The sequence below is a fragment of the Myxine glutinosa genome, chromosome 4 (genome assembly GCF_964187855.1).
Source record: "Myxine glutinosa chromosome 4, kmMyxGlut1.1, whole genome shotgun sequence".
NCBI lineage: Eukaryota > Metazoa > Chordata > Myxini > Myxiniformes > Myxinidae > Myxine > Myxine glutinosa.
The window spans coordinates 177,565,709-177,845,365 of NC_136264.1; the positions used below are offsets into that span (position 1 = coordinate 177,565,709).

The 279,657-nt window shown below is 46.6% G+C and overlaps 4 protein-coding genes across 9 annotated transcripts; 2 read left to right on the forward strand and 2 right to left on the reverse strand.

Moving 5' to 3' along the window:
- The first annotated feature begins 2,860 nt into the window (after positions 1-2,860).
- SLC25A48 (solute carrier family 25 member 48) lies at positions 2,861-140,294 on the forward strand. Of its 4 annotated transcripts, none has more exons than XM_078776749.1 (9): positions 2,861-3,144; positions 8,742-8,782; positions 59,653-59,696; positions 86,108-86,179; positions 89,140-89,225; positions 123,127-123,348; positions 136,263-136,396; positions 139,317-139,463; positions 139,597-140,294. In XM_078776749.1, exons 1-8 carry the CDS (start codon positions 3,099-3,101, stop codon positions 139,437-139,439), a joined length of 768 nt encoding a protein of 255 aa, XP_078632875.1. In that variant the 5' UTR covers positions 2,861-3,098; the 3' UTR covers positions 139,440-139,463; positions 139,597-140,294. The 4 variants fall into 4 exon arrangements, with proteins under 4 accessions (XP_078632875.1, XP_067970122.1, XP_078632876.1 ...); XM_078776750.1 differs by having other exon boundaries at positions 3,098-3,144; positions 88,979-89,225; XM_068114021.2 differs by lacking the exon at positions 8,742-8,782 and having other exon boundaries at positions 2,866-3,144; positions 88,979-89,225.
- A 40,026-nt stretch (positions 140,295-180,320) lies between these two features.
- Positions 180,321-194,749, forward strand: TADA3 (transcriptional adaptor 3). Its single transcript, XM_068114026.2, has 9 exons — positions 180,321-180,765; positions 183,028-183,179; positions 184,162-184,296; positions 187,840-187,945; positions 188,391-188,514; positions 188,678-188,790; positions 190,210-190,319; positions 193,462-193,647; positions 193,812-194,749. The coding sequence occupies exons 1-9, from the start codon at positions 180,559-180,561 to the stop codon at positions 194,002-194,004; spliced, it is 1,326 nt and encodes a 441-aa protein (XP_067970127.2). The 5' UTR covers positions 180,321-180,558; the 3' UTR covers positions 194,005-194,749.
- Positions 194,750-196,652: 1,903 nt separating this feature from the next.
- LOC137425514 (S-adenosylhomocysteine hydrolase-like protein 1) lies at positions 196,653-253,907 on the reverse strand. 3 transcript variants are annotated; one of them, XR_010984135.2, is made up of 17 exons: positions 253,465-253,624; positions 239,839-239,950; positions 239,529-239,657; positions 237,487-237,587; positions 237,256-237,358; positions 236,643-236,737; positions 236,385-236,491; positions 227,302-227,418; positions 227,002-227,065; positions 226,602-226,690; positions 225,395-225,465; positions 223,457-223,551; positions 222,690-222,854; positions 217,002-217,070; positions 199,108-199,186; positions 198,835-198,955; positions 196,653-197,479 (listed from the first exon to the last, which is right to left on the reverse strand). XR_010984135.2 is itself a non-coding variant. In XM_068114027.2 (17 exons), exons 1-17 carry the CDS (start codon positions 253,708-253,710, stop codon positions 197,473-197,475), a joined length of 1,704 nt encoding a protein of 567 aa, XP_067970128.2. In that variant the 5' UTR covers positions 253,711-253,907; the 3' UTR covers positions 196,653-197,472. The 3 variants fall into 3 exon arrangements, 2 of the variants coding, with proteins under 2 accessions (XP_067970128.2, XP_067970129.1); XM_068114027.2 differs by having other exon boundaries at positions 222,756-222,854; positions 253,465-253,907; XM_068114028.2 differs by having other exon boundaries at positions 222,756-222,854; positions 239,839-239,947; positions 253,465-253,622.
- Positions 253,908-257,325: 3,418 nt separating this feature from the next.
- Positions 257,326-270,541, reverse strand: LOC137425516 (mesencephalic astrocyte-derived neurotrophic factor). Its single transcript, XM_068114030.2, has 4 exons — positions 270,305-270,541; positions 268,761-268,888; positions 260,436-260,577; positions 257,326-259,166 (listed from the first exon to the last, which is right to left on the reverse strand). The coding sequence occupies exons 1-4, from the start codon at positions 270,384-270,386 to the stop codon at positions 258,988-258,990; spliced, it is 531 nt and encodes a 176-aa protein (XP_067970131.1). The 5' UTR covers positions 270,387-270,541; the 3' UTR covers positions 257,326-258,987.
- Between the last annotated feature and the right edge of the window lie 9,116 nt (positions 270,542-279,657).

The window sequence follows — 279,657 nt, forward strand, 5'->3', positions numbered from 1 at the left end:
GCCATTTCCCTTCAGTATGCAACTGGATGAAAGTACTGACATCTCTCAGTGCAGCCAGCTCCTTGTCCGTGGAGATTGAGCACCTGCGATGCTTGGCAACACATCTGGTTTTACTGCTCTGGTGACTAAAGAAGCTCCTCACGTCATCATGACTCACTGTTTTCTACATCGACATGCACTGGCATGCCCAAAGACTCTGCCAACAATCCTGAAAGAAGTCTTGTCTACTGCCGTGGAAGTCGTCAACTTCATCGGAGCCAGGGCTCTGAATCATCGCGTTTTCAAGAGGTTTTGTCACGAAATGGGAGCAGAATATGAAGTTCTTCTCTCCCACACAGAAGTTCGCTGGCTTTCCAGAGGACAAATGTTGAAGCGCTTGATGGAACTTCGGGCAGAAGTTTCACTTTTTTTGAGAGAAAAGGAAAGTCCACTCTCGGAACAGTTCGACAGGGAGGACTTCATTCACGGCTTGGCTTATTTGGCGGATATTTTTGGCCATATGAATGCGGTAATTCTTTCGATTCAAGGCCCTGCAGTCACTATTATGGATGCTGCTGAAAACCTACAAGCTCTTTTGGCCAAGCTGCCACTGTGGAAGAGGAGATTGGAGGCAGACAACTATCAGGGGCGGATCCAGGAATTTCAAGACGGGGGGGGGTGCATGAAACTATAGCGCTGGGGGGGGGGCTAAAGGGGGGGATCTGGGGGTCCTCCACCAGGAATTTTTTTTTTAATGATCGTCAGAAACGGCATTTCGTGCGTTCTTGGAAGTTTCTGCAGTTCCTTGTGTTCTTCCCTGGTCCAACAGTTCAGCAGATTCGCACCGCCTGAACCCTCATCCTGGATCGAAGGGGGCGGTGCGCACCCCCTGCACCCCCCTCTGGATCCGCCCCTGACTATGCTAACTTTCCAATGCTGGAGGAAGTGCTTCTGCAGGATGGAGTCGAGAGAGACAACGCCCTGTCAATTTATCTGCAGGCAGAAATGTGCAGACACCTGGAAACACTGCAGAACTCTTTCGAAGGTTACTTTCGAAGGAACTCTTTCGAAGGCACCTGACCTTAAAGTTGAAACGTGGATTCGTAATCCTTTCCTTGCTGATATAAACTGTATTAATGACGCACACCTTGCCAGAGATTACCTCATTGCCCTGAGGACAAAGGAAATGATACGACGTGAGTCCAACTCGAAGAGTCTTGGAGAATGTTGGTGTTCCTCGACACAAGCCCACCCTCGTCTGGCAAAGCGAGCTCTGGGAGCTCTGATTCCGTTTGTAACCACAAATCTTTGCGAGTCAGGATTTTCAGCACCTGTTACCATCAAAACGAATAGGAGAAATCGATTGGATATCAAACATCGTTTCGGTTTGGGAGTGGTCCTGAGACGATGGGGGTTTGGGAGTGGTCATGAGAAGATGGGGGTTTGGGAGTGGTCGTGAGAAGATGGGGGTTTGGGAGTGGTCATGAGAAGATGGGGGTTTGGGAGTGGTCATGAGAAGATGGGGGTTTGGGAGTGGTCGTGAGAAGATGGGGGTTTGGGAGTGGTCATGAGAAGATGGGGGTTTGGGAGTGGTCATGAGAAGATGGGGGTTTGGGAGTGGTCATGAGAAGATGGGGGTTTGGGAGTGGTCGTGAGAAGATGGGGGTTTGGGAGTGGTCATGAGAAGATGGGGGTTTGGGAGTGGTCCTGAGAAGATGGGGGTTTGGGAGTGGTCCTGAGAAGATGGGGGTTTGGGAGTGGTCCTGAGAAGATGGGGGACGTGTGTTGACGTGTGTTGCCTTGTCCTGAGAACATGACGTGTGTTGCCTTGTCAAAGACCACTCCCCAATTTCATCTTCTTATTGAAGCCAAACAACAACAGCCTTCTCACTGAAATGTACTTTTGAGCAGAATTGAAGTTTATTTTTTGTTTAATTTGCACAATTTGGATATACTGTATTTCATTTTATTCAGGGAATGATCATTGATTTTTGCATGAAAAAAGTGAGATATGTTCTTTGTAAAGATTGTTTTTTAAATTCTGATTATGACGGTACGTGAAGGAAATAATTTTCCAATGCAATAAAATGTATCCATTGTATGCAAAATGTTGTGTTTATGCGCTTGTGTGCATTTTTCTGGGGAGGGGTCCGTAGCTTTCACCGGATTCTCAAAGGGGTCCATGACTCAAAAAAGGTAAAGAACCCCTGACCTAGAGGTTGCCGGGATCCGAATCCCGACCCAGCAATATATATATAAACTGTCATCCTGATGATTCACAGTCTCTCGGAAGGACGATAAGCTGGGTGTCCCTACGGCCTGGTGTCCGCCAGCTTTAATCGGTGGACGTTAAAGATTCCACGGTGTCATTTACGAAGAGTAGGCAAGTTATCGCCGGCACCAGGGCCACTTTTCGAATTCCTGTCCTAACCACTGCTGGAAAGGCAATGGCAAACCACCCAGTGTAACCGTTTCCAAGAAAATGCCTCGGCAGCAGCAACGTTATATGTATCGGTATTGTACATTATCATTTCAATATTTATATTCTGTATAGAACATAAATTTGTCTCGATAATTTCGCGCAACTTGTTGAATTTAAATTCAGGAATTACGGTTTGCGTTAATATTTCTCAAATTCCACTAAAGAATGAATTCCCATCAATCTTACTCTTCAATGAGTCTGCTCCACTAAAGGAAAGAAAAATTGTTGTCATCCACCGGAGAATAGGTTACATTTTAAAGGTGCATAAACACAAATGTGCACTTCGGGTTATTGGTGCTGATGTCATTGTCTGCGTGACGCGGCCGCAGCACAATAAAAACGTGTACAATAGATCGCACATTCCATTGTCATCGTGCACGGATCCGCTTCCAGCCAATCGCATCGGCCTTGTCCTCCAATAAGTGTCGACCGGCGCGCGAGATCCGGATCCGCCCATTTCGGTTCGCAGAGGAGATCGTGCGCTTCCTTGAGTTTCGCGCTTCCATCGTATCTCCGCAGCTGTGCATTCCCGTGCACCAATTCTCGATTTGCTTATTCATTTTGTTTCGACTCATTCGGCTGTTTCTTCGGTGTCCTGGAAGCCGCAATACTTACGGAACGACAAAACCCCATCCTCATGGAAAATTTCCAGCCAGATGATTTTCTCGCTGGTTGGGTCGGAGGTTCGTCTCGTTCTCCGCCCTCTGTCTCGACCCTCTGTCTCCGCCCCCTTTCCCCGTCCTCTGTCTCCGCCCCCTTTCCCCGTCCTCTGTCTCCGCCCCATTTCTCCGTCCTCTTTCCCCGCCCTCTTTCTCCGTCCTCTGTCTCCGCCCCCTTTCCCCGTCCTCTGTCTCCGCCCCCTTTCTCCGTCCTCTTTCCCCGCCCTCTTTTCGCACGGATTTTAATGGTCCATGGCATGGCTATGTATCGTAATGGTTTATAATGTGCAGTCATTTTATTTTAATGATCATATTTTGTTAATCGAGTCCTGATTACAAACCTGCTCGAACATATTTGGATATTTTTGCCTCCGCCACCAAAGGTGGATGGAGGGTTATGTTTACCTCCGCCACCAAAGGTAGATGGAGGTTATGTTTTCATCCCTGTCTGTCTGTCCGTTTGTGAACAAAATATCTCAAAAGGTTGAGGATGAATTCGGACAAAATTTGGCAAAGATGTAGCGTATGTGACATGGACGAAATGATTAGATTTTTGGTGAAGATCCGGATTCGGATCCGGCTACTAAAAATTTTAAGTGATTCTTCACCATTGGGAGATAGGGCCAAAACGATACATAGCAGGATATCTCAAAACGTTGTGGATGGATTTGGACGAAACTTGGTGGACCGGTTGGGTGTCTGACAAGGACCAATGGATTCGATTTTGGTGAAGATCTGAATATGGATTCGGATATGAGAATTATTTAATTTCTCAAGTGATTCTTCACCATTGAGAGATAGGGCTAAAACCAACATATAGCAGGATATCTCAAAAAGTTGTGCACGGATGACTTTGATAAAATGCGATTCTGTATTGTGATTTTCTGGTCTACTCTGGGATACAAAACTGAAACCGTTCACTTGGCGGAGGTATGCTCTCTGCTGAGTGTCGTTGTAGTTTGTATTGTGATTTACTGAAGACTCCATTCATTTGTGTTTGCTGGTCGACATTTTTACCTTTCGAGGGATTCATAACTATGTATCGGTCTACAGAGTGTTCACATCGAACATGTGCTCGACGGGGTTACCAAATAGGGGCTCCCTGTCAGCTCCTCGTCAAGGGCGGAGCCCGGTAACCCCCGCACCCAATGGAAGCGGCGGACCGGCCCCAGGGGGGTGGAGCCAACCAGCCGAGGGCGTGTCATTCCCCGCTGAGCATAAATGGGCTGCCTTTGCTCATATAATTTTAAAATATTTTGGGACTGTGTGTTTTAACGTAACATAACGCATATCATCGCCTATTGAACAGGATGCACCAAATCCGTGCGGATAATATGAACTGATCTGATCTGTCCCATGATATTGAAGATTGTTGAGGTGCCAAGTCGGCATACCTGTGGGCCAGGTGGTGCCTTCTTAGCCAGATTAGGCAGGAACCATTGGGACTGGCATGCAGTCCTCTTCTCTTCGAAAAGTACTATTGGCATAGGACCTTTAACGTCTTCCAGGGAATGCTCACAAATGGGACACCTGGCTCAAAGTCCCCCAAAACTTGGCCCACTCTTTTCATAAAACGCTCTTTGTATTTAATTACTTGTATTCATTTGCAATTTAAAATATATATATTAAGCGTGATAGCTTTCTAGGTCATGTCATCTCAAATCTCGAAGGGATGAACTTATAAAATGGGTCGTGATTGATGCCCGGATGTCTGTCTGTCCAGTCGTCCGTGTCTGTTAACTTTTTCCGATTTTTGCTTCTCCTCCCTTTATCACCTGGCTGATTGTTCTGAAACTTGACACATTAATACAACACAGTAGCCCGCACAATCGCTCGGGCTTCGACGTTTGGGGGGGGGGATGAAGTTCTCCCAAATCAGCAGAGGTCTGAACTACAACCTCAAAGGATGACCGTCGACCCACTCGGTGCTATTTATTTGTGGTTGAATCTGATTGTACAGTGTGTTTATCATTGCATCAGGATATTCTATTTCCCTTTGTTTTACATTTTTGAAACGATATTCCCGACTATACACGAGTATGTTTGTGGAATAGTAATCCGTCAATTTAATACAAAAAATATCCAGCATTAAGGAAGATGCTATGAAAAAAAGTACAAGGGCACTTGATAGAGTGCGTCATCTCACCTCGCAAGCTCATTCTGAACGAAAAATCCATCATCGTTAACTGAACATGCTCCTATTATGGTCCATACACCCATATCATACATGCACCCTATTATGTCACATACAGTGCATTCAGAAAGTAATCAGACCCCTTCACTTTTTTCACATCTTGTTATGTTGCAGCCTTATGCTGAAATCGTTTAAATTCATTTTTTCCCTCATCAATCTACACTCAATACCCCATAATGACAAAGAGAAAACAGGATTTTAGAAAGTTTTGCAAATTTATCAAACAGAAAAAACTGAAATATCACATTGACATAAGTATTCAGACCCTTAACTCAATACTTAGTTGAAGCACCTTTGGCAGCGATTACAGCCTCGAGTCTTCCTGGGTATGACGCGACAAGCTTTGCACACCTGGATTTGGGGATTTTCTGCCATTCTTCTCTGCAGATCCTCTCAAGCTCTGTCAGGTAGACAGCCATTTTCCGGTCTCTCCAGAGATGTTCGATTGGGTTCAAGTCAGACCTCCGGCTGGGCCACTCAAGGACCTTCACACAGAGTTGTCCTGAAACCACTCTTGCGTTGTCTTGGCTGTGTGCTTAGGGTCATTGTCCTGTTGGAAGGTGAACCTTTGGCCCAGTCTGAGGTCCTGAGCGCTCTGTTTCAGGTTTTCATTAAGGATATCTCTGTACTGTGCTCCGTTCATTGTTCCCTCAACCCTGACCAGTCCCCCAGTCCCTGCTGCTGAAAAACACCCCCACAGTATGATGCTGCCACCACCATGCTTCACGGTTGGGATGGTATTGGACAGGTGCTGAGCGGTGCCTGGTTTCCTCAGACATGACGCTTAGAATTGAGGCCAAACAGTTCAATCTTGGTTTCATCAGACCACAGAATCTTGTTTCTCACAGTCTGAGAGTCCATTAGGTGCTTTTTTGCAAACTCCAAGCGAGCTTTCATGTGACTTTCACTGAGGAGAGGCTTCCGTCTGGCCACTCTGCCATAAAGCCCAGATCGGTGGAGTATTGCAATGATGGTTGTCCTTCTGGAAGTTTCTCCCATCTCCACACAGGATCTCGGGAGCTCAGCCAGAGTGACCATCGGCTTGGTCACCTCTCTTACCAAGGCCCTTCTCCCCCGATTGCTCAGTTTGGCCGGGCGGCCAGCTCTAGGAAGGGTCCTGGTTTTCCGAACGTCTTCCATTTAAGAATTATGGAGGCCACTGTGCTCTTGGGAACCTTCAATGCAGCAGAAATTTTTTTTGTAGGCTCTCCCAGATCTGTGCCTCGACACAATCCTGTCTCTGAGCTCTGCAGGCAGTTCCTTCGACCTCATGGCTTGGTTTTTGCTCTGATGTGCATTGTCAGCTGTGAGACCTTATATAGACAGGTGTGTGCCTTTCCAAATCATGTTCAATCAATTGAATTTGCCACAGGTGGACTCCAATAAAGGTGTAGAAACATCTCAAAGATGATCAGGAGAAATGGGAGGCACCTGAGCTAAATTTCAAGTGTCAGAGCAAAGGGTCTGAATACTTATGTCAATGTGATATTTCAGTTTTTTCTTTTTAATAAATTTGCAAAACTTTCTAAAATCCTGTTTTCTCTGTCATTATGGGGTATTGAGTGTAGATTGATGAGGGAAAAAATGAATTTAAACGATTTCAGTATAAGGCTGCACCATAACAAAATGTGAAAAAAGTGAAGGGGTCTGAATACTTTCTGAATGCACTGTAATTTGCCATTATCCAAAGCTTTATTGATTATTGATTGATTATTAGGATATTTAACAATGTGCACATTAAGGCTGAAATGCATCGATGAAGATGAAAAAAAAATTCAAACTATATTCTGAATGTCGCGTCGATATCTAGTCGTGCATAAAGTTTTGCATCGATCTGTTGAGCAGTTCTGACGAAGATTTTTTTTTTTTTACGTTTTTATTTTCAATTCAATATGGCCACCAGACCATGTGAGTGATAATGTCATCTATATTATAATATGCGAAGGTGATTCTGTCTGTCTGTCTGTCTGGGGTGTGGCTTACTCTGTTTGCAGAGTAGCTCCACCCATTCTTGGAGAGGCTTCATGTAAACAAATATCCACCATTTTATTAACTCGAATAGCTTTGAGGCCTGTTTAGTTAGGCCCGTGCTGTCTTTCTCTCTCACACAGGTTTATTTCAACTCAAATTCGAGATATCATTTCATTTTTAACAGTCGCTAACATAGTTTTAGACTCGGTTGAAAAAAACCGGGAAGAGAATCCGATGAAAGTTTCCGTTTATAGAACGAAATGAATCCTCAAAGGCCTGTAAAATAAAGCCCATTCATTGAGTCACCCTCACGATTTTATATCAAATTCACCATCTGATTTAATTTTTATCAATTGCTTTAGACTCGGTGTCAGAAATAATTGAGAACATTCACGCACACACGGGAAAATGCAGAGATATATATTTTTTAATCGCGCCACGATGATACACGAAAATACACCGCCTAAAATAACAGTCGGGGAAAATGACGACATATATTAAAAATTCGCTTTTTCTTTTCCGTTAAGATATATTACTTTTACCGTTTGATGACAGTCGTCACAAAAACGTCAACAATGATGCCGACATATATTTCTTCGTTCTTATTTCATTCAACATTATTATCCGGAAGTAAAGGTTCACGTGTTCATTTCACGTGTGAAAAAACAAACTCCATTTCACGTGTGCATGGACGTGTAATTCACATTTGTAAAATATATAAATTAACAGACGGGAAATTGCTGAGAGATATTTCTTCGTTTTTATTTTATTAGTTACGAGCAGAAGTACCCGGCGTTGCCGGGCGGGGGAAAGAGGAGGGAGGAGGGAGGAGGGAGGATGGCGGTTGGAGGAGGGGAGGGGCACGTACACTTTAAACCTTTTCTATACATGTGGGATATATACATGTGCCGGGTGTGTGTGTGTGCATATATATATATATATATATATATATATATATATATATATATATATATATGTGTGTGTGTGTGTATATATTATATATATATATATATCTATATATACGAGTATATGTGTGTGTGTCTGCATGCGTGTACGTGTGTGTGTGTGGGTGGATGTATATGTGTATACATGCGCATATATATATATATGTGTGTGTGTGTGTGTCTGTGAATAAGAGAGACAAAATTGTGAGGACCAGAAATGAAAAAACCAGATGTGTATGCATGTATGTGTGTGGGTGTACGTGTGTGTGTGTGTGTGGGTGTGCACGCACATGCATTCACATGTTATCAGAAGTAAATACATTGTGTAGATTACATCATTTGTGCATCTGATAAATTGCCAGTAACCATTTTGTGAAACTGAATGTGCAGGTGCACCACTAACTCAATATGTCGAAATGTCACACACGTCCATGCCCGTGGGATTCCCACGGGTGACCCCACTAGTCTTACTATAATTCACCAAGTGTCTGTCTGTCTGTGTCTGTTCCCAGGTACCGAAAAAACAGCTGAACCGATCACAACGAAATTTTGGGTGGGTAAACCTGGGACCCCCTGGAGTAAAATAGGCGATATTGTTTTTTCCAATTTGTCCAATTTTCCAGTTTTTCCAAACACGGTGGAATAATATTTACCGATATAAACAGTGATGTGGCTTTTATTGAAATTCTACAAATACTGTTTAGATTTTGATGATTTGCGTGTGATATGATTTAACGGATGTTTATATAAATCGTTTAAAATTAAAAAAGCCTTCAATTTCTGATATTTTACCTTTTCATTTGGGCCTCCCAAGTGAAGCCCCGCCCAAAGGGCGCGTACCGTTGCTAGTAAATGTAATTCTTCACTCGTATCAGGTCGTAGATCAGATACACAGTCACGTGAAAAAGTAAGTACACCCCGTGTAAAGTTTTGACTTTTTCAACATATTTAAACATACAGCTATTTGATCTTCATTTCAACAATATTGATAGATAAAGGTGATATAATATAACAAATATCATGAAACATTTACATTTTGTAGTCCATTGTATAATTTAAATAAACATAAATGCAAATTTCGCATGTGGAAAAAGTAAGTACACCCCTACATTTATCACTACTTCAAATACCTAAAATTAGAATCAGGTGCACCAGGTCAGGTGCAAATGATTAGAACATAGTTAGAGAGGATCTTGGAGGAACCTGTCTTATTTAAACCTCAGACATTTAGTTTAGTTTGCTCTTTGTTGTTGAAGTGTGCGGCGTCACAATGCCTAGATCAAAAGAGCTCTCTGAGGACTTCAGAAAGAAGGTTATTGATGCCTACGAGTCTGGGAAAGGATTTAAAAGATCTCCAAACAATTTGAAATCAATCATTCGACTGTCTGGAAGATCATCTACAAGTGGAGAAGATTCCAAACAACTGCGAACTTGTTCAGGCCAGGTCGCCCCAGCAAGTTCAGCCCGAAAGCAGACCGCAAGATGCTAAAATAAGTCTCTAAGAACCCCAGAATGTCAGCACGGGACCTACAGGTAGCTCTTGCCACTGTTGATGCCAAAGTGCACGAGTCTACCATTAGAAAGAGGCTGCACAAAATTGATCTACATGGGAGGTGTGCCAGGAGGAAACCTTTGCTGTCCAGAAAGAACATCAGGGCAAGACTAAAGTTTGTCAATGAACACCTAGGCAAAGACCAGCACTTCTGGAACAATGTGCTCTGGACAGATGAGTGAAAGGTAGAGCTATTTGGCCACAGTACCAGAAGACATGTTTGGCGAAAACCAAAGACAGCATTTGACCACAAAAACCTGATACCAACTGTAAAGCATGGTGGTGGAAATATTATGGTTTGGGGCAGCTTTGCTGCATCAGGGCCTGGGCAGCTCACCATAATATAATCCACTATGAATTCTTCATTGTACCAGAGGGTGCTTGAGGATAATGTGATGCCATCTGTCGGAAAGTTGAAGCTCAACCGAAGGTGGACCTTGCAACATGACAATGACCCTAAACATACCAGTAAATCCACCAAGGAATGGCTGAAAAGAAAGAAATGGAGGGTTCTGGAATGGCCAAGTCAAAGCCCGGATCTTAATCCCATCGAGATGTTGTGGGGGATTTGAAACGAGCTGTGCATGCAAGAAACCCCTCAAACATCGCATCGGTGAAAGAATTCTACATGGAGGAGTGGGCAAAAATTTCTCCCAGTCGATGTCAGAGACTGGTAGACAATTATTGTTAGATTATTGTTAGATTATTGTTATTGTAGACAATTTGCATTTATAGTTACTAGGGCATTGCCCGTACTATATCTATATCTAAAATTATATCCCCCCCCTCTATTTACATGAAATGGTTTGGTCCAAAGCGAACGGCTTCCGGAGTTTGGTAAAGAAATCGCCATCGCGTGCACAAACGCGCAGGAAAGCGAATGAATCGCAAATTCGTTTTTATTAGTTTTAAAACTTTATTAAAACATAGTTTAACGCCAACATAGTTTGCAAACGTGAAATAAATGAATACGCTCTCAAATGTGCCATCCGAGGCAGAGTGTGTCCGCCACGTTAGGCACACGCGATAGTTCGCTGCTCTCTGATTGGTTGAATCGTTTTTTGGACATAGCTCGGTAAGTAATTGTCCGATTAATATGAAACCTTGAAAAGGCACATCCTCGGGTCCCCAGCAATATACCTGGCAAGTTAAAAGTATATCGGACCCGTGGTTGTCGAGAAACAGCGGTCACAGACAAACGTACAAACGTACAGACAGAGATTACTGGAATTATAGATAGATAAGAAACACATACTTGAGGTTGTTTCTGCCAAAGGGGGCAATACCACCTATTGGAGCCAAGGGTGTACTTACTTTTTCCACATGCGAAATTTGCATTTATGTGTATTTAAATTATAAAATGGACTACAAAATGTAAATGTTTCATGATATTTGTTATATTATATTACCTTTATCTATCAATATTGTTGAAAAGAGGATCAAATAGCTGTATGTTGAAATATGTTGAAAAAGTCAAAACTTTACATGGGGTGTACTTACTTTTTCACGTGACTGTATGAAGTTCCAGATGTTTTAGATAAGGATTTTGAATCCACCAGTTGTGGCTGGAATAGCACTACACCAATGACACCACTGTTATCACCCGATATACCCCATGGGGAGTTGACATATGCCAAGTTTCAAATTTTATCACTGACCGGTTTCCAGGGAAGATGTCCAATTTTTTAAATCCAATATGGCTGCCATATCATGCGATCTATTACACCAGAGTTATCAATAAAATATTCTCTATGGGGAGTCCTTCCTATGTTTAACATTTTACATTGACCAGACAAGCGGTTTCAGAGAAAATAAATTCAAGTGAAAATATATAGATATAGACATGTGGAGAGACGTATAGACAGGCACGGGCGTTACAATAGTCTCTCAATCTCTTAGGGGTGAAATTAATAAACTATTCCAATAATTGTTTATCCAGAAAGGAATGTGGAACAACATTAAAAATATTGTTGTGGTTGGACCAGTTGGCTGGTTCTAATCCATTGAGTTAACTCAATGGTAGTAACAGTCAACTATTTTTGAATGCCTCCCCCACCCACCCCCTCCCCCACCGCCCCCATGCCAGATCTCGTGTCCAAGTGCCACCCCACCATGCAGATTAGGGGCACGGAATCAGTCAAGCATTAACCAATTAGTACCACAGTCTCGTAACCAATCAGGCCGAGCATACTTGAGATGAGTGGCACTGTCCAGGTGTGTGGTGTTTAGTGCCAAAGTCAATTAATCTCTCAACGTTCTTTTCCTTAATCACCAGTGAAGACTCTGACAGCTAGAATTCACTCCCAAAACCAGGTATGTTTAATTCAACCATGCATGGGGTAGGGGTGGGAGGGGGAAGGAGGAAGGTGAGGAAACAAAAGGAAGCAAACAATCAATGATGTATACCGTTTAACCCGCTACCGAATATGCGCCCACGAAACAACAAACGTTCAGAGATTCCTTAAACAAATATGACTTTGGGCACACAGACACACCACAGGAGATAGACATTATAGGTGATAGGACTGAAATTGTGGGGACACATCAAGTCCCAAGTGGTGACCTGGGCAGGCAATGAACAGTTCCCAGCCATAGACAAGAACTGGCGCAAGGGGGAGAATGGGCACGGCTTGCTGTGTGGGGGCGTGCCAGATGCTGTGCAACAAAAGGCTTTGTTCCGAGAGAAACTCCGATGCAGCTTATGTGCAGGCTCCTGCTGTGAACTCGTTGTGTATCTGCTCATTGCCCACCCCCCCTTTCTGTGTGTGCTTTTATCACCTCTAGCCCCCGACTCCCACCATGACAACACACGCCCCTCCCCTCACTCACTATTGGACTGATGGGCCCATCATTGACCCTTCCCCTCGGTGGCTATCAACTCAGGCTGCCAATAGCTTGGATTGTAACTGCAATTTTCTTTTTGTGCCCAGCTAGCGCCACAAGGCCTAGCGAAACCTATTAAGGAACATTTAGGACAGATTACAGAGGAAGAACTTTAAAAATTGGTCAAAAAGGGATAATAATTTTCGATAGACACTAGGAGAGGGAGACATCGTCCAGCTATTACATAAGCGATGCATTTCTTGTATCACAATTAATTACGTCACTCTTATGCTATTACATTCACGAAGGATATACCTGCGCTATACTAAGCATTATTAATGCCTAAGGGCCATTTCCACAACAGTATAAAATTGTATTGCTGCAGGAATTATATAAAACAGCTCTCCTTACCCACCCCCCTCTCTCCTCCCTCATCTTATTCTTCCTCTCCCTCTTCTTTAATGGTATGGACTTCATACATCTGGGGCTTTTGCTCAAACCTGACTGATCTCTCCATACAGGTTGCTTCTGACAAACCAGACATAATATGCTTAACAGAAACCTTCTTCCTTCAAGACATCTCTGACTGCTTGGTATCTCCCTGGTTACTTCGTCCTCCGGTATGATAGATCCGAGCCTCGTCCTGGTGTAGGAGTTGCTATCTTTATCAAACACTCTCTTCCTCACTCTCCCTGCACTGCCTTCTCTCCACCACAACCCCAGGAGTACCTCTGGCTACGGCTACCTCTCCGCTCCCACCTCTTGTTTATGTGTTATACCGTCCACCAAACGGTGATGACTCCATTTACATGTCACTCTCTGACCAACTTCTATCCACTCAACCCAACTCTCTCTTCCTCATATGTGACGATTTCAGTTGTCATTATGCCAGCTGGCTTGGTGTGGGTACCTCTCGCACCAGCCATGACACCTCAGCAAAGGACTTCTGTGACTCATCGGGACTGACACAATCTGTCAATTCCCTGACCCGGATCTCAGTCAACGGTACATCATCTCTACTGGATTTGGTCATGACAAACTTCCCTGCAAATGTCTGCTGTTCTTCTTCTGCTCTAATTGAAATGTAATTAGTGATGTTGAAATCTTCTTATGACCCTCTCCTGAACAGTGCTTCTCTACCACTTTATGTCTGACTTCTTTGGAAGGCTCCTTGGTTTTAATGTTTGTCTTGTTGGTTGACCAAGTGAGTTGCACCTTAAAACTCCTTAGACCGATGGGAGAGCTTAATTTATAATTTAAACCACTGATTACATACAGGTGAAACCTATTACACTTATTTTGTAACCTTTCAAGCAAATAATTTGCTCCTGAAGGGGTTTGGGGGTTAATTAGACAAAGGGTTTGAATACTGATACAACTGCGAATCTTCGGATTGTTCTTTTTTAATCTAACTTATTCATGTTCGGTGACAAGAACTAGCCGATTAGATTTTGGTACAGGTTCGGATCCTGATGCGGCCTATCGGTAGGATGCAAAACGTAAACTGTCCAGCCTGGCGGAGGTATGCAATCTGCCAAGTGCCGTTCTAGTTTCTTATGAGTTACCATTGTTGAGACATCTAAGGAAAAAAAAAAAGTTGGACTTTGAGGGATATTTTTAATGTGTCTCCCTGGAGAACGTTTTGAACACCACATGGGATAAGAATTGTATTTATATCATTATTGCACCAATTTCATTTTTTACCTCCGCCACCGAAGGTGGACACAGGTTATGTTTTCACCCCTGTGTCCTTGTTTGCTGTGAGCAGGATATCTCAAAAATGTTTGGACGGATTTGGACGAAACTTGTTGGACAGGTTGCGTGTGCCACAAGGACCAATTGCTTCGCTTTTGATGAAGATATGGATCTAAAACATCCATTATTGTAAGCAACGTTTGTTTCAACGATTTGTGAAGCAAACACAATGATTTAGACAACATGTATAGTAGCTGGTAGCACATCCTTCAGCATCACTTAATGCTTCAACTCATGAAGGCAGAGAATCATGCAAGAGCTGAAATCAAATCTTTTGCACCTTTGGCAAAAAATGCGGCTCAGACTATCCCACAGAATATCACTGATTCGACAGAATTATCCAATGTGCCTGATTCTGCCTTGGCGTTCCTAGTGAGTTAGACTCTGATTTTCTTCTTTTTACGGCGTAGCCCATAGGGCAGAGCCGTCTAGAACAGTGTTTGTCCGTCTATGTATGTATGTCCCCTCAAACGTATACCACACAGGGTGATGTGATTATGTCTGATGTCATTACGGCGTACAACAGCTGACTCTCCACACTCCGCCATTTTTTTTTATATGCCGTTCATGCCGAACTTATCGTCGAACCTGTCATATCACAATCGCCATATGCCCTACCTTAACGTTTTTTATTCAGTGTGAAACACAAACAAACCGATTGTTAAAATGATCATCAAATATCGAAAGTTACGTCTCTTTCAACAAAACGGTACCAAAACGGTGCGTATAGGCCTTCAGGGCTTCGGCGTTATGACTCACCTTCCACTTCGGACAAATTAAGCCCAGGTTTCTTAATACAGTAGTTTATCGTTTCAGTAGTATCGTTTTTGTAATAGTAAGAATAATAATATAGTAAATATAACCATAACACTTTAATCCCAATGTCGTGAATGGAAAGTTGATGGATTGAAGTGGTGTAAAAGCGGAGTGTAAGGAATTCACATCGGTTTTCTTTAAATAAAATAATTTTCGTAATAATAACGTAACGTTATTATTATAGTAAATCTAATCGTAACACTAATGCTTTTGTAATGACTGCAACGTTACTGGAGGTTAAATATATATCTCATATGTATATTAAAGTACCGTAAAATGGGTTGAATAGGGACAGCAAGGTGAATAGGGACACAAACTGAAAAAAGTTCGGAAACCTTTTTCGCTGAAAATTGATAACCATACTGATTTGTTGATATTTGGGTTGAAAGTGTTCTCTTGTTTTTTTAAAAAGCAACTTATAGTCACTATTAACCCCATATATGGGTTAAATAGGAATAAATAGGATTTTTATGGCTGTCCGTATTCACCCCATTTTACGGGTGAATAGGGACAGTCACTAATGCAAAAAAATTATAATCATAAAATAGGGACAGTTTGGAGAAACTTTTTATCCCCTATTTTTTTTTCATTGGCACCGTGGTTTATATTATGGGTGCATATTATGTGCATCCATCTGAGCTATCAATTTAGCAATAAGTTGGAAACTCAGGGTTTTGTTTTTTTGTTTTTTGTGACTGTCCCTATTCACCCGTAAAACGGGGTGAATACGGACAGCCATAAAAATCCCATTTATTCCTATTTAGCCCATATATGTGGTTAATAGGGACTATAAGTTGCTTTTTAAAAAAACAAGAGAACACTTTCAACCCAAATATAAACAAATCAGTATGGTTATCAATTTTCAGCGAAAAAAGTTTCCAAACTTTTTTTCAGTTTGTGTCCCTATTCACCTTGCTGTCCCTATTCACCCCATTTCACGGTAGCGGCAGTTTTGTGTCCGGCCGTCATGCCATGTCATTACGTATATGATGTCATTATGGCGTAAACACCTGCTCACTTTGAGGACGGCAGGAAAGGTCATTCGTCTTTGGGGTATATAGATTACAGTCTCTTTATGGTCAGGTTTCAAGAACATTGGGTGTGTGTTCATTTACCAAGTTTCTTGTGGAGAGATCGCCAAGTGGTTTAAGCATTCGAGCAAGCACTCCATTCAAAACCCTTAAGGAACGGCTGGCTTAGCAAGCGCTAGCTAGCTGCTTGTGGATTGAGCACACCTCCAACCCTTGTGGGGTATATAGATTACAGTAGATCTTTGCTCAGTTCTGAAAGTAAAGCTTACCTCATGGATGTCGAGATTCCTCCAAATTTCTTTGTTTCATGTTATAAACAGCATTAGCGACTGTTTAAAAAGCTAATCGTATGTGTTTGTGGTTTATAATATTTTACAAGCATGGCTATGCCGCTGTTGGACTTTTGGTCTTGTTTTGTTATACATTATCTAAAAGAGGTGAGAGTTGGGGGAAAATCATAATAACCTGGAAATAGGGAAGTACATGGGAATGAGGTCATTAGGGGTTGAAGTTATCATGGGGATGGATGGAATCTTGAGCAATGTTGAAGCTTTCTTGATAAAAAAATAAATAATGAGCTGGCTTGAAGCTCTTCTTTTTGGAGAAATGATCTGAAATGGTGTTGTACAGTTATCTTGAAGCTCTGTAGGGAATAATGCGACTGAACAGACTGGGGAAGTTGGTTCCACAGATGAGAGAGTAGAGTGAGAACCTGGATTTGGGGAATTTAACAAGAAGCTTACTGGCAGACTATGTGTGCCCTGCAGAAACCTGGGGAAGGTCAAAAGAGGGCAAAGGGTGCAAGAGAAAAAAGGAGGCGGAAAAATAGAGAGTCCATTAATGGGCATGTTTTGCAGACTATAAAGCCCTCATAAGTGAGCAAAGTTTACAAAAGCAAAGTTATTCATTTGTGAAATGAACAACTTACTATTGTACACTTTGGTCGCTATGGAGAAATTCCTGTGATTGGAAGTTGTTTTTTTTTCTTTCTTCATTACATGACCATGTGGTTGACCATGCAGCGTGCATACATTGGAAGCTTGGAACAACTTTGTTATATCGTCTGCTGTGATTCTTGGTTTCAAACGACATTCCAAAATCAATACAAAATAAAGAACTGTGTTGTTTAAACAGTCCATAGATTCCTGTTTTGTTTTATCTCTGGGGTGGGAAGGAGAGAGTGGGGTGGGAAGGAGAGAGAGGTGGGGTGGGAAGGAGAGAGAGATGGGTGGGAGATAGAGATGGGTGGGGGTGTGTGAGAGAGAGAGCGCGAGTTGGGTGGGGAAGAGCGAGAGAGAGGGGGGTGGGAAAGACTTTACTTTTGAGTTCTTTCATTACAAAAATACAAAAAGTAATAATATACATGTTTTACAATCAAATCAATAAATGCCAACAAAAAGAAGAACCACCCAATGATTATCAAATAAAAGAAACATAATCAGCATCTCATAACAGTATTTTCAATTCGTTTTCTTCAACCTCACAAAAACCACCGACACACCAAGTATCAATAAAGTTTTGAAGATTTCCGGCCTCGTTGGAAAAGGTAAACTCAAGCTTCAATCTTGCTGAGACCAATGCATTAAAAGACAACATGATATTACAGTGCTCTGTCGGTTTTCCAGATAGTTTATCTTTTCTTGTTAAATAAACAGCAAGTTTCGCAGTTGCTATTAGGAAACTAAACAGTTTAGATACAGGATCTTGTTTAGGAGCAAAGCAAAAGATGAAATTTCTCAAAGAAAAAGTAATGTGCATTTTGTGTGCAATATAATTCAACCAATGAAACAAAGGAAATAATCGTACACAGTCTATGAATGCATGAAACAAGTCTTCATTGACTGCACAGAAGGGACAACAAACAGATACAGGAGAAAAATGTCTAATAAACGTGTTTGAGGGAACAATCCAGTGGGCCAAACACCACTGGAGATCACCTGTTCTTTTTGATATGGGCTCACTATACATGGCTTTCCAGATAGGTTCGGAGGGGGGTCCTCCGGGTAATAATCCTTTCCATCGGGTAACCCCATTTAACGAAGGGTTCCCATGTAACAATTTAAGGCACATCTTATAGATGCCTGGTGTTGGCTTAGCGGTTAGGGTGCCGGCATGGGATCCTAGGATCCTGGGTTCGAATCCCGGTCGATTGCTGAATTAACGCCAGGGGGGATGACTCACTTGACTCAGCCTGTCATCCTTCCGAGGTCGGCAAATTGAGTACCAGCTTGCTAGGATGAATGACCACGGTGTGTACCCCGATTTAGAATAGGTACACCGTATCCCTGCACATCGTAAGAGCGTGACCAAGGGTTGGCGTCAGGGAGGGCATCTGGCCATAAAAACATTGCCTCAAACAGGGAACCATGATTGTCATGGGGCCCGCAAGGCTAACCCCCACTCTAGCGGGGAAAATGGCCTTTAAACGATCATTCATTCATATTCATTATTTTATAGATGCCCAAGATGCCCTTGCTGTCCATAGTCTGGAAAAGCTTTGACTCATCACTAACAGGGGGCAAATCATTTTGAATGGGTTCAACAATCAATTTAGGCACTTTTGGCTCATTCAAATCTTCTTCTGTACCTTGAGTCCAAGTTAGGCCAAGTTGCCGTCCCACCTGAATCATTTTCTTCAAAATTTTTGCAATCACGCTATGGGACCAAATCCCTGTCAGGTCTGTGATTTCACTTATGGGTTTCCAACCATACCCTGGGTCATGTCGGAGATACCGCACCTTCACGATACCAGCTGCTATAAAGTGTTGGCAAAAATCTCGACTTTTTGGAATGTCGGGAAAGAGAGGGTTATAAAACAAAGGCTCGTGTGCTAGCATTTTTGTGACATATGTGTCGGCCTGACGACTCACAGAAAGGCTCTGCCAGGCATTCAAGAGGCTTTGATAAAAAGCAGGGAGGAGCGATATGTCGACATGTTGGAGGTTCATTTGAAAAAGTTCAAAATCGTACCCGAGCCTACCCGCTCGCTGTAGTTCAAGGAGTGCAGGGAGCCGGCCTGGCAGATGTTCCATGTAGAGGAGACGTTGAATAGACCGCAGCCGGAAGGCCATTAGGCGGGCTTCGATGTCGACGAGGTTGTGGCCACCCTCAGCCGAGCGCCAACATATCACATTGGGTCGTAGCCAGTGGTAGCCTCACCAGAAGAAGTCCATCCGTTTGCCCTGGAGTGCTTTGAGCAGGGCCTCCGGCGGTTGCAGGCAGATGAACCTATGCCACAACAGTGTGGCAACTAAGTTGTTGATCACTAGCACACGGCCCTTGAAAGACAAATGAGGTAAAACCATTTTCCATCGGTTCAATCTTTCTCCCACTTGCTCAATTACCCCGTCCCAATTTTTCTGAGCATACTGTGGGGAACCAAGGAATATGCCCAAGTACTTAATTCCCTCACTTCCCCACAGTAACTATGCGGGGAGGGATGGGGGCGGCAGTGGTACAGGCTGAGGACGGTTGCAATAAAGGGAGGGTATCCATAACGTCTTGCTTTTGTTCCAATTTATTTTTAAAGAGGAAGCAGAGTGAAACTTTGTTAGGCACTCAACAAGGATATCAATATCGTCTTTATCTTTTGCAAAGATGCAGACGTCGTCCGCATAAGCAGATAGGGTTAGCGGCGGACTCATGGGAGAAAGTGCTATTCCCAAAATCTTCTTTCTCAGTAGATTGAGAAGGGGCTCTAAAGAAAGAGCAAACAATAAACCAGAGACTGGACACCCTTGCCGTACCCCTCTCCGAACCTTGATGGGGGGAGCCAACACATTATTAATCTTAATTAAACTAAATATGTCTGTGTATAGCAAGGAAATGTAGGATCGAAAGTTTTCTCCGAGGCTGCATGCCTGTAATACATGATACATAAACTTATGGTCAATACTGTCAAATGCCTTTTCAAGATCAAGTGACATCATTCCAATGTCTTTTTGCACACAGTTACCCTGAGATCTCTGATTAAAGAAATATTATCATGGATGGATCTTCCAGGAACACAGTAACTCTGTTCTGGTAATACCAGATCACCAATAACCTTTTTGGTCGATTAGCCAGTACTTTTGAAAAAAGCTTGTAATCCGTGCACAGCAGGGAGATCGGTCGCCAGTTCGCCATAAGTCGGGGATCTCCAGTTTTCGGGAGCAAGCATACTACGGCTCTTCTTAGACTCAGCGGCATTATACCAGTCTGTATAGAAGTGTCCAAAACATTCAGCAACTTGGGGCCTAAAAGGTCCCAAAAGGTCAGAAAGAATTCGGGAGGTAGACCGTCGATACCCGGAGCTTTCCCCGAATCCATGGCAGCAAGAGCACAGGTTAGCTCAGGGAGGGTGATTGGTAGGTCAAGCTCCAACCGTTGAGCCTCAGTTAGGGAGGGGAGGTGAGAGGTTAAGTACATCATAGTATCATTACAAACAGTCTGCTCTTCAAAAAGTTTTGTATAGAATTCAATAATGTTTAGTGTAACATCATCCTCATTGACAACAACGTTGCCTCTTGAGTCAAAAACAGAAGAGATTAGCCGTGATGGCTTGCTTAAGGATTCTAAATGAAAGAAAGACTTGTTTGGGGTGTCTGATAATTTTACATTCTGTATTCTAAGTCTAATTAATGTACCGGCTGCTTTCTCTTGAACTAACTCCCTTAAAAGAGCTTTCTTTACAAGCAATAACCGGTAATTGGCGTCATTATTTTGATGAGTCAATTTACTCTCCAATTTTATAATATCTAATTCCAACCGGACCATTGTAATGTGCTTGTCGTTTGTGCTGTGTGATTGGAAACACTGACAAAAAACCCGAATTTGGAGTTTCATGTTATCCCACCAAATGCTGGATGAAGAAAAGGAGGATTTATTTGCTACTAGACTCGCCCAGAAAACACGAAAGGCTTCTTTAAACACACTATCTTCTAGAAGTCTAACATTAAACTTCCAATAAGTGCTTCTATTTGTGGGTTGAGGAAAGGAAAGGTTTAGGGTTACCATATGATGGTCTGAAAACACGGAAGGAAAAAGATTTGAAGAAACCGCAGCATTTTTAAACGGTGCATTAATGTACCATCTGTCGAGCCTTGCCAAGGATATTCGACTATTGGCGCATCGACACCAGGTGTACTGGGATGTGTTTGGGTGGTGCAACCGCCAAACATCCACTAAACCCATTGTGCTAAAAAAAAAAGGGATATGTGTGCATAGGACTCGGGATGGGGTTCACCAGAGTTTCTATCAATTGATGGGTCGAAGGTGCAATTAAAATCACCTCCGACACACACACAATGATCAAAATCAACCGATCTTAAGTGATTTATCATAGAGGCGAAGAAGGACTTACGCTCTACGCTATCACTTGGCGCATACACGTTAAATATGGTGTAATGGAAGTTATGGCTTACTAGTTTGAGAGAGCTAAGCCGACCTTTTATTACCTCCTGAAAATGGCATGATTCACACACCAGGCCTGGCTTCAGCAAGAAGCCGATTCCAGCAGATGAAACTGATAAATTGCTGAAATAGCATTGGCTCTTAAAAAGTTGATGCCAGTCGTGTTCTACATTAGGTGTGATGTGAGTTTCTTGAAGCAAGATCACATCCACCTTTTTTCCGTTGAAATATGTTTTTGACTTGAACCTGGCGGAGGTGGCTAGCACCACCGCCGTTAATATTTAAAGTTGCAAGTTTTATAGTTTTCATCTTGTATTGATATGTATTGACCTGTATTGATGAAAGCTAGCACCACCGCCATCCTGTATTGGATGAAATCAGCCTGTGGCTGGGAACACTCTACACCTGCATGTGTGATGAATTTTCTTAACCTGTGGTATTGTGATCTATTCAGGTCAAAATGTTCAGGTGTTTTAATTATGGATTTTGCAGTATGTATGAATGCTAACAAATCATCAAAATGGTCTTTAATGACTGTTACGTTGTCTGTACGTTTCAGCTAGAAACGACACGATGAGTTGAGGGGGTATTTGTGACTGAGATGCTGATGACTGTGACAGCTCAGTCACTTCCATCTCGTTCTCAGACTCTGACAAGTCTGATAATGTCCCACCTGGATCTTGGGCCTTACTTGCAGCTCTCACGAGCTCCTCTGGAGGCATCTCCTGGGATTTAATTGGACGCTCTGGTCCACACTCACGAGCAGACTGGTGCCCACTTTCTTTATGTGTGCTTTGGCAAATGGCTGCAGATCTCTGCGTAGCCGGAGTTACGATTTCTGTTTGTAAGACTGCGCAATTGGTTCGGTCACCAGTCCGCTCAGTTACTGGAGGGGGGACCGGTAGGGCTTCGCTTTCTGGCTCAAAAATGGCCGCAGTGTTTGGTTCAATGCAGGCTTCATTTTTAGAGCCTGGGAAATCAGTAACGTCCTTTTTTCCACTTTGGCGTTCGATATTTTCGTTTGCTGTAGACGTTTTGCCCTCTTTTGCAGAGACAGTGTCTCTGCCCAAGACAGCCTTCTTTATCGCACCATCGGAGCTATTTGTTAGTGGTGCTTTTCGTTTTTTGGTCTGTACGGCAAGTTCTTCATTCATGGGTTCGCTAGCAGTACTAGCATCACAAAGTGCCATCTCACTGGGTTCGGGTAGCACCGGGGCGTCGGGAAGCACAGTCGGGGCGTAGGGAAGCACAGTCAGGGCGTCGGGAAGCACAGTCGGGACATCGGGAAGCAGAGTTGAGGCGTCGGGAAGCACAGTCGGGACCTCGGGAAGCACAGTTGGGACACCGGGAAGCACAGTTGAGGTGTAGGGAAGCACAGTCGGGGCGTCGGGAAGCACGGTCGGGGCTTCAGGTAGCATCGGGGCTTCGGGAAGCACGGTTTGAGCATCAGGAAGCACAGTTTGAGCGTCGGGAAGCACGGTCGGGGCATGAGGAAGCACGGTCGGGGCGTGAGGAAGCACGGTCGGGGCGTGAGGAAGCACGGTCGGGGCGTGAGGAAGCACGGTTTGAGCGTCGGGATGCACGGTTTGAGCGTCAAGAAGCACGGTCGTGGCGTGAGGACGCACGGTCGGGGTGTGAGGAAGCACGGTCGGGGCGTCGGGAAGCACGGTTTGAGCATCGGGAAGCACAGTCGGGGTGTGAGGAAGCACGGTCGAGGCATGAGGAAGCACGGTCGGGGCGTTTTCTTTTTTACAGCCCGCATCGGTGTGTCCCAATTTGCCGCTCTTCGTACAAGATGCTTTGGGACAAAACCTTTTAACATGTCCAAAGGCTCCACAAAGGAAGCATGTTAAGGTTCCTGAAGAAGCATTTTACCGAAATTTTAAACGAAATGTTCAGTATTGTATCGTCGCCGCGATCAGGAAGCACCATGAATACTTGTCTCCGGAAACTCATAACATGTTTCACTCGTTCATCTCGACATCCCAGAGGAATCATCGAGATTCGTGAAACAACAGTTCCGTACCGGGACAGAACAGCCATTAGCTTATCATCGGTGATAAACGGAGCGACATTTGAAATAATTACCTTAATCGCCGGTGTGTCCATCGGGGAAACCATGACGAACTGCCCACCTTTCAATGATAAACCGGTACTAACCACATCGTGCACGAACTTCTCGTCCGACACGAAGACAACAAATTTTTGGTTCATCCGCGACGCGGCACGGACATTTTGATCGCCGATAACATTCCCTACAGCGAGGATAATGTCCTCGGTAGGAACACCTTCGGGAGAGACACACACGAAGGCATGTTTCCTTGTTAGGGTTTCAAACCCTTCCTGCCATGCGCAAACATTCGCCATAACGGCGATGTCTCACCTTTCCACTTTGACCAGGTGGAAAGGACACGAAATAAATAAAATCGAAATAAAATAATAAATAATAAAGTTCTCACTATGCGAGTAAGGTAAACAGCACCGACGGAGCAGGCAAACTGAACCGAACAGGTTTGTTCTCACCTTTGGGCTCTTCTCTCACTCTCTCTGTCTCAAGGGAGGGGAAAGAGGGACAGGTGGTAACGAATAAGGAAGGTAAACGGACACGACAAATGCACAATGGAAAAAGGGGGTGTAGTGGGGGGACAAAACCAACACAAGGACAGAGCTACAGCACACGAGTGCCGCCATCTTGCCACGCCCAACACAAAACGGGAGAGAGAGAGAGAGAGAGAGAGAGAGAGACTTGACTTTTGTGTCCTTTTATTATAGACAATGTAAAGCCATTTCACAAAGCAGTTGTAAAAAAAACAAACAAAGCAACTAGTTTAAAGAAATTGCATAAGGATCATGAAGACACCACAAAAAGAGCAAAGGGTATTTAAAAGAAACCAGCAAATATACAAAAAATATATATTTTACAAACCAAAGGGGAAGACACAAACAAAACCACAACCAATTTTAAAGGAAATGCTCATGCAAGAGCTATAAATACATCAAGAGCAAATTAAGCGAAAAACTAAGAGAGAGAGAGAGAGAAATGTATTCAAGGACACAGGAAGAAACATATATGCAAGCAATCAGTTCCAAAGAAAAAAGTCAAATCAATCAGGAATTATAAAGTAATTACCACTTTTGAATCATCGACTGAGCACAGAACATTGCCAATACACCACTTTCTCTCAAAAAGTTGGACGTTTCCATTACTGACAAAGAAATCAAATTCTAGCTTGAGTCGTGTTGAGACAAACCCTTTAAAAATAGAAATAGCATCAGAGCCATAGCCGTTATCTATTTTAATTTTCCGAGATTTATATATCGCATATTTTGCAACAGCAACCAAAAAATTGAGAAGAACACCCACATCTCTACATGTGGGCCTGAAAGACACACCAAATATAAACATATGCATATTGAAAGGGTAGGACAGTTGGTGAAAAAGATATTCAAGGAACAAGAAAAGCGATGTCAGTCTACGACACTGTACATAAGCATGAAACAAATCCTCCTGGTCACAGAAAGGACAAGTTTCCGGCAGTGAGCTGTTAATACGGTGGACAAAAATATTGGAGGGAAGCGCCCAGTGTGCTAACCTCCATTGTATGTCCGCTAACACACCATGTATTGGTAAGGTGTACATGTGAGGCCAAAGGGGGGTAGAGGGAGACCCCGACCCTAACCGCTCTGACCACAAAGCTACTCGTGTTCTCCCAGAGAGGGGTACATTCTTATTTTGTCGAGAGAGATCACGGATTCCAATCTTAGTTACAAGATGAAAAGGGGGGGTATGTTCAATCTCCGGCTGAAGAGAAGACGAAAGGAGCACTTTGATTTCAGGGAAACCTAACCGAAAGTCCTCAATGTTACCAACACCTTCCCAGCCGATGTTTAGCTGTCTAAATTTTCTAATGACTATACGTACAACTTGGTCTACAAGTCGGACAGACCGAGATCCAACTGAGGTTGCCACCAAACCAGCAGGTTTCCACTTAACTCCAGATGAATCTCTCAGATCACATACTTTGTTAATCCCTCCTTGGATAAATTTTTTAATCAGGGCATGGCTATGAGGGATACCAGGAAAAAAATTATTGAAGAAAAGGGGTTCTTGAAGGAACATTCGACAATTATAGCCCTCAAGGAAGTGGTGGACGTCAAACCTTTTCCAAGTGTCCAATAAACTCTGATAGAATCTTGGAAGAGAGGCAAAATTTATATGCTCGAGGTCTATCAAAAGAAGCTGCCGATCATATCTCAGTCTACCAGCCTGTTGTAACAGAAAAAATGCAAAAGGCCGCCAGGGCAGCTGTTCAGAGAACAGTAGTCTCTGCAGAGACTGCAGCCGAAAGGCCACAACCCGACCAGAGATATCAACAATGCCCTGGCCACCTTCCTTCCGGGGGTAGTACAATATCTCAGGCCTCAGCCAATGGTAGCCACTCCAAAAGAAGTTTACTAGCATTCGCTGAGTAGCCATAATTAGTTGGTTTGATGGCTGTAAAGCAATAATTCTGTGCCATAATTTTGTTGCAACCAGATTGTTTATGACAAGGGTACGGCCTCGATAAGAGATGGACCCCAGCAGTCCTTCCCATGCTTTCAATCTGTGCATAATTTGCTCCAACACTCCTTCCCAATTTTTCATTTCTGTTTCACGATTACCGATATGCACTCCAAGATATTTAACCCCGTCCGTTCTCCAGACCAGGTTGTGTGAGAGTGAGGGTGGTGATACACAAGAGAGATTGCCTTTGCCACACCATAATGCTGTACTTTTATTCCAATTGATCCCACCGGAAGAGGCTGCAGAGAAATCTCGCATACAACGTTGTAAAGCATAGACATCATTGGAGCTTCTAATCAAAACACAGACATCATCAGCATAATGTGCCGTCTGCACAAATTCTGCTCCTTCTATACTTCTCATTCCCTGAGGTATTTGCTGTCTAATAGACCGAAGGAGTGGTTCAGGGGCGACTATATATAAAAGCCCAGAGAGGGGGCAACCTTGGCGAATACCCCGTTGGAAAGGAAAGGGAGAGCATAACCTATTGTTGATCTTCATCATACATTGAGTATTAGTATACAGGAGTTTCACATAAGAGGTGAAAGTTTCACCAAACCCCATTCCTTTCAGGACAGAAAAAAGGTACTTGTGGTCAACACGATCGAAGGCCTTAGTTTGATCAAGAAACAGCAACTGGACCTCAAACATCCGGGGCCTTCGTTCAAACTTAACCGATCTCTCCATACAGGTTGCTTCTGTCAAACCAGACGTGATCTGCTTAACAGAAACTTTCCTCCTTTATGATGTCTCTGATTCCATAGTATCTCTCCCGGGCTACTCCCTCCTCCGGTATGATAGACCTGAGCCTCGTCCTGGAGGCGGGGTTGCTATCTTTATCAAAAACTCTCTTCCTCACTCGCCCTGCACTGCACTCTCTCCACCTCACCCCCAGGAATACCTCTGGCTACGGCTTCCCCTTCGCTCCCACCTCTTGTTCATATGTGTGTTGTACCGTCCACCAAACAGTGATGACTCCATCTACATCTCGCTGTCTGATGATATGGACCAACTTCTATCTACTCATCCCAACTCTCTCTTCCTCATATGTGGTGATTTCAACTGTCATCATGCCAGTTGGCTGGGTGTGGGTACCTCTCTCACCAGCCATGGCTCCTCAGCAAAGGACTTCTGCGACTCACTGGGACTGACACAATCTGTCAATTTCCCGACCCGGATCTCAGTCAACGGAACATCTTCTCTTCTGGACTTGGTTATGACTAACTTCCCTGAAAATGTCTGCTGCTCTTCTTCTGCTCCGATCGGAACATCTGATCATGTCCTTGTTAAAGTGGACATCTCTCTGACCATCCTCAGGGAGCCTGCTCAGCGTCGACGAGTCTGGCATTTCACTCAGGCCAACTGGCACGGTCTTCAAGCAGCCATCAATCATCTGGACTGGTCTCCCATCTCTACCACCTCTGACATCAACTCATCCTGGGAATTCTTCCAAAGTAAATTGCTCTCTCTCATGCACAGATTTATCCCATCTCGTCTTCAGTTGTCATACCCTTCCTCCCGTCCATGGTACACGGAATCTTGTGGTGAGGCTGTTGCCCAGAAACAACTTGCCTTCGTCTCCTGGAAAGCAAATCCAACGGAAGGAAATCTCATTTCCTTCCACAAAGCCCGAAACAAGTGTGTGTCCACCCTCAGGAGAGCCAGGAAACAATATCTCTCCGTTCTCAAGACCGAACTCTCTTATCTGTCTCCCTCTTCCAAATCCTGGTGGCGTCTGGTCAAATCCGTTTCTGGTGTTTGTTCCCCCTCCATCCCCTCCCTTACCTCAAACGGCTACACAGCTGACTCCGCACGTGAAAAAGCTGAATGCCTCAACTCTGTGTTTGCCTCTAAATCTTGTGTCCCAAACCCATCCCTCTCTGTACCCACCATACCCAGTCGTACCCTGCTGCTCCTGGACTCCGTGTCCTTTCCTCCTGACAAGGTGGAAAAGTTTCTGTCAACCCTCGACTCTGATTCTGCAACTGGACCCGACGGCATCAGCCCACGGGTCCTAAAATCCTGCTCTGCTGCTCTATCTCACCCTCTCTCTGTTCTCTTCACCCTCTCTTTTGCTCAAGGTCAACTGCCATCTGCTTGGAAATCAGCCAACATCACCGCTTTGCACAAAAAAGGTGCAAAAACAGATCCTAGCAACTACAGACCAATCAGCCTTCTCCCAATTATCAGCAAAGTCATGGAATCCATCATTGCTTCTGATATGAAATCTTTCCTCTTCTCCAATGGCTTGATCTCTGATCATCAATTTGGTTTCAGACCAGGTCACTCTACTCTGGACATGCTGCTTCTGCTGTCTCAACAATGGATGGAGGTCCTCAATGCCAAACAGGAAATTAGAGCTGTCTCCCTCGACATATCACGTGCCTTCGACACGGTCTGGCACCCCGCTCTGCTCACCAAACTCTCCTCCTTTGGTATCCATGGAAATCTCCACGCATGGCTGGCGGACTTCCTCTCTAGTCGTCGTCAACGTGTGGCCCTAAATGGGTTTCTCTCATCTCCTCTTCCTGTTCAGGCTGGAGTTCCCCAAGGCAGTGTTCTGGGCCCCGTGCTTTTTCTGGTCTTCATCAATGATCTCTCTGACTCTCTCGAAAATCCTCTCTATCTCTTTGCTGATGACTCCACTCTCTGCCGCTCCATTCCTCTTCCCTCAGATCGGCAGTCTGCTGCCTCCTCACTCTCTGAAGACCTGGACAAAATCACAGACTGGTCAAACAAGTGGAACATGTCTTTCAATCCTGACAAATCTCACACTCTTACTATGTCTCTCCGAAAAGATCGACTGGACAACCCTCCCATCTACTTTCTCAACAATCCTCTCCAAGAAGTTCTGTCGCTCAAGATTTTGGGTCTCACTATCTGCCATGATCTTTCTTGGGAAAACCACATTTCCAAGCTGGCCTCCAAAGCCAGTCGCCGACTGGGCATCCTCCGTCGTGCGAAGTCCTTCCTCGGCACACCTGAGCTCCTCACCACATACAAGGCTTTCATCCGCAGCTCAATGGAATACTGTTCTCCCCTATGGGCCGGTGCTCCTGCCTCACACCTAGCTCGGCTTCACGCTGTTGAAACCAAAGCTTTCAGAATTATTGGAATCTCCCGCGATGAAGCTATCTCTGAGGGCCTTTCACTCACTCACCGCAGGCGGGTAGGTGGTCTTTCTGTCTTCTACCGACTCCTCTCCGGCCTTGCACCCCCAGCTCTCTCTGTGCTCTGTCCCCCAAATATTCCTACAGGTCGCACAAGATCTGCCAGCAACCCTCTGATGGTTAAACTGCCGAAATCTCGGCTCTCCGCTCACCTTCACTCTTTCATTCCTCTTTTCTCCCGCCTCTGGAACAAACTCCCTCACTCCCTTCAATCCCACTCCTCCCTCCAGGTCTTTAAAACAGCTGTTCACCACCATCTCTTATCTTCCCCCATCCAAAACCTTGATCTTTTCTACCCCCGCTAATTCACCCCAGATCCACCTTGTTTGAAATTCCAACTTCTTTCCTGGAAGTCCTGGCAGTGTCCATATGTTTTATACCTCTCCCACTGCCCCCTTCCCACGCCCCCCCCAAAGCCCTCGCCCTCTCTCAGATCTCTCGATGTCTCCATGTCGCTCGGTCCCTGCTCTCAAATGTTGTGTTTGTGTCCTTCCCCCTCTCTCCCCATCTTGTCTACCGCTCCCTATGTTATATGTTTTATGTGTCGGTTTGTCTTTCTGTGTGATTAATGTTCGCTCTTTCACGAGCCTCGATATTGTATACAAAAAAAAAAAAAAAAAAAAAAAAAAAAAAAAAAAAAACCCAAAATCGGCACGCAGGAACTTATTGCATGAAATAATATCTCTTACCAAAAAAATATTATCATAAATAGATTTTCCAGGCACACAGTAGGTCTGGTCCGGGTGTATAACTGAACTGATCACAGTCTTCATACGATTAGCAAGTACTTTAGAGAAAATCTTGTAATCAACACACAATAAGGAGACAGGTCGCCAGTTATCAACCAGTTGAAGATTCCCAGCTTTTGGTAGCAAACAAACGACTGCTCGTCTACAAGACATTGGAAGTTCTCCGACACGTATGCTTTCATCGAGTACATCGAGTAAGTCAGGTCCCACAAGGGCCCAGAAGGTCTTGTAGAATTCTGTGGGCAGGCCATCTATTCCAGAAGCTTTCCCATCTTTCAGGCTCCGCACAGCTGCTTCAAGTTCATCAGCCGAAATTGGGGAATCGAGCATGCATCGCTCATCCTCCTCGACACTCGGAAGCCCAGCAGTTAACTCTTGTATCACCTCATTGTCCACGTTCTGAGGAGAATACAAGTTAGAATAGAACCCTTTCAGAGTACACCTGATCGCCTGCTGGGAGGTCACCAGCGACCCATTGGGAGTGAGTAAAGTATGAATTTGTTGTGACCTTTTGAGGGAAGACTCTAACTTAAAGAACTCTTTGTTTGGCATGTCCAGAGTTAAATAGCTCATTCGCATTCGGACCAAGGCACCCATCACCCGTTGCCGTACCGCTTCCTCCAGCACTGCTTTCTTTGCCCATATTAGTTGGTCACGTGCACCTCTCCCAACCTCGTCAACATTCTGTTCTAACGATATAATTTCAGATTTTAACTGATCGATTGATATTGATTGGATTTTGGTGGTGTATGCACTATATTGTTGACAGAAATTCTTAATTTGGGATTTTGCAATGTCCCACCACAGCCGGAGACTATCATACTCAGGTCTGGAGGAGCGAATTTTCTCCCACACGACGTGAAAGGCCTCATTAAATTCCTTGTCATGTAAGAGACGAGTATTCAAAGACCAGTAAGCACTACCACCGGGTGGAAAGGGTAACTTAAAGGACATTGAGATTAAACTGTGGTCTGTGAATCCAGTTGGTAAAATTTTGGAGACAGACACCACATTCAACATTGGCTTGTTCACATAGAATCTGTCCAGCCTTGCCATTGACATAATACCATCATTGCATCTACACCATGTATAACAGCGTGAGAGTGGGTGTTGTGATCTCCACACATCCTTAAACCGAAAGATGTTGATGGTGTCCTCTAGAGCTTTCCTAGAGGCAACATGAGGCTCATGACCATTCCTATCAATTGACGGACAAATTGTGCAATTAAAATCTCCCGCGATACAGATAAAGGCTGTTGGGTCCAGAGTTTTTACAAAATCCCGCAGAGTGGAAAAGAAAATTTTCCTCTCCATTGGGTCACACGGTGCATAAACATTCACTACGATAATCTTTTGGGTATTATAAAGAAAATCTACGGAGATCAAATGCCCTTTATAGATTTCTTTAAATGAAACCTGTTGAGCACAAATCTTGTGACTTAGGCAAATGGCAACACCGGCCCGAGGTGTAGGGAACCCACTTAGCCACCATTGCCCTTTAAAAAGTTTCCCCCAATCGGCTACTTGAGCACTAGTAGCGTGGGTCTCTTGTAAGAGAATAATGTCAGCCTTTTCTTTTCCAACCGCTTGAATGGTTTGCACCCTCCGTAAGGGGGCACGACCCCCATTTATATTTAAGGATACAACATTTAGTTCCATGGTTGATTCTTCTGGGGGGTGAAGTCCTCTTCCTCAATTAATTCCTTGTTTGCCTTCGTGATGGATTTCCTCAGCCGCTGAAATTCAGGTTCGGAGATTTCCACATGCTCACTCCTTTGCAGCAAAGGTTTTGCGGCTGCAAGGAAGGCCTGGATATTAGGAAAATGATCCTTAATTCGTACATGCCTTTGTCTGAAAGTTTCCTTCAAAAATCTGACAATATTTTCTTTTGAGATCTCCAAAGGCTGCTCTTCCTCCTGAGGGGGGGGGGGGGGGGAGCCCTGTCAACCATTGCCACTGGTTCCTCATGGCCGATCAGTGTCTCTGTAGTTAGAATTCCCTCCGTGACACTAGTAACGAGTTCCTCCTGAACCTGTACAGAAACACCTGTTCCATCCCCATCTACCTTAGGTTCTTCATCCTCTTCATCCTCATGCATCATTGCAATGGGGGGGGAGGAGTCGTTATTAGTAGTAATGGGTATTTTGCATTCCCCATTAGAATTGATATGGTCATCAGTAGGCTGTTCGGTTTCGCAGGTTGATTTACAACCTTCAGGAAAAAGTTCCCCTTCATCCTGAGCAGGTGGTATCATGTCAGCCATAGTTTCACCACCTTGCTGATCTTCATGTGAAGGACTGTCTGAATCGTTTAAACTGCTTCCTGTCTGCACCACCAACACTTTAACACCTTTGTCCTCATTCCTCGCACTTACAAGTGACCGTTTCAAATTTTTCCGAGACGCCCCATCTACAATCTCCTGCTCCTCACAAAACATTCCCTCTACAGGTAGAGGCTTCTCCCTTACATTTGCTGACTCATCGGTTGCACGATGGCCAGCTGTACTGGATGACTCATCGCTTACACGAAGCACATCCGTATGGGTCTCATCAGCACCACTCTTAGCCGTACCTTGATGGTCCGATGTAGATTCCCACACTGAAGGCGAAACATCTATAGAATCATCCGTAGTGGTCACGGGGGGGAGGTGGTCCGGCTGCTGTGGCATACGTTTTCTCCCCATCAGGACAATACTGCCGAGTGTGTCCATGTACACCACACCCGTAACAAATCAACCTCTCCGTTGCCGCAAAAATCCTGTGCTCACGTTTTGACGACTTAAAAACGAGAGAGACATTAAATTGCGTCAAACCATCCTTCAAAACAACATAACAAAACCGTCTAAACGTTTCGATATGCTTCAGCTTCCCGTCTGTGGTGCGAATGGAGGCTTGGATAATTCTCGACACCACAGTACCGTACTGACCGAGCTTCTGAAGAATTTCCTCATTAGACAGCGTCGGTAGAACGTTTGATAGTATTACCTTCGAGGCCGGAGTGTTCCATGGCGAAACCGGAACAAACTGGTCATTGCCCAAGGTGAGTCCGTTCTGCACGACGATGCGTGCGAAATGGACACGTGAAACGAAAACAACCACCTTGTGGTGCATTCGGGACGCTGCCGATCAATTCTCCGATTGCGAGGAGCATCTCCTCCAGCGAGACATCTTCCGGTGGGACAAAACACATGCCGTGTTCATCTGTTAACCCCTCATCGGCATCACGACCGGCATTACTTCGACTATTCTTGCTAGCCATTTGAAGTAACTAAACGAAAAAAAATAAACAATAAATGGTACAAAGGTTTATAAAGCCTAAATAAATGCAAAAAAATAAACAACAACAACAATAACTGGGAAATAAATAAATAAATCCCGTTAACCACCTAAAGCGGATAACTTTAACCGCGCTGTCTCTCCCTCTCTCGCTCAGTCGACAAGACGATAGAAAGGGACACCGACACTCGGACAGCAGAAAGGACCAAAAGGTAGGAAGAAAGGAAAAAAGCAACACGAGACACAGCACGTACCGCCAGTGACTGAGCAACAGACCTGGCAATCGCACGTGCGTGCTAAGCGAGCGGCAGCTGTGCAAAGTGGGAGGAGAGAGAGAGAGAATTGAATTTGCAACACCATTTATTTCACAAAAAAACACACCAGGTCAAGTTACATTTTTACAGGAGAGAAAAAAATAGAAAAAAACAACAGTTCTTAATGTTAAAAAGAAAAGCACAAATTCGATTCATTCACAACACATAAGGCTTCATTGATACACCATTTGCATTCAAAGAGTTTGACATTTTCATTCGCCACATAATAATCAAACTCTAACCTTATTCTTGCAGACACCAGCCCTTTAAACATAGGTACAACATCGAACCCATGCCCATTATCAATTTTAATTTTCCTCGATTTATATATTGAGTATTTTGCTACAGCAGCTAAGAAGTTTAGGAGGACACCAGAGTCCTTGCAGGAGGGTCTGAAAGATACACCAAAAATAAAAGAATGTGAAGTAAAAGGAAAAGACAACTGATCAAAAAGGTGTGTGAGAATCAAGAAAAGAGGTATTAGTCTTTCGCATTTCACATAGGCATGAAAGAGATCCTCCTTCTGTACACAGAAGGGGCATGCTACTGGCACTGAGCTGTCAAGGTGATGAACAAAGGTGTTCGTAGGGAGAGCCCAATGTGCTAGTCTCCACTGGATATCTGCGAGGAACCCGTAAATAGGTAATTTGTACATATTAGGCCACAGTGGCGTGGCAGGAGACCCTGGCCCTAACCTTTCGGACCACAAGGCCACTCTTGTTACTCCGGAGAAGGGTGATGCTTGGTTTTCTCGAAGGAGCTTGTGAATACCAGCCTTTGTTGCCAAATGAAAAGGAGAGACAAGTTCACCATTCGACTGGAGAGCTGGGAGCACCTTAATTTCAGGGAAAGACAGCCGAACATCCTCGACATTGTTTATACCTTCCCAGCCAATATTTAACTCCTTAAACTTCCTCTTGACGATGCGTATAATTTGGCTGACAATACGCACGGATCTTAAACCAAGAATGGCCGCCACCCTGCCAGCAGACATCCATTTTGTCCCAGATGTATCCCTCAGGTCACAAACTTTGCCAATTCCTCCTTGAGTAAATTTCCTAATCAAAGTCGGACTATGAGGAATGCATGGAAAAAAACCGTTATAGAAAATAGGCTCTTGGATAAACATCCGGCAATTATAAGCCTCAAGGCAACGATAAACCCCAAAACCTTTCCAAACTCTCAGCAAACCCTGATAAAAAGTTGGGATTGAAACTAAGCTGACACGGTCAAGGTTCACCAGGAACAAGTGCCTATCATAACACAGGCCTCCCGCTTGTTGCAACAAGAAAAACGCAAATGAGCGCCAGGGCAGCTCTTCAGCATACAACAGACGTTGCACAGACTGTAGGCGAAAAGCCATAAGCCGGGTGGACACCTCCACAATTCCATGTCCACCCTCCTTCCGAGGATGGTACACTGGTACAGTATTTGCGGCCGAAGCCAGTGGTATCCATTCCAAAAGAAATTAACCAAGACCCGCTGGATGGCTGGTATCAACTCCTTGGGTGGCTGCAAGGCAATTAGTTTATGCCATAATCTTGCTGCTATCAAGTTATTTATAACAAGAGAGCGGCCTTTATAAGAAAGAGATCGTAGCAGTCCTTCCCATCGTTTCAACCGGTGTGTAATTTGTTCAATCATTCCTTCCCAGTTTTTCGTTTCTACTTCCTGGTTGCCGAGATAGACACCAAGATATTTGACTCCATCTGTTTTCCACTCTAGATTATGTGGGAGTGACGGTGGCAGTGTTAAAGAAAGGTTATCTGAACCGCACCATAAGGCTACACTCTTGCCCCAATTTACTTCGGCGGAAGAGGCCGCAGAGTAGTCTTTAAAGCAACGCTGCACCGCAGCAACACTACTTGGGCCCTTAATCAGAACACATACATCATCAGCATAAGCTGTGACCACAAATCTTGAACCAAAAACGGCTCCCACATCCTGAGTTATTCGCTGCCTGATGGATGCTAAGAGTGGTTCAAGGGCAATTATATACAGAAGTCCAGAAAGGGGACACCCTTGACGGATACCCCGACGGAAAGGAAAAGGGGGACATAAACTGTTGTTTACTTTCATCATGCAGAAGGTGTTAGTGTATAACAGCTTGACATAGGAAATGAAAGTTTCGCCAAAACCCATCCGCTCCAGAACAGAAAACAAATATGTATGATCAACACGATCAAAAGCCTTTGTTTGGTCAAGAAACAACAACCCAAAACTGGCACGCACGTACTTATTACAAGAAATAATATCCCTTATCAGAAAAATATTGTCATAAATTGACCTTCCTGGTACACAGTAGGTCTGGTCAGGGTGCACAATAGAGCTGATCACAGTTCCCAAACGGTTTGCTAAGGCCTTCGACAAAAGCTTGTAATCCGCACACAGCAATGAGACAGGCCGCCAGTTCTCGACTAGTTGAGTGTCCCCAGCCTTTGGCAACAGGCAAATGACTGCTCTTCTGCAGGACAGGGGAAGCTCTCCAACATGAAGGCATTCATCAAATACCTCAAGCAGGTCAGGTCCCACAAGTTTCCAAAAAGTCTTATAGAACTCTCCGGGCAAACCATCAATCCCAGAGGCTTTACCATCCTTCAAGCTCCGCATAGCAGTTTCAAGTTCAGCAGCCGAAACTGACATGTTCAATGTGCGTTGCTGGTCTTCCTCAAGTCTTGGAAGCCCGGTAGTCAGCTCCTGCAAGGTCTCATTACTTATGCTCTGGGGGGAGTACAAGTTTGTATAAAAAACCTTCAAAACAGACTTGATCTCCTGTTGGGAGGTCACTATTGGCCCATTAGCAGCACGTAGCCCATGAATCTGTTGTGATTTTTTAACAGAGTTCTCCAAACCAAACAAGGCCTTATTTGGCATATCCAACGTTAAATAACTCATTCTCATGCGTACCAGGGTGCCCATTGCTCGCTGCCGTACCAGTTCAGTCAACATTGCCTTTTTAGTCCATAGCAGCCGGTCACCTGTAGTGTCTTTCCCAGCCGTATTAATGTTTTCCTCCAGGGCTGCAATTTCAGCCTTTAATGAATCAATCGAGAGATTTTGCAATTTAGTGGCATAAAGACTATATTGTTGACAGAACGATTTGACCTGACCCTTTGCGAGGTCCCACCACAGTCGAAGGTTAGCATGTTCAAATTTGGAGGACCGAATTCTTTCCCACACGGCTCGAAAAGCCTCTTTGAATCTCATATCATTCAGCAGGTGGGTATTAAGTGACCAATACGCACTACCCCCTGAGGTCAGAGGCAAATTAAAACCCATTGAAACCAGGTAATGGTCTGTGAAACCAGTTGGGAGTATCTGGGTTGTGGCCATCACATTTAGCATTGGCTTATTCACGTAGAATCTGTCTAGCCTTGCCATTGATATCCTCCCATCATGGCATCTGCACCACGTATAGCACCGTGAAGTTGGGTGTTGCAACCTCCAAACATCTTTCAAATGCTGATTTTTGATGATGTTCTCCAAAATCCTCATAGAAGCTGGATGGGGTTCATGACCGGTCCTGTCTACGGAAGGATTGATAGTGCAATTGAAATCACCAGCAACACAGATGAAAGCGGTTGTATCCAGTCCTTTTACAAAGTCATGCAGAGTGGAAAAGAACACTCTTCTTTCCATGGGCTCACTCGGTGCATATACGTTCACAATGATGATCCTTTGCGTGTTGCAATAGAAATCCACCGCTATCAGATGTCCCTTATAAATTTCCTTAAAGACAATCTTCCGAGCAGGGATTCTATCACTCAAGGCGATGGCGACACCAGCTTTGGGTGTGGTAAACCCACTCAGCCACCACTGCCCTCGATAAAGTTTTCCCCATTCAGCAACCAGGGTGTTCGTAGCATGAGTCTCCTGTATCAGGATGATGTCGGCTTTCACCCTCTCCATCGCCTGAATTGTCTGAATTTTTCGTAAGGGGGTACAACCCCCATTGATATTCAGGGATGCGATACATATCTTTCGCAAAGCCATTTACAAAGGTAACTCACCCTCCGCCTGCAATTCCTTATTCGCCTTTGTGACCGCTTTCCGAAGACGCTGAAATTGGGCCTCCGAGATTTCCATTGGGTCATTTCTTTGCAGGAGGGGTCTTGCAGCCCTGATGAAAGTTTTCACATCGGGAAAATGGTCTTTGATCACAACGTAGCGTTGCCTAAACGTCTCGTTTAGGAAACTGATGACGTTTTCCTTTGTTGCTTCCATCTGTTCTTCTCCCTGATGATCATTCACAGACACAAGGCTTTGAGCTTCCTCATCCAGCTCCCTAACCACATCAACGTTGAAACTCCTTTGTTGTGTGTCAGGAGCAGGCACACCTTCTGTGTCATCACCACTGCAGTCTTCTTGTTGCATCACAAGGGGCACATCTGTGCCACCACTGCTGCCTATTATAGGTCTGCTTGGACCATCATCCTTGGTCGTTTCAACCGGATGTGAGCAACAACCGTTGTCACTCAGGCCCTGGGACTGCTCGTTGTCACAAGGGACAATGGTGCCATCATCACAACCAATACTGCTGCATTGATTTTCTTCAACAAGAGCAAGGGATGAAGTCCTACTCTCCTCTGTTTCGTCACCACCCTGCCCAGCTTGCTGAGAATCATCAGGATAGTCTGAGATACTGTTTGTTTGTACGAGTATCACTTTGCTACCTTTGTCTTCCACCTCGGCGCTCAAAAAGGTACGTTTTAGGTTCCTCTTAGCCTCGGTGCCTTTCATCAATACCTCCTCAAAGACCATATTCTCTTGAGGTTGCAGCCTCTTGTCCTCATCGACTGGGTGCACCCCTGCTGCACTAACCTCAGCAACACCGCCACCACTTTCCACACCCTGGTCTTCTGGTGTGGGCGTCTGTACTCCACCAGGCTCATGAACGGGGGGCACTGCATCAGTTACAGGGGGGGCCGACCCAGCTGCTGTAGCGTACGTCTTCTTGGCGTCTGGGCAATACTGCTTAGTGTGTCCGTGTGCTCCACATCCGTAGCAGATCAAGGTCTCGGTCGCCATGAAGATTCTATATTCATGCTCGCCTACTTTAAAGGTGTGGGAGGTGTTCAACTGCTTCGCTGCGTCTTTTAGAACAACAAAACAAAAACGTCTAAACGATTGTACGTGCTTCAACCTGCCGTTTCTCGTACGTAGAGGAACCCTAATGATTCGAGAGACGACAGTGCCAAACTCACCTAGCTTGTGTAGGATTTCCTCGTTACCTAGGAAAGGCGGAACATTGCTCAGAATGACTTTAACTGCCGGCGTGTCCATCGACGACACAGGAACAAACAGATCGTTTCCCAAGGTCAAACCATTCTGCACAACAATATCGGCCAGACTTATTTGCGAAACAAAAACCACAATTTTGTGATTCATACGAGACGCGGCACGAATGTTACTCACGTCGATCAAATCCCCAATCGCAAGCAAAATGTCATCCATTTCAACTCCCTCCGGTGGGACAAGGCACAGCCCGTGCTTACGCGATAAACCCTCATCGGTAACACGATCGGCAGGCCTTTGGCTACTCCTATTAGCCATATCGTCAAAGGAGAAACGAAGTGAAAGCAAATAGATTTGTATAATCCCAAAAAAAAAAAGAATAGAAAAAAATATATATATATTAAGTAACTAGAAACGAAAGCACGGTTTAAACCACGTTAGGAAAAAACGTGGTTCAAACAAACCCTTACCGTGCTGGCTCTCCCTCTCTCTGTCTCGAAGGAGGAGAAAAAAAACGAGGGACAGGTGGTAACGAAGCAGGAAGGGAGGAAAAAGGTCAACATACACGACAAGAGTACAAAAGGAAAAAACCAAAGGAAGGGGAAAGGTAAAAAGGTTGGTGGGGAGAGGATGAAAAACAACACGAGCCAGGAGCTACAACACACAAGCACGAGCACGCGCCATCTTGCCACGCCCAACACACGAAACGGCCAGCAGGGGGCGAGAGCGAGAGAGAGAGAGAGAGAGAGAGAGAGAGAGAGAGAGAGAGAGAGAGAGAGAGGGAGAGAGACAGAGAGAGAGAGAGACTTTGACTTTTGTGTCCTTTTATTATAAACAATGTAAAGCCATTTCACAAGCAGTTGTAAAAAAAACACATTTCACAAAGCAGTTGTAAAAAAAAAAACACAGCAACTAGTTTAAAGAAATTGCATAAGGATCATGAAGGCACCACAAAAAGAGCAAAGGGTATTTAAAAGAAACCAGCAAATATACAAAAAATATATATTGAGCAAATTAAGCGAAAAACGAAGAGAGAGAGAGAGAAATGTATTCAAGGACACAGGAAGAAACATATATGCAAGCAATCAGTTCCAAAGAAAAAAGTCAAATCAATCAGGAATTATAAAGTAATTACCACTTTTGAATCATCGACTGAGCACAGAACATTGCCAATACACCACTTTCTCTCAAAAAGTTGGACGTTTCCATTACTGACAAAGAAATCAAATTCTAGCTTGAGTCGTGTTGAGACAAACCCTTTAAAAATAGAAATAGCCTCAGAGCCATAGCCGTTATCTATTTTAATTTTCCGAGATTTATATATCGCATATTTTGCAACAGCAACCAAAAAATTGAGAAGAACACCCACATCCCTACATGTGGGCCTGAAAGACACACCAAATATAAACATATGCATATTGAAAGGGAAGGACAATTGGTGAAAAAGATATTCAAGGAACAAGAAAAGCGATGTCAGTCTACGACACTGTACATAAGCATGAAACAAATCCTCCTTCTGGTCACAGAAAGGACAAGTTTCCGGCAGCGAGCTGTTAATACGGTGGACAAAAATATTGGAGGGAAGCGCCCAGTGTGCTAACCTCCATTGTATGTCCGCTAACACACCATGTATTGGTAAGGTGTACATGTGAGGCCAAAGGGGGGTAGAGGGAGACCCCAACCCTAACCGCTCTGACCACAAAGCTACTCGTGTTCTCCCAGAGAGGGGTACATTCTTATTTTGTCGAGAGAGATCACGGATTCCAATCTTAGTTACAAGATGAAAAGGGGGGGTATGTTCAATCTCCGGCTGAAGAGAAGACGAAAGGAGCACTTTGATTTCAGGGAAACCTAACCGAAAGTCCTCAATGTTACCAACACCTTCCCAGCCGATGTTTAGCTGTCTAAATTTTCTTATGACTATACGTACAACTTGGTCTACAAGTCGGACAGACCGAGATCCAACTGAGGTTGCCACCAAACCAGCAGGTTTCCACTTAACTCCAGATGAATCTCTCAGATCACATACTTTGTTAATCCCTCCTTGGATAAATTTTTTAATCAGGGCATGGCTATGAGGGATACCAGGAAAAAAGTTATTGAAGAAAAGGGGTTCTTGAAGGAACATTCGACAATTATAGCCCTCAAGGAAGCGGTGGACGTCAAACCTTTTCCAAGTGTCCAATAAACTCTGATAGAATCTCGGAAGAGAGGCAAAGTTTATATGCTCGAGGTCTATCAAAAGAGGCTGCCGATCATATCTCAGTCTACCAGCCTGTTGTAACAGAAAAAATGCAAAGGGCCGCCAGGGCAGCTGTTCAGCGAACAGTAGTCTCTGCAGAGACTGCAGCCGAAAGGCCACAACCCGACCAGAGATATCAACAATGCCCTGGCCACCTTCCTTCCGGGGGTAGTACAATATCTCAGGCCTCAGCCAATGGTAGCCACTCCAAAAGAAGTTTACTAGCATTCGCTGAGTAGCCATAATTAGTTGGTTTGATGGCTGTAAAGCAATAATTCTGTGCCATAATTTTGTTGCAACCAGATTGTTTATGACAAGGGTACGGCCTCGATATGAGATGGACCTCAGCAGTCCTTCCCATGCTTTCAATCTGTGCATAATTTGCTCCAACACTCCTTCCCAATTTTTCATTTCTGTTTCACGATTACCGATATGCACTCCAAGATATTTAACCCCGTCCGTTCTCCAGACCAGGTTGTGTGGGAGTGAGGGTGGTGATACACAAGAGAGATTGCCTTTGCCACACCATAATGCTGTACTTTTATTCCAATTGATCCCACCGGAAGAGGCTGCAGAGAAATCTCGCATACAACGTTGTAAAGCAGAGACATCATTGGAGCTTCTAATCAAAACACAGACATCATCAGCATAAGCCGTCTGCACAAATTCTGCTCCTTCTATACTTCTCATTCCCTGAGGTATTTGCTGTCTAATAGACCGAAGGAGTGGTTCAAGGGCGACTATATATAGAAGCCCAGAGAGGGGGCAACCTTGGCGAATACCCCGTTGGAAAGGAAAGGGAGAGCATAACCTATTGTTGATCTTCATCATACATTGAGTATTAGTATACAGGAGTTTCACATAAGAGGTGAAAGTTTCACCAAACCCCATTCCTTTCAGGACAGAAAAAAGGTACTTGTGGTCAACACGATCGAAGGCCTTAGTTTGATCAAGAAACAGCAACCCAAAATCGTCACGCAGGAACTTATTGCATGAAATAATATCTCTTACCAAAAAAATATTATCATAAATAGATTTTCCAGGCACACAGTAGGTCTGGTCCGGGTGTATAACTGAACTGATCACAGTCTTCATACGATTAGCAAGTACTTTAGAGAAAATCTTGTAATCAACACACAATAAGGAGACAGGTCGCCAGTTATCAACCAGTTGAAGATTCCCAGCTTTTGGTAGCAAACAAACGACTGCTCGTCTACAAGACATTGGAAGTTCTCCGACACGTATGCTTTCATCGAGTACATCGAGTAAGTCAGGTCCCACAAGGGCCCAGAAGGTCTTGTAGAATTCTGTGGGCAGGCCATCTATTCCAGAAGCTTTCCCATCTTTCAGGCTCCGCACAGCTGCTTCAAGTTCATCAGCCGAGATTGGGGAATCGAGCATGCATCGCTCATCCTCCTCGACACTCGGAAGCCCAGCAGTTAACTCTCGTATCACCTCATTGTCCACGTTCTGAGGAGAATACAAGTTAGAATAGAACCCTTTCAGAGTACACCTGATCGCCTGCTGAGAGGTCACCAGCGACCCATTGGGAGTGAGTAAAGTATGAATTTGTTGTGACCTTTTGAGGGAAGACTCTAACTTAAAGAACTCTTTGTTTGGCATGTCCAGAGTTAAATAGCTCATTCGCATTCGGACCAAGGCACCCATCGCCCGTTGCCGTACCGCTTCCTCCAGCACTGCTTTCTTTGCCCATATTAGTTGGTCACGTGCACCTCTCCCAACCTCGTCAACATTCTGTTCTAACGATATAATTTCAGATTTTAACTGATCTATTGATATTGATTGGATTTTGGTGGTGTATGCACTATATTGTTGACAGAAATTCTTAATTTGGGATTTTGCAATGTCCCACCACAGCCGGAGACTATCATACTCAGGTCTGGAGGAGCGAATTTTCTCCCACACGACGTGAAAGGCCTCATTAAATTCCTTGTCATGTAAGAGACGAGTATTCAAAGACCAGTAAGCACTACCACCGGGTGGAAAGGGTAACTTAAAGGACATTGAGATTAAACTGTGGTCTGTGAATCCAGTTGGTAAAATTTTGGAGACAGACACCACATTCAACATTGGCTTGTTCACATAGAATCTGTCCAGCCTTGCCATTGACATAATACCATCATTGCATCTACACCATGTATAACAGCGTGAGAGTGGGTGTTGTGATCTCCACACATCCTTAAACCGAAAGATGTTGATGGTGTCCTCTAGAGCTTTCGTAGAGGCAACATGAGGCTCATGACCATTCCTATCAATTGACGGACAAATTGTACAATTAAAATCTCCCGCGATACAGATAAAGGCTGTTGGGTCCAGAGTTTTTACAAAATCCCGCAGAGTGGAAAAGAAAATTTTCCTCTCCATTGGGTCACACGGTGCATAAACATTTACTACGATAATCTTTTGGGTATTATAAAGAAAATCTACGGAGATCAAATGCCCTTTATAGATTTCTTTAAATGAAACCTGTTGAGCACAAATCTTGTGACTTAGGCAAATGGCAACACCGGCCCGAGGTGTAGGGAACCCACTTAGCCACCATTGCCCTTTAAAAAGTTTCCCCCAATCGGCTACTTGAGCACTAGTAGCGTGGGTCTCTTGTAAGAGAATAATGTCAGCCTTTTCTTTTACAACCGCTTGAATGGTTTGCACCCTCCGTAAGGGGGCACGACCCCCATTTATATTTAAGGATACAACATTTAGTTCCATGGTTGATTCTTCTAGGGGGTGAAGTCCTCTTCCTCAATTAATTCCTTGTTTGCCTTCGTGATGGATTTCCTCAGCCGCTGAAATTCAGGTTCGGAGATTTCCACATGCTCACTCCTTTGCAGCAAAGGTTTTGCGGCTGCAAGGAAGGCCTGGATATTAGGAAAATGATCCTTAATTCGTACATGCCTTTGTCTGAAAGTTTCCTTCAAAAATCTGACAATATTTTCTTTTGAGATCTCCAAAGGCTGCTCTTCCTCCTGAGGGGGGGGAGCCCTGGCAAGCATTGCCACTGGTTCCTCATGGCCGATCAGTGTCTCTGTAGTTAGAATTCCCTCCGTGACGCTAGTAACGAGTTCCTCCTGAACCTGTACAGAAACACCTGTTCCATCCCCATCTACCTTAGGTTCTTCATCCTCTTCATCCTCATGCATCATTGCAATGGGGGGGGAGGAGTCGTTATTAGTAGTAATGGGTATTTTGCATTCCCCATTAGAATTGATATGGTCATCAGTAGGCTGTTCGGTTTCGCAGGTTGATTTACAACCTTCAGGAAAAAGTTCCCCTTCATCCTGAGCAGGTGGTATCATGTCAGCCATAGTCTCACCACCTTGCTGATCTTCATGTGGAGGACTGTCTGAATCGTTTAAACTGCTTCCTGTCTGCACCACCAACACTTTAACACCTTTGTCCTCATTCCTCGCACTTACAAGTGACCGTTTCAAATTTTTCCGAGACGCCGCATCTACAATCTGCTGCTCCTCACAAATCATTCCCTCTACAGGTAGAGGCTTCTCCCTTACATTTGCTGACTCATCGGTTGCACGATGGCCAGCTGTACTGGATGACTCATCGCTTACACGAAGCACATCCGTATGGGTCTCATCAGCACCACTCTTAGCCGTACCTTGATGGTCCGATGTAGATTCCCACACTGAAGGCGAAACATCTATAGAATCATCCGTAGTGGTCACGGGGGGGGAGGTGGTCCGGCTGCTGTGGCATACGTTTTCTCCCCATCAGGACAATACTGCCGAGTGTGTCCATGTACACCACACCCGTAACAAATCAACCTCTCCGTTGCCGCAAAAATCCTGTGCTCACGTTTTGACGACTTAAAAACGAGAGACATTAAATTGCGTCAAACCATCCTTCAAAACAACATAACAAAACCGTCTAAACGTTTCGATATGCTTCAGCTTCCCGTCTGTGGTGCGAATGGAGGCTTGGATAATTCTCGACACCACAGTACCGTACTGACCGAGCTTCTGAAGAATTTCCTCATTAGACAGCGTCGGTAGAACGTTTGATAGTATTACCTTCGAGGCCGGAGTGTTCCATGGCGAAACCGGAACAAACTGGTCATTGCCCAAGGTGAGTCCGTTCTGCACGACGATGCGTGCGAAATGGACACGTGAAACGAAAACAACCACCTTGTGGTGCATTCGGGACGCTGCCGATCAATTCTCCGATTGCGAGGAGCATCTCCTCCAGCGAGACATCTTCCGGTGGGACAAAACACATGCCGTGTTCATCTGTTAACCCCTCATCGGCATCACGACCGGCATTACTTCGACTATTCTTGCTAGCCATTTGAAGTAACTAAACGAAAAAAAAATAACCAATAAATGGTACAAAGGTTTATAAAGCCTAAATAAATGCAAAAAAATAAACAACAACAACAATAACTGGGAAATAAATAAATAAATCCCGTTAACCACCTAAAGCGGATAACTTTAACCGCGCTGTCTCTCCCTCTCTCGCTCAGTCGACAAGACGATAGAAAGGGACACCGACACTCGGACAGCAGAAAGGACCAAAAGGTAGGAAGAAAGGAAAAAAGCAACACGAGACACAGCACGTACCGCCAGTGACTGAGCAACAGACCTGGCAATCGCACGTGCGTGCTAAGCGAGCGGCAGCTGTGCAAAGTGGGAGGGGAGAGAGAGAGAGAGAGAGAGAGAGAGAGAGAGAGAGAGAGAGAGAGAGAGAGAGAGAGAGAGAGAGAGAGAGAGAGAGAGAGAGAGAGAGAGAGAGAGAGAGAGAGAGAGAGAGAGAGAGAGAGAGAGAGAGAGAGAGAGAGAGAGAGAGAGACTGACTTGACTTTTAAGGTCTTTTATTACAAAAGTATAAAAAAAGCACAACAACCAAGTAATTCAATGGCAGTCAACAAAATAATTAAATCAAGGAATTGAAAAACATGACATTAAATAATAATTAGAGCAGCAAAAAAAGTTCATCTCCCTCCACCTTGCACAGGATTTCAGCTTTACACCATTTTTGAACAAAGTGATCAAGCCGAGAACTCTCTCGGTAAAAATTGAATTCAATTTTAAGGCGGGCAGACACAAGGCCTTTAAAGGCTAACAAAATTCTGCATTCCGGTGAGCTTGTCCCAGAGACCCGACTCTTCCGCGTAATATATATCGCGAGTTTCGCCTCGGCAAGTAAAAAGTTAACGATTTGAGAACCGACATTCTCGTTAGACACAGGCATGCAGTACACAAAAATATAAGAAGAAAAACAAAAACCGAAATTCTGAAAAACATATTTCAGGAGTTGAAAAAGTGGAGCCAGCCTTTGGCATCCGACATATGCGTGGAAAGTGTCCTCGGAGTGATGGCAAAAAGGGCAGTCATCAGATGTCACGAGGTTCAGTCGTTTAAGAAACGCGTTAGAAGGCAAAGAATAGTGTGCAAGCCTCCACTGTATATCACCGGCACGTTTAGACACAGGTGACGCGTACATCGACGACCAGGTAGGAGAGGATGGAGCCCCTGCAGGTAGAAGCTCTTTCCAGTGGGTGGTCAGTGGGCTATTGGGGTTAGCAGAGATGACAACATTAAGACATTGCATGTACAAAGTAGCCTTTGCACAGGCTTGTAGAGGCTTTGTGGAAGGAGCACCAGAAAAACAAAAATCAGGGAAGTCAGGGTGCATTGTTCTTGTGTTCTGAACATCATGCAGTAGAGGCCATGATAAATTAAAAGAGATGAACACTTTAACAATGGAACGAAGAAGTTGTCCAATTAGTCGGGCTGAAGTAACATTGCAAACTTCCAAAATCTGGTTAGGGGTCTGCCATCCAGAATAAGTATGATTAACAAAATCCTTGACAAGGAAAAAACCAGATTCGATAAAGGATTGAATTAGGGACCTACTTTGGCAATCATGGCAAAATAGGCTGTTGTAGAAAACGGGTTCACACATTAAATTCCAAAATTTGTATGTACCCTTGTTTCGTACTGGGAGGAGGCACTGACCGGCATTCACGAGACTTCGATAAAAGGAGGGCAGCAAGGAGATGTCTATTCGCTGCAGATCGAGTAGAAAGAGCTCGGGGCCACACCTGAGCTTACCCACTTGCTGCAACAAGCAAGAAGCCAGGGGCCGCCAAGACAGGACTTCCTTGTAGAGAAGTTGGCGCAAGGTGGTTAGTCGAAAAGCCAGTATTTTACTGGTAATGTCCACAAGTCCTTGACCTCCTTTATCCAAGGGGACACTTAGAAGATCAGCTCGGAGTCGGTGCATACCATTCCAGAAAAAATTAACAAGGATACGCTGCAAGTTAATGACTAGCGATTTGGGCGGTTGTAAGACAGTCATCCGATGCCAGAGTTTGGAAGCAGCCAAGTTATTAATTATCAGCACTCGACCTCTATAAGACAGTAGGCTGGACAATCTTTTCCAACAATTAAGGATATGGGAGGTGTGATCAACCATCTGATCCCAGTTCTTTAAGGAAAAGGTCTCATTTCCAAGAAACACACCGAGATGTTTAACACCATCATACCTCCACTGCAAAGCATTAGGCAGGGAAGGTGGGGTAAATAACCCAGAAGGACCAAGACACAAGGCTTTACTCTTACTCCAATTGACAGTAGCAGAGGATGCCAAATTGAATTCACATAGAGCACTTGTGAGGGCAGCAATGTCAGACTGAGTGTTAACAATCACACACAAATCGTCAGCATACGCAAGCACCTTAACAGGATTAGCAAGAGGTGTCACCAAGAACCCAGAAAGTTTGTGGCGTAAGTGAATCAGCAAGGGTTCAATAGAAAGTGAATACAGGTACCCGGAAAGAGGGCAGCCTTGTCTAATACCTCGCTGAATAGGAAAAGGTGAACATAAACTGTTGTTGATGTTCACCAAACTAAAGTTGTTGTGATACAGCAGCTTGATACAAGAAATAAAGAAGGAGCCAAACCCGAACCCCTTCAAAACTTCAAGTAAATACAAATGGTCAACACTATCAAAGGCCTTTTCCTGATCTAAAAAGATCAGCCCGGTGTTAACATTCTGACAATGACAAATCGAAATCAAATCACGAACAGAAAAAATATTATCAAATATCGATCTGCCGGGAATACAATAAGACTGGTCGGGGGATACAACGTGCCCAATTAAGGTCTTTATGCGATTAGCGAGTAACTTAGACAGGATTTTGTAATCAGTACAGAGTAGAGAGATCGGGCGCCAGTTCTCAACAAGTTGAAGATCTCCCTTTTTAGGGATTAATGAAATGATGGCACGTCTGCAGCTCAAGGGAAGTTCGCCAGTTTGTATACTTTCTATGAAGACAATTAGTAGACATGGTCCCAGCAAATCCCAAAAGGTGCTGTAGAATTCCACTGGCAACCCGTCTAAGCCAGGTGCCCTGTTGGTGGGCAAGGTCTTTAAAACACTAGTGAGTTCGTCCAGTGTTATTTCACCTTCAGCAGTCGAATTCTGTGTCTCAGTAAGTGTAGGCAAGGATGCGGTAAATGAATGTATGTGGTTTGAGAAAGTGTGCTTAGAGGAGTAGAGGTGAGAAAAGAAAGTCTTAATAGTAAGTTTGATGTCACTTGGATCAGTCAAAATCCTTCCGCCAGCAGAACGCAAGGACAATATTTGTTTTTGTTTTTTTGAGGCAGTTTCCAGCTTGAAGAAAAGTCTGCTCGGAGTATTTAGTTGTTGCAAATGAGTCATTCTCATCCGAAGGAGTGCACCTTTTGCACGTTCGGCCAGTAATTCATTTAACAGGGCTTTCTTTTCATACAGCATCTGCTGCTGCCCACTATTACAAGAGGATGACACTTTGTTTTGCAAGTGAAGAATTTGTGTCTTCACCAGATCTATATTTACATCATGATCCCGAGTACTGTGTCGTGAGAAATTTTGACAAAAAACTCTAATTTGAGCTTTAGCGTTGTCCCACCACTGACGTAAACACGAGAACTCTTTATCCATCGTGATGTAATGTGCCCAAAAGGCCCTAAAGGATGCAACAAAGAATTCGTTTTGAAGAAGAGTTGTGTTGAACTTCCAATAAGGGCTCACCACCTTTATGAGTGGCAACTGAAAATGCATAGTGATGATGTGGTGATCGGAAAACCCAGATGGGAGAATAGAGGTGTTTGAGACGAGGTTGAGGAAATGGTCAGAAACGTACAATTTATCAAGTCGAGCTAGCGACACTAAGTTGTTAGAGCAGCGACACCAAGTAAATTGTTGCTGCATCGGATGTTGCAATCTCCAAATGTCTGTCAGCTTGAATCTTGAGATTGAGCGAACGAGAGGTCTTGTACTGGCTGCATGTGGCTCAGCTCCATTCCTATCAAGGGAGGGGTTAAGTGTGCAATTGAAATCTCCTCCAAGACATAGAAAGTGGTCAGGGGGAACACCAGCAAGATACGAGTCGAGACAGTCAAAAAAGGAAGATCTTTCAGCATTTGTACTTGGTGCGTACACATTGATTATTGTGAAAAGCTGCTGACCAACAGAGAAAGTCAGCGAGGCTAAATATCCCTTCACAATTTCTTTAAAGGATACCGAAGTCAAGGGAAGAGTTTGCCGAAAGAAGATGGCTATCCCAGCAATTGGGCTTGATAGATTGCTAAAGAACCAATGCCCTTTGAGAAACAAATCCCACTCAGCTGAAGAACCTTCGGTAGAATGAGTTTCCTGCAACAACAAGATGTCAACCTTGTTGCACTCGATTAGTTGTTTAACTTGCACTTTACGAAGAGACGTGCGACCACCGTTGATATTAAGACTGGCAATGCGTAGTTTCATTGTGATGGGGCACCGGCAGGACATCAGCCATTGTCTTTGAGCTCGCTCCGAGCACGACTTAGAAATTTCCTTAACCGGTGACGTTGAGGGTCTGCAACGTTGTACCGATCCGGTCTAGAAATCATTAGTCGAGCCACTTGAATGAAATCTTCTAGGACTAGAAAATGGTCTTTAATTTTGACCCCCTTTTTGCGAAAACTTTTGTGTAAGAAGGCGTGAACGGCATCGGGAGATACTGAGGAATCAACCTCAAGGTTGTGAGGAGGGACATCGCTGCCTGTGTCGCTTAAGGTCGAAGCAACAGAAGATGTTCCATCAGACTCGTAACCCATGCTGTCAACCACAAGTTCCTGCGGTTCTTCAGGAGCAATTTGTTCAGATGCTGCAGGTACAGCCACCTCCAGATCACAATCAATTTGTACATCCGGTGCATCGATTTTGACTGTGGCATCTGTGCATGGTGGGGGTTGGGAGAGGGTCTCATCGACTCCACGAGGGATCTCCGGTTCATCAAGCACAGTGGGAGTAACAGTTTCAGGTGTACTCACAACAGGAGTGCAGGGCTGCTCAGGAGGTGAGTCTATAGGAATGGGTTCAGGTGAGTGTTTGGCAGGTGTTCTTACCGCTTGCGCATAGGAAGGAGACCTCTTGGGTTTCACTTGATTATCTAATTTGGTATCAATTGCTCGCTTCTGTGCTTTATTCCGGGTTACAACTGTGAAACCATCATCTGCATCATTCGTCCGTCCTGGGTGAGCATCTTGCGAAGGAAGTGATTCCTGTCCCTCAGGTGAAGAAGAAGAGTCCCGTCTTTCAGGCGTAGGAAGAAAATCCTGTCCTTCAGGTGGTGTGGTGTTCTGATTGGACGCTGAATTGGCATCAGGGAGATTATTCGGACAATCCCTCCGCAGGTGTCCATGCTGATTACAGGCATAGCACGTTAACACCTCTGTTGTTGCATACATTTGATAATTGTAGTTATCATGTTTTATCGTGAATTTAACATCAAGGTCACGACGGTTTTCGTTCAAAATCATAAATAATTGACGTCTGAAGGAATAAACGTGTTTGTAACGATCGTCACGGCACCGTAAGGGAACCATTGAAATTCGGGACACGACTATGCCGAAATTACGAAGAGCAAGCTCGACTTTTTCGTCCTCCAAAAATGGAGGAATGTTGGAAACCAGAACTTTTACTGATGGCGAGTCAAACGGTGAAACTGGGACGAAAATATCGGGCTCGACGGATAAACCCGATTCCACAACACTCGCAACCATTGCTTGTTGTAGCACGAAGACAACAACTTTCTTGTTCATTCTCGAAGCTGCAAGAACATTTTCAGCTCCGATAATTTCACCGACGGCGATAATAATCGCCTCGACCGCAACATGAGCTGGAGGGACGCATGTGAGGCCATGCTTCCTGCTTAACGATCCGAACGCGGTACTGCGAGAACGGACGCTCGTCATGCCGGCCTGGGCCGTGATAAGGATGGCGACGGCAAAGTGAGAATGTAGTTAACTCAAAAAAACAGTTCTCGTCACTTTACACGAAGCGATAAGAACATGCGGATGCAATGGAAGGCAACAAACTCACTTACCATCACCCACCGCATGCGCTCTGTCTCTCTCTCGTCTCAAGAAAGGGAAGGGAGGGAAAAGGTAATACAGGGGAAAGGTTTGAGCACAGGGGAGGAAACACGAATACGAATGAAGTAATGATATGAGAACAACAGGGGGGTCGTGGGGGCGAGGGAAAGGTTGAAATAATAAGGGAAGACAGCCGGAACACTCGACAGCCAGAGCAACTCACACCTCCCCGAACTGCACAACCGCCATCTTGCCACGCCCAACACACGAACGGCCAGCAGGGGGCGAGAGAGAGAGAGAGAGAGAGAGGAGAGAGAGAGAGAGAGAGAGAGAGACAGAGAGAGAGAGAGAGAGAGAGAGAGAGAGAGAGAGAGAGACTGACTTTTGTGCCCTTTTATTATAAAAATACAAGCCATTCCACAAAGCGGTTGAAAGCAAAGCAACCAGTTTAAAGAAACATTTCGTAAGGATCATGAATTCACCAAAAAGGAGCAAAGGATATTTAAAGGAAACAGCAAGTATAAAAATTTTACAAACCAAAGGTGAAGACACAAACAAAAACCACAAACAATTTTAAAGGAAATGCTCATGCAAGAGCTATGAACACATCAAGAGCAAATTAAGTGTTTAATTAAATTAAGCGAAAAATTGAGAGAGGGAGAGAGAGGGAGAGGGAGAGGGAGAGGGAGAGAGGGAGAGAGGGCGAGAGGGAGAGAGGGAGAGAGGGAGAGAGGGAGAGAGAGAGAGAGAGAGAGAGAGAGAGAAAAACATTCGACATTTGTCCCCGTTTGTTGCCAGGAAAACATTGTTCACAGTGAAAACCCAAAAAACAATTCAAGGCGATGGCTGTACAAGTTTAAAATGGGAGACAAGATAAATCATAAATTCATTGTAAGAGAACCATCGGCCAGTTGACATAAGGATGCCTTGATACACCACCGTTGTGAGAACACTGTGCAATCATTCGATTGAAACTCAAGATTTACACGCGATGTGACGAAGGCTTTAAAAAGGTGAACAACATCATCAACAGAATTGCAGGCATTTTGCATCCTGTGTTTTCTCGACAAGTATAGGACAAGTTTTGCTTCAGAAGACAAATAGTTGACTAAAAGGCACTCATCTTTACACAGGCGGGAAGTAGTGAAACCGAAGATAAAAACACAATGCGTAAAAATTAGGCCAAGCCCCCGGACCACACGCGATAAAACTGTAAAAAGGGGTGCCAACCTAGGACAATCAAAAAAATGTGAGAAATGGTTTCCGTCGCACCGCAAAACGGACATAATTCCGTGTTATCGGAACATATGCGATGTGATAAAACATTTGATGGTAAAATGTAGTGCGCCAGCCGCCATTGTAAGTCTCCGGAGCGCTTGGCGATGGGGGCCTTGTACATAGTAAGCCAATTGATGGTGGTGGAAGGAGTAGTCCGGAACATTCTCCCCCAGTGCGCTTGCGGTTCTGCGGGTCTATCGTGAACAAGGGTTAAAACACAAAGCATAAACACAAGATTTCTCCATCAAATGAAAAGGGGTGAAGCCCTGAAAATGAAGTAGAAGTCTAGGAAAGAGAAATTCGGATAAAGAAGGGCTAGCTTCCGCCTGTGGGGCCCATTTTAGCCCGGTTCCCTTGAAAAAACGCAGGATCACAGAAAAGATCCTTCCTATGACTCGAATGGATTGAACTCCGGTGGCTACAGCGATGTCAGCAGCTGGCTTCCACTTGTAAGGAAAAGGGGTTCTGAGATGTTTAACCTTGATGCATCCGACGTCGATAAACTTTTGCATAAAAGCACGGTTACTGCAGACCCCTTCAAATATGGGGTTTAGAAATATGGGCTCGTTTAAAAACAGCTCAAGAGAATAGTTCCTCTTGTCACGGCGAACAGTAACCGCTTGCCATGCCTCCAGCATACTCCTATAGAATAGAGGAACTGGTGTTACATCAACTTTCGTGGTGTCTATAAGGAATAGTTCTTGGTCGTAGTTGAGTTTCCCTGCTTGCTGAAGCAGGCAGTGAGCCGACGCTTTCCACGAGACGTCGGTGTACAGCAGCCTACGAAGTGAAAGGAGGCGAAAAGCCATCACTTTGCTAGAAACAGCAATCAGTCCATGTCCTCCTTGAGCAGCAGGCAGGCTGAGCACACCAGGTCGAAGCCAGTGCTTACCTCCCCCAAAAAAGTCGATAAAAGTAGCTTGTAGCTTTTTGAGAATGAAATCTGGGGGCTGCAGTGCTATTAAAACATGCCAAAGCATTGATGCCGCAAGATTATTTATAACAAGGGTTCGGCCCCGATAAGAAAGTTGACAAAGTAAACCCCTCCATTTCAGCAACCGTCTCTCAGTTTTGATTATGAGAGACTCCCAGTTTTTTAAAATGAAGTTTCCAGGGCCAAGAAAAACACCGAGATAAAGGATTCCATCCCTTGTCCATTCAAGTTGTTCGAGCAGAGTTGGAGGAATGGCTCCATTTTGTGGACCAAGGTAAAGAGCACTGCTCTTCTTCCAATTGACCTTTGCAGAGCTTGCCAAACTAAATTCATGGACACATTGGACCAAGGCGGAGACATCTTCATCCGAATGGACGATTATGCAAAGATCGTCCGCATAAGCGATCACCTTAACTGGGTGTGCCGTTGGTTGCGGAAGGAAACCGAGAAGACGTGCATGCAAGCGAACAATCAAAGGTTCAAGTGCGAGGGAGTACAGGAGGCCAGACAATGGACATCCTTGGCGAATGCCTCTACTAGCCGGGAAAGGTGGACATAAAATATTGTTAACCTTGAGTAGACTAAAGATAATATTATCTAGTAACTGTACGTGAGAGATAAAATTTTCTGGAAACCCAAACCCACGTAAAACCGAAAAAAGATAAAAGTGATCAATGGTGTCAAAGGCTTTTTCTTGGTCTAAAAAAAACCAGACCAACATTTCTTTGTTTAAGATCACAGATATCAATTAAATCACGCACGATAAAAATACTGTCATGTATTGGCCTTTTCGGAATACAGTAGCATTGATCGGGGTGTATGATGTCGCCAATCACGGGCCTGAGCCGGTTGGTAAGAGCCTTGGAGAAAACTTTGTAATCCGTACAAAGCAGTGAGATGGGACGCCAATTTTGCGGTTGCTGGAGGTCTCCTTTCTTTGGGACCAGGGCGAGTACCGCCCTACGACAGCTTAGCGGCAGTAAGCCTAATCGTAGGCTGTCAACCAAAACTTCGAGTAACTCTGGTCCCAGGAGGTCCCAGAAAGCTTTGTAAAATTCTGCAGGTATCCCATCCAAGCCAGAGGCCTTACCTGAAGGTAAGGTTTGTAAAGCAGCATGGAGTTCTTCCATGGTTAGCTCCTTGTTCAGTTGCAGGCACGCAGACTCCGACAAGGTGGGTAAGGAGGAAGTCAAGGATCCTGTGATCTCGTTATCGATTCCCTTAGCGCGATACAGGTCAGAGAAGTAGTTCTTGAGAGAATACCTGATGTCTTTTTGATCGTGCGTTATTCTTCCTTCCTTCGTCCTTACTGAGGTAATCTGCTGACCTCTCTTAGTTCGGACTTCCAGTGCAAAAAAGAACTTGGAGGAGGTATCCAAATGACACAAGTTCTCCATTCAGAGACGGATCAGCGCTCCTCTAGCTTGCTTTGCACATAGACCAGCAAGAAGAGCTTTTTTCTTCGCCAGCAGAGAGTTCGTTCTCTCAGTACTAGAAGCCGAGAGGTTGGATTGCAAGGATAATATTTCCTTGGCAATCAGGGATTGAAGGGCAGAGTTGTGTTGAGTACGATAAGCTCCATATTGTTGGCAAAACAATCTCATCTGTACTTTGGCATTGTCCCACCATATGTATTGAGGTAAATATAACCGAAGATGTGGTCTCAAAGCGTGGCAAACTGTCTCGTGCAGTAATATATATATATATATATATATATATATATATATATATATATATATATATATATATATTTTCCACTGTTAGGGCTAAGTATATAAAAAGAAAGAGCAATCAGAGATTGCAGACCCTTGCCAGCATGTGTGTGGTTTGGGTCCTCGGGTCCTCTGTGTCTTCTGGGTCATCTGTGCCTTTTGGATTCCCCAGGGTCTTATGGGTTTTTTTGGTCCTCAGGTTCTTGGGTCCTTGGGGTATTTTGGGGCTCTAGGCACTTTTGGGTATTTGGGATCTTTGGGGTCTTTGAGGGTCTTTGGGGTCCTCTGGGTATTTTGGGTCCACTGGGTCTTTTTTGTCTTTAGGGTCCATTGGGTCTTTTGGGTTTCCAGTTGTTTAAGGGACTTCAGGTCTTTGGGATCCTCCAGGTATTTTGGGTCTTTGGGGTCCTCTGGGTCTTTTGGCCATTGGGGTTTTTGGTATCTTTTGGGTTTTTAAGCATCTTTGGGGCCCTCTGGGTCTTTCTGCTCTTCGGGGTGTTTAAGGGATTTTTGGGTATTCAGGGTTTTTTAGGGTATTTTAGGTCATATAGGTCTTTGGAGTATTTTGGGTCTTTATGGGTGTTTTGGTTCTCTGAGGCTTTTGGGTCTTAAAGGGTTTAAAGGTTCTAAAGGGTCTACTCACGTTTTGTGCGGACAAACAGACAGACAAATGAAAAATCACTCATAGAGCGACATTTGGGAAAAGAGAACAAAGTAGAATGGCAGTTATTGGTGGTTGAATTCATTTCGCTGATATGAAAATCCTATTGAAATTTCAAGTCAATGGGATTAAAACTGAGGATTTTAGAAATTTGAAATGGTTGTTGATCTTTGGATTATGTTGACCTTTTGGCCTGTGTTGATCTCAAAAATACCTGGTGGTTGAATTCAGTTCGCTGATATGTAAATCCCATTCAAATTTCAAGTCAATCAGATGAAAATTGAGGATTTTAGAAATTTGAAATGGTTGTTGACCTTTGGCTTATGTTGACCTTTTGGCCTATTGTGATCTCAAAAATACTTGGTGGTTGAATTCAGTTCGCTGATATGTAAATCCTATTCAAATTCAGTCAATTGGATGAAAATTGAGAATTTTAGAAATTTGACAAAGTTGCTGACCTTTGGCCTATGTTGACCTTTTGACATTTTAACTCAAAATCAATAGGCTTCTTCCTTATGACCATCTCTACAATTTGATGAAGTTTCGTAAAGATCGGTTTTAAATTGTGACCTGTAGGCGACTGACAGACAAACAGAATAACGCACAAGACCAACCAATATAGTTGAAAAATCTCTGATTTGCACAAGTAACAAACGGAACCAAATTAATGCAATTCCCTCTCGTCTGGTGAGGGTAATAAGGTAGGTAAGCCTACCTAATATTGCATAGCGTTTCAATAATGTAAACGTAAAATCTATCACAATTACATTTTAAAAAATGCTTTAAGGGTTTAATTGTGTTTACGTTTTTGAAGTGTACTTATACATTATCCCAAAAATCAGGGTCTATTATATAGTTACTAAACGTTGTTGGAAAAGATGGATAGGTATTTTCGGTGTAATTTCTGTTATTGTCCTTTACATTTCCCGATTGAACAATCAACAACAATAATGGCCGATTCAATGCTTTGGTGTTGATCAATTCAATGCTTTGGTGTTGTTGTATGTGTACAAAGATATTGAGTTAGACATCGAGAGGTAGTGGACGCGTATGCAAGAAAATATCCCCAAAGGATGTTATTCATGAATCCTCTGTCTGATTTAAATAGATTTCATAAGACAATCGCAGTGACGTCACACGTTAACTTTATTGACCTTACGGTTATTTAATATCGTTGCAGTTTACATGGGAATAATTGATTTGTTTTGATTGTTGTGTAATTTCTTTCATTGTATGCAATCTCTGCTTTTCATTCAATTGGATTTCTAAGATGAGACAACAATTGAAATAAATGTTAAGTTTTGAGCAAAATGCCAAAAGTTTTTTTTCATTCGATAACTTCTTTAAAAGTGTATTAGAGCATTCTGTGTCTATATTTAGAATTGTCTTTAGAATTTATAACAAAAGAAACACCCATAAAAAATGTTCCCCTCACTCTGCTCGGCGAAATTTTATTTTTTCAGTGCGATGTAAATTTTTGCGCCTCCGACTCCCACCTTAACCTAAAAAAATCATGGATCCACACCTGATCTCCACACCTAAACTGGCACCAACAGCCTAGCTAAACACTTTGAAGAACATAAAGGCAGATTTCCAAAGGGGAGAACTAAAAACAGAAGTCCCAGGATGATGATTTTTAGACCCAGATAATAGGAGGGGTGTATGGTATGTACGTCATCTATCTCCTATATAAGGGAGCCGTTGGTCTGTGTGTCGCCATTTTTCTCGGAGATGGCTGAACGGATCTTCGTCAAACTTTCAGAGGTTCATCAGTGAGTGCCTGGGAGTGCCCTATAGTGCCTAAGCTTTTGATTAATGACACTTATAATTATATACAAGTACACATTCGCATAAATAAATACAAAACAATCACCAGAGATTTGAACACGAATGATAAAACTATTCCGGAAGCAGTCGAAGTTGGTGGTAAGGCTTCTTCTTCTTCTTCTCCTGATCGTCATCATTCTTAACTCAGAAACGTGATGAACGGCACATTCAGCAGCATATATTAAACGAAAAGGTAAAATGATGATTTAATATTTGTGATGGATTCGGATTTGGATGTAATTGCTTTTCCATTATATTTTCCCTCATTTCAAATACTAGGGCATGCCCGTACTATATCTATATCTAAAATTATATCCCCCCCTCTATTTACATGAAATGGTTTGGTCCATGAAATGTTTTGGTCCATTCGCAACGCCAAAGCGAACGGCGAACGCTTTACATGAAATGGTTTGGTGCATGAAATGTTTTGGTCCATTCGCAACGCCAAAGCGAACGGCGAACGGCTTGCGAGTACAGTGACAATCCCCCCGGGGTTTTTATTAGTTTTAAAACATAGTTTAACGCCAACATAGCGCCAACATAGTTTGCAAACGTGAAATAAATGAATACGCTCTCAAATGTGCCATCCGAGGCAGAGTGTGTCCGCCACGTTCGGCACACGCGATAGCTCGCTGCTCTCTGATTGGTTGAATCGTTTTTTGGACATAGCTCGGTAAGTAATTGTCCGATTAATATGAAACCTTGAAAAGGCACATCCTCGGGTCCCCAGCAATATACCTGGCAAGTTTAAAGTATATCGGACCCGTGGTTGTCGAGAAACAGCGGTCACAGACAAACAAACGTACAAACGTACAAACAAACACACAGAGATTACTGGAATTATAGATAGATGTTAATGTTTCTTTTTTGCTTGAGCAATGCCGGGTACTACAGCTATAGACACTTATATACTTTACTCGGGGTACAAATACAAATACATCTTTGTCTGGGGGGTAACATGGGCTATGTGACTGCGGAATCATTCGAGAGTGTAGGGGACTGGGAGAGGGGCGTAAATTCTCTATGTAAATGTGTACTGTATAGCGCCACCTGGTGATGGTGGCAGAGGGTATTACAATATCCTTTTTTTTTTTTACCTGTACAACACTGAGGTTAAAGCACTGTTTGAATGGGAAAAAAAATTTCTCATTCCCTTCCCCCTCCTCCCCCCCCCCCTCCTCAAAGCGGAGGGGCCTGTCAAAGCCACCCCACCCCCCAAAATATGTATATGTAGTATATCTTTCTCCTCTCTCCCCTCACCTTCCCCTCCCCTCCCGTCACCTCAGCCTCCCCCTTACACTCCACCCACTCCCTTCCTCACCCCCCTCCCTTCCTCAATTTCAATTTATCTTTTGAGTTTTGTCATCATATTTTCAAGAAAGCTTTATTATGAGAATATGGAGAAGGTAAATTAATAATTTGGTCAAATGGTCAAAGGTCAGCGTCATCCAAAATCATCCATTTTCACCCAATTGACCTAAAATTTTAAGAATTTGCATATTGGGGCACACAATAAATTCACCAAACAAAAGCTAGAACCTGATTATTTATTTTAGATTAAAAGGTCAAACCTGCATGAAATCATCAAAAAAAAATTCTTTCTTTTTAAACTATTTTCGTCATGTTTAGATTATGGTTGAACACATCTGAATACAAACAGATGCGGATGGGCTTTGCATTTTCAGATGCTTTATAATTTTCTTTTATTTTATCCACAGGGGCTGCTGGTGTGTTGGTTGGCCACCCACTGGACACGGTTAAGGTCGGTGATGCACCTTGATACTTCCAATATACAAAAAAAAGGAAATTCTGCTTGTGCCATACATCTCCACTCGAGTAATAGCAGGCAACATTTCTACCACAATGCGAAACATAACACAACAAGCAGTGATACCATACAGCATAATAAGGTAATAACTTCAAAAGAGACAGCCAAACATTACATTGAAATGCAAAACAAACCAGATTGTAGTCCAGTGTGCTTGAGAGTAAAAGCACCACCAATTTTATCAATGACCACGGGTAAGGCCCAAGTCCAACGATTCATCCACCAAATGATTTTCATTCAGATTTATATGAGCAGCTTGCACCAAGCATTAAACATCTTCTTTTTTTTCTTTCTTTTTTGTATACAAGATCGAGGCTCGTGAAAGAGCTAACATTAATCAGACAAAAAGTTAAACCGACACAGAAAACACAAAATAAGGGGAGCGATAGACAAGATGGGGAGAGAGGGGGAAGGACACAAACACAACATTTGAGAGCAGGGACATCGAAAGAACTGTGGGAGGTAGAGGGCATGGGGGGAGGTGGGAGAGGTATAAAACATATGGACACTGCAAGGACTTCCAGGAAAGAAGTTGGAATTTCAAAAAAGTGGATCTGGGGTGAATTAGCGGGAGTAGAAAAGATCAAGGTTTTGGATGGGGGAAGATAAGAGATGGTGGTGAACAGTTGTTTGAAAGACGTGGAGAGAAGAGTGGGATTGAAGGGAGTGGGGGAGTTTGTTCCAGAGGCGGGAGAAAAGGGGAATGAAAGAGTGAAGGTGAGCAGAGAGCCTAGATTTTGCAGTTTAACCATGAGGGTTGCTGGCAGGTCTTGTGCGACCTGTTGGAATATTTGGGGGACAGAGCACAGAGAGAGCTGGGGAGCAAGGCCGGAGAGGAGTCGGTAGAAGACAGAAAGACCGCCAACCTGCCTGAGATGAGTGAGTGAAAGGCCCTCGGAGTTAGCTTCATCGCAGGAGATTCCAATTATTCTGAAAGCTTTGGTTTCAACAGCGTGAAGCCGAGTTAGGTGTGAGGCAGGAGCACCGGCCCAGAGGGGGGAACAGGATTCCATTGAGCTGCAGATGAAAGCCTTGTATGTGGTGAGGAGCTCAGGTGTGCCAAGGAAGGACTTTGCAAGATGGAGGATGCCCAGTCGGCGACTGGCTTTGGAGGCCAGCTTGGAAATGTGGTGTTCCCAAGAAAGATCATCGCAGATAGTGAGAACCAATAGCTTGAGCGACAGAACCTCTTGGAGAGGATTGTTGAGAAAGTAGATGGGAGGGTTTTCCATTCGGTCTTTTTCGAGAGACATGGTAAGAGTGTGAGTTTTTTCAGGATTGAAAGACATGTTCCACTTGTTTGACCAGTCTGTGATTTTGTCCAGGGCTGCAGAGAGTGAGGAGGCTGCAGAGTGCCGATCTGAGGGATGAGGAATGGAGCGGCAGAGAGTGGAGTCATCAGCAAAGAGATAGAGAGGAATTTCGAGAGAGTCGGAGAGATCATTGATGAAGACCAGAAAAAGCACAGGGCCCAGAACACTGCCTTGGGGAACTCCAGCCTGAACAGGAAGGGGAGATGAGAGAAATCCATTCAGGGCCACACGTTGACTACGACCCGAGAGGAAGTCAGCAAGCCATGCGTGGAGATTTCCATGGATACCATAGGAGGAGAGTTTGGTGAGCAGAGCTTGGTGCCAGACCATATCAAAGGCACGTGATATGTCAAGGGAGACAGCTCTGATTTCCTGTTTGGCATTGAGGACCTCCATCCATTGTTGAGACAGCAGAAGCAGCATGTCCAGAGTAGAATGACCTCCCTGCTAAAAAAATGTTCTATAGAGATGCCATAAAAATGTTTCTATAGAAGTCTTATAGACATTCTATAGAACAGTCCAATAGAGTTTCTATAGAACTCTTGGACCATTTTTATGGAACAACTTTCCTATAGAACATGTTTGCTATAGAATCCTAAAGAGCACTTTCAATACAATCTTATACAGCGGTTTCTATAGAATCCTATAGGATCGTTCTTTAGAATCCTATGGACCTGTTTCAATAGAACCCTATAGAATGACTTCTATAGAAAGGCACAAAATCCTATAGAATTTATTTCTGTAGGATTTTGTGCCTTTCTATAGAAGCCATTCTATAGGGTTCTATTGAAACAGGTCTATAGGATTATATTGAAACCGCTCTATAAGATTGTATAGAAAATGCTCTTCAGGATTCTATAGAAAACATGTTATATAGGAAAGTTCTTCTATAGAAACGGTCATAGAGTTCTATAGAAACTCTATTGGACTGTTCTATAGGATGTCTATAAGACTTCTATAGAACATTTTTTGCAGGGATGGTAGAACCACACCAATCAATTGATACAAAAACCAAGTATTGTATTCAAACTCACACAATAATAACACTTAATGCAAGTATAAGGGAACTCTCACTTGCACAGCAAACACCATACAATTCCTATGATGGTACCACCAATGTATTCCTGAATCAATAACTCACAGTACTCCAACGTGAGCGAACTGTAACATTCCCCAAAGTCACGGTGTCATGACACCAGGCCAAAGTCGACCCCTGCTCCTGTGATCACAAGAAAAGGTCGTACTGAAACCTGAACCCAGGACGACTGACAGTTGACGATGCAGAAGAGCTGCTTGGTGAGAGGTCGGGCCGACGTCAGTCCGGTAATAGTTCACCCAAAAGGTGATTGGGAATTCACACCTTCCATTCACCAGACAATAAAGCTGACATGAAAGATCAGCGGTTCCCAAGCTGAGATTGCTCCGAGGAAAATCCACGACACACACGGGGAACTAGGCGAATTGATGGTGCGAGGTGAAATGGCGGACTGGCCGGTAATGGAGGCGTACCTGCTCTCCAGCGATGATTCACTTTCGGAACCAAAACCTGTCACGCAGGTTTATTTGCCACAGCAATAACGACACTGTCACAAGAATCCCTTTCCCGGGGAAACCAATATTCGCTTGCAACCAATGTCCACAAGGTCTGCGCGACACCACGAAGCAGATAGGCCTTTCTTCCCCGATCTCTCTCGATTCCCCTCGCCCGCCTCTTCTTCTTCTTCCGGTTTCTCCCTCACCAATTTCGTTTTTCTTCTGAGACACTATTTTTACCTTTGAAGACAGTTATCTCCATTTCACACTGAAACTAACAATAATAGTACATGAAACTAAAAATGCCTCAAGTAGATGAAAACCACAAAGACGGAAGTGACGAATCCATAACACAAGTCAGCCAATCATTGCTATTTTATTGTCTAAGACTTAGTTTTAACAGAAAGTAGGTTCAGGACCCCCCCCCCCCCCCCCCTCATTACACTCGCAACGTATCGGCCATTACTGTAATCTCCTCGCTGATTTCCGCTCCGGAGTCTTCAGGTACCCCGTACACAGTAGCGCCTGCCGGCGACATACAGTATGTTCGTTCGCTTTTGTATTCGTCATCTGAGAAATGATAAGGCATACTGTTCATAAACTAACTGCTTATAATATACTGCAAACACTATAGCCAGCTGCCACGGGAACTGGCGAAATCCGTTATCTGACCAAGCGGTTCAGGGAACAAGGTTAGACAAGATACATTCAAAATGACAGTCCTCTTCTACTGAACACCATTTTATAGACCACCATTGCTGACCTATAGAACACCATTTCTGTCCTATAGAACAGTGTCCTCTTCTATAGACCACCATTGCTGTCCTATAGAGCAGGAGTGTTGTCCTATAGAACAGAGGTGCTCTTCTAAAGAACAACATTTCTGTCCTATAGAACAGAGGCCTCTTCAATAGACCACCATTGCTGTCCTATAGAACAGGAACTTCGCCGATTAGCAAAGGACTGTACAACGGAAGCACGGACACACGAACAAGTATGTGATGATTTGATGAGAGATTCATTTGTTTCGGGGCTTCACTCTCCTATAATACGACAGAGATTGCTTGAAGAAATGGATCTGACGCTGGAAAAAGCTCATACATTATCGCTCGTGTACAAAGAAGCACAGACACAATCAGAAGCGTATGATCGTCCGTACGTCACTGCAGGTTTAATCGGCGCAACACAACCGGAGAGAGCTACTATCATGGAGCAAATGAATGCTAAACCTCCTCCTGAAACGGGGACAACGGACACTCTCGAGGATCCCGGCCCGAGTGTGACAGCCACCGCCACTGCCGCTCCATCAGCTGGAAGTAAAACTAAGTGCTTCTTCAGCGGGAACCGGCATCATTTAAGGTCAGTTTGTCCGGCCCGAGAAGCGACGTGTCACTCGTGCTCTCGGAAAGGACATTTTGCAAAGGTTTGTCGCTCGTCACGGGGCCGGCGAACTCGCTCGACTTTGTCTGTGATTCTCTCTCCGCCCGAGAGACAATCGGCGCCCTGCGCGGCCTTGATTGGGATCACCTCCCCACGCAGGCCTCACGCGGCTCACGCGACCTTGACTAGGATCAACTTGCTGACGAAACAAGTGGCACCTCACGTGGCTCGAACACCCTTGACTGGGATCATCTCCCCGCGCAATCCTCGCGCGGCTCAAACGCCCTTGACTGGGATCCTTTCATCGCCTGGGGCTCGTTCGGCTTCACGATCGATGCTGGCTGGTGTCGGGCCCACGCGCGTGGCTCGAGCGCCCCCTCTGGATGACTCGACAACTACCGGGCCACCTGGACTGTCCAACGCTCTTACTCCAATTATGATTAAGGGGCAGATCGCAAACGCCTTAATCGACATGGGTTCTACTGATAGCTATGTCGATTTACGACTCGTTCAGAAGCATGGCTGGCCGATTCTCGGGACAACACGCCGAATTGTTATGGCTTCCCAAGGGCTATGGCAACGCACTCGATGGGAATGCCAGCTGAAGCTTGTGATTAATGGCCAAATGTTTCTGGATGTGCACTTAATGGTCTTACCAGAGTTATGTGCGGAAGTGTTGTTAGGACATGATTTTCTCCGTCGGCATGGTCGTTTGGAGATGGAGTTTGGTGGTGATGACACTCTTACTGTGTGTGCTCTGGCAGGGATGGAAATTGAACCACTGTCACTGTTTCCCAATGTGACTCCTGACTGTACACCGGTTGCCGTTAAATCGCGATGCTATTCACGGGCTGACACGCAATTCTTTGCTGAGTAGACTGGGCAGCTACTAAAGGAGGGCATAATCGAACCTAGTTGATCGCCTTGGAGAGCCCAAGTTTTGGTGGTTCAGACCGAAACTCACCGCAAACGCATGGCAATCGACTATTCGCAGACAATTAATCGGTTTACGCAATTGGACGCCTACCCACTCCCGGGATTGGATTCTCTGGTTCGCCAGGTGGCACAGTACTCGGTCTATAGTACTTTAGATCTCCGCAGCGCGTATCAACAAATTCTAATCTCTGAGGCAGATTGCATCTGCACCGGGTTTGAATCCGGACAGAGGTTGTACCAGTTCACTCGCTGCCTTTTGGGGTCACAAATGGGGTGACCTGCTTCCAAAGGGCCATGGATGACATCATTGCTAAGGAGAGCTCAACCAATGTCTTTGTTTACCTGGATAATCTCACGGTTTGTGGGTACGATCAAGCTCATCATGATGCTAATCTGAAGCGCTTCCTCGAGATTGCGCGCAGGTACCGCCTGACTATGAACGAGGCTAAATGTCGCTATTCCACTTGAACGATAGATCTCTTGGGGTACACCGTAACCTACGGCACTATCACCCCAGACAAGGAGCGACTGCGACCCTTGCTCGACATGGGCCCGCCACATGATCGTGCTACATTGAAGCATGCTCTCGGGCTTTTTGCTCATTATTCAAAGTGGGTTCAAATTTTTTCTGAGAAGCTTCGTGCACTTGTGGATTGCAAAGAATTCCCCATGTGTCACGCCGCTAAGGCCGCTTTCCATGGCCTGAAGTCAGACATAGCTGGTGCCGCTGTGTCATCTATTGATGAAAACAAGTCCTTTGTTTTGGAAAGCGATGCGTCGGACCACGCGATAGCTGCCACACTCTCTCAAGGGGGCGACCTGTGGCCTTCTTTTCAAGGACTCTCATCTCTGTGGGAAAACGACACTCGTCTGTTGAAAAGGAGGCATACACCATTGTTGAGTCTATCAGGCACTAGTGGCCATATTTGCTTGGCAAATGTTTTGAGATCATTACTGATCAACAAGGTGTCGCTTTTATGTACGACACGCGCCATGCTCAGCGCATTAAGAATGAGAAAATCACTCGCTGGAGGATTGAATTAGCCAATTATTGCTGCACTATCAGGTATCGCCCAGGGCGGGATAATCTCGCAGTGGATGCATTATCATGGCCAGCGGTGTGTGCAAGTCTCACCTCCTTTGAGGACCTGCGCGTTCTTCATGCCTCATTGTGCCATCCTGGCATGACGCGTTTAGCTCATTATGTGCGCAGTCACAATTTGCCCTACTCTATTGAGGACATTCGTCAGCTATGTCGCACTTGTTCCGTTTGTGCTGAACTCAAACCTAGCTTCTACAACCCTCGGATGGGTACGCTGGTCCACTCGTCCAGGCTACATGGCCATGGGAGAGATTGGCAATGGACTTCAAAGGGCCCCTGCCGACTTTGTGTCTACCGCCTTGTCCGGGTATACCGGCTTCGGGTAGTTCTCGTTATCTTCTCACAATAGTTGACGAGTTCTCCAGATTCCCATTTGCTTTCCCGTGTGGCGATATGTCCGCTGCAACGGTTATCTGGTATCTGCAGTACTTGTTTTCTATGTTTGGGAATCCTGCCTATGTGCACACCGATCGAGGAGCGGTGTTTTTGTCCCAGGATGTGAAAACCTTCTTGCTCCAGCGTAATATCGCTTCTAGCTATACTACTCCGTATCGGCCACAAGCGAATGGACAGGTGGAACGATTTAATGGCATTATATGGAAAGCCATTACTCTGGGCCTTAAGTCGCGCAGACTCGGACTGGACCGATGGGCCTGGGTGGTACCCGGGGTGCTAAGCTCGATCAGGACTTTATGGTTCACCGCTACTAATCAAACTCCCCACAACCGTATGTTTCATTACTCGCGTCATCCTGGAGGTATCCGTCCTTTGCCGGGCTGGCTTGCTGAGCCCGGACCGGCTTTTTTCAAATGCGCAGTTCGTTCAAGTAAATATGACCTGCTCGTTGATAAGGTTCATATCCTTCAAGCCAACCCCGAGCACGCTCGAGTGCTGCTGCCAAATGGACGTGAATCTACAGTCTCGGTGCGTCATCTTGCCCCATGTGGGGATGCTGTTGGGCCGGACCTCGGCCCGGTTAATCCGTCGATGGGGAATCCACCGTCAACCCCACCACCGCACGCGCCCGATCCGGATGGCCTAGTGGAGCCACCGCCGTCACCCAAGTTAGGCGGTTATTCTGACACGGGGAAATTTGGCCTCGTGGTTGACGCTCCTGGCGCCTATTGGACGCGCACCGTTAGAGAAATTCGCCGCCCCGATCGCTATGGCTGGGACTGACATGGATTGCTGCTAACTGGTGTTTCTATGCTGCTATAGCTTGCTAGCTTGGTTTCCACCTCTAGGTGTAGTGTAGTTTTAACGCCGGGGAGAATGTAGTGAAATTGTGCCTAAGTTTGAACCCAGGTGTCATGCGGCTTCTGTCCACTGCGCGGCAGTTATAAGAACTCAGACAGACAGCGCTACGATCATTCCTGTGACAATTATTGTGTGTAATGTTGTGCATAATTAGATGGTGCGTATCATTCCTTTGTTCCAAGCTTGCTTGTGCTCGTTTGCAAATCCATTACTGCTTCCTATGAATGCTGAATATTGATATGTTGCTTGTTGGTTTTCTTACAGGTATTGCTAGAGATCGATTCAGAATTAAACTCACAATCTGAGACAATGTTGTAACTCTGGTTTATAAAACAGTCCTATAGAACAGAGGTGCTCTTCTATAGAACAACATTTCTGTCCTATAGAACAGAGTCCTCTTCTATAGAACAACATTTCTGTCCTATAGAACAGAGTCCTCTTCCATAGAACAACATTTCCGTCTTATAGAACAGGAGTGTTGTCCTATAGAACAGAGGTGCTCTTCTATAGAACAACATTTCTGTTCTATAGAACAGAGGTGCTCTTCTATAGAACAACATTTCTGTCCTATAGAACAGAGTCCTCTTCTAGAGACCACCATTGCTGTCCTATAGAACAGGAGTGTTGCCCTATAGAACAGAGGTGCTCTTCTATAGAACACCGTTTCTGTCCTATGGAACACCATTTTTGTCCTGTAGAACTATGGTGCTGTTCTATAGAAATAAATTGTTCCACAGAGATTTCTATAGACGTCTAGAGAAGTCTATTGGTTGCTTTAGATATTCCAAAGAACATTTTTAGCAGGGCTGGTCTGAATCCAAATTGATGATCAGAGATCAAGCCATTGGAGAAGAGGAAGGATTTGATATCTGAAGCAATGATGGATTCCATGACTTTGCTGCTAATTAGGAGCAGGCTGATTGGTCTGTAGTTGCAAGGATCTGTTTTTGCACCTTTTTGTGTAAAGCGGTAATGTTTGCTGATTTCCAAGATGCTGGCAGATTACCTTGAGCAAAAGAGAGGGTGAAAGGAACAGAGAGATGGTGAGATAGAGCGACAGAGCAGGATTTTAGGACCCATGGGCTGATGCCGTCTGGTCCAGTTGCAGAATCAGAGTCAAGGTTTGACAAAAACTGCTCCACCTTGTCAGGAAAGAAGGACACAGCGTCCAGGAGCAGTTTGGTTCGACTGGGTAAGGTGGGAACAGAGAGAGATGGGTTTGGGACACAATATTTTGAGGCAAACACAGAATTGAGGCATTCGGCTTTGTCACGTGCAGTGTCAACCGTGTAGCCATTTGAGGTAAGGGAGGGGAGGGAGGGGGAACAAACACCAGAAACGGATTTGACCAGACGCCACCAGGATTTGGAGGAAGGAGACAGGTTTGAGAGTTCATTCTTGAGTGTGGAGAGATAGTTCTTCCTGGCACTCCTTAGGGTAGACACACACTTGTTCCGAGCTTGGTGGAAAGAACTGAGATTGCCTTCAGTTGGATTGCCTTCCAAGAGGCAAAGACAAGTTGTTTCAGGGCAACTGCCTCACCACAACATTCAGTGTACCATGCACGGACGGACGGGAGGAAGGGTAAGACAACTGAAGACGAGATGGGGGTAAATCTGTGCATGACAGAGAGCAGTTTGCTTTAGAAGAATTCCCAGGAAGAATTTTTGTCAGAGGCAGTAGAGATGGGAGACCAGTCCAGATGATTGATGGCTGCTTGCAGACCGTGCCAGTCGGCCTGAGTGAAATGCCAGACTCGTCGATGCTGAGGAGGCTCTGTGAGAATGGCCAGAGAGATGTCCACTTTAACAAGCACATGATCAGAAGAACTGATTGGAGCAGAAGAAGAGCAGCAGACATTTGCAGGGAAGTTTGTCATAACCAAGTCTAGAAGAGAAGATACTCCAATGACTGAGATCTGGGTCAGGAAATTGACAGATTGTGTCAGTCCCAATGAGTCGCAGAAGTCCTTTGCTGAGGTGCCATGGCTGGTGAGAGAGGAACCCACACACAGCAAGCTGGCATGATAACAGTTGAAGTCGCCACATATGAGGAAGAGAGAGTTGGGATGAGTGGATAGAAGTTGGTCCATGTTGTCAGACAGCGAAATGTAAATGGAGTTGTGGGGGCAGCACCCGCCCCCCCCCCCCCCCGTCCCCCGTCTCCCTCACCTCCAAGAATAAACCCGTGGAAACGCTAGAACTGTTTACAAGAGGTTTATTATAGAATCACTAACATGCATGGAACACCCCAGTGCATGGGCAAGGAGGACGTCAAAGATGCACAGCACACGAATCACATAAGCCAGTAGCAATTCGAGATACACACAGTACACCAGTGAAGTCTCAAAGCCATACACTGAAATCTTAAAGCTTTCCGAGCCAGCCGTTCATATTGTTGCGGTTGTGCCATAAAGGCAAACCCCCTTTAGTTAAATTGCATGACAACATGTAGCCTGCAGTAGTCAGTTATTTTCTATTGAATGTAAAGATTAGCCCTTTCCCATTGTGTAGTAATCAAAACCAATATGCGTTGAAGTTAGGCAGGATCTTCAAACCCTCGTTGGTTAAGGGAAGCAATTTTTAATGAGCAGGAAGGCGTGGCCAAACGCACGGCCCAGGTGATCAATGGCGAGCCGGGAACCCGTTGCCATGATGCGACAAGCCTCAGCCAATGGAAGGCCCTGGAACATTTTGAAGGGCGTGGGCAGGTCTGATAATATCCCAGTCCAGCGCATGATCATTCTCTTTGCCGGGGATTTCGCAGTGCACAGTGGACGGCACGATTCTCTTTGCCTGGGATTTTGCCACGTCGACGACCTCCAGCTCTGTTCTCTCTTTGCATGGGATTTCGCCACGTCGACGACCTCCTGCTCTGTTCTCTCTTTGCCTGGGATTTCACCACAGGACGACCTCCAGCTCTGATCGATCTTTGCCTTGGATTTTGCCTCGTGGATGACACGACTCTCTTGCCTTGGATTTTGCCACGTGGACGACACCCTGCTCTGGGCTCTCTTGTTTTAGCTCCAACGACACGTGTTTTGGCCTTTGTTCTTCGTCGACACCAATCGCTTCTGCGCTGATCTTTTGCGCCATCCGGCTGACCTGCAAGCGTTGGCTTTCGACACAACTCACCTGAGCTGAAGTTGTCTGCCTGCGTGGCAGCTCATCCCACCTGCGCTGGAGTTCGTCCTTCGGACCTGACCTCATCAAGCCGCGATCTGCGCACACCAGACCACGTGGTCACCAGCGAGGCAATTCCAGCACGTACATCGGTACACCCTTAACCAGAGTGTTATTCCCCGAGTGTGAATGTGAGTGTGTCAGAGTGTGAAGGCACCAGTAGGGTTATTATTAAGTAAAAATTGGTAAGCTGTATCTTCGTCTCTGTTTCTCTGTGCCTTCTAAATAAAAGGCTGTACATTTTGTTGTTACTTTCCAACCTGTTTGGTACATCCTTTCACCAATTAGCCCAGCATCATCCGGGACCGAATTTGGCTAGACTCAGGTCCATAAATCTCGTGGGGTAATGCCGCTTTCCACACCGTGCAAATCCGCTCGGCACCAATAAGGTGTGTGAAAGCGAGGGTTCGATTGCGCGGTTCTTCGGCACACGCGTGCACCTTGATCCGTGCACCTTGAAGGTATTCATGATTCTCCGGTATTAACCGAGGGGAACCACGCAACAAAATTGTTGTCAAGAAGGGGGACTTTTGAACCCGGCCCCCGCAACAATATACATATGCTTTCAACACATATCAGTATCCTGAAATCACCCACATGAACATACCCCCCCCCACCCCCCCCCCCCCCCACATCATCCCACAATGAGAAATCAAAGAGTACAATGCGAAGGAAGCAGGTCAGGATGAACCTCAGCCGAAAACAGCTTTGGAGAAAGACAAGGACACTCGCAAAGGAAAGGAATGCTTGGACAAGCCCAGGTGGCCTTGGTCCTCTAAAGAAAGGCAATAACAAGTTTGTTCGTGTGGGGGAAATACCTACAGTATCTAGGCTTGGGAACAGGAGGAGAGGAACCTGTGGACAGGAAGAGAGAGTGTCTATGAAAACATGTGTCTGGCTTTTCGTGCCGCCAGGTCGTCTGCAAAAGCAGCACAGTGCAATGGCGCCATCTAAGGGCCATTAGGGCCATTCTCCTAATGCATTTGTCATTTGTGGTCTTAGACTGTCCTCCAGAGTATTGGGAGGGCATAGCAATGGGAAATATATTGTTCAAACGCGAATTGACTGGGGAAATGTGATTTTACTCATTACTGCCTCCACAGAGTCATCACTGTTTGGAGGACGGTACAGAACACATATGAACAAAAAGTGGGAGCGGAGAGAAAGCCGTAGCCAGAGGTACTCCTGGGGGTTGGGTGGAGAGAGGGCAGTAAAAGGAGATTGAGGAAGTGAGTTTTTGATAAAGATAGCAACCCCACCACCAGGACGAGGCTCAGGTCTATCATATATCACAGGGAGGGAGTAACCCTGTTGTTGCTCAGGGAGGGAGTAACCAGGAAGATATATTAAGGAATCAGAGACATCTTGAAGGAGGAAAGTTTCTGTTAAGCAAGTCTGGATTGTGTTACATATTTATGTGAATGTATGTGGATTACCATTCAGGTCTTTGCTTATCCGTGTGTAGTATATTAATGGTTGTTGTGATTGGAGGGTCAGGAGCCCTTCTGAACAAGTGGCCGGAAACGGAAGTGACCGGAAACGGAAGAGAAAAAGACACGAGGAAGAAAAGGGACGAGTAGTATTCTTCCTCGCCCCGCTCCGACCAAAGGTGGGATCGACCTTGCGCTGCGTGGAAAAGCGGCGTTCCGAAGCCTGTCGGGCGAGAGGAATCACCGGGACGTGTACCTGCCCGGTGGAGACGTCAAGTTGACGTGGGGCCGTGCATCGACCCCGCGTCTGGTATCGTTCGCGGCACCGTCTAAACAGACGCGTGCGGGTCGCACGTTGGGGCCTAACGCGCCTTGCAAGCGGCGTGGGGTTTGGCTTGCTCTACCGTACCCGCTTCGCGTGGCCACGAGGGGCTGCAGCCACGGTGCCTGGTACGATACCTGCCCGGTGGAGAAACGTCCACCCGGGGTTCGTTCAACCGCCCGAGTGCGGAGACGCCGACCAGTATCTTGGTCAGGAGGGGCCCAGAGACATTGTGAGGAGCAGAGACCGAAAGGGGGTTGTGAGTACTCACCGGGACACACATATATAAGATGGCCATCTTACTCATAGGGAAGTGTTTGTGAATTGGGAATTGTTGATGGTTGTGTCTTGTTGATTGCTCGGGGAAAATCTCCGTGGTTGTGTCATTGAAATTGTATGGTATCATTACCATTGGAAATATATCCTTGAACATCAGTTGTCTCCTGGGTGAAATTCATATGGATTGCGTGGCGAAAGCGCATATATAATACAGCTTGCTGGCGGAGTTCCTCTCACGGTCCGGGGGTCACCGAAACCAGGTATTCACAGAGGGGACCACGTAACAGAATTGGGGGCTCGTCCAAATTACGATTTGCGGTTTCGCAATTGGGTCTACGTCCGGGATTGAAAATTGTATAAAATAATAAAATAATAATTTTTTTTATTAATTAAAATTTATTAATTAATTATTAATTGGTAAAAAAAATTTGAGAAATTGGGGTAAAGTCTTGGGTGAAGGTTAACAGGTGTTAACGATAGGCACCATGGCGTTTGTGGCACAGAACTTTGGGGTAACCCCGAGTGAGGCACAGTTCCGAGCGTTGCTAAAGTCGGACCTCTTGAAATTGGCCAAACATTTTAACTTGGAGGTCCGAACTAATTTGAGGAAGGCAGAGTTGCAGGCCACGGTGATACAATCTATGGTGGGATTAGGAACATGGGACGAGTTAGCCTGGGAGTGGCTATCCGAAGAACCAGAAGACGTTGAGCTCCGGAAACTGGAGTTGCAATTACGGAGCCAGGAACGGATCAAAGAAGAAGAAAGGAAAGCAGAAAAGGAAAGAGCAGAAGAAGAAAGGAAAGCAGAAAAGGAAAGAGCAGAAGAAGAAAGGAAAGCAGAAAAGGAAAGAGCAGAAGAAGAAAGGAAAGCAGAAAAGGAAAGAGCAGAAGAGGAAAGGAAAGCAGAAGAGAGGAGAGAAGAGAAGCAAGCAGAGGAAAGGAGAGTGGAACGAGAACTCCAGGAAAGGTTAGAAGGGAGAAAAGCGGAGGAGAGGAGAGCTGCAAGGGACCTCGAAGCAGAGGAGAGAAAAGCGGAAAGGGAATTAAAGGAACGTGACATGGAGCTTCAGCAAGAAATCAAATTCAAGGAGCTGGAGTTAATGAGAGAACGGGGAGAGGCACCACCCTTGCTGACGGGGTCGACACCTAACCAGAAAACCTGGGATGTGGGCAGACATGTGAGGCTGGTTCCACCGTTCAGTGAAAAAGAAGTCGCGAAATTTTTTCCACACTTTGAGAAAGTGGCTCGACAATTAAACTGGCCGGAGGAGGCCTGGACCATACTCGTGCAAAGTGTGCTGGTGGGGAAAGCTCAGGAAATTTATTCGGCGCTACCAATGGACCAATGTGCAGATTATGAGGTACTGAAGAAGCACATCCTCAAGGCCTATGAGTTGGTTCCGGAAGCTTACAGGCAAAAATTCAGGAATGCCAGGAAGAGGGAGAGTGAGACCCATGTGGAGTTTGCCAGAGTGAAAGAAAACATGTTTGATCGGTGGTGTGAGTCAAAAGGAGTCGGGAAAGACTTCGAGACATTGCGGGATTTGATCCTGGTGGAGGAATTCCAGCAGTGTGTCCACGAGGACATCAAAGTGTACCTGCAGGAAAAGAAGGTACCAAAGTTGTGGGACGCAGCCACCATGGCAGATGATTATGCCTTAACCCACCGAATAGGGGTCCACGAACCTAACTCCTCGCCTAGATCTCCGCAGGGGAGGTGGGGAACAGCAGGTGCGGAGAACGACCATACATGGCGGCGGCCTCGAGATGATTATGGGGACAACTATGATACCCCACCTGTTCGGAATCAGAGGGATGCGGGCCCAAGACAAACTTATAGTTCGGGGGGCCCGAGGCAGACCACGAGTTTTTCCTCCGGGCCTACTTGCGCTTTTTGCAAGAAACCTGGACACTTGATGTCCAGTTGTTACCGCATGAAAAGCGAAGACCCAGAGCGGAGTCCGACTACTACGACTCCAAACGCAATGGCCATTGTGAGAAATCGCCATCAAAAGGGTTACCAACCATTTATTTCAGAAGGGTTTGTGTCACGGGATGGAGCCTCTACTAACCGGAAACCGGTTAGGATATTGAGGGACACAGGGGCACATCAATCTTTAATGCTGGAAGGCATTTTGCCATGCTCCGAGGAGACGGCAACGGGGGATAGTGTTCGTTTACAGGGGGTCGGGGGCGGTGTTAGTGCTCCCCTTCATGTCATCCATTTGGAGTCCGATTTGGTGTCAGGACCGGTCACCGTCGGTTTACAAGCCACGCTTCCTGTAGAGGGTGTATCTGTGGTTATCGGGAATGATTTGGCCGGGGGTCAAGTTTATGGTAACCTGAGGGTTGGTAAAGAGCCCAGCAGGGAAAATAACGCCACACCAGCTCGGGATGGCGACAAAAGTGCCAAGTTATTTGTAGGGGGACTGAACTTCAAAACAGAGGAAGAAGTTCTGACCTCTGTCTTCAACAGATATGGGCCGCTGGTGGAAGTGCGGTTGGTAAGAGACTGGGAAACGCAACAGTCAAGAGGGTACGGCTTTGTCACGTTTGCCAGCACAAAAGACGCCAGAGAGGCAGAGAAGAATTGGAATGGCAGGGATTTGGAGGGTCGGACCATAACAGTAGGGAAGGCATTTCGTAGACGTCGAGAGATCTACAGGAGAGGACAACTGGGCGGTAGTGTTGGTGGTGGCCGCAATCAATATTATTATGGAGGCTCCCTGAGTTACGGCCGCTCCCGAAGGAAGGATTGGCAAAGTAGTGGCCGAGAAGGAGACCGCTATTCATGGGACTACAGGGACAAGTGGTCCCACCCTAATTATTAGGGAAGTTCTGAGAAGCAGAAGCACTGAATGCGGCGGAGCCGCCGAGCCAAGATTCCTACACGGATTAACCGTGAACGCCGTTCCTAAAGGCGTCCATGTAGTGAACTTTCATGCACGGACTAACCGTGAACTCCACGTTCCTCAAGGCGCCCATGTAGAGAACTTTCCTGCACGGACTAACCGTGAACTCCACGTTCCTAAAGGCATCCATGTAGTGAATACTCGGCTTGGCCTCCCAGAAAAAGTGCTATCGAGTGGCTTAACTTTGGATCTGTGATCAACCCCTTAACCTTCATTCACAAGAAACTGGCGGTCAAAGTCAGAGGGTCATGAGATGGAGTTTGATTTGGCAGGGACAATGTCGTTGCTGGTGCTTAGTCCAGAGTGAGTAATCTGGAGGGGTTGTGGTGAAATTTTGGTTGCTTTATTTTTAAGTGATAACTGTGCCCGGGGGCAACTGATAATGTGGGGGGGTTGAGTTATCTGGTTTGTTTCTCCAAATTGGCCGGCAAAGAAAGTTTTCGCTGGGTTCAAACTTTCTTTCTTGAAGGGGGGGAGTGTTACATATTTATGTGAATGTATGTGGATTACCATTCAGGTCTTTGCTTATCCGTGTGTAGTATATTAAGGGTTGTTGTGATTGGAGGGTCAGGAGCCCTTCTGAACAAGTGGCCGGAAACGGAAGTGACCGGAAACGGAAGAGAAAAAGACACGAGGAAGAAAAGGGACGAGTAGTATTCTTCCTCGCCCCGCTCCGACCAAAGGTGGGATCGACCTTGCGCTGCGTGGAAAAGCGGCGTTCCGAAGCCTGTCGGGCGAGAGGAATCACCGGGACGTGTACCTGCCCGGTGGAGACGTCAAGTTGACGTGGGGCCGTGCATCGACCCCGCGTCTGGTATCGTTCGCGGCACCGTCTAAACAGACGCGTGCGGGTCGCACGTTGGGGCCTAACGCGCCTTGCAAGCGGCGTGGGGTTTGGCTTGCTCTACCGTACCCGCTTCGCGTGGCCACGAGGGGCTGCAGCCACGGTGCCTGGTACGATACCTGCCCGGTGGAGAAACGTCCACCCGGGGTTCGTTCAACCGCCCGAGTGCGGAGACGCCGACCAGTATCTTGGTCAGGAGGGGCCCAGAGACATTGTGAGGAGCAGAGACCGAAAGGGGGTTGTGAGTACTCACCGGGACACACATATATAAGATGGCCATCTTACTCATAGGGAAGTGTTTGTGAATTGGGAATTGTTGATGGTTGTGTATTGTTGATTGCTCGGGGAAAATCTCCGTGGTTGTGTCATTGAAATTGTATGGTATCATTACCATTGGAAATATATCCTTGAACATCAGTTGTCTCCTGGGTGAAATTCATATGGATTGCGTGGCGAAAGCGCATATATAATACAGCTTGCTGGCGGAGTTCCTCTCACGGTCCGGGGGTCACCGAGACCAGGTATTCACCGAGGGGACCACGTAACAGAATTGGGGGCTCGTCCAAATTACGATTTGCGGTTTCGCAATTGGGTCTACGTCCGGGATTGAAAATTGTATAAAATAATAAAATAATAATTTTTTTTATTAATTAAAATTTATTAATTAATTATTAATTGGTAAAAAAAATTTGAGAAATTGGGGTAAAGTCTTGGGTGAAGGTTAACAGGTGTTAACGATAGGCACCATGGCGTTTGTGGCACAGAACTTTGGGGTAACCCCGAGTGAGGCACAGTTCCGAGCGTTGCTAAAGTCGGACCTCTTGAAATTGGCCAAACATTTTAACTTGGAGGTCCGAACTAATTTGAGGAAGGCAGAGTTGCAGGCCACGGTGATACAATCTATGGTGGGATTAGGAACATGGGACGAGTTAGCCTGGGAGTGGCTACCCGAAGAACCAGAAGACGTTGAGCTCCGGAAACTGGAGTTGCAATTACGGAGCCAGGAACGGATCAAAGAAGAAGAAAGGAAAGCAGAAAAGGAAAGAGCAGAAGAAGAAAGGAAAGCAGAAAAGGAAAGAGCAGAAGAAGAAAGGAAAGCAGAAAAGGAAAGAGCAGAAGAAGAAAGGAAAGCAGAAAAGGAAAGAGCAGAAGAGGAAAGGAAAGCAGAAGAGAGGAGAGAAGAGAAGCAAGCAGAGGAAAGGAGAGTGGAACGAGAACTCCAGGAAAGGTTAGAAGGGAGAAAAGCGGAGGAGAGGAGAGCTGCAAGGGACCTCGAAGCAGAGGAGAGAAAAGCGGAAAGGGAATTAAAGGAACGTGACATGGAGCTTCAGCAAGAAATCAAATTCAAGGAGCTGGAGTTAATGAGAGAACGGGGAGAGGCACCACCCTTGCTGACGGGGTCGACACCTAACCAGAAAACCTGGGATGTGGGCAGACATGTGAGGCTGGTTCCACCGTTCAGTGAAAAAGAAGTCGCGAAATTTTTTCCACACTTTGAGAAAGTGGCTCGACAATTAAACTGGCCGGAGGAGGCCTGGACCATACTCGTGCAAAGTGTGCTGGTGGGGAAAGCTCAGGAAATTTATTCGGCGCTACCAATGGACCAATGTGCAGATTATGAGGTACTGAAGAAGCACATCCTCAAGGCCTATGAGTTGGTTCCGGAAGCTTACAGGCAAAAATTCAGGAATGCCAGGAAGAGGGAGAGTGAGACCCATGTGGAGTTTGCCAGAGTGAAAGAAAACATGTTTGATCGGTGGTGTGAGTCAAAAGGAGTCGGGAAAGACTTCGAGACATTGCGGGATTTGATCCTGGTGGAGGAATTCCAGCAGTGTGTCCACGAGGACATCAAAGTGTACCTGCAGGAAAAGAAGGTACCAAAGTTGTGGGACGCAGCCACCATGGCAGATGATTATGCCTTAACCCACCGAATAGGGGTCCACGAACCTAACTCCTCGCCTAGATCTCCGCAGGGGAGGTGGGGAACAGCAGGTGCGGAGAACGACCATACATGGCGGCGGCCTCGAGATGATTATGGGGACAACTATGATACCCCACCTGTTCGGAATCAGAGGGATGCGGGCCCAAGACAAACTTATAGTTCGGGGGGCCCGAGGCAGACCACGAGTTTTTCCTCCGGGCCTACTTGCGCTTTTTGCAAGAAACCTGGACACTTGATGTCCAGTTGTTACCGCATGAAAAGCGAAGACCCAGAGCGGAGTCCGACTACTACGACTCCAAACGCAATGGCCATTTTGAGAAATCGCCATCAAAAGGGTTACCAACCATTTATTTCAGAGGGGTTTGTGTCACGGGATGGAGCCTCGACTAACCGGAAACCGGTTAGGATATTGAGGGACACAGGGGCACATCAATCTTTAATGCTGGAAGGCATTTTGCCATGGTCCGAGGAGACGGCAACGGGGGATAGTGTTCGTTTACAGGGGATCGGGGGCGGTGTTAGTGCTCCCCTTCATGTCATCCATTTGGAGTCCGATTTGGTGTCAGGACCGGTCACCGTCGGTTTACAAGCCACGCTTCCTGTAGAGGGTGTATCTGTGGTTATCGGGAATGATTTGGCCGGGGGTCAAGTTTATGGTAACCTGAGGGTTGGTAAAGAGCCCAGCAGGGAAAATAACGCCACACCAGCTCGGGATGGCGACAAAAGTGCCAAGTTATTTGTAGGGGGACTGAACTTCAAAACAGAGGAAGAAGTTCTGACCTCTGTCTTCAACAGATATGGGCCGCTGGTGGAAGTGCGGTTGGTAAGAGACTGGGAAACGCAACAGTCAAGAGGGTTCGGCTTTGTCACGTTTGCCAGCACAAAAGACGCCAGAGAGGCAGAGAAGAATTGGAATGGCAGGGATTTGGAGGGTCGGACCATAACAGTAGGGAAGGCATTTCGTAGACGTCGAGAGATCTACAGGAGAGGACAACTGGGCGGTAGTGTTGGTGGTGGCCACAATCAATATTATTATTGAGGCTCCCTGAGTTACGGCCGCTCCCGAAGGAAGGATTGGCAAAGTAGTGGCCGAGAAGGAGACCGCTATTCATGGGACTACAGGGACAAGTGGTCCCACCCTAATTATTAGGGAAGTTCTGAGAAGTTGAAGCACTGAATGCGGCGGAGCCGCCGAGCCAAGATTCCTACACGGATTAACCGTGAACGCCGTTCCTAAAGGCGTCCATGTAGTGAACTTTCATGCACGGACTAACCGTGAACTCCACGTTCCTCAAGGCGCCCATGTAGAGAACTTTCCTGCACGGACTAACCGTGAACTCCACGTTCCTAAAGGCATCCATGTAGTGAATACTCGGCTTGGCCTCCCAGAAAAAGTGCTATCGAGTGGCTTAACTTTGGATCTGTGATCAACCCCTTAACCTTCATTCACAAGAAACTGGCGGTCAAAGTCAGAGGGTCATGAGATGGAGTTTGATTTGGCAGGGACAATGTCGTTGCTGGTGCTTAGTCCAGAGTGAGTAATCTGGAGGGGTTGTGGTGAAATTTTGGTTGCTTTATTTTTAAGTGATAACTGTGCCCGGGGGCAACTGATAATGTGGGGGGGTTGAGTTATCTGGTTTGTTTCTCCAAATTGGCCGGCAAAGAAAGTTTTCGCTGGGTTCAAACTTTCTTTCTTGAAGGGGGGGAGTGTTACATATTTATGTGAATGTATGTGGATTACCATTCAGGTCTTTGCTTATCCGTGTGTAGTATATTAAGGGTTGTTGTGATTGGAGGGTCAGGAGCCCTTCTGAACAAGTGGCCGGAAACGGAAGTGACCGGAAACGGAAGAGAAAAAGACACGAGGAAGAAAAGGGATGAGTAGTATTCTTCCTCGCCCCGCTCCGACCAAAGGTGGGATCGACCTTGCGCTGCGTGGAAAAGCGGCGTTCCGAAGCCTGTCGGGCGAGAGGAATCACCGGGACGTGTACCTGCCCGGTGGAGACGTCAAGTTGACGTGGGGCCGTGCATCGACCCCGCGTCTGGTATCGTTCGCGGCACCGTCTAAACAGACGCGTGCGGGTCGCACGTTGGGGCCTAACGCGCCTTGCAAGCGGCGTGGGGTTTGGCTTGCTCTACCGTACCCGCTTCGCGTGGCCACGAGGGGCTGCAGCCACGGTGCCTGGTACGATACCTGCCCGGTGGAGAAACGTCCACCCGGGGTTCGTTCAACCGCCCGAGTGCGGAGACGCCGACCAGTATCTTGGTCAGGAGGGGCCCAGAGACATTGTGAGGAGCAGAGACCGAAAGGGGGTTGTGAGTACTCACCGGGACACACATATATAAGATGGCCATCTTACTCATAGGGAAGTGTTTGTGAATTGGGAATTGTTGATGGTTGTGTATTGTTGATTGCTCGGGGAAAATCTCCGTGGTTGTGTCATTGAAATTGTATGGTATCATTACCATTGGAAATATATCCTTGAACATCAGTTGTCTCCTGGGTGAAATTCATATGGATTGCGTGGCGAAAGCGCATATATAATACAGCTTGCTGGCGGAGTTCCTCTCACGGTCCGGGGGTCACCGAGACCAGGTATTCACCGAGGGGACCACGTAACAATTGTCAGAAGCAACCTGAATGGAGAGATCAATCAGGTTTGAGCAAAGGCCCCGGATGTTTGAGGTCCATACCGTTAATGAGAGAGGGGGAGCATCGGGTGCAGGACAGGGGAGGGGAGGGGTAGGGTCAGAAGAAGGATGTAAGGGGGAGGTAGGGAGAGCAGTTGATAGTGTGTCAGAGATTACAGAAGAGTTACAAGAAAGGGAAGGATGAGGAGGACGAAAGGTTTGATGGTGATGGGAAGAGGCACAGTGAGGGGTTGTTTGAGGAGGGGGGCAGAGGAAGGTCGAAGGTTGGGGGAGGTGGAGGTAAAAGCTTGAAGGGAGACGAAGTGGGGAGGAGGCAGCTTTGAGGAGGGGGGGGGAGGGGGAGAATTGGAGAGGGATGGTAGGGGGGGAGATTTGGAGGGGAGGGGTGAGGGGGGAGTTTATGAGGGGAGGGGCAAGGGGGAGATTTGGAGGGGAGGGGCAAAGGGGGAGTTTAGAAATTGGATGATTAATGAAAGACGAACATTTCTAACAAATTGGGTTTATTGTGATTTTCAAGTCAGAGATCCGTTTAAGAACGATAGAGGAGGGGTGGAATGAATGTGAATTTAGAGCTTGTAGTGAGGAAGAATTATAAGAGATTGAATTTTTTTTGAAGTGGAGTGAGTTGAAGAGGAAATTGAAAAGAGCCTTTTAAATAGGAAGAAAAACAGCGTGTTGTAATATACCACTGAATAAAACACTGCAGGGGAAAGTTTAAACATATTTAAACAGAACCATGAAGAACAATCTTATATTCACAAACTACCAACAGGGAGAGTGCCTAGAGCAGTGGTTCTTAACCTTTTTAAAGGCGCCAAACCTGAACGAAACCCACCGAACACTCGCGGAACCCCTCAAATTTGACCAAAAAATTAAGAATTGCATCTTAATGCGTTTTCTGTTCTTTTTTCGGGAGGCGATCTGGGAAATGCATGATTTTGTTTTGGCAAGGGCCACCCTCAAATCATTTTCGCATGCAAGCGTGCTCCTTTTCTTTGTTTTAATTTCCACCAGTTTCAAAAACGCATGCTCGCAGAGATACGTTGTAACGAACAGCGTGAGGATCTCAAGGGCAATTTTAGCGATATGAAGATACCCTTCCATTTGGCGGCACCTAAACGTTGAGAGCGTTGTTGTGCCGAAGAGTTGTTGTTGAGTCTGGCTCTGCTGAAGTTCGATGAGGTCATCGAGGTATTGGTCGTTGACATCTGCCGTTGCAACGTCGAAAGTAAATGGCTGCCGCACCCATGCTGGGTATTGCTCTTGGTCGGGGAAGTAGCCGTGGAATTACTTTCCCAGCTCATCCAAGTGCATGGTAATCACTTGCTTCAGCTCCTACGGTACAGCAGTGCCTCCATCTTCAGACTCATCTTCGATCCCGCTCACGCACTCGTCCAGTAGCGAAAAGTTCGCGAAGTTGTCGTTCTCTGTTCGCCACCTCCACAACGGTAACTTCTTTCAGAAAGCGCTCAGCTTTTATTCAGATTCGATGACATTCACTCCACCGCCCTGCATCTGGCAATTGAGATGATTGAGCGCGTCAAAGATGTCAGCCAAGTACGCCAAGGCGAGGATGAACTCTGACTCTTGGAAGTGCGTTGCATGGCAATGCTGGTGTTCTCGCAAAAACAGGGCTAATTCTACACGCAAGGCAAAAACACGGCTCACTACCTTCCCTCGTGATAACCATCGAACGTTAGAGTGGTAGAGAAGGACATCGAATTCAGAGCCGATTTCATTGCACAGCTCTTTGAAGATGCGATGATTCAGAGCACGGCTTCGCACGTAATTCAGTTTCAACGACGATTTTCAGAACATTGGCCCGTTTTGGAGGCAGGGTTTTTGATGCCAGCGCGTGTCTGTGCAAGACGCAGTGCGTGACGATGATGTGTGGTGCATCGGCCTTCACCAGCGCTCCAAAACCGGAGTTGCATCCAAGCATGCCTGGAGCTCCGTCCGAGCAAACTGCAGACACCATGTCCCACGAGAGGCCGTTGCTTCTGAAAAAGTCGTCCACAAGCTTCTTCACGTCAGCTGCCTTCGTCATTGTTGTGAGAGGCTTGCAGAACAGAAAGTCTTCCTTGATCTCGTCTCCTTTGACATAACGCACAAATAAGATGAGCTGGCTCAAATTTGAAATGTCGGTGGTCTCGTCGAGTTGAAGGCTGAATTTCGCTCGCGACTAAATCTGTAACTACCTGGGTGAGGATGTTGTCGCTCATGGCGTCGATTCTGCATCTGATGGTGTCATTTGAGAGTAGAACGAGAGACAACTTGTTTTCAGCAGCTTTTCCCAGCATGATGTTGGCTATCTTCAACGCGGCCGGTTTGATGAGTATCTCGCCAATGGTGTGCGGTTTGCCCTGCTTTGCGATCAGGTACACAACTTCATACGACGCGGTGAGGATCGGTTTGTCAATTGGAACGAAGCCGAGAGTGGGCAAGGTAGCACTTGCGTCGAATCGGACTCTCTTCAATTTGAATTCATCCAGCGTTGCGTCTTTGTACTGCCCCTCGCCGTGCAGTTTTTTTGAAGTGTTCCCATAGTTTTGCTGGTGCTAGGCTGGAGTTGCTCAACTTGACATTGCAAAGCATGCATTGAGGACGCTGACTTCCGTCTGGTTCCGTCAAACACGTGAACCCGTACCACATGTAATCCTCCGACCACTTCCTTTTTTTGTTCGACATACTGCAAAAAAAAGAAAAAAGTAACAAACTGATCTTAATTGAGTTCGGGCAAATAATTATATGACAAAAAATAAAAAAGGAACATGCTTAAATATAATCAGTACCCCTCTGAAAACTGAGAAAGTTTAACGAAGTAAACATAACTTATAGTTATGATGACGGGATTTATTATCTACTCAACTCTATGTCACCTCAAATCCCATTATAATATTACATAGAAAACTGCGAATTGTTAGTTTTGAATTGCGACCAAAGGAGTTATATCACCTTCACCTAATTTTCTGAGTAATTCAATCATATTTTATAATCACCATCCACTTTTGACTTTAATATAACTCTGAACCTGCCCTGCATATCTTCAAACATTTCCAACTTACTTTTCAATTAATCAGTAACTCCAAAGTAAGGGGCGACCAATGACGCACAGCACACGGCAAGCTAATCGAGGCTATTCACTGGAATTTCTGAACACCTGAAAAGTCCAAAATCCAGTAAGTAAGTAAGCAAGTAAGCTCCATCAACAGAATAATTAGCAAGTTGCTCATTGATTCAACTTACTACAGTCAGTGTGAAACAACTTATCTTAAACACAGACCAGAGAAACCATGAATGGGATGGGAATACAATTACAAATAACATTTCCATTTGTTCGTAACATACAAACCAAAATAATAATAATATTAATAATAAGCATAATTACACATAGATTCAAAATTGATACAAAACTAAAAAAAAAAAAAACAATTGCAATGCGTTTCGGAGGACCTCTGCCAAACCCCTGAGACTGGCTCACTGAACCGATGGGGTTTGGTCGAACCCAGGTTAAGAACCAAGGGCCTAGAGGGACAACCACGATTCACGTGAACAGGGCAAAAGGTGGAAGGCAAGGAGATAATGGGGGCGGGGCGAGACAGCGCACGTGGACAGAAGAACATGATGAGACAACAGCACGTGGAGAAAGGGAAATAAATGTTTTTTCTTTGTTTGTTTTTTTGTTTTGTTTTTGGGGGGTGGGGGGGTTAAAACGTTAGACAAAGAGTAGATGTTCGGGGAAGTTCGGGGGGAGAAGGGAAAAATTTAAGAACAAAGCAAAACCGTGAAGGAAGAAACTTAAGTGAACAAACTTCGATGGGGGCCTCAGCCTCAGGCTTCAAGGCTACAAGGCCGTGCATGCGGAGCAAACAGAAACGATTAATTTATTATGAGTTACAGGAAATTCAAACCAAAACAAACTAGAAACAAACAATAACGCATAGACGATAAAATAACGAGTGGAAATTTGACAAACACACGAATGGAAAAATAACTTAACTTTTGATGCCCGGAGAGAACAAAAGTCGCCACCTCGATCGAGAAACCGGAAGCAGAAGCGATATCTTTGGTATGAAAGGAGGGAGAAAAAGAAGAAATGGGGTAATGGGTGTGGGAGGGAGGGTGGATGCGTCGGCAATAGATAGTGAGACAATAGATAGGCAATAGATAGGGGAAAATGGAAATTTGGAAAACGTTGGGGTTGAGGGTGACGGGGGAAGGTAGAAAAGATCATGATTTTGAATTGGAGATGATCTGAAATGGTGGTGAGCTCCTGTCTTGAAGACCAGGAGGGAAGAATGAGATTGAAGAGGATGTGGAAGTTGGTTTAATAGTTGGAAAAAAAGAGGAACGAATGAGTGTAGGTGAGCAGTGATACTGGATGTAGGTAGTTTCCCCAGAATGGGCTTGATTGTAGACCATGTATGCCCTGCATAATCCTGGGTGAGAGGGGACTTCAACAATGGATGTACTCGAGTCTGAAGACAAGGTGGGAACCGATTTGCAATTCATGCCATTAGGCAGCATTATAGTTGGGTCATGGCAGACTGATAGTATCAGCTGTCATCCCAGTTACCTGTACAACTAATCTTGATATTCAGAGGGTGCTATGACTGGTGTCGTATACAGGAATGACATTGTTACACTTGTACAGTCATCTCTCTGGCCCAAATGCAAGGTCCCAACTTCATCTTTCTGGATGAACGTCCACACAGTGCATGGGTTATCGTTGCTGCACTTTGGGATGACAGCATCACTTGCACGGACGGAATGGTATGATGGACGGACTTGCATCCAAAATATCCTGAGGAGCCTGGTTGCTATGTTTGCCTACCACTGCAAGTTGCTCTGAATGAAGAATGGTGCAACTTCCAATAACGAGAACTGGATCATCTCATTTGGTCTGACAACACATGAAGCTTACTTATATTGTTGTGAATGGTGGTCACAAACATTAGAGGCACATCTGCCAATATAAACTTGCTTTTGATCATTTGAGGACAGGCTTTATGCTAATTTGCATGCTCATTTCAGACAGGCATATTATTTTCATATCTCAACTTGACTTTTGCTTGGACTGATGACATGTTTACGGATCAATGTGCTGGTCCACTTCCAGAATATGAATAAGGTTTAATGTACCCCAACACAACAATCCTCAGAACATTCGTTGCTTAATCTTTTGTAGGTATACACAAAACATGTATATGTTTGAAGCCCTTTTCCTTGGTGCATGATGTTTCTGTCCTGGTGTTTTACAGACACGACTACAGGCTGGGACTGGCTACCACTCCATGTTGCACTGCATCTCGTCTATTTATCGCAAGGAAAAGGTGGAGTTTTTTTCATTCCTTCACATTATTTTTATTTCTTTTTTAAATGAAAATAACTCTGTTCTCCCTTTCCATTTCCAGGGGCAGACCTTAAGGCTCAGTAAAAATACATTATTTAAACAAAATAAGCTGTTAAATTGTTATTGATCAACCCTTCTCTCTTATAACAATTTATCAGTGTGAGCATGTACCCTGTTATGTCGGATCTTGGAAGCTACATTGTTGAGGCTCAAAATGATTTTTGGAGACTTCCATAGAACAATGATGGCTCATCTAGCATGCTCAGTTTTTTGTTGTTTTTGCTTCCCTGTTGGGTTACATGTGACTATAACTGTTAATCCAACATAGTGCCAGCTGGGGTGCCAATCTCAAAGCATGCCATTGTTTAATTTCAGGCTCCCTTCGCTAGCTACCCGGAGCTCGGGGGAGCTAGCAGAGGGAGCCCGGGGAGCTAGCGAAGGGAGCCCGGGGAGCTAGCGAAGGGAGCCCGGGAAGCTAGCGAAGGGAGCCCGGGAAGCTAGCGAAGGGAGCCTGGGGGAGTCAGCGAAGGGAGCCCGGGGAGCTAGCGAACGGAGCCCGGGGAGCCAGTGAAGGGAGCCCGGGGAGTCAGTGAAGGGAGCCCAGGGAGTCAGTGAAGGGAGCCCGGGGAGCTAGCGAAGGGAGCCCGGGGAGCTAGCGAAGGGAGCCCGGGGAGCTAGCGAAGGGAGCCCGGGGAGCTAACGAAGGGAGCCCGGGGAGCTAGCGATGGGAGCCCGGGGAGTTAGCGATGGGAGCCTGGGGAGTTAGCGAAGGGAGCCCGGGGAGCTAGCGAACGGAGCCAGAATAATTTGGAGCACAGCCCACCTTTTATTGTTCCCTCTCAGGGAGGCATCTTTTACCACTCACTGCACGCTCATTGGTCATGTGGTGATAAGGGATTTTCCCACTTTTTTGCAGCCTTGTGGTCTCCAGTCCTGCTCATATGCTACCTACGTGCATGCACATAGCCCTTGTGGTCACTGGTGCCACAATGGCTCCTGGTGATGCAAGGCAGAAATGTACACACAAAGACAGATCACAGTGGGGGATGTTACAGAATATATTGTTATGAATTTTGGGGTAGAGTGATATATAGACTAGGTAGATCTGTGTAGGTATCATGCTCCGACTGTCATGAAGAAGAAGAACCATCTCGATGTACATAAGCAGGGACCTGTCTCGCTCGGATGTCGGATTAAGTGTATCTTTGTGATCATACGAGGATGGCCTTGTGTTAAATAGAGTAGGGATTATGCTAATTCCCCTGTGTGTGAGACCTGGTGATCTATCCTTTGTCCCGTATGGCAACGCACTAGACACGTAGAGTAGTTAGGCCCATTAGCACACACACTAATTAAATCCCCCCCCCCCCCCACAAAACTCACCGGAAACCAGTTTGGGGTACTGCTGATGGAACCGCAGCCAGCTGCATCACCAGCTTGCTTAGCAACACTCATTGGTCAGGCAGGCCGAGAGCCACGCCCAGAAGGACTCGTGATTGGTCAAGGCAGGGGCAAGAAGCTGGCCACTGATTGGTGGAAGGAAAACACGAGGCAGGACGAAGGCCGCCGATTGGCAGAATAAGGAAGGACTGGTGAATGGCCAGGGTGGGGCAAGAAGCTTGCCTCAGATTGGTGGAAGGAAGTGAGCAAGAAGCAACATACTGATTGGCCACAGACCGATGGCATGAGAGAGAAGTGACCCCGGCCATTGGTGAAAAATGCCGGTGACGTCACGAGATGAGCGATAAAAGCACTCGCTGGCCGGCATTTTTTTCTTCTTGTGCTGGAACCCTTCTCGTTTGGACCTCCTTGACCCTGGACCCTTGCTTGTTGGGCGACGACGGACGGTGGAAAGACGGTGGAGCGCTGACGATTCTCCTCCACTATGTTCGCGTGCGGGCGAGGCTTGCCGCTGCAGCGTGCGCTGGCCTGGCGGTGTGTGAGCGGGGGAACGTCGGGGCCTGGTTCTCGCCAAGGTCGGGGGGTTTCCCGCCAACAGGAGCCGTGTCGGGACTGCGCGCTTGGAGCCTGAAGTTCCCTGACACACCTCAGCCGAGTTGAGATAAGTCACCACGATAAAACACACAACGTTTCTTTTCATTTGAATATTCCCTTGTGTGTTTTAGACGTCTGGTGTGGGAGCGCTCCAAATAGGACATTAATTATCGCGCGTTTTATTTTGTATTGTCGGCATCCGTGGTAATAAACCTTTTTATTTTTGTAAACTTTACCATCCATTTTCATGAGTTAATTTCCTACAGGATTGAAGGCTGCCGCGTGGGACCGTCAGGTAAAAGCTTCCCGCTTCTTCTTCCTCTCTCTTCCACGCCCGTGCTTGTATAGTGAAATCCGCTCTTGAATAACGCCTCGAATAACGCTCGATTTGCGATCCGTGATTTCCCGGTCTTCACCGAGGAAGGTAATTTTCACACGACAATATAAAATGAAGGTAGAAATTGGATTAGATGCAATCTCTGTGGGAAGGTAGACAAGGTTTCTAAACACTTCATTTGACATTTCCTCGCTTGTGTGCTAATTGCATATGCTCATGCTGTACATGCACAATTAAATAACTATTGTAATTTATTCCTCATTTTATCCCTGAAGCCAGATCCGTTGCAATATTGAAGTCATGAATATCCAAGGTTTTGTGTTTTTTTTTTTTTGTCGTGGTCATCCAAAGTTTACAGATTTATTCATGTGATGCGAAAAATTTACCAAGTCTTGGGTAATGAATCTCAATTTAGTTATTTCCTTTGCCCACATCTCTCGACTGCAGATTCGAGGCTTTTTCAAAGGAATGGCTTTTCCTCTTGCCACTGTGGCCATGTGCAACTCTGTGATTTTTGGTGTGTTCGGTACGGCACTACGTTTGCTGTCGACAAATCGAGATGATACAACTCGCTGCAAACCCACACTGTTTGACCTCATTGCTGCCAGTGCCCTCTCAGGTGTTGCTGCTGTTGCGGTTGGCTCTCCAATTGAACTGGTAAAGATTCGTCTACAGATGCAAGTACAAGCACCTGGTGCGTTTCACACGTATACTCAAATCTATTTCAAAAACTTCCTATTCGATTTGTTTCCCCAATATCAACTTATGCTGTGTTTATGCCTGTGTCTTACACCACATCTGCATGAAGATTAGAGTCCTATAATACTAAGCTTATTGTGAAAAAAAAACTTGCCTCAAAAGCCAGTACCAGCTCCGACCTGCACACACCCTTCTCTAGATATTTTTGAGTTTTCACTTGAGAATATTTTAAAAAAATTGTTGCAACTTATTTTCAAATCCTGCATTCCATGTACTGCTGATTCTTCTTTCTGTGCACTTCAACAAATCCCTGCCAGTTGCTTATCGTCTTCATAAGTGGCATATGACACTCCAGTACATATGACACTCCAGCACAAAATAATAATATCAAAATTTATTAACACATAACTGTAGATACTAGTCAGCTTTCATATCCAAACCAAAGTCATGTAATTCATGATTGCAGTGAATATTGTTGACAGACTATCTCAAACTGATTCACAATCACTGGATTGACCTTTATCCTTATCCTGGTTACTTATTGCTTTAATTTCTATATTGCTGGCTATTTACATGGTATATATGACAAGGAGAAATTGGTGCGGTATGGTGGTGGAGGGGGAGGAATGTTGCATATTGGTTTCATATAATATGAAAAGGGGTGAGGAATGGTTTGTGAAATAGTTGCAAAAATAAAGATGGTCAATATTGAAATTGTTGATTAGCCCGTCCCCTCCACAGCAAGATATGGGGTTTTGCAATCACTTCTGTGTGCGTGTGTGTGTGTGTCCGTGTGTGTGTGTGTCCGTGTGTCCGGGCCGTAACCTTTTTCTTAACATTTGAGCTTTTCTCATCAAATTTTCACCAAAGCTTTATTCTGATAATACGGAGAAGGCAAATAATTTTGTCAAAAGGTGAAAGGTCAGCGTCACATAAAATCATCAATTTTCATCCAATTGCCCTGAAATTCAAATAATTTGCATATACTCACAGAATACTCACAGAATACTCACTATCCTGAGAATACTCACAGAATTGCTATACCAATCAAAAGCTAGAAGCTGATTCTTTTTTTTAGATCTAAAGCTCAAAGTTCAAGGCTGCATAAAATCAGCAATTTTCATTTTGTAATTTCTTTTAATGATTTAGTTATTTTAAGCATACGGAAGAAGAAGAAGAAGAAGAAGAAGAAAAATAAGAAGAAGAAGAGGAAGAAGACATCTGAATACAAATGGACACAGATGGGCTTTGCATTTCCAGATGCTTTCTCGTTTATTTTGGTTTTATTGGCGTCTTCATTGCCACAATGGTCTTATGTGTGCCAAACACATACAAAACTTATTTCGCTCAATTTTTAAAAGGTGGGAGCCAATCAAAGAAACTCATTGCCTTAAGCTATTCAGCGAAATATAAAAAGGAGAAAAGTATAGAAATTTTCTTTTTAATGTGGTAATAAAAGAAAATGTGGTGATAAAAAATAGTCTCCTTCTTGATTCTTTTTCCAGTAATTTATGATAAGCAATTGAAAGCATTTTTCTCACAAAAATACTCCCTAGAGCTTCTTTGTGGTGTAGTGGGTCTTTTGATTTTATGACGGTTATTTTGCTGTAATATAAGCAGGGTGGAGCTTATTTTTGAACTTTTGAAATATGATCTTCTGACCCTCTCATTTTGTTCCTATATATGAAATAAAAATTCAGGCAAAATATGAGCACAATTGAATAATGTTTAGGGGTAGCTCAATGATGGTAAAGTTTCTGATACCCCAAAGCTGCGACGGCCTTTTATTTCGCATACTACTGATAATAGATTTATTCTGTTGATAAATTAAGAACCCAATTTTAACTACTAAGTAAATTGACACTCTCTCCTATCATCATACACACAACATGCAATCATTGTGGTAAAATTAATTACTGGGAACACAGATAAAACCTTTAAGTTATAAAACTCTGTGCTCCATTAAATAAATAATTACAGTAGTAATATGTACATTGTACATACACAATATCTGTTATAATAAAAGAGTAAAATGTTCGTTGAGCTAGAGTCTGCTAGACAATAAATGCTAAAATGAGATGTAGCGCTGACCTGGGAACGCTTATCACCATGGTATCTAAAAGTAAACACTGTACATAGGTGTATCACAGAACACTATTTGAAAATAAAAACGAAGTTATCACAGGCTTTGCAGAGAATCACAGACACAATGGGTGTATAAACATGGTATAATATTATCACAGATTATAGAAGCATAATCATTGTGGTTCAACTGGTTCATATCTATTATCCAACCAATCATCCGAATCCCATTGTTTTGCTGATAAATTGATAATGCAAATTTTCCATGAATTTATATTCCAGACATGTTCAGACTTGTTTACTGTTTGGACTCAATGGACTGACTATGCTGACTAAGCAACAGCTGCAACACTGTTGCAGCAGTATGTTTGTGTAATTGCTTGAGGCATTGTGCTCACTGCTCAGTTATTAATAGAACTGTTGGAATTTTCTTGATTCTTAATTTCTTAATGCTATGTTCTATTTCTTTCAGATTCATATCTGATTGAAAATGTCATCTGTGGAAAAAGCAACAAGATCTCAAACCAAGTTGTATCTCCTTGGCGACTCCGTGACTGAATTAAGTGGCAGCAAGTTGTCATCATTGCGTATGGCTCTTGGATTCTTCCTACATCACCATCTCGATCTGAAGGAGACCGTAAGACAATCGTCGGATCTTACCATCACGGAAATAGCTAACTTTTGGAAGAAAGCTAGAATCCCGATGAGAGCTCATCAAAACTGCCAAACCAAGCTTGAGCAGACATTTGAAGAATGGCGTCTTCTGAAAAAGAACAAAGCGCGAACGTCACCAACTCAACTCGTGAGAGAGTCGGCTTTTGTTTCCAGGCTTGAAGACCTTTTTGATGTCGCTCACGCTGATGCTCTGACCAATACGTCAGTATTACAAGAAGACAAGGATTTCTTGTTAGCCCAGCGAGAAAAGGGAAGAAGGGGATCGCTGGCTGGAGTAGATGTAAAGCTTGCTGCGAAGGAGAAAACGGCGTCCAAAAGAGAGGAGGAAATGCTTGCCAGGCGACAGCGAATGGAGCAAATGAAACAGTTAGCAGCTTCTACAGCTGAACTGATTTCATCTGGTTCTGAATCTGAAAACAGCTCAGCAGAAGATAGTGAAAAGATGGAAACTGGGGACAATGCAAGTGAGGGAGCTGCTGGAGGCATCACATTTCAGACACGAAAAAGAAAGAGGGGGCGAAAAACTGTTGTTACTGAAGAACTCGCAGCCGCTCTAGATCGCACAAAAGTGTCAGACCGCAAAGCCGTTTTTGTTATAGCAGAAACTGCCAAAAGCTTGGGACAGAACATTGATGAACTTGCTCTAAACAGAGACTCAATTCGCCGACAAAGAGTACAACACCGAGTCCAGAGATCTGCAAATATAAAGGCGGAGTTTCAGGGTAACGTTCCCCTTGTTGTTCACTGGGACGGCAAACTGATCCTTGATCTAATTGGAAAAGAGAAGGTTGATCGCCTGCCAGTATTGGTTTCAGGGAAAGGAGTTTCTCAGCTACTCACAGTTGCCAAGCTTCCATCTGGAACAGGCGAGGCTCAGGCTGCTGCTGTCTTTGGAGCCATTGAAGACTGGGGCGTAGCCGACAGCATCCGAGCTATGTGTTTTGACACGACCAGCTCAAACACTGGTCGGATCGCTGGTGCCTGTGTCCTCCTAGAGCAGAAGCTTGAGAAGGAGCTCTTGTCACTAGCTTGCAGGCATCACATTATGGAATTGATAATTGGTGCAGTGTTCCAAGTGTGTATGGGATTGGGAGCCAAATCCTCTCCCGAGGTTCCACTCTTCAAATGCTTCCAGGAATACTGGGGATTCATAGACACGGCCAAGTATGAACCAGGGATTGCAGCTGATGATGTGGCAAGTCTAGTGGAAGACATAAAGCAAGGCACTATCGATTATGCCAACAAGCATCTTGAACAGAGTCAGCCGAGAGATGATTATAAAGAATTCTTGGAACTTGTGATTGTCTTTCTCGGTGCTGCTCCTGCCAGAGGAGTGCGATTCATGTCACCCGGAGCAATGCACCACACCCGCTGGATGTCCAAAGTAATATACCGTCTCAAGATCTGGATGTTCAAGGCTCAATTCAAACTGACTCCTGCAGAAAAGAGAGGATTACGTGATGTGTGTGTATTCACAGTACGTGTCTACCTGACAGCCTGGATCTCTGCACCTCAAGCATCAGGTGCTCCTTGCAGTGACCTGCTGCTGCTGAAGTCACTGCTTGAATACTCATCAATCCATCCAGCCATCTCAAAGTCAACATCACGCAAGTTTTCCAATCACGTGTGGTACTTGTCACAGGAACTTGTTAGCTTGGCTTTCTTCGACAGTCGGGTCAGTTCGGCAACCAAGAGACTGATGGTGAGTGCCATGAAGAATGAAGAAGACCAAGATCAGGATCATTCCAAGCGAATCACTGTTGCTCTTGATTCATTCAAGGACAAGAACTTGGAAGATTTCGTCACAGCAAGGTCAATGAAACTTCTGCGAATGATGGAACTTCCAGATGGATTTCTCGCGGTTGATCCAGACTTGTGGGATGACAGAGACGACTACAAGCAGGCTGCAGAAACAGTCAACTCTCTAAAAGTTGTCAATGACTACGCTGAACGTGGAGTGGCACTCATTCAGGAGTACAGTGGGTTGATAACCCGCGATGAAACTCAGCTGCAATTCCTGCTGCAAGTTGTCGAGGACCATCGCAGAATGTACCCTGATAGTAGAAAACATACACTGTCCGGGATGCCATGAAAATAATAAATTTGGGGTTTGCTGGACATTGTCAGACTGATACTATGAACTCTGTCAGAAACTGAACAAAGAATTCACTATTAACGTGTTCAAAAATAAATACTGTGTTCAAGTGTGTTGTTTAAAATAAATTAAGATATAGTCTGATATACTCGTAATTCGTTGAATTTTTATAATTTTCATAATCTTTGCGGCCCTTGAGCTACCCCTAAACATAATAATGTAGTGCTCCAACTTTTTATACAGTGTTTCTATATTATATGGAACAGATTAAGGGGGTTGTAGCGGTTACCGCTGGATGCACACAATCGCCTTGCACCGGCCAGAACACGGCCAGACGCGCCTCTCCCGGGCATGCCCGGACTCACTGTTCCCGGGCACGCCCGAACCTCCCGGGCACGCCCGGTCTCGTCTTTCCCGGGCATGCCCGCTCTCGCCTTTCCAGGGCTCGCCCAGAGCGTCCGGGCATGCCCGCTATCGCCTTTTCAGGGCTCGCCCAGAGCGTCCGGGCATGCCGGCTATCGCCTTTCCAGGGCTCGCCCAGAGCGTCCGGGCATGCCCGCTATCGCCTTTCCAGGGCTCGTCCAGAGCGCCCGGGCACGCCCAGCCTCGACTTGCCAGGCCGCAGCCAAACACGCCCGGGCAGGTCCAGACTCGCCTTTCCAAGGCTCGCCCTTGACACCCGGGCATGCCCGGTATAGCTTTTGCCGGGCAAACTTCCCGACATAAATGTGTATATATATTGCTGCCCGATAAACGGGCTTGTCAGAATACCTGAGCTGTTTTGTTTCAATAAAGCAACTCGGACGAATTCCGTCTTTGGTCGCGTCAATTCTTTCGACTCGCGTTGGAGCGCAGTTCCTTCATTGGTGACCTACCGACATGGATACGGCAGTGACGCTTAAACTGCCTACCTTTTGGGAGGCTCACGCGGCTGTTTGGTTCACTCAGGCGGACTCTCAGTTCGCCCTGCGAGGCATCACCGCGGACGACACCCGCTTCCACCATGTTGTGACGGCGCTCGGTTCCGCCACCGCGGCCCGCGCCTTGAGCCTCCTCGAGCACCCGCCGGCTGCTGACAAATACGATGCGCTGAAGACACTCCTCCTCGACACTTTCGCCCTCTCACCGGCAGCACGCGCACGGCGCCTGCTCGCTCTGCCCGAGCTCGGCGACATGCGCCCGTCCGAGCGCATGGACTATATGCTCTCGTTGCTCGGTGAGCACTCTCTGGATTTTCTGTTCCGCGAGCTGTTCCTTCGCCAGCTGCCTCACCCGGTACGCCTCGCCCTGGCTGGCACGTTGATCACGGATTCCCGCGCCCTCGCCAGGGAAGCCGATAAGATCTCCTCGGCGGGCCAGCACATCGGCGCGGTTACCTGGAGCCCGCCGCCGTCCGAGGCGACGCCCACGACACCCGAGCGCCCTGCGCGGTTGGAGGCCGAACTGCCGGTGCAACTGGCGGCCGCCACGCCGCACAGCCCGCTTCCGACACGACGGCCGGGGCCTCCACCTAACCGGGCGTGGTGTTATTACCACGCCAGGTTCGGACACAAGGCTCGGACGTGCCGGCCCCCGTGCACTTTCGGCAGGTCGGGAAACGGCCGGGCCGGCGTTCATTCCCAGCCATGAGCGCCGGCCACTCGGGCAACTTGCTGTTTATTCGGGACAAAGCGTCTGGGCGGCGTTTCCTGTGTGACACCGGCGCCCAACTGAGTGTCATACCCGCCTCCGGGCAGGACAGGCGGGACGCCGTTTGCGGCCCCTCTTTGGTCGCTGCTAATGGCTCGGCCATACGCACTTTCGGCCCACGCGTCGTCACCCTCTGCTTCGGCAGCCAGCGTTTTCAATGGACTTTTGTGACCGCCTGCACCATGGCTTTGCTGGGCGCCGACTTCCTCTGCGCGCACGGGCTGCTGGTCGACGTCAAACGTCGTCGCCTTGTCAACGCCGAGACCTTCAGCTCCCTGGCGTGCACGATGAACAGCTCCGCGCCGACCGAACTGGCGTGCGCCCTCCCTGCAGCGAACGAGTTCGCTCGCCTGCTCGCGGAATTCCCGGCCCTCACGCGGCCGACGTTTTCGGCCGTCGCGGTGCGGCACGGGATCGAGCACCACATACCCACTACGGGCCCGCCGCCTCGACCCGGCCAAGCTCGCCGTGGCGAAGGCCGAGTTCGACGCATTGGAGCACCTCGGCATCGTGCGGCGCTCCGATAGCGCGTGGGCCTCGCCACTGCACATCGTGCCAAAGCCGGGGGGTGGATGGCGCCCGTGTGGCGACTACCGCCGTCTCAACGACGCTACCACCCCCGACAGGTACCCGATCCCGCATATTCAGGACTTTTCCGCCCGTTTGGCGGGACGGGTCATCTTTTCGAAAATTGACCTGATACGGGGCTACCACCAGGTACCTGTCCGGGCGGCCGACGTCCCGAAGACGGCCGTCATCACGCCGTTCGGCCTGTTCGAATTTTTGCGGATGTCATTTGGCCTCAAGAATGCGGCCCAGGCGTTCCAGCGCTTTATGGACGGCGTGCTGCGCGACCTGCCGTTTCTTTTCGTCTATCTGGACGATATCCTCGTCGCCAGCACGTCCCGCACCGAGCACCTCCTCCACCTCCGAACACTGTTCGGTCGCCTCAGCGAGCACGGCTTAATTGTCAACCCGGTCAAATGCCACTTCGGCGCGACGACCGTTGACTTTTTGGGCCACCGCATCACCAAGACCGGGGCCGTGCCGCTGCCGACCAAGGTCGAGGCCATCACCACGTTCCCGCGTCCCCGTTCCATCAAGGCCCTCCAAGAGTTCCTTGGCATGGTGAATTTTTATCACCGATTCGTGCCCCGCGCTGCTCAGCTCATGCGGCCCCTTTACGAGGCCCTCCGGGGCAAGCCAGCCAAGCATGACATTGTTTGGTCCGCGGCCATGGACGCGGCCTTCGCCAGTGCCAAACGGGCCCTCGCCGACGCAACGCTGCTGGCTCACCCGGTGCTCAACGCGCCCATCGCCCTCACTACGGACGCCTCCAACTACGAGGTGGGCGCCGTCCATGAGCAATGGGTGGACGGGGTTTGGCAGCCACTCGCTTTTTTCAGCCGGCAACTCCGGCCGAACGAGTTAAACTACAGCACGTTCGACCGCGAGCTGCTCGGGCTATTCCTGGCCGTTCGCCATTTCCGACACCTCCTGGAGGGCCACCCGTTCACGGCTTTCTTCGACCACAAGCCGTTGGTCTACGCAATGGCTAAGGTCACGGAGCCGTGGTCGGCCTGCCAGCAGCGCCACCTCTCCGCCGTGTCGGAGTTCACCACGGACATCCGGCACGTCGCCGGCAAAGACAACGCCGTGGCCGACTGTCTTTCTCGGGCCAGCGCGAACGCGGTCCACCTCTGCGTGGACTTCGCGCTCATGGCGGCCGACCAGACCACCGACGCCTCGGTGCAGGCACTCCATGCGGCGGACACGGGCCTCCGCCTGGCCGACATTCCCTTCGCGGGCACCGTCCTGCTCTGCGACGTCTCCCAGGGCCAGCCTCGCCCCATCGTGCCCGTTTCCTGGCAGCGCCGCATCTTCGCCTCCATCCACGGCCTTTCTCACCCGGGCCGGAAAGCTTCTCAGAAGCTGGTGTCAGCGCGTTTCGTCTGGCACGGCCTTCGACGAAACATCCGCGACTGGGCCAACGCCTGCACGGCCTGCCAGCGGGTCAAGGTCCACCGCCACACCCAGGCCCCGCTGGCACCTTTCGCCGTGCCTGAACGGCGTTTCGACCACGTCCACGTGGACCTGGTGGGTCCCCTGCCCCCCTCGCGGGGGTTCACCCACCTGCTCACCATGGTGGACAGGACCACCAGGTGGCCGGAGGCCGTGCCCCTCGCCTCCACCACCACCGCCGACGTGGCGCAGGCGTTCATCACCACCTGGGTCGCGTGCTTCGGCGCACCAGCGGACATCTCGTCCGACCGCGGCCCACAGTTCACGTCTGAGCTTTGGGGCGCGGTCGCCCGTTCGTTGGGTGTCACGCTGCACCGCACCACGGCCTACCACCCCCAAGCCAACGGGTTGTGCGAGCGGTTTCACCGCTCCATGAAGGCCGCACTCATGGCCGGCCTTCAGGACGACGGTTGGGCCGACCGGCTGCCGTGGGTCCTTTTGGGCCTTCGCACGGCCCCCAAGGAAGACCTCCAGGCGTCCGTCGCCGAGCTCGTCTATGGCCAGCCGCTCCGCGTCCCGGGCGAATTCGTGCCCGACGCTACCAGTCCCTGGTCCGCCGCTCGCCAGCGCTCGGACCTCCAGGAGGCCGCCCGACGATTTGCCCCCGTGCCGACGTCCCGCCCCGGGGCCCCCAGTCCTACGTCCCCCCGGCGCTTCGCACAGCGGAGTACGTCTTTGTGCGTCATGACGCGCACCGGGGGCCACTTCGGCCGCCGTACGACGGGCCCTTCCGGGTCCTGCGACGGGGCGACAAGTCTTTCATCGTCGACTTCGGCGGCCGGCCGGACCGGATTTCTGTGGACCGCCTCAAACCGGCGCACATGGACGTCGACCGACCACCACGGTTGGCCCTTCCTCCACGGCGAGGCCACCCCCCGTCCACAGTTCCCCCCGCTCGACCACCCACCACCACGTCGGACCCCTCCCCACGACCCTGCAGGGGTCGCTTCGGCCGGGTCATCCGGACCCCCCTTAAATTGACCCTGCCGGTGCAGGTCGATTCTGGAGGGGCGTGTGTAGCGGTTACCGCTGGATGCACACAATCGCCTTGCACCGGCCAGAACACGGCCAGACGAGCCTCTCCCGGGCACGCCCGAACCTCCCGGGCACGCCCGGTCTAGTCTTTCCCGGGCATGCCCGCTCTCGCCTTTCCAGGGCTCGCCCAGAGCGTCCGGGCATGCCCGCTATCGCCTTTTCAGGGCTCGCCCAGAGCGTCCGGGCATGCCCGCTTTCGCCTTTCCAGGGCTCGCCCAGAGCGTCCGGGCATGCCCGCTATCGCCTTTCCAGGGCTCGTCCAGAGCGCCCGGGCACGCCCAGCCTCGACTTGCCAGGCCGCAGCCAAACACGCCCGGGCAGGTCCAGACTCGCCTTTCCAAGGCTTGCCCTTGACACCCGGGCATGCCCGGTATAGCTTTTGCCGTGCAAACTTCCCGACATAAATGTATATTGCTGCCCGATAAACGGGCTTGTCAGAATACCTGAGCTGTTTTGTTTCAATAAAGCAACTCGGACGAATTCCGTCTTTGGTCGCGTCAATTCTTTCGACTCGCGTTGGAGCGCAGTTCCTTCAGGGTAAGACTTTCACAAATAAAAATTTAGTTTTTAAAAAGATTTTAAGCTCCACCGTAATAAGCACCTTGCTTTTGAATCACTTTGGTTTCTGACCAAGCTGGAACAAATCTATATGGCTGAATAATAGACAAATGGCCGTCCAACAGTATTACAGGTCAGTATAACAATGCACCGCTGTACATGGCGTGCTTATAAGAATAGGCCCCAAGCTCAGTTTTGGGTAACATCTTGGACAATTGCACCTTGCTATGTCAGTGTATTCCATCTCTACACTCCAATGAATGATAGAAGAATCACCATGCTCCACTTGATTGCGCAGTTGTGCTCCTTCTGTCCACTGTCCAAAGTTCTGAAGGCCCCATCTGGTACTCTCCTATACACTTCCTGCATCCAATCCTCTCCTGGCAGTTTGTCCTTGACCCTTGTTAATAATAATAATAATAATAATACATTTATTTTATATAGCGCTTTTCAAGAAGCCCAAAGACGCTTTGACAGAGTACAAAAAACAAGTGCAAAAAGACAAAAATCAATAGGTAAATTGTGGTGCGGGAGCACACACGTTGAACAAAGGTAGGCCACAACGCTTTGGTTATCATCGAGCTCTTTATTCATTGCTCACTCATCCGCACTGGAGCGCTCTGGGCTGCGCGCCCGGTATATATCCCGCGGCCACGCCTACCCCTCGGGCGTGGCCGCCGCCATCTTGGTGCGTGGAATGATGCCCTCACGCCAGTGAGCTTTCGTGTCTGCCACACGCGCCCCCCCCCCAGAATTCCCGCGCACCTGGAGGGCCAGTTTGCGGGGCAACTGGATGACCCGGCTGAAGCGCCCTCTGGCGACTGGTGGCGTCCGGGGTGCAGGGATGCCTCCGGTTGCACCCGGGATGGGTGCAGGACCGGGGGGCGGCGTGCCGGCGGGCCTGGGCGGTGCCGGGGGTCCGCCCACAGGGGGGCGGCCCCGACACGGGGGCCGAGCCACCGGCGATGGGTGGTCCACGTCGAGGTGGGCCGGCTTGAGGCGATCCACCGAAACGCGGTCGGGAGTGCCGCCGATGTCCAAGGTGAAATGTTTCACCCCGGTCTCCAGCACGCGGAAAGGCCCGTCGTACGGGGGCCGCAGTGGTGTCCGGTGGGCGTCGTGCCGGACGAAGATGTACTCTGCGGTGCGAAGCTCCGGGGCGACGTGCGTAGGCGGGTGCCCGTGGTGCGCCGTCGGCACCGGGGCGAACCTCCGGGCGGTCTCCTGCAGCGCGGAGCGCTCCTGCGCCGCGGACCATGGTGCCGTGGGGTTGGGGAGGAACTCGCCCGGCACCCGCAGCGGCTGTCTGAAGACCAACTCCGCCGCGGATGCGCGCAGGTCGTCCTTGGGCGCCGTCCGGAGGCCCAGCAGGACCCAGGGGAGCCTGTAGACCCAGCCGCCGTCGCGGAGGGTGGCCTGGAGCGCGGCCTTCAACGAGCGGTGGAACCGCTCGCACAGGCAATTGGCCTGGGGGTGGTAGGCCATGGTTCGGTGTAGCTGGACCCCGAGCCCCCATGCGACCGCCCCCCAGAGCTCCGAGGTGAACTGGGGGCCACGGTCGGACGAGATGTCCGAGGGGGCGCCGAACCGGGCGACCCAGGTGGCGATGAATGCCTGCGCGATGTCCGCCGCCGTCGTTGCCGCCAAAGGCACAGCCTCCGGCCACCGGGTGGTGCGGTCCACCATGGTGAGGACGTGGGTGAAGCCCCGCGAGGGGGGCAGAGGTCCCACCAGGTCCACGTGCATGTGGTCGAACCTACTTGCCGGCACCATAAACGGGGCCAATGGGGCCTGGGTGTGCCGGTGCACCTTCGCGCGCTGGCACGCGAGGCACGTCCTGGTCCAGCCGCGGACGGCCTTCCGGAGGCCATGCCAGACAAACTTGTCGGCGACCAACCTCTGGGAGGCCTTCGTGCCCGCGTGGGACAGGCCGTGGATGGCGTCAAAAACCTGGCACTGCCAGCCCGCGGGCACGATGGGGCAAGGCCGCCGAGGGAGACGTCGCACAAGAGGGCCGCGCCGTCGAACGGCACCTCGGTGACGCGGAGGCCCGTGACGGCGGTCCGCAAGGCCTGGACGCCGGGGTCGGCGGCCTGGTCCGCCGCCATCCGGCATAGTCGATGCCAAGGTGGACTGCGTGGGCGACGGACCGGGAAAGGAAATCCGCCACCGGGTTGTCCTTCCCCGCGACGTGCCGGATGTCTGTCGTGTACTCGGACACGGCCGAGAGGTGACGCTGCTGTCGGGCCGACCATGGCTCGGCGACCTTGCCCATCGTGAAAACCAGTGGCTTGTGGTCGACGAAGGCCGTGAACGCACGGCCCTCGAGCAGATGGCGGAAGTGCCTGACCGCCAGGTGAAGCCCGAGCAACTCGCGGTCGAAGGTACTATAGCGGCGTTCGGGCGGGCGAAGCTGCCGGCTGAAGAACGCCAATGGTTGCCATTGCTCGGTTGCTCGTGCACCGCGCCCACCGCGTAGTCCGAGGCATCGGTGGTGAGGGCGATCGGTGCATCGGGCGCCGGGTGCGTGAGCATGGTGGCGTTAGCCAAGGCGAGCTTCGCGCCCGCGAACGCCGCGTCCATCTGCTCGGTCCAGGTAACGTCACCTTTGCCCGGCTTGCCCCGGATGGCCTCGTGCAAGGGGCGCAGGAGCTGGGCGATGCGGGGCAGGAACCGATGGTAAAAGTTTACCATGCCCAGGAACTCCTGGAGCCCCTTGATCGTGCGGGGGCACGGAAACCCCTTCACCGCCTCCACCTTGGCCGGTAGGGGGACGGCCCCGTGCCTGATGACGCGGTGCCCCAAAAAGTCGATGTCGGCGACGCCGAACCGGCACTTGGCGGGGTTCACGATGAGGCCATGCTGGCCCAGACGTTCGAAGAGCGTGCGGAGATGGTGTAGGTGCTCTTCCCGGGACGCGCTGGCGACGAGGATGTTGTCCAGGTACACGTAGACGAAATCCAAGTCGCGCAAGACGCTGTCCATTAGGCGCTGGAACGCCTGAGCCGCATTCTTCAAACCGAAGGGCATCTGAAGAAATTCGAAAAGGCCGAACAGCGTGATGACCGCCGTCTTCGGGATGTCCTCCGGCCTGACGGGGACCTGATGGTAGCCGCGTATGAGGTCCACCTTCGAAAAGAAGGACATGCCCACCAACCGGGCAGAGAAGTCCTGGATGTGGAGGACGGGGTCGCGGTCGGGGGTGGTGGCGTCGTTGAGGCGCCGGTAGTCCCCGCATGGTCGCCATCCCCCGCCGGGCTTTGGCACGATGTGAAGCGGCGACGCCCAAGCACTCTCGGAGCGCCGCACGATGCCGAGCCGCTCCAGCGTAGCAAACTCCGCTTTAGCTACGGAGAGCTTCGTCGGCTCGAGGCGGCGTGGCCGGGCGTAGACCGGTGGCCCAGCGGTGGGGATGTGGTGTTCCACCCCGTGCTTGACGGCCCACGCCGAGAAGGTGGGCCGCGTGAGGGCCGGGAAACCCACGAGGAGGCGGGTGAATTCGTTCACTGCCGGAAGCGTACAGATGAACCTGGCCGGAACCGAACCGCTCAGCAAGCCGCTCGGCAAGCCACTCGATGAGCCGCTCCGGGAGCTGCTCAACGAGGCGGGCAGCGCGCAAGCGAGCGAGCTGAACGTCTCAGCCTGGACAAGCCTTCTGTGCTTGACGTCCACCAGTAGACCATTGGCACACAGGAAGTCCGCGCCGAGCAGTGCCATAGGCACGTCGGCAGTGACGAACGACCATCGGAAAACCTGCCCTCCGAACCGCAGAGAAAGGCAGCGTTTTCCGTACATGCGAATGGATGTACCGTTTGCGGCAAGCAGCGCGGGGCCCCGGCCCGCGGACTGCTTGTCGGACGTACCGGCGGGAATGACACTCACCTGCGCTCCCGTGTCGCAAAGGTAACGGCGCCCGGATAAGGTGTCCATGATGAACAACAGGCTGCCAGTATGGCCGACGCTCATGGCAGGAAGCGAGCGCCGGCCTGCTCGTTTCCCGACCTGCCAAAAGTACAAGGCGGGCGACAGGACCTGGCCTTGTGGCCGAACCTGGCATGGAAATGGCACCAGGTCTGGTCTGGTGGTGGTCGCCGCACCGGTTGCGACGACGGTGGTGGGCGGGGGGGTGTGGCGGCGGCCACGCACGGATCCGCCAAACCTACGCCGCGCTCGGAAGGAACCGAACCACCCGTGCCGTGCGCGGCGCCAGGACCCACGACGGCCGTGCTATATGCCGGCCACGCGTCGTGGGCTGCGAAGTACTTGTCCGCCTCCCTGGCCAGGGCCCGCCGTTCCGTAATGGTCGACCCGACCAACGCGAGCCGCACCTGTACAGGCAGCGCGCGGAGGAAGAGAGCACGGAACAGGAAATCCGCGCGGCCGTCGCTGAGCAGGGCTAGCATGTAATCTATGCGGGCGGACGGGCGTGTGTCGCCGAGGGCGGGAAGGTGCAAAAGACGGTCGGCGCGGTCGGCCTCTGGGAGGCCAAACGTATCGAGGAGCAGCTGCTTGAGCGCCGCGTACTTGCCCTCATCCGGCGGGTGCCGGAGGAAGGACACGACGTGCGCGGCCGTGCCGGAGCCAAGGGCAGCGACCACGTAGACGTACCTCGTGTCGTCCGCCGTGACGCCCCGGAGCTGGAATTGGGCCTCGGCTTGAAGAAACCAGGTGTCGGCCTGCGCTTCCCAGAACTCCGGCAGCTTGATCGCTTTGATGGCCATTGCGCGTTCGGGGGTTCAACTATGTGGTGCGGGCGCACACACGTTGAACAAAGGTAGGCCACAACGCTTTGGTTATCATCGAGCTCTTTTTTCATTGCTCACTCATCCGCACTGGAGCGCTCCGGGCTGCGCGCCCAGTGTATATCCCGCGGCCACGCCTACCTCTCGGGCGTGGCCGCCACCCACTTGGTGCGTGGAATGATGCCCTCACGCCAGTGAGCTTTCGTGTCCGCCACAAAATAATCAAAGCAAAAGGAAGGAGAAGGAGAAGAGATAGTCAGGGGTTAAATGCTGTGGGTTAAATGTTGAATGCAGTGTTGAACAAGTGGGTCTTGAGTGATGTTTTGAATGTGGTGAGTGAGGAGGAGTCTCTGATGGTGTGAGGTAGTGAGTTCCAGAGGGTGGGAGCAGCGATGGAGAAGGCCCTGTCCCCCCAGGATCTGAATCTGGTCCGGATGGGGGGGGGGGGGTCAGAAGGTTGGTACCAGCAGAGCGGAGGTTGTGGGTGGGAGTGTGTCTGGAGAGGAGGTCAGCCAGGTAGGATGGGGCCAGGTTATGGAGGGCTTTGTAGGTCAAGAGGAGGATTTTGTACTGGATTCTCTGGGGGATGGGGAGCCAGTGAAGCTTGTAAAGGACGGGGGTGATGTGGTCACGGGTCCGTGAATGGGTGAGTAGACGGGCAGCGGAGTTCTGAATGTATTGGAGTTTATTGGTGATTATTGAGGATGAACCATAGAGGAGGCTGTTGCAGTAGTCCAGACGGGAGGTGATGAAGGCGTGGATGAGGGTTTCTGCAGCCGTGGAGGAGAGGGATGGACGGAGACGGGCGATGTTTTTCAGGTGAAAGAAGGCTGTCTTTGTGATCTGTTTAGTGTATTTGTCGAAGGAGAGGGTTTGGTCAAAGATGATGCCAAGATTCCGGATGTGAGGGGAGGTGGATACAGGGAAACCGTCGATGCTGAGGGCAAAGTTATGGGTGGATTTGGTGAGCGTTTTTGGGCCAATGATGATTATTTCAGATTTATCATAGTTAAGTTGATAAATTGATATTTGATATCATAGTTAAGTTGATGATTATTTCAGGTTTTGTCTAACCTCGACTCTGATTCTGCAACTGGACCAGACGGCATCAGCCCACGGGTCCTAAAATCCTGCTCTGCTGCTCTATCTCACCCTCTCTCTGTCCTTTTCACCCTCTCTTTTGCTCAAGGTCATCTGCCAGCATCCTGGAAATCAGCAAACATTACCGCTTTACACAAAAAAGGTGCAAAAACAGATCCTTGCAACTACAGACCAATCAGCCTGCTCCCAATTATCAGCAAAGTCATGGAATCCATCATTGCTTCGGACCAGCACCACCTCCCCCCAAGTCCTCCCGATGTCCCTGCTCTCAAATGTTGTGTTTGTGTCCTTCCCCCTCTTCCCCCTCTCTTTTGTGTCCTTCCCCCTCTCTCCCCATCTTGTCTGCCGCTCCCCTTGTTTTTTGTGTTTTGTGTGTCGGTTTGTCTTTTTGTGTGATTACTGTTAGCTCTTTCACGAGCCTCGATCTTGTATACAAAAAACAAAAACAAAAAAAATTAAAAAATATGAAATCTTTCCTCTTCTCCAACGGCTTGATCTCTGATCATCAATTTGGTTTCAGACCAGGTCACTCTACTCTCGACATGCTGCTTCTGCTGTCTCAACAATGGATGGAGGTCCTCAATGCCAAACAGGAAATCAGAGCTGTCTCCCTCGACATATCACGTGCCTTCGATACGGTCTGGCACCCAGCTCTGCTCACCAAACTCTCCTCCTATGGTATCCATGGAAATCTCCATGCATGGCTTGCGGACTTCCTCTCTGGTCATAGTCAACGTGTGGCCCTGAATGGATTTCTCTCAACTCCCCTTCCTGTTCAGGCTGGAGTTCCCCAAGGCAGTGTTCTGGGCCCTGTGCTTTTTCTGGTCTTTATCAATGATCTCTCCGACTCTCTGGAAAATCCTCTCTATCTCTTTGCTGATGACTCCACTCTCTGCCGCTCCATTCCTCTGCCATCAGATCGGCAGTCTGCAGCCTCCTCACTCTCTGAAGACTTGGACAAAATCACAGACTGGTCAAACAAGTGGAACATGTCTTTCAATCCTGACAAATCTCACACTCTTACTATGTCTCTCCGAAAAGATCGACTGGACAACCCTCCCATCTACTTTCTCAACAATCCTCTCCAAGAAGTTCTGTCGCTCAAGCTTTTGGGTCTCACTATCTGCCATGATCTTTCTTGGGAAAACCACATTTCCAAGCTGGCCTCCAAAGCCAGTCGCCGACTGGGCATCCTCCGTCGTGTGAAGTCCTTCCTCGGCACACCTGAGCTCCTCACCACATACAAGGCTTTCATCCGCAGCTCAATGGAATACTGTTCTCCCCTATGGGCCGGTGCTCCTGCCTCACACCTAGCTCGGCTTCACGCTGTCGAAACGAAAGCTTTCAGAATTATTGGAATCTCCCACGATGAAGCTATCTCTGAGGGCCTTTCACTCACTCACCGCAGGCAGGTAGGTGGTCTTTCTGTCTTCTACCGACTCCTCTCCGGCCTTGCACCCCCAGCTCTCTCTGTGCTCTGTCCCCCAAATATTCCTACAGGTCGCACAAGATCTGCCAGCAACCCTCTGATGGTTAAACTGCCGAAATCTCGGCTCTCTGCTCACCTTCACTCTTTCATGCCTCTTTTCTCCCGCCTCTGGAACAAACTCCCTCACTCCCTTCAATCGCACTCGTCCCTCCAGGTCTTTAAAACAGCTGTTCACCACCATCTCTTATCTTCCCCCATCCAAAACCTTGATCTTTTCTACCCCCGCTAATTCACCCCAGATCCACCTTGTTTGAAATTCCAACTTCTTTCCTGGAAGTAATGGCAGTGTCCATATGTTTTATACCTCTCCCACCCTCCCCCCCTTCCCATGCCCCCCCCCCCCCAACCCAATGCCCTCTCCCTCTCACAGATCTCTCGATGTCTCCATGTCTCTCAGTCCCTGCTCTCAAAATAATGTTGTGTTTGTGTCCTTCCTCCTCTCTCCCCATCTTGTCTACCGCTCCCGATGTTATATGTTTTATGTGTCAGTTTGTCTTTCTGTGTGATTAATGTTCGCTCTTTCACGAGCCTCGATCTTGTATACCAAAAAAAAAAAAAAAAAAAAAAAAAACCTTGAGGACATTGATTTGAAGCCAGGATTTTATTTCAGTGATGCAGTTTGTCAGGATAGAGTGGGTGGCGGTGGAGATGGACTTGGTGGAGATGAAAAGCTGGATGTCATCGGCGAAGCAGTGGAATTGGAGACCATGACGGCGGATTAAGTGACCAAGGGGGGACCGGTACAGGATGAAGAGGAGGGGGCCAAGAACTGAACCTTGGGGGACAACTTGGGGGAGGGGAGCAGTGGGGGATTTGCAGTTATTGATGGAGATGATCTGGCGTCTGTCAGAGAGATATGATTTGATCCAAGAGAGGGCAGTGCCGGTAATGTTAAAGGTGGTTTCAAGTCGGGTGAGGAGGATGGTGTGATTGATGGTGTCAAAGGCGGCGCTGAGGTCGAGGAGGATGAGAATGTTGAGGTTGCCAGCATCAGAGGAGAGGAGAAGGTCGTTGGTGATTTTGAGGAGAGCAGTTTCAGTAGTGGTTGGAGCGGAATCCGGATTGGAATGTTTCATACAGGTTATTGGCAGAGAGGTGATGTTTAAGTTGAGTGGCTACAGCGCGTTCCAAAACTTTTGACAGAAAGGGTAGGTTGGAGATGGGTCTGAAGTTATTTAGGGTGTCAGGGTTGAGTCCAGGTTTTTTCAGAATGGGGGTAACAGCAGCAATTTTGAGGGATGGTGGGACGATGCCTGTAGACAGGGAGGGGTTTATTGTTGCAGTGATAAGTGGAGAGAGAGCAGGAAGGGAGGCCTTGACAAAGCTAGAGGGGATGGGGTCAAGAGTGCAGGTGGCAGTTTTCATTCCTATGAGAAGTTCAGAGAGGTCAGTAGGGGAGACTGGGGAGAATTGAGACAGGGGTTGGCAGGATAAGGGGGGGGGGCAGGTGGTTTGAGGGGGAGCGGGTGTGGTGGTGGTTAAGCTGTTGTCGATGTTGTCAATTTTGCATTGGAAGAATGAAAGGAAGGAGATGCAGTTGTCTACTGTGAATGACTGGGTGGTGGTGTTCAGGGGGCTGAGGAGTTTGTTTATTGTAGAGAAGAGTGCTTTTGGGTTTCCGGAGCCAGAGTGGATAATTTGAGAGTAGTAGGCAGAGCGGGCATGGGAGAGGGCATCTTTGTAGTGTTGTAGGTGGTCCTTGTAGGCTTGGGAGTGAATTGTAAGACCTGTTTTATTGCGGAGTCTTTCAAGTTGGCGAGCACGAGTTTTCATCAGGCGGAGTTCAGGGGTAAACCAGGGAGCAGAATGGGTGAAAGAAACTGTTTTGGTTTTCATAGGCGCAAGCTGGTCGAGGCAGAAGGAGAGAGTGTGGTTGTAGTAGTCAATTAGGTCAGAAGGGGTGTGGAGGTCAACGAAGGGAGAAGTGGACATTTTTTCAGAGAGGGTGGATGAGAATGAGGTAGGTGAAAGAGCGTTTAGCTTATGGAAGTTGATAGTGCGATAATGCCTTGGTGCTGGGGTGGGGATGTTGATGGTCATAGTGATGGCTAAGTGGTCAGAGAGGGTGAGGTCAGAGCCAGAGAGATGGTGCAAAATTAGTCCAGTAGAGCAGACAAGGTCGAGAATGTGACCACGGTTATGGGTAGGAAAGTTGACATGTTGAGTGAGGTTAAAGCGGGTGAGTATATCAGTGAAGTCAGTGGTTATTGTGGAGTCAGTGGAGTCCATGTGGATATTGAAATCACCGAGGAGGAGGATTGAGGGGGAGAGGGAACAGAGCTGGGTCAGAAAGTAGGAGACGTCAGACAGGAATGATGGGTGTGGTTTGGGAGGGCGGTAGACGACAGCCATGACTGTCTGTGTGTGACCAGAGAGTTTAAAAGCCAGGTGTTCAAATGATGGAGCAGATGAGATGGAGATGAGGCTGGTCTTGATGTCTTGTCGGTGAATTACGGCAATTCCACCACCTCGGCCCTCCGAGCGTGGTTTATTGATGTAAGAATATCCATTGGGTGTAGTGGGGTTGAGTGAGAAGTAGTCCAGAGGTTGTTGCCAGGTTTCAGTGAGACAGAGAAAGTCCAGTTTATTATCCAGAATGTAGTCGTTCAGGATGAGGCTTTTGTTGTTGAGGGACCGGGTATTGAACAGGGTGAGCTTGATGTTGTTTTGTACGGTGGGGATGAACTCAGGTGATTTAGCCAGGGTTTGCAGACAGGAGGTGCGGTCGTGTGCGTTGCTGTGACCAGGTGCGCTGGGACGATGAGTAGGAGTGCGCTGAGCCGACCAGAGTACGGGAATGGAGTGACCTGTTTGTAAGTAAACAAACTTACGACCGGAGCCTCTATGAATGTATCTGGGTCGTCGCAGGAGTCCGTGGTATTTGATTGCAGAGATGCATGATGGGGTGGAGTGAGTATTGAGCAGAAGAAGCCTTGCGGCGGAGTACCTCAGAGCCCTGCCAGGCAGGAGCGAAGGGACGAGTACGAGGCCAAGGTCGAGGAGGCAAAGCGGCAAATGCAGCGGCAGACGACCGCAGCCGCTAATCAAGACCACAGCGGCAAACAGCCACCGCCGCAAACAACCGCAGCCGCTAATCAAGCAAACCAAGACCGCAGCGGCAAACAGCCACCGCCGCAAACAACCGCCACAAACAACGGGAGCAGGCCTGAGGAAACAGTGGAGGAGCCGGGCAGGCGAAGCCAGGAGCAGAGCCGGGACCGAGCAGAGGGCAGACCCAACGATCAAAAATCCACCACGACCACCAGAAAAGCAAACTATGTGCAATGGCCCAGTCGGAGAAGTGGCGAACAAGTAATGCCAGCGTACTCTCCAGACCGGACCGGAAGCGGAAATGAGCACATTCGGTTGGTATGCAACATTGTCAGAGGAAACGAGCAATATTTTTCCAATGTGTTTAGATGCACTGAGAAAATACAAGCATCATCATCACCATATCATATCGTCATCATATCAAATCATCATATCATATCATCATCATAATCATATCATATCATATCATCATATCATCATATCAACATATCAACATATCATCAGCATCGTATCATATTGTCGCGTGAATCCCTCGGTTAATACCGTATGATTGCGGATGGCTCAAACGGACTTAAATGGAGGCGACGATCAATTGCGGATTCGACTATGCTATGCAGGAGGCAGGAGGGAAGAGGAAGAAGCGGCAGCGCTTACCTCCCGGCTCACGCGCGCCAGCGTCTTCAACCTGGAAAGTGATTAACTCAAACGAGAACGGGTTTAAAAAGAAATGGAAAATAATACAAGGGTTTATTCGAAATAAAGATCCAGACAAGAGAATGCGGCGATAAATAAATGTCCTAATCGGGACGTCCCCGCACCAGACTTAACAACAGGACAAAGGAATGAATGAAATAAAGAAATCGTAGTGTGGTGTTCTATGAGATGTGGTGTGTACTTATCTGTCTGCAGTGGTGCGTCCGTCGTCCAACGCGGCCCCCTCAGTCCGCCTTGCTCGCGCGCTCCGCCAGGCCCCGAGTGACCCGCTTAGCGTCACGCCCGCTCCAAGCTCCGGGCACCGCTCCAAGCACCACAACGAACCAAAACTACCAAAATCACCACGAAGAATCAGGGAAGATGCCAACGACCACGTCGGGAAGAGGAACCAACAGATCTCCAGGAGCGAAGCAAAAAGGGTCCAGCGCAGAGAGAGCTTCAAGCACGAAGGGCGATGCCCAACATGAAGGGCGATGTCCAACACGAAGGGCGATCTCCAACATGAAGGGCGATCTCCAACACGAATGGCGATCTCCAACACGAAGGGCGATCTCCAACACGAAGGGCGATCTCCAACACGAAGGGCGATCTCCAACACGAAGGGCGATCTCCAACATGAAGGGCGATCTCCAACATGAAGGGCGATCTCCAACACGAAGGGCGATCTCCAACACGAAGGGCGATCTCCAACACAAAGGGTCCAGCGCGAAGGGAGAGAGAAAATGTCGTCGAGCGAGTCCTTTTGACACCTGGCGTATGACGTCAATTCTTTCTCTGCCCCAACCAGAGCCTCGTATCTTCTTGGTCTCTCGAACCTTCTCCCGCCATCCCGGCGCTTGTCCTCCAATCAGCAACCCGCTGTTAAGGAGCGGCTTGGTGCCCTCCGCACCGATTGGCCGAATCTTCGCGCCTTCCGCCTCAACCAATCACACGTTCCCCGGGCGTGGCGATAGCCTGCCTTGCACGATGTTTGGTGCCATGGTGGCGTTGTACGTGGCCGCTTCCCGCCGGTTTTTCCGGTCAGTCATTGTAAGGGGAGGGAATTTAATTACTGGTGTGCACTAAGGACCTATCTAAGTGTCTAAATGAGTGCGCAATGCCATAAGGCCATAAGGGACACAGGTTTGATCACCAGGTCTAACACACAGGGGTCTTATCTTAGTCCCTACAACTATTTAACACACGAACATCCTTGTATGTTCACAGGTATACACTTCCCCCGACAAACCGCCTAACAAACAGAACTTTATTACAGGTAGATTCGCTATCCCGACAGACGAAGCATGATACCTATTCAGATCTACCTGGCTCTAGATATTCCTCTACCCAGATTCATAACACAGCCCCCTCCCAACCCCCTGGAACCATAGCTCCTGCTAGGTTCACTGCAGGCGCTACCATTCCAGTCTTAACACTTACTGTCTCACACTTAATTAACCTATGAAATAAATCAGGAGGGCTGTGGGAAGTGAGCCAGAGCTTCCTACCTGTTCTCCTTAACATACTACTCCCCTTAACAATCATGCAATCAAATATGTACATTTCAAATATTTACAATGATTCTGGTTGTTCCTGAGGTGGAAGGCAACAAACAACACACAAAAATCCTACCTTAACCACAAATTTAACCTTATTCGAAACTCAAAAATTCGTAAACTCTAGCATTTGTACAGACCCCAGTCTACAGACCGCGTCCCCCGGTGGATGCCACAAGATGCAACCTTACCTGTGGGGCCATCCCAATGCACCCCTAAATTTCCGCGGGCCCTGTCCTGGTGTTACAGGTGAGTGACATGGCTTGGTGGATTTCACCCTCATTCACACAACACAACCCCTTAACCACTCATACACATTCCATAAATCATTACAACACTTAAATCATTACCAAGCACGTACTTATTTCACCCTCCCTGCAGGACCATGGCATAGATGTCATTCGTGTGTGCGTTCATTTCTCTCAACTAAGCAGCGGGGAGGTACAACACAAGTAAGACGGTGCGGGCACTTTAGGCGGTGGTGCCCACAGTCCCAAAAACAAGTCAACTGACTTACAAGTTCATTGCCCCCCCCCCACCCCCCTTTACCTCTTGGCCCCGTGACAACCCTTTCCGCCGTTACCCCGCCGGTGAGGGTCTCCACACCCCAGGCTCCGTGGCCTCCTGCTTCAGCGCAGCTACACGGGTCACCGGGAATCTCCCTTACCCCACGGCGCCCAAACAGACCCTCCACCGATAAGCTCCAATTTCCAGATACCACTGGCTGCCACAGGTAATTGCCGCAGAGGAGGGCCTCAGGCATCGCTCCTCAGAGCTTGATCTGTACCTGCGGACACACACACACCTTCCCCACCCACAAAATCCCAAAACACATTTCCTCCCCCACTGCCATTCAATTCTCCAACACATTTCCATACCAGATGTTACAAAGGGTTGCCATGGCCTGCCTCATGTGAAATCCCATTCACATTTAACAAACACATATTTCCCCCCAAAAAACAATAGTCATCACTCATCCATTTTCTCCAACCTCACGACCACATAAAAACAAATAACCACAACACAAAAACAAACGCCACCCACAAGACACTGTGGCACACATTCCATCCCCCCCCTCACCGGCCATGTCATCACTCTCACCCGCCCCCAACTCCAAATTACCTGTCCCCTAATTTCATAAGCGAGTCCTGAAGCCTGGGACAGTGAACATCAAGGCCTTACCCCTACCTTGATTTGCAGGTAATTACCGGTTGGTCAGGTCCAAAAGTGCCATCCACCCATAAAATCCCAAAATTTATCATTGGGCCTATCAAATTTCACCAAATTTCTCTTTTGTCCCCTCTATACTGGCAGGTATGTGGGTCCGCATCCAACGGTGAACTGTTCTAAACAACTACCTGTGGCTATGACAGCTCCGCACCTCTACCTTGCAAGGGTCATCGGGACAAGGTGAGCAGTCAAAACGCCAACATGGCCCACGAGTGTCCATAAGGGTGCGACCCACCATCCATCTTTCAGCCCCCCTGCAAAGAACACGGCTGCACTAGCCCCAGCTGGCCAATGTGGTGAGCACCTGCTGCCAACAAACCTCACTCACACAACCTCGGCCCTGGGGGAGACGGTCGCAGTGCGTGGCATTCCCCTCACGTCACCTACACCGCCCTCGTCCCCCAGTCTACAGAACTGCAGCCCCCAGTGCCCACCCACACTTGACCACACCAAGGTCCAGTCGAGAGCCATGCTCCACCAGGAGACCCACCCAGAAGACATGGTCCACACACCTCGGACACGCACAGCACCACGTTGACCCTCAGCCCCCCAACTCCATCCCCATGATCCCGCGTCCCAAATATCGGCACAGTCACCCCCGCAACCAGTTGAAGGCTGTGTCCTGCTAACCTGTCAATATTATCACAGCCTCCAACATTTCGGTCTAACACACCTGCATCAATAATGGTGACACTGCTGTCAGTATCCACCATGACATTTCAAAATTCACCCTTAAATTTGCATCTACCCTCAGATTACCAATGCCAAACATTTTTCACATTTTCCTAAACTCACCAAAGAAAGATGCTTTGCCATACACATGCCAGCCGAGCTTTGCTCATATGCTCGGCACATTACAAACTCCCGATTCAACACTCCCATGGCTCTCTTCCCAAACCGAGAGTCTACAAATCATAACGGAACATCTGTGGAAGATCATTCTCACCATCATGTTCCACAGATGCCCCAATGGTTGTCCGGTAGGCTATATCCATCCCTGTCCATGTAGATCGACCCACGTCCATAGACCAGCAAAGCATGGCAGGTCAACACATGCTGGCTGTCCCAGAGTCTCAGGGAGAGGGTGTCAGGCCACATGCCCGGGCGGTCACCACATCAGGCCCAAGTTGGCCGTCCGCGTTGCCACCACCAAAGCGCGACCCACAACACCTCCCCCTAGTGGTCCTCAATAAATGCCATCCCAGGCTTGAGAAACCACCTCGGACCCCTGGAGGTCTTAACCCCCACCAGGGTCCGGTGTACCCTGCCGGCCCAAGCCACATGCTCGGGCGGTGCCCCCGATGGACAAGGGACGCCACACTCCACCAGACCCCCCGTGGGGCCTTGGTCGTACCACGACACACATGGCTTGACCCCACGTCCAAATCTCGCCAGCACAGCCCCCCAGCTGGCTGGCATAACGAAATTTCAAAAGGGGCAACTTTTTCCCGAGGCCATCCCTTGTGACCTCTCCTGGTCCACATTCCGCAGCCCGGGGACCAACTCCCTCCATATCTGCTCCAAATCACATTCCCATTTCCATTTAATTTTATATTTCCTTTTAACAATTTGTTTATCCCATCCTAAACCACAGCTGCAGGTCACAACTCCCTCAGGTTGTTCTGCCCCTCCCTGCAGCTGGTCCAAATTCCCTACGGGGACCAAACCTTCAGAGGCTCTATCTCCCAATCCATCTCTGTCCAAATCCAGCTCGGAGCCAAAACACTCCCCCAACTGGTTGTTCTGTTGGAACCCATCTGTGGATCGGTCCCATCGGCCGATGGGTCTGACCCGTTTGCGGATCCGCAAACGGGTCAGACCCATCGGCCGATGGGACCGATCCACAGATGGGTTCCAACAGTTCAATTTCGACGCCTCTTGTACCCAATTTGTGTTTATGTTGAGGGTCCCCTCAGTCACCTCAACCGCCTCCTTGGACCGACTCACCTCTTCCCCCAAACTCCTTTGGAGCTGAGCACACTCTACCTTCATGGGACTGTCCCAGGTCTCCAGCCGCTGTGTCACATCATGCTCATTATCATCCCCCATCAATTCTGGCCCCGACAGGCCTTCCCCAATAAATACCCGGTCCGGCTCCATTACTCGGACCCCCAATAATGTTACCCCCTCTTGCTCTGCACCACTGCACCTGTGCAGCAAGGACTCCAATCCATCCCCCGGTTGGGGTGTTGTGGCATCCACCCGGCCCTGATAAACCTCCAGGCCACCATGTGGGAAACATTCCCCATTACAATTTTCACATTCCCCTTTTCCTTCCCAATTTCCTTCCCTAACTTCCCCATTTCCTTCAATTTCTAATTTAATTGCCATTCCCGTCTCCTGAGCCCCATGCACATCTACATGGGCTGCACTCTCTCCCATTCCCAATTTGAATTTCCCCCGTTCTGATTCGAATTCTGCCACCCTGGGCTTCTCTTGGGCCCCATGTGAATCATGCCTTTGTTCTTTCTTTATCTCATTCGTTTGCTCACATGGGGTTTTCCTTTCTTTAATCTGGGCATCTAGTCTTTCACTACCTCCCATTATTATCCCCCTTACTCGCTCCTCCATTCCCTTCATAAATTGCATTAAAGCCTGGGTATCTATCGGGGCCATCTCTACGGCAGGGGTAGCTCTATCACTATGCTCCACCCCCCCCCCCCCCCAACTACCTCCGACTCACTTCGAAGGCTCTCCGCACCTTCCTCCCTTTCCTCCATATTGCGTACCTCTTCCATCCGTAAAGAAGAGGTAGCTTCCCTGCGCGTATTTTACAACAGAAATAAAATTTAAATTTAACGACGCTCCGTTCGCGTTATGCAAGCCCAAACGACTATACAAATTTATCGCCTCCGAGTAGGAAAATTTTGCGTCCAAATTCTCCACACTCCTTGACACCAAATTTATAACAGGGTTCAAATCCCACTCCTGACACCAGTTGTCACGCGAATCCCTCAGTTAATACCGTAGGATTGCGGATGGCTCAAACGGACTTAAATGGAGGCGACAATCAATTGCGGATTCGACTATGCTACGCAGGAGGAAGGAGGTAAGAGGAAGAAGCGGAGGCGCTTACCCCCCGGCTCATGCGCACCAGCGTCTTCAACCTGGAAAGTGATTAACTCAAATGAGAACGGGTTTAAAAAGAAATGGAAAATAATACAAGCGTTTATTCGAAATAAAGATCCAGACAAGGAAACGCCGCGATAAATAAATGTCCTAATCGGGACGTCCCCGCACCAGACTTAACAACAGGACAAAGGAATGAATGAAATAAAAAAATCGTCATGTGGTGTTCTGTGAGATGTGGTGCGTGCTTATCTGTCTGCAGTGGTGCGTCCATCGTCCAACACGGCCCCCTCGGTCTGCCTCGCTCGTGCGCTCGGCCAGGCCCCGTGCGACCCGCTTAGCGGCACGCCCCGCTCCAAGCTCCTCGTCGGTCGCACACGAAGTCCCGTTCGCTCACAGCACCGAGCCTCGCTCCAAGCTCCGAGCACCGGGCACCACTCCAAGCACCATGACGAACCAAAAGCACCGAAAGCACCACGAGGACTCAGGGAAGATGCCAACGACCACGCAGGGAAGACGAACCAACAGATCTCCAAGAGCAAAGCACGAAGGGTCCAGCGCAGAGAGAGCTTCAAGCATGAAGGGCGATCTCCAACACGTATGGTGATCTCCAACATGAAGGGTCCAGCGCGAAGGGAGAGAGAAAATGTCGTCGAGCGAGTCCTTTTGCCACCTGACGTGTGAGGTCAATTCTTTCACCGCCCCAACCAGAGCCTCATATCTTCTTGGTCTCTCAAACCTTCTCCCTTCTCAAACCTTCTCTCTAAGCTTGTCCTCCAATCAGCAACCCGCTGTTAAGGAGCGGCATGGCACCCTCCGCACGGATTGGCCGAATCTTCGCGCCTTCCACCTCAACCAATCACACGTTCCCCGGGCGTGGCGATAGCCTGCCTTGCACGATGTTTGGTGCCATGGTGGCGTTGTACGTGGCCGCTTCCCGCCGGTTTTTCCGGTCAGTCATTGTAAGGGGAGGGAATTTAATTACTGGTGTGCACTAAGGACCTATCTAAGTGTCTAAATGAGTGCGCAATGCCATAAGGGACACAGGTTTGATCACCAGGTCTAGCACACAGGGGTCTTATCTTAGTCCCTACAACTATTTAACACACGAACATCCTTGTATGTTCACAGGTTTACACTTCCCTCGACAAACCGCCTAACACACAGAACTTATTACAGGTAGATTCGCTATCCCGACAGACGAAGCATGATACCTATTCAGATCTACCTGGCTCTAGATATTCCTCTACCCAGATTCATAACACAATCATATCATCATCATATCATATCATCATCATATCATGTCATCATCATATCCTATCATCATATCATAATCATATCATATCATATAATATCATCATCATATCCTATCATATCATCATCAGCATATCATATCATCATCATTATCATCATCATCATATCCTATCCTATCATCATATCATATCATATAATATCATCATCATATCCTATCATATCATCATCAGCATATCATATCATCATCATTATCATCATCATCATATCCTATCCTATCATCATATCATATCATATAATATCATCATGATATCATATCATATCATCATATCCTATCCTATCATCATCATCATATAATATAATATAATATCATCATCATATCCTGTCAGTATATCATCATATTTCATATCATATAATATCATCATCATATCCTATCATCATATCATCATAATCATATATCATATAATATCATCATCATATCCTGTTAGCATATCATTATCATTATCATCATCATCCTATCATCATATCATATCATAGCATATATAATATCATCATCATATCCTAATATCATGTCATCATCATATCCTATCATCATATCATCATAATCATATCATATCATCATATCCTGTCATAATATCATGATAATCATATCATATCATATCCTGTCGTCATATCATCATCATCATCATATTCTATCCTATCATCATATATCATATAATATCATCATCATATCCTGTCAGCATATCATCATATCATATCATCATCATCATCATCATATCATATCAGATCATCATCATATCATATCATAGCATCATATCATCATCATATCCTATCCTATCATATCATGATAATATCAGCATCATCATATCATATTATATCATCATATCGTCATCATATCATCATCATCATCATATCATCATATCATCATCCTATCCTATCCTATCATATCATGATCATATCAGCATCATCATATCATATCATCATCATATCATCATCATCCATCATCATCATATCATATCATATCATCATCATCGTATCTTATCATATCATATCATCATCATTATCTGCCATGCCATATGCAGAATGTTGGTGCTGATGAAGCAGTTACTGGGCTCCACCCTGGTAGGGTCGCCACTTTAGCTCAGGAGGTCATAGCAGGGATTTGGGTAGAGGGTGCCGGCGATAGCTCGGCGATTCTTCGCGAAATAAACTAGGATCTTCAACATCCACCAACTAATGCCGGTGGACACGGGACGCCAATTTCAATGTCCATCCGAGGGACAACACAAACATTGATGAGTCTCCTGTAAACTCTCATCATGACCAAAGTGGCTCCAAGGAAGTAGAATAATAATGTTTTAAGTTTTACCTGTTCTTTTTTTAATTCGATAAAAAGTTAAAACAAAGTAAAGTTGGTGAAAGTGAAGCTATTGTTGATGGTACTTCGCTGCTCCATGTACACATTTGTCCTCAGAGGAAGGAGCACAGAACCTTTAGGATGTTTATGTAATCATTTATTTAAATCTATCGTCACATATTAATCACTTTGATCAATCTTTATGCTAACAATGTGCTCCTTAATTAGTCTGAATAAATGGAAATGGCATGGTGACATATCTGGACAATAGGTGGAAGGGTTTAAAATAAGATGTTACCAAAGCATTCTATGCTTGTATTTCCAGTTATTGCCACACTTACTTTCCCACTCCATTTCCCACGACCACATGCCAAATTTCCAAAATCTGCTTCCCTCTCCCAAGATCCCCACCCCCCAGAAATCCTACAATTTAGTAGATTATCCAAGGGATTAAATACCACATGGTAAGTCTTTTACCATTGACATTTGCTGAAAAATTCCCTATTTTTTTCCTCTATGTCTTTTTATTGAGGGTGGATGTCCCCCTTTATAGCAGACCTTCCCCCCAGAAGAGCAGCCATATAGTAAACTGACTCCCCTTGTTCCCCACCCACCGCTTTCCCTCCGCCCCCCCACACACAAACATACTCATGGACACACTCACGGACACACTCATGGACGCACTCACGGACACATACACAGACACACACACATAACAAACAGACACATACATACATACATACATACATACATACATACATACATACATACTGTTATGTCTGTGGGGTAGTGATATGTAGAGTCAGGTAGATTTGTGTAGGTATCATGCTCCGACTGTCGTGAAGAAGAAGAACCACCACCATGTAATAAGTCGAGGATCTGTTTAGCCCGGATGTCGGATAAGTTGTATATCTGTCCCCGTCATGAGGGGGCAGGACATGTTAACTAACTTAGGGAATAAGGATAAATTTCCCTTGTACGTCTTACCCTTGGTGATTTATCCTTCATCTCTTTTGGCACCGCACCATAGACACTAGTGAGGAAATGCCCATTAATTAAACCATAATAACAATAAAACCAACCGGAAGCCAGGCATCGGGCACTGGGGCTGACAATCCCACCTGGCAGGCACACATGCTCGGGCAGGCAGAGAGCCACGCCCAGAAGGACAGTGATTGGGTGGGAGTTGACCAAAAGGAAGGCCAGGGTAAGAAGGGACTCGCTGATTGGCCAGGGCGGAGCAAGAAGGCACTCATCGATTGGTGAAAGAAGGGCGAGCAAGAAGCGGCGCGCTGACTGGTGGAGATCTGGATGACGTGGTGGTGGCCTGCGGGCATTGGTGGAGAAGCGCTGATGACGTCACAAGCCAACGTTAAAAGAACTCTCAGACAGACATTTTCTCTCTGCTCCTTGCCTTCACTCTTGCCTTCCTCTCTCTTGCTCCATTGTCGCTCTTGTCCCTTGTTCTTCTCTTTCGCGCTCTTGTGCTTGGACCGACCGTGTCGAAGATGCTACCAGGAGATGTGCAGAGGCAACGGGAAGAGCCCGCAGCCCGGGAACTGTGGTTCTCTGAGCGGACGATGCGTGGACTGGCGCGGCTTGTTGCTGCAGCGTGACGAGGCCAGGGTGAGCAAGATGCCCGGCAAGGCCTAGCAAGGCACGAATGAGCGGACTGCAGCCTTCTTCCCGCCAAGAACACCACAGCGTCCGGACGGCGAGTTTCGGGCCGACACTATTCCTGACGAGCTTCAAGCTGATTGAGCTAAGTGCACACACACACATAATTTATTTTCCAGTTCTTTTTTATATTCCCCTGTGTCTGTGTTTCTAAGTCTGGTGAGGGAGCGCTCCATTTAGGAATTTAGTTTATCGTCGCGTTTTTCTTTGTCCCGGCTTTCCGTTTTAATAAATCCTTTCGTTATTTTCTGTACATTTGTAAATCCGTTTTCGTTTGAGTTATTTTTGCAGGGTGAAGACGTCGGCGAGACCCGTCCAGGGAAGGCGGTACTCTTCTTCCTCCTCTGGTATAATCCGCCATATAGTTGGATTCAAAACGCCTCCATTAACGCTCGTTTGCCTTCCGTGGTTCTTTCAGTGTTAATTGAGGCTACCACACGACAATACATACATACATATACATACATACATATACATACATACAATTGCTTAATTTAATATAGTTGGATACAAACCACCCCTCATTTTATGTCTTATATCAAAATAGACCACTATTGTGGGACTATGAACCATGTGCCACATTAGTTATTGCCACAGGAATACTGAATCACAAGACGTTCCTGCCATAAACCATACGGGTGGTCCACACAACCTCCCACTTCCCTTCTTTAACAATAGAGCCATCTGCAGGGGTGGATTTCAAGGACACAAATAAAAATTATGGCAATTTAGTATTAACGGTACTAGTCCCTTCTGCTCCCAAATGCTACACTTCTGAATGCCTAATCAAACTTCATTGTGAGAGATTGAAAACATCCACAATTCCACTGGCGATTGGTAATACGCAACTTTTGAAATGACTTATGGATGCAAATGAGTCCTTTTGTGCATGCGTTGTGTGTGTTTGTGTGTTTACACTGAGTCGGTTCTGCTCACCCATCACTTTTAACCTACCGATGCTGGTGCGAATTGTGTAATTCAGATAGTCTTTCAAACATGATCTTCAGCATTGAAACGAAATCGTGGCAATTTCAAAGTGGTTAACAATCATTGTTGTTCCTGAATACAAATTGGACACATGGAAATATAGGAATATGAGAAATATCCTTCATCATTGAGAGGTGTCGGGTTCGTGCCATTTCGTGTTAGTCGTAAATATCATGATTTTAAACTTACCCTGTACATAAACAAGCCCCAGATATGTCCTTCCCATCAATGTTCAGAAGAACCTGATCTAGGTACACAGTCCATTCACTGGTAGCGATCCGTCGGGGGTTGTGTAGCACACGTCCCTCTACTCGGGCCTTGCACCGACTCTCATGGTCAGGAGTTTGCAGAACCAGTAGGTGCCCATTCGTTGTGCAGAGGCAAGCCCTTTCTCACGGGTACTTTTCCAAGTATTTTCGGCTTCTTTTAGAAGCTTTGTGAGCCATTCAAGTAACAATCTTTATCCCAGACACATAATCTAACTCCGAAAATTTTATCTAACTCCGAACTCTTCAGTTTCCTGGGGTTTCTGCACATGCACACCGAGCATTTTGGAACGGATTATGTCATTTCGAAAGTGCCATATTGGTCGAGCTCTTGAGCGGGTTTCAGTAGCTACCTCATAATATGGTTAAACAAAACTACACTATGTCACTGTTAGCTATTAGAAATCTTCTTCATATATTTCTGAGGACTCATTGCTGGGTCAATATTCCTTTGGTGGTATGCAAGGTGAGTTGCAATTTGAACGCTTCTCACATTGTGTCAACAGAAAGCAATGGCGTTATCTGACAAGAGGTTGAGGCTGAAGGTCTTATCCTCTTTTACCATAGTAAAGTTGGTGGCCACTCATATGGTCTCCCATCTTCTGTCTGATATCCTCTCTGCTCATCCTTAGCCCTATAAAGTACCACACATTCATTGGCTAATGCATTCACTACTTGAGACTTCATTAGTCCAACATACCAGGCCCTTACTTTGTTCACCTCGTCTCTCTTCCTTCAAGCCATCTCACAATGTTAGTCTTTCCTTGTTTTTGGGGGGTTTTTTTTGTGGTTCATCAACATGGAGGCTCATCTCTGTTTTATGTACTATCCTCCTCACCTATATTTCCACCTTGTACATGAGTCTTTGTCTGCATTGTCATTGTCAGCACTCTGTAAGCCATATCGTATGACATCTATCGTTAAACTTTAACACAAGTCTTTGATATTTGTTTTGGTTTAAAAAAGTCAGTGTTTCCTTCATCAGTGTACCGGTAATAGCCATAAATATTTAACACAGTATCGCAGAACATACAACAGTCCAAGAAACATTGGTATGTCTTGGATTATTGTACCTCATTTGTGAATGCCGCAAATATGTCGTCCCTGTAATCATTATTGTGACATTTCCACCTCTTTATATATTTTTTCACTTTTACCCATGCTGCATCTCTTCTTTTCTTCACATATTCTTTTCACATATTTCTTTCCAATATTTCTGTTTGGCTTCTCCACTACTATCCTCCACCTTAATTGCCCATTCGTCTTTCTAGGTAGGCAGGGTACCTTCCGTGGACCTTTGCACTGTTTCTTGACCACACTGCAACAGGGCGGTTTACTTGGTGTGTACCGTGGGGGAGGCGCGATGCTCTTGCGTGACATCCCAGGGTACTGCACATACTTCGTTCCATACATGTTGCTATGCCAGAACCTGACACCACAAGGCAAGCAAGGCCCACACCCTGCCATCATCTGGCTTTCTGGTGGAGTGTCCGGTAAGTTTGTAGCCTGGCACTTATGTCAAGTATTACGATGCATATGTCCATCTAAAGAGTGTGAGTTTGGTAAACGAGGAAGTAGGTTTGCAAAGATGATCGTAAGGCCATTCCATTTTGTTTTAACTGTAAATTTCTGATTTAAATGCCAGAACTTCTGCTCTTTCAAGTGTTACAGATTCATCACTTCCGTTGTTGTGGTTTTCATCCACTTGAAACATTTCTGGTTCCATGTATTATTATTATTGTGGTTTGAGGGAAATGACGGTTATTGTTGTCAAAAGGTAAAAAGGTTAATGTTTTAAATGAAACCGGAACCGGACGATGACGAAGCGGACGGAGAAAAAAAAGAAGGCGGAGCGAGAGAGGTCTGACAAGAAAGCCGAGTTGCTCCGGGTTCTGAAGCGAACGTTGGCGAGCAAGAGTCACTAGCGACCTTTCGGGTTTCCGGGAAAGGAATTCCTGCGACCGAGTTGTCATCGCTGTGACCGATTATCCTGCGTGTCAGGTTTTGCTATCGATTCAGGAGAGAATCATCGCCGTGCTGGTGCGCCACGAGACCAGGCCGTCGGCCATTTTGACTTGCGCAGGACTTGTGCTTTGCTCGCAGTTTCGTTTCTTTTTGAACATTTTCACCGCATTCAGACGTCGATCTGGGGCGTGTCTGTGACGTGGCTTTTTGAAGGCTAATTCGTCCATACCCGAGGGTGTGATCTCTCAGTCGCCTGTAGGGCGCCTTTGGATTTCCCAGTCGCCTTTAGGGCGCCTTTGTACAGCTTCGGCTGTGTGACTGTTCTTGCCATCCGCACGGGATTCTGGTCTCGATTGGACATCGTTCTGGCGATCGCTGGAGCGAATCAACTGTGGCTTGAAGCCGGGAATAAGAGACATTGGGGATGTTCTGGTTTCACTCACTTGGAGCACAGTGAGTTATATATTATAACACTGATGGTACCATTATAGAATATTGATTGTACTTTAACTTTTGATTCATATTATTGTTGTATAGTTATTCTTGCGTGATCTTAATACAATATTTGTTTGTGAGTAACAATTGGTGTGGCTTCACCATTGATCTTTGACATACAGAATAACACATTTTTCTGCGGTGACTCTTCTCGGGGCTCGGAGGTACACCGTGACCAGGGGGTCGGGGAGGAGCACGTAACACAAGTTAAGAATACAGGAGGTCCTCACTTATTTTGTCAATAATAAGCAAATATTATTCTGTGGCATGTCAAGATAAGACGACCTTAGTGTAAAAATATATGTACTTTGTTTCATTCAGTTGTGATTTATTCATTCCTAAAAAGTAGACAAGTATTATTTTGTTATTCTGTTTGCCAATACTTCACTTAGCGACTAATTTCATTATTTTGACCTGCAACATGTTGCAGATCGACAAGACTTTTTTGTTGTCGTCGTTGTTCTTGTTGGGGGTGGGGGGGGGGCGGGGGGGGGTCTATTTTTGAAATGTGCACCCATTGGTCAGACAGTTGCCGGACCACACCCACATTTGTTGCTTGACTCCACCCACCATAGCACCGAGCCAAACTGATATGGCCGCCATCTTGGTTTTTGGGTGGGCCTAAGACATGAGGCCTGTTGGCCTCTGCTGATTATACACTGCCCGGGTTTGTTTCCATTGGCTTTGTTTCGGTCGAGTGTTATTCACGATGAGGTACCCTGAAAAATCTAATCATATATTGAATGATATTAAGGTTTAGTCAAGCCCATCAGAATGCACGGTAATCAAGCATTATGCTATGACTATGTAATCAAGTGTTACGTTACATAATCTAGCATTACGATTTACGTTATGCAAATTATTTAAAAACAAGTGTTACATAATTTTTGAACAGACCTATATTGGGGTTAAGCAATCCGTAACTGTGTCACAAATCGGCTTTTTCTGATATAACCGTGCGGATGGTAACATTGGATAAGATGTGTCGAGGTAATATTTTAAGATTGCTTTCAATGCGAGTTTCCCAATCGGCGCGATACCGGATGTTGTCGCAGTTTGTGACTACAGTGTGGTCATTCTTGTTTATTATACGGCAATGCTCGTGTTGGTTGTCATTTACTATACTGTATTAGGTGACTTTCCTTTTCGAATGTAAGCTTTTTGTTTAAGCTATTCAGATGCTTTCTCTGTAGCACAATGGAGATGAACTTGCATTTGTCTTCCAATTTGTTTGTTGGCCAATACAGCCTTGTGTGTAACGTTAATTTGAGACACATTAGCATCACTACTTTCTATGATATTGTTACAGCGGTTGTGTCGGCCAATCAGAACAAGACGCACCGAGCCGGATTGAGGGCCTAATCACACCATTACCTAGCTCAATTTGATTCGTCCAAAGTCGATCAAGCGACAGGCAGGATTCCTCCTCCAATTGAGCCACTCAAAATGGCGACTTAGAGCAGTTTGTTGTGCTCAATGTGGGAGGGGTTTGGTCTCGAACACTAATTGTCCTGCCAAATCTGTCCTTTATAGGACTTGTAAGCCTATTTGGCTTTTTAGTCGTGGTGACTCGGGAAAAACTCAAACGAAACCCAGTTCATTCAAGTGTCTATTGAAGGAAGAGGGGAGGGTGAACAGGGAACATGCAAACACTTTAATTACAAACTTGTTCACCAGTGGTGAAATAAACTCCTTGGGTTTTGTACGGATTGAATGGCCTTTAAGAGGAACCCAAACACACACAAAAAAAAAATTCTGAAAAAATTGTGTCATACTCATAACTCACCGTGATCCTAATGGCGGTTTACGTAGAGAAACAGTGTATGTGGGGCTTGGATTCCGATGCCGATTTCACCGTCATTGGCAACTCTGAAGGTTCTCAGTGTATTGAGACTGATCAGTGGGAGTGTGAAGAAGCTATTGGAGACGAGATTAGTGATGGAATCGCATTCATGGGAATTATGGCCCTTTGCCTATTCGAGCGATTCAGAAGAACAAGGCGACAATGGATGAAAGTGTAAATGTGTTAGTAGTGTAGATGAAAATGGCAATCACATCTTCACTACAGATTGGTACATTTTGTTTTTCCACTCAATTGACGGTTTATCAGGGATTTTCTATTAATTTATCAGTTATATTACTCCAGAAGAAATATGACATGACGCAGCACGGACACAACACAGCATGGACACGATGCAGCATGGACGCAGCACGGACATTGCACAGACACACTTGGACACGACACGGATGCGGACACTGCCCTGACAAACTCAGACACTGCCGACAAAATGGGGAACGAATGCTTTGTCCCACTTTTGCAGGCTGATATATGGCAGGATCGTTCCTTTTCATACTTTCCCAGGACGCCATTTGTGTCTGTGGTCATGCTGTGCCATTTCTTGTCCGTGCTGTGTCCGTGCCCTGTCGATGTCCCACCCCAGTGTAGGGGTGGTGGGGGAGGGGAGGTTTGGAGTGATGGCGAGGTGAGATCGGTCGCCGGCAGGCCAACACAGGTGTTCGATTCACCGCTCAAATCGCCCGTGTACATGTGCTGGCAGCTCGGTAGAGATGGTGTTGTAGTTTCGAACGATGACAGTATCTTCCACTTTAACATGGGGATGGCATCTTCACTCGATCATGGTGGATAACCACAAGATCTAGCCATGTCTGTTGTTACATTACAGTGTTCTGTAAGATGTTCTGAGCACAAAAGTGAACAGCTTGTCTGTCTGATCCACACCCGGGTATTTTGCACGTCCAATTTCGGGATTTCCTTTTACCTTTTGCTTGTAAATATGTGCTTGATGATTGTCTGCCTGTGTAAACAAAGATGGCAATGGCTTGCTGGTGAATCCTTGCTGGATGATTGTCTGCTTGTGTATGTGTAAATAAATAGTTTCCTTTCCAATCTGCCTTGTCCATGTCCTTTCTTTCATTGATCCGACATAGTGTCTATGTAGTAGTATAGAATGATCGTTTTAAGGCCATTTTCCCTGCTAGAGCGGGGGTTAGCCTTGCGGGCCCCATGACAATCATGGTTCCCTGTTTGAGGCAATGTTTTTATGGCCGGATGCCCTTCCTGACGCCAACCCTTGGTCACGCTCTTACGATGCGCAGGGATACAGTGTGCCTATTCTGAATCTGGGTACACACCGTGATCATTCATCCCAGCAAGCTGGTACTCAATTTGCCGACCTTGGAAGGATGACAGGCTGAGTCAACTCCCCTGGCGTTAATTCAGCGATCGACCGGGATTCGAACCCAGGATCCTAGGATTCCAAGCCGGCACCCTAACCACTAAGCCAACACCAGGTGGTCAGATAGGAATTTTGCCCCACTCTTTCACTTCAGAAGTGGTTAGCCAGCATATACCCATGGTTCGCTCAGCCATAGTATTAGTTGAAAGATGGATGAATACTGAGGACAATATCCTTAGCTGAGGTCAATGGGTCACCAACAGGTAACACTACATAAAAGCAAGGGGACCCTGTGAGACACAATTATCCCAGCTGGCGTCTGTGGTTGCTTAATAACCAGTCTGGCCACGGAGCTATCTTTGGCCTCGTGGCCTCGTGGCCTCAGGTCTGGAGGTCATGGAGCAGGTCTGAGAAACCCCCTCGTGGTAACCCCTGAACCACGGTTTCGTAAATATATATACGAGCGAGGTACCCATGCTATGCACTGGTGGGAAGCCACAAGCAAAGAAACGATGAGGAAACGGTGAATCCTAAGCCATGGAACCAATAAATTCCACATTCTTGTGCCACCGTCAATCGAATGTCAGGCATGGACAGCCAGTTCGTGAATGACTTGGGCAAAAAACCGTGAATGCTAACCCATGGAACCAATAAATTCCACATTCCTGTGCCACCTTCAGTCAAACATCAGGCATGGACAGCCAGTTCGTGAATGACTTGGGCAAAAAACGTACCCTGTCTGAATGTTTCTATCCCCAGTCAATGACGAATCTGCATATGATGAATCTGTGAATGTCACTGTTAGAAAGTAGAAACCCTCACGTCATTTCCTTATTCATATTTAAACTCAATATCTCTATTTTAATTCCAAACAGCATAACTCCAATCATACATTAATACTATAACAAAATACTATATTAAATCACGATTTTATTGAGATATCATCAAACCAGCTCATTGTTGTCAACTGTTCACTTCGGGAGTCGGGAACAGGTCCGTAATTGAGCCAATTTCAAAATCATAATTCTATTGAGGAATTTATGAAACCTCCTACCTACCTTACAACATCCACTGGGAGCCCAAAACATTCCACAGAAGGTTTGGCAGGGCTAGCCCGAAAAATGAGGGAGTAGTTTTAGGATGGACGGACAGATACTCCTGTTTCATAATAAATAAATATATACAGGGGGCTGCAAAAGTAGGTATACAGTAAGGATTATACCAGTATTACCGGTATTATAATAGTGGTGCTAGGATTCATTTAATACTAGAATTCATTTAATTCATTAAAATCATTATTACCATTTTTAATATTTTTATTTTCGTAATTTTTCCTATAATACATCTATTATTTGCAGGTGAAGTGGAAATTTAACGATGGCTGGTAATTCAACAGATGAGGAGCGCAAATGGATTTTGAAACAGTACTGGAAGACAAAGAATAGTGAACATGTGCGAGGGCAGTGGCGAGAAACATTTGCATCGCCTCCACCAACGAGACTCACGATTTACCGGATACGTGACAAATTTGAGAGGACGGGGTCCATCCACAACTCGCCGAAGAGTGGTCGACCAGTCACCGTGACAACGCCAGAGAATGCAATGCAAGTCGCCCTGGCATTTACCCAGAGCCCTCAGAAATCGAAAAACACGGCGTCATCTGAATTGGGTATTGAACGCAGATCGTTGGGTCGTTTGATGCACCGTGCAGGACTGAAAATGTACGTGCCACGATTGATACATGGTTTATTAGAGGATGACTCGGATCGGCGTTTACAATTTTGCGAAGCCATCCTGAACGAGGAACGAGAGGGTGACAGCATTCTGCGCAAAATCGTGTGGTCCGATGAAGCAAACTTTAAGCTATCGGGTGCCGTTAATCGGCACAATTGTGTGTACTACGCAACTGAAAACCCTAAAGTCACAATTGAGCAACAGCTCAATCAACCTGGGGTGACAGTGTGGGCTGGCCTGTCCTGCAAAGGTGTCGTTGGACCTATCATTCTGCACAGGACTGTCGATCAACACGTGTATCTGAACATGCTGATGGATACAATCATACCACAGATACGCGAAAAACAGCAGCAGGACGACTTCTACTTTCAGCAGGATGGGGCGCCACCGCACTTCGCACTCACTGTGCGTGCGCTACTTGACAAAGAATTTCCCAGCAGGTGGACTGGACGTCGGGGAGCCGTTGACTGGCCACCACGTTCGCCGGATCTCACCCCTATGGATTTCTTTTTCTGGGGATATGTAAAAGACAGGGTTTTTTGGGGGTTTTTTTTGTATACTGAATCGAGGCTCGTGAATTTCGCACGCAAGCCACGTTCTGTTGATGCCATGATTCAGTTCATACGGGAGGCTTGCCAGGAAATTGATGCTGATAAAGACCTTTGTGCCAGAGTGTGCATGGGTGTCCACACTCGACTAGTGGAGTGTGTGAATGCCGGGGGCAAACAGTTTGAACATTTGAGTGATTAATATGTTTATTATTGATATGTTTATTATTGATATGTTATTATTGATATGCTTGTATAATCAATAAAATACGTTTTGTGCGCACATTTTGTTTTTCATTACTGTATACCTACTTTTGCAGCCCCCTGCAGTATATATATACAGACTTGGCATTTAATATGGAATATTTTTTTTGTGGGGGTGAACTTACTTTTCAAGATGACTTAGAACCAAAAGTTTATTGGAATTATGTTGAAATTATTCTAGATTTTGATAATGTGACCTTTAAAAGAAACAAAAACCACATTTGACATTTCGAAGCAAATAAATTGATCCTTGAAAGTGATGTAAACTGATATCGAACTCAATTCACGGACAGTACTGTGTTAAACTTCTGTACGTTTTCCAGAGTATCTATTTATTTTGCACATTAGCCAAGTTTGTTTTCAACAAAAACAAAAGCTAAATTATGACTGGGATTACGGACAGTAAAATTACAGTTCAGTACTTCGTGTAACCCCCATGAGCATTCAGAGGAGCACGTACACGTCGAGGCATGCTGTTCACGAGATTTGCCAAAGTTTGGACAGGAATCGCTTGCCATGCAGTGACAATAGTCTGCTGCAATTCATGCACAGAGGTTGGCTGCTGGTCCAAGTTGTCGATTTGACGCGTTAATTCTGCCCACAAGTTCTCTTTCGGATTCATATCCGGGGACATGGCAGGCCACTCCATATGCTCTACACCACGGTCAGCAAGAAAGTGTTGGATCATGCGAGCACGATGAGGCCGTGCATTGTCATCTTGGAAGACAAAGTTTCCTCGAAAGGCTGCACGAGCAAATGGAAGCAATGTTTCTTCCAGAATGGCCCTGTACTTGAACTGGTTCAGGTTTCCATTCAGAACAACTAGGTCAGTTTTGCCCCCTGCATGAAAAGCAGCCCAAACGGTCACCCCACCACCTCCAGCTTGGACTCTTGGCACAATACAATCTTCGTTGTGGGCTTCATGCACTTGTCTGTGCACTCGGACATGGCCATCTTGGCGATAGACCAGAAATCTAGACTCATCACTGAAGGTCACGTGATTCCAGTGTCCTGGCTGCCATTGACGGTGCTCTCTGGCCCACTGCAATTGGCGCTGGCTGTGTTGTCTGGTCAGGCTTGGCTTTCTCAGGGGACGCCTGGCACGATAGCCTGCTTGAACCAGTCGTTGGTTGACTAGCCTTCTGGATACAGGCACATTTGTCAGTTGCTGCTACTCAGCCCTAAGCCGATTAGCTGACTTGGTACGGCCATTGCAGACTAACCGGTGCAGCTGGCGATCATCTCTCCTTGTGGTTCTGCGTGGACGTCCTGGCCTCGGTATTGGAGTAGGGACACCCCTCTGAGCATTTCGTTTCAGGATCTTTGACACCTGACCTTGAGTGATGCCATACTGCCGAGCAATAGCACGTTGTTTCATGCCAGAATTTCGTAAAGCCACCACTCCATGACAAACAGCATTGTCAAGTTGACGGACCATCGCCAGAGGAAGCGGCAATAACTTTTGTAGATGTGCAGCAGTTGTTTTCCACTAATACAGAACGCAACAACCCTTATATACCCGATTGTGAAGCCAATCGTCAAATGTACCTGTCCTTACATTTTGTCATGTCACCTGTGATATAATCCTGTTATTGACTTCTTGCTGCGAAAGACAATCAGTGACATGGTTCTTTCAACAAAGACATCACCGAAGGGTAAAAGAAACTCACCAGATTGATATACTTAGTTCAGAAAGTAAACCCAAGTCAAGAAAAAAAAAATTCCATATTAAATACCAAGTCTGTGTGTGTATATATATATATACACAGAGCGTATCAAAAAAAAAGTAATCCGAATTCAAGGGGTTAATATGCAAAGTTTATTTAGTTTGACAATTTGCATGTGGTTCACCAATTATGAGGAGATCCTCAGCTTTCCATTGATGCCTTTCATGCATCATTGGTGTCACACATGACCGAGTACATGTTCATTGAAAATGACAAGTTCAAATCGCATTTTTACAAGTTTGGCTAATCGGTGCAAGATAGTTTTAAATGGACGCATTACTTGTCGACTGCCAAGTTGATTATGTAAAATTGTTAAGCTGGTCTGGTGATCATCGGATGCGTCATCCTTTGTTTAAGATGGGTATTTAAGATGGGCCTACAGTGTATGGGTTTAGAGACAGCCTGAATCATTCAAAAGATGGTTCAACTTATGACTGAACAGCGGACCTTCGTGGTTACAACCTTTCACCAAAGTGGAAGTTTTCAGCGAACTCATGATGCGTTCAGGGAACGTTTCCCAGAACGGGAGCCTCCAGCAGCCAAAACCATCTGGGCGAATGTTAGAAAATACCAAGAGCATGGCACTAGCCTCAACCGCAACAAGGAGAATTCTGGTAGGAGGTGCACTGGGCGATCGGAAATGAACATTGCAGCAGTAAGGCAGCAAGTTTTGGAGCATCCTAGGGATACCAGCGCAAGACGAAATGGGACAGGATTGCCTTAGGCAACATTCAACCGAATCACAAGGCTGGACCTCCACCAACATCCATATCGGATTCACATCCGGCATCAACTTACGCCAGGGGATTTTGCCTGGAGGCTGGTGCTTGCCAGATGGTTGATAGCACGTTGCGAAGCAGATGTCAATTTCCTGCTGTATCTCGTTATCGGCGACGAAGCTGCTTTCGCCATGGACGGCAAGGTCAATACCCATAATGTTCTTGAATATGTACTGACAGGACAACCCCCGGAATTTAATTTTGACACCAACATGAATCGACAAAAGTGGACTGTTTGGTTGGGACTTTGTGGAAGTGGTCAGGTGATTGGGCCATTTTTCTTTCAAAGGAATGTCAATGGTAACAGGTATCTGCAGATGATCAATGATGAAGTTTTACCGCAGCTGGAGGAGAACTTTGAGCGACAAGTTCGTAGTGTCTTCAGATATCTCTGGTGGGCCAAAAACAGGGCCCCAGCACATCGTTGTATCGCTGTCTGAGATCGACTGAGGGAACTCTTTGGAGACCGAGTCATCGCCCTCAACCATGCAGTGGAATGGCCACCAAGATCACCTGATGTCACACCATGTGATTATTTCCTTTGGGGGCATGTAAAGAACAAGGTGATCGTAACTCCTCCCATGATCTTGACGAATTGCAGGGCCGTATTCGACATGAAGTGGATGCTTTGCGCAATGACCCGGCTGTGGTGAGAGGAGCAGTTCAGGGCATGCTCCGTCGCTGTGAGCTTTGTGTTGAAAGAGGAGGTGGACATGTTGAAGGTGTGGGTGCATAAAGGCCAATCATTCCTGAGAAAAGTTCACATCTGACGTTCATTTTGCACCAATTATCCTGACTTGCATCGACTAGCCAAACTTGTAAAAATGTGATTTGAACTTGTCATTTTCAATGAACATGTACTCGGTCATGTGTGACAGCAATGATGCATGGAAGGTATCACTGGAAAGCTGAGGATCTCCTCTTAATTAGTGAACCACATGTAAATTGTCACAATAAATAACCGTTGCATATTAACCCCTTGAATTCGGATTACCTTTTTTTTGATACCCACTGTATATATATATATATCTATATGTATATATATATAGACTCCCTGGTGTTGGGCTAGCGGCTAGGGTGCCGGCTTAGGATCCTAGGATCCTGGGTTCGAATCCCGGTCGATTGCTGAATTAACGCCAGGGGGGTTGACTCAGCCTGTCATCCTTCCAAGGTCGGCTAATTGAGTACCAGTTCACTGGTAATTCCCTGTTTGTTGTTAAAGGCGGCAAAAAGGGTTGGCGTCAGGAAGGGCATCCGGCCGTAAAACATTGCTTCAAAAAGGGGACCGAAAAACAACAACAACCACGGTTCCCGAAAAAGGCCAACCCCCGCTTTGCGGGGAAAAATGGCCTCTAAAGGTGGTTTTTTTTTTTTTTTTTTTTTTTTTAATATGTATATATATATAGTGTTAGTCATGAGTTTCGGGTCTACTCTGAAGGGGATCCTCAGTTCCCCTCGGACTTACCAGGCTTGAGGCCACTGATCACAAATAACTTCATGCCACGGCAGGTTGCTGGGCAAGCATGAACGCCAATTGGTCTACCACGTGGTCCCAGGGTTCTCCGTGTGACCACCGTTTACCTGAGCCATGTGGCTTTACAATTGGGGTACACGTCCTCCGCTATGCACCAACCTTATCTTAATTGGATCTTAATTAGGGTGGCCGAGCTTACCACTGGTGCATATCAGACTTGAATACCAGCCAATCGATTGGGGAATTATAACTTCCAAGTCTATCCTAATGTGCAAACAGCGCTGGATCAATAGGGAATGGACGAACATGGACAGATTGAAAAGGAAATTCAACGAGAGGGAATTTATAATTTATAGAATAAGGTAAAATGCGAAGACGCGGTGCTATGCAGCACTTCGATGCAAAAGCAAACAATCATCAAAAAGGGAAATGCAAAAAAAAACGTACAAAAGAATAATGGTTGCAAGCAATGAAGAGTGCGATTATATACAGTAAAGTAAAATGGACGAGATGCAGACTTTTATTTAATTTTATTCAATGTTATAATTCATGCCAAATGCTTGGCTTGTCTATCATGTGTTTAAGGTCATAAGGAACAGAGGAGAAATCACAGAGGCAATTTACATACAGGGGATTTGCCATAAATCCCTAACTAATTAACATAACCCCACCCAGAGACGCCAGTGGCCAATTAGCGCCTCGTTGTTTGGTTATTTAACCAGGTATGGAGGGGAAGAGTCGATCTGCCACCGCCATTCCTTGTGCCTTTCTCCTCACGCTTTTTGGTCGGCAGAGGAGTCTGCGGGGTGGTTAGATGAGGTTGTGGTAATACAGGGTTTTTGGGATGAGGGGGTGGGTATCGAGTTGAAGGGCTGTCAGTTTGGGGTGCTTCCCATGTGTTTAATGTCTTAATGTCATGTAAACTTGACGTGAAAATTATAATGAAACCAAAATAAAGCATAACTAAAAATGTGTTTGCTAAAAGCTACAGTAAGTGTTGTTGATCCTTATCATGTATATAAAGGGAAGATTTAGAGATGGGTAGGACAAGTGGCAGTTGGGATTCGGTGTGCGATTCAAACTAAAACACGATGCGCATATGTAGCGATTACCCCCGAGGAAATGGAAAGAAAAAGGGGAAAAACCCCTCTAACCCTCACTAATGCATTGTATTACATTCTAACCCACAACACAAAGGGAAGGAACCACTCTAACCTATTATGGAAACTGGTGAGGTACCCGTGCTATGCACGGGTGGGAGGCCGGAAGCAAACAGACAATGCAGAAACGGCGAATGCTAAAGCAGGAAACCAATAAATTCCACATTCCTGTAGCACCTTCAGTCGCACGTCAGACATGGACAGCAAGTTCGTGAAGGACTTCCATGAAAAACGTACCTGTTGGCAAACAAACGGGTACGTTTTTCCATACCCAGTCAATGGCGAATCTGCATATGGCGATCCGTGAATTCACATTTAGAAAGTAGAAACCCTCACGGCATTCCGTCATTCACTTGAACTCGATATCTCTTTTTACATTCCAAACAGCATAACTCCAATCACAAATGAAATAACATTAATATAAAAAATAAACTTTTAACAACATTCGTGGCATAAACAAATATTTAAATCCTGATGTGAAGTTCCGTACGGTTGGATGAATACAATTACGAATTCAAAATCGGCCGCACGCAATGGTCCAACACTCAATTAAGTGACCTCCCATTGGTGTTTCCATTATTTTTGTCCACTACCTGTATGTTGTTTCACTCTGTAGTCATGTTCCAAGTCTATATTTTTGAGGTAGTTGTTTCTTCATTTTTCGGCAGTTAAAGTTTATTGGCTGATTGAGCATAGTGCTTGTGCAAAACTCGTTGGCCTTTAGCCAGACCAGGGCTTATAAAATCTGTCAATTCTTCGAGGTGTTTTTAGATATTTTTTTTCTCTTCATTAACTTTCACTTGAGGCATTTCCTCTCTATGTCTATCGTTTTTAATCATTCTCACCAACTTGTGTTTTTTGTTGGTCTTCATAAATTCCTTTCCAGAATTTTTCTGGAGAATTTTTCACTTTTTTGCTTTATTTCAGCATTGGCCTTATTCTATAATTATGTAATTATTTGTGAACTTTTCGTTCTAAATTTCCTTCTACCAATTATTAGTTTTGGCATTTCAGCAAGGCTTGCAAAATTGAGCTCCAAGGTTGATGACGTGTCGTTACTCCAGGTGCCATTTCATGGGGTCTTTCCACACCACTGGATGTTGTAAAAAGCCGACTCCAAGCGGATGGCGTTGGCAAGACGAAGTTTCATGGAATTCGGCACTGTATATACCAAAGCTACCACACTGAAGGGCTCAGGGTGAGTATGGTTTCATCATTTGGACTTTAAAGAGGAGTTTGTCATCATCTAATCATATTTTCTCACCTCATTATTTGATTGAGGATATTTAAGTATTGCTATAAACAAAATATTCAATAATATTTCTGTAATAATTTCAATAGTTTATCATTTAAAGGAAATAGTATTTCCATTAATAATTCAATAAATTAATTAATTAAAAAATCATCAATTAATTAATAATTAATTAATCAAATTAAAATTAATTAATTAATAGTCAGTTTAATAGTATTTAGTTCAATAGTTAATGTAGTTTTAATAGTCATTTCATCATTTTGGACTTGAAAGAGGGGTTTGTAGTCATCTAATCATATTTTCTCACCTCATTATTTGATTGAGGATATTTAAGTATTGCTATAAACAAAATATTCAATAATATTTCTGTAAAATTGGCAAGGAACACATTTTTTAGATTTTATTCTGCTAGTGGGATGAGCAAACGTTATTTGTCTGACCAGGAAGGAGATAGTTTAGACTTTAGAGCACAAAAATTAAAATAAATAAATAAATAAATAAAAGAAAAACAAAAACTACATTTGTCAAAGTATTGTAGTCTCCCTTTGGTATTCCAAATGCCATATTTCAATAGTCTCAATCTGGAAAAACATTCCATCACGGAACTCCAGAACAAATGAAACATAGTACCTTTGACAGTATCAGTTGAGCCATGGACAATCACCTTTTATTATTGTTGTTTTTGTATACATAGTCGAGGCTCGGGGAAGAGCTAGTACGAGTACACTGAACGGGTCAGGACGCAACAAGACAAACAGAACAGCAGAGAGAGGCGGGAAACGCCAACAGCAGCGCAGAAGGCCAAGATAGTGGGAGATGGACAAATCTACTACTTGAGCTTGAGCCTGAGCTACTGTACTTTACCACACCTGCTGAGATTAACGTCTACTACTGCGCTTTACTACACCTGCTGAGATTAACGTCTACTACTGCGCTTTACGCTACCTGCTGAGATTAACGTTTACCACTGCGCTTTACTCTACCTGCTGAGATTAACGTCTACTACTGCGCTTTACTCTACCTGCTGAGATTAACGTCTACTACTGCGCTTTACTCTACCTGCTGAGATTAACGTCTACTACTGCGCTTTACTCTACCTGCTGAGATTAACGTCTACTACTACTGACCTTTACTACACCTGCTGAGATAAAAGTCTACTACTGAGCTTTACTACACCTGCTGAGATTAACGTCTACTACTGCGCTTTACCCTACCTGCTGAGATTAACGTCTACTACTACTAACCTTTATTACACCTGCTGAGATAAAAGTCTACTACTGCACTTTACTACACCTGCTGAGATTAACGTCTACTACTACTGACCTTTACTACACCTGCTGAGATAAAAGTCTATGACTGAGCTTTACTACACCTGCTGAGATAAAAGTCTACTACTGCGCTTTACTACACCTGCTGAGATTAAGTCTACGACTGACCTTTACTCTACCTGCTGAGATTAACGTCTACTACTGAGCTTTACTACACCTGCTGAGATTAAGTCTACAACTGTGCTTTACTACACCTGCTGAGATTAAAGTCTACTACTGACCTTTACTACACCTGCTGAGATTAAGTCTACTACTGACCTTTACTACACCAGCTGAGATTAAGTCTACTACTGAGCTTTACTACACCTGCTGAGATTAAGTCTACTACTGACCTTTACTACACCTGCTGAAATTAAGTCTACTACTGCGCTTTATTACACCTGCTGAGATTAAGTCTACTACTGAGCTTTACTACACCTGCTGAGATTAAAGTCTCCTGCTGACCTTTACTGCACCTGCTGAGATTAAGTCTACTACTGCGCTTTAGTACACCTGCTGAGATTAAGTCTACTACTGAGCTTTACTATGCCTGCTGAGATTAAAGTCTACTACTGAGCTTTACTACACCTGCTGAGATTAAGTCTACTACTGCGCTTTACTACACCTGCTGAGATTAGTCTACTACTGAGCTTTACTATGCCTGCTGAGATTAAGTCTACTACTGAGCTTTACTACACCTGCTGAGATTAAGTCTACTACTGCGCTTTACTACACCTGCTGAGATTAAAGTCTACTACTGAGCTTTACTACACCTGCTGAGATTAAGTCTACTACTGCGCTTTACTACACCTGCTGAGATTAGTCTACTACTGAGCTTTACTATGCCTGCTGAGATTAAGTCTACTACTGAGCTTTACTACACCTGCTGAGATTAAGTCTACTACTGTGCTTTACTTCACCTGCTGAGATTAAAGTCGACTACTGCGCTTTACTACACCTGCTGAGATTAAGTCTACTACTGCGCTTTACTACATCTGCTGAGATTAAGTCTACTACTGCGCTTTACTACACCTGCTGAGATTAAAGTCTACTACTGAGCTTTACTACACCTGCTGAGATTAAGTCTACTACTGAGCTTTACTACACCTGTTGAGATTAAAGTCTACGACTGACTGCTGCTCGTGCTCATGTCACTGTCATGGTACCTGTACCTGAATTCCTTCCTCTGCTGTTTGTTTGTACAAACTCAAAATACACCTGACGGTGTGAAACGAATTAATGCTTGAGCTTTCATGAGATTTGGAGGTGTAATGACAGGTGTAACCTGGGTGGTCGGTTGTTTAAAATGGTCCGTGCTGCTACCTTGCTTGAGGCGCAGCATCTAAAAATGATAGAGCATGGACAAACAATCATAGCACAGGATTGTATGGGCCTCATGGCCTCCTTCATTGAACTTCCTTGTACGGGAACTCAAATGTAACTGTTTTCATTGAATGACGAGTTATTGCGTTCTGATTATTCAGCGAGTACCTTTTGTTTATGTTGATGTACATTTTGTACCAGGTGTTCTGCTTATGTTGATGTACATTTTGTACCAGGTGTTCTTTCGTGGCACAATCGTGAACTGCGTGCGTGGTTTTCCGATGAGCGCTGCTATGTTTCTTGGCTACGAGCTTTCCCTCAAGGCCATTCGTGCTGCACAGGCCTGTGCTGAGCTCTGATGCATTCCTACCAAATAAACAAAGGTACTGTTTGCACAATGATTTATTTTCATGTTCTATTTACTTGTGCGGCCTACTTTATTCTAGTACATGATACTTGCCTCATCTTGCATGATGCGGTTTCATTAATAGGGTGTTTCCTGTGTTTTCCTTTTAGGGATATATTATCAAGGGTCAGGGAGTACTTGAAGCAGAAACTTCTCATTTCATTTTGAGACATCCTGAATATGAAAGAAAACTTTTATTTTCTACTTGAACTTGAGACATGTGCTTCGTGCACAGCTTTTCCTCTTGTCAACAGAGCTGCCATGAAACCAAGAGCGTGGACAATTGAGGAAGTGATGCACATAATGGGCACTTTTCTGTAATGTTATATATTATATACTTGTGAAAGTTCTTCTTTATGTTTATTATGAGGTAATCATGTGGCTTGAATATATATCATTCGGTTTTAAATATTTACAACCCTAAGTTGGAGATTATAAGGAACTTCTTCAGGTGTTTTGCTCAGTCTGGCAGATGTAATAGCAGAAAGGTATGCAAGTTGCAGCAACTTGACGAGCAATTTATTGAATTGTTTTGTGCCATTCTTTCCAAATCGGGGTTGTTGGGATTTTTTTGTCATATTTTGTTCCAAATGGACAATCAAACCTAATGTAGCCCTTCCCCCAGTAATTTTTCTATTTCATAAAATGATGACATTCTGCACGATGAAACCTTCCTTACATATATTTGTGAAAAGTTATTATGCCTGTAGCAGCTTTATCATGTTTTGCACAAAAATGAGCAGTCATCAGACAAGGCTTGGAAACAGTCATATTATTGCCTGAAAATAAAATTCAAAAGACTGCTGAAGCTGAGCACATATTAGTTCACATGAGTCTTCGTAAAATACTGATTTGAGCATTCCAGGCCAAGGGAAAATTCCAATCACTGTCAACCAGCAACTGACTTAATATGGTCGTGGCGTACACACAGTTCTGGCCAATATATTGGCACCCTTGCACTTTTTAAAAAATAACTCACAATTTTCTCCAAGAATACGTTTAAATTGACTAAAGTATTTGTTTTCCACAATTCATTGTTTCACTGTTAATATTACAGAACCTTTGTTTTTGATTCAGAACTTAATATATCCTTTTAAATCAGAAAATAAAAAGAAATGGCATTGACAAAATTATTGACACCCGAGACTTAATATTTGGTAGCACAGCCTATGGACAAAATAACTGCAGTCAAGCGCTCCCTATAGCCATGAATAAGCTTCCTCCACCTCTCTACTGGCAGTTTGGCCCACTCTCCTTGTGCAAACTGCTCCAGTTCTCCTAGATTTGAAGGGTGCCTTCTCCCAACTGCTGATTTCAGATCTCCCCACAGGTGTTCAATGGGATTTAGATCTGGACTCATTGCTGGCCACTTCAGAACAGTCCAGCGTTTTGTCTTGAACCCTTCCTGGGTGCTTTTTTAATTGTTTGGGGTCATTGTCCTGCTGCAAGACCCATGGCCTTCGACAGAGACACAGCTTTCTAACACTGGATTCAACATTGCACTCCAAAATGCCTTGGTAATCTCCTGGTTTCATGATTCCATGCACACATTCAAGGTACCAAGTGCCAGAGGCAGCACAACAACCCCAAAACATCACTGAACCTCTTCCATGTTTGACTGTAGGGAATGTGTTCTTTTCTTTGAAGACTTCATTTTGTTTTCTGTAAACACAGAGATGATGTGCTTCTGAAAAAGATATAATTTGGTCTCATCTGTCCACAGGACATTCTCCTAGAAGGATTTTGGCTTGTTCAGGTGTGTTTTAGAAAACGCCAGTCGGGCTTTCTTAGCAGTGGGGTCCTTCTGCGTCTCCTACCATAGAACCCCCTTTCATTGAGTTGGCAATGGATGGTGCGAGTTGAAACTATCGTACCTTGTGTCTCAAGAATGAATGAATCTGTTTGGCAGTTGACCGAGGTGCTTTCTCCACCATTCGAACAATCCTTCGCTGCAATCTTCGATCAGGTTTTCTCTTGCAGCCACGTCCAGGGAGGTTGGGCCTTAAACGACAGGAAATAAACGATACACTACTGTATTAAGAAATCTGTGCTTAATTGTGCTTTCATGGGCCTTAAACTTCCTGACAACATTGCATACGGTGGACACAGGGACATCAAGGTAGGTCTCTGGAGATGGAATTGTAGGAGCCTTGAGATTGGCCATGCTTGGCTACAATCTTGTGTCTGACATCCTCAGACAATTATCTGGTTTTCTTTCTTTTCTCCATGCTCATTGCGGTACACACAGTGACACAAAACAGCAGAATGACTCCTTTTCTCTATTCAAACTGGTTGAATGAGTGATTTTTATATTGCAGGCACCTGCAACTCTCCATAGTTGAGTTGAACTCCAAAGTAAAAGAGAATCACCTGCTTGAACCATAGAGCAGGTGATTCTCTTTTACCTTGGAATTCAACTCACCTATAGTGAGGTGCCAATAATATTGTCCGGGCCATTTTAGGATTTCTGTGTGGAATAAGCTAAGATGTCATAAATTTATTCAGCTTTTTTGTTTTGTTCCACTGCAAACCAAAGAAATAGATATGTGGATACCAGAAGAGTTTTTAATTTCAACAACTTTCTGGAAGAAATGGTGCGTTATTTGAAAAAAGTGCAAACGTGCCAATATTTTTGGCCACGACTGTATATATATATATATATATATATATATATATCTGTGCAGTGTCTGTCCTGTGTTGTGTTGTCCTGTGTTGTCTTGTCTTGTCATTGAACTACTCCCTCAAACTTTTGTGAAATCCAACCAAACTTCTGGTATTCACCTACCTCTCCTGTCGGTATGTCCTAAGGGTAGTTTTTTTTTTTAATTTCCAATTAGGGGGGGGGGGGGGGGGGAATTCTTTTGGGGAATTTTTTTTTTTAAACTTACGTTTTCAACTTCAATTGTTTATAAAATGTAATATCGCGTATATTACAAATACATTTGTGCATTATGATTGTTTGAATTATGATTGGTTTAAACCATGACAGAACGGCAACTACAGTTATTTATCTATATCTACATATCTGGGCAGTGTCTGTTGTCACTGAACTACTCCCTGAAACTTTTGTTTCCATGGTTGTGAAGTGTTTTTCACAACGTGGTGGTGGTTTTGAATCACGTGGTGGTGAGGTATTTTGAATTATGTGGTGGTGAGGTGTTTTTAAATCATGTGGTGGTGAGGTGTTTAGAAATTAATTGGTGATGAGGTGTTTTGAATTACTTGGTGGTGAGGTGTTTTAAATTATGTGGTGGTGAGGTGTTTTGAATTACATGGTGGCGAGGTGTTTTGAATTACATGGTGGTGAGGTGTTTTAAATTATGTGGTGGTGAGCTGTTTTGAATTACGTGTTGGTGAGGTGTTTTGAATTACGTGTTGGTGAGCTGTTTTGAATTAGGTGTTGGTGAGGTGTTTTGAATTACATGGTGGTAAGGTGTTTTGAATTACATGGGGGTGAGGTGTTTTGGATTACATGGTGATGAGGTGTTTTAAATTTGGTGGGGGTGAGGTGTTTTAAATTACGTGGGGGTGAGGTGTTTTAAATTACGTGGTGGTGAGGTGTTTTGAATTACATGGTGGTGAGGTGTTTTAAATTACTTGGTGGTGATGTGTTTTAAATTAGGTGGGGTGAGGTTTTTTAATTTCGTGGTGGTGAGGTGTTTTGAATTATGTGGTGGTGAGATGTTTTGAATTATGTGGTGGTGAGGTTTTGAATTATGTGGTGGTGAGGTGTTTTGAATTATGTGGTGGTGAGGTGTTTTGAATTATGTGGTGGTGACGTGTTTTGAATTATGTGGTGGTGAGGTGTTGTGAATTATATGGTGGTGAGGTGTTTTTAATTTTGGTGGTGTACTGTAATCGTCCCAAATTTCCAGTCCACACCTTCCCCTCCCGTATGTATGTGCTGAGGGGTTCTTTTTTGAATTCTTGTTTTTATTTTTTCAACCTAAATCTTTAACCTAAATTGCTTTAAAAAATGTAATATCACAAACACTACAAATAAATTTGTGCAAAATAATTGTTTGTATTATGATTGGTCTAAACCATGACAACACAGCAACTCAGGTAAAGTCATTATATATACAGACTTGGCATTTAATATGGAATTTTTTTTTTGTGGGGGTGAACTTACTTTTCAAGATGACTTAGAACCAAAAGTTCATTGGAATTATGTTGAAATTATTCTAGATTTTGTCAATGTGACCTTTAAAAGAAACAAAAACCACATTTGACATTTCGAAGCAAATAAATTGATCCTTGAAAGTGATGTAAACTGATATCGAACTCGATTCACGGACAGTACTGTGTTAAACTTCTGTGCGTTTTCCAGAAGTATCTCTTTATTTTGCACATCAGCCAAAAAAATTTCAACAAAAACAAAAGCTAAATTATGACTGGGATTACGGACAGTAAAATTACAGTTCAGTACTACGTGTAACCCCCACGAGCATGCAGGAGAGCACGTACACATCGAGGCAGGCTGTTCACGAGATTTGCCAAGGTTTGGACAGGAATCGCTTGCCATGCAGTGACAATAGCCTGCTGCAATTCACGCACAGAGGTAGGCTGCTGGTCCAAGTTGTCGATTTGACGCGTTAATTCTGCCCACAAGTTCTCTATCGGATTCATATCCGGGGACAAGGCAGGCCACTCTATATGCTCTACACCACGGTCAGCAAGAAAGTGTTGGATCATGCGAGCACGATGAGGCCGTGCATTGTCATCTTGGAAGACAAAGTTTCCTCGAAAGGCTGCACGAGCAAATGGAAGCAATGTTTCTTCCAGAATGGCCCTGTACTTGAACTGGTTCAGGTTTCCATTCAGAACAACCAGGTCAGTTTTGCCCCCTGCATGAAAAGCAGCCAAAACGGTCACCCCACCACCTCCAGCTTGGACTCTTGGCACTATACAATCTTCGTTGTGGGCTTCATGCATTTGTCTGCGCACTCGGACGCAGCCATCTTGACGATAGACCAGAAATCTAGACTCATCACTGAAGGTCACGTGATTCCAGTGTCCTGGCTGCCATTGACGGTGCTCTCTGGCCCACTGCAATCGGCGCTGGCTGTGTTGTCTGGTCAGGCGTGGCTTTCTCAGGGGACGCCTGGCACGATAGCCTGCTTGAACCAGTCGTTGGTTGACTAGACTTCTGGATACAGGCACATTTGTCAGTTGCTGCCACTCAGCCCTAAGCCGATTAGCTGTCTTGGTACGGCCATTGCACACTAACCGGTGCAGCTGGCGATCATCTCTCCTTGTGGTTCTGCGTGGACGTCGTGGCCTCGGTATTGGAGTAGGGACACCCCTCTGAGCATTTCGTTTCAGGATCTTTGACACCTGACCTTGAGTGATGCCATACTGCCGAGCATTAACATGCTGTTTCATGCCAGAATTTCGTAAAGCCACCACTCCATGACAAACAGCATTGTCAAGTTGACGGACCATCTCCAGAGGAAGCGGCAATAACTTTTGTAGACGTGCAGCAGTTGTTTTCCACTAATACAGAACGCAACAACCCTTATATACCGGATTGTGAAGCCATCGTCAAATGTACCTGTCCTTACATTTTGTCATGCCACCTGTGATATAATCCTGTTATTGACTTCTTTCTGCGAAAGACAATCAGTGACATGGTTCTTTCAACAAAGACATCACCGAAGGGTAAAATAAACTCACCAGATTGACATACTGAGTTCAGAAAGTAAACCCAAGTCAAGAAAAAAAAATTATTCAATATTAAATGCCAAGTCTGTATTGTATATATATACAGTATATTCAGACCCCTTCACTTTTTTCACATTTTGTTATGTTGCAGCCTTATGCTGAAATCGTTTAAATTCATTTTTTTCCTTCATCAATCTACACTCAATACCCCATAATGACAAAGAGAAAACAGGATTTTAGAAAGTTTTGCAAATTTATTAAAAAGAAAAAACTGAAATATCCCATTTACATAAGTATTCAGACCCTTTGCTATGACGCTTTAAATTTAGCTCAAGTGCCTCCCATTTCTCTTGGTCATCTTTGAGATGTTTCTTCACCTTGATTGGAGTCCACCTGTGGTAAATTCAATTTATTGGACATGATTTGGAAAGGCGCACACCTGTCTATATAAGGTCTCACAGCTGACAATGCACATCAGAGCAAAAAAAAAGCCATGAGGTCGAAGGAACTGCCTGCAGAGCTCAGAGACAGGATTGTGTCGAGGCACAGATCTGGGGAAGCCTACTAAAAAATTTCTGCTGCATTGAAGGTTCCCAAGAGCACAGTGGCCTCCATAATTCTTAAATGGAAGAAGTTTGGAACAACCAGGACTCTTCCTGGAGCTGGCCGCCTGGCCAAACTGAGCAATCGGGGGAGAAGGGCTTTGGTAAGAGAGGTGACCAAGAACCCCATGGTCACTCTGGCTGAGCTCCAGAGATCCTGTGTGGAGATGGGAGAAACTTCCAGAAGGACAACCATCACTGAAACACTCCACCGATCTGGGCTTCATGGCAGAGTGGCCAGACAGAAGACTCTCTTCAGTGAAAGTTTTGTTTTGCAAATTTTGCCAATTTTTTGAAAGTTTTGAAAGTTTTGAAAGAAAGTTTTGCAAATTTATCAAACAGAAATAACTGAAATATCACATTGACATAAGTACTCAGACCCTTAACTCAATACTTAGTTGAAGCACCTTTGGCAGCGATTACAGCCTCGAGTTTTCTTGGGTATGACGCGACAAGCTTTGCACACCTGGATTTGGGGATTTTCTGCCATTCTTCTCTGCAGATCCTCTCAAGCTCTGTCAGGCTGGATGGGGACCGTTGGTAGACAGCCATTTTCAGGTCTCTCCAGAGATGTTCGATTGGGTTCAAGTCAGAGCTCTGGCTGGGCCACTCAAGGACCTTCACAGAGTTGTCCTTAAACCACTCTTGCGTTGTCTTGGCTGTGTGCTTAGGGTCATTGTCCTGTTGGAAGGTGAACCTTTGGCTCAGTCTGAGGTCCTGAGCACTCTGTTTCAGGTTTTCATTAAGGATATCTCTGTACTGTGCTCCGTTCATTGTTCCCTCAACCCTGACCAGTTCCCCAGTCCCTGCTGCTGAAAAACACCCCCACAGTAGATGCTGCCACCACCATGCTTCACGGTTGGGATGGTATTGGGCAGGTGATGAGCGGTGCCTGGTTTCCTCCAGACATGACGCTTAGAATTGAGGCCAAACAGTTCAATCTTGGTTTCATCAGACCACAGAATCTTGTTTCTCACAGTCTGAGAGTCCTTTAGGTGCTTTTTTGCAAACTCCAAGCGAGCTTTCATGTGTCTTTCACTGAGGAGAGGCTTCCGTCTGGCCACTCTGCCATAAAGCCCAGATCGGTGGAGTATTGCAGTGATGGTTGTCCTTCCGGAAGTTTCTCCCATCTCCACACAGGATCGCTGGAGCTCAGCCAGAGTGACCATCGGGTTCTTGGTCACCTCTCTTACCAAGGCCCTTCTCCCCCGATTGCTCAGTTTGGCCAGGCGGCCAGCTCGTGGAAGAGTCCTGATTGTTCCAAACTTCTTCCATTTAAGAATTATGGAGGCCACTGTGCTCTTGGGAACCTTCAATGCAGCAGAATTTTTTTTGGAGGCTTCCCCAGATCTGTGCCTCGACAAAATCCAGTCTCTCAGCTCTGCACGCAGTTCCTTCGACCTCATGGCTTGGTTTTTGCTCTGATATGCATTGTCAGCTGTGAGACCTTACAAAAACAGGTGTGTGCCTTTCCAAATCATGTCCAATCAATTGAATTTACCACAGGTGGACTCCAATCAAGGTGTCGAAACATCTCAAAGATGATCAAGAGAAATGGGAAGCACCTGAGTTAAATTTAAAGTGTCATAGCAAAGGGTCTGAATACTTATGTCAATGTGATATTTCAGTTTTTTCTTTTTAATAAATTTGCAAAACTTTCTAAAATCCTGTTTTCTCTTTGTCATTATGGGGTATTGAGTGTAGATTGATGAGGGAAAAAATGAATTTAAACGATTTCAGCATAAGGCTGCAACATAACAAAATGTGAAAAAAGTGAAGGGGTCTGAATACTTTCTGAATGCACGGTTATATATATATATATATATATATATATATATATATATATATATATATACATATATATATATATATATATATATATATATATATATATATATATATATATTGTTACGGATCTCTACGTCGGCCTTCTTCCCCTTAAGAAGGGGGGATTAGTCCCCTTGTTTGTGACTGACCGACGTGAGTCCTGACGCTGCACAGCTCCCTCCGGATGCACCTCCTCCGGAAGCAGGTGCGCAACCCGGTTCGCGACCGCGGACAGATGTTAATTGCTGAGCGGTTTCGCAACCTCGGCACGAACTATTAACAAGAACTAGACCCGATTCTTAACGTTGGTCCAAATCGTGCCACAGGTATTCAATGAGGGAAAATACAAGGACGAAACGGATGTAAAGGAAAGAAGAACAAAGGTAGGAAATACAAATATAATTTATTACTAGCTATTATTTACACAATAAAAGAACCAAGGAGGAGGAACGATAATAAAATAAATACAGAAGGATGGAAGAACCAGAAGACACAGTGCAAATACTAACTTATCTAAACAGGCTTAACTTATACCTAGGGACAAGACAAAAGACAGACTACGGTCAGACTCACACGAATGGATGGATGACAGGAATGGCAGGAAGGAGAGGAAGGTTCAGCTAGAGCAGGAGAATGGTCGGGCCGGGAGTGAGCAGCCGCCGCCCCTCCGCAGGCGTGTTCGCACGGCGGCGTCGCTTTGTAGCCGCGGCCGAAAACCGCTTTCGATGCTCAAAGCTGCTGTGGCCAAAACTGCTGTTGGTTCAGCTCCGGTTTGTTCAAAGCTGCGGTGGTTCAGAAATCAAAGCTGCTGGGGTTCAGCTCTGGTGCTCCTATCTCCCTCCTCAACTCGGCTCAGGTGGGGTGCGTCGCGTGCTCTCCAAGGGCTCATCTCCTTCTGACGCAACTCCCGGTCGGGGCTGATGCAATGGGTTTTATAACCCCACCCTCTTGAGCCATACCCACTCATCCTTGGTTGGTCGGCAAGGGCTGGCTCACTCCTCCTTCCGATGATGAGGGGCACACGCCTTTCTTCTCCAAGATTACCTCGTGGCTAATGGAGTCTTGCGGCGATGAACACAACCCCAAAGCAGCAGCGGCGAACGCCGCCTTGCTGGCAGGTTTTCGGAGGCCATGGGGATATTTCAGGGGATTCTACCTTATTTGAATTCGGTGCAATGGAGTGTCAACTAATGGGCAACAGAGCCTTAAACTCACATAGAATAAAGAAATAACTATTTAAAAGTGTATATGATTGGCTACATGTATGTATATGGAGTAACTAAGGAGGACGACCTTTGACCTTTACACACCAAACGGAGATATTTACAAGAATTCATTACACTTACAGAGGGTGATATTTACAACAATTACAAATCCGCAACACTGCACTCTCATCCTCCAGGCACGTCCTCGGGCCTATAAAACTTTAACTTTAGTGTGACACGTAGGTGTAGTTCCCTCTACATTTAACCTGACCCTGAGTGTGACAGTTTTAAAACACAAATAAGTATGTCCTCCTGCTGCATTGCACCCTACCTAACAGATTTACGCCCACAGCTAACCGAATTGCAGAATGGTTTTCAAACTACACATTTACGGTGGGGAGCATTATTTGCAATAGACGCTGGTATTTACAAAACTAACCCAGGACCTGTGATTGTTCTTTTTGGGGGGGGGGGGGGGGGTAGACAGCCTGCGCTGCATTGACGCAGCAGTACCAACAAAGAGCACCATAAAGCACCATAAAGCACCGGAGTGCACAGTCACCACTGTTCATAATAAAAGATAAACAAACCCCTGGTGCTGGTCTTCCTCTTCGGCTCCCTCTGCTGGCCATTATTCTTCCAGATGTTGTCTTTCTTGTTCTTCTTGGTGGCAGCCTATTTGGTGGATATAAAAAAATTGCACAAAACGTGTCCGTTTTTTATTTATGGCCCACAGGGGCCGACTATGAGTGGTTCACCTGTGGGCTTGGTGCCCCCTCACCGGGTCTGCAAGCAAGATCTTGGGCCATCGTGGCCGTTTCCAGCAGAGGGGCCATGCCCCAACCCGTGGGGTCCATAAGTGGTGCTCAGCCACAGACATGTGGTCCATAAGTGGTGCGTGGATGCAGGCAGCTGGTTGCGGGGGTTCGGGCACACAATGGCGGACTCCCGCACGCTCCCCTTGGTGCCCAGAGAGCACAGTCCTCGGGTGGGAGACAGGGGAACAGAAGACAGGTGAGCGAGGGGTAAGGTCACAAGGGTACACATCAAAACAGGTAATGCAGAACGAGGTGCGTACGGAGAGCGAAGTGAGAAAGCTCGTCCCTACCGTACGCCCCCCACCTGTGACCTACACTACCCCCCCCCTTGCCCCTCCCCGTATTTACAAAAACCTACACATTTACAAATTCGTCACTACTGTCACGTCTTCCCCATATTTCCCCGATACCAAATTCGTCACCACAATCCCTCTAACCAAAATTTGCCATCACCCAATTCATCATCAATCCTCATAAGGAGGGAGAGATGGAACAACAAAGCACAATGTCACACCCACGTCATGATGCGTCTCACATTCCAAACATCTGCACAAAAAAAATAATAAAACATGGCATGGTGTGGAGTTACGTCACCTCAGGTGAGTGGATGTAGATGGTGCGAGGAAATTCTTAATCCTAACTATCCTCTAAATGACATTAACACACTTTACACTACCCGGGGTCTTTCCCTCCCAATCCATTGGCCAACTTACACTATGGGTTCTAAAAACCAATTCCCATTGACCAAACTGTGGTGCTTCCTTAATTTGGGGTCTCACTCCCCCGATGCAACTCCCTGTGCCCTTGCACAATTTCAGGACTGGGGCGTGTAGCTCTCCCAGCAGGCCTACCCACCTGCACACCTCCACCACTGCAGTTGCCACCCGAGCTTACCTAGCTCCTCACCCTAACCTATCTAATTGGGGAAGGCCCCTCCTGGCTCTGTCACCCCTCGGTGCCCTCTGGCACTGGGTTACCCGGGTCCGTCCTCCGGATCCTCGGGCCCCATCCACAACAACTCTACTGGCTCCCAGAGCCCACCTGCGGCCTCACCTGGCCGACACCCTCACAGTGGTGGAGTGCCCATTTAACTACACACACACTAACAGGCTACACGCCCAGCCATTTCCACAACACTAATGCACCCATCCAAATACCATTCTTTCACCACGCACCACAGATGCCAATATCCAACCACAATTTACCTATACCCTCTACCTAACACTTACACTACCCTCCCCGGGTATTCGTGATGGGGGTCCATTCTTCCCCCATTCACACCTTCGCACCATCCACTCCACTCCACAGTTTCCACCATACTCACTCCACTCCACAGTTTCCACCATACTCACTCCACGGCCATCCATTCCAATACTCCATATACTCCAGACCATTTATTCCATACACCTGTTTTTCATACACCTGTCGTTGCACACCTGTGCAATCACACCTGGTGCCACCTGCACCCTCCTTCCTTCCTGGACCATTTGGTCAGCACAATACACATTACCATCACTCACTCAAACACTGCTCCATACACCTGTCCAGTTGCACACCTGTGCAATCACACCTTTTAACCATACACACGGCATCATCTGAACTACCTGTTGCCCTGCTAACTTAGTGCTCCCCGTCTTCCCTTTAAACTAAGCACATACCACGTCATTATCATCCACACTAATCTACGTGCGTCCCCACTACAGGTATCATTGTCACTACCTAACCTTAACGTTACCTAAGGTCATCTTCTCTAGGTCGCTATCATTATATCCTAACCCTCCCGGGCTAGTTTTCACTGCCAAACCCCATAACTAGTGCTCCTTCGCCCCCGCTATGAGGGATGGCAGAGTTGCCATCCCATCACATCGGGTATCTTCCACTACCAATTTTGCTCTCCAAATTCCAACCAATCAAAAATTTTCTATTCCAAAATTTCGAATCCAAAAACACTATCAGTATCACCATCATCACAGTCCGCTATATCCTAGCCTTGGTGCGTCATGACTTCATTAAACTCGGCTTTGCAAAGCCGAGCAATGAATCCGGGTGGTTTGGTCGCCTGCAGGTTGAATCCGTCCGGCTTTCGGTTCAAGGGAGGTGGTTTGGTCGGGCCGAGATTCCACGCAACATCTCGGCGCGGTACCTTGCGGTCCCGGGCCCGATGACCGAGGCTCGCCCGGTCGGAACCCCGCCCCCGCCAGGGGGCACCGTTCCGCTTCCTCCCACTCGCCCTTGAACCGGACCGGTCGCCTCGCCCGACAAGGCCCGGACTCGACCGTGCAGGGCGGGGCCAAGCCCGAATCGGCAACGACGCTTCGAAGAGAAGCGACGCAGCATCGAGCCGCGCCGGGCCTGGCATCCAACAAAGTGCCCCGCGCCCCGAGTGCTCGCATCAGCTATCCGTCGCCCTAAACGCTGCCCCGTTCAACGTCAATGCTTTACTCGCATGCCCACACGCACACGCGACCCTTTTGACACTCACAAAACCCAGCGTTCTAACGCCGTCCGTACATTCCACCAACGCACTCCCTGTTACACACCACACGTCTCGCGCACACTCGCCGTTCGCACACTCCCTTAACACACCTCGTGCACCGTCTTGCGCACTCTCCCTCGGTACGTACTCCGTACCACTCACCATGGGCGTGCACCCTTGCATCCACCCACTAACGCGCTCAGATGGGCTCTCCCACACCCGCGCCACGACCAACTCAGGTGTTCTTCCTCGCACACGTTCCACCACCACCTTACTCTCCGTGTCACACTCACCCTCGCACGTACACTCCGTATCGCTCTCACTCCCTGTGTCACACTCCGTACACCCCGACGTGCATTCTTGCTCGCACTCGGTATCACACTCGCGCTTCGTAACACGCTCACCCCTTGACGCACACTTTTTTTTCCACACGCGACCCTTCACCAACGCCCGGGTGCTTCCTCGATCCCAATCGCGCGACAATTCTCTTGTCGTCAAACATCCTCCTGCAAAATCTCCCCGCACAATACACAGCACGACTCACCTGGGGGATTCCCTTCTCCACGCGCACCTGCAAATCTTTATAAGGATTAGCAAGTACGGCATCAGGATGTGCATTCAGACTTTGAGCAATTTCCATTCCTTCCTCTGACTGTTGCTCTTCTACGTCTGTCGTTTCTACAATTTTAATTCCCAGCACTTTTGCTTTCTCTTTGTTCACCACGACGACCGCTGGCTTTAATAAAATTCCCTCTTCTTCCTCAACGGTCGCCGGCTGCCCTTTACCCCAGGTCGTGATTTCTACCCCGGTCCAGTTACCTGTGCTTTTCTCCACTTCGCTCAACCAGTGCTCCTCGACCCGCTTTACCTCGTCGTGCACCCTTGGGACCCCTTCGCTCAACCTGCGGTCTCTGTCCCTCTCCAACCGCTCATTAATTTCTTTGGCTTGGCCAACCATGCCCCCCAGTTTGTCCCCTAATCCGCTTCCGAATCCCTTAAATTTGCTTCCGAGCCCCTCCAATTTGCTTCCGAGTCCTTCCAATTTGCTTCCGAGTCCCTCCAATTTGCTTCCGAGCCCCTCAAATTTATTGTTTAACCGTTCACCGGTACCCCTCGCTTCGTCCCTCTGCAGGTTGAGGGACGCCTGCATTTGCGCCATAAATTGCTCCATGAGGGCCTGCATTTGGACCACCCCCATTGGTGCAGCGGGCGCGGCTACCGCGCTCTTGTGCAAGGTGCCATTTTGTGCGCTTGAAACCTCGTGCGCGAGGGCGCCATCTTGCGTGCCTGAAACCTCCTCAACCACCTCATTGTTCTCCTCCATCATTTCTTCCCTCCGGTCCTGAGTTACCCCTAACCCCTCTTCTATTGCCCCCACCTGCATCCGATTGCCTTGATTGTCCATGGCACGATTTTCAAATTTAATTTTTATTTAAACAAATTTCGGCCCACTCGTAATTTGAGCGCACTAAGCGCTTCAGGTCCGTTCTCGCTCCTGGCACCAATTGTTACGGACCGCGGATAAGATGTTAATTTGCCGAGCGGATGGCGCCGCTGCCCTAACAGTTACCCCGACTAACCCCATTCCTGAACGTTGGCCAAAATCGCGCCACAGATATTCAATAGGGAAAAGACAAAGGCAACACGGATGTGAAGAAGAAGACAAAAAGGTTTGAAATGCTACTAAATTTATTCCTACTATTTACACAATCAAAGAAACCAAGGAGAAGGAAGGATAATAAAACAATTTACAGAAGAAATCAGAGACACAGTGAAAATCGCTAGCTTATCTAAACAGGCTTAATTATTCCCTGGACAGAACAAACAAAGACGGACTCACACAGGGAATTGCAGAGTAGATTGGCCTGGAAGGAGGTGGGTGGCTGGAGGGGGAGGAAGGCACGGAGCTGGCTGGAGCTTGATCCCGCACGGGACGTCAGGCTGGACCTCGACGGCCGCCGATGCCACCGATCCTGTCGTGTGCGTGGGTTAACAGGTCGGAGCTGCTTGGTGGAGCCAACGCCGCTGGTGGGGGGGTCTGGCGTGACGGGTTTTCTCTCCCTTTTTCACAAATTCTAGGACTCTCTCTCTCTCTTTGCTTCGCTTCGCCCCTTCTCTCCTCTCTCTTTCTTAGTCCAACCCAGTCCAACAACTTCCTCTCTTGCTTGGTCCAACTCTTAGTCCCACTCAGTCCAACTCTTAGTCCAACAACCACTTCCAGGCTTTCGCGCGTGCTCTATATCGCGCCTCAGGCGATCAAGCCGCTGGTGTCCAGGACACGCCCATCGGTCAGCTCGCCTCGGCCCTGATTGGTCGGCACAGCCCTCTGGCTCCGCCCTTGATGACGATGGGTGGGCACGCCCAGGAGTCGGCAGCTCCTCCCCCTTCTTCTCCAAGCCGACCTCGTGGCGAATGGAGTCGCGGAGGGAACAGTTGGCAATTGTTGGAAGGGGAATGTGAATGAAAGGGGGCCTACTCTTATTTCACTTGGTGCAATGGAGTATTTAAATTAATGGAAGACAAATCCTTAGCCTAATACACATAATAAGGATATAACTACTGAACAGGGATATATGGTGTCCTTCGTGTATGCTTTATGGAATTAACTACGGGAACGCCCTTTGATCTTTATACAACAATTGCAGGAAGGAGGGTGACATTTTACCACAATTCATTACACAACAATAAAAAAAAACAACATTCTCATATCCACAACAATATATATATATATATATATATATATATATATATATATATATATATATATATATGTATATATACATACAGACTTGGCATTTAAGGCCGAGAAAAATATATTTCCGGTCTCTGGTCAGCGCGCGCATAGATTTTGACCCCACGCGTCAACATTTTTTTTCTCAAATTTCCGAAGGTACCTACAATAGCGTGCGCTTGTTGTTGCCGGGCCGGCACGCTATCTCGGGAATTACGGGTCTGTGGGGGTCGCCATTGATCGACGTTCGCGCACGGTTCTCCCCTACAAAACTACGTTTAGTTTGTCCAAATCCAACCAGCCGTTCCAAAGATATGAGTAGTTTTGTGTGCCGTGACGTCATAAATCCAATCGGCTGGATATTGCCATTTATTGAAACGAAGACGTTCTTTGTCAGGTTCGTGTGAAGCAACCAGAAGGCCTGGAGAGCTGCGGGTGGTCTCGTTTGTTAGGCATGGATCCCATCTCGTTTGTCATGAACTTGTATGTGTCTGTGATAATCTGGTGGACTGGGAGAAGAGATCGTGGGAGACCATCGGCCTGTTAGACCACTTGCGCATGCGCAGTGTTGACGTGATCAATGCATTTGAATGTTTGACGGTACGGCGAGGCGATCTCGAGAACGAAATGGCAGTCTATGATATGCTTGAAGAACTTAATGATTTTCAGAATAAATACATTTTAAAATAACTTAAGCTTGTGTTCATTATTTACAAAAAAGGCCGACCTGTCCCATTGGCTGTCTTTAATTTCTCTCAGGACGGCGCCACGGCAGATGAGGACCGCAAGGCATGAGGACACAAAAAACACCTCTATATGTGCACCCCATGCTTTTCAAAAAAAAAAAAAAAAAACCACATCGCCGCATCAATTCTGGAACTCTGGTCTGACCAGAAACCAGCAATATATTTTTTTTGGCCTAATATGGAATATTTTTTTTTGATGGGGTGAACTTACTTTTCAAGATGACTTAGAACCAAAAGTTCATTGGAATTATGTTGAAATTATTCTAGATTTTGTTAATGTGACCTTTAAAAGAAACAAAAACCACATTTGACGTTTCGAAGCAAATAAATTGATCCTTGAAAGTGATGTAAACTGATATCGAACTCAATTCACGGACAGTACTGTGTTAAACTTCTGTGCGTTTTCCAGAAGTATCTCTTTATTTTGCACATTAGCCAAAATTTTTTTTAAACAAAAACAAAAGCTAAATTACGACTGGGATTATGGACAGTCAAATTACAGTTCAGTACTTCGTGTAACCCCCACGAGCATTCAGGAGAGCACGTACACGTTGAGGCATGCTGTTCACGAGATTTGCCAAGGTTTGGACAGGAATCGCTTGCCATGCAGTTACAATAGCCTGCTGCAATTCACGCACAGAGGCAGGCTGCTGGTCCAAGTTGTCGATTTGATGCGTTCATTCTGCCCACAAGTTCTCTATCGGTTTCATATCCGGGGACATGGCAGGCCACTCCATATGCTCTACGCCATGGTCAGCAAGAAAGTGTTGGATCATGCGAGCACGATGAGGCCATGCATTGTCATCTTGGAAGACAAAGTTTCCTCGAAAGGCTGCACGAACAAATGGAAGCAATGTTTCTTCCAGAATGGCCCTGTGCTTGAACTGGTTCAGGTTTCCATTCAGAACAACCAGGTCAGTTTTGCCCCCTGCATGAAAAGCAGCCCAAACGGTCACCCCACCACCTCCAGCTTGGACTCTTGGCACTATACAATCTTCGTTGTAGCCTTCATGCACTTGTCTGCGCACTCGGACGTGGCCATATTGATGATAGACCAGAAATCTAGACTTTTCACTGAAGATCACATGATTCCAGTGTCCTGGTTGCCATTGACGGTGCTCTCCGGCCCACTGCAATCGGCGCTGGTGGTGTTGACTGGTCAGACGTGGCTTTCTCAGGGGACGCCTGGCACGATAGCCTGCTTGAACCAGTCGTTGGTTGACTAGCCTTCTGGATACAGGCACATTTGTCAGTTGCTGCCACTCAGCCCTGCGCCGATTAGCTGACTTGGTACGGCCATTGCGGACAAACTGGTGCAGCTGGCGATCATCCCTCCTTGTGGTTCTGTGGGGACGTCCTGACCTCGGTATTGGAGTAGGGACACCCCTCTGAGCATTTCGTTTCAGGATCTTTGACACCTGACCTTGAGTGATGCAATACTGCCGAGCAATAGCACGCTATTTCATGCCGGAATTTCGAAAAGCCACCAATAAATTACAAACAGCATTGTCGAGTTGACGGACCATCTCCAGGGGAAGCGGAAATAACTTTTGTGGACGTGCAGCAGTTGTTTTCCACGAATACAGAACGCAACAACCCTTATATACCCAATTGTGAAGCCAATCATCAAATGTACCTGTCCGTACATTTCGTCACGCCACCTGTGATATAATCCTGTTATTGACTTCTTGCTGCGACAGACAATCAGTGACATGGTTCTTTCAACAAAAAATCATCGAAGCGTAAAAGAAACTCACCAGATTGATATACCGAGTTCAGAAAGTAAACCCAAGTCAAGAAAAAAAAAAAATTCCATATTAAATGCTAAGTCTGTATATATATATATATATTGTTACGGATCTCGGTTTCGGCACTCCCCTTACCGAGGGGGGTTTAACCCCCTCGTCTTTTAAGCTGGCCGTCCGAGTCCTGGAACTATCTCGCTCCTTTGCGGTATGAGATTGGCCAGGGTGATTGGTCAAGGATTTCCCAAATACCTTCACCAATCTCTCCGCAAAGCAGGGAAATGAGTCCCCGCTCGAACCGCGGATGTGATGGTAGATTGCCGAGCGGTTTAGCAACCCGCAGCTCGAGCAGTTAACAAAGGACTAAACCCGACTATAAAGCGTTCGGCCAAAATCGCGCCACAGGTATTCAATGGGAAGAAGGGACCAAAGCGATCGGGGGGAAAGAAGAAGCCAAAGTAAGGAATAACAGATATTTATTTATTATGTACACGAAAACCCAAGGAAGAGGAAACGAAAGTAAAATACAGAAGAAGAAGAAGCAGGACACAGGGCAGCCTTAAGCAGTCTTATATTATACCCCAGGACAAAACAAACAGACTCGCATGACAGGGAATGGCAGGAAGGAATGGCTGGAAGGAGGAGAAGGGTCCAGGCAGATGGTAGGCGTCGAGGTCTGGCTCCAGGAGTGGACTCATGTCGTGGTGGGAAACCCTGGCAGGCAGCGAGCGCGTATTCGTTTCACGTGGGCTGACAACGTGAATGGATGGCGTAATGTAATGATCTCTTGATGCACTCATCCCTCTCACTCATCTGTGCCTTCTCACTCGTTTGTGCCTTCTCACTCGTCTGCTGAAGCAGTCCCTCACAGCCACTTTTATTGTCCGTGTAGAAATCAAGCCGCCGGCTCTGATGACACGCCTACCGGTCGGCTCACCTCGGCGCTGGTTGGCCGGCAAGAGCTCGCTGGCTCCACCACTGATGACAAGTCGACGTGCCACACCTTGTTCTTGTGGCTCCGCCCCCTTCTTCCTCGGCTTGAGACCGTGTGTGTAATGGCGGCTTGGTGCCAGCAAAAACAGCCCAAAGCAACGGCAGCATACGCTATCCTACAGTTACTGCGGAGATGATTGGGGAAATTGAAAGGGGCCTATCTTATTTGATTAATGCAACGCAGATTCAACATTTGGGAACAGATCCTTACCTGAAACACATAATAATTAAATAACTCCAAGAGGTCCTATGGTTCTCTACGTCTTGTACATGGACTAACTAGGGTGCGATCTTTAATAAAGCCAATTGATGGGGATATTTACAGTGGGTCATTTATAAGGGAAACATTTACTAAAATTTACTCGTGAAGGTTCTAAAAACCGTAACACAGCACCCGTCTTTCCTCTAAGGCCGTCCCGGCCTGAAATAACTTTACTTAATGTGACACTCAGGTGTAGTAGCCCTCTACTATTAACCTTACCCTTGAGTGCGTCAGTTTTAAAACAACTAAGTATATCCCGCCTGCTACGTTGCATCCTACCTAACAGACTCATGCCCACAGAATAACCGAATTGCGGAATGGTCTTCAAACTATACATATACGGTGGGGAGCATTATTTACAAAACACTAATTGGTATTTACAATGCGAACCCAGGACCTGTCTTTTGGGAGACAAAAATATGAACTTTTGCAAAGAGGAAGAAGCATGCACTGCACTGCACCGATACACCATACTGAAATGCCCGGTGATGCACAATTGATATTGCAGTGCACCCCCGAGCACAAGAGCATTACAAATCACCAAAGCACCAATCAGCACCAATAAGCACCAAAGCACCATAAAACACACAAAGCACCATCCAGTGCTCATTTCATGCATTTCATCCAATAAAAACAAACTGATGACCTTTCTTCTTGTTTCTGCTTTGCTGGCCCGATGTTTCTTGATGTTATTCTTTCTTGTGGCTTGCTGCCTATTTGAAATAATAAAAAGGGCACACAACGCGTCCACTTTTTATTTATGGCCAACAGGGGCCAACTATGGGTGGTCCACCTGTATGGCAAAGGGGGCCACCTCACCGTGGTCCACAAGCAAGCTTTACTCTGGCCATCATGGCCGGTCCCAGCAGAGGGGCCAGGCCCCAACACATGGGGTCCATCGGTGTGGTGCTTGGCCACAAAAACGTGTGGTCCATAAAGAGGTGCTCGGCCGCAAGTCGTGCGGTCCATAAGGTGGTGTACCGGTCCAAGCAGGCTATGCAGCGGCGGCTCAGGCACACAAGTGCGGCTACCTGCGCACTCCCCCCCCCCACCCCTGCCCCCCCCCCACCCCAGACCCAAAAGAACAAGCCATGAGTGGGGAAGGAAAGACACAGCAAGCATCGCGGCAAGGTCGCAAGGGTACACATCAAAACAAGGCAATGCAAGGTGAGGTGCGCATGGGAGCGAGCGGAGAAAGCTCGTCCCTACTGTATGTCACCCCCCCCCCCCCTGTCACCTACCCTACCCTTGCCCTTACCCCATATTTACAAAACTCTACACATTTACAAATTCATCGCTATCGTCTTGTCTCCCCCATATCTCCCCTAATACCAAATTCGTCAACAATCCCTCTAACCAAATTTGCCATCAAGCCCAATTTCTCATCAATTCCTCATAAGGAGGAAGAGATGGAACAACAAGCACAATGTCACCCCCACGTCATGATGCGTCTCACCATTCCAAACATTTGCAACAAAAAAAAAACAACCATGGTGTGGAGTCATATCATCACCTCAGATGAGTAGATGTAGATGGTGTGAAGAGACTTACAATCCTAACTATCCTCGAAATGACTTTAACACTTTTAATCTACCCGGGGTCTTTCCCTGCAAAACCATTAGCCATCTTACACTATGTGGTTCTAAGAACCGAACTCCCATTGACCAAACTGTGGTGCTCACCAATTTGGGGTCTCACTCCCCCCGATTCTTCACCCTGTGCCTTCGCACAATTTCCTGGCTGGGTCGTGTGGCGCTCCCAGCAGGTCCGATCACCTGCACACCTCCGCCACTGTAGTTGCCTCCGAGCTTACCTGCTCCTTACCCTAACCTACCTGGGGAAGGCCCTCTGGCGCTCTCACCCCACTACAGCCCTCTCTGGCGTCGGGATACCCGGGTCCGTCCTCCGGATCCTCGGGCCCCATTGAACAACTCTACTGGCTCCCAGAGCCTACCTGCGGCCTCACCTGGCCGACAGACTAACAGTGGCGGAGTGCCCATTCAATTACACTCACTAACAGGCCATACGCCCAGCCAATTCACTCCACTAATGCACCCATCCAAACACCATTCTACCACACGCACCACAGATGCCAATATCCACCACAATTTACCTATACCCTCTACCTACTCTTAAACTACCCTCCACGGGTATTCGTGAAAGGGGTCCATCTTCCCCATCCACTCCTTTCGCACCAACCACTCCACTCCACGTATTCCACACTACTCACTCCACACCATCCATTCCATACTCCATTTGTTCCATACCAGCTATTCATTTCATCCAACCATTCTCCATGCACCTGTGCTTCACCTGCACACCTGTGCCCACACACCTGGTGTCACCTGTACACCTGGTGGCACTTGCACCCTCCTTTCCTCCTGGACCATTGATTCAATACAATGCCAATCACAATTCACCATACTCTGCTCAATGCACAATCATGCCAATCATCATGCTCACCACAAAGAACTCCCTGCACACACACTGCATCATCTCAGCTGACTACTCCCTTCTGAAACTCGCGCCCCCCGTCTTCCCTTATACTAAGCGCTCCCACGTCATTGTATTCCACTAATCTGCTACGTCCCCTCTACAGGTACATGTCGCTACATAACCCTACAGTTACCTATGGTCATCTTTCTAAATCCTAACAATAACCTAACCCTCCCGGGCTAGTTTGCACAGCCAAAACCCCATAAACTATTGCTCATGTGCCCTGGTGGATGTGAGGGATGGTGAATTTACCATCCCTCTACATCAGGCATCTCTCACTATCAATTTTGCCCATCCAATTTTTGCCAATCAAATTTGCCAATCATTACTGCCAATCATTTTTACCCATCAAATTTGCCAATCATCTTCACCAATCATATTCACTATCCCTACAATTTCACTCACTAGTAATTCCAAGCCAATTCCCTACCAATTTCAAACAATTACACGATCACTATCGCCATCACAGTCCATTAAACTTGAGCCTCTCAGTACGTCCATGCATTTTCAAAGCTCGGCTTCGCAAAGCCGAGCAATGAATGCGGGTGGTTTGTCTACTGCGGTTGGGTCCATCCGGCATTCGGTTCAGGGGAGGAGGTTTACTTGGGCCGAGATTCCAAGGTCCACCTCGGCGCGGAGCCTTTCGGTCTCCTGCCCGATGGCCCAATCTTGCCCGGCCAGAACGCCGCAACCACAAGGGGGCGCCGTTCTGACCCTTCCTACCTCCCCTCGAACCGGGCCGGTCGCATTACCCGGCAAAGCGCGGACGCGACCGTGCAGGGCGGGGCCCGGCGCGGATCGCGCACGGCGGTTCTTTTGAAACAGCCGTGATTACGACCCTCGCCGGTTCCCGCAGTACACAAAGCCCGGCATGGACCGAGGGCTCGCGTCGACTATCCGTCAGCCTAAACGCTGCTCCGGTCAACGTCGGTGCTCCCCGTACATGCTCACACCCACACGCGATGCTGCCCATACTCACACATCCAGGTGTCTCCATACACTTTGTTATTGCACCTTCTCTTACACACCACCCAGGTACACTCATTCCGCTCACAGTCTTCATTACACACCTGACCACCGCACACCTCCTCGCACACCTTGGCGCACACTCGTCGTTTGCACACTTCATCAACACACCTCCTCACACCCACTCCTCGGTCACATCCTCTGTGACAACCATGGGTGTGCACTCTTTTGCACACCCAATCACGCGCTTCACCACCAACTCAGGTGTGCATTCCCGTGCACACTCAACCATTCCAGGTGTGCATTCTTTCTCACTCTTGACAACCAACTCGCACTCCGTGTCACTCTCACCACCACAGTCTGTCGTGCACTCACTCTCACTCTCGACAGCACACTCTGTTATCATGCACTCCTCTGTTACACACCTTTCTCATGCACCTTCTTGCGCACCTTCCCCGGTACATACTCTGTACCACTCATGGGGGTGCATTCTTGCACACACCCAATCACCACCGCACACCCTGGCTCACCAATACCTTTTGCACTCCCTATAGTCGGACATCCTTGCACACATCCTCTTTCCACGCACTCTGCACCAGCCGCACACCTCACCAGCGGCCTCTCACGAACGCCCGGGTCTAGACCAACACCCAAGCTCGCTGAATCTCCCCTCACACCATGTACATTTCCAAGCATATCGCCACTCACCTCGGCGCTTCTTCTCCTTCGCTCCTCCTCCGCCACCTGCAAGCTCTTTATTTGGTCAGTAAGCACATCATCACGCTGTGAGCACAGACCTTGCACCAATTCCATCACCTCCTCCTTTATCTCTTTCTTAGTCTCCCTCCGTCTCTTCTTAATTTCACTTACCCCCTCTTCCACTTCCTCTAACTTCTGCTTCACCTCTTTTATTTCCCGGTGCGCCCCCTCGATTTCTTCCTCTAGCGCTACCTTGGTCGTTTCTATATGTTTCCTGACTTCCCGTTCTTTCGTCTCCAATGTCTCTGTCAACTCGTCCAACCTCTTTGTCAACCCCTCGTGTACCATCTGACATTCTTTCTTTGTCGCTATTAATGCCTTCTTTATTTCTTTCTGCGTCGCTTTCAACCCCCCTATTACCACCGTGTTCTTTTCTACCTGCTCCCCAAACTCGTTTTGTCCCACTGTCAGCTGCTCTACTCCTCGTGTCAGGTCTTCTATTCCCCCCTGTAACCTAGCCGTGCTGTTCCTCACCTTTCTCCATGCGCTCCTCACCCCGCTTTACCTCGTCGCGCACCCCCGCGACCTCTTCGCTCACTCCGCGCCTTATATCCTCCCCCATCTCTCCTATTTCCTTGGTGGATGCCGCCCTCATCTGTTCCAGCTCCCCCTTGTGGGTGTCCAATTTGGTTTCTAGCCCGATTTTTACCTCCTCTATCTGCTCCCCCATTTGTTTGATTTCCCGGGTGGATTGCTCCCCCATCTCCCTCAATTTGCCTCCCATCTTGTCTTCTAGCCCCGTTAACCCATTCTTCACCCCTTCCATCTGGTTCTCCTTGGCGGCCATCCTATTTTCCAACCCCGTTAACCCGTCCTTTAATTCCCCTATTTGACTACCCACGTCCTCCAATTGGCCTCCTAATTTGCCTTCTAGCCCTTCCAACCTGTTGTCTAACCCCTCAAATTTGTTGTCTAACCCCTCAAATTTATTGTCTAACCCCTCAAATTTATTGTCTAACCCCTCAAATTTGCCGTCTAATTGCTCCAATTTGCTGTCTAACTTCCCAATTTGGTCACTGGTACCCCTTGCTTCGTCCCTCATTGCTCCAATTTGGCCTCCCAATCGCTCAATTTGGCTTCCCATACTCATTTGTAGGGCTGCCTGCAGCTGCGCAAAGAGGTCCTGCATATTCATTCCTCCCAATTGCGAAGCGAGCGCAGCCCCTGCCGCCATGTGCGAGGCGCAATTTTGTGCTCCTCTAACCTCGTGCGAGGCGCCGCCATCTTGTGCGCCTGCAACCCCCGCTACCGCACCCTCATTGGTCTCCTCTGCCAATTCCTCCCTGGGGTCCTGGATTGCCTCTAACTCCTCATTCTCCCCTACCGGCACCCGATCGCCTTGACTATCCATGGCACGATTTAAATTTTGGATCTTAATACTAGATTTCGGCCGCTGCAAAATTTTGACCAAATTTTTAGATGTTCTTAAAAATTTGGTTCGGGTCCAAATCCCACTCCCCGACACCAATTGTTATGGATCTCTGTTTCGGCCCTACCCTTACCGAGGGGGGTTTAATCCCCTCGTCTTTTAAGCTGGCCGTCCAAGTCTTGGAACTATCTCGCTCCTTTGCGGGATGAGATTGGCCAGGGTGATTGGTCAAGGATTTCCCAAATACCTTCACCAATCTCTCTGCAAAGCAGGGAAATGAGTCCCCGCTCGAACCACGGATGTGATGGTAGATTGCCAAGCGGTTTAGCAACCCGCAGCTCGAGCCGTTAGCAAAGGACTAAACCCGACTATAAAGCGTTTGGCCAAAATCGCACCACAGGTATTCAATGGGAAGAAGGGACTAAAACGATCGGGGGAAAGAAGAAGCCAAAGTAAGGAATAACAGATATTTATTAATTATGTACACGAAAACCCAAGGAAGAGGAAAGGAAAGTAATATACAGAAGAAGAAGAAGAAGAAGCAGGACACAGGGCAGCCTTAAGCAGTCTTATATTATACCCCAGGACAAAAACAAACAGACTCACACGACATGGAATGGCAGGAAGGAATGGCTGGAAGGAGGAGAAGGTCCAGGCAGGTGACAGGTGTCGAGGTCCGGCTCCAGGAGTGGACTCGCGTCGTGGCGGGAAACCCTGGCAGGCAGCGAGCGCGTATTCGTTTCACGCGGGCTGACAACGTGAATGGATGGCGTAATGTCAGCGGACCCACTCTTCTGCCTCCCGATCCTTCGCACTCAGCTCGCCTCTCTTTGATCTCTTGACGCACTCATCCCTCTCACTCGTCTGTGCCTTCTCACTCGTCTGTGCCTTCTCACTCATCTCCTGAAGCAGTCCCTCGCAGCCGCTTTTATTGTCCGTGTAGAAATCAAGCCGCCGGCTCCGATGACATGCCTACTGGTTGGCTCACCTCGGCGCTGGTTGGCCGGCAAGAGCTCGCTGGCTCCACCTCTGATGACGAGTCGACGTGCCACACCTTGTTCCTGTGGTTCCGCCCCTTTCTCCTCGGTTTGAGACCGCGTGTTTAATGGCGGTTTGGGGCCAACAACCGAATCAAGGCAAGGAGCAGCGAACGCCGCCCAACTGCTACTTTGAAGAGCGGGTGAGACGATTGGGGAAATTGAAAGGGCCCTATCTTATTTGATTACTGCAACGCAGATTCAACTATTGGGAACAGATCCTTAACTGAAACACATAATAATGAAATAACTACAGAGAGGTCCTATGGTTCTCTACCTGTTGTGCATGGACTAACTAGGGTGCGATCTTTAATAAAGCCAATTGATGGGGATATTTACAGGGCATCATTTATAAGGGAAACATTTACTAAAATTTACTAGTGAAGGTTCTAAAAACCGTAACAATATCTTATTTCCCATGGGGAGTAGTTGACAATGAGCCAGGTCTCAATTTTTTCAAGGAGTGGTTTCAGAGATATAGAGGTGCAAAGTTTTTATTACATGGTGTCGGAAGTGGTAGGAGCAATCATTTTGAGTGGCGTCAACTGTGGATACCAAACAAAAGGATGAGAAGCTTCTCCGGCCTTGTTCTGAGGTACTCATGTTGGAGTAGACGTTTCTCATTACCCCTCTCATTAATTGGGTGTAAAAGCCTTTGTTTTTAAGTACCCAGAGTAGAGGTGTTTATCATGATCACTGAATGTTAGAGGTTATGTGAATTGATGATGGAATCGCTTTAGCCACCGCAACAACTTGATTTGGAGGCCATAAACCTACTACAGGCATGGAGGCTGTGGAAGGAAGAGCTGTTATTGTACCTCGATTTAGCCATGGCTGCTCAAGATGCTAACACTAAGATCGAGATGTTATTGTATCTGGTTGGCAGTAAAGGGCGGGAGTTGTGTCAGACTATAAAGCCAAGCGTGGAAACGTTTGAGAATGTGTTAAAGACATTTGATACACACTGTAACCCACCCAAGAATGAGACAGTGGATCACTACAGATTCTTTACAAGGAATCAGGAAGAGGGAGAATCCTTCGAGGCATACCTCACATAGCTCAAGTTACTGGCAATAAATTGCAACTTCGGAAATTTGCAAGACAGTCTGATTCGGGATCGAGTGATCTGCGGAATGAGGGAGTCAGCATTGAGAGAGAGGCTCCTCCGAGAAATTGACCTCACAATGGAGGAGTGCGTGCAGATTTGTCGTGCATCGGAGTTGTTAAAGAACAGGCTAGGGATCATTAATGGACAGGCGGTAAACACAGTGAATCACATACCCACGAGGAGGAAAGGTAATGGCACACAGAAACCGTCTTCATCGGATTATCAAGCTTGCTCAAAGTTACACAAGTGTCGCTATTGTGGAATCGCACATGAATTTGTTAAAGAGAAGTGCCCAGCGTATGGACGCAAGTGCTACAAATGTGGTAAGAAGAACCAATTCTCATCTCAATGCAGAGGGAGACCAGCCCACACTGTGGATCAATCAGACGACAGCTCCAGTGAGATGTCTGAGCATGAACAGATAAAGGTCATGACATGAGATCCGGCGAGAGTGGACATGGAGCAAATTAACAGCCTGGAGGAGTCAAAATACGCAAGGCAGATCTATGTGACAATGGAAGTAGAAGGAAGAGAGGTCCGCTTTCAGGTTGACAGTGGTGCAACATGCAATATTATTCCAAGGAAGTATGCCAGGAAGCTGTGGAAGACTAACCAAATTTTATCCATGTACAATGGTACAAAGGTAGTCCCACTGGGGAAATCGAACCTCAAGATAAAAAATCCAAAAAATGGAAGAAAATGGAAAGCAGAATTTGTAGTAGTAGGAGAGGACTGCATAGCAATTCTTGAAAGCAGGGAGTTGATAACAAATGGAGTGAGTTTGATCCAAAAGTGAAATGCACAGCAAATGGAGTTGATAACAGTGCACACAGAGAACCTGAGGAGCGTACATGCCAGAAAGGAAGAAAGTTTCCCTCTCAACAAGAGACAGCTGCAGGAGGAATTTGCAGATGTGTTTGAGGGGACGAGAAAGCTGGAAAGGAAATACCATCTGATGCTAGAGGAGAGTAAGAGGCCGGTAGTGCATCCGCCAAGGCGTATTCCAATTGCGTTGAAAGTAAAGCTGAAAGCAGAATTAGACAAGCTGACTGAGGCAGGGATAATAGCCCCTGGAGACTTGACGGCCCCCTGGGTATCCAGCCTTGTGTGTGCGGAGAAATCCAATGGGAAATTGAGAATTTGTCTGGATCTGAGAGACCTTAATGAAGGACTTAAGAGATGTCACTATCCAATGACAACAATTGAGGACATACTGACAGAATTGAATGAGGTGAAGGTGTTCAGCGTATTTGATGCCAAGAATGGTTTCTGGCACTGAACTACAGTCACGTGAAAAAGTAAGTACACCCCATGTAAAGTTTTGACTTTTTCAACATATTTCAACATACAGCTATTTGATCTTCATTTCAACAATATTGATAGATAAAGGTGATATAATATAACAAATATCATGAAACATTTACATTTTGTAGTCCATTGTATAATTTAAATAAACATAAATGCAAATTTTGCATGTGGAAAAAGTAAGTACATCCCGACACTTATCACTACTTCTAACACCTAAAATTAGAATCAGGTGCACCAGCTCAGGTGCAAATGATTAGAACATCGTTAGAGAGGATCTTGGAGGAACCTGTCTAATTTAAACCTCAGACATTTAGTTTGGTTTGCTCTTTGTTGTTGAAGTGTGCGGCGTCACCATGCCGAGATCAAAAGAGCTCTCTGAGGCCTTCAGAAAGAAGGTTATAGATGCCTACAAGTCTGGGAAGGGATTTAAAAAGATCTCCAAACAATTTGAAATCAATCATTCGACTGTCCGGAAGATCATCTACAAGTGGAGAAGATTCCAAACAACTGCCAACTTGTTTAGGCCAGGCCGCGCCAGCAAGTTCAGCCCGAGAGCAGACCACAAGATGCTTAAAGAAGTCTCTAAAAACCCCAGAATGTCATCACGGGACCTACAGGTAGCTCTTGCCTCTGTTGATGCCAAAGTGCACGAGTCCACCATTAGAAAGAGGCTGCAAAAATTTGATCTACATGGGAGGTGTGCCAGGAGGAAACCTTTGCTGCCCAGAAAGAACATCAGGGCCAGACTAAAGTTTGCCAATGAACACCTAGGCAAACACCAGCACTTCTGGAACAATGTGCTCTGGGCATATGAGTCAAACGTAGAGCTATTTGGCCACAGTACCAGAAGACATGTTTGGCAAAAATCAAAGACAGCATTTGACCACAAGAACCTGATACCAACTGTAAAGCATGGTGGTTGAAATATTGTGGTTTGGGGCAGCTTTGCTGCATCAGGGCCTGGGCAGCTCACCATCATAGAATCTACTATGAATTCTTCATTGTACCAGAGGGTGCTTGATGATAATGTGAGGACATCTGTCAAAGAGTTGAAGCTCAACCGAAGGTGGACCTTGCAACATGACAATGACCCTAAACATACCAGTAAATCCACCAAGGAATGGCTGAAAAGAAAGAAATGGAGAGTTCAGGAATGGCCAAGTCAAAGCCCGGATCTAAATCCCATCGAGATGTTGTGGGGGGATTTGAAATGAGCTGTGCGTGCAAGAAACCCCTCAAACATCGCACAGCTGAAAGAATTCTGCATGGAGGAGTGGGCAAAAAATTCTCCTAGTCAATGTCAGAGACTGGTAGACAGTTATAAGAAACGCCTACTTGAAGTTGTTTCTGCCAAAGGGGGCAATACCACCTATTAGAGCCAAGGGTGTACTTACATTTTCCACATGCGATATTTGCATTCATGTTTATTTAAATTATACAATGGACTACAAAATGTAAATGTTTCATGATATTTGTTATATTATATCACATTTATCTATCAATATTGTTAAAATGAAGATCAAATAGCTGTATGTTGAAATATGTTGAAAAAGTCAAAACTTTACAAGGGGTGTACTTACTTTTTCACGTGACTGTAGATGAGGAGAGTTCATACTTGACCACGTTCAACGCCCCATATGGTAGAAACAGATGGCTGAGGGTGCCATTTGGGCTCTCGACAGCCCTGGAAGAATTTCAGAGGAAACAAAACTAAACACTGGAAGGTTTGCAGGGAGTGAGGTCAGTAGCAGATGACATCCTGGTGTTTGGGAAAGGAAAGACAGAGGCAGAGGCAGAGCGAGACCATGACAGGAAGGTGAGAGCATTGGTGGAGAGATGTAGAGAGCGAGACCTGAAGCTGAACAAGGAAAGTTGAAATTCAAACTCACAGAAGTGACCTTCATTGGTCATGTCGTCACTTCAGAGGGTCTGAAACCAGACCCAGAAAAGGTGAAAGCAGTGTTGCAAATGCCAAACCCAACTGATGTGCAAGGGGTACAGCGATTCATTGGGTTTGTCAACTATCTCAGCAAATTCCTTCCAGGCCTTAGTGACAAGTGTGAGCCCCTACACAGACTGACACAGAAGGATGTCATCTGGTGTTGGTCAGAAATACATGAGAAGGTTATGCAGGAGATCAAGAGGCTGATTACTGCTGAACCAGTGCTCAAGTACTTTGACCCATCGAAGGAGCTGACACTGCAGGTGGATGCTTCAGACACTGGACTTGGGGCTACACTGATCCAAGAAGGACATCCCATAGCATGTGTCAGCAGGGCTCTATCGTAGTTGTTCTTAACCTGTTTGGCCCCACGACCCCATCAGACATTCCTGGTCAGTACCGTGAACCGTAATGTGGCGAACCAAAAATGTATTAAATTTATTAAAACATGTCTTAAAACATGTGTCAATGGTTCATAGCAAGCCCGATTTATTAAAACATGTCTGCCAATACTCAGTCAATAGGATGGCTGAAATTTATTCGCAGCCATCAGGCGATCAAAATGAGGAGGAATGCTCGACAGGCAGCGCCTCATGTCAGCGTCGATCATAAGCCTATTGCGTGCCTTCGTTTTCAGAGTTACCATGGTTGAGCATCCAGCCTCACAGCGATAGGTTGAGGGGGCTGGACCAATAGGGTCAGGGCCTTCTTCGAAAGGACAGGACAGCCCTTCACTTTCAGCCAAAATGTGGCGAGCTCTTGTTCCATGAAGTCACTCTTGAGCTGCGCTTCTTCACAAATTCGGTAAAATTCAACCTTCGCAGCCACGTCAGTATCGCTGATTGCACCGTCTTCAACAGAAAAGGGTCGGACGATCCACTCATCACGTGAGCAGTCGTCCAGTCCGGGGAAGTAACGTTCCATGGCTTCACTAATTGCCAGAATGTGGGTTGAGATCTCCTCGTGGAAGTGGCATTCAGCATCTGGTGTAGCATCCAGGAGAGTTGTCATCTCAGGGAAGATAATCGTGTCACCCTCCTGGACTCTTCTCTGCTAAAGGTGTATCTTCCTCCTGAACGCTTCCACTTTGTCACGAGCCGTGTGTAGCATTGGGAGGTTTCCTTGAAGTGACAGGTTCAACGAATTCACCTCGGCGAAGAAGTCAGCCAAGTAGGCAAACTTCATCACGGACAGTTCATCCCGCATCTTTTCATGAAGCTGATTCTCCTTCTCGGTGCACCCTCTCTCCAAGAACAGCGCTATTTCCTCTCGAAGTTGAATCACACAATTGAGAACTTTACCACGCGAAAGCCAGCGCACCTCTGTGTGGAATATCAGAACAGTGAAATCGGCGCCCATTTCTTCACACATCGCTTTGAAGATTCTTGAGTTGTTGCGCTCCCTCGGATGTGGTTCACAATCTTCACCACATCTAAAAGCACTTCTCGAAGACCAGGAGAGAGAGTCTTCATCGCTAAAGCATGGCGATGTATCATGCAGTGGGTGAAGGAGGCATGGGGAGTGACATCCTTCACGAAGGCTTTGAAGCCGGATCTGCATCCGACCATGGAAGGTGCCCCATCTGTACACACCCCGACAAGTCGTTCCCAGCCAAGCTCATGTTTGACGAGGAAGGCTTCCAGCATTCTGAACACATCTTCTCCCCGAGTGGTAGTGGCCAATGGCTCCGAGAACAGGTACTCCTCCTTCATGGCTTCTCCGTCGAGGTAACGAACATAGACTAGCAGTTGGGAACATGAGGCAACATCTGTTGACTCGTCCAGTTGCAGTGAATACACTGGACTGCTCTTCACAGCGCTCACTACTTGCAGCAGAATATCATTAATCATATCCGAGATTCGACTTTTGACTGTGTCATTCGAAAGGGAAATCTGCCTGAACTTGTTTGACTGCTGTTCCCCCAGCACCAACTTCACTGTTTCGAGAAGGCATGGCTTGATAAGCTCTTCACCGATGGTGTGAGGTTTCTTAGTCTGTGCGATTCGATAAACAATCCAGTATGAAGCCTCCAACACTGCTTCATTTTGACGAGCGCAGTGACCCGTCGAATCGATGCGGGAACCCTTGAGTGCGGCTTCTTTTCGTTTGAAATAGTCCATGCCCTTCCCCGCCAGGTCGCTGTGACAAGACTCCAAATGGATCTTCATTTTGCTGGGCTTCATGCTCTCGTGGCTCAAAACCTTGGCACAGATAACACATTGCGGCTTGCCAACGGATTTTTGAACAATGCAGGTGGAGCCGAACTTGATAAACAATGCAGGTGAAGCATTTGAACAATGCAGGTGGAGCCGAACTTGATAAATGCTTCACTATACGTGCGCTTCTTGGCAGACATGGTTCACAACCTGTGAAGCAAAATAAGACATGAGAAAGGTGATGAGAATGCGACGGAATGCACGAACAAAAGGCAAAATCACAGTGAAATTATAGTGAAAATGGGTAAATGTAAGGCCTACTCCACTCACAGTTTGGCCATGCACGAACGCTAACACACAGCAGTTGACAAGCATGAGCCTGGATCACACATGATCCAGGCCACACACAGTTCGTGTGCGTATACGTACGCGCATACATGAACAAAATACTGTGTGTGGTATGTACCTTTGTTAGGTTCCTAAAAATGGGCTCAACAAATTGATATGTTATTTATGACCCATTCATGACCCCCGGAAAAACCCCAAACGAGCCCCATGGGGGTCACGACCCCCAGGTTAAGAACCGCTGCTCTATCGGATGCAGAAACCAGATATGCACAGTTAGAGAAGAAGCTCCTTGCAGTTGTGTTTGGTTTGGAAAAGTTTCATCTGTACACGTATGGGAGACAGGTGAAGGTGCAATCGGATCACAAACCGCTGGAGATCATTGTAACAAAGCCTCTCCACAGAGCACCAAAGAGGCTGCAGATAATGCTTGTGAGGATGCAAACATACAATGCTGAGATTCACTATCGGCCAGGCAAAGACATGCAACTGGCTGATACACTTAGTAGAGCCTACCTCAAGGACCAAAGAGTCGACAAGGAAAACGAGTTTGAGATGGTAAACATGGCAAGACATGTCCAATCTCTCAACCATTAATGAGGGAGATTGAAGATCATACCAGATGAGATGGTATCATGCAACAACTCAAACTAATGATACAGACAGGATGGAAAGAGACACAACATGAGGTTGAGCCAGTCCTTAGACCATACTTCCATGCAAGAGACGAACTGAGCACTCAGGGTGACCTTATCTTCAAGGGAGAAGGAGTTGTGATCCCCACATCAAAAAGGAAGGACATGGTGGAACGAGTTCACTCATCTCATCTGGATGTGAACGGATGTGTATGAAGAGCCAGAGAATGCATTTACTGGCCCAGAATGAATGCTGAAATTAAAGACTTTGTTCAGAAGTGTGAGACCTGCAGCTCTCTAGAGAGAGACCAGCCAAAGGAAACACTTTAACCACATGACATGCCAGAGCGACCATGGGCAAAAGTGGGAGCAGACCTCTTTCACTTGGAAGGGAAACTGTACTTGGTGACAGTGGACTACTTCTCAGGTTTCTGGGAGATTGACTTCCTAGAAAACACCCCCTCATCAACCATTATTCGCAAACTTAAAGGACAATTTGCGAGATATGGAAGCCCAGATATCCTGATCACAGATAATGGGCCACAGTTCACAGCCGAGGAACTTGTGAGGTTCTCAAAGAAATGGCAGTTTGATCACCGTACATTGTCACCTCATTTTGCACAGAGCAATGGAAAGGCCGAGAATGCAGTGAAGATTGCAAAGTCACTGCTGAGGAAGGCAAAGGCAGCAAATTCAGATCCCTACTTGAGCATGCTTGCCTTCCGCAACACACTGACAAAATAAATGTGGAGCAGTCCTGTACAAAGGCTGATAAACAGACAAACCAGGACCTTACTTCCAATTTCTGAAAAGCTCCTAAAACAAGAGGTGCAGAAAGGCATGGGAGGTCAACTTAGATCAACTAAAAGCAGACGGGCATACTACTGTAACAGAGGTGCCAAAGACCTACCGCCACTGAGAGTTGCAGACACAGTGAGGGTGAGGCCTACATCGGATAGACATCAGACATGGCAGAAAGCAGTAGTAACTGGGCAATCCTCACAACCATGATCATATGAAGTGATGACCGAGGAGGGTGCGAGGTACAGGAGAAACAGAAGACATCTGAGAAAGACGGATGAAACAGCTCGCCAGACGGAAGCAGATGTTGGGATATCAGAGGTTTTGCCACAGGGCCGGCAGAATGAACACATGGCAGATCGACAGAGGGCCTCCAGAGGACAACAGCCGGTGACAACGAGATCGGGGAGAGAAGTTCGTCAACCCAAGTACCTCATGGATTACGTGCAAGAGTAAAGAATACTGTGTCGTGGGTTGTGGGAAAGTGTAGTATGGCATACTGTAGTAATGTGTGGTGTATCATTTTGTTGTATCCACTGAATAATCCAAAAGGAACAATTGGGGCAGACGTATGTTGTTGTCGTGTGGAGTAGTGAATACGAACTTATTATAGTCAGGGCCCTTAGGGATATTTTGGTTCAAATTCTTCCAAAAGCATCAAATTTGGCGCAGATGTTGCCCATGCCATACTCTTTCGATTTTTGACGGGCGCCAAGGGCGGTATGATCCGGGGACCATACCGGTCCATCCCGCCATGTCACCTGACCTATGACGTCATAATTAGGATATGCATCCAATCACATGGCGTACTATAAGTGGTCAAAGTTCAAAATGAATCGATCGAAAAATGAAGGCAGAGATCCATTTTTAAGGTTTTCATAAAATCCAATATGGCCGCCAGGTCACATGACCTATGACGTCATATTTATGACATGTATACAATCATGTATACATGAACCCGGATCATGATTGCACAAAAATTCAACACAAGGATATGGCATACAGTTCATAAAACATCAAAATCCGTATCTTTGTAATTAGACTGATGAACTGCATATGCCTGAAAATTAGGAAATAGACATGTAAATATTTCCTCTAATTGTCAAAAATAAGGTCAGAGTTCGATTACCCAACCCAGAAACATAAAATGGTGAACCTCGCGTAAATCTTGACAAAAAACTCAAAAACCGACATGTTTGACTCAAAAATGACCTTTAAGATGACCTTGAGGGTTGACCTTGACCTCGAATCATCAAAATAACATCACAATTGGATTCCTCGACCTCGAAAACCCCTGAAAAGTGGTATCATACATGATTCCAACCCTTTTGGTTATTTTGAAAGAGTAGGGCTTTTGCTTGAGATGGACGAAGTGACGGACAAGACACAAACTCGTCCGAGAAGATGTTTAATGTATAATCAACTCGGGAACTCTGAAAGCCCGTTTATCGGGTTCGCATACATATAATCCAAGCCAAAAAGCATACGTCAGAACCAAAGCCACGCCTCTCAGGCGAGGCACGCTTTGGTGGTCATGTGACCGACAGGTGCAAGCAATTATAACCTCGGCGCCGCGGTTTGTCCGCCGGTTACGTCACCGGCTGGGGCAAGGAGATTATGTTGCTGGTCTCGAGCTTTGGGGGACCCATGGGTCGCTACACACGCCCCCCCAGAATCGACTTGGTCCAGGAAGGTCAACCTGAGGGGGGTCCGGATGACCCGACCGAAACGACCCCTGGCTGGTCGCGGGGGGGGGGGGGGGTCTGGTGTGGTGGCGGGTGGCCGGGCGGGGGGTGCAGTGGACGGGGGGTGGCCGCGCCGCGGTGGGAGAGCCAGCCGTGGCGGCTGGCCGACGTCCATGTGGGCCAGCTTGAGGCGGTCCACTGAAATCCGGTCCGCCCGGCCGCCGATGCTGACGACGAAGGACTTGTTGTCCCGTCATAGGACCCGGAAGGGTCCGTCGTATGGTGGCCGGAGCGGCCCCCGGTGCGCGTCGTGGCGCACAAAGACGTACTCCGCCGTGCGGAGTGCTGGGGGGACGTAGGATTGGGGGTCGCCGTGGCGGGACGTGGGCACCGGGGCGAAACGTTGGGCGGCCTCCTGGAAGTCCGTGCGCTGGCGCGCGGCGGACCAGGGGCTGGTGGCGTCGGGCACGAACTCGCCCGGGACGCGGAGGGCCTGGCAGTACACCAGCTCGGCGGTGGACACCTGGAGGTCCTCCTTTGGAGCCGCGCGGAGGCCCAAAAGGACCCACGGGAGCCGGTCGGCCCAGCAGTCGTCCTGGAGGCCGGCCATGAGTGTGGCCTTCATGGAGCGGTGGAACCGCTCGCACAACCCGTTGGCCTGGGGGTGGTAGGCCGTGGTGCGGTGCAGGGTAACGCCCAACGTGCGGGCGACCGCGCCCCACAGTTCGGACGTGAACTGTGGGCCGCGGTCCGACGAGATGTCTGCCGGTGCGCCGAAACGCACGACCCAGGTGGCGATGAACGCCTGGGCCACGTCGGCGGTGGTGGTGGAGGCGAGGGGCACGGCCTCCGGCCACCTGGTGGTCCTGTCCACCATGGTAAGCAGGTGGGTGAACCCCTGCGATGGGGGAAGGGGACCCACCAGGTCCACGTGGACGTGGTCGAAACGTCGCTCGGGCACGGTGAAAGGAGCCAGCGGAGCCTGGGTGTGACGGTGGACCTTGGCCCGCTGGCAGGGTGTGCAGGCGTTGGCCCAGTCACGGACGTCCCGTCGCAACCCGTGCCAGACGAAACGTGCCGACACCAGCCTCTGGGACGCCTTCCGGCCCGGGTGAGAGAGGCCGTGGAGCGAAGCAAAAATGCGACACCGCCAGGTGACCGGCACAACGGGGCGAGGTCGGCCTTGGGAGACGACACAAAGCAGGACCGTGTCCGCGAAGGGGACGTCAGCCAAGCGGAGGCCCGTGTCCGCCACCCGGAGCGCCTGCACCGTGCCGTCGGTGGCCTGGTCCGTCGCCATCAGGGTGAAATCGACGCCGAGGTGGACGGCATTGGCGCCGGCTCGAGAAAGGCAGTCGGCCACAGAGTTGTCCTTTCCGGCGATGTGCCGGATGTCCGTGGTGTATTCTGACACGGCGGAGAGGTGGCGCTGCTGGCGGGCCGACCACGGCTCCGTGACCTTGGCTATGGCGAAAATCAATGGCTTGTGGTCGACAAAGGCAGTGAATGGGCGGCCCTCCAGGAGGTGGCGAAAATGGCGGACAGCCAGGTACAGCCCGAGGAGCTCGCGGTCGAAAGTGCTGTACTTCAACTCGTTGGGCAGGAGTTGCCGGCTGAAGAACGCGAGCGGCTGCCAGGCCCCGTTTACCCATTGTTCATGAACCGCGCCCCCGGCGTAGTCGGAGGCGTCCGTGGTGAGGGCGATGGGAGCATGGGGTACCGGGTGGGCCAGCAGCGTGGCGTTGGCGAGGGCCCGTTTCGTGCCGGTGAAAGCAGCGTCCATGTCCGTGGACCAGACGACGTCGCGCTTCGCCGGCTGGCCACGGAGGGCGGTGTACAAGGGCCGCATGAGTTGCGCAGCTCGGGGCACGAAGCGGTGATAAAAGTTCACCATCCCGAGGAACTCCTGCAGCGCCTTGACGGAGCGGGGGCGCGGGAAAGCGGCGATGGCCTCGACTTTGGCCGGTAGCAGCACGGCGCCGTTCCGGGTGATGCGGTGGCCCAAAAAGTCGATCGTCGCCGCACCAAAGTGACATTTGGCCGGGTTGACGATCACGCCGTGCTCGCTGAGGCGGCCGAACAGCATCCGGAGGTGGAGGAGGTGCTCGGCTCTGGACGTGCTGGCGACGAGGATGTCGTCCAGGTAGGTAAAGAGGAATGGCAAGTCGCGCAGCACGCCGTCCGTCAGGCGCTGGAACGCCTGTGCCGCGTTTTTGAGGCCGAAGGGCATCCGGAGGAATTCGAAGAGGCCGAAAGGTGTAATAACGGCCGTCTTCGGGATGTCGGCCGGACGGACGGGCACCTGGTGGTACCCCCGAATCAGGTCCACTTTTGAAAAAATGGTCCGCCCCGCCAACCGGACGGAAAAATCCTGGATGTGCGGGACGGGGTACCTGTCGGGGGTAGTGGCATCGTTGAGGCGGCGGTAGTCGCCGCATGGCCGCCATCCGCCCCCCGGCTTCAGGACGATGTGCAGCGGCGAGGCGCTGTCGGAGCGCCGCACGATGCCGAGGCGCTCCAGCGCGGCGAACTCGGCCTTGGCGACGGCGAGTTTGGCTGGGTCGAGACGGCGAGCTTGGGCGTACACCGGCGGGCCCGTAGTGGGAATATGATGCTCGATGCCGTGACGCACCGCGACGGCCGAAAACGTCGGTCGCGTGAGGGCCGGGAACTCCGCGAGGAGACGCGCGAAGTCGTCTGCCAACGGGAGGACGCAGGAAAGCTCGGTGGGCACGGAACGGCTCAAGGCGCACGCCAGCGAGCTGAAAGTTTCGGCGTTGACGAGACGCCGGCGTTTAATGTCGACCAGCAGCCCATGGGCGCAAAGGAAATCGGCACCGAGCAAAGCCATGGGGACGTCCGCCGCCTCGAACTCCCAGCGAAAGAGCTGGCTGCCGAAGCGGAGGGCGACGGTGCTTGGGCCGAAGGTGCGGATGGCGGAGCCGTTGGCCACGATTAAGGAGAGGCCGCAAATGGCGGCCCGCCTGTCCTCCGCCGAAGCGGGAATGACGCTCAGCTGAGTGCCGGTGTCGCAGAGAAAACGCCGCCCCGACGCTTGGTCCGCGATGAATAGCAGGCTTCCGGAACGGCCGGCGCTCATGGCTGGTAGTGAGCGCTGGCCCGACCGTTTCCCGACTTGCCGAACGTGCACGGGGGTGGACATGATCGGGCCCGCCGCCCGAACCTGGCGTGGAAATAACACCAGGCCGGGTCTGGCGGGGGCTCCGGTCGACGCGTCGGGACCGGGCGACGCGGCGTCGCCGCTGCCAGTCGCGCCGGCCCGGCGGCCTCCGGGAAGGAAGCTGCGTCATGGGCGTCGGGCGGGTGGGCGGGAAACTGCGCCACGGGCGCCGACTGGGCGGCGGGCGGGCTTCCGGCAGCCACCCCGACGAGCTGGCTCGCCGCTCCGACGAGCTGGCTTGCCGAATCGATCTTGTCGGCCTCCCTGGCGAGGTCGCGGGGGTTCGCGATGGTCGTGCTTGCCAGGGCGACCCGTACCTGGGCCGGGAGCTGGCGGAGAAAAAGCTCTCGGAAAAGGAAATCCGAGGGGTGCTCGCCGAGCAACGCGAGCATGTAGTCCATACGTTCGGACGGGCGCGTATCACCCAGCTCAGGAAGGTCGAGCAGGCGTCGTGCGCATTCAGCCGGGGAGAGGGTGAAAGCACCCAGAAGAAGTGCCTTGATGGCGTCGTACTTGCCGTCAGCGGGCGGGCTCTGGAGGAGGCTCAGGCAGCGGGCGGCGGTCACGGAGCCGAGCGCGGCAACCACATAATGGTATTTAGTGGTGTCCTCCATAATGCCACGCAGGGCGAACTGGGAGTCCACCTGAGCGAACCAGACAGTGGCATGTGCTTCCCAGAAAGTGGGCAATTTGAGGGACACTGCCGTGTCCATCGCGTGTCGTAAACCCGGGGTCACCAGTGAAGGAGCAGGGCTCCTGCTTGAGACGGACGAAGTGACGGACAAGACACAAACTCGTCCGAGAAGATGTTTAATGTATAATCAACTCGGGAACTCTGAAAGCCCGTTTATCGGGTTCGCATACATATGATCCAAGCCAAAAAGCATACGTCAGAACCAAAGCCACGCCTCTCAGGCGAGGCACGCTTTGGTGGTCATGTGACTGACAGGTGCAAGCAATTATAACCTCGGCGCCGCGGTTTGTCCGCCGGTTACGTCACCGGCTGGGGCAGGGAGATTATGTTGCTGGTCTCGAGCTTTGGGGGACCCATGGGTCGCTACAATTTAACTGATTTTCCTCTAATCCGGGTGGCGGCCATTTAGTATTTCGCCAATATGGGGCCCCCGGGGGGGGGGAGGGGCGCCCGTCTTGGCGCCCGTCAAAAATCGAAAGTGTATGGCATGGGCAACATCTGGGCCAAATTTGGTGCTTTTGGAAGAATTTGAACGAAACGGCCCCAAAATATCCCTAAGGGCCCTGACTATTACTTGGTAAATGCATATGGGTCTCAGTACAGTGAACACATTGGAACAAATTATGAAAGGGATGTAAGAGGGATAGCGCCAGGGGGCGATAGAGAGCGAGTGCGGGTGTCGGGGCGGAGTGAGCTTCATCTTGTCGAGGGACGTGAACCGAGGAATAAAGGTTGCTCCGTGTATGTGAATCTGAACAAGTTGTCCATGAGTCTTCTATCCAGCAAGACGTGGAATGTAACAAACATAGGCCAAGTTTCTAAACTCCTCAATTTTCATCCGATTGACTTGAAAGTTTAAGAGGATTTGCATATCTGGTCATTAAATTCAACCAAGTATTTTTGAGGTCAACATAGGCCAAAAGCTCAACATAGACCAGATTTCTAAAATCCTCAATTTTCATCCAATAAACTTGAAAGTTTAAGAGGATTTGCATATCTGGTCACTAAATCCAACCACCAACTATTTTTGAGGTCAACATAGGCCAAAAGGTCAACATAGGCCAGATTTCTAAATTCCTCAATTTTCATCCGATTGACTTGAAATTTTCAGAGAATTTGCCATATTCATCACTGAATTCAACCACCAACTATTTTTGAGGTCAACATAGGCCAACAACTTATTTTAGGGATTTCGCAAGTATCGTGCTATTCCTTGGTCGTCTGTTGTTATTTTTCCTTCAAAGTTTTATTCGGTGTTTGTGAGCCATGGCGTGATCGAAAACACTCTACTTCGGTAACGGATCAATGCACGGCGTGGTCAAAATATTTCGTCCAACATTTTCACATGTAGCCTGTAATATGCAAGATAAAACTACTTTTGATTCGTATTAGTGCTTGGGATTCGGAATGAAGACGAATATGTAGCGACTTGGCGGTACGGGTACCTCACCTATGATGGCGGGGGTCATGTGACGGGTGTTAAAGCGTTCATACGAGTGCTCAGCTCATCACAAAGGCACCATGGGGGAGCCGAGGGAGTGTCCGTTGCAGTTCCACGATTTCCGTCCGGTGGAACATACCCGCCAATGTCCCAGGTACACGGCAATGCTGTCCCGCTCGGCCGAGGAAGGCATTGGGGCCGGCGAGCTGGACACTCTTCAGCTGGAGCTGGAGACCCTTTTAGCAGCGGCGAGTCGCAGGCTCCGTGTCCTGGAGGCCGAGACGCAGGTTCGTTGTGATCGCACCTGTAGTCAACCTAATGCACTCATTGCATATATGCCTGTTGCCAAATGATTTATTTCATCCTTTGTTCGCCAATTTACATGAAGAGTTGTAAAAGGTCGTTTGGCCCAAACTTGCCTATTCCGTATCCCGTTCCGAGCATTTGTACTTGTCGTGGACCGGACCGGCTCTGTTCTCAAATAAGGTGCATCCCTTCTTGTGCTGTGCCAAAAGTCCTTCTTCTTCTTCTTCCTCTTCTTCCTCCTTCGTATGCAGCAGGACTGCAGGTAGCATCATTGGCTGAGCGCTGATGCGGTGCCCCTCATTTTTCTGACCTCAGAAGGATGACAGGCTGAGTCAACCCACCTGGTGTTAATTAAACGGCCGACCGAGATTCGCACTCAGGACCTTAGGATCCCAAGCCAGCACATGACCCCCGCCTCACATGACCGCCGCCTCACATCTCACATGACCCCCGCCTCACATGACCCCCGCCTCACATCTCACATGACTGACACCACCCTAACCATCAACGGTGTTAAGCCAACACCGTGCTTTTTCTATTTCATCCTGAGACCCTTCAAATGGCGAGACTTCGCACCAGGACATGATGTGGATGTGCTGAGATGAGCTTGGAAGACCAGTTATGAACAGCTGGAAAAAGCAGCTTTCCTTCTGCCTTTCCCGCTCTATCCATCCTTAAGCAGCTGAATGCCCAAATCAACAAGCTCAAGCTCTCTGGGTTCTCCGATTCTCCATTCCCATTGGTTGAACAGTTCGCCTGTAATTGGCTCCGTCTGTATCTGTCTGTCTGTCTCACGCTATTTCCTCCTAAACGGTTGTCCATAAATTCACCAAACTTGGTAGTTATGATCACTACGTAGCACAAAGGTGCAACAGTAGTGCCATTTTTGGCTCCACCTCCTGCGGTAGGTTCAAAAGGTCAAATACATAAAAATGCAATTGCAGCACATTTTAAAACATTTTTAAATGAAACTTTGTATATGCAAACAGCATTGGGGGAGCGCACGATTGGAATCTCTCGCGATGAGGTTAACTCCGAGGGCCTTTCTCTCACTCACCACAGGCAGGTTGGTGGTCTTTCTATCCTCTACCGACTCTTCTCCGGCCTTGCTCCCCCTGCTCTGTCTGTGCTCTGTCCCCCCAAATATTCCCACAGATCGCACAAGATCTGCCAGCAACCCTATTATGGTAAAACTGCCAAAGTCTAGGCTCTCTGCTCACCTTCACTCTTTCATTCCTCTTTTATCCCGCCTCTGGAACAAACTCCCCCACTCCCTTCAATCCCACTCCTCCCTCCAGGTCTTTAAAACAGCTGTTCACCACCATCTCTTATCTTCCCCCATCCAAAACCTTGATCATTTCTACCCCCGTTAATTCACCACAAATCCACTTCTTTCAAATTCTGTTTTCTTTCCTGAAAGTTCCCATTGTGCCATCTTGTTTATCCCATGTACCCACCCGAGCCCTCTCTCTTCCACAGATCTCCCGATGTCCCTGTTCTCTACTGTTGTTGTGCTCCCCTCTCTCACTCCATCTTGTGTTCCGCTGCCCCTATTATATGTCTCTAGGTGTTAGCTCTTATACGAGCCTTGAAAAAACATGCAATATGTTATGACTTCTTGGACTTGACTTCTGGTGCATTCCCCACGGGTGGCGAAATGGGGTCAAATGGGTCAAAATGGGGAGTGAGGAGAGGGGGGTGAGGGAGGGGGGGGGGGGGGGGTTGGAACTGAAAATTTAATATTGGGTCATTCCTGGTGGAGCCGTTTATCCATCTTTCAAATTTGCTTTAGGTCGGAAGTGTGGGGGCGCGCCATCAACTTCTCTTTGGTTTTTCAATTTATTTATTTTCTATTCCATGCTGATTTGGACCTGTGTAAGACTAATCTTATGCTATCCTGAGTACTGTATCTCCAACAACCTAGCTTTGTTAACTAAACCAGAAGCGTTGAGATGATCCATCACTAGATGAACATGTTATGAGGCATGTGACTCCCCAAGTTTCCAGGGTTGGTATTTGTCAAGACGAAGAGGTAGATAGCTTTGGGACTTGTCACGGCATCCAATCAACAAGTACGAGTGGATGTGCTTGCAGAACCTTCGATAAATGGATGATTTTATTTCATCCTTGGTCACGTAACATGCTTTAAACAATACAAAAAAAACTATATTTGCCAACAAAATCGTGACGTGTGCTTCTTTCATTCATCCGTTTCTTCTGTTGTCACATCTCACCAAACCTAGGTGTTGACAGATTGGCAAGACCGCAAAGGGGACAAGAAGTTTGGTAAGTTGGCGGAACCTGGAATCGGTGGGACTGCTGGACCTTCCAAGCTGGTGACGCCGAGTGGAAGCAAACCCAAAAAAGGAAAATCTGAGGGAAAGGGAGCTCATGGGTGGGTACGAACAGAGCATGATTGTGGCTGGGGCATCCAGAAGTGTTGTGATATCGACGACAGTACTTTGATTTTGCTGATGATGTTTCCATTTTACACTTTGAACCGGCGGAATAGCCTAGCTTTAGACCTAGGCGTTTATACACTTCCCTATTCTTTGATGTCCAGTTTGGATTTGAATCTTGACCCAGCGATCCCCATCAACGAGTCATCCGTCCCTTTGGGTGGACGTAAAGCCGGGTGTCCCATCTGCTGGCATTAGTTGGATATTAAATATCCCGGTGTTCTTTGCGAAGAGTCGGGGAGATTAAAAAAAAAAATTGTTTACGAAGTAGTTGAGGCTTGTGGAAGAGCGAGAACAGATTAACAGCAAGGCAACAGTGGAAAACGTGTTCAACGTACCAACAGCAGAGTAGAATGACACTTTGAGGAAGAATGAATGAGAGTCAGGGGAGGGAGATGCAGGATACGAGCTCAAATACAGCAAGAAGGGGGCTGAAGGAAGAGGAAGGGGGAAAACCAGAGATTAAATGACAATGAAACAAAGGAGGATGGAGGGAGAGGGGAGAAAACATAATAACCAGGGAAATAAGGGTTTGGGGAGGGTTAATGAGGGTATAAAATATCATGTTGATGACTAGAGGTGGTGGTGGTGAACAGCCATCTTGGACCCCTGTTTGTTTGCATTCACTATAGCCTCTGCGTGCACAAGCAGAACCATATGTGCCATACACTGTAAATGAGTGTTTAGCATTCCGAGCTCATGCACCCTTACCTTGTGCCAGGGGCGTAGCAAGTGTCGGCAGCACCCAAAGCCAGGTTCGCACCATGCCCCCTCTCTTTACCTCCATCACCGAAGGTGGATGGAGGTTGTGTTTTCACCCCTGTCCGTTTGTCTGTGAGCAGGATATCTCAAAAGGTTATGGACGGATTCGGACGAAATTTGGTGCCTAATGCGTTGTGCCAATTTGCCATTCTGCAGACATGGAGCAGGAGGCAGCGGTCACGGGCCAGGGAGACCCAAGACAAAGCTACCACCGCCCAAAATAACAGAGTACGAGTTTCCTGAGGAATCGACCGAGGCCCCACGGGCTCCAAAAAACGATACACCCAGCAGGTGAGGTGCAACCACAGGTAAATTTCATTGAACTGTACCGACATCACTTTTATTAATGATTTTGCCTGTGATCGACTCGCACAAAGGTACAGCACAGCTGAGAAACCAGTCTTTTTATTGTATACGTTGTCGAGGCTCGTATGAGAGCACACAGAACATATAACAAAGGGATGAGGGGACAAGAGGAGGTGAGAGAGGGAAGCACAACAGTAGGGAACAGGAACATCAGGAGATCGGTGGAAGAGAGAGTGGGCTGGGGTGGGGTACACGGGATAAACAAGATGGACGCTGCAAGGACTTTAAGGAAGGAGAATAGGGAATTTGAAGGAGGTGGGTTAAAGTGGGGAGAAAAGATAATGGTTTTGGATGGGGGAAGATAAGAGATGCTGGTGAACAGCTGTTTTAAAGACTTGGAGGGAAGAACAGGATTGAAGAGAGTGGAGCAGTTTGTTCCAGAGGTGGGAAAAAAGAGAAATGAAAGAGTGAAGGTGAGCAGAGAGTCTTGATTTTGGTAGTTTCCACCAGTAGGAGGTTGCTGGCAGATCTTGTGCAACCTGAAGGAATATTTGGGGGGGGGGGGGGGGGGGAAAGCACAGACGGAGCTGAGGGAGCAAGGCCGGAGAGGAGTCGGTAGAAGACAGAAAGACCACCGACCTGCCTGCGGTGAGAGAGTGAAAGACCAGATGCCCAAACGGCGACTGGCTTTGGAAGCCAGCTTGGAAATGTGGTTTTCCCAGGAAAGATCATGGCAGATAGTGAGACCCAAAGGCTTAAGTAACTGAACTTCTTCTCAAAAGGTTTGTTGAGAAAGTAGATGAGAGGGTTTTCCAGATGTTCCTTTCAGAGAGAGATTGTGAGAGTGTGAGATTTGTCAGGATTGAAGGACATGTTCCACTTGTTTGACCAGTTTGTGATTTTGTCCAAGTATGCATAGAGTTCTCCTTTATCAAACACTGGAGGGTGAGGAGTTGTAAGTTCCGGCAGGTGGTCAGGCCAAGGATCGCAGGACCGAAGGCCTTGACTATGGAAAAACTCGGCATCAACCCACTGTGTATTTATTTTCCTGCAGGGGACCATAAGGGTGTCAAATAGCCAAATATCCTTCGTTCCACTGATGAACACATATTACAAACCTCCTCCAGCTTGAGTCTGAAAAGCAAATTACTTTGTCTGCAACTCCATTAAGTACATGCATGCATCCCTCCATGATTATTGGGCTCATAGCCTGTAGCTAGCTGCGCATATGCAGACATGCCAAGCCAAGTACAGAGATTGTGATTGGCTAAGCTTTGTGTTGGCCTAATAGGCAAGTTATGATTGGTCGTTTAATCCCTACAATGGTGCAATTATTCAATAATATAATTGGATGGATTTGGATGGATTTGGATGGATTTATGCTACTTGGATTTATGATCTGCTACTTGGATGGATTTATAGCAACTTTAAAATTAAAATTGTGAAAATATGCTCACTTTTTGAATATGGGAACATTATAAAATGAATGAATATCCTACAAATAATCAATGAAGATGAAATAATGTACTTCCTTGATGGAGACCCCCAAGCCTGGTGTTGGCTTAGCGCTTAGGGTGCCGGCTTGGGATCCTCGGATCCTGGGTTCGAATCCCGGTCGATCGCTGAATTAACGCCAGGGGGGTTGACTCAGCCTGTCATCCTTCCGAGGTCAGCAAATTGAGTACCAGCTTGCTGGGATGAATGATCACGGTGTATACCCCGGTTTAGAATAGGTACACCGTATCCCTGCGCATCGTAAGAGGCGACCAAGGGTTGGCGTCAGGAAGGGCATCCGGCCATAAAAACATTGCCTCAAACAGGGAACCATGATTGTCATGGGGCCCGCAAGGCTGACGCCCGCTCTAGCGGGGAAAATGGCCTTAAAACGATCATTCATTCATTTCATTCATTCATGCATAGAGTGAAGAGGCTGCTGCCTGCCGATCTGAGGGATGAGATATGGAGTGGTAGAGAGTGGAGTCATCAGCAAAGAGATGGAGAGGATTTTCCAGAGAGTCAGATCATTCAGAGAGAAGAGAGTCTGTCAGGTCATTTTGCAGAGAGTGAGATCATTGATAAAGATTAGAAAAAGCACAGGGCACAGAACACTGCCTTGAGGAACTCCAGCCCGGACAGGAAGGGGAGATGAGAGGATTCCATAAAGAGCCACACGTTGACCTCGACAAGAGAGGAAGTCCGCGAGCCATGAGTGGAGATTGCCTGCGATGCCATAAGAAGAGTTTGGTGAGCAATGCAGGGTGCCAGACCGTATTGAAGCTCATGATGCAGTCGTGGCCAAAAATATTTGCACCTTTGCACTTTTTTCACGTATGTCTAGCCATGGGCTGTATGTCTAGGGAGACTGCTCTGATCTGTCTGGCACTGAGGACCTCCATCCATTTTTGGGAAAGTAGAAGCAGCATGTAACATCTCTCTTGTCTGGTTTGAACATCTCTCTCGTTTCCCTCGGTGGTCGTCGGGTCTTTGTGATTCCATGTGATTCCAAAAAAAAAACGTGCACAGGTCACCACCGAACATCAACGGAGGTTGTGTTTTCACCGGTCTGTGAGCAGTACATCTCAAAAGGTTATGGACGGATTCGGACTAAATTTGGTGGACAGGTAGGTTGGACAATGGCGAATTGAATAGACTTGGGTTAAGGTCCAGATGCAGATCCGGCCTGTCAGTGGGATACAAAACCTAAACTCTTCAACCTGGCAGAGGTATGCTCTCTCCCGAGTGCTGTTCTAGTTTTACAAGTGTTGGTCTGTTTTTTTTTTTTGTTCCCATCTGAGCTTATTGTTAGTTCATGATGCTGCATCCCAGGTTCAAATTATATATCTTGTTAATTTGTCGATTGTTTACCGATGGCCTTGTACTTCATGTAATAGTAACCCCCATGTAACTTCATTACTTCATGTAATAGCCTGGCGTTGGCTTAGCGGTTAGGGTGCCGGCTTGGGATCCTAAGATCCTGGGTTCGAATCCCGGTCGATCGCTGAATTAACGCCAGGGGGGTTGACTCAGCCTGTCATCCTTCCGAGGTCGGCAAATTGAGTACCAGCTTGCTGGGATGAATGATCACGGTGTGTACCCCGATTCAGAATAGGCACACTGTATCCCTGCGCATCGTAAGAGCGTGACCAAGGGTTGGCGTCAGGAATGGCATCCGGCCATAAAAACATTGCCTCAAACAGGGAACCATGATTGTCATGGGGCCCGCAAGGCTAACCCCCGCCCTAGCGGGGAAAAATGGCCTTAAAACGATCATTCATTCATTCATTCATGTCTCCCAATGTCCGTGCCCTACATGTGATTTGTATACGAGTACAAGTTGCAGGACACTCATAATCAATCAGGATGACCTCATGTACCACATTAACTGAAGGGAAAGGAAGGAGAGATAATTGATCCTGGTCTTTGTACTGCTGAAGGTCATAGGTTGTTGTTAATATCAAAATAGAAAGACAAATAAATAAATAATGTGGTTAAGCATGGTCTGATTTAGGCCAATGTACACGGCTGCAGGTTCTGGGCTTCCGTGGAGCCGTATTGTGCCGACATCACTCCTGAGGACATCAGGCAGCTCGAAGAGATTTTGAACTCCACTGAGGATGACTCTGAGTACTACAAGGTAGACTGGGGGCCATTGGGGTGTGGAAGGAGAGGGGGATGAGCTGGTGGGTTGGTGATTGTGCTTTTTAGGCTGAATCACATCATCGAGTTTGTTGCTATTTAGAGAATCTGATTGAGCAACCAAGAGTGTGTCCCAAGATCTGATGACACATTTACATTTGCAATCAAGTTTAAATGTATCCAAGCAACACTGAATGTATTGATCAGATATGAACAAGAATTATTTGTTTATTTATTTGCCACGTCCATGTTAAGTGTGACTTCAAACGGTGCAATCATTAGGAACCTGCAAGTAAAATAAAACCGGGGTCATTCCATGGGCCACCTTGTAGAACACGGTCCAGGTTTCTACTGATCTCAGGTACTGCCTCTGACGATCAAAATTGCTTGCTTTTGCCCTCATTTTAAACTTTCTCCATTGCCAACCCCAATTCCTGTCCTAGGTGCCACCACTAGGTCGGCATTACTCCCTTCGCTGGGCACAGGAAGATTTGCAGGAAGAGCATAAAGAGGGAAGTCGTACAGCAGCAGTTGGAAGCAAGAAGGGTGTACAAGGAAATCCAGCTGGTGAGTCATTATGACCCTGCTCCAGGTCCTGTGGTACCTTGTTTCAAAGTACCGGTTTTTGAAGCAACGGTCATCATCGTTCACTCCACCACTGATGTGTCTGTCTTTACTTTTTATTTTCTTCTCTAGACTGTTTGTGCTTCTCCATTTTTTCCCCCTTCAGAGGTCGAGTCAATGCTGCGGAGAGGAGAGGGAGGTTCAGGCAGTGCCGAGACAGGTGAAGATGGCTGTCCATTTGGCCCACTTACCCAGCGATTGGTCCAAGCCCTTGTTGAGGTGTTTTGACTTTTGAAGGCCAAAGGCATTGTTTTAGTGTTGTCTGTGCGTCTGTCTGATGTCGGTTTTTGTTACCACGATATCTTGTGAACTACTGTACGGATTTCAGCCAAATTTGGCACAAGTATGCATTGTGATACAATGATAACTGATTTGATTTGGGTTTCAAAAGACCAAAGGTAAAAGGTCATGTGCGCTTTAAAAATCAGTTTATAGATGATAATTTGTGTTTAAAGCATCTGATGTTCTCATCTGCATGTTCTTTTTCCCCTAATGTGACCTTCAATTGAGAAAAACGCAAGTGGGTTGCTATCTAACGCAGGTGGAGTCATATCCATTGATTAATTTGTGGCAATTGCTATTTAACTAGTACTAGTACACCCACACACTATGGGAGTGGCAAGAAGGGTCATTCCCCTTTGTGGTATATAGATTACAGTCGATCTATGGTCGGGTCTCAAGAACATTGGGTGTGTGTTCATTTACCAAGTTTCTTGTGGAGAGATCGCCAAGTGGTTTAAGCATTCGAGCAAGCACTCCATTCAAAACCGTTAAGGACCGGCTGGCTTGGCAAGCGCTAGCTAGCTGCTTGGTAAATGAGCACACCTCGGGCTTCCTCCCTTTCAGTTTCGTGTTAAACAGCAGGAGCGAGTTTCAAAAGTTTGCAACGAAAAATGTCACGGTAGCGGCAGAAAGGGCCATATTATTAACCCAACATTTGTGGGTTATATAGAGTACAGTAGATCTTTGCTCAGTTCTGTAAGTAAAACTTACCTCACGGACGTCGGAATTCCTCCAAATGTCTTCATTTAGTGTTATAAACAGCATTAGTGACTGTTTAAAAAGCTAATCATGTGCGTTTGTGGTTTATAATATTTTTTCTTCCTGCAGCAGCCATTGCTCCCATTATACGATCATTATACGCCATTATAACGATGTTATTTATACACGTTGTCACTGCAGGAAAAACGCTTTGGGGAAGTGGGACATTATTAGTATTAATATTGTTTTGTAATAACATTAACAATATGCGATTATCATTATTTGTTATTAAAAGCGTCTTTGGAAAAACGCCCTGATAAATCTTCTTTGGAAAAACGCCACGATAAAGCTAATTTAACATTGATATACAACTCAACACGCAACGCCATTGACGGCAATGGTGGGGAAAACCCGCTCTGGGGGGGGGGGAGAAAAACCCCTTGGAGAGGGGGGGCAAATGAATGCGCTACAACCTTCATTGTGTAACCCTTAGTCATCCTGTCAAGTTTGGTTGAGATTGGATAAGTAAGGATTATATTGGCATCAAAAATTCATCAGACAGACGGACAGACAGACAGAAATGGCGTATTTTAGTATGATACTGCCCTTCCTGGAGATGGGATGCACAATAAACTCGATCCTACCCTTTCTCTTCAGGAAAACATAATTTCTCCCATGGATGAATCTCCAATGCCAGATCCCGTCAGCAAAGCTGGTGGGGATGAGATCTCGGCCACTTCACCTCGGAGCCATGGCAAGCCCTTCAGGTATCTCTCTCTTCTAAGGGATAAGAGGGAGCAAGTTGCACTCTTTGTAGAACTTGATTTAGTGGATCATTTCTGCATTTTCACCAGCAAGACACTGCTGTGAGGGAGTCCTCAGCAGTCAGCTTGTTTTCGAGAACGACCTGTCGCAAGAAAAGTTCAGTGTGTCTGAAGAGTGTGCCAAGCATAAGCTCACTCGTGGGAGATTAACCCATTGCCTGAGGCCACACCTCTTCCACAGTGATGGCACACAACTATTAGTGGTGAATGATCTACTCGTGGTGCTCCTCGAGCACGCTCAAGATGATTGTTTATTTTGGCGTCTGCCTCCGCTGCCCTGGTCGCTTCTGCTGCAGAGAATATACACTGCATTGACACGCAACATGCATGCATGTCCCTTGCCTTCCCTTCCCATTTCTGTACATCAATGCTCATGTCCCTGAGATGTATATATGTAGTCCACATAATCCAGCTGTGGTTGCCCAACATTGTGGTGCCACTGGGAAAGCCTGTGACATAACACAGCTTTTGGTAGCTGGCCTTTCCCTATTCAGCCCAAGTGAGCTGCTGCTTCAGGAGCATAGTTTGAATGCTAGGCATACCAGTCCGCTTCAGAACCTCATTTGTCACATGATCAGACCACTTAATTCCAAGGATATTCCACAGATGCCCGAGATATACTTGCAACAAATAGTGGGTGTACCTTCTGTCGAGACTATATGTCTCAGAGCGTTGTAGGGAGCTTAATGTTGCAACTACTCCACAATTGGTCACGCAATCAACCAAAATCAGCACAGGCCGAACAAGTCTGTGACGCCAGCTCCTTCTCTTGGCTACAGTTATTGGAGCTGCCGAGATGCACAAAGCAGTCAACAATCTTAGGTGTTTTGCCATTCAGCAAAAGGGTCGGCTCAAGGTACGGCATTCCAGTGGTTGGTTGGGAAAAGAGCTTGGTCTTTAGGATATTGATGAAGAGTCCAAATGCCGCAGATGCAGTGGCAAACTTGTCAACAAGTTTCTGCAGGTCGCAAATGGAATGCAAAACTAAGCCAATATCATCAGCATAGAGCAAATCTTGTATGCACATCGAACGAACCTTTGTATTCGCTTTGAGACGTCGTATGTTGAAAAGCTTGCCATCAGTGCGCATTGTTAGATAGACAACTTCTGTAACATCCCCATTTGCAAAATACAGCACAGCAGTCCAAAACAAGAGGGTAAACAGCGTGGGAGCAAGGACACTGCCCTGTTTCACACCATTTGCAACAATGAACGGATCAGTATCTCACCCTCAACGTGCACCTGCCTTCACGGAAACCCTGCAAATGGGGCACAAACTTATCCAGGCAGCCATATTTCATTAAAAGACGTCAAAGGCAAGTACGACTGACTGAATCGAATGCCTTGGAAAAATCAATGATAACAATGTAAAGAAGCATGTTCTGTTCAGCTGACATTTCCTGAAGTTATCATGTGAAGATCATATCTATGGTACTACGACCTGCACGGAATCCACACTGTGATTCAGGTAAGTCTTCAACTACAGTCTGAAGGCGCTTGAGCATGACCTTGCTGAGGATCTTACCAGCAACAGTGAGTAGCAAGATACCGTGGTAATTGCTGCAGTCGTGATGGTTACCCGTATTCTTATAGATGCTAACGATAATGCATCCAAAGTCTTGTGTAAGTTCCCCACATTCATTTCCAAACACATTGAAATGTATCGAACAGTGGATTGAGGAATATATCACCACCATATTTGTAGAGCCTTCAGCAGGAATTCCAACAAGACCAGTGGCCTTATTTGTCCCCTACCAGAACCTCGTTCCATTCCACCAGCGAAGATTTCCAATCCATGCTTGTTGTGTGTCTGAGGTACGACTTGGGATTAAGGGCGATATTGTGAAAGCTCAGCTGGGAAAGGGGGTTAGGCATGTTTTGGGCCTACAGCCTGACGGAAGATCACCGAAGTTCTTTCCATTCCAACCGACCACCTCCAGGCACCTATCCCTCTGTATAAACGGCAGAGCAGAAGGATGCTCACATGTCATTTGTTGATTCTTCTGTAACTAATGGAGCACTTTCCAAAGCGTTACATAAGGCTATGCACGGGTGGGTTCTTCCCTCATCCGTGTGTGCATTATTTCTTGTATACATAGTCCAGATTCCTGGAAGAGCTATTACTAGTACACTGAAAGAAATTTGGAAACGACTAGCTTATGTTTTGGTCTTGGTGGTTGGCACAGATGAGGCTCATGAATATTAAGCTTGAGGATACTTGATTAGATTGTGGTCCGTAGAACAATCGGCACCACGCATTGCTCGAGCGACACACATCTGAAAGGTGTTGGTTCCATGAAAGGAAATAGTCCAGCAGGTGCCACCGTCAGGCATATTGAAAAAGCTGCTGGTGACAGCAATGTCAGTCTGCAAAGCGACAGGATTAACTCCCCATTGATGTTGCATTTCTTACCCAAATTTGCGCAACATGCGACTGTAGGGCAGATGATCAGTGATCACTGCCTACTCGTGAGTTAAAAATCACCCAAAACCAAAAGTTTGTGGCTGGTACTGATCAGGGTACACCTCAGTTCTGCATAAAACCGCTCCTTTACTTCATCACCAATCAAAGTTGGCGTATACATGCTTACTTACCACTGCAGAAAATGTGGTTATTAAATGGGATTCAGTTATAAGATGGTCAGAGATGATTTTTTGGAAATTGGAAGCTTTCTTCCAACAGTTGGCAACAGCAAGGCAGACTCTGGCAGTGCCTGAAATGCTTCGTGACATGGATTTAGGTGAAATTCTTCATTTGAAGCTCCTCAGCTTGTGGAGACCTCGTCTCCGACAGTGCAGCGGTCGATATTGGAACGAGGAAGTTCCTTTGCTACCAAAGCAGTGTGCCTACATGCTCCATTACTAATATCGGAATTCTAACATTCCAACTTCCCAGAACAAGTTTGTTTTTATTTTGTTTGTCGATTTTACCCACTTGTAAACGAGTCTCGCTGACCCTCATTTAACCGCCTTCACACTAGCTAAATGGAAATCCTTTACATAAGGCTTGTGACTACGTAGTGAAGTATATGTGCTGTCTTTGCAATCGGGGTGGTTAATGAAAAATCTATGTGTATTCTCGCAGTGTGTCGCATGCTCGCCTCCTAGAACAGCGGGTCCGGGAGGAGTTGCAGGCGCAGGGCTTGCTGCTTGGTGATGGCTGCCGTGGAGAAGAAGCCGAGGATGAGGTGTTGGCCGAGTTGAAGCGGCGTCAGGCCGAACTTCGGGCTTTGGTCACTCAAAACTGTGCGCGCAAACAAGAGCTGCTACGGTAGGGGCTCCTTTGGGTTGGTGATGGCAGCACATGAAGTTCTTACCTGTATGTTAGAAAATGTCCATGCTGCAAAAGGTGTCATGCATTACAACTTGGAAGGCCTCGATGCATACATAGTAAACTATCATGGTTCAAATCGATGTCACGTGCCACTCCTGCAGGTTGGCACGGGAGGAGATGCAGAAACAGGAGGTGCGCCGGTCTGTGCGTGCAAAGGATGTGGAAGTACTCGAGGTGTATCGACGCATCATGCAGGCACGTCAGAAGAAACGGACGCCCAGCAAGAAGGAGCGAGATGCTGCTTGGCGCATCCTTCGTGAAAGGGAGAATCTGCTGAAGCAGCTGGAGACTTGAATGAAGCTCAGGGGTGGGCCTGAAAAAGGGAATTTTTTTTTCCAAAACTGCAGATTCCTTGGTGAAACTGCAAGAGATAAGGGGATGGTATTTTGAGATCAGATAATTATGCTGGTGTAGATATACAAGGCAAAAATGCATAGGGGAACGCACATACCTTCGTGTTGTCTAATCTGGGTTTCAATCCCGGCCCGACTAAAAACAGTCAGATTGGTGTTTTCCATGCAGGGCGTTGCATCCTAAACGGTGCCGTCCCTCGGACGGACGTTAAGCTGGGTGTTCCGTCTGATAGCATTGGTCGGTGGACCTCAAAGATCCCAAGGTGTACTTTGTGAAGAGGTGCCATTTGCCAGCTGATTTTATTTTATTTTTTACAAATTCCTGTAAGTTTCAGTCGAAGGCTGGGCCGCCCCACGTGTGATTTGGGCCGAGCAGAAAAGCTTTGAGCCTCCCACCCAAGTTAATGGGGAAAATGTTGCAAGGCGAGTTTATAAAGGAAAAAGGGATCGTCATGGTTGTTGTGATGTCAATGTAGGACTGGATGGGATTTTAACATTTCCTGGGTTTGGTCAGTGCAGTTTGATTAAACTTATATATTTAATTTTCCAGGTTTGTTGGAACAAGGTTGTGCATTTTGATCATTTCTGTACTGAATCAATTATTTTTTTCAAAAGTCAGTTCCAATTTCAACGTTACTGGAGTCAACTGTTTATTTTTAATGAATAAAGTATTACGTGTTTTGGTACCGAGCATTGTTTTTTAAAATATGGTGTATGTCCATTGTTAGCTTTCTTGCAGCACTGTGGGGTTGTTAATTTCTGTACATATTGGACCAGACGTTAATTGTTTAGGCCAGAGGTGTGTACCATTCTCTACGGTGGCAGGAATTAGGCCAGGATGCTGGCACGTGGGATATTTCACATGCATCACTACAGGATGCCAGCTCCGTGCTTGACCTCCCTACGTTTTCTCGTGCTCCTCCATTGCTCGCTGCCTTTAGTCTTACACAGCGCACAACTAACCCCTCCATTTCCCGAGGAGTACCTTGGCTCTGCTTTCCAGTCCAACCACCTCTTATTTTTCTGTGCTGTTCTCTCTCTCTCTACTAATAACTGCCCATTCCATCTCTTATTGCACAACAACCTTGACTATCACCATGCCATTGGCTGGGTGTTTGTACTTCTTCCACCAGCTGTGGAACCACAGCAAAGGATTTCGACTCCAAGGGCCTGACCAAGTCTGTCAATTTTCCGACCCATATTTCTGGCAATGGTACATCCTCCTTCCTGGTCTTGGTAATGAAGAATTTTCCTGCTCAACTCCTGTTGCTCCACTGCTCATCTCATCACATCTGTTCATCTGATCACATTCTTGCAAGAGTAAACAGCTCTCCAGCTTTTGACAGAGCTGTCTCGGTATTGGAGAGCCTTGGGGTTCATTCAGACCGACTGGTAGGGACTGTAAGCTGCCCTCACTTCAGGGCTGATCTTCCTGTGCAGTAATTTCAAACTTTTCTTCTTCAGATCTGGTGGGACCTTGCATTGCGCCCCCCCCCCTCCCCCTCTCAATCCCTCCCCTCACTTCAAATGGCACTACAGCAAACCGCTTATGAGAAGACCGAATGTCTGGACACAACCGGAGCGTTTGATAGTCTGGAGACCCACCTTACTCTCAACTCTGCTCACAGAAACCAAGGTTACCTCCTCTCTTGGCTTCCTTACTGACATTCTACTGTCGAAATCAGCGTGTGGCTCTCAACGGGATCCTCATCTCTTCTATCTGGTGGGTCTCAAGGCAGTGTCTTTGACTTGGTCCCATTCCTCATCTTCAATGATCTTTCTGATTCTCTGTAAAATCTTGCTCATCTCTGTCAGCAACCCTCTGCTCTATCATCTCATCCTTCACAGACCGGCAGCAGCCTCTTCCTACACCAGACCTTGATAAAATCAGAAGCTGGTCAAACACCTGGAGGCCTTTCAACCCTGACAAGGAATCTCAAACTCTCGACTCGCCAAAAGGACCGTCTGGCGAACACACTGGTCTACTTGCTTAAACCTCTTGAAAATGTTACAAATGTTTCGGCCTCACCATCAGCCATGATCTTTCTTGGGTGAACTATATATTCAAAGCCAGCCTGGTAATCCTCTGTCATGTAGTCTATCCATGGTAAATCTGAACTTTTATCAACTTACAAGGCCTTCAACCACAGATCAATGGATTATTGCTTGCTCTTTTCTTTGAAGCAGGGGGCAGCAGCCCACACCTTGCACTTCTTGATGCCGACTAAATTACGCAATCTGGTGTTTGTCTGTGGCTGATGCATTCAGTTGTTACTCAATCGAATTTGCCAGGAGACTAAGGGGCACAAGCCAACAGCTGCAGCTACTTGGTTTCCCCCCTATCCCCATCCCAAGTGAACATCAAGTCTAGATCAGATGACACCAACCAGCAATTAGTGAAGTGAACACCAAGTATTCAACAAATCACTAAGAAACATCAAAATATTGTTTTACCCAATGCACTTTGACGACCTCTCGACTCGAGATTCCATCGCACCGTTTTCTAAACGATAAAGGCTACCGACATCATTTTTCATCGGACCACCTCCATCGTACACAAACTTCAGGCATGACAGTCCAAACCTCAACTGGAATCAAAATATTCTTTATTCACCAATTTGCTACAGGCACTAAATAATCTTGCATGATTTGATGAAGGGGCCAAAGCCCGAGAAAGTGAATGGTAGAAATTTAAAATGATTTGATCCACATGTGGGAGGGAAGCGGGGGAAGGGTTTGGAGGGGGGGGGGGGGGGGTAAGTTTGACAAACTCAGGAGCACCGATTTAGTGTTTAGGGTTTGGTTAAGCATTTTTGGAAAAAAAACAGGCAAATCAGCTTGTGCAGGGCAGGTATCTCTGGTGCGAGCAGCTTCAAGGTGCAGACTTCGTGGCTCACAGGGAAGGCACAAAGTGATTTGTACATGTACTTGTGAGAGCATCCAATTTCCAGCTACTCGCACCAACCCAACGCACGAAGCTTGTGCAAAAAAAAACAATCATACTTTTATTCCTTTAAGCTTGCTCTTCATTTTTTTAAAAACGGCTACCGTCCGAGCAACCAATGTGTTCGGTGTGAAAGCATGATTTGGAGACGCGTTCAGGTAATCAATGGGGAGATTGAAAGGAACTGTTACATCACAGGGCCTTTAAAGCACTTTCAGAAAACTGAGCACATGATTGGCTAAACGTACCCTACCACTAAGAATGACATCCAGATTGCACCTCATTGGCACATGTTTGGGCAGCAATGGGAGGGGAGGAAGGTTCAGGAGGTGAGCACATGGAAAGAGCAGATCGTGCAGAAGCAAAGGGGAATAGAGAATGGTGGAAAATGTGGAAAACAAGGGTTGGATGAGGGATGCAGGAAAATATTGCCTTCCAAATGAAGTTCAGCGAATCAATCACCAACTAATACCTGCAATCAGACACACCATCGCAAGGTACATCGTTAGAATGGGAACAATATCACAAGACCCATCAATGATATTTTCTACCCTTTCTACTATCGAAATCTCCCTCTATTTTGTCCCTCATCCCTGCTGTTTGTTCCCCCCACAATCCCACCCTCCTCTTTCTATTGCTCTTTTTGGTCTGTTACGTCCTGACTTGTTTTGTGTTCCAGCTCATCCACAAGCCTCGACACTATATTTAAAAAAATCCAAGAAGGGTTAATTGTACGCTTCCCTTCCTCGGCACCAAGCTTTCAGGCATTTAGAAATAGTAACGAGAACGGCACTTGGAAGAACGCGTACCTCCACCAGGCTGAACAGTTCGTGTTTTGTATCCCACCGATAGGCCAGATCTGTATCCGGACCTGAACCAAAATCTAATCGGCTTGTTCCTGTCACCGACACAACTCATCCACCTAGTTTCGTACGATTCTGTCCACAACCTTTTGAGATTCCATGCTCTACTGGATATTGTTTTTGGTTTCATCACTCAATGCTGAAGTCACTTAAAAATTAAAAACACTCGTAGCCGGATCTTCACCAAAATCGAATCAATTCGTCCATGACAAATACCCAATCTCTCCACCAACTTTCACCCAAATCCATCCACTACTTTTCGAGATATCCTACTAACAAAGAAGACAGGCAGGGGTGAAAACATAACCTCGGTCCACCATTGGTGGCAGAGGTAATAATAATGCATTTCCACCTGCAGGCAAGTCTTGCCAAAGGCTCGTGGCGGGGTTCCATCTTCTCAATGAGCTGAGAGTAATATTGTGCCGCGATGCTCAAATCCTCACCATCAAAACATTAGGTGGTACAATCACATTTTTTTCTCGTCGGATTATGTACAATAGTTTGGAAACGACAAGACGCTTTAGCTTTCCAAATGTGAGTGATCTCCACACACTGGTTTGAGGTAATTGCTCCATAATAGCATAACTTGCTGTGAAAATACAAGACACCGGAACAACAGACTCGGTGGCGTAATGATTCAGAGCATCCGTTCTGAACCTGGGAGGTCGGTGGTTCAAACCTTAATGGAGTCACGAGAAAGACTAAAAATTGTACGTGCTGCTTCCTTGCTTGTTGCTCAGTACAGTATTGTAAAAGGATAGAACACGGAAAAAAACTACTACAAGTTGGCTAGACCAGCACAAGCTCTGATGGGCCCAACTGCCTCCACCTGCATGAAAGATCCTTGCAAGGGAACTCCTATCTATGTATTTATAACCAAACAAGGCAGAAAAATGCAGAAGAATCAATATGACTGCAGTAAATGGGTTAAAGATACTGCCAAGCCAAAGACAGAATAACTGACCGATAGTAATTGGGTTTGAAGGGTCCATTCTTGTTGATCCCAAGGTACTTGGCCTGCTCGTCACTGAGCTCCGTCAGGTGTCCATCAAAAGAAGGCAGGTGCAAGCTGGCCACATATTCATCTGCAGACGCAAGGGAATGCACGCTTGCTGCTTGTTGCACTCATTCAAGGCCTGGCTTGAGGCAACTTGGAAGAAAATGCATTCGTCATAAACAAAAGCAAACGTTCCAACAGAAAAGCAAGAAAAGGGGTGCAAGCTCGAATTGACCATACCCATCTTTTTTGGCAACAGGTAGACATCCTGTTTGTATCGTCCCTCCGGTGCGTTATATAGCTCGATTAGAGCAAGAGCCTACAGAGGAGCATAAAAGAGTGTCACACGAAACGCCATTAAAACAAAACAAGTTCCATTTTTACAAAGCTCTGAATGAATAGGCAAATTATGTGCAGAGGTATAAATAGTAACCCGGTCTCTAGGGATGGTACCCGTGAGTCCAGACACGCAGCCTGCACAATGGTTGGTTACACAAGGGTGCAAAGCTAAGTGGTCACAAAATGTAACATCAGTACACCAGCATCATAATTTATAAAGACCTGCAAGTCTCATTCGAAAAACATTAAAGGTTTGCACGATTTTGTGACGGGAGAATGTCGATCATCAGAGGGCGAGGAAATGAGACAAAGGGGGCAACGTGCTGCAAGACCGACAAAGATGTTTGAAAATGGTGGAATAAATAAAAGAAATATCAGCTCCAACAAGCAATTTGCTTGTACCTATTACGTGAAGTTGCGCGGAATCAAAACCGTATTCCATCATCGACCGAAACGACGAATTGCCACAAGAAAATCCACCGCAAAATCCAACCAGGTTGATAAATTTTTGATTATTGAGACGAGGTAGAACCGAGAAGTCAGCAATAGTATAAAGAAGCATTTCTGGTCATTTTTTCGAGCTGCCAGGCTCGAGGCAGCTTTTTCTGGTCTTCATCAATGATCTCTCTGACTCTCTTGAAAATCCTCTGTATCTCTTTGCTGATGACTCTACTCTCTGTCGCTCCATTCTTCATCCCTCAGATCGGCAGTCTGCAGCCTCCTCACTCTCTGCAGACCTGGACAAAATCACAGACTGGGCAAACAAGTGGAACATGTCTTTCAATCCTGACAAATCTCACACTCTTACGATGTCTCTCCGAAAAGACCGACTGGACAACCCTCCCATCCACTTTCTGAATAATCCTCTCCAAGAAGTTCTGTCACTCAAGCTTTTGGGTCTCACAATCTACCATGATCTTTCCTGGGAAAACCACATTTCAAATCTGGCCTCCCAAGCCAGTCGCCGACTGGGCATCCTCCGTCGTGCGAAGTCCTTCCTTGGCACACCTGAGCTCCTCACCACATACAAGGCTTTCATCCGCAGTTCAATGGAATACTGCTCTCCCCTCTGGGCTGGTGCTCCTGCCTCACACCTAGCTCGTCTTCACGCTGTTGAAACCAAAGCATTCAGAATCATTGGAATCTCCCGCGATGAAGCGAACTCCAAGGGCCTCTCACTCACTCACCGCAGGCAGGTTGGTGGTCTTTCCGTCTTCTACCGACTCTTCTCTGGCCTTGCCCCCCCCAGCTCTCTCTGGGCTCTGTCCCGCAAATATTCCTACAGGTCGCACAAGATCTGCCTGCAACCCTCTTATGGTCAAACTGCCAAAATCAAGACTCTCTGCTCACCTTCACTCCTTCATTCCTCTTTTCTCCTGCCTCTGGAACAAACTCCCTCACTCTCTTCAATCCCACTCCACCCTCCAGGTCTTTAAAACAGCTGTTCACCACCATCTCTTATCTTCCCCCATCCAAAACCTTGATCTTTTCTACCCCCGCTAATTTCACCCCAATTCCACTTTTTTGAAATACCAACTTCTGTCCTGGAAGTCCTTGGTGTCCTTGTGTTTTATACTTCTCCCTCCCCCCGCCCCCCCTTCCCCCGCCTCCTCCCCCCAAGCCCTCTCCCTTCCACACATCTCCCTGCTCTCAAATGTTGTGTTTGTGTGCTTCCCCTTCTCTCCCCATCTTGTTTTCCGCTCCCTCTTTTTATATATTTTGGTTGTCTGGTTGATTTGTTTGTGAAGTAAATGTTCGCTCTTTCACGAGCCTCGATTCAGTATACAAAAAAATAAATAAATAAAGTACTGCAACAGCTGAGGGAGCCTGGATGAAGTTTGGAGGGGATTGGGAGGTTCAGAGGTTGGTGCGAGTTGTAGTCACCAAGATACTGGTGCGTTCTGCACAGCAATGCTCGTTTAAAAACGTCAATGCGAGCTAGGGAGATTTTGAAAAAACAAGCGTTACGCCTAGGTCCCCCGTCGGTGAAGTGATGTGAGTTGACAAAGTTGAAGACGCAGAAAACATGCTATGATATGATATTTCGCTCACAAGGTTCAGACATACATGGCGGCGGCCATCTTGGATTTTGACATGGCGACCCAATTTTAAACAGCCTTCTTGCTTGTGCCTAGATACACCCACACACCAGATTAGAAGTTGGTACTTCACTTATGTTTCAAGATATTTCGCTCACAAGGTTCAGACATATATATGGTGGTGGCCATCTTGGATTTTGACGTGGCGACCCAATTTTCAATAGCTTTCTTCCTTATGCCGAGATACACCCACACACCAAATTAGAAGTTGGTACTTCGCTTATTTTTCAAGATATTCATCTCACAAGGTTCAGACATACATGGCGGCGGCCATCTTGGATTTTGACATGGCGACCCAATTTTCAAAAGCGTTCTTCCTTATTAGGCCTCAAGCTGACACCGTGTATCGTTCAATCCCGTTCCGAGGTCAGAGACTAAAAAATAATCACTGGTAATCTGAGTACGTGCCGAATTGTAGCACATACAAAAAGTTTAACTAACAGATCCTGCCAGTTTGAAAGTTTTCCACGCGTTTATGTCGCACTACTTTGTCTTGCATCGAAGGCACTATTTTTGAATCTAGGCCTATCAGATCACTTGCTTGGGTCACATGACATACAAAATGGTGGCGCCCATGTCGCGCTGAATGTTTAGTCATGGCCTCGGGAAAATCGCGTTTAAAGTGCTTCATGCACTTTGAACACGTCGTGAATCTATATAATAATACCGTAAGGACTCGACTTTGTTATCCCTTTTACGCCGCACCCAGTGACCCGATGCCCATGGCACTAATGGATTTACGATCTACGAACCGCGCTCTTTGTTTATCACCTATAGCCAGACTCGAAAAATCTGAATTAGTCGACTTTGGGGCCCAAAAGCATCCGATAACCGGCCGATACGACGCCATCTTTCGACGCCATCGTATTGGCGTCTGCTGGGCAAAGGCGATGCGAGCAGTCCGCTGATTGGACAGTCAAGTGGTGTCATTAAATAATGGGCCGTGCTTACTGCTTACTGATATTGATCTGAAACTTGCAAATGGGCATGTATTGCAAAGCAATTTTCCTTCTTATATTGTCCAAGTCTAAAATACACACCCACACACACACATAAATCAGCTGATCGTCAAATCTGCATTCCCTGCAACCAGTGATTACAGGTCTAAAAAATGATTTTTTGACGTATTGACTCAACGATGTAAATAGGAAAGCATTAATTTAATTATTTCCTTCTTATTCTGTAAAAGCGGCCTCGACGGTATAGTGTGCGATTGCCCAAAGCAGGTTCTTATTTTGACAATCGTTAGTCGTACAATAAATACTTACGGAATATTAAATGAAAAAAAATGTTTCTTTCTTGAATATTTTAAAGCATTTTGTTTTTCATTCCACATGGTGTGTTTCTTCCCTCCCTCTGTGGACAACCAAGTGCCGGCTTCCGGTGGTAGTATAATCCTCTGTAGCAGTGTCGGGTTTTATGAGCCAATGATTATGGTGCGGCGCATGTCGAGTCACAGCAGGATTTTATGAAACGCCATTTGAAGTTGTGAAAAAGGTCAGAGCACCTGCTAACATGTCAAGCTACAGCAGGGCGGCGCAGGTCAGTTATAGTTAATCAACGGATCAATGTGAATGTCCTTTACTGTACGTACTGTACTTTACCACATCGGTTGGAAACGCTGCCGCAGGAGATCTCCGATGGTCTCTACTTTAGCTTCTGTTTTGGATTCGGTTCCCGCCTCCTGATACCTCGCAGGTGTGACGTCGCATCAGAGGACGTTAAGCCAGCTGTCTCATCTGATTGGACAGTCGAAGGCGACAGCAAGCCGTCCACTGAGTGGACAATCCAGAGCATGCATTTGTGCCGGTGTCGGCGATCGTTGTTCATATACGCACTCTTCATTCTCATCTTTCTTCCTAACTCTTACTCGGACAAGCAAATCCCCTATGCCATCCATAATGGTACACTCTATCCATACACCACATCCTCCCTTCCGTGGATGTTCCACGGGTTTCGGCTAGTAATAATAATAATAATAATAATACATTTATTTTGTATAGCGCTTTTCAAGAAACCCAAAGACGCTTTAACATGGTACATAAAACAAAGACAAAGGCGACAAAAATACATAACTAGAACTGCCACTTTAAAACTGCTGGCAGTGATGACCGCACCCACTTACTCGCACCCACTTTTGATACAACCCCACTTTTGATACAACCCCACTTTTGATACAACCCCACTTCTCATACAACCCCACTTCTCATACAACCCCACTTTTGATACAACCCCACTTTTGATACAACCCCACTTTTGATACAACCCCACTTTCATTGGACATGCTTTGACACAACCCCCTTGGATACAACCCCGACTGTCATTTTCGGGGTTGTACATACAAAAAGTACATTTTTTACATTTCCGCTGTATGATGCGTGCATAAGTAAGAGCCTTCAAAACTGACAGGGCCACAGAACCATGGGAGGTCTGTGTCGAGCAAAAATTCCTAGGCTGAATTATATGCACCGACGGAGATACCATGCCGCAAAGTCGGCACCGGAGCTAAAAACCCTCCTTTTTGACTCTACATGACCTAGTTTGACGTGGTCGTTCACGGAAACTGGCAGGATTTCAGAGTTAAACTTTTAACACAAGGTCAGGCATGTTATATACAATAAGAAAATGCATAGACATCGTAGTCCCACGAGTTCGGAACGAAACTCATTTTTTGGCACTATTTCAGGCCTCAGCTTGAGGCCTATATGCCTAGATACACCCACACACCAGATTAGAAGTTGGTACTTCGCTTATTTTTCAAGATATTCATCTCACAAGGTTCAGACATACATGGCATCAGACATACATGGCGGCGGCCATCTTGGATTTTGACATGGGTTGCACCCACACCAAATTTGAATGCGGTCCATCGCTTACGCACGCACGCACGGACGGACGGACGGACGGACACACGGACGGAGGGGAAAGCCATAGTCCCCCTTTCGCTACGCTGTGCGACGGGGGACAAAAACATTGGGTTTATCCACGCTCATCCTTCCGATTCAACAATATAATTTTGTTTTGTTTTTTTACATACCCAAACATTCTTTTTACATACCCAAACAAGACCATGTATGACCAAGAGTAACGCCAGTATTGCAGTGTTGTGTGTCTGCCTCATGAGGTGCTTACTGTGGTGAAATTATATCCAAGTTGCGACCCAGGTGCCATTACCACTACTTACCACTACTTGGCCACTATAAGATCTTGGCTCTGAAGTGTGCAGGGCAGTCCTGAGACATTTATCATGCTTTATCCACGTGTATGCTTAGAATGGTGAGGGAACTACATTGCATATCGCTTGCTTGTGTGCTTGAATGTGATACTCTTTCTTGCTTATATGATTGCCGTATATTGATCTTATGATTGCCAATTCTCTTTTAGAAATTGCTGGAATTCGAAACTGATTAAACGCATCTTAGAGACACTGTTGTAGATCTGATTATTTACGACACTTAATCAGTATCGATTCTTCTACCATCATTCGAGATCAACATTACCCACAAGCTTTTACAACTGCCCACGTTCGGAGCGGACCCACAAACGGCGGAAGCTCCAAGTCAGCTCAAGCACTGGCTTAGTCTGCTGACCAGCTACCTGCAAGGGCATAATGACATCACAGACGAGGTGAAGCACGCGGTGCTTAACTCTCATGCGACGTGCCTGTGCAAAGCGTGACGTCAGTACCTTCTTCTTCTCTTCAGAGCACTTCCTACCCTTCCTACCCATTAACTCGTCCACGACTACATATCCCATTGCGAGACATTCAATCTCGCCGTAGCGGAGCTGCGCGCCATCTATATCAAGCCGCAGAATGTCATTCACACGCGATACCAGCTCACCACGAAGAAGCAGGATGCATCGGAATCCCTCACTCATTTCGCCCAAGAATTACGGCGCCTCGGGAAAGAATGTGCTCATGAGGTCAGAACCCACGAGCAGATGTGCGATGCGTTCATTTCTGGAATTTACTCTTCAAGCATCCGGCAACGTCTGCTGGAAAAGCCGAACCTGATGCTGAAGCAGGCTCTCGATCAGGCTCTTGTGCTACACGAAGCTCAGGCCCAATCGGAAGTATACGGTCGGCCCTATGTTACAGCGGGGCTTACTGAGGAGTGGCGCTCGGAGACCGATGTTGCTGCGGAGTGCGCTGCTCCCGACTCGCTGCCCGAGACGGCAGAGGCGCTCGGAGCCGAAGGTACGAGCCTCGCCGTGACTACCTCGGCCGGGGGCAACGCTAAGTGCTTCTTCTGCGGCAACAAAACTCATCCCCGCACCTCGTGCCCGACCCGCTAAGTGACTTGTCATACTTGTGGCCGGAAAGGCCATTTTGCCAAAGTATGTCGATTCAGGCGCGGGTGGCGTCCCTGACCAACATTGGCCGGCATCAACTCGACGCGTATGGCACGCGCACCACCCCCGGCTATCCCGGACCTCGTGGGTTGTCCAAAGCCGTCGTACCAGTCCTGATTGAGGGGCAGACTGCTGGGGCTTTGCTCGACACGGAATCGACAGAGCTGCGTTGATATGGGCCTCGTCCACCGTCACGGATGGCCGATCCTGGGAGGATCGCGCCGGATCTTCATGGCATCGCAGTCTTTATGGATGCGCACTAAGGGCGAATGCCGCGTAAAGCTAGTAATTAATGGTACAATGTATCCTGATGTTCGCTTAATGGTACTGCCCACCTTATGCGCCGAAGTTCTATTGGGGAACAATTTTCTCGAACGCCACGGTCACTTAGAAATGGCGTTCGGGGGAGATGCCACGCTCTCGGTCTGTGCCTGTGCCCTGGCAGGGATGTCTATTGAACCGATGACCTTATTTCCGAACCTAACTACGGATTGCGCTCCGGTCGCAATCAAATCCCGGCGCGACTCCCGGGCTAATGCACAATTCATTTCTGAGGAGACTAGCAGACTCCTCCGCGAAGGCATAATCGAGCCCAGCCGATCCCCTTGGCGTGCGCAAGTTTTGGTCGTGCAGTCCGAAAATCATCGCAAGCGCATGGTAATCGATTATTCACAAGCCATAAATAGATTTACGCATCTTGATGCCCACCCACTTCCGGGATTGGATACTCTAGTTCGACAAGTCACTCAACACTCTGTGTACAGTACTCTCGATCTCCGGAGTGCGTATCATCAAATCCCGATAGCGGAAGCCGATAAAATTTATACAGCTTTTGAATCCGGACAGAGGTTGTATCAATTCACGTGTTTGCCCTTCGGCATTACAAATGGAGTCACTTGCTTTCAAAGGGCCATTGACAACATAATTACCAAAGAACGATTAACAGACGTTTTCGTTTATTAGGATAATCTGACGGTATGTGGCTATGATCAGGCTCCACATGACGCTAATTTGCAACGCTTTCTCCAGGTCGCGTTAAAGTAGTCTGACCCTTAATGAGGACAAATGTCACCATTCCTCTAGGACGATAGATCTCCTGGGGGTACACAATGACCCAAGGAACCATAACACCTGACAAGGAACGTCTGCGCCCTTTGCTCGACATGGCGCCGCCGCATGATTGTGCTTCTTTGAAGCGTGCCCTCGGGCTGTTTGCACATTATTCGAGGTGGGTCAAAAATTACTACGAGAAGCTCTGTCCCCTCGTTGATTGTAAAACATTCCCTCTGCCTACTGCTGCCAAGGTCGCCTTCCAGGGATTGAAGTCAGATATAGCTGGCGCTGCCGTGTCTTCCATTGATGACTACACGCCCTTTGTTCTTGAAAGTGACGCGTCGGATCACACGATCGCTGCCACTCTCTCTCAAGGGTGTGGTGGGGGGTGGGGAGGGGGAACCTGTGGCCTTCTTCTCGAGGACGTTATTGTTACGGATTCGTCACTTCCGTTGTTGTGGTTTTCATCCACTGCAAATATTTCTGATTCCATGTACTATTATTGTTTTTAAAAGGTTTATTGTTTAGGAACTGTTTTCAAAAGGTGAAAAAGTTAGAGTTAAAAGAAACCGAAAACCGGATCGGGAACCGGACGACGACGAAGAAGAGGAAGAAGGCGGAGCGAGTGGAGTCGGACAAGAAGCATAGTTGCTTTGCGGTCTGGAGCGAACGTTGGCGAGCATTTCCCAGGAAAGGGATTCCTGCGACAGAGTTGTTATCGCTGTGACAGATCAACCTGCGTGTCAGGTTTTGCGGTTGAGTCCGAAGAGAATCGTTGGACTGCCATTACGTCTCGAGTATAGGCCGTCGGCCATTTTGACTCGCGCGCTTTGCACGTCGAGCAAGGTTTCTTTGCTTCGCTTCAGCCATTGCGCGTCGCGCAAGGTTTTTCTTTGCTTCGTCAGCCGTTTTCACCGCTTTCAGGCGTATCTGGTGTGTGTGTGTGTGCAACGTGGCTTTTGAAGATTAATTTGCGGTTCGCCGACGGTGAGCTGTGGAACGTCCATACCCGAGGGTGTGATTTCCCCGTCGCCTGGAGGGCGCCTTTGGATTTCCCAGTCGCCTGGAGGGCGCATTTGCACAGCTTTGGCAGCAGGACTGTAACTGCCAACCCAACGGGATTCTGGTCACGATTGGACATTGATCCGACGATCGCTGGAGCGAATCCACTTTGGCTTGAAGCCGGGAATTAGAGACATTGGGAATCTTCTTCTTTCCGCTCACTTGGAGCACAGTGAGTTATATATTACGAAACTGATGGTACCATCATAGGATATATATTGATTGCACTTTTGATTACTATTATTGTTGTCCTGTTATTCTTATGTGATCTTAATACAATATTTGTTTGTGAGTAACAATTGGTGTGGCTTCCCCATTGATCTTTGACATACAGAACAACACATTTTTCTGCCGTGACTCCTCTCGGGGCTTGGAGGTACACCGTGACCAGGGGGTCTGGGAGGAGCACCTAACAGAAATTGGGGGCTCGTCCGAGATATTAGGAACTCGTCCAAAATTGGCCCAAATTGAAATTGGGGTCCTCGTCCGGGATTAAATTCCCTAATATTCGTCCGGGATAGAATTCCCTAACATTCCCAAAATTCCCAAATTTGGAATTTTTCTAACATTCCCAAATTTTTCAAAAAATTGGAAAAAAATTTATGTGAAGGTTAACAGGTGTTAACCGATAGTCACCATGGTGTTTGACGCAGAAAAGTTTGCGGCGTCCCCTTATGAGGCACAGTTCCTAGCGTTAAAAAGATCGGAACTCTTGATATTGGCCAAACATTGTAACTTGGAGGTCCGAGCTCATATGAAGAAAGCAGAGATGCAGACATTGGTGGTAGAATCTCTGGTGGGACAGGGAACATGGACAGAGGTAGCCTTGGATTGGTTACCCGAGGAAAAATAAAATGTGGAGCTCCGGAAAATGGCGATGCAACTGCAGAGCCAGGAAAGGTTAAAAGAGTTGGAATGGAATGCCGAGGAGAGAAGAGCAGAGGAAAGGAGAGCTGAAAGAGAACTCAAGGAAAGAAGAGTAGAACAGGAACGAGAACTCGAGGAAAAAAGAGTAGACAGGAATGAGAACTCGAGGAAAAAAGAGTAGACAGGAATGAGAACTCGAGGAAAAAAGAGTAGTACAGGAACGAGAACTCGAGGAGAGAACAACAGAGGAAAGGAGAACTGAAAGGGAACTCGAAGAAAGAAGAGCAAAGGAAAGAGCAGAGGAAAGGAGAGCCGAAAGGGAGTTAAAGGAACATGATATGGAGTATCAGAAGGAAGTTAAACTCAAGGAGCTGGAATTAATGGGAGAACGGAGAGAAGTCGTATCCATGCCGGCTAGTTCAACAACTAGTCAGAACACCTGGGATGTTGGTAGGCGTGTGAGGCTGGTTCCACCCTTCAATGAAAAGGAGGTAGCCAAGTTTTTTTTACACTTTGAGAAAGTGGCTCAAATGCTAAAATGGCCTGTGGGGTCCTGGACTGTGTTAGTGCAAAGTGTTTTGGTGGGTAAAGCTCAAGACGTCTATTCGGCTTTACCGATTGACCAATGTGCAGATTATGAGATAGTGAAGAAAACCATTCTCAAAGCCTATGAATTGGTCCCTGAATCTTACCGGCAAAAATTCCGGAATGCCAGGAAGAGGGAGAGCGAGACCCATGTGGAGTTTGCCAGAATGAAGGAAACCATGTTTGATCGGTGGTGTGATTCGAAGGGGATTGGGAAAGACTTCAAACTGTTGCGACAATTGATCTTGGTGGAGGACGTCAAACAGTGTGTCCACGCGGACATTAAAGTACATCTGGATGAAAAGAAAGTACCAGAGTTGTATGAGGCAGCAACCGTAGCAGATGACTATGCCTTGATACACAGGATGGGGTTCCACAAAGCTAACTTCCCGCCTAGAGTTAGCCAGGGGAGTTATGGTAAATCAGGGGCGGAGAACAAATATTCGTGGAGGCGGCCTAGAGATGATTATGAGGACAAATCTGATACCGCGACTTTTAGGGATCAGAAGACTACAGTTCCAAGACAGACTTATCTTCCGGGGGGCCCGAGGCAGACCTCGAGTTTTTCCTCCGGGCCTACTTGCGCTTTTTGCAAGAAACCTGGACATTTGATGTCCCAATGTTATGCCCTGGAAAGGAAAAATCAGGAGCGGAGTCAGACTAGTACAACTCCGAATGCATTGGCCAATGCGAGAAATCGTCCTTGGAGGACAGTGTCTTGTGAAGGTTCCCATGCCAAAGTTATGGCATCACAGAACGACCTGGTTCAAAGGGTTACAAACCTTTTATTTCAGAGGGGTTTGTGTCACTGGATGGAGACTTGACTAACCAGAGACCTGTTAGGGTATTGAGGGACACAGGAGCACATCAATCTTTGATGCTTGAAGGCATTTTGCCATTGTCAGAGAAGACGGCAACTGGTGTTAGTGTTATTTTACAGGGAGTTGGTGGCTATGTTAAAGCTCCACTTCATGTCATCCATTTGAAGTCTGATTTGGTGTCAGGACCGGTCACCGTAGGTTTACAAGCCACTCTACCTGTAGAGGGAATATCTTTTGTTATCGGGAATGATTTGGCCGGTGGTCAAGTTTCTGGTAACCCGATGTTTGTTGAAAAGCCCAGTATGGAAAATAACACTGCACAGTTGGAGCAGGAGATTCCGGGTATCTTTCCATCCTGTGCTGCGACTCGTGCTATGGGTAGGAAGCGTTCTGAAGAGAAGAAGAAGGTACTGACGTCACGCTTTGCACAGGCATGTCTTGTCAAGTACCCTGAAACTAAGTGTCAGCGCACACGAGTCATGAATGGAGGCAATGTTGGCAAGCTCTTTGTAGGTGAGCTGAACTTTGACACAAGAGAAGATGTTCTGGACTCTATCTTTGGCAAAAATGGACCACTCTTGGAAGTGCGGCTGATAAAAGACAAGGAGACGCAAAAGTCGAGAGGGTTTGGCTTTGTCACGTTTGAAAACACAAAAGATGCCAAAGATGCAGAAAAGGATTTGAATGGCAAGGATTTGGATGGTCAGACCATAACAGTAGAGAAGGCAGGCCATGGGCGTCGAAGGGGCTACAGAGGAGGAAAACATGGAGGTAGTTTCAGGGGTGGCTATGGCTCCCGGGGTGGAAGTAGTAGTTTTGGTGGTGGTCGCAGTCGAGATTACTATGGAGGCTCCCAGAGTTATGGCAGCTCCCGAAGGGACGATTATCAGGGTAGTGGCCGAGAAGGAGACCGCTATTCACGTGACTACAGCGACAAGAGCTCCAACCGTGATTATTATGAAAGTTAGAAAGAGTTGAAGCACTGAATATTGCGGAGCCGCCGAGAAAAAATTCCTACACGGATTAACCGTGAACGCCACGTTCCTAAAGGCGTCCATGTAGTGAATACTTCCAGGCCTCACCACCCAACCACCATGAAACCTGGCTCTCAGCTCGGCCTCCCTAAAAAAGTGCTATAGATTTGCTTTGTTTTGGACTTTTGATCACAACTCCTTAACCTTCATTCAAAAAATGAAAAATAAAAATCAGAGGTTGATGAGATGGAGTTTGGCTTTGCAGGAGTTCAACTTGGAGATTGAGCATGTAAAGGGCAGGGACAATGTCGTTGCTGATGCTTTGTCCAGAGGGAACTAACTTTGGAAATCTCTGTAGGTTGTTTGGTAGTTTTGTTGCTTTATTTTGGGAAATATTGATTATCGTTGCTCACGGGAATTGATTTGGGTGCGAGTTTTACTTTTGTTTGTTAAAAGAGTTTTTGCCTGCAAAGAAAGTTTTCACTATGTTCAAACTTTCTTTCTTGAGGGGGGGGGGGGGGGGAAGTGTTACGGATTCGTCACTTCCGTTGTTGTGGTTTTCATCCACTGCAAATATTTCTGATTCCATGTACTATTATTGTTTTCAAAAGGTTTATTGTTTAGGAACTGTTTTCAAAAGGTGAAAAAGTTAGAGTTAAAAGAAACCGAAAACCGGATCGGGAACCGGACGACGACGAAGAAGAGAAAGAAGGCGGAGCGAGTGGAGTCGGACAAGAAGCATAGTTGCTTTGCGGTCTGGAGCGAACGTTGGCGAGCAAGAGTCACGAGTGAACTTTGGGTTTCCCAGGAAAGGGATTCCTGCGACAGAGTTGTTATCGCTGTGACAGATCAACCTGCGTGTCAGGTTTTGCGGTCGAGTCCGAAGAGAATTGTTGGACTGCCGTTACGTCTCGAGTACAGGCCATCGGCCATTTTGACTCGCGCGCTTTGCGCGTCGAGCAAGGTCTCTTTGCCAGGTTTCAGCCTTTGTGCACGGCGCAAGGTTTTTCTTTGCTTCGTCAGCCGTTTCCACCGCTTTCAGGCGTATCTGGTGTGTGTGTGTGTGCAACGTGGCTTTTGAAGATTAATTTGCGGTTCGCCGACGGTGAGCTGTGGAACGTCCATACCCGAGGGTGTGATTTCCCTGTCGCCTGGAGGGCGCTTTTGGATTTCCCAGTCGCCTGGAGGGTGCCTTTGCACAGCTTTGGCAGCAGGACTGTAACTGCCAACCCAACGGGATTCTGGTCACGATTGGACATTGATCTGACGATCGCTGGAGCGAATCCACTTTGGCTTGAAGCCGGGAATTAGAGACATTGGGATTCTTCTTCTTTCCGCTCACTTGGAGCACAGCGAGTTATATATTACGAAACTGATGGTACCATCATAGGATATATATTGATTGTACTTTTGATTACTATTATTGTTGTACTGTTATTCTTGTGTGATCTTAATACAATATTTGTTTGTGAGTAACAATTGGTGTGGCTTCCCCATTGATCTTTGACATACAGAATAACACATTTTTCTGCCGTGACTCCTCTCGGGGCTCGGAGGTACACCGTGACCAGGGGGTCGGGGAGGAGCACGTAACAGTTATCCTCCGCCGAGGCGTCACTCTTCTGTCGAGAAAGAAGCCTATGCAATTGTTGAATCGATTCGTCGGTGGAGACCGTATTTGCTAGGCAAACGCCTTGATGTCATCACCGATCAGCAGAGTGTGGCTTTCATGTATGACACACGGCATGCCCAGCGCATTAAGAATGAGAAAATCACTCGCTGTCGTATAGAGCTAGCTGATTACAGCTTCGGTATCACGTATCGACCAGGGCGGGAGAATCACGCAGCAGACGCTTTATCCCGATCAGGTGTTTGTGCGAGTTTAACCTCCTTCGAGGATTTACGCGTTCTTCATAACAACTTGTGTCACCCCGGGGTGACCCGCCTAGCTCATTTCGTGCGTAGCCATAATTTGTCCTACTCTGTTGAGGACGTTCGCCGCCTGTGCCGCACTTGCCCTATTTGCGCTGAACTCAAACCCCACTTCTATAAACCGAACATGGGGACGTTGATTCAGGCTACGAGGCCATGGGACAGATTGGCGATGGACTTCAAAGGACCTCTACCAGCCTCCAGTACCTCCCGTTAGCTCCTCACGATCGTAGACGAGTATTCCAGATTCCATTTTGCCTTCCCATGCAGCGATATGTCCGCAGCTACAGTTATCCGATGTTTGCATCTTCTGTTCTCAATGTTCGGGAATCCGGGATGTGTGCACACCGACAGAGGTGCAGTGTTCTTGTCCCACGACGTGAGGGACTTTCTATTGCGGCGTAACATCGCGTCGAGCCATACCACCCCATACAGCCCGCACGCTAACGGTTGCGTGGAGCGATTTAATGGCACCATATGGAGGGCCATCTCTTTGGGCCTCAAGACTCATGGCCTGCGACAGGACCAATGGACCAGGATGGTGCACGGGGCCCTGCTCTCGATCCGTTCGCTCCTATGCACTGCTACAAATGAGATTTCTCACGATCGTTTATTTTGCTACCCGCGTCACACGGGTTCTGTCCGCCCTCTGCCTGGGTGGCTTGCTCAGCCCGGTCCGGCTTTTCTCAAACGTGCGGTGCGCACAAGTAAATACAATCCGCTCGTTGACAAGGTTCGCATCCTCCAAACTAATGCAGATCATGCTCTGGTCCAGCTGGCGGATGGCCGCGAGTCAACCGTGTCGGTCCGGTAACTCGCTCCCTGCGGGGATCTCGTTGAGGCGGAACTCTGCTCGGGGAACCCGGTGTTGGGGAATTAGTCTTCGATTCCACCCTCTCGCTCGCCCGAGCCACCGGGTATAATCGTGCCGCCCTCGTCTCCAGAGATAGAGAGCACTCCTGATGGTGGCGATCCAGACGCTTCTGCTGAAGGCCCCGATGTATACCGAACGCGTACGGGACGAGAGATCCGCCGCCCCAATCGTTTTGGTTGGTCGTGATGTGACGCCAGGATTCTGGGAACTCTTATGTAATCGGCTGCTAATCATAGTTATACGCTTGATGCTGACCGGCTTGCTAGCGAGGTTTTAAACCCGAGGAGAAATGTGGTGAAATTATATCCAAGTTGCGACAGGTGCCATTACCACTACTTGGCCACTATAAGATCTTGGCTCTGAAGTGTGCAGGGCAGTCCTGAGACATTTATCATGCTTTATCCACGTGTATGCTTAGAATGGTGAGGGAACTACATTGCATATCGCATGCTTGTGTGCTTGAATGTGATACTCTTTCTTGCTTATATGATTGCCATATATTGATCTTATGATTGCCAATTCTCTTTTAGATATTGCTGGAGTTTGATGCTGATTAAACTCATCTTGGAGACACTGTTGTAGATCTGATTATTTACGACACTTACTACTCGAAGAAAAGCAAGAGGCAGCGACTCGCTAAAAAAGCAAACTACGTTTTTGCCATATCTCACATAGGATGTCAGCTGTATCTAATTAAGGAAATAAATAAAAAGCGTTTTTCAGTCTGACAACTTTTCAGAATCAGAACCATTTTCACTGACCACCCTTTGCATCAAAGCCCCGCCTACTTCCTCAAATCCCACCCCTCCCCTAAACCATACCTTAAGCGTGGATTGAAGGATGCATTAAACTCAGTTGGCAAGCCGCGCAAATTGATCGTCCACTTGCGTTCTATAGCAATGTCCGTCCATCAGGTATCCAGCTACGTTAGTAAACGCCATTCCCCTGACCTCCTCCCTCCCTGCTGGCCCAGGCAGTTGGCATTAACAGTTACAGTGCATTCAGACCCTTCACTTTTTTCACATTTTGTTATGTTGCAGCCTTATGCTGAAATCGTTTAAATTCATTTTTTCCCTCATCAATCTACACTCAATACCCCATGATGACAAAGAGAAAACAGGATTTTAGAAAGTTTTGCAAATTTATTTTTAAAAAACAACTGAAATATCACATTTACATAAGTATTCAGACCCTTTGCTATGACACATGAAATTTAGCTCAGGTGCCTCCCATTTCTCTTGATCATCTTTGAGATGTTTCTACACCTACATTGGAGTCCACCTGTGGTAAACTCAATTGATTGGACATGATTTGGAAAGGCACACACCTGTCTATATAAGGTCTCAAAGCTGACAATGCATATCAGAGCAAAAACCAAGCCATGAGGTCTAAGGAACTGCCTGCAGAGCCCAGAGACAGGATTGTGTCGAGGCACAGATCTGGGGAAGCCTACAAAAAAAAATTCTGCTGCATTGAAGGTTCCCAAGAGCACAGTGGCCTCCTTAATTCTTAAATGGAAGAAGTTTGGAACAACCAGGACTCTTCCTAGAGCTGGCCGCCCGGCCAAACTGAGCAATCAGGGAAGAAGGGCATTGTTAAGAGAGGTGACCAAGAACCCGATGGTCACTCTGGCTAAGCTCCAGAGATCCTGTGTGGAGATGGGAGAAACTTCCAGAAGGACAAACCTCACTGCAACACTCCACCGATCTGGGCTATATGGCAGAGTGGCCAGACGGAAGCCTCTCCTCATTGGAAGACACATGAAAGCCCGCTTGGAGTTTGCAAAAAGCACCTAAAGAACTCTCAGACTGTGACAATCAAGATTCTGTGGGCTTTCATGTGTGGTTTTTGCTCTGATATGCATTGTCCGCTGTGAGACCTTGTATAGACAAGTGTGAGCCTTTCCAAATCATGCCCAATCAATTGAATTTACCACAGGTGGACACCAATCAAGGTGTGGAAACATCTCAAAGATGATCAAGAGAAATGGGAGGCACCTGAGTTAAATTTTAAGTGTCACAGCAAAGGGTCTGAATACTTGTGTAAATGTGATATTTCAGTTTGTTTGTTTTTTAATAAATTTGCAAAACTTTCTAAAATCCTGTTTTCTCTTTGTCATTATGGGGTATCGAGTGTAGATTGATGAGGAAAAAAATTAATATAAACGATTTCAGCATAAGGCTGCAACATAACAAAATGTGAAAAAGTGAAGGGGTCTGAATACTTTCTGAATGCACTGCATCACAAAACCTCAGGCCAATAAGGGTCATACTTATCTGTATTGTTTCAAACTCAGCGGAAACAAACTTCTGTGGTGGGGAATGATGTTACAATTGCTGCAAAGTACGAATCATTATCATTTCAGTTTTCATGATAGCATGAGCAGGTAGAGCGCATACCTCCGCCAAGCTCAACAGTTTACGTTTTGTATCCCACTGACGGGCCGGATCTGGATCAGGACCTGAAATAAAATCTAATCGCTTGTTCTTGTCGCCTGATCAACTTATCCACATAGTTTTCTTATAATCCGTCTACAACCTTTCGAGATGTTGTGCTATATCGTTTTGGGGCCCATCACTGAATAGTGAAGAACCACTTAAGATTTTAAAAAATTCTCGTATTTAATCTTCACCAAAAATCGAATAAACTCTTCCTTGTCACACACGCAACATGTCCACCAAATTTTGTCCAAATGCGTGTACAAGGTTTTGAGATATCCTGTTCACAAACTGACAGACAGGGGTGAAAACAACCTTGGTGGCAGAGGTAATGATGCTCATCTACAAGTTATGTATCTATATGTTATGTACTCAATTTGTGTTCTACATGTATCTCTCAATAGTCCAAAACATGCAAAGTCTACAGCATATTTCATTTTGTGATCACATCTAGAGGGAGGTTTCTCATTATTAAGGCAGGTGGTCAAAGTTATCACAAACTTTTGAAAACAACGTACCTAACAATTTTACGATAAAAACAATGAAAAAGTGTCAGCCAGTTGAGCAAATCTGATAAACTCCAAGTGTCATTGCAAGCAAATTGTCACACAATTACAAACGATCTTGCACATAGGGAACGATCCAAGCATGCACCCTGAAGGTCAAGCATAACTGAATAACGGGATGCGACGGCTCAAAACGGGCCGGAAGTCCCCTCTAATACAGGACCGCAGTACCTGAGTGGTGGCAGTTATGGACAAGACGAATGAAGGGACACTGGAACAGCTGAGGTTGAGCAGCCGGCCCTGCAGGGTATCACAAGCAGTTCATAAGTTTACTGACCAAGTCTAACGAGTACACTGGACCCAGTGTTCCCTACACACATTATTTGATGCACAAGTGGTGTTCAAAAGAGTTGCATGAAAGAGTTACTCACAACAGTCCAATACATGATAAGATGTGTGTGTGTATGTGTATTATATATACACAATCACGTGAAAAAGTAAGTACACCCCATGTAAAGTTTTGACTTTTTCAACATATTTCAACATACAGCTATTTGATTTTCATTTCAACAATATTGATAGATAAAGGTGATATAATATAACAATTATCATGAAACATTTACATTTTGTAGTCCATTGTATAATTTAAATAAACATAAATGCAAATTTCGCATGTGGAAAAAGTAAGTACACCCCATGAAAAATGATTTTATCTTTTTAACATATGTGGACATATCAATATTTGATCTTCATTTAAACAGTATCTATAGATAAAGGTGATATAATTGAACAAAAAACAATGAAAAATTGACTTTGCAATAATTTATTCAACAAAAAATTGTTGCACAGCATGCACAATTGCATGCACAGCTCGTTTCAAATCCCCCCACAACATCTCAATGGGATTTAGATCCGGGCTTTAACTTGGCCATTCCAGAACCCTCCATTTCTTTCTTTTCAGCCATTCCTTGGTGGAATTACTGGTATGTTTAGGGTCATTGTCATGTTGCAAGGTCCACCTTCGGTTGAGCTTCAACTTTCCGACAAATGACCTCACATTATCCTCAAGCACCCTCTGGTACAATGAAGAATTAATAGTGGATTCTATGATGCTGAGCTGCCCAGGCCCTGATGCGGCAAAGCTGCCCCAAACCATAATATTTCCACCACTATGCTTTACAGTTGGTATCAGGTTCTTGTGGTCAAATGCTGTCTTTGGTTTTCGCCAAACATGTCTTCTGGTACTGTGGCCAAATAGCTCTACCGTTGACTCATCTGTCCAGAGCACATTGTTCCAGAAGTGCTGGTCTTTGCCGAGGTGTTCATTGGCAAAGTTTAGTCTTGCCCTGATGTTCTTTCTGGATAGCAAAGGTTTCCTGCTGGCACACCTCCCATGTAGATCAAATTTGTGCAGCCTCTTTCTAATGGTAGACTCGTGCACTTTGACATCAACAGTGGCAAGAGCTACCTGTAGGTCCCGTGAGGACATTCTGGGGTTCTTAGAGACTTCTTTCAGCATCTTGCGGTCTGCTCTCGGCTGAACTTGCTGGGGCGGCCTGGCCTGAACAAGTTTGCAGTTGTTTGGAATCTTCTCCACTTGTAGATGATCTTCCGGACAGTCGAATGATCGATTTCAAATTGTTTGGAGTTCTTTTTAAATCCCTTCCCAGACTCGTAGGCATCAATAACCTTCTTCCTGAAGGCCTCAGAGAGCTCTTTTGATCTAGGCATGGTGACGCCGCACACTTCAACAACAAAGAGCAAACCAAACTAAATGTCTGAGGTTTAAATAAGACAGGTTCCTCCAAGATCCTCTCTAACGATGTTCTAATCATTTTCACCTGAGCTGATGCACCTGATTCTAATTTTACGTATTTGATGTAGTGATAAATGTAGGGGTGTACTTACTTTTTCCACATGCAAAATTTGCATTTATGTTTATTTAAATTATACAATGGACTACAAAATGTAAATGTTTCATGATATTTGTTATATTATATCACCTTTATCTATCAATATTGTTGAAATGAAGATCAAATAGCTGTATGTTGAAATATGTTGAAAAAGTCAAAACTTTACATGGGGTGTACTTACTTTTTCACGTGACTGCATTTTTATATATATATATATATATTGTTCAATATACAAGTGTGTATGTAATTAGGAAGGATATAACTAAAAAACACACACACACACACACACACACACACACACACACACACACACACACACACACACACACACACACACACACACACACACACACACACACACACACACACACACACACAACATAAAATAAGCAATTTATGTTAACTACAGACATGAACTGAACACATTGATACTTGATGCAACAAACATGCAAAATCGAAGATTTTTCAAGTATATTGGTCGGTTGCGTTTGTTATTGTGTGTGTTTGTCACTCGCCTACAGGACACAATTCTAAACTGATTGTCATGAAACTTCACCAAGTTCCGAGGTATAGAAGTCGTCACAATTGAGAAGCCTCGAGTTTGAGGTCAAAGGTCATCTGGAGGTGGAATTTATCAAATCAGCATTTTTCATCCGATTGACTTGAAAATTGAAAAGTATTTGCACATCGAGTCACTAAATAGGGAACCCAACTATTTTTTAGGTCAAAGGTCAACTCCAGGTCAAACTTCTAAAATCATCAATTTTCATCTGAAAAATCGTCACTTTTCATCCTATTAACCCGAGCTTTGATAAAAATCGTCAACTTTAATCTTTATGAAATGGACAATTTGATGGATCAATGGCAACCTTTTGGGGGGGAGGGAGGGGGGTGGGATGGATTTTGCAAGTATCGTGCTCTGCAAGAAATCTTCTTGTTATGTTGTTCTTCAACTTGAGTGTTTGAATTGTTGACCATCAGTGTTAACACATGTCTGACATCTATCTTTCACATGAAGTCAAACATGGTTGCACAAGGTTAGGTTGCCATTGAGTTTTTCAAATGTCTGAGAGACATACTCCCTGATGTCTTGTACAGGAAGTTGATTTTTGGCAATGAATCTTTCACCACTCTTCACAAGAAGGAATGCATGGGAGTTAAAGGACCACAGACACAGAAAACCATGTTTGGTTTAATTTATGGATATTGCTTCACTTAACACTCAATCGTTGTTCTTTTTTTAAATAAATATCTTAGAAGGAAAATATTATTGTTTTTGGGTGTCCTTTTACGCTGTATTGACCCCGCGTGACGGTCAAAGGCAAGGTGTTGCAAGACAACCTTGCCTTTGACTACGTCACGCAGATGACGTCGTGACCATCGCTATTTTTAGGGGCAGTATCCGACGGGTTTGCTTTTTTAACTGGAACACGTCAAAAAATTATTAGAATTAAAAACCACATTCAGTTCTTTGTTTATTGCATAAAAATTAATACAATCACATCAAAAGAATATTTTTCCGTTTTTTGGGGGTCGATACAGCATAAAAGGACACCCAAAAACAATAATATTTTCCTTCTAAGATATTTATTTAAAAAAAGAACAACGATTGAGTGTTAAGTGAAGCAATATCCATAAATTAAACCAAACATGGTTTTCTGTGTCTGTGGTCCTTTAAGTCAGGGGTCCACACTTCCCCGACAACCTATCCAACGATTCCGAAAATTCACATCAATTACATTGCGCACTACAAGAGCAAAATGAGGTGGTGCTCTGTCATGTTGTAGGTGCAGTTCATCAAAGTCAGCACGCTTTTGCAGATAGGGCAGGGCAAATGTCCTTAACATTTCAAGGTAACACTGTCCTGTTACAACTAAATTGTTGTCCATATCTCGCTCTAGAAACAGGTCTTTCCCCTCTTTGCACATGAGGTCTTCAACCTTCACAGAATCATCTGAGCTTCGGCTTCTTGGTCTAGACATTAAACCTTAACAGGTATTGCTATGGGTGCTTCCAAACAAGTTGGTTGTCTTTATCGAGCACAGAGGTATTTACCTCCAAAGGCTGTTTTGTACCTGGATAAGACTAAACGAACTGTTGCCACATTTGGGCAGGAGCATCCACCTACCGCTTATCCTTACTTGATAGGCTCCAGAAACGCATAGTTAACCTGGTTGGTGTGGAAATGGGTTAACTCTTCAACCGCTTTCTCACCATAGGTCAGTTGCCATTCCTGGTTTGTTCTACAGATATTTTCATGGCAAATGTTCCGCTGGACTTCCTAACTTGGTTCCTCTCCTACAAATGTTTGGGTGCAATAATCGGTTTGCCATCTCTGCACACCCATACACTATAGCTGATCCAAAGTGCAGAACAAAAAGCTATGCAGATAGTTTTATCCCTAGTGCTGTCTCGCTCTGGAATTCACTACCTGCAATATGCTTCCCATTATCCTATGATCAACTCAGCTTCAAGAGAAATGTCAATTTCTACTTCCTAAATCTTTGAGGTTTAATCACATTTCACCTGACTTCTGCTATTTCCTGTGTATTGGATGTTTTCTTGGTGGTTCTTCTTTATTTATTTATTTTTATGTTGTTTTGCTTTATCCTTAACTCTTTCTAACCTTCCCTTAGCCCCTTACCTCGAGTGGCTTCATGCCTTGTTTGGGGCCAAAAAGTTTGGGGCCAAAAAAAAAACCGCACGCACGCACGCACGCACGCACGCACACACACACACACACACACACACACACACACACACACACACACACACACACACACACACACACACACACACACACACGCGTCACCTTTGGTGGTAGCCGGTATTACAAATCACCTTCCTTTTTCTTTATAATGTAATGGAACCTTGTCGAAATGATATGGAGTATTCTGTTGTGATCAATAAATTTTCTTTCAAAATGACAAAAATTATAAAGTTAATCTCCAGGAATGTGCTGTAGCACATTGTCCACCAAAGGCCTATTTAAATATATAAATTGTATTTAAAAAGAGATGAGGGAAAAAAATAAAATCAATATGCAACTGTATTCTGACTTTGGCCTCACAGTGCATACAGTTGCATATTGAAAACCTAAAAACACTGGCTCTTCATGGACGACTAAATATGTTTCGTTTGTTTAACTTTACGAATCCACGGCATACAAGCAGGCTATAAAAACACGCAGACGTCACGGGACTCCTCAACCAAGTGAGTTATTTGATCCGAGGCCTTGCCACACCTCCTTCCCATAAACCATTTCCACTCGAATAATAGCGTGCAGGTCCTATAAGCCATTCAGAATAGAATTCCTTTCGAGCAATTATTCGAATGATGCTGGCCGAACACAGGTACATCTCTGGCAAGTTACTCTCGTTTCCCCTCGATTCGTCAAAACACATGCAAGCATTTTATGCAAGACAGCTCATGATGAAGCTGCAACTTTTCTTTGTGCAATTACACCGAAAATATTTGCATTCACTGGAGAATAAAATAAATGGGTCACCACTCAATTAAATCAAGGAGCGTGGTTGAAAGTGTGAATAAAATAAATAAATAAATAAACTAAATCGTTTTGATGAACAGTTTTTTCCCTTATGGTGTGAAAGGGTGGGGAAAGGAATTTTTTTTTTTAATGAAGCAATAACTCTGCAGTAGCTCCATTTCAGCAGAGGTGTCACTACGCAAGTATGTGAAGGGGAAGATCGACTTCCAAAAGGAACAGCAATCTCTCCGCTCAGGTCACTAGATTTCCTTTTCCACGATTGAAAACCCAATTGACGCCATTGCTACTGACCTACAGCAAAGGAATATAGCAATTAATAGTGCATCGCACCAGATGTAAAGCGCAAAGCAAAGATCACACACTACAAACTTAAAAAGTTGAATCACATGATTTAAAAAAAAAAAAATCCCTCGTTATCCAGTTTGAATAAGAGCCATGAACAAATATTCACAATATTTTGTTTTTTCTGTCTTTGGAGTCAGGATGGAAAGGCGAGACCTAGTCAGGCAGAAAGAGGAGGGGGCTGGTGGAGAAGCAGCCAATGGCGTTGTGGCATCGACTCGCCTCAGCCAATAGGATGATACGCTTGCCGTCCGGCCAAATCACGTGATCGACCTGCGATCTCACACGCTCCCAGGTGAGATCAGGGGTGCGGAGGCTTGCCTAGAGGAGAACATGGGGTGGGATGGTAGCTCATGACAAAGCAAGAAAGTTATCCGAGGCAACAAGCGGCCAGTGTGTTGAATAGTCAACTAATGTCCAACTGTCAAGTTGGCTCGAGAAAGTTTGAAAATCATATTCGAAACCAATTTTGCAGTTGCTCGGAGCGACGATTTCTAAATTCCTGGCTTCGGCCAGGTCGAGCATACCTTTGCATACATCAGACCCAAGGAGACTTATATCGAAATTCACACTGTTATGCCTGGATGGTTATTGCAAGTGCAAGCACCTAAATAAATGCAATTGACCCCAGGTCTGGCATGTATCCTCATGTATTTTAACAACACACCCTCTGTGGCACAATTCCAAAACAAATGTACAGGATTCAATTCATAGTACTACCACTAACATTTTAGCGTTAATGAAGGAAAGCAGTTGTTAATTAAACAACAGACTCGATACCGTGTGACATATAAAATGCAGAAAGATGCATCCCGAGAAGGAATTGCAAGGAAGGCGGCAGAAAACGCAGGCCTTGTAGACAAAATATAGATATGCACAATCACCGGGGGTGAAAGGGGACGTCATTCGGTCTGGGCACGTACCACGTCTATCTCGGTGTTGGAGTGGCCCATGTTGCAAATGATGGCGCTGTTTTTAACACGGTCCAGATGCTCTCTCGTCACCACGTTTTTATTCCCTGGCCATCACAGACACAAGTTTAACGAATTCATAAGTGGTCGCACAAGGTTGTGTGCGAATTTACTCAACCACAAAAAAACACCACAACCATACAAGCAATCACTTGCGTCGGATACAATTAACTGAGAAAACGAAACTCGACATTAAATCACAATAAATCACATTAGTTCTCCAAAGATGAAATGAACAGGCGTTTGAATTGTACTACAACATGTATGAGATAAGTGAGGAATAGAAGGTAAATAACTATGGAGATTAATTCATTAAACGAACAGACTATTAACCGTGACAAACACAATTTGATGTGCTATGCCCGTTTTAATGTGCTGCCATTATATTGTTATGTCGGGGGGTAAAGGAATATCTAGGCCCAGGTAGATCTGTATAGGTAACATGCTTCGACTGGCGCGATAGGGAATCTACCCTGTAACAAGTTATATGTGTAGTCCGATTTGTCGGGATAAGCTGTATTGATGTCCCCGCTACGAGGGAGCAGGGCGTGCTAAATAGTGCAGGGATTATGGATAAGATTCCTTTGTTCGTCGTCCCCCCGTCGCCAAACCTTTGTCCCTTATGGCAACGCATACTCATATAAACACTTTGATAGGCCCTTTAGTGCAACATTAAATAATTCCCCTTCCCTTACAATGACCTTGGAAGAAGACGGGCAGGAAGCCAGATCAAGGCACCGCCGGATGGCCGCCGCCAGCCGCACCACCAGCTGGCCTGGCAACATCGCGTGAGACGAGCTGTAACCACACCACAGGGAACCTGTGATTGGTTAGCGCAGAAGGCGTGAGCCTGGAGCCAATCAGCACGGAGGCGCGAAGACACAACTGAAAAGCGGGTGGTTGATTGGAGGGAGGAGCGGCTGTGATGTGGGGAGGAGCTAGAAGGTTCAGTGGACGGCAGGAAGCTACGAGGCTCTGGTTGGTAGCGCGCCAGAACTGACGTCACATGCCAGGTTTCAAAAGGACTCGCTGGCAGGATTCTGGAAACTTCGCTCTGGGGAATTGTGTCATGCTGACGCGGTTCGCGCTTGGATTGCGTCGTGCGGAAGCTTCGCTCTGGGGGATTGCGTCGTGCTGAGGCTTCGCTCTTGGTATTGAGTTGTGCTGGCCCTTCGCTTGTCGTTGTTCATCCTTGGCTCTTGGCTCTTTGTCTTGAGAGGTCCTGGTGGTCGTTGGTTCACCATTTTCGTGGTGCTTGGAGCGGTGCTCAGTGCTTTTGGTGCTGTGAGCGAACGGACCTCATGGGCGGTCGACGAGTAGACTGGAGTGGGGTGTTGGCTCGGGCCTGGCGGAGCGCGTGGGCGAAGCGGACGGAGGGTTTCCTCACGCCGGAGCTTGGAGCCGTGTTGGATGGTGGACAAGACTGCAGACAGTTAAGACGCACCACATTTCACACGTACACGACGGACAGTTATTTTTGCAATTCATTCCCCTGTCTCGTATTTGGAATTCGGTGTGTGGGATCCCAATTTAGGATCATTATTTATTTACCGTCGCGTTCCTTGTTCTCGGATTCCGAAATAAACGTGTTTCCTTTTGTACATTTTACCCCGGATTCCCGTTCGAGTTCGTTCCCTCTCCAGATAAGCGCTTCCGCTTCTTCTTCTTCATTCTTTCTCCCGTGCTGCGATAGCAAAATCCGTATTTGGTCGTCGCCTCAGTTAAAGCCGTTCTGGTCATTCGCGAGCCCTGGTATTAACCGGAGGGTATTCGCACGACAATATTTATGATCGATAAAGTTTATCAACAGAGCAAATGAGTTAGGAAGTAAATAAATAAACACACAAAAAAACAAAAACCATGAAGAGCCAAAAGACTCCCAAGGCACACCTGTGCAGGTAACGATGATGTCCACATGGCGGATCACTTCTCCAAGTTTCACCACCCGAAAGCCTTCCATGCTGCCCGGGAACAGCAGCGATTGTCAATACTCAGCTCTTTGTCATTAGCCTGTCCCCACAAAGCGCGAGACAGGGTTTTGTAATCACTTCTGTGTATGCGTGTGTCTGTCTGTCTGTCTGTCTGTCCAGGCCATAACTTTTTTTTTACCATTTGAGTTTGTGGTCAAATTTTCTATTAACCAAGACAAACACAATTTGATGTGCTATGCCCTCTTTAATGTGATGCCATCATATTTATGATCGATAAAGTTTATCAACAGAGCAAATGAGTCATGAAGTAAATAAATAAATAAACACACACACACACACACACAAAAAAAACTGTTTTATTATGAGACTATGGAGAAGCCAAAATAATAATTTTGTGCAAAGGTCAAAGGTCAGCGTCACCTTAAATCGCCAATTTTCAACCAATTGCCTTGAAATTTCAATTTACCATTTGAGGTTTGTCATCAAATTTTCAACAAAGTTTTATAATGAGAATATGGAGAAGACATTTTAATAATTCAGTCAAAAGGTCAACGGACAGCATCACATGAAGTCGTCAATTGTCATCCGATTGACCTGCAATTTCATGAATTTGCATATTGGATCACTGAATAGGTTCACCAATCAAATGCAAGATCCCATTATATTTTTTTTACACCAAAAGGTCAAAGGTCAAGGTTACATAAAATGGGCAATTTTCATCCGATTGACCTGAAGTTTAAAGAATTTGCATATTGGGTCACAGAAATGGTTCACCAATCAAAAGCTAGAAGGAAATTGTTCTTTTTAAAAGTTCTTAAAGTTTAAAAGTTTAAAAGATTGTTCTCCCAGGGCTGTATAAAATCGTCAATTTTCATTTTGTATTTTTTTTTTCAGCCGTTTTCATAATGTTTAGCATACGCAATAAAAAGATTCAGATATCTGAATACAAAGCTGACGCTTTGTATTCTCCCGTGCTGGTTAGCGCAGACGCGGACGGGTTTTGCATTTTCAGATGCTTTCTAGTTTATTTTTCTGTTTTCTTTATCATCAACAATTGCCACTCATCTCGATCATGTAACGCTGTGACAAGAGAGCCCTGTATAAGAACATCTAAGGAGTATCCTGTCGCATGACAACAAAGAGTAAAATCGAGAACGCTTGCTCACCATGCCTGCAGGGCACAAATAGGGTCAATCTCAGTGACGTACACAATCGCTCCAAGACCTTTGAGGGCAGCACAGCTACCCTTACCAACCTACAGAGGGAACAAGACCATTTTGGCGAGATGAAGGCGAGACATGTATAAAGGCGTAAGAAAGTTATAAATGGAATCCTTTCCTCATCCTTACCCCTCTATCTTTCAATTCACTTTTGTAAGTTACAATAATTTCCTGAAGGCCATAGGCCATCATGGACAATTCCACTCGGCGCAAAAAAAATAAATAGCAAAATCACCAATGAGGCATTTCAGTAACAGCAGTGCCACTCTCCCCATTGACTCGTCACATTACAAGAAACTCGCTGAACAACATCCCAGTATAGAACCAATAGTTTGCACAGACTAACCTCCCCGTAACCACAAACCACCACTTGCTTCCCACCAAACATTATGTCCGTTGTCCGCTTGAGGCTGCAGGACCAGGGAATGAAAAAAGGGGGGTTGAATAAAAATAAAAATAAAACAATCGACTTTCAATCATTTGAAAGCCTTTTCCCTCAAAAGTAATTTTAAAAAGAAAAGAAAAAAAAAAGGAATTTTTCCAAATGTAAAATAAGTTAATGCATTTGAGGTCAAAACACCTAGGCCACAATGCCTCCAACCAAATCACACCCTTCCCTTTGTAAAATTAAACTTTAGAGACTCACCCATCCAGGATAGATTCCCTGCAGCTGTAGAGGTTGTCAAACTTCTGCTTGGTCACAGAGTCATTCACATTCATTGCTGGCACGCACAGCTTTCCCGCCTTGGACAGCTGGTACAGGCTGCAGATAAGAACGGAGGAAGTAGTTGATGAGTGGTGGATTAACAATCGTCAAGATTTTGAAGCAAGTGTTGCAGAAACTTTTCCTTGCTACAAGAGTGGCTGTCCACGTGTCGGAGAAAATTGGACATTTGCACATCACGAGCTGGAATGACTCCGGCCCTTTCTGCATTTCAAATGTCCCACCTGCGACTGTCGCTTTCCTACAATGACTGATCGACGGACATCCCATCCCCCCTTCCCAAAATAGAAACAAGTTAGCGGTGTGAATAAATGTCAAACACTGCGTTCAGAGTACAGTCACCTGTTGACGGTTTACACAAAGAGATGCATTTTCATGGAATAAGGATATAAGCAAACAAATACCATTCAGATGATTATAAATCTTATATATAGGTGCGGTTCTGTGAGCCGGCTCCGAAGGTAATTGCACCCAACATATAAGTCCCTCAACATAGTTATTTCCATAATACAAGACCAGAATAGTCCCATTCCCTTATATAGTGGATTAGAATGTGATACAATAAGTTGGTGAGGATTAGAGAGGTTTCTCCTTCCCCCTCCCCATTGTCCCTCCATTTCCTAGGGGGTAATTGTTCCGTATGCACCGTTCATTGCTCCACAACCCAAAAACACCACAACGTTGCCTCAACCACACACAAAATGTCCACCCTCCTCCTACCTCATCTACACACAACACAGATTCCAGCTGCAGCTTGGAAGCATGGGAAAGGTAGCGCAGAGCAGAGCCACAATTAGACCATGGGCCGAACAGGCAAAATGTGTCTAGTTTTTGACTTTTGTGACCCACCTATGGTATGTCATGGAATTTAAATAATTAAATTAATTGAACGTTTAAAAAAACCAATGTCCCCACTAATCAGAATATTTTTAACAGAGTTTAATACCCAGAGGATTTCACCTGGTACAGTAGAGACATACATCAAAGAAAGCATCATAAAGACACACCAAATACACCAGCATACACAGTACCGACAGCCAAGCGAAATCCTCAATTCTGCAGTCAAGGCAAGTCCTTTATACTGGCTGGAAACAAAATAAATGAAATTGGGAGGGGCAAGTAGTGGGAGGAGCAAAGATGGGATTGGTCGAATATGGAGTGAGGAGGGGGAGAGCAGTGTGATTGGTCGAGTGAAGTATGGAGTGGGGGAGAGATTAGATCTGCATATAGAGTTTCTTAATGAGGCACATCTGTTTTCCCATTGTCCACATCAGACTATGCGGAGCCCGAGCTTATTTATTATGCTTGAAAGACAAAAGCACAGAAATGTTACTTTATTAGTGGTGTCTCAATGCATAATCTCCTATTTACTTAAAGCATTTTCAAAACTACACTTCGCAAATAACAAGTCGACATATCTTACTCATTATTTTGCCAATAGGTCTTAAGGAATTATCATATAGAATATATGGACATGTTGGTTATCAGAAAAAGTATAAACTTATATAGATGCAGTTACAAAAAAGAATTACATATGGAAAAAACAGATTAGGGGATTATCAGTTGAAGGACATATGCCTGGGGGAAAGAGCTGTACACATGGTCGTTATGGTGATCACTTTTCTTTTGGGATCGGCTTTTAGGATTTTCTACACTTCCCTTCTCGAATGCAGACTAACTTTTGTTCAAAAACCCTAATAAACTATAAGCTTTCATTTAATTAATGAATCATTCATTTGGATTATTTGATTCAGTGTTTAAATCATTGCTGTTGTGGTGGCAACATCAAAAACAAATTTTACCCAATGCCAGAGATAACTAGCCTACCCAAAGACTACTTTTTAACTACCTGATGGAAGTCAAAAAAAAAAGACTTCCACAGGTATCTAGCTGAAATTTTGCATATATTTAGTTTAAAAATCACTTATAAAGAATTCATAACTCATCAGCGCAAAAAATTGTACATAAATTAGTTATGCTAATTAGCAAAAACTATAGCGCCATCTTGTGCCATTACCTGTGTATAACTGAATGGGAACTCTAAATATAAAGTATGTGGTCTATGTAGAGATGGGGAAACTGTCCAGGAGTGTGGGAGATCGAGGTCTCTCTCTCGTGCACACTCCCTTGAACGCAGCAGACTCACCATCAATAAAGAGGGCATCAACAATTGGTGGCATTGCCCTGATCCGACGAGTTGTTCTTGTTGTTGTTTGTATGCAGCCTGCGGCTGCTGGTTGCATAATTTCACTGGAAGCGCGTTTGTGCCGCTGATGCAGTGCCCCAATTACCAGTGAGCTGGTACTCAATTTGCCAACCTCAGAAGAACAACAGGCTGAGTCAACCCCCCTGACGCCAATTCAATGATAAACAGGGATTCTAACTCAGGATTCTAGGATCCTAAGCCATCACCCACACGGCTTTCCTGCGGAGTGAAAACCACTGATAACGCGCATTCGCAGTTTCCCTAGCACCACCCGCATTTCACGCACCACACCACACTTTCTAGAGTCACCCACCCTAGACACCCCACTATTTCTCCTCTCGAGCCCTCCCTCTTAGCGTTTGGGTCGCAGAAGCACGACTGCTTTTGCCCGGTGAGCAAGAGGCCGTGACCTTCACTCTTTTTCTCCTCTTTCTGTTCCATCTCCCTCTGCGGATGGTCCAATTGAGTAGCCGTGTTGTGTATAGCCGGTAGGTAAGGCATAGGATTAAATCTGCATCTCCTCCATTTTTCTTTACTGTATATATCATGGCACTCTTCATTGATTGTGACCATTGTTCTTCTGTACATTTTTCTTTTACTGCATTCCCCCTTTTTGATGATTGCTTGCTTGTGTATTTAAGTGCTTGCTGCATCTTCGCATTTTACATTGTTCTGTCAATAATAAGTTCCCTCTTGTTGAATTTCATTTTCAATCTGTCCATATTTCGTCATTTCCCTATTAATCCAGCGCTGTTTGCACATTAGGTTACAATGGGAGGCTCATTAGGTTACATCCGGCATGCATCGGTGGTAATCTCGGCCGCCCTAATTAAGATAAGATCAATGCATAGCCGAGGGCCCGTCCCCCGAATGGAAAGCCAGGTGGCGCAGGTAAACGGTGGTCAGACAGAGGACCATGGGACCACAAGGTAGACCAATTGGTGCTCGTGGTTGCCTAGCAACCCGCCGTGGTATGAAGTTGTTCGTCACCTGTGGCCTCAGGCATGGTAAGTTTGAGGGGAACTGAGGATCCCCCTCATAGTAGACCCAAAACGCGTAGCTGTAACAACATAAAGGTGAGTTTGTGTCTGCGCTAGCCCTGCCCATTCTACAGGCCATGCCCCCTCCCCCCTCTCCCCAGCATCACAAGCACCGCCCATTAGCCAGACGACGCCTTTCCCTCCAACGGGCCAGAAATTGCCGCCATTTTTTCACTCCGCATAGCTTCATAGGCCTCTGGCGTACATTTGAAGACTGACCAATGTATCTTCTATCATTAAATAAAGGTAGTATTTTGAGGAAACAAAGGTACATTTTGATTGCACCTCATGCAGAGGAAATTAGTTCATGCATGTTTTGTTCAGAGCATCCGCGGCAGCAGTCTAATATACACCGCCTAAAGAAATTACATTCTCATGAAAGGAAAGAAAATAGTGGGCCTTAATTGAAAAAAAAAAAAAAAAACTTTTGGTTTTCGCCCGACTTTTCAAACTGTATTTCGCAAGTGCACAGACATGTAATCCACATATGCGAAGTGCAACTAAAATCAGGTTGGAAGTGAAATGCCTGTGCACTTAATTAATTGGTTGGGAGGCTGGGAAAATTCCCAAGAGATTTTTTAAAAACTTATTTTACACGTACACTTAAAATAAGTTATATCCACATACACTTTGATGAAATAAATGTGCACGTCCACTTTCGTACACTCAACATCACCTCTGAATTTATGTACATTTTAAAAAGCAAAACCACGTTCAAAACTGGACAAGGAATGTCTTCATTGCAAGGAAAATAGTCATGATTAATATTTAAAGTCTTTAATTTAAAACAAATAGCTGTCCTTTTGTCGACGTTTTTTATGTACAGTATACTGTATGCTGTATGCTTTTGAGATGTCCAGGGTTGTGTTCAGTTACAAAGCAGCTAGTAGCTAGCGCTTGGCAAGCCGGCCGTTCCTAATCAATGGTTTTGAATGGAGCACTTGCTCGAGTGCTTTTGCCACTTTGTGAGCGCTCTACTAGAAAATTGGTAACTGAACACACCCCAGATTCATTACATGGTGATGAGTCTGGATAAACTGGATAAACCATGGTCTGGATAAACATCCAGACCAGCGTTTCTCAGCCGGATTTACAAAATGACCCACCAGTCCTGGTATTTCATCACAGCGACTCCCTGTCATCCCCGACAAGGGTTAAAAAAAAAGACAGGAATAGGGATTTTGGAAAAAAACAACTTTACTGGGCAAATATTGCATTCATTCAAGTGGGGGTTTTTTAACCAAGGTGGGTAAAAATGGGCTAGGTGGCAAGCACTGTCCCTCTGCTAAACAACCAAAAAAATACATACTACAGGGTGTTTCAAAAAAAGTGGACTATTTGAGCAGCCTGATATTCCATCGTTTCTGATGCTTCACCATTCTCTCTTGCAGATTATGGCGGTGGTGGTGGTGGGATGCCACTTCTAACAAGTAGTCAGTAGGACCCTACATCAATTATGTGAAATTAGTGAAAATCGTGACTTTGTGGTTTGAGACAAAATGCGAGGTGCACCAACGATATTATTATTTTATTTTTTTTGAATACAAAATCGAGGCTTGTGTAAGAGCTAACATTAATCACAAAAAGACAAACCGACACATAAAAGATAAGATAAAGGGAGCGGGAGGCAAGATGGGGAGAGAGAGGGAAGCACACAAGCACAACAGTAGAGAACAGGGACATCGGGAGATCTGTAGGAGGGAGAGGGCTTGGGGGGAGGAGGACGGGAGGGGTGGGGGTGGGGGGAGTGGGAGAGGTATAAAACACATGGACATTGCAAGGACTTCCAGGAACTAAGTCGGAATTTCAAAAAAGTGGATCTGGGGTGAATTAACGGGGGTAGAAAAGATCAAGGTTTTGGATGGGGGAAGACAAGAGATGGTGGTGAACAGCTGTTTTAAAGACCTGGAGGGAGGAGTGGGTTTGAAGGGAGTGGGGGAGTTTGTTCCAGAGGCGGGAGAAAAGGGGAAAGAAAGAGTGAAGGTGAATAGAGAGTCTTGATTTTGGCAGTTTAACCATAAGAGGGCTGCTGGCAGATATTGTGCGATATATTGTGCGATCTGTAGGAATATTTGGGGGACAGAGCACAGACAGAGCAGGGGAAGCTAGGCTGGAGAGGAGTCGGTAGAAGACAGAAAGACCACCAACCTGCCTGCGGTGAGTGAGTGAAAGGGCACTCAGAGTTAGCTTCATTGCGGGAGATTCCAATGATTCTGAAAGCTTTGGTTTCAACAGTGTGAAGACGAGTTAGGTGTGAGCCCAGAGGGGAGAACAGTATTCCATTGAGCTGCGGATGAAAGCCTTGTATGTGGTGAGGTGAGCTCAGGTGTGCCAAGAAAGGACTTCGCATGACTAATGATGCCCAGTCGGCCACCGGCTTTGGAGGCCAACTTGGAAATGTGGTTTTCCATGAAAGATCATGGCAGATAGTGAGACCCAAAAGCTGGAGTGCCAAAAAAAAAAAAAAAAACACCTTTAGAGGCCATTTTTCCCCACAAAGCGGGGGTTGGCCTTTTTCGGGCACCATGGTTGTTGTTGTTTTTGTTGGTCCCCTTTTTGAAGCAATGTTTTACAGCCGGATTCCCTTCCTGCCGCCAACCCTGTTTGTCACCTTTTTACGACACACAGGGAATTACCAGTGAACTGGTACTCAATTAACCGACCTCGGAAGGATGACAGGCTGAGTCAACCCCCTGGCGTTAATTCAGCGATCGACCGGGATTCGAACCCAGGATCCTAGGATCCTAAGCTGGCACCCTAGCCGCTAGCCCAACACCAGGCTTGAGTGACAAGTGAAAAGCTTTTCAAAGTGAAAAAGTGAAAGTGAAAAGTGAAAGTGAAACTTTTCACTTCACTTTCACTTTTCAAAGTGAAAGTGAAAAGCTTCTTGAGTGAAAAGCTTGAGTGACAGAACTACTTAAAGAGGATTGTTCAGAAATTATATGGGAGGGTTGTCCAGATGGTCTTTTCGGAGAGACATAGTAAGAGTGAGATTTGTCAGGCTTTTTTGGGTCTTTGGGATCTTTGAGAGTATTTGGGGTCATTTGGGTGCTCTGGATATTTTGGTGTGAAATTTGTCAGGATTGCAAGACATGTTCCACTTGTTTGACCAGTTTCTCATATTGTCCAGGTCTGCAGAGAGTGAGGAGGCTGCAGACTGCCGATCTGAGGGATGAGGAATGGAGCGGCAGAGAGTGGAGTCATCAGCAAAGAGATAGAGAAGATTTTCCAGAGAGTCAGGGAGATCATTGATGAAGACCAGAAAAAGCACAGGGCTCAGAACACTGCCTTGGGGAACTCCAGCCTAAACAGGAAGGGGAGATGAGAGAAATCATTCAGGGCCACACGTTGACTACGACCAGAGAGGAAGTCTGCAAGCCATGCGTGGAGAGATTTCCATGGATACCATAGGAGGAGAGTTTGGAGAGCAGAACGGGGTGCCAGACCTTATCAAAGGCACGTGATATGTCAAGGGAGACAGCTCTGATTTCCTGTTTGGCATTAAAGACCTCCATCCATTGTTGAGACAGCATAAGCAGCATGTCCAGAGTAGAATGACCTGGTCTGAATCCAAATTGATGATCCGAGATCAAGCCATTGGAGAAGAGGAAGGATCTGATATCAGAAGCGATGATTGATTCCATAACCTTGTTGATTATTGGGAGCAAGCTGATTGGTCTGTAGTTGTAAGGATCTGTTATTGCACCTTTTTTGTGAAAAGTGGTAATGTGGGCTGATTTCCAAGCTGATGGCAGATGACCTTGAGCAAAGGAGAGGGTGAAGAGAACAAAGAGAGGATGGGATAGAGCGGCAGAGCAGGCTTTTAGGACCCGTGGGCTGATGTCGTCTGGTCCAGTTGCAGAATCAGAGTCGAGTTTGACAAAAACTTCTCCACCTTGTCAGGAGAGAAGGACACAGAGTCCTGGAGCAGCTGGTTTCGACTGTGAAAGGTGGGTACAGAGAGAGATGGGTTCGAGACACAAGAATATGAGGCAAACACAGAGTTTTTGGCATTCGGCTTTTTCATGTGGGAAACCATTTTTTTGCGAAAATATTTTTCACGTACTGTTAGTATTACAATGTTCACACATGTAATGAACCTTCCAGTGGGAGCATTCCGTGGTTTGTGGAGCACTTCCAAGCACATGGAAGCACATGGAAGCATGAAAAATAAAAATAAAAGCAACAGTGGCCACCCACCAAGTGTTACCAAGGACCAAGGGAACATTGATCTTGTGAGAGATTCTGCTATCGAAAGTCATAAGAAATCCCACAGTCAGCGTTCCCAAGAACTGGTGATCTTAGCCTCATCTGTGTGGTGCATTCTCACTTCTGAACTCAATCTCTACCCCTACATCATATCTGTAAAGCATAAACTATCTCTGAATAACATGGCAAGACGAGTAGCAATGTGTGATTGGTTCAGTGACCGAATGGAAAGGTACGAAAATGAGATCAACTCCTTGTGGTTCTGTGATGAAGCACACTTCCATTTGAATGGGGCTATCAACAATCACAACAACATCTTCTGGAGTGCTGAACGACCTGAGGGGGTGTCTGAGATCTCACAAGGGCCCTAAGTCCACTTGCTTCAGTGCATTGAATGCCAGATGGGGTATGCTGGGACCGTATCGGTTTATGGATGCCAATGGTAAGACGGTGACAGTTAATAGCAAGTGGTACCGCGAGGTCTTACTCGGATTCCACGCTGATCTCGCTCAACTTCCGTCTCCAAACCAACTCAGACTTGCATGGTTCATGCAGGACAGTGCCCAACCGCACACTACAGCTGAAACCATCAACTTGCTCCACCAGCTGTTTGGAAATCGTATCTGCCTGGGCACAGCGCATGAGTGGGCGCACCACAGCCCGGATTTGAATCCATTGGATTTTCTATTTTCGGGTGCTACCACAGGTCAAGTTTATGCCAACAATCCTCAAACCCTGGCTGTCCTGAATCAGGAGGTAGAGGACTACAATCAGGCTTCCACTCCAGCCACTTGCAGATGAGTTGTGGAGAATTTCGGATTCAGGATCAAAGCCTGTTTGAACAGAGGCGGAGCACATGTTGAAAATGTCAATTAAAAGCTGAATAATGAGCGATTTGAATATGGCATGGTGTATAATTTCCATCAAGGTATCACTGAACTTGCTACCTTTTACAATTTTTCTGAAATAAAACGTTCAAATAGTCCACTTTTTTGAAACACTCTGTATTCTCCTTTGTAATACATCGTTGATGGATCAAAGTACAAAGTTCAGGCCCCACACTTCTGCAGTTGGGCCCAGGTGTCGTGTTGATGCATCAGTGCTGGTGCACCCGCTGGAAATGTTGCGATTTTTTTTTTTTTTTTTTTTTACATGACATTTCATAGTTTCACATTTTTGTGCTATCTGCTTACATTATATTCTCATCTTAAATCTGAAAATTTGGACAAATCGCAACAAGATGGACAAAGATAAAATCTGAAAAATCTTAAATCTTAAAAAAAAAAAGAACTGAAAATGTTGCGATTAAAATATATATATATATTTTAAACATGACCGCATCGCTTCACCTTTTTGTGCTATCTGCTTACATTATATTCTGATTTGCTCCCCCCACCATTTTCTCTCTCCCCCATCCCACATCCTCTCTTTGCTGATAGAAGAGAAAAGTCACGAAAAGTGAAAGAAGTGTTGCTAGCAAGAAGGTAAAAGTGGACTCCAAGTGGGGGCCTACTCAAAAATAATCTCTCTCCCATTGATTCCCATCCTACCGATGAACACCGGTGACACTCTCCTCCACGATTCCTTTGATAAGCTTGAAGAGTTCAGGGTGTTTGCGGTACATCCAATGGGTCAGATCTCCACCGTCATCCAGTATCTTTGGTAGGATGGAGGATCAACAGAGGTTGGATTGTTGGGAATGAGGGTGCACAAACGTTACCATGTCAATGGCAAAGATGACGAAATGGATTAACTTGCAATGGTTAGAAAGCTACATGGATTCCCTGAAAGTGAAATGGCCAGCATACCATGTTTGGAAGCCAGCCGTCATGGTGAACACACTGCTCGATACACCACCAGAAGTCATCTTCGGACTCACCTTTCCAAGCGAACACTGAAAATCCTGCACAAAACACACCCTTACCAAGTGTCACATGTGTGTGCGCGTGTGTGCGTGTGTGTGTGTGTGTGTGTGTGTGTGTGTGTGTGTGTGTGTGTGTGCGCACGCACTCATCAAATTTGATTATAAAGGCTTGACCACAAAATTACAATTTATTGAGGAATTAATTTTCTTTTTCTAATTATTGAAAATTAAAAGACAACAAGTCCACGTAGAGAGATTATTTGCATCACTAGAGCTACACGAGGACGCCGATGATGCACGAGGTGCAATCAAAATGTGCAATATTCCTTAACCTGGTTTCACAAAGACCAATTCTGTAATAACAAAACTCTGAAATGGCACAGTGTAACTCCCGCCAGAAAGGTAACCAGAGAATGTTCTCGGAATGTCAAAATGACACTCATCTTACCTTATTCCTCAAAGACTCGAATCATCATGAACAAGTACCATGGTTGTCCTTATTGGCACCAGATTCAGGAAACAAATTGATGGCAGGCAAAAATAATAAGTGGACGTACCAGATTCAGCAACAGCTGCGGCAACTTCGTTCTGAGTCGAGTATATGTTACAAGCAGCCCAGCGGCATTGCGCCCCGAGGGCAGACAACGTCTCCATCAGCACCTGGAATGATAGCCAGTGAACGCGTCTACTCTTCTGCTGCACCAACAAGCATCTTGTTGCGTGTCGTCTTGGTGACGACAAGCATGGCACTTACAAACGGTTCGCACAGCGGTATATGTGGCACTTACGGCAGTCTGGGCGGTAATGTGTGTGCATCCCACAATCTTCGCACCAGCTAGGGGCTTCTCTCCTTGTGCCCTCTTCCGCAGCGCCATCAGGGCAGGCATTTCTAAAACGGAAGGACACAGACCAAGTTATGAATATTATCCTACTGAAATTCAGGGATTGTGGCAGTAACAACCAACATCCTTGATCATTACCAACAATATTTGTGAAATTAAACAAGATGACAAGCTTATCAAACGACTGGGGGTCATGTTTCCATATAGTCCAGCACAGAAGGGAGCCACAACATGTATTTTGCAGATTCCAGGAACGAATGATCGCATGCGTTGAACCTGATGGATAAGCTCCTTTTATTTTGATTCGTCATATGATCAAGCATTAGCTATTATCTCCGCCATCGAAGGTGGACTGAGGTTATGTTTTCAACCATCTGTCTGTATGTGAGGAGGATGTCTCAAAAATGTATGGACAGATTCGGATGAAACTTAGTGGATACACTGCGTATGCAACAAGGACGAATCGATTCAATTTTGATGAACATCTGGATGCGATAAAAAAAAATTAATTTGAATATTTTTTCACAATTGAGGGATAGGGTCAAAAATTATCAAAAAAAAAAAAGTGGACGGATTGAGACAAAACTTGGTGGATAAGTTGGGTATGTGACAAGAACAAGGTGATGAGAGTTTGATTAAGGTCCGGATGCAGATCCGGCCCATCATTGAGCTACAAAACATAAACTGTTCAGCCTGACGGAGGTATGTGCTCTATTGAGTTGTTGTTAAGTTGTTGCATCAAATGCGGTGGACACTTGGTAAGATGAAAAATCACAAATGACAATATGTGGCTTGTAAAACAAAACGTCTCTGAGAAATTGATTTTTTGAATTTTTCCGATTTCATCGAGCTACAAAAAAGGTTAGCAATTTGACATCCATCTATAATTCCAGTAATCTCTGTGTGTATGTTTGTATGTTTGTATGTTTGTATGTTTGTATGTATGTATGTATGTATGTTTGTCTGTGACCGCTGTTTCTCGACAACTACCGGTCCGATATACTTTAAACTTGCCAGGTATATTGCTGGGGACCCGAGGATGTGCCTTTTCAAGGTTTCATATTAATCGGAGAAGTAGTTACCGAGCTATGTCCAAAAAACGATTCAACCAATCAGAGAGCAGCGAGCTATCACGTGTGCCGAACGTGGCGAACAGACTCTGCCTCGGACGGCACATTTGAGAGCGTATTCATTTATTTCACGTTGGAAAACTATGTTGCCGTTAAACTATGTTTTAAAACTAATTAAAACTAATTTGCGATTCATCGTAACTGCGATTTGCGACCTTCCGGACAGTGAAGACTTCACTTCCGGCAGCCAATCACAGAACGCTTTGTTGCGTAGGCGTGGCCGATGTGAGAGCGAGTCGAGCCGAGCGCGTGCGCCATTACGGTTCGTAATTCGATTTCTTCCGGAGAAAATAATAATTTCTCGATTTCTTATGCGCATTATTTCTCCCAATTCAGTCAGAGCGAAGGGCGGAAGCGAAGAGCGTTGTTTTTTTTGTTTACGGGCGTACGGGCGTACGGGCGGGGTAGAGCGTACGGGTAGCGTTTTTTTTTTTTTTTGGCAAGGAACGGGCACCCACGTACGGGCATGCCCTAGTATAGCTCTAATCTAATTTAAAAAGGACTTATTTAGATTTAATAATTTGGAAACATTCTTTTCAATTAGAGAGAACACGGAAGTTTCGAGGAGCAAATTAAACAGTCTGGAGAGTTTTTTTTTGGCAAGAGTGATGTCACGATCCATATCAGAAGTCAGAATAATAAGAACAAAATAAAAGTCAAAATAAATGGGCGATTTTTGATCGTGTTTGTACTTATCTAAATGCAGGTTTCTTTATCCCAGTTTTTCGAGGAAACTTCACCAATCACATGGCCAAAGCTTATAAAGTGGGAACATTTGCACTCGAAGGCAATTACAGAAAGCATCCAATCTTCATCTCTCTTCACAGATTCTCAAAACCTCTTAACATCCCAGCATACCTTGCTCTGCAATCTCAATTTCTCTTCTGCCAAACTCTGCATGTTTTATGCTTTTGACGCAGAAGTCTTTGCCGCCAGAAGAGTTTGTTTGGCTCCGATCCCGTGGTGATCCTTCCTCATCGGAGCTTTCTGCCCAAGGTGACAAAAGAAGAACTGGTGGAAGACCTTTCAAGGTCGACTTTGGGGGGGGGAAAAAAGATTAGTCTGGCTTTGTCCCCCTCTTCCAACTTCCATCTCCCACCTCAAAACAACAGGTTTCTAAAAACGGATTCAAGCCGAGACATTTCGGACGACTCAACCAAAGACTCACCAGAGGTGTAACTGTCGCCAGACGACTGGGAGATCGAGCGCGACAGTGACCGTCGCCCGGTTTTGGTCAGTCGACCTTTAAATTCCTGCGGCTGATCTTGGAAGTGGATCTGCTGTAAGGGTCATGGAGTGATCACAGGACAACACTACATGGGATCACACCAAAATCAAGGAGCAGACTACAAACCCCCATCCACCTTCCCCAAAAGGTAGACAAAACAACTTCATCAGTGATCAAACACAATTGACCACAATATGTTTTGACCACAAGATCATTTTGACCACAATATGTTTTGTTGCATAATTTACACCACATGGCATGCATTATGACCCATTAACAGATGGCTACAAGTGAATCACCACCGGTGAACGCAAACTCACATTTGGCAAAGCAGTACAGTACTCCCAACAAATCACCAAACCAATATTGAAACTGCCACTGTAAACAGGTTTCCACTGCCGAAGAGGTCACGTGTTGCTTCCTAAAGATTAGCTTTGGTAACATCGGCGTGGCTTTCGACAACACGGATATTACTTTGAAAAGCGAGACGCTTCCTATGCACTGGGGTTCAATGTGCTATATCTGGATAGCAATGTGCTGTGATGGCATTCCAATGGAATAGTCAAGACCCAAAGGTGAATAGTAGTGAGAGGCAGACTTTTTTTTTTTTTTTTTAATACAAAGAATCGAGGCTCTTGTAAGAGCTAACACATTGAACATGAAAACATGCACAGACACATAAAACATACAATGAAGGGAGCGGCAGACAAGAGGGGGAGGGAGAGGGAAGCACACAAGCACAACAAAAGCAGAGAACAAGGACGTTGGTAGATCTGTGGAAGGGGAAGGGCTGGGGAGGAGGGAGGGGTACATGGTACAAATCAAATGAACACTACTCGGAATTTCAGGAAAGAAGTTGGGGATTGAAAGAGGCAGATTTGGGGTATTTTAACAGAGGAAGAAAAGATCAAGGTTTTGAATGGGGGAAGACAAGAGATGGTGGTGAACAGCTGTTTCAAAGACGTGGAGAGAGGAGAGGGATTGAAGATAGTGTGGGAATTTGTTCCAGAGAGTTTCCACGGGGAAAGGAGGAATGAAAAGGGGAATGAAAGAGTGAAGGTGAGCAGAGAGTCTTGATTTTGGCAGTTTCACCAGAAGAGGGTTGCTGACAGATCTTGTGCGTCCTGCAGGAATATTTGGGTGACAGAGCACAGACAGAGCAGGGGGTATAAGGCCGGAGAGGGGTCGATAAAAGACAAAGACCACCAACCTGCCTGCGGTGAGAGAGAGAAAGGCCCTCAGAATCAGCTTCATCGTGGGAGATTCCAATGATTATTATGAATGCTTTGGTTTCAACCGCGTAAAGCCGAGCTAGGTGTGAGGCAGGAGCACCAGCCCAAAGGGGAGAGCAGTATTCCATTGAGCTACGGATGAAAGCTTTGTATGTGGTGAGGAGCTCAGAAGTGCCCAGAAAGGACTTCGCACGACTGAGGATGCCCAGTCAGCGACTGGCTTTGGAGGCCAGCTTTGGAGGCCAACATGACTGGTTTATTTATTTTTCAATCAAAGTTCCAATTAAAATGGATGGCCGGAAAAATCTAAGTTGTAAGAGGAAGGCAAATCTCTCTATTAAAGGCACCCTCTGCCCTCTCTTGGCTCTGTTCCTCCAATGTTTGTGCACATCACACACTGTCTGCCAGTATACATCTTATTAATTCCCCAAATCCACTCATTTATTCCTGTTTTCTCTCATCTGTGGGACCAACTTCTCCAGTCTGTTCAGTCCCTTTGTCCAAAAGTCCAAATTTGTACAACTTTCACAGAGATAAACACCACAAGAGCAGGAAAATACTGTTTGTCCAAGTAATGAAGCGTGATTCTACAGCATGTCATTATATTTTTATATAGCACTTTTGCCCCGTTCAATGTTACTGATTCTTTAGGGAGGCGTATCAAGTATGCCCCTGTGAAGAACAAAACAGTTCTGGGCATGCTGTGTGTCGAGACTCATGTTGCAACGAAAATTATAGCTTCTGCCATCCAGTAAACAAACAAACAAACAAGAAGACGCCATGCAGAGCACGATACTTGCAAAATCCACCTCCACTCCCAAAAAAGGTTGCCATTGATCCATCAAATTGCCCATTTCATACATATTAAAATTGACGATCTTGATCAAACCTTGGGTCAATGAGATGAAAAGTATCAATTTTTCAGATGAAAATTCATGATCGTAGAAGTTTGACCTTAGTTAACCTATGACCTTTTGACCTCAAAAGGAGTTGGTTTCCCAATTGGGTGGAGCACGATGGAAATGCTATATAATTTTCAAGTCAATCGGATGACAAAGGTGACCTTTGACCTCAAAATCAATGGGCTTCTCAATAATGACGACCTCCACCACTTGAAGTTTCATGATGATCAGTTTAGAATTGTGACATGTAGAATGAGAAACAGACAGACAGACAGACAGAATAACAAAAGCAACCGACCAAAATACTTGAAAAATCTTCGATTTTGCAAGTAACAAACAGAGTGAACTTCAAACATGGCAGATGTAAGTGAGCTTCAACTTTAGGTCGACCTCTTATTCTTCCTAAATCCTCATGGGTAGGTGGAGGAAGTGGAAGGGATTGTCCATTCCAGCTTTTATTGATGTAGACCATCCACCTTTCATTGGTCTACCTCTTATCGTCAAGTCCACTCTCCACATTTTTGTTTTTGTTTTTTTTTGTATACAGAATCGAGGCTCGTGTAAGAGCTAACACATGGTTCCCAATCAGTGGGCCATGGCCCACTGGTGGGCCACAGCACGTTTTCCAGGTGGGCCACAGAGACTGCCCAATATTTGCCAAAATAATATCATCTTTTCACGCACAAGGCCTAAAACAAGAGTTCAATTCTGTGTGTGTTGGTGGTGACCAGTGGTAGCCACCCACTATTCCCTCCATATTTTTTTAGTCTTGTTTTTAAAATATTTTTCCTTTTTTTTTTTCAGAAACCCTTCTGAAATGACAAAACGAGGATATGATGAGCAATACATAAAGTTTGTATTCACATCCTTACATGATCGTGGAGAATTAAAGGGACAATGCGTCTTGTGCCAGAAAGTTCTCTGAAATCAATCTTTGCGGCCATCGTGGTTGAAGCTCCATTTGGAGAAGATTCATCCACATCATCAACATAAGGGATGTGGACTTCTTCAAGCGAATGGAGGAGAACGTGAAGCGCTAGCGCTTAGATCAAAGTGGAACATTATTTCAGCAAAACAAGCGTCTTACGGAGGCTTCTTATGCCGTCAGCCTCCTCATTGCGCAACAGAAGAAACCTCACACAGTCGGAGAGACTCTGATCAAGCCATGTGCTCTGAAGATGGCTTGGAATCTGCTTGGAGAAGAAGCTGAAAAAAAGTGCAACAAAATATCTCTGTCAAATAATACGGTTCAAAGGAGGATTGCTGACTTGTCTAGCGACATAAAAGAACAGGTGATTGCTGAAATCAAAGACGCTGCATTTGGATTGTTCTCAATTCAGTTGGATGAATCCACAGATGTTTCATCCTGTTCCCAGCTCCTTGCCTTCGTTCGGTATGTGAAGGGTGATTCCATCAAGGAAGAATTCTTATTCTGCCGTTCTCTCGAAAGAAATACCAGAGTTGTGGATGTGATGGAAAAAGTAACAGAGTTCTTTGACCACGAGGAACTGAACTGGCACAATCTCTGTGGAGTGTGCATCGATGGCGCCCCAGCTATGCTAGGAACAAAAAGTGGCTTCCAAGCGCTTGTTCGAAATCTATCTCCAGGCATCATTTCTGTTCATTGTCTGATTCATCGGCAAGCTCTTGCTTCAAAAACCCTTCCATGTCATCTTCAGGATGTTCTTGAACAAGTCATCAAAATTGTGAACTATGTGAAAAGCAGTGCTTTGAATTCCCGACTGTTCAAACAATTGTGCACAGAAATGGATTGAGAGCATAAGAACCTGCTTTACTACACCAAGGTGCGTTGGCTATCAAAAGGAAATGTTGTGGCACGAGTGTTTGAACTCCGAGAAGAGATGCAGAGTTTCCTGCAGATGCAAGAAAAGCACAAACTTGAAGCTTCCTTCCATGAAAAGCTGTGGGTCTTTCGCCTCGCATACCTTGTGGATATTTTTGATCAACTGAACAGACTGAATCTAAAGCTGCATGGAAAGGGAAGAACTATCATTCAGTTCATTGACACTCTCAGTGCATTTATACAGAAGCTTGAAAACTGGGAACGAAAGGCTGAGGAAGGGAACTTTACCATGTTCGAATCTCTTTCAGAAGTCACTATTAATGAGCCGTTGGATCCTGTCATGGCAAAGGATGTTGTGACACACCTCAGCTGTCTTCGAGAAGAATTTCTGCAGTACTTTCCAGAAATTGGGAGAGAAGGACTGGCGCTCATGAGGAATCCTTTTCTTGTTAAAGTCAGTGTCGTCCAGGATGACCTGCAAGATGAACTGATTGAATTTCATAATGATTCTGGATGCAGAGATGTCTTTGAAGCTTCCTCTGTCTGAGTTTTGGCCAAAAATGATGGGAAGCTACCCCAACATTGCAAAGGAATGCCTTCGGAAACTCCTGCCCTTTGCAACAACTTATCTTTGTGAATCAGGCTTCTCAACGTTGGTGCAGCTGAAGACAAAGGCTCGGAACCGCTTTGAATGTGAGGCAGATCTTAGATGTGCGCTTTCTACAACAGAACCTAGGATTTGGAAACTGGTGCAGAAAATTCAGGAGAACATCTCTCATTGAAGTAGCTTTAGGTTAAACTGGTTTGAGGTTTTTTTCAATTGGCAGATACTGCAATGTTTTATGTCACAGCCCACAAGCAAAGCACCCTGGAGATGAGTTTTCAAATATTTTTTTATTTTCCTGGTTATTATTGCAATGTGTTAATAGAGGTTCATTTCTTAATTTAAAATAAATATTTGTTTATTATGGAAAAGCCTTGAAGTCTGAAGTGTTCATTTGCCTTTTCAATTCATTTTCTTGATGTTCTGTTCTAAAAATTTCTCGCAAGACCCTTTGTCACAAATAAATTTGCTTTACTTCACTCGCATTCATTCATTTCACAAAGAAATTGTTCAAATGAGAAATATTGTTCCATTAAATACTCTAAAAGTCTAAATTGAATTAAGTTGTGGTTCTTATTGACATTTCTTTGGTTTCAAAAAATTTATATGATCCCCACTGGGCCATGACATGGAGGGAGCGGGAGATAAGAGTGGGAGAGAGAGGGAAGCACACAAGCACAACAGAAGAGAACAAGGACATCAGTAGATCTGTGGAAGGGGGAGGGCTGTGGGAGGAGGGATGAGGGTACACGGTATAAAGCAAATGAACACTTCTAGGAATTTCAGGAAAGAAGTTGAGGATTTAAAGAGGCGGATTTGGGGTGTTTTAATGGGCGTAGAAAAGATCAAGGTTTTGGATGGGGGAAGATAAGAGATGGTGGTGAACAGCTGTTTTAAAGACCTGGAGGGAAGAGTGGGATTGAAGAGAGTGAGGGAGTTTGTTCCAGAGGCAGGAGAAAAGAGGAATGAAGGAGTGAAGGTGAGCAGAGAGTCTTGGTTTTGGCAGTTTCACCAGAAGAGGGTTGCTGGCAGATCTTGTGCGACCTGTAGGAATATTTGGGGGACAGAGCACAGACAGAACAGGGGAAGAAGCAAGGCCTGAGAGGAGTCGGTAGAAGACAGAAAGACCACCTAGCTGCCTGCGGTGAGAGAGAGAAAGGCCCTCAGAATCAGCTTCAACGCGGGAGATTCCAAAGATTCGGAATGCTTTGGTTTCAACCATGTGAAGCCGAGCTAGGTGTGAGGCAGGTTGAAATCTAGTTTAGTTGAAATCCTGTGGTTCACAAGGTAACACATACATATCATATGACCACACATTTGACTATTTGAACCCAAAATCGAATCAATTCACCTTTGCATCATAATACATACTTGTACCAAGTTCGGTCAAAATCCCTTCAGCAGTTCTCAAGTTATCGCGGTAAAGAAAATCTGCTACACACACACAGATGGACAGCTGAACAGACAACCTGAAAAAACAATGCCTCCAGCGCCTTTGGTTGCACAGACAATTAATTAGCTGACAATATTGGAGTCACTCACCGCACAATAAAAATAACGCTGATGGGTATTGATGGGCAGGCCAAGCCACCGCTGATAGGTATTGATTGGCAAGCCATACCTCCAAAGGAGGGCACAGCAAAGCCACACTACCTAAGCATGGAGACAATTGATCACATAAATAACCAAGACTTAGAGGCCAAACTAATAAAGGCCAAACAACACGGCCACGCCTGGATCTAAATAAGAGTGACGGCACCATTGGCATGGTCACAATGTGACATAATTCCCACTGACCTCACAACCTGTAAAATAATTCCCCCTGATCCAAAATATTTCATTAAGCCATCCTACTACATCGTAACACTCAACCAAAACAAAGCCAATGGAAATCTGACAAACCCAGGCAGAATCTAATCAGCAGAGGCCGGCAGATCTGATATCTTAGGCCAACCAGAAAACCAAGATGGCAGCCTTATTATTCTGTCTGTCATGGTGGGTGGAGTCAAGCAACACATGTGGTTGGGGTCTGGTAGCTGTCTGACCAATAGGTGCGCATTTCAAAAATCGACCCCCAACAAGAGCCACAACACCACCAACAACCATGTGGAGCTCTTGTACACCTGTGACACGTTGGAGGTAAAAAGGTCTGTATTTAGAATAATGAGAATTCAAACATATACATGGAGATAAAGCAACAATTAAACTACTTGAGCAAAGCTCAAACCTACCATCGTTGACCTTAACCATAAATATACTCGGCACAGCACTTAAAATCAGAAATAGGCTCAGGCTTCTTTGTGTGTGTGTGTAACCTAAACTATCAGAGACAGAAGAATTCACAGGGATGAAGGGAGATTCCAAACAAGGTAGAATCTGGCAGCAAGGAGGTGCAGGTAGCAGCGGCAGCGGCCAACCCAAGGCAGCTGAGGAGATGACTACGTCCAATGAAGACCAAAAGACAAAAGCATAGGGGTCTTGGCATTTCACCACGGCACAGAGTTGCCTCCAGATGTTAATGCGCTTCAGTAACTGTGTGGGCCAACAGTGGAAAAGTGCAAGTGTGGTTTGGAGCAGACAGATTTTCCAAGATGGCGGCATCCTTTGCGCACACTCCAACTCCAAACAGTTGCGTATTGGGGAGCATGGGCAAAAGACAACTGAAACTTCAGTTCTCGGAACCAAGCGACGACGATGACGCAGCATAAAGGTGCAATGGCATCCAAAGCATTCTTCGGAAGCATTGGGACTCACTTTACCAGTTGCGCCGTGGCAGTGATCATACCGGACAGCACAAATCCAATGCATGCGTCACAAGGTTAAAGGTACCGTTGCCAAGGAACCAAAATCACACCTTCCTCCATTAACTCGCACAGCTCTAGGGCTCCCTCATTGCAAAACACCCCTCAGAGTGGTGGGCCTCGGTAACACCCTTGGAGATCTCACTCTGGGTTAACGATTTTTTGGTTGAGGTTTTCTCACATCTTAGTTCATCTTCCTTGTGAGTAGCTTTTTGTCCACCTGCTTCCACTTGTATTTTTTTAAACTACGTTTGATCCCTGCATCATTTGCATTTTTGGCCTATTTGTTTTTTGCCAGGAAATATTTGTGTTTTGCATTAATGGCGTCTTTTGGTTTCCTACTGCTGAAGTAACTAAAGAAGTGTACTGTCCAGGACTGGCGTTCATGCCAGCTTGTGAAAAAGTCAGGTGCCCAATTAAATACACCCCACATTTGGGTGGTTGATCGATCTTAGTGCCCCACCGAGACACTCTTTCACCCTCTCCAACATTACATCTGTCCATCTCTCTACACCAGAGTCCCCGAACAATACACATGCACCTTTTACCTGCTGCAATCTCGAGCAGCTCTAATGCCTTGTGTCCCAGGCCAATCAGTGATCCTGCCAATGGGATTCGAGTGATATTTCAGGGTGTGGTCCAAGGGCACGGCCTTCCAAAGTAATCTCACTTCATGGCACGCTAAAGGAATGTTGTCACCATGGAAACTAATGCATGAGGGTGGCACGGTTCGTCATAAATGGTGTCCTACAATGGACCTCTTACGAACAGTCCACGTGTTACCTGAGCTCTTGATCCGATGAAAGCTTAGATGAGACTACGCAAAGGTGATGACCCGTGAAACCTGGCGACATTGAACAGAGCCAAACGCAAATTGCTTTTCTAAACAATGTTCCCAAGAAAAGTGAAAATGTTATACTGGAACTGAAATACCTTCAACCCAAACTTGAAATTAAAGGGAGAGAGAAAAAAAAAATCAAAGCAATCATCCGTTAAATGCAATTTCGTTTCACATGAACATGTTAATTTCTCTAAATTGCAAGCCTACAATGGGCCTCTTATGAACGGTTAAAGAGTCCAACACATAGAACTTCTGAAAGGAGATTGGAGCAAGAGGACAGAGGAAAACAACAGAGGGCGATCGGAAGAAGAAGAGGATGGAGGGAGGACGGAGAGAGATCGGAAGAAGAGTACGGAGAGAGATCGGAGGAAGAGGACGGAGGGAGATCGGAGGGAGATTGGAGTAAGAGGGCGGAGTGAGATTGGAGTAAGAGGACGGAGGGAGATTGGAGTAAGAGGACGGAGGGAGATTGGAGTAAGAGGACAGAGGGAGATTGGAGTAAGAGGACGGAGGGAGATTGGAGTAAGAGGACGGAGTGAGATTGGAGGAAGAGGACGGAGGGAGATTGGAGGAAGAGGACGGAGGGAGATTGGAGTAAGAGGACGGAGGGAGATTGGAGGGAGAGGACGGAGGGAGATTGGAGTAAGAGGACGGAGGGAGATTGGAGTAAGAGGACGGAGGGAGATTGGAGGGAGAGGACGGAGGGAGATTGGAGTAAGAGGACGGAGGGAGATTGGAGTAAGAGGACGGAGGGAGATTGGAGTAAGAGGACGGAGTGAGATTGGAGGAAGAGGACGGAGGGAGATTGAAGGAAGAGGACGGAGGGAGATTGGAGTAAGAGGACGGCGTGAGATTGGAGGGAGAGGACGGAGGGAGATTGGAGTAAGAGGACGGAGGGAGATTGGAGTAAGAGGACGGAGAGAGATTGGAGTAAGAGGACGGAGAGAGATTGGAGTAAGAGGACGGAGAGAGATTGGAGTAAGAGGACGGAGAGAGATTGGAGTAAGAGGACGGAGGGAGATTGGACCAAAATATTAATATCAAACAAAAACTGCTGCCGGGACGCGGGAGCGCGAACCGTGGGTTATCATAATTCTTGAAAACCGTAATCTAAAAATACGCTGTAAAGCGCTCCTGTATCAAACCTCCAATGAGACACAAGGTAAGATGTATGTGAATCACCTTTTCAAAAAAAAGTACAAGGTTGAATCTTAGAAAGAAACCTTTAGCTAAAAATGACTCGCTATTTTGGATAAGGCCACGTATGAAGACCAAGTCACCACTCTGCTTGTCTTTGGGATGGAACAGGAATTTGTAATTTGTTCAGGGTGCCCGCGATAACTCGCCTACTCTTTACGAAGGACTCCACTGGATCTTTAACGTTCATCATCAACCAATGCAGACAGACGAGACACCACGTGTTCCTTCCTTCAAATGGATGGCACACACTTAGATGCCTCTACCTGTATGTGAAACACCAGGGTGACAGTTTACAGCTGGGTCGAGATCCGAACCCGGCTCAAAGGTAGGGCTGCGTACCTCCACATGACAGCACAGTTTAAATGGCAGATAATGGCTTTCGAAGCAAACACGAATTGCACAAAACCGTGACCTCAGGTGCTAAGTGTCCGAAGATGGTCCAACGTAAGGGGTACATCCATCAACACCATACTTGCAAGTACCTGTAGGTAAACGAGCCCTCGATTCCATTGTTCAGGTGGAGATCCCCAAGCTGAAGGCATTTGTATTTGTTCAAAGATAAGTTGTACATGGAGGACCTTATACATGTACCAGATGCAGGACAAGGATGTTAGGAGGAATCGATGTATGTTTAAGTTAAATTAATTACAATGACATTAGGGGACACAAGGTGCATGAGATTTTAACCTGGGCTCCAAGCACCGTGAGTCAGGGGACACAAGGTGCATGGGATTTTAACATTGGCTCCCAGCACGAGTCAGGGGACACAAGGTGCGTGGGATTTTAACATGGGCTCCCAGCACCACAAGCCAGGGGACACAAGGTGCGTGGGATTTTAACATGGGCTCCCAGCACAACGAGTCAGGGGACACAAGGTGCGTGGGATTTTAACATGGGCTCCCAGCACGAGTCAGGGGACACAAGGTGCATGGGATTTTAACATGGGCTCACAGCACCCCGAGTCAGGGGACACAAGGTGCATGGGATTTTAACATGGGCTCCCAGCACCACGAGTCAGGGGACACAAGGTGCATGAGATTTTAACATGGGCTCCCAGCACCACGAGCCAGGGGACACAAGGTGCGTGGGATTTTAACATGGGCTCCCAGCACAACGAGTCAGGGGACACAAGGTGCGTGGGATTTTAACATGGGCTCCCAGCACCACGAGTCAGGGGACAAGGCGTGTGGGATTTTAACATGGGCTCCCAGCACCACGAGTCAGGGGACACAAGGCGTGTGGGATTTTAACATGGGCTCCCAGCACCACGAGTCAGGGGACACAAGGTGCATGGGATTTTAACATGGGCTCCCAGCACCACGAGTCAGGGGACACAAGGCGTGTGCGATTTTAACATGGGCTCCCAGCACCACGAGTCAGGGGACAAGGCGTGTGGGATTTTAACATGGGCTCCCAGCACCACGAGTCAGGGGACACAAGGCGTGTGGGATTTTAACATGGGCTCCCAGCACCACGAGTCAGGGGACACAAGGTGCATGGGATTTTAACATGGGCTCCCAGCACCACGAGTCAGGGGACACAAGGTGCATGGGATTCTAACATGGGCTCCCAGCACCACGAGTTAGGGGACACAAGGTCCATAGGATTTTAACATGGGCTCCCAGCACCACGAGTCAGGGGACACAAGGTGCATGGGATTTTAACATGGGCTCCCAGCACGAGTCAGGGGACACAAGGTGCATGGGATTTTAACATGGGCTCCCAGCACCACGAGTCAGGGGACACAAGGTGCATGGGATTTTAACATTGGCTCCCAGCACCACGAGTCAGGGGGCACAAGGCGTGTGGGATTTTAACATGGGCTCCCAGCACCACGAGTCAGGGGACAAGGCGTGTGGGATTTTAACATGGGCTCCCAGCACCACGAGTCAGGGGACACAAGGCGTGTGGGATTTTAACATGGGCTCCCAGCACCACGAGTCAGGGGACACAAGGTGCATGGGATTTTAACATGGGCTCCCAGCACCACGAGTTAGGGGACACAAGGTCCATGGGATTTTAACATGGGCTCCCAGCACCAGGAGTCAGGGGACACAAGGTGCATGGGATTTTAACATGGGCTCCCAGCACGAGTCAGGGGACACAAGGTGCATGGGATTTTAACATGGGCTCCCAGCACCACGAGTCAGGGGACACAAGGTGCATGGGATTTTAACATTGGCTCCCAGCACCACGAGTCAGGGGGCACAAGGCGTGTGGGATTTTAACATGGGCTCCAAGAACCGTGAGTCAGGGGACACAAGGCATGTGAGATTTTAACATGGGCTCCCAGCACGAGTCAGGGGACACAAGGTGCGTGGGATTTTAACATGGGCTCCCAGCACCACGAGTCAGGGGACACAAGGTGCGTGGGATTTTAACATGGGCTCCCAGCACCATGGGTGAGTGGACACAAGGTGCGTGGGATTTTAACATGGGCTCCCAGCACCATGGGTGAGTGGAAACAAGATGCGTGGGATTTTAACATGGGCTTCCAGCACCATGGGTGAGTGGACACAAGGCGAGTGTGATTTTAACCACGGCTCGAAGCACCATGGGTGAGTGGACACAAGGTGCGTGGGATTTTAACATGGGCTTCCAGCACCCTGGGTGAGTGGACACAAGATGCGTGGGATTTTAACATGGGCTCGAACTCCCTCGAAGCACCATGGTGAGTGGACACAAGATGCGTGGGATTTTAACATGGGCTCCCAGCACCATGGTGAGTGGACACAAGGTGCGTGGGATTTTAACATGGGCTCCCAGCACCATGGGTGAGTGGACACAAGATGGGTGGGATTTTAACATGGGCTCCCAGCACCATGGGTGAGTGGACACAAGATGCGTGGGATTTTAACATGGGCTCCCAGCACCATGGTGAGTGGACACAAGGTGCGTGGGATTTTAACATGGGCTCCCAGCACCATGGGTGAGTGGACACAAGATGAGTGGGATTTTAACATGGGCTCCCAGCACCATGGGTGAGTGGACACAAGATGCGTGGGATTTTAACATGGGCTCCCAGCACCATGGGTGAGTGGACACAAGGTGCATGGGATTTTAACATGGGCTCCCAGCACCATGGGTGAGTGGACACAAGATGCATGGGATTTTAACATGGGCTCCCAGCACCATGGTGAGTGGACACAAGGTGCGTGGGATTTTAACATGGGCTCCCAGCACCATGGGTGAGTGGACACAAGATGCGTGGGATTTTAACATGGGCTCCCAGCACCATGGGTGAGTGGACACAAGATGCGTGGGATTTTAACATGGGCTCCCAGCACCACGGGTGAGTGGACACAAGATGCGTGGGATTTTAACATGGGCTCCCAGCACCATGGTGAGTGGACACAAGGTGCATGGGATTTTAACATGGGCTCCCAGCACCATGGGTGAGTGGACACAAGATGCGTGGGATTTTAACATGGGCTCCCAGCACCATGGGTGAGTGGACACAAGATGCGTGGGATTTTAACATGGGCTCCCAGCACCATGGTGAGTGGACACAAGATGCGTGGGATTTTAACATGGGCTCCTAGCACCATGGTGAATGGACACAAGGTGCGTGGGATTTTAACATGGGCTCCCAGCACCATGGGTGAGTGGACACAAGATGCGTGGGATTTTAACATGGGCTCCCAGCACCATGGGTGAGTGGACACAAGATGCGTGGGATTTTAACATGGGCTCCCAGCACCATGGGTGAGTGGACAAAAGGTGCGTGGGATTTTAACCTGGTCTTCCAGCACCGTGAGTCAGGGTTTCAGATTGGAACGTTAAAAGGTGAACGTGATCACATCAAAGGCAACACACCTGGCACATCAACAGCAGCATCGACCATCAAACGCTCCTCAGGAATGTGAAGCACTTCGTAGCCAAGCCGGGCTGCTTCGCCAAAGGTGTCAATCACCGAGGTAAGAAGGTTACCTTTAAGTTTAAACATCTACACAAACGTCTCGTGTCATTACCATGGCGATTGCGTAAGACTCGAGGCCGTCGTGTTGGCATGAGACGCAATGTCACAAACATGGAGCTCGCACTAAAATACCAAAGGTGCTTCCATATCGGAAAGGTACGACGCATTCCTGTAAGGTAAAGTGTCCTCGTTTGAAAATGAAAGGTCACGTTAAGTAAAAGGTCACCCGGATTTACGAGCTGAAAATCCACAACCTCCTCTACCTTTCGCTTCACGACACCGTCCGTCTCAGCCCCGACGCTGCGAGGTGCCTCCCGCAGCCCCAACGAGGCTGTCGAAGCAGAACCGCCACCTCCTGCAGGAGACGTCACTGCCGTAACCGCCGCCATCACTGGAGGAAAGCGGGGGCAAGGCGATGCGAGAAGCGAAACCGGAAGCGGAAGCGAAATAAACACCGGAAACGCAGTTTTAGTTAGCTCTTCCGGCTCTTGTTTTTTAATGCCTTGCATATCAAGCAGCGCTTCTAAAAATATTAAACACTTGTTTTCGTTATTTATACACTTAATAGTTGTCTCGTTTAAAATAATTGTGAATAAAAAGAGGAAGGTACAACTATCAACCAAACTGAGTAATTTAACGATACCAGCACAATATCTGCCCTACGGTCGAGCTTGTTCCAAGCATGAAACACGATCTCCTGACGCGTACATTTATTCGGGCGGTGTAAAGGCAACTGGCAGCTGCCTCGATCGTTCTCGAAAATAAAACAAATAACCCAGGTTACGTGCATGAAGCAAAAACATGCCCACTGCTTATAATATTCAAAACACCTCACTGTACTGGAAAACGTGGGGACAGGAATACCGTACTGTAATTGGCGGGACTTGTAATGCGCTCTCCTACCTAGAGGCGGCGTAACACGATACACATTTACATAGAGATTTGGCGTCGTCGTCCCTCCTCCCCCAATCTCCCCCAAGACCACAGACAAAGATAAAAACAAAAACACCCCTATACATTAATTGAGGTCATGCTGATCCTATGTACCAAGACTTGAAGACTGGATGTAATCTGGCTCGAGTTTCGTGAATTATAGTAAGGATTCCTAACTCAGCACACGTATTAAACTTTCATTGAATGCACTGGTGCAACATGACCGCAAGATTACTCAACACCGCAAATGTAGTCCAGGAACGTTTAAAAGGCGCACTTTGACATAGCTGATACACTCTGGGATCAGAGAGGATAGAGTACATGAATGAAAGAGCTTCTCTGTGTGTACAGTAGATATATATATATATATATATATAATTATTATTATTATATATATATCTATCTATAATGCCAGCAATCTCTGTGTGTCTGTCTGTGTGTTTGTCTGTGACCGCTGTTTCTCGACAACCACGGGTCCGATATACTTGAAACTTGCCAGGTATATTGCTGGGGACCCGAGGATGTGCCTTTTCAAGGTTTGTAATTAATCGGACAAGTACCTACCGAGCTATGTCCAAAAAACGCTTCAACCAATCAGAGAGCAGCGAGCTATCACGTGTGCCGAACCGTTAATGCAATGCAAGCGTTAATGCGTTAATGCAAGGCTTTTCGTTTTTTTCCCTCTTCTCTTTCTACTTTTCCTTGCGATTAAATTGCAAACAGCCAAAATACGTTGGCGCTAATTGAATAATTGGCCATTAACACTAAAATAATCGTAACTGCGATATGCCAACTTCCGGACAGTGCAGCCTTCCATGTTGTTGTTGTTTGCAGCAGCTGTTTGCAGCAAGGCAAGGCTTTTCTTTTTTTCCCTCTTCTCTTTCTACTTTTCCTTGCGATTAAATTGCAAAAAGCCAAAATACGTTGGCGATAATTGAATAAATGGGCATTAATAGATAGATAGATAGATATGCGATATGCGAACTTCCGGACAGTGTGCGCGTTACGAGCTGACCGCCATTACGGTACGTAATTCGATTTCTTATGCGCATTATTTCTCCCAATTCAGTCAGAGCGAAGGGCGGAAGCGAAGAGCGTTGCTTTTTTTGTTTACGGGCGTACGGGCGGGGTAGAGCGTACGGGTAGCGTTTTTTTTTTTTTTTGGCCACGGAACGGGCACCCACGTACGGGCAATGCCCTAGTATATACAGACTTGGCATTTAATCTATATATGTATATATAAAACACAGTTTGTGTGTGTGTAATGTTACCGATAGACTCCTAAACAGAGAGGCTCACATACTTGATATTTGGCACAGACATGGCCATTGAGCCTGGGAAGAATTATTTCATATTTTTTTACCATATTTTTTACCTCAGCGCATTTCAGCGAGGAATATTATACACGGAATCTGACCTGGTGGCCGAGCAGCGCGCTGATTCGCTCAGAGCGATCACGTGATGTTCCATCCCCGCCGCCAGACCATTGAACATAAAACACAGTTTGTGTGTGTGTAATGTTGTAATGTGTGTAATGTACGGGTCTCCCTTCCCCCGCCCGGCAACGCCGGTACTGGAGGGCGTCACAGGATCGGTGAGTCTCCAAATCCGCTTTGTGCTGTTGCGAAGATGCAGGACGATGTCGCGATTGTTGTGCTGCTCTCCGACCATGAGAACTGCAACGTCATTGTTGACTGGCCCTCCCCTTCCCTCCCCCTTTCCCCCTCCATCCTCCCCTCCCTTCCCCCTCCACCCTACCCCCTCCCCTTCTCCCCTCACCCTCCCTTTTTCCCTCTCCCCTTCCCTTCCCCCCCCCCCTTTTCCCCCTGCCCCTTCCCCTCCCCCCCATGAGGTCTGCACAGGCACAATGTGGTGTGGACACAGCTGCCTGAACTCTAATGATCCGAACTTCACAACTCCAATGGTGAATTTACAGCTAACATGAAGTTGAGACATGAAATGTTGTAACTATGGTGTTCTTTGTAAGGGGATTGCTGCTGGAGAGAATTTTGAGCTAAGGATTTGTTCAACAAGGAGAAAAAGGACATAAAATGTCATATATGCCCCCGTGGTTTTAGCAATTTTGCTGTATGGAGTTAAAGGACGCCAGTCACCCATATTTTGTCAGATTACAAAACAAAAGCTTCTGCTTAAGTATACTCTCATGTATTCTCTTTGTGCCAAATTTGAACAAAATTGGTCCATGCATGGCCAATAAATGGTTGGGCCACGTTTAAGAAACAAAATGGTCGCCAGTCGGCCATCTCAGATCTGATCTCGAAAGAAAATAATGACATGCATATTTTGTGTAATGTAAGCTTACATATCTTACATTACACTTACTTAATAAACTGACTTATTAAAATAAACTTACATAATATGTAAGCCATCATTCATTACCAAGTTAACAGAATCACTGAATGCATGTCCAATAAATGTTTGAGGAGGTGTTCAACATCGGTTATTGTTGTTTTTTTTACAAATAAAATGGCCGTCAGTCGGTCATATTTAAATGCATCATGAAGCAAAATGATGTGCATATGTGTATCATCATGAAGTCTTTATGTCAAGTATGAACATACTTGGTCCATACATGTCCGAGATATGGTTGTGGACGGACAGACGGACGAGACACAATCCATAAGCCGCCGTTTCGGATTAAATCCAATAATGTCTTCCACAGATCTGAGTCCTTGGTTCACTGATGCTCTGTTTTGTACCTGGCCATGAGTTGTTACACTGACATTTGGGCCTGCTCCGTGGTGGTCCCTCTTCCTTCATGTGGTTCCTGGAAGTGAATGCTGTGGTATGGGATGCATGCTAACCGTCAGCTCTGACGAAGGCTTAATGCCAAAAATTCTTATTTATTCCCATACCTCTACCAAAGGTCTGCAGCTTCAATCCAATTTTACACCTGTAATTCAACACGTCTTCACCAGTAGGATTAGTTCGCAACGAGCTGGTCCACCACGCCATTTGCAAATCCTGCAAAAGGCCTGGTGGACCAGCTCAATGCAAACTCACCCTTGCAGGAAGCCGTCAGGCTCAGAACGTTATAGTCAAGTCTAATGTTAAATTTATTGCAGTATACTACATCTAATCCACCAATATTTACAGTGGTGGGGTAGTGAAGATACCTATATTTTATTATTCCAATCCTCTAGTTAAAATGAAAGACAGGAAGTAAAATGAACATGTGCTTTCTTTGTTTTATTCCAAAATAAGTAAACCCAGACCTGAACAGCCACGATCCCACAAATATCAAATATGGTAACAATGCCGAAACACCACCCCAATGATATTTATGCAAAGTTGACAAACATATTTCCATCAAACTGCCATCCTTACAAATGTCCATAGTAGGAATCTCCAGGAGGTAAGTATAGGGACACCAAAGGGCCAGATGTACCCATTCTGGCCCAACCTGCATAAACAGTCTGCAGCTTTTTTAACCAAAAAAAGTAATCAAAATAAAACAAAATCAATTGTTCTCATAATTTAAACAGCACATTCATGGAAAACGGATTAAGCCCCATAAATTAGTAGATTTCACACATCCCTACAAACAAAAACCTATAATGGAGTGGTTCCTACAGAAAAATATTTCCATGTTGAGGGGGAGTGGAATGAATCAATCCATATTTTCAACGCTAAAACTGCGAAACGGACCGACAAAAAATAAATAAATAAAACCACTAAACAATGGGCCCCATAAACAACAATTTATCTCAAACTAAACAGGAACAAATTGGTCAAAAGCAAATATCAAATAGCTCGTTAATATTTTGAAGACAATAAAGTAGTTAGCGATGAGACTTTTGGGTTGAAAATAAATAAATAATAATAATAAAACAAACAAACAAAAAAACAGCTTTAATTTACGGCCACAGTTAATCGACCACAAAAGTTGAAGAATATGGTTTAATTCTCTGGAGCTACAACACTTGAGGGGAAAATTTCCACAACCAGTTTATCCCAAAGAACAAGTTTCAAATCAACCGAAAAGGGCAACAAATCTATTGACGACATGGAAAGCCAGGCACAAAGTTGTACAAGCACACCACTTCCTCACCATTTTCATTCCATTCGTGCAACAATGCATCCATATGAAGCAGTACGACATCACAGGGCGGCAGTCATCAAATGGTCCAGCCACGCAAAGGTGGAGGAACACCAGCGTGCCTCGCAATGCAATGGCGTCGATAGAAAGTGCAAGGAAAGCCGTGAGGAAGTCTCACGGGGTAACGGGGTCGGGAGTACATTCGGACACGGCGAGAGTTAGAATGCCTGCCGCATGCAGGACAATTGTTAGGATGCAAGTTGATTGCAAATACCTTGCATCCAGAGAATGATACAGAATGGCATTGAAGCAATTAACGAAGAACTACAAAGCCAGCTTTACAAATACCCACCAAAATGAGATCGCTTTGTTACACAATAAAGAAAACAAAAAGAAAGAAGATCAAGTAAGTGGTCGATTCATAACTTTCTTCATTACTGAGATTCTCCCCGAGATACGCCTTATTATCCTTCCAAAGTGGCTGCTGCTGGATGAAACACGTTCATGCAGCATTCCTTTTCTCTATCCTGATAAAACCTTATTCGCAAAGTTATTTTATATGCAATTTCAAATTATTGATTAGTTTGCAGAAATGCTGAAATGGAGGATTGATCAAAATCTACAATTGCAAATGCGTTAGTTATTAATCAATTAATCTCCATTACAGCAAGCACGATATGTTTTGAGGCTTGACAATAATAAATAATAATAATGATAACAACACAATTATCAAAGCTGAATTGATGTCGAGTGGTCCATGTAAGGAGCACGGCCAAAAGTTGTTTGTGAGGTATCACAAATCGCGCTGCGCAGATGAAGCCTGGTACTTTGGCAAGAGCTCTTTAATCCGAGTCACAAAATCGGACTTCTCCGCACAGCCCTTGCAGGTTTCGTCCCAACCGTCCAGGATCTTTCGCAAATCCTTCACACGGAGCTTCTTGAAGTCCACAGTGCGCAGGTCTATCTGCTTGTCTAGGAAACAACAACCAGAAAGTCTGAGTGTAATCGAAGCTTTACGATGGGCAACATACAGTGTAGGCTATGAGCCAGACCCCCCAAATTGACCGGTCGGTACCATACAGATGGAGTAAGGCTCATTGTGATTTTTAGCAAGATATATGTCCCGAGATATGAAAAAAAAGTGATAGCAGTGTATAACTCTCGGCCATCTCTGTGTTATCACCCGAAATATTATTATACGCCTGCTTCGCTTCGCCAAAAAATGTGATATTTGCTAAAATTGGAATAAATATGTTTTTAAGGACCACAGAGTGCCGAGATCGAGATCGAGATCGTATTTGTTCGAGAGATCATGATAAACCTAGAGTGTGGAGCAAGTTTGCATGCATTGTGAAATATAATGTAGCTGATGTTACAAACCTACTTTAGGATACTAGCTAATACCAAAAATTACACTGAGATACCAAAAGTAGTAGACGAATAAACCTAAAATGTTCAAAAGCTATGTTTTGTTCCAAAATATCAAAATTAGGGGGTATGGTTGAACATATTTTTAACTTTGCCAAAATATGTGCCCCAAACAACCACCATATTACAAAGTAATGATATATTCCAATGCAGTGGTTCCTTGCGAAGATTTTGAGGGGTCAAATGTTACTCTGGGAGTTTTCATTTTTGAAATATTGACAAAAATGTACAATGTGAATTCTGAACTCGAAGCGATTTCGACCACTTTTTCACTAAATTTAACATATTTTTTGTCATTATATCAATATTTTGATAAATAACCCCCACAAATGTTCTATATTTCTATTACTATATTAGTTGGCATCCAGTATGCAAATTATTGGCACTCTGTGGTCCTTAAAAACATATTTATTCCAATTTTAGCAAATATCACATTTTTTGGCGAAGCGAAGCAGGCGTATAATAATATTTCAGGTGATAACACAGAGATGGCCGAGAGTTATACACTGCTATCACTTTTTTTTCATATCTAGGGACATATATCTTGCTAAAAATCACAATGAGCCTTACTCCATCTGTATGGTACCGACCAACCCCCTTGGCTCATAGCCTAGTGGCAATACAGTATTGTTACGCCAATACGAGAACAGGATACAAAGATAACGAAACAGTTAGTTATCCGCCGTGAAGGATCACAAGATGCTGTCGTCTTGGCATTTACCCTCTGTCGGAGCAAAAGTGCCGACAACATAGACTACTAGTTCTGTGCTTCAATTAGCAACTACAATGGTAGTAGAACGAGTCCTGTCTTACCATATTTGAGCTCACAAATCTGAGAATCCATATATTGCAGCTTTTCACAAATCTTCTCCACTGGTACGTAGTAGCTCATTGGCTTGGACACCTCGTTCACAATTTTAGTTGCTGCATCAGCCGTTGCTCCAATGTAATAGCACTGTTTGTGAGAAAAGAGAAAACAAAAGCACAAACAGGTGATAATCAGACAACTGTACTTTTGGTCTCTTCTCCTATATATGGAACCACCCTACCTGAGGCTGTTCAATCCACTCTTCCTTCCCAGGCTTCAAGTATGTGGTGCGCTAACATCACGTGTCATCCACAACCTTTTATGCCCCCATTAACTCTAACCGAACCGAACCTTCTTATTTACAAGTTACTGCGTTTCTTCCCTCCCCCATTCCAGTCCTGTTCGTTCATTCCGTTGCTTGTTGTAGCCAATTGTTTCCCCACTGACAGTACGATGCCACTTTATCCTCTGTGGCCTCACTCTTTCATGAGCCAAAATCTTGTAATCAAAATAAATAGATAAGGAAATGGTATATAATTTGGATCGTTATAAAAAAAATCCAAATGATATTCCATGAAAAAGAAAAAAAACACTTCATTCAAAACAAGTCATGATGGAAAATTTCCACAGCTTTTGACGAAGATGTGCAGTTTGTGACGTAACCAACCCCCCCGAAGGATTTTTTAAACATAAATAATACATTTAACAGGACGAAGAAGAAGCAGGAAAATAAAAAAGACACAAAAAGGCAATTTTTTAATTAATGAGGATAAGTGGAAAAACTGTGACCAAAGATGTGAAAACTAAATAGTAAAATATTACTGGTAAACATTACTAAACAAGTTGAATAACTCTTAAAGTCAAATACAATATTTTGTCACGAAGGATGATGTCAGAATGACCTAGAATGGCATTCGGTAGAGCGCATACCTCCACCAAGCTGAACAGTTTACATTTTGTATGTAATAGATTCAGTGTTGTCATACAATTAACCTGCCAAACATGTTTCACCTGAATTGGTCGGTAAGGTTTGAAATATCAAGCCATACATTGTTTTTGGCCCCATCTCTCAATAGTGAAGAAGCACTTTAAAAAAAAAAATTTAAGAAAAATTCGACAGCACTCAGTAGAGCGCATATCTCCACCTCGCTGAACAGTTTACATTTTGTATTCCACCAATAGGCCCAATGGAGATCTTCACCAAAATCGAATCAATTTGTCTTTTTCACAAACCTGTCCACCAAGTTTCATCCAAATTTAATCTCAATGTTTTGAAATATCATACTACTGTACATACACACATATATATTGTCCGTTCACATCCCACTCCTGACACCAATTGTTGCGGATCTTGAATTACGGCGCTCCCCTTACCACAACATGCATTTTAAAGGCCATTTTCCCTGCTAGAGCGGGGGCTAGCCTTGCGGTCCCCATGACAATCTTCTCCATTTTGCCCTATTTTCTGCATCTCTCCTTGCTAACCCTCTTGCCCGCATTTCTTCTTCCACCATCTTTAGCCAAGTCTTTCTCGGTCTTCCCCGTCCTCCACTTCCTTCTACATCAATTTCCATCACTCTTCTCAACTAGTCACTTTCATCCTTCCTCAACACATGACCAAACCATCTCAGCCTGTTCCTCTTCACAGCATCAATCACAGGCAATATTCCCATCATCTTTCGCAATTCATCATTTGTCTTCCTCTCTCTCAACGATACTCCGCACATCCATCGAACCATTCGCATTTCCACCCTTTCCAGCCTTCGTTGCTGCTCTACGTTCATTACCCATGTCTCGCTCCCATAAATCATAACACTTCTCACACATGCAGCATACACCTTTCCCTTCAGCTTCAGCGACACTCTCCTCCTCATCAGCACGCCACTCAGTTCCCGAAACTTCTTCCATGCACATCTCACTCGAGCAACCGTTGCCGAGTCTGATCCACCTTCTCCATTCAGCATGTCTCCGAGGTCGCAAAATGTTTTCACACCTTCCAGCTTCACGTCGTCTCCAAGATCCAACGCAACATTTCCTCCATCTGCAGCTCCCTCTGTGCACACCTTACATTTGAATGTAGCTGCCACACTGGTAAATGACCCTCTCAGACCACTACATTTTTGATGAACCCACTCAGCGCACATTGTACATTGAATGGAGTTCACTCCGACACCCTTCCTGCACACAGCACACGGCCACTTCCCAGTTCTTTCCACCTCACCACATGCTTTACCACTTGCCATCACCTTCGTCTTTCCGATATTCACCTTCAGACCTTTTGTCTCCATACATTCCTTCCACTTGTTCATCTTTTCCTTCAGTCCATCCATACTTTCCGCAATCAACACCAGATCATCTGCATACAACAACTCCCACGGTAAACCCTCCTTTACGTTCTGAGCCAACACCTCCATCACAGCTACAAATAGTAGTGGAGGGTTTAATCCCTTACCGAGGGGGGTTTAATCCCCTCGTCTTTTAAGCTGGCCGTCCAAGTCCTAGAAGATATCGCGCTCCTTTGCGGGGTTGAGATTGACCAGGGTGACTGGTCAATGGGTTCCCAGATACCTTCGCCAACCTCGCCGCAAAGCAGGGCACTACTTCTGCCCGAGCCACGGACAAGATGGAATTTTGCCGAGCGGTTTAGCAATCCGAAGCTCGAGCCGTTAGCAGAAAGACTAACCCGATTCTGAGCGGTTCCTATATCGTGCCACCGATATTCAATTGGGGACAGGACGCAAGCGATCGGATGAGAGGAACCAAAGTAAGGGAGAACAAATATAATTTATTCATTATTTACAAGAAACCCGAAGAGGAAATGAAAGAAGGGAATATACAAGAAGAAGAAGAAGCAGTGACACAGGGCAGCCTTAAACAGTCATATATTATCACACCCCAGGACAGTACAAACACACTTACACGAATGGGGTGGTGGTGGTGGGAAGGAAGATAAGGGTCCAAGCAGATGGTTCCAGGCTCCGGGTCCGCCGCGAAGAATGGCAGGCAGCTTCGCGTGTCGTTGGCGCGCGACCGGACCTTATAATTATGCGGGGGACTGGGATGCCACATACGTAATCTTCGGGCCAACTCTCTCTCGCCCAACGTTCGTCTTAGAGGGTACCCTCGCGCAGGTCGCTCAAACAACGTGACAATCAATCGAGCGCTCCCCGCGCAGTTCGTTCACAATCAGCATCCCCCAGCGCAGTCCTTAATCAATGGCCTCCCCTCGCGCATCTCCGTGAGAGGGCTTGGCGCTTGCGCTTTTATAACTCGCTTAGAAATCAAGCAGCGCTTCATCGAGCCACGCCTATTAACGAGCTCACCTCAGCCCTGGTTGGTCAGCGAGGGCTCACTGGCTCCACCCTCGACGGCTGGTGGGCGAGGCCACACCTCTTCCCGTGGCTCCGCCCCCTTCTCCTCCAAGCCTGACCTCGTGTTCAATGGTGCTGAGCCAGGCAGCAAACGCTACTGGCAAGCCAAGGAACACAATTTGGAGGAAGGCTACGCCGCAATATGAATTGACAAGGGGCCTACTCTTATTTAATTAATACAACGCAGATTCAACTATTGGGAACAGATCCTTACCTGAAACACATACTAATGAAATAACTAAAGAAGAAGCCTATGATGTGCTACGTGTTGCTCGTGGCCTAACTAGGGTGCGACCTTTGACCTTTACACCAAAAATGGGAGTATTTACAGGGGATTATTTATAAGGGAATATTACAGATATTTACAAAGTGGAGGGTTCTAAAAACCACAACAATATATACCCACACACCACACACCACACACCACACACACACACACACACACACACACACACACACACGACAAGAAAATGGAAATACCTGGGTATATGTGGGACGTGGGACACCAAGCAATGACTCCCACACAGGTGTGGCCAATGTGTTGCTGAAGCGAATAACATCCCAGCAAGCTTAGGGCCATGTGTAAAAATGCTGCACAGGCCTGGTTGCCTATAATTATGACTGCAAGAGGAGACCCCTCAATGCCCCCATCCACAGAGCACGTGTGGTCACCCAGTGGTTTGATGAGAATGACACTGATGTTATGTATATGTCATGACCAATTCAGTCACCAGATCTGAACCGAATCGAGCATTGATGGGATATTCTGGAATGACACCCGAGACGATGTTTTTCACCTCCATCAAACAGGTGTGAGTTGATTTACTTTCTCGTGGAAGAATGGTGCCGCATCCTTTCTGCAGAATTTCAGAAGCTGGTGGACTCTTTGCTACAGCGCATATAGGTCATACTGGCCTCACATGGTGGCCAAGCAATGTATTGTCACTTTACATTGGTCTTTCCATTTTTTTTGTCCACTACCTGTATGTGCAATGTTGTTTTGGCCCTATCTCTCAATGGTGAAGATTCACTTTAAAAAAATTATCGTGTCTGCATCTGGATCTTCACCGAAATCAAATAAATTCGTCCTTGTCACACACCCAAGCTGTCCATCAACTTTTGTCCGAATCCATCCATAATATTTTAATATTTTGAGCTATCGTGCTCACAGACAAACCAACAAGGGTGAAAACAAACACCGTCCACATTCGGTGGAGGAGGTAATAATTGGTAACATGGGACAGACATTCGATAGAGCGCATAACTCAATAGTTTGTTATAGTGTAGAATCATTGCTGATACAATGTCCTTGACTACTTCAACGACTCCAATTGCACTTAGTAGGAACGACTATAGGAGAGGGGGGGGGGGGGGGGAGGGTTGGATGACAAAGGGATCTCTTTGAGCACAAGTCTTCACCATACCAACTGTCCGGCCGCGACCGCTGATGTTCTACTACAGCCGACTTTCAATTTGTTCATGGTGACGGTGATAACTCAACTACTCTTGGTCAAAAGACAATATGGGATCTAACGTCCACGATCTAATGCTAAAACACAGGACACCCGGTTTAACTTCCATTCAAAGGAACGGAACGCCTCCCTGTGGAGGTACTAGGGTGACAGTATATACTATATAGTAGTTGGGTCGGGAATCAAACCTAGACCAGACAGCTCAGACTTGATTGCGCTTCCTCTACAACAGGGTTTCTCAACCTTTTTAGCCTCTGCAGCCCCCCTGTGTACAACAACAGCATGCATTTTAAGGCCATTTTCCCTGCAAGAGCGGGGGTTAGCCTTGCGGTCCCCATGACAATCTTCTCCATTTTGCCCTTTTTTCTGCATCTCTCCTTGTTAACCCCCTTGCCCGCATTTCTTCTTTCACCATCTTTAGCCAAGCCTTTCTCGGTCTTCCCCGTCCTCTAATTCCTTCTACATTCATTTGCATCACTCTTCTCAACCAGTCACTTTCATCCTTCCTCAACACATGACCAAACCATCTCAACCTGTTTCTCTTCACAGCATCAATCACAGGCTCTATTCCCATCATCTTTCGCAATTCATCATTTGTCTTCCTCTCTCTCAACAATACTCCACACATCCACCGAACCATTCGCATTTCCACCCTTTCCAGCCTTCGTTGCTGCTCTACGTTCATTACCCATGTCTCGCTCCCATAAATCATAACACTTCTTACACATGCAGCATACACCTTTCCCTTCAGCTTCAACGACACTCCCCTCCTCATCAGCACGCCACTCAGTTCCCGAAACTTCTTCCATGCACATCTCACTCTGGCAACCGTTGCCGAGTCTGATCCACCTTCTCCATTCAGCATGTCTCCTAGGTAACAAAATGTTTTCACACCTTCCAGCTTCACACCATCTGCAAGATCCAACTCAACATTTCCTCCATCTGCAGCTCCCTCTGCGCACACCTTACATTTGAATGTAGCTGCCACACTGGTTAATGACCCTCTCAGACCACTACATTTTTGATGAACACACTCAGCGCACATTGTACATTGAATGGAGTTCACGCCGACACCCTTCCTGCACACAGCACACGGCCACTTCCCAGTTCTTTCCAGCTCACCACATGCTTTACCACTTGCCATTACCTTCGTCTTTCCAATATTCACCTTCAGACCTTTTGTCTCCATACATTCCTTCCACTTGTTCATCTTTTCCTCCAGTCCATCCATACTTTCCGCAATCAACACCAGATCATCTGCATACAACAACTTCCACGGTAAACCCTCCTTTACGTTCTGAGCCAGCACCTCCATTACAGCTAAAAATAGTAGTGGACTTAGTACCGACCCCTGATGCACTCCCACCTTCACCTCAAACTCACCACTGTTCCCGTCCTTCGTCCTTACAGCTGTGCGCGCTCTTTTGTACATTGCGATCACTACTCTGATCAACCATTCCTCCACTCCTAACTTCCTCAATGCCCATGTCAATACTTCGCGTGGAACCCTATCGAATGCTTTCTCCAGATCAACAAACCCAAAAAAACAACTTCTTCCTCTTCTCCATGTACTTCTCCTGCAACTGCCTTATAATTAAAAGCACGTCTGTCGTTCCTCTTCCTGGCATAAATCCAAACTGCATTTCGTCGATCTTCACTTTCTTCCTTATCCTCCTCTCCAACACCCTTTCCAATATCTTCATTCCATGCTCCAATAACTTTATCGCTGGGTAAGAGCCACACTCCAGAGGGTCACCTTTCCCCTTGTATAGATGGACAAGGGTACTCAGTTCCCAATCCACTGGAATGCGGCCTTCTTTCACCACCAGATTACAGATCTCTGTCATTCTCTTCACACCCCAACTTCCTGCTGCCTTCAACATATCTCCCACAACTCCCGTCGGCCCTCCCGCTTTTCTACTCTTCATTGCTTTTATCGCTTTCATCGCTTTCATTGCTTTTCGCTTGATACCTGGTGTTGGCTTAGCGGTTAGGGTGACGGCTTGGGATCCTCGGATCCTGGGTTCGAATCCCGGTCGATCGCAGAATTAACGCCAGGGGGGTTGACTCAGCCTGCCATCCTTCCGAGGTCGGCAAATTGAGTACCAGTTCACTGGTAATTCCCTGTGTGTCGCAACAGGCGACCAAAAAGGTTGGCGGCAGGAAGGGCATCCGGCCATAAAACATTGCTTCAAAAAGGGGACCACGGTGCCCAAAAAAGGCCAACCCCTGCTCTGTGGGGAAAAATGGCCTCTAAAAGGTGGATTTTTTAATTTTATTGCTTTTATCGCTTCCTCAACTTCCTTCTCAGTTATCTTCTCTGCCGGTCCTAAAACTGGGTTACTCTCTATGTTGCCATCCCATTCATTCTCTGCATTCAACAGCATTTCCATATATCTCTTCCATCTTCCTTTAATTCCATCTGGGTCCACAACGATTTGTCCCACTTCATCCTTCAAGCAACTCACCCCCATCACATCACACCTCTCTTTCGCTATCTGCTTTTCAATCCTCAATACCGCTCCCTGACCCTCTTCCGAATCCAAGCGCTCTCCAAACATTTTCCTACCTGCCTTTGTCACCTTTGTGTCCCGGAGGTGCCCCCTATCTCGCCTGCGCACCATCAGGTAGTCAACGGTTGTCGTCGACCCACCTGACGTGTATGTAACAAGCTTATTATCCTCTTTCTGGAACTGGGTATTACAAATCAACAAATCAGCTCCATCAGCAAACTCCAAAATCCTTTCACCTTCTCCATTTCTCACACCATATCCGTAACCACCATGAACTCCCTCAAAACTGTCCATACTCCTTCCCACATGTCCATTTAGTTCTCCTCCTACCACAACAACTTCCTCATCTTTCACATTTTCCATCAGCTTCTCTATTGCACACCAGAACTTGTCCTTCTCTTCATCGCTCCGACCAACCTGCAGAGCATATCCCGAGATGACGTTCACCAAGTGCTTTCCAATCATCATTTTCACCATCATCAACCTTTCACTCACTCTAGTCACACTCGCCACACTGTCTACAAGCTCCTCAGAAAACAGGACACCAACGCCATTCACGCCCTCCAGGCACCCTTGCCACACAAACTTGTATTTCTGTCCCTGCCTACCCTTCACCATTCTCACACCACTTCCCTTCCACCACTTCCCTTCCCCTGTGTCCAATAAAATATTCCAGGGTCCCCCAGGGCTAGGCCTAGACAAAATACCCCTCCCCTTTTTTTGTATTCCCCCGATAGGCCTAAGTCATCTACTATGATAAAAGTGCTCGATTAAAAAAACAATCGTTTGTTTGCGTTCGGGTACGTTTTTCATGGAAGTTCTTCACACTCCGCGGCCCCCTTGGTGTCCTCAGACCCCCGGTTGAGAAACCCAGCTCTACAACATCCTATCAGACTCCAAAATGATACACAACTCAACCCAGGTATGATTATATGATCAAGTGCAGTAACATTGTGCTGCTGAGATGTACTTACAAAGCGGTTGTCCTTTCCTTTTGTAGTCTTGCATGCTTTTTTCAGCTTTTTCTCAATTAACACAGGTGTGCGCTCATCTTGCTTCTCTGCCAATGATGCTTCCAGTTTCCCGAGGAAAGTGACGCAAACTGCAAAGGAAAGAAATAAAAACTCACCCTCAAGATCCATCATGCATTCGCATTACCTGCTTTGCAGTCCAGGTGCGTTCACATTGCTACAGTTTCAACTTTCATGTGAAAGTCTCATCGTTGTGCACAAAAAGCATCGTTGGAGATTTTCAACGATCGTAGGACCAACGCATCCCAATGGTATATTGAGGAATTTTCCTCCGGCAAACCATGCAGTGCTCACATACTTTGGGTAGAGATGGGCAAGGTCGTACAACTAAATATAACTAGAAAAACTAGAAAACTCAGGATGATACCTGAGTAAACTCAAAAGTCAGGACGATACCTGGGTAAACTCAAACGTCAGGAGGATACGTGAGTAAACTCAAAAATCAGGGACGATACCTGGGTGAACTAAAAAATCAGGGACGATACCTGGGTAAGCTCAAAAGTCAGGATGATACCCGGGTAAACTCAAGTCAGGATGATACCCGGGTAAACTCAAAAGTCAGGATGATACATGTGTAAACTCAAAAGTCAGGATGATACCTGGGTAAACTCAAAAGTGAGGATGATACCCGGGTAAACTCAAAAGTGAGGATGATACCCGGGTAAACTAAAAAATCAGGGACGATACCTGGGTAAACTCAAAAATCAGGGACGATACCTGGGTAAACTCAAAAATCAGGGACGATACCTGGGTAAGCTCAAAAGTCAGGATGATACCCGGGTAAACTCAAGTCAGGATGATACCCGGGTAAACTCAAGTCAGGATGATACCCGGGTAAACTCAAGTCAGGATGATACCCGGGTAAACTCAAGTCAGGATGATACCCGGGTAAACTCAAGTCAGGATGATACCCGGGTAAACTCAAGTCAGGATGATACCCGGGTAAACTCAAGTCAGGATGATACCCGGGTAAACTCAAAAGTCAGGATGATACCCGGGTAAACTCAAAAGTCAGGATGATACCCGGGTAAACTCAAAAGTCAGGATGATACCTGGGTAAACTCAAAAGTCAGGATGATACCTGGGTAAACTCAAAAATCAGAGACGATACCTGGGTAAACTCAAAAATCAGGGACGATACCTGGGTAAACTCAAAAGTCAGGACGATACCCGAGTAAACAGACAGGAAACAATTTGGCCACCGTGGCAGTGCCATAAACTTCAACATCCAATGATCATCAACAGGCAAGGAATATAGCCAATATATCATTACACAATGGCCTGCTCTTTTCGAGAGGTATTACTATTAGTATCTTAATCAATAGCATCGGTTTTGAAAAGTCTGGAAAACGAGATAATAACACCTTTCAACCCCCCTCGACCCACACCTGCCGTACACCGAGTATTATTCCAATCTCTAAATATTCTCCCCAAAGTCCCCCAAAACTTGCCGGTAATAGTCGCATGCTCAGTTCCCGGTCACTCACCTTCACACTCGCCCTCTTTGAGTGCGCTGGCAGGTGCCAAGAGTAGTGCCAAGACCGGAAAAAGTGCGCACTCCACCAACATGTTCGAATTTGTCGACAAAGACCGAACCAGCAGCAACAGGACGATACAGCACTTATCGAGAGCAGGGAAGCAGATGTAATAGCACACTCGGGGAACCCAAATTAATGGTCCACAAGGCAGTCAGCTGGCACTTCCCTATTGGCTGCGTTCGTAGTGACGTCATGCCGGAATACCGGGAAATGGGGATTCCCGCCTCGCGTTGCCGTTTCAACTTTGTATAGTCTTCTTTTTTTTTTTGTTTATTAATATCATCCAACTCCTTCCTCGGTGTGAAATTGAAAAACTGAAGGTTGAGAGGTTTTCAAGTTAAGTCGATAAATAATTTGGTGTCGTAACGCCGCTTTGCCTGCAGAGGGCGTTGCATCACGGAGTACGCCGCTTGTTCTCAGAGAGGAAGTTCAGGCGGCAATATTTCCACTGAGCTGTTATAAATTAAAAATGTAAAGGCCAATTTTATATAATGCCGACCTCGATCTCGTTCTGTGATCATCCCGGTGTGTGTTCCGTTAGCAAGCAGCTCGATATCGCTTGCCAAGGCAGGTAGCCATCTGCTACAAGTACAAGTGTGAGAACCCTGAGCTTCCCATGCAGTGACTCGTACACGGTATAATCTTCTCGAGGTCTGTACACGTACATACGTGGCCTACCTGTTATTCTTTAGTGATGAGAGAATAAGATCAGCTTACTGTGCTTCTTCCTGATGCGCTCCTCACCTTGCTGTTCATTTACCCGTTCTCACCTGCGGATGGAATCGGATTTCACAATATCATTCACAGATGCTCCGAATCAGTAGGAATCTGATTATTTTCAGCTTCTGAATCAAACACGTGGTCATTCAGCGGATCGAATGCAGATCCTCCAAATCTGCTCCGCTGGTGCTTAGGTGAGCTACTCGATGGAGGTTTGGTTCACCTTTAGCGATCCTGCAGGGGCGCAATGTATGTATCGATGTATCTGCAAAACAATAAATGAAATGAAATGTCTGGGCCGCAATGTCCACCTTCATAACCTTACTTTTTCACTCAATATGCATCCTTCCTTACTTTGTTCCCGAACTGTAGAGGGAGCAGGAGGACAGGGAGGGGTCGGAGGAGGGGGAGCAGGTGGACAGGGAGGGGAGCAGATGGACGGGAAGGGGAGAGCAGGAGGCTGGTGAGGAGGGGTGGGGGGGGAAGGACCAGGAACAGGGGTGAGCGGGGTTCAGGAACACTGAGGGGGGATCAGAGAGCAGGAGGACTGAGTGGGGAGCAGAAGGAGGGATGAGCGGGTGACAGGAGGATGGAGAGAGGGAGGAGGACGAGGTGGCTGAGCAGGAAGAGGGAGCAGGGACGTGTTCCATTATCAACCATAACATCCCTCGGTAGAGGGCGTACCTCCGCCTGGTGAACAGTTTGTTTTGTATCCCACTGATAGGCCGGTTCTGGATTCAGACCTGAACCAAAATCTACAAAGACTGTTCTTGTCACCGAACCAACTTGTCCACCACGTTTAGTCATAACTCGTCCACAACTTTTAAAAATATGGTAAATATCGCTTTTCGCCTGATCTCTCAATGGTGAAGAATCGCTTAAAAATTAAATAATTGTATCCGAATCCATATTCAGATCTTCACCAAAATGTAATCGATTCTTCCTTGTCACACACACAATCCGGCCACCAGGTTTCGTCCGAATCCGTCCAATACTTTTTGAGATATCTTGTTCACAAATAAACAAACAGACAGACAGGGGTGAAAACACAACCTCCATCCACCTTCCGTGGCGGAGGTAATAAGTTTGAAGAGCACTCAAGCTCACACTCCAACGACACGGTCAGTAAGGAACGTTTGGCTTGGCAAGCGATAGTCAGATCATTGGTAAAGGAACACACCCCAAGAGGATGTGGTGGGAGAGTTAGCTTTCCAATGTTAACTTTCTCAAGATGTAGAGCCCCAGGCAGTGGCGTCACTAGGGTTGGTGTCACCCAGTGCGGTAACTCATGGTGTGACCCCCCGCCATGGACCTCCTCCCGTTCCAGACCGCGTGCAGATGAAACCACGTGATTCGAAGCGTCATTGTAATTGGGTAATAATGACCGCTCTGACCGGAGCAAAGGCTCAAAAAGTAAATTAGCATAGAGTTTTAGCCTTAATAATAATAATAATACTGCATTTATTTTATATAGCGCTTTTCAGGAAGCCCAAAGACGCTTTGACAGAGTGCAATTTTTGACAGAGTACAGCCTTGTAGGTATATTGATACATGTAAGCTGGGCTTACGGAAAATGTTTTTGTTGTTATAACTAACTACAGGGATATTTTTATAAAAATTAATAAATCTCTGTTGAAACTGCAAAAATTTGGTGTCACCCCCTCTGATAGTGCCACCCGGTGCGGTCCGCACCCCCCTAGTGACGCCAGTGGCCCCAGGCCTGTACTCCTCAGACACCATTGTTAATCCGACTTGTGTGAACACTGTGGGGCTGTACCGCAGGTCTTTCTCAAAATACCACCCAACACTAGCAAATTCCACCAATCGCTTCACTGAATATGGAGGAAGGATCTTCTTCTTCTTTTTATGTTTTATGGCGTTTTCAAAGCCGTGAGGGTTTATATACGCCACACACCCAGACAAAACAGTGGTGAACGAAAGAGCCTTTAAGTAATCCATAATACTATATGGATTTGCCGCTGCCTTCAAAAAAATCTCAAAACCACCTTGCAGAGTTGGGAATGTTTCTGGTTCAAATGGCCAAAAATGTTCGGTGGACCCACACGCCTATCCCCACCTCCTCGATACTGTGAACTAGACTCAATCTGGGTCTGTTATATAGAGGGAATTAAAAAAACAGATGCTTCAAATCTTCAGGTTTCCAACAAATATCACAGGTCCCAGTAGAGTGGCACCTTATCCTAAGGAGATATGAATAAAGCCGACAGAGCAGGAGGAGGGATGACAGCCTTTCATAAATAAATTAGTATGTTTAGTTTAAAGAATTGCTGATTTTTTTTAAAAAATTCAGATTTCTCTGCACATTTTAACAGTTGTTTAGTCCACGAGATGTGATCGTCAAATCAGAAGCCAGATTTTGATTATGTATTTGAATCAGTCCGTGAGAGGTCATTGCGGTTCCAAGACAAGGTCTGTTTAAGCAGGCCAAACAAAACGGCGGCTTGAGAACCCAGCGATATGACAGAGGGCTGACCAAGATGGCACATCACCATTTTGGTACGGCTTATTTTGTTTTTATTGTGATGAGCACCACCTAAATTACCTTCAAAAGGGGTGTTCACATTTACCCAAACACCCAGTTTTAATTCATGTACTCCCTTGGAGTTCCCTTAGTATGCATGCAATGTTTTGGGGCACTAGGTTTCATGGTTTTGGAGTTATGGAGGAAACACGCACACTAACTGACTGACACACATTCTCTTTTATTATCATAGATAAAGATAAATGTGAACAACTAGAAAGAAGTGTGAAAGTAACAAAGAACAAAGATGTCGGGAAGAACCTGGATAGATAGATTTCAGCATTTACTCCCCAGGCACAAATGCAGCAACTGGTACAAGCTACCAGAGGTCCATCCATGGGGAAGCACAGTCAACACAGCATATCAGGATATGGTACAAACGTAATCAAATGCAACACCAAATACTGCATTTTAGTCATCAGAAGGAACCCGAAGAGGAAAAGAGCAAAGATGGAGTCAGCAGCAGGAACCTAAAGAGGAAAAGAGCAAATATGGAGTCATCAGGAGGAACCCAAAGAGGAAAAGAGCAAAGATGGAGTCATCAGGAGGAACCCAAAGAGGAAAAGAGCGAAGATGGAGTCATCAGGAGGAACCCAAAGAGGAAAAGAGCAAAGATGGAGTCATCAGAAGGAACCCAAAGAGGAAAAGAGCAAAGATGGAGTCATCAGGAGGAACCCAAAGAGAAAAAGAGCAAAGATGGAGTCATCAGAAGGAACCCAAAGAGGAAAAGAGCAAAGATGGAGTCATCAGGAGGAACCCAAAGAGAAAAAGAGCAAAGATGGAGTCATCATGAGGAACCCAAAGAGGGAAATAGCAAAGATTGAGTCATCAGAAGGAACCCAAAGAGGAAAAGAGCAAAGATTGAGTCATCAGGAGGAACCCAAAGAGGAAAAGAGCAAAGATGGAGTCATCAGAAGGAACCCAAAGAGGAAAAGAGCAAAGATGGAGTCATCAGAAGGAACCCAAAGAGGAAAAGAGCAAAGATGGAATCATCAGGAGGAACCCGGATAGGATTTGGGTTTCAGCTGCTACTCCTCTACCCGCAAACCCATACGGGCACAGCCAAGTGAACCTTACAAAAAACTTTGTCTATATGTGGGGAAATTGCGTTCTTGGTCAAGGGTCACCCAAATAGCTCAGATGGGAACATTTCTGGTGTAGGTGTGTAATTTCCCCACATACATTGTTTGGTCATTTACAATCCTATTCAAATATACCGTATATATATACTGTATATGATATATGATATATATATGATATATGATATATGATATATATATGATATATGATATATATATATATATATTGGGTGGTACTTTTTCAGACACCACCCAAGCAGGGTGCGGAAAAGGAACTATTGTTAGGGTGGTCCTTTTTCAGGCACCACCCAAGCAGGGTGCGGAAAAGGAACTATTGTTTGGGTGGTACTTTTTCAGACACCACCCAAGCAGGGTGCAGAAAAGGAACTATTGTATATATATATATATATATATATCATATATTAGCCTGGTGTTGGCTTAGCGGTTAGGGTGCCGGCTTGGGATCCTAGGATCCTGGGTTCAAATCCCGGTCGATCGCTGAATTAATGCCAGGGGGGTTGACTCAGCCTGTCATCCTTCCGAGGTCGGCAAATTGAGTACCAGCTTGCTGGGATGAATGATCCCGGTGTGTACCCCGGCTTAGAATAGGTACACCGTATCCCTGCGCATCATAAGAGGCGACTAAGGGTTGGCGTCAGGAAGGGCATCCGGCCATAAAAACATTGCCTCAAACAGGGAACCATGATTGTCATGGGGCCCGCAAGGCCAACCCCCGCTCTAGCGGGGAAAATGGCCTTAAAACGATCATTCATATGATATATATAGTGTTGCAGTTTTGAGAACCCACACTCTTGGAAACATCACATCATTAAGGGTTAAAGGTAGCACCCCATAGTTAGGCCACAAGCAACACGTAGGTCACCATAGGACATCAGTTATTTCATTAGTATGTGTATAGATAGATAAGGCCATGTTTCCAATAGTTGAACCTGTGTTGTGTCAATCAAATAAGGAGTAGGCCCCATTCATTCATTTTGACAGCCCCCCTCTCCAAGCAACGCCATTAAGCACGCCCTCCTGTCTGTGCCCCATGGCCCCTTCCAATTTGGTGCGCTCCTTGGCCAGCAGCAGCAGCCTTAGCTGCCCGTAAGTTCGCTCAACGCCGCCATAAGCCACGAGGTAAGGCCCGGAAAAAGGGGGCGGAGCACCAGGGAGAAGGTGTGGCCACGTCACCCAGCCGTCAGGGCGGGGCCGGTAAGCAAGAACCAGCCAACCAGGGCTGGAGTGACATCGCCTGATAGGCGTGGCTTTTGGGCTGGCGGAGCGATCGCTGGTTCACTTATAAAAGCGAGCGCACAAAGCCCTTTTACAGGACTCGTTGGAAGGTTGGCTTTTGAGAGGACTTGTTGGAAGCGCGCTCGGTAAGAGGACTCTCGCTAAGCACTCGAGTGAAAGATTGATTAAAGAGGACTTGTTGGAAGGCGCTTGGTAAAGGACTTATTGGGAGCGCACATTTGAGAGGACTGACTCGCTGGCGCTGATTAAAGAAGGACGGCCAAGGGCTGTCGTGATTACAAAGAACGCGAGAGTATATGCGCTTGATCCAATAGGGCTCGCTGGCATTGGGAGTTCAAAGAAGGACATTGGAGAGGGGGCGTTTGGCGCGGGTTGTGCGCCTATTACGTATGCTAGCCTCCCCCCCCCTCCCCCCATCATTATAACTGTCCGTTCGCGTCACGCTACATGCAGAGCTGCCTGCCGGGTTTTCCATGGCCTGGACCGGAGCCTGGATGCGCTGGTGACCTTCCAACCTACCATCTGCAATTCCCCGTGTGAGTGTCTGTGTGTGTGAGAGACGGGCCCGTTTGGCCAGGGAAATAAGTTAAGCCTGTAATTAAGACTGCCCTGTGTATCTGCTTCTTCCTCTTCCTTGTACATTCCCTTCTTTCGTTTCCTCTTCTAATTGTACAAATTGTTAATAAATTGCCCTGTTCTTTCTGGTTTCTCCTTAATCCGATCGTCCCAGTCTTTTCTCTCATTGGGTAAGCGTGGCACGATTCGGAACCGCTATAATCGGGTCTAGTCACCTGTTAACAGCTCGGATCGCGGATTGCTATCCGCTCGGCATATCCCATCATATCCGTGGTTCGAGCGGGAGTTATTTCCTCGCTTACTGGGCGGCGTTAATAAGTAGGTAATAAGAAGACGGCTTACAACCCTAGTTAACGTCGTCCGGAAGTGACGTCATAACCCCCAGGGTCGCGTCGGCCAGATAAGAGACAAGGGGATTAACCCCCCCCCCCCCTTGGTAAGGGGAGAGCCGACGTTTGAGATCCGCAACAATATATATCCTGTGGTGCTGTGCATACACAACTCGTTTGCCAAGAAGGTAGGCCACCACGCGTTGTACAAACTGAAATACTTTATTATCAGCTCGCACGTAAGCACTAGGCGGGCTCGACCTTCGAGCCCGCATATATGTCCCGACGCCACGCCTTGCCCCCGGGCATGGCCGGTCGGCCAAAAGGCGGGGAATGTATCTCAGTTCCACCCTGCGCCTCGTGACGCCTTGGCTCCGGGCGTGGCCCGAGCTGCGCTTCCATGCCCGGGCGCTCACGCCACCCACTGGTGAGCGGAATTATTGCCCACTGACATTGTGTCCGCCACACGCACCCCCCCAGAATTCCCACGCACCTGAAGGGTGAGCTTGCGGGGAAGCCGGATGACCTGGCCGAAACGCCCTCTGGCGATGCGTGCAGGGCTGAGGGGTAGCGGGACGGCGGGGCTGGGGGGTGCCGGGGGTCTGCCTGCTGGGGGGCGGCCTCGACGCGGAGGCAGAGCTGCTTGCGGGGGGTGGTCCAGGTCGAGGTGGGCCGGCTTGAGGCGGTCCACGGAGATCCGATCTGGAGTACCACCAATGTCCACGGTGAAATGCTTGTCCCCGGTCTCCAGCACGTGGAAGGGCCTGTCGTACGGGGGCCGCAGTGGTGCCCGGTGGGCGTCGTGCCGGACAAAAACGTACTCCGCCGTGCGAAGCTCCGGGGCGACGTGGGAGGACACGCAACCGTGGTGTGCCGTCGGCACCGGGGCGAACCTCCTGGCGGTCTCCTGAATGGTGGAGCGCTGTTGCGCCGCGGACCAAGGGGCCGTGGAGTCGGGGATAAATTCGCACGGTACCCGCAGTGGTTGTCCGAAGACCAGCTCCGCCGAGGACGCACGCAGATCGTCTTTGGGCGCCGTCCCGAGGCCCAGCAGGACCCAGGGGAGCCTGTCGGCCCAGCTGCCGTCGCGGAGGCTGGCCCGGAGCGTGGCCTTCATTGAGCGATGGAAGCGCTCGCACAGGCCATTGGCCTGGGGGTGGTAAGCCGTGGTGCGGTGCAGCTTGACGCCGAGCCCTTGCGCCACTGCTCCCCAGAGCTCCGAGGTGAACTGGGGGCCACGGTCGGACGAGATGCCCGAGGGGGCGCCGAACCGGGCAACCCAAGTGGCGATGAAAGCTTGCGCGACGTCAGCCGCAGCCGTCGCCGCCAATGGCACGGCCTCCGGCCACCGAGCAGCACAACAATCGCGACATCGTCCTGCATCTTCGCAACAGCACGAAGCGGGAATGGAACATCACGGAATAGAACATCATCACGGAATGGAACATCACGCTCTCCGACCATGAGAACTGCAACGTCATTGTTGACTGGCCCTCCCTTGCCCTCCCCCTTCCCCTCCCTTCCCCCTCCACCCTACCCCCTCCCCTTCTCCCCCTTTCATAATATTTTTTTAACCATATTTTTACCTCAGCGCATTTCGGCGAGGAATATTATGCACGGAATCTGAGGCGGTGGCAGATCAGCGCGCTGATTCGCTTAGAGCGATTACGTGATGTTCCTTGCCGCCATAAACTCACAGTTACGCGTTCGCACGTAATTCAGAGCGAAAAGCGATTGCCTTTTTTCACATTTCAGCGAGGAACATTGCCATTCACACCACATAGGTTTTTTTTTCTTTCATCTTTAGATCCATATTTTTTTTCAGCGAGGAATATTATACACGGAATCTGAGGCGGTGGCAGAGCAGCGCGCTGATTCGCTCAGAGCGATCACGTGATGTTCCATTCCCGCTTCGTGCTGTTGCGAAGATGCAGGACGATGTCGCGATTGTTGTGCTGCTCTCCGACCATGAGAACTGCAACGTCATTGTTGACTGGCCCTCCCTTTCCCTCCCCCCTCCCCCTCACTTCCCCCCCCCTCCCCCTCCCTTCCCCCTCCACCCTACCCCCTCCCCTTCTCCCCATCACCCTCCCTTTTCCCACACCATTTTCCCCCCTACCCCTCCCTTTTCCCCCTACCCCTCCATTTTCCCCCTCCCCCTCCCCCCTCCACTCCCCCTCCCCCCTCTCACCCTCCCATCCCTCCCCCTCCTCCCCTCCCCCCTCTCTTCTCCCCTCCCCCCTCTCCTCCCCTCCCCTCCCTCCCCTCCCCACCCTCCCCCCTCCCACCCCTCTCCCCCTCCCATCCCTCCCCCTCCTCCCCTCCCCCCTCTCTTCTCCCCTCCCCCCCTCCCTCCTCCCCTCCCCCCCTCCCTCTCTTCTCCCCTCCCCCCCTCTCCTCCCCTCCCTGCCGTTCCTCTCCCCTCCCCTTGCCCCTCCCCTCCCCTTCCCTCCCCCACCCGGCAATGCCGGGTACTTCTGCTAGTCTCCTATATAAATGAGAAAAGAGCAGTGTCCAACCGACCGTTCCTGAACTACTCCCTCAATTTTGGGGCTAGCCCTGTCAAACCTTCTGTGAAACTTTTTGGGGTCCTAGCAGGTGTCCTTAGGTGGGCAGGAGGTTTTATAAATTCCTCCATAAAATTATGATTTTGAGTTTAGATCCGTACGAAGTGTTTCGTATCCCGTAGTAAACACAATCACGGGTTTGACATTTGCAGTTTAGCCATTTACTGCACTGAACTACTCCCTGAACTAATCTCTCTCCCCTCCACTCTCTCCCCTCCAGTCTCTCCCCTAC

Coding starts and splice junctions, on each gene's coding strand:
- LOC137425514 (XM_068114027.2), bottom strand. CDS start 253,710: ATGCAAGGCATTAAAAAACAAGAGCCGGAAGAGCTAACTAAAACTGCG. Junction 236,738..237,255: donor CGCAGCTGTTGCTGAATCTG/GTACGTCCACTT, acceptor TGTTTTGTGCAG/GATTTTCAGTGTTCGCTTGG. Junction 223,552..225,394: donor CATCATCGTTACCTGCACAG/GTGTGCCTTGGG, acceptor TGTGATGGCCAG/GGAATAAAAACGTGGTGACG.
- TADA3 (XM_068114026.2), top strand. CDS start 180,559: ATGGGGGAGCCGAGGGAGTGTCCGTTGCAGTTCCACGATTTCCGTCCG. Junction 184,297..187,839: donor AAAAACGATACACCCAGCAG/GTGAGGTGCAAC, acceptor ACACGGCTGCAG/GTTCTGGGCTTCCGTGGAGC. Junction 193,648..193,811: donor CGCAAACAAGAGCTGCTACG/GTAGGGGCTCCT, acceptor CCACTCCTGCAG/GTTGGCACGGGAGGAGATGC.
- SLC25A48 (XM_068114021.2), top strand. CDS start 3,099: ATGGAAAATTTCCAGCCAGATGATTTTCTCGCTGGTTGGGTCGGAG. Junction 59,697..86,107: donor ACCCACTGGACACGGTTAAG/GTCGGTGATGCA, acceptor GGTGTTTTACAG/ACACGACTACAGGCTGGGAC. Junction 89,226..123,126: donor GATGCAAGTACAAGCACCTG/GTGCGTTTCACA, acceptor TCGTCTTTCTAG/GTAGGCAGGGTACCTTCCGT.
- LOC137425516 (XM_068114030.2), bottom strand. CDS start 270,386: ATGTTGGTGGAGTGCGCACTTTTTCCGGTCTTGGCACTACTCTTGGCA. Junction 260,578..268,760: donor AAGGAAAGGACAACCGCTTT/GTAAGTACATCT, acceptor TCTCACAAACAG/TGCTATTACATTGGAGCAAC. Junction 259,167..260,435: donor GATTTGTGAGCTCAAATATG/GTAAGACAGGAC, acceptor GTTGTTTCCTAG/ACAAGCAGATAGACCTGCGC.